A 239,284-nucleotide genomic window follows, 5' to 3' on the forward strand; every position below is an offset into this window, starting at 1 on the left:
ATGAATTTAACCTTAGAAATAAATTTTACATTCAAATATGATCTTCTTTACCAAATTCAAATATAATGGAATATAACTAAATGAATAAAAGCAAAAATTGAATATTGAAGTAGTCAATAATAAGAGGATTTTTATATTGTTTATTTTTTTATCAAGATGTTACTTGGCAGAGGATAGACGAAAACAAGGATGGTCGACCAGCTTTTACTTTCTTATCTCTCCTCACTTTTCACTCAATTCTCAAATAAATCCAGTAGAACATCTCCATATAAAGGAGGTGGCATCACCTATATATACTTAGACACCCCACATAAATGAATTCTTTTATGAGAAATGAAAAAATCCACCTATCAATCATGCCCTTGCCGAGGAATCGAAGTTGAACAACTCTCAAAACAGAAATAGAAACCAAAATCTCTAATGCTTAACACCTAACAATAACAAAAAAATGGGGATTTACATGAATATACAACATATACATGGGTTACAATTGTGTATCCTATTTATGTACAAGAGTTACTGATTGCAATGCCACAGGGCCAGCTGACCTGCAACACCGTCCAAATTTGAAGCACCGACAGGATCTTTGAAGAATGGAAAGATATGCAAGTTAGGCATGTCAATGTCTTAGTCCACCTTGAAGCTTATTAATCATGTTAAATGGTATCAAGTCGATGTCACAGGACATACAAGCTTCCTGTGCATTTGACATATAAATGCCACCCCGAAACGCCTACCTAGCATTTTAAGTATTTACATATCTATCATTGAAACATATCTATTTAATTAGGTATAGCATGCTTTTAATTTTTGTAAGAACTTTAATGTCTCCGTATAAGAAGGGTCTAGGCGGTTCACTGGCTTGCAAGAATTTATATGATCTGTCGACTCCAATACCTGTTTCAAAATTTCAAGATAAATTAGGAAACTGCCATTGCAGCTGGGAACTCAGAAGGAGCTCACTTGAATCAAAGCTTACTCAGAAAAATGGTTTATTTTTCATTTTAATTTCTTTTGCCTGTCACATTAGATATAGTTTCACAATATACTTACAACTAGTTCCCCAAATCCTGGATATGCTGACTCAATTGGTACAATTTCCACTCGGAAGGCCCATCCACCATAACCTTCCACTATTGGAGTTACCTTGGTCTGCAATAATAGCTGATAACTCAAACTCAAAACCAGTATGATACTAACAAGGAAAAACAGAACTGCTGATTACCTCACAAAAACTGAGGACATCAAGAATGCTTTTCTTATAAAGTAATCGAATATAATCATTAAGCTCGACCAATCTTGAAGACCCACTTCTTAGCTCTCCTATCTATATAACATAAAGAATCAAATGCTAAAAATACTTCTAAATGAAGCAATTTATTAATAGGAAATACATTCATTAACATCTATTGTTAAATGAGGGCAGGTAACTACAAATGCTTACAGATGGAGCAGGACGAAGTACAAAGCCCATTCGCCAAGGCATATCAGCAAGTTTGCTGCCAAAGTGTGGACAGCTATAAAACACCTACAACAAAAAATAAAGCATAAAAGACATACAACTTTTTAAACATATATTTACTTCATGAGTTGATACTTACTATTCCTCTAGTGTTATTCACAAGATTATCATGTTTTTCCTCCTTTGCTGTATGAAGAATCTGCTTCACGACCAAACCCCCCATGCTGCAGAAAAAAGAGAACCACGAGGAAAATACAAATAAGTGAGGCTCAATTTGATTAAACAAATAACTAGGTATCCGAGATAATCAGAAACTTCAATTAAAAGAAAAAAACCAGAACAATTAGTTGTGTTTTTAACCAACAGCCATACTCACCTGTGAGTAACAAAAACAACAGGTCGATTCCCAATTCCCGCAGCAACAAGCTTCTCCATTAGCATAGAACTAACTTCCTGCAAGTTTAAAATAAAGATGTATATGAACTAGAATGTAACTGGAAAGCAAACCAACAAGTGTGAGGAGACCAAAGGATAGATAAAGGAGACCAGCCAACCACAACTATGTAGAGGGGGAATAGAAAATTGAGAAGTTCAGGGATTCAATTACAGAAAATTGAATATCGATAGATCACGATTTTAAAATATTACAGTTTAGAGAGGTAAGCAAGAAAGCGAGCTTTGGCGCAACGGTAAGGTTGCTGCCTTGCCTTGTGACCTGGATGTCACCGGTTCAAATCCTAAAAACAGCATCGCCACTCGCAGAGGTAGGCTGCACACATCTACTTTCTTCGCACTCCGCCTAGTGAAAGCCTCGTGCAACAGCCCCTTCTAGAGAGGCTAGGTAGTGATAGACCTTAAGAATTACTAGGAACCAAAATTAAATGTGTCTGTTTTATTCTGTCTATTCTGTCAGGCAGTTACTTTTTATTAGCTCTCGAATTCTAGGAGGGAGAGGACCAAGACTCTCGAATTTCTTGGAAGCTCATTGTAATTACTATAAAATTTCACTGTTTGGTACCAGTTTCTATTAACCGGTATCAGAATTGAGGGCAACCCTGTCTAGAACAACTACCGGAGAGAGATGGGCTTCACTCAAGTTGGATCCAAGACCACCGCCGGGTCCTTGGTGAAGGATGGATTGTCCTCTGGTTTGATCGAACCAGCAGTGTTAATGCCTACTGCTGTCATGCTATGTTTTTGGGTCAAACATACCACTCAAAACGGAGTGTGTGATCCAAGAAGAGTTATCATGTTTCATCCCTTGCTCTGTCACTCTACTTCCAGTTATGAGACCCTGGTGGACACTTATTTAGCTTTCACCTTGAGGACAAGGTGAATCCTATGGAGGAGTATTGTTAGACCTTGATAATTACTAGGAACCAAAACTGAATGTGGCGGTTCTATTCTGTCAGGTCGTCACTTTTTATTACCAGTTAGTGTTTTTAATATGAACATCTAGTAGCTGTTACTAAGTATTTATTTGGGGAGTGTGAATAAAATGAGGAAACCGTAGGTTAGATGGGTTATCCTGGATAATTAGAAGAGGTTAGTTGGGAGGGAGAGACCATCCTCTCAAATTCTTGGAGGGAGAGAACCAAGACTCTAGAATTTCTTGGAAACTCATTGCAATTACTATTAAATTTCATTGTTTGGTACCAGTTTCTATCAGGCCGCAAAGGTTCTAATGGCTTAACATTTAGTTCCATATAAGACAGCTTAACATTGAGTTCCACATGAGACAGAAAATGATATCTATATACTCTTCCATGAGTAAAAAGATAAACTTGATTGGGGCAGTGGAAAATTATGAAGTATTTTCAGTGCTGTCATATATGCCTGTAGTTTGCAAACAAGAACAAAAGCAAATTAAAAACACGGAAACAAGATTATACAGTAAAAATAATTTTTTTACAGCCCATCTATTCAAATCGCAGTTAACACTATATAAATATTCATCCACCAAAGTCGGGCTCACTTCAATAAGAATTCATTTAGAACCACAAAAGTACTTGGTAATTAGTACAGAACTATGTGTTTTTTAATGGTGTTAATATTGACTACACAATCATGTAATAGTACTTCCAGTATTGGACTATAGGAACAGATGCTGAAATTACAACTTTGATGTTAGAGTAAGATAATGCTTAACAAGGCTCGTAGAGGATGAAACCCCCACCATATCAACTGGCATACGGCGAAGGATTGTCAAATTCCCAAATAACTTAAAAAATCAAGTTAAAGGTGGAGAAAGAAATTGTTTCCTGTTTCTTAAACTATTTATCTAGAAATAACAGATAAAGAGGTGGAAAAAAAGTGTAACCTGAAGAGGCAGGCTAGCTCCAGACCACTGTGTGAGATTAGTCTGTATAAAGCGTCAACAGTTAGATGCAGGTGAAGGGAATCACACATGAGGCAAGCTCTAAACAATATGTTAGAAGTAGGACTAACAATAAAAAACATACAAGATTTAAAAGCAGGAGTCATTTTTCTAAGGCTGGCAGATCAAAATCTTACAAAGTCAAACCTTATATCTGAGGGTAAACAAGCGTGCATGGGGGAAATCACTGGAAAGCCATTCACCCGGCCAAAAGGTTCCAAGCTTTCCAGCTTCCTCGTCAATCTTCTCAACTAAGGTAGACATAGTCGAGGATTTGTCTTCAGATATACGCCAAGTTTTGTAAGGACCGCCACGGAGGCCATGGACAAAAACCACATCTAGTGGAGGACAATCTGCATCTCGGCTGCATTTAGTTGAATCAATTGAACCACAAGAGCAGGTGCCATCATTCAAGGATTTGGACCCATCCTCAACAACGGCAGATGTGGCCACATGTATGCCTTTTGAGAAAGATCCTTGTGGATATGTTTCATTGGGACACTTCCAGTGAGGAAGATGAGAATTTATCAAGAATATCATGTCATCATAACGGGGACACATATTATAATTATTTACAACACCACCAGAAGGACCAGTACTGCCAGACCCTCCATTAATCTGATCATTGCAAAATATATTTAAAAGTGCTGCCCTGGCATAACTTTGCAACTTAAGGTCACTGCAACCCGGAATCTTGCCATTAGCACAATCATCAAGCCAACTGCACCATGTTTTATCAGCTACGATGACTTTCTTGACTCTTGGAAGCAGTGAGAGGATGGTCAACAGCCGAGCTGCATGCCTGCGGATATGAGCTGTGGGGGGAACTCGGACACTAGCTGGATCATTTATATCTAATCTAGGTGGTTCCTCGCCTTCATTTGACTTTCTCTCCTGCCCCTCATGCGCTCTTGATGATGCATCATAAGCTTCCATAGCAGCCAGTCTCTCATAATCATCATTCAACAAAAATCGCCTCAGCAAACATAAAATGCCGAAATCTACAATCTTGTCCTGAGACTCAGAGTCTTCTGCACAAACTTCAGTGAGTGCCTTAATACCTTTAAGGGTTGCCAAGGCAGAGTCTGCAGCACCAAATTTAGGTAGACTATCCTTTTTCAAATTTTTAAATGGCCCTGCTAAAGGTTCCAGAGAAAGAAAGTCTGCCAGTGGGGATATATCAGAATTAGACACAGCGCTCAGTTGTTTCGCTGCCAGATTAACAACAGCACTAGAAAGCTGATTTGCAACTTGTGCAGCAGAAGCAATATTTGCATTATTGATTAAAGTCTGCAAAAGTTAAGACAGCTAAAATATAAATCAAAAGTTGACTTGGAATTGAAGCAGCACAATCAGATAATTATAGCCTGCGTGCTTTTTAACAGAAAGAGACAAGATTATTGTTATACCTTCACTTTATCACTTTTTGGTTGACTGGCTCCTTTATCAATTGATTTCTTGATGGAATTTTGTACTTCGTTTAACAGCATAACCAACCATCCTTGGGAAAGTGGTACTGATTTTGCTCCATAGTCTTCAAGGATCTGAGACAGAATTTTTATGGAAGAATTTCGTATAGTATCAGAAGAAAATGTTCCAAAAACCCAGGGAATGAGAATGCCTGACCACTTTTGACTCTCCTCAAAAGATAAATGACGATCCCCATTACAAAGTAGCTCTAATGCCTTTGCTACTGCTTCTTGCACCTGCTTATGCTTTGTTGTCTTAGCAATGTCTCTCATCGAATTAAGACCCTTCTCCATCACTGTTTTCTGCACCCCAGAACTCCTCTCAACAGATAAAAGAAAAGCAGAAAATGCTACCCGAGCCAACGAAACATCTTCATGCCTGCATGCATGAGATATAGTAGAGAGAAGATTGGAACTCCAATCAGAAACAGATTCATTCAAAGGCATATCACGATCTTCTAAAAGCAACCGCACCACCAAACTCGCATGCCATTTTACAGATCTCTCAGGTGCCATTAGAGCAGACAGGACAGCATTTCCATCTTGATCTAGCTCATGAATACGAGATCTATTCAACTGTGATGCCGTTGCCCAATTTGCCAAGGCCCAGGTGGCAAAAGGAACAGCAACATGTTCACAGTGCAAATCATCCCAGAGACCAGGAACAACGACAGAGGACATATTTTGTTTTACCACCGAGTCATCAAACTTATGATACACAAGGGCTGTCGGTGTACCGCACTTCAACGGTTTTTCAGGACCAAAATCTGTTGTCGATATACCATGATTCAACGGTTCTTCATGATCAAAATCAGTATTATCCAACTCCATTGCATCACGAGTCCTCGAAAGTCCTAAAACAGTAGTACCTTCAAGTATCTTGATTCCAATCCCTTTCTTTCCTATCCCACCATCATCATCATCATCATCGGGAGGCTCGTCCAAATGCAAACCCCCTTCCTCGATAACTTGTAAGGCTGCAGCAATATCTCTGGTTTCAGCATTTCCTGGCAAAGACGGCTTAAAAGATATACTGTCTGCATTGTCACAGCTGGAAGTAACAACGTCCATAATAGCAGCCACAAGCATGCTCCTACCTTTCAAAGAATCAGAAACATCAAATGCACTACGTCTTGAACTTTTCTGAAATAAAAAGTTATGAACTGCATTATTATAGAAAAACGACAACGTCTACAAATTCAAACTAGGTCATGTTTCAAGCTAAGTAAAATCGATAATTACAACTCAGACTCAAAACCTATACATAAAACCAGTTACCGTTTTATTCTTGGAACGCCGAGGCTTGCAAGAGAAGATAAACCTCAGAAGATTCGGAACAGCGTGAGGTCGCGCAAACACGGCAGCAGAAACATCAGGATCCGCAATCAAATACGCCAGCGCTCTCGCCGCTTCCGCCTGAGTACCTCCGCCAGCGTCTTTCACAACAGCGACAGAATCAAGGAGCCAATCCACGACAGCACCACCACCGGCACCAACAATCGCAGCTCTCCGACTGGAATTCGCCGCAGCAATGTCCGCGAGCAACGCCGCGACACGAATCTCGAAGCCAGAGCGGACTTCATGGTTCGCCGACGACAACACCGAACGTAACGACTGCCATAGCACAGTGGCGGCAACACCAGTTCGTTTAACATGGTGGAAAATCCGGTTAACAGAGTCGGCGGACCGATGCACGGCGGTGGTATAGAAAGGATTAGCTTCTCCGGTTGCATCAGATTGATGTTCGCGGCCGTAATCGTAGGAGATGAATGCGACGGAGGCAACGACGGCGGCGGAGATGGCAACAACGGAGGTTCTGGAGAGAGATGAAGAAGTAGTTAGAGGAGAGAGAGTTTTAGGAGTTTGTTGAGGGGCAATTTGGGAATTTTCTAATGGTTTTTCGGGTGAATGTGAATTGAGATGGTTGTTGGAAGATGATGAAGAAATGTATTTGCGGGGATGATAGGAACGAAGAAGGGGTTGGGTTCTGAAACAGAATCGATGCATTGTTTGTTAATTTAGTTTTATTTAGTTTTTATGATTATTATCATTATTATTGCCGCAATGTGATGAGAATAATAATAATAATATCATGGTTTTGGAATTGGTATTTAGAATATGTGTAAGAGAAGAGAAGAAGGTCGTTGATTGATTGACTTGAGTGTTTTCGTTCTTGTGGAGATGTTTTCAGAGGCGAAGATGGCGGGAGTGTATCTCGGTTTTGTGTGTGAAATGAAAGAAACTTGACAAGATTGTGAGTTTGTCTATATATGGATTTAGGAATTTTGTAAGAGAATATGCTATGCGAAATTAGGAACCATTTTTTTTAAAATTATTTTATCCATAGGATGCTCCCACCATTATAAAATGATTTAGCATCGCACTTTTTTTATTTAAGTGATGAGGTATTCTATTTTATTAGAATTTAATTCGAAGATACATTTTTATATTGGTTGATTTTGAGATGTGTCTACGTAAAAAAAAAAATTAATTAAAAATTAATGAGTTATTCAGAGATGTATTTTTGAACGCTTTTATTTCATACACTCGCGTTAGATTCTTCCTTTTTCCTCCTTCACTTTTTGAAAACTCATTCAAAAAATATCATTTTACCTCTTTCTCATCCATTCAAGCTTCTACCATTTGATCTCTTTCTCATTCATTCAAGCTTCTCATCCGTTCAAGTTTCTATGAAATTTTTCCGAGCGAGTATGATGTAATGTTATTTTTCCGAGCGAGTGATGCATTAGTTTGGGTAATCTCAGATTATTCTGATACCCCTTCATCGTCCGCTCCCTCTACCGTCTTCCGTAGAGATCTTGATGTAATACTAGATTATTCTGATACCCCTTCATCGTCCGCTCCCTCCACCGTCTTCCGTAGAGATCTTGATGTAATACTAGAGGATTTTGAGAGTCACTTAGTACCAGAGGAGTAACGCATGATGCCAACTCTTGTATAATGGGCTTATATTGATGAATACATGATATGGTTATATATGGTGTCACACCTTATCATGACACTAGACACTTCTGGAATACCATATAGGTCATCTAATCAAGAGGTACTAGAGGCTAAGGATGGTCACACCGAGGATGTGGCGGCAGTGTGTCGGTGTATTATGGATATGGGGAGATCGAGCATATAGGCTAGACTTTTGGAGGAAGGTAGTCCTCACTTGGCCCTCGTATAAGCCATGATTGTTGAGGTACAGAATTCCTTGTGGTATAGGCAGAGGAGAAGTTGGGGTGGGGGGGGGGGGGGGGTAAATATACCTAGTACGTTATGTTTGGCTGTATTTTTTTTAAAATTTCTTTGAGTATTTATAAAATAACTAGAGAAAGTGGACTTAATTAAAATTAATAAGTCTTTCAAATATTCCTAACGGAAAGATCCATGTCCGCAATTCTAAACGAGTTTAAAAGTGCAAAGACTTATTGAAATATAAATAGTGTACCGTCACATTTTATTTATTACATAAAGTACTAATATTTTGGAAAACCCTGTTTGCCCCCGTGCACGCTTCAAGAAACGTATTCAATAATTCCTTTTTCCTTCCGTACCTAAAATCATAATTGTAAATGGTCAATTTCCTTATCCATACTGATTCATACTCACCATAAGCAAATATCACAAAATAATAACAAAACTTCACCAATTCAAAATATAATTATTAGTCCTTTCATATAAAATGTTTTTTTTATATCATATGAAATGCAATATGACTCTGGCGACTACATGACGCACACAAATGATCCGGATAAATAAAGCTCATTCCAATGGGAAACTGCCACACAGGCTCCTGCCACAAAGGCCGAAAAACATCAAATTTGCCACAAAGGCCGAAAGCGTCAATCTTACCACAAAGGCTACTGCCACAAAGGCCGAAAGCGTCAACTTGCCACAAAGGCTTAACACAATGACACCTCTATACATCCTATATGATGCATGTCTCAATAATATAAGAAGTCATTCTCCAAAAGTACAGGTGACTAGAGATTGCCAAAAACTAGTCCTTATCATTATCTATTTTTATTTTCCTTTGATTTTTATAAACTAGTCATCAACAGAGAGATATAATCTTCACAAATTTTATGATAATATAATTATATTCATAATGTCTATACATTTTGTGACAATATAGTTATATTTATAATATCTATAAATTTTATGATAACATTATTATATAGGTATCAACTTAATAGTATACCACATATAATTTTTTCCCCAAAATATGTGGTGGAAAAAATAAAGAATAAATAAACATGCAGCAATCCAAATCAATACCACCAAGATCGAAATGAAACTTCGCACTTAAATAATATACTTCATTCTTATAGATAAATAATTAATAAAACTATCATCACAGGACATATAATGTGAATTCTTTATTTATTGATTCGTTTTAGTAGAAATTGTAAAATTTCTATAACCAAATTAATAATAATAATTACGCCATATTTTCTCACACATTTGTTTTTGGTACAAATTGTTTTACTACATCTACTGTACCTCTATGCTCAATCATTTCTCACTGTCTATTTAATTTTGAGAAGGTTAATATTATCATGGATTAAGATATGATGTCTTGGAATGAGTTCTATTTTTATTAAAAATAGATGAAGAAATCTAACTAGATCATGAGAAAAATGAATAGCTCTTACATTACCATACTGAAAAATTTATATGCATACTAAATTTTAATTGTTTATCACTATATGAAAATATACATATAGTCATTAACATATGGTATCTCATAAACAAGTTACATAGATAATCAAATGCAAGATAAAAATATATTGAAAACCTAATCAATTAAATTTAATACAAGATCAACAACATACAACTAATACATGAATCAAATGAATATATATAGTTAGATAATAATACATCTTTTTGTTTATTTTGATTTTTTTTATTAGATAAATATTTCACTATCATTTTACAACATTGTCCTATGTAGCATGAGTGTATGGGGAAAAAACCCTTACCTTGTGCGCTTTCTAACTTTGAACGATCAAGTGATTAATGCTCACTTTTATTAAGAATTTCCGTAGAAATGCCCAAGATAAGTGGTAGTAAAAAGAGAGTGATGATTTTGTTTGTGTATTTTTTCTTTTCACATGTGAGATGAGATGAGTTTGTGAGTATGTATAGGAGTGGGAAGTTGGAAAATAAGAGGAATATGAGTGGCTCCTAATAAAAGAAGCACTAGATTAAACTAATCAATTAACTAAAAAATTTAGGATAGTGGAATGTGTATAGTATCATTTTATTAAATTAATTCAATATTACTTTATTCCAACTCTTCAATTCCTAGTGCTCATAACACACTTATCTAGAATTGATCATTCTCACTTAAATGATATTTCACATTACTTTTCTATACATATGTTATGTATCCTTTTGTTTTCCTCACTCATAATTATCACAATTCATATAATAGCATATGCACTGCTTAATTCCTTAAAACTTAAATTAGAAAATAATAAGACACATATTCTTTTATTTTAGACTTATTGAATATATTAATTCAAACTTAATTTATGAAATGCTACTAACAATAACACATATATTTTTAAATTTTAGATTATTTATTTTTCCTTAAACTAATAAATTATTTATTATTTATTATAGTCACACTAGATTAACTAATTTAAATAAATGTATAAAACATAAGATTTTACTTATTTAAATAAAATAAAAAATTACAATCCTTGCTAAATTAACTATCTTAAGTGATTAAAAGATTTGATTTCATTAATGATAATTTAGTTAAAATAGAGAGTGCAATAAACCACTAAATCAATCACTAAAAAATATATGGTTCTAATTATTTAATTAATTAAATAGGATATTATGATTAACTATTTGAATAAAATAAATAACTAAATAACTAGATGAGTCTAGTTAATTACTTAAAATAGAGGGTGTTACAGTATGCGTCTTCTTTCATATTTATGGGCTAAAATGATCTAAAATATGTTGGCCTAAAAAATATCAAATTTAGAACAAGGTTGTTGCTCATAAAGCATTCAGGAGGTGTTACTGAAATGCGTATCTAGATTAGGGATGACAATGGATACAATATAGGTAGGGTACTATAGTACCCGTCCCCATACCCGCAGTTTGAAAAAATTCTCGTACTTGAGCCCATACATGTATGGGCACCAACATTTGTACTTGTATCCTATGGGTACCTAGGTACCCATACCCATACACGTTTATCTGCATTTCTAATAAAAATAATTGATCAACTATAATTTATCATGTAATTTTAAGTATTTAGTAACACTAAAAAATTCAAGGATGTTATTGTTGAGTTAAGAAATAAATAAACATTTATATAAAAATTCATACAAGTTTAATAGTGATGTATTTAATAAATTTGATAAATTAACTTGTGTTCATGATAATAAAAGTAAAACGAGGTTCCAATATTTTCTTAAACAAGAGTTTGATAAATAAAACGAGTTGGAGAGATATTCTTTTTGTTTTTGTGTGATTAAAGAAAGCGGTTGAATATGAATGAATGAATTCAAAATATGCATGCCCGTTTCATTAATATTACCATTAAAATGACCAATTCAAAGGGAAATAGTAATTGACAAACAAGAAATAAATACAAGAACTCAAAATAATGAAATGGCCTAATGATCGCCAACATCAAGGAGATTCTCATGTGCTTGATTCATTGTTGGGCTAGACTTTTTCAGAGTTGGAGTTCGTCGTGCTCATTGAGACCGGTATGATACCCACTTCAACACCTATTCTTATCAACTTCTTCCACAACATTGACTGATGGACCAACATGGTCGAGAAAGGGATTTTTGTTGATATTAAGGCCTTGAGGCATAAACGAAATCGATTTGGGATCAATCAAAACATGTACCCTACTTTTAAGTACTTTACATTCCTCGGCTGAATGCCCCAGCGTGAAAGTCACATCTGACATTAGCATCGAAGCCTGATGGGTATGGAGGATGCAATGGACTCATCTACTTTGGCACCACCAATCCATTTTTGATCAAATATGGCAGTACTTGACTATATGGCATTAGAAAAAGGATCAAATGCCTCTTTGGACTTTAGGTGTACTGACGCTGCTACTGTGGAGCTTATTGCCGTTGGTATGGCTATTGATGTGGAACTTGTTGTTGATACTGAGGGGGACCTTAATTTGTAGGAGGATATTGACCATGTGGAAATAATGGTATATTATATGGAGGCTAGAAGGTTGTTGACATTGAACAACTAATACATACGGGTACTGATAGTGAGGCACCATAGGTGGAGCTTCGTGAGTTTCCATATTGCATCAATTCCATCCTCCTCTTCCTCTTAGGATTCACTAAGGGATTCACTATCGCTAGCCTGGATACTCGAGGTATCTAGGATTTTTTCACTTTTGAGCATGCTCTCGATGCGTTCTCTAGCTATCACCAGGTCAGAGAAGCTTGACGGCACACTGTGTAACACCCGAGGCCATAAAGGCCAGAGAGTGGTTACATGTTACATCCGAGGGGGAGTGAGTGGTTGTCGGTGAACGAGGCATGACAATGAGACACTCCTGACAGATTATAGGGAAAATCCAAATACACATCAGAATGAGAGGGATCCTGAGGTTGTGCAGGTATGGGACTACATGGTTGAAGGAAGGCTTATAAGGATTAATTGATACTACCTATACCAACAAGATGCATCTTCTTTTTGGTAGCCTAATCAATAAGAATTTCATAGTTAAGCGTGCTTGACTTGGAGTAGTATTGGGATGGGTGACCTTATGGGAAGTTCCCCAGAAAGCATGTAAGTGAGGACAAAACATGCTGAAAAGACTCGTGTTGGTTTGTGAGGTCAGTCGGTAATCCTGAAAATAGTCTGGGACGTTACAAATGATATCAGAGTCATACTTCTCCCAATACGATATGGTTCGGGAACGAACCAAGCAGAAGCTGGTGGACATGTAACACCTGGGGCTAAAGAGTGGTTAAATGTTACACCCGAGGGAGGGGGAGTGGTTGTCGGTGCTCGAGGCATGACAATGAGACACTCCTAGCAGCTTATAGGGAAAAGCCGAATTCACATTGGAATGAGAGGGATCCTGAGGCTGTGCAAGTATGAGACTACATGGTTAAAGTAAGGCTTATAAGGATTAATTGGTTCTACCTATACCAATAAGATGTATCTCTTTTTCGGTAGCCTAACCAATAAGAACTTCATAGTTAAACGTGCTTGACTTGGAGTAGTATTAAGATGGGTGACCTTTTGGGAAGTTTCCATGAAAGCAAGTGAGTGAGGACAAAACATGTTGAAAAGACTCGTGTTGGTTTGTGAGGTCAGTCGGTAATCCTGAAAGTAGTCTGGGACGTTACACACTGTTGGTGTAAGCCCTAGAGGCCAATACATTTTGGTACTTGTATCGAATAATAAAAGGCATTCTCTTTATTATGGTTGATTAATAAAGTCCCTAGAATAGATAGTCTGTTTAATGTATTAAGTATGACTTAATCATGAGAACACATTAAACATAAGGACACTATTCCTAAAGTATCCGTAGTCGAGCTTTAGTGTGAAGTGGGATAACATTAAAGCATTAAGACTATTATGTTTGTAGACTGATGATCATATCTCATGGATCATGGATAAAGAGTTATCAAGTCTTAAACATAGGTATGAATATTAGGAGTAATATTTATACCGGATTGACCCGCTATGAGAATACTATATAGAAAGTTATGCAAAGTGTCATAAGTTATTCTCATGGTGATAATAGTGTATTCCACTATTCGACCTGAAACCACTATGGATCCTAGATGTAGAGTCGAGTGCTTTATTGCTGATCCAACGTTGTCCGTAACTGGATAACCATAAAGATAGTTGATGGGTACTCCACAAAGCATGTTGAGGGACATGAGTGTCCTAGATGGAATTTGCCCATCCTGCGTAACAGGATAAATGTCTATGGGCCCAATATTGAACTGAACAAGGATGACACGGTCTATGCCTTGTGTTCAATATAGACATAAGGGTAAAAGGGTAATTATACACATAATTATTATCACAGATGGTTTTGTCAGATCACTTGACATTTTCGTGTCTTGGGTAGCAGTGATGTGTTGCTAGATACCGCTCACTGTTTATTATGTTAAATGCGTGATTTAATATAATTGCCAACGTCACGAAAACCTACAGGGTCACACACAAAGGACGGATTGATGAGAGATAGAGTAACTAAGGAATACCGTAAGGTACGGTGCCCTTAAGTGAGTTATAGAGCATCGTAAGGTACGATGTACTTGAGTAGAATACGAAATATGGTAAGGTACCATGAGCTTAAGTGATTTTGGGCATATTATAAGATATGGGCCAAAATACACTTAAGTGGGCTTTTAGCTTGAAGCCCACACAAGTGGTTCTATAAATAGAACCCTTGTGCAGAAGCAAAAATTTGCGGTTGCATTATTTTCGTTTTCTATCACACTCTCTCTCTCTCTCACTCAAAGCCTTCACTCGTACCAGCTAGCACTGAGATTGAAGGAACCCGTTCGTGTGGACTGAGTAGAGACGTTGTCATCGTTCAACGTTCGTGATCGCTTCGTGGATTTGCATCAAAGGTTTTGATCGTCACAAGAGATCTGCACCAAAGGTTTCAACCGTCACAAGAGGTAAATATTCTATCACTGATCATGACCATTCGTAAGGATCTCTAAAGGAGAAATTTTTAATTTCCGCTGCGCTTTGGGTCGCAATTCTCCTTCAGACACACTGCCTATCATCCTTTCGAGGTATGAGCCTTACAAGGTACCCATAAACATATCAAATAGGTCCTTATTCAGCATTGGTGGTTGAACGCGAGCAATCTACTATCTCCATATTTGGGTGTACCCTTTGAACGACTCATTACCCTTATGAGTAAGATTTTGCAATTGAGTACAGTTCGGAGCCATATATGTGTTGTATTCTTAATGCTTCAGAAATTCCTTAGCCAAGTCTTTCCAGGTGTGGACATGACTTCGCTTTAGTTGCATGTACTATTCCAATGATGCCCCACTGAGGCTGTCTTTAAAACAATGGATGAGCAACTTGTCATTGCTAGAGTAAGCGACCATCTTTCGATAATACATCTTCAAATGAGTCTTTAGATAGATAATCCATTTGTACTTCTCAAAATCCATTATCTTGAACTTTAGAGTGATTATCACGTCTAACACTAAGTAATAGTCAAAAGCATCGAGCCTATAGGCATCATGCCCCTCCATGGCTATAAGCCTCTCTTCCAACACACGACATCTTTCAGTAATATCAACATCATATGGTCGTTCAATATTCACCACTGGGCTCGCCCCCTTGGGGATTTGGCGTGGGAAATGCAAACCTATGATACTCAATATCATCATGAGGTGAAGTGTTCCCATCTTGGACATTGGGATGCTCTTGTATAACAGGGTTCTCAACTAGGACTCGTAGAGGCTGATGTTGAGCCTATCCGTTTAATTAAGGTGGAATGACATTCTCGGTAACATCATTTTGCTGAATGTTGTCCTCTCTCTGTGTTAAAGCCGACACGGCCTCCACGAGTTGGTCTAGCTTGTTTTTCATCAAGTTAACATCTTCTCTTAACGCAACCTGATTTTGCTCCAACGGGTTCATGATTTTTCGAGAGTTGCTTCGAGTCCGATATGGGTGCCGAGAAATCAGTTGCTAGTTATGGACAAAGGCTAGATTGAGTTTTTTTTGTGTGGAGAAATGATATGCATGCTGATGAAATGTGAGTGCATGAATTTTGTTTTTTCGATATGTAAGGAAAGTGAAATGCATGTTCAGGATCACGGGTACGCCATGTTTTGGTTAATTTGAGGATCAGAAGGAGGATATATAGGTATCTCTGATTAATGAAACCACATAGGCAGGGTCTATGGTTGTAGGTTCCCAGAGTCATGGATTCTTCTCTGAAATATTATCGCCGCAATGACTACTCGTTAGACAACCATACCTCCAAGATAATCTACTCTAAGTGAGGTCTTTGTATTAACCTAACGAGTCCTACGTCTCACAGGTCCACACCACACAACCATCAAATCTAAGGTTCTAAAAAGTTCCCTTCAGTCACAGACCCTTATTTGAAATATCATCGCCATAACGACTACTCGTTAAACAAGAATACTCTCAATATGATCAACTCTAGGCGAGGTTTTCATGCCAACCAAACGAGTCCTACGTCTATAAGGTCAAACACTACACAACTACCATCTTATGCTTAGGTGTTTTCTCTGACTTAGGTATAAAGCATGTCTCACACAATGCCAATAATAAGAGAACCCCGATAGTTCCATGAGAACCAATATCATATAGCAGTAGTAACACTAAAGAGGTAAAGAAAAGAAAGCGGAAGAAAGAAAGTAAACAAAGTGAACGCTCATTGCAAATCACATCAAATTAGGCTTGACTCTGTAGCTAAAGTGTGTTCCCCATCAGAGTCTACAATTGTCACATCATAAAAAATACGACTTACGAGCGTGTCGCACGCTCAGAGATGATTAAATAGAGTCGCCACTGAACTTTATTTATTCTAAAGAAGGAATGGGAAAATATCGATAAAACCCTTGAAAGAAATAAAATATGGTCGTCGCCACAAAATTCGGGTTCGGGAGTCGGTTATGTCAGGGGAAAATATTAGCATCCTTCATATCCATTGTACTTAATGGGAACCATTTATTTAGATTTGCGAATAGAATGTTATCTTACGTTATTTGCTTTCTTCGAGTGATTAAAATTTCAAAAGGAAAAATAAACAGGTCGTAAAAAGTTTATTATTAGGGTGCTTGACCAGATTGCGTGTCTTGCTCATACGCATCCTCAAGTGCGATGAAGAATTCAAAGCGGCGTAGTTCTGGCAAGACAAAAGGATATTTTTGGTTTGTTATAGTGCTTGACGAGACAATGAATCTCGCTTCTACATATCCTCATATGCAATGGGAAACCCTAAGATACGTAGTTCTTGGTAGCAAATGAGTGTTGGTTGGTTGATTTTAGTGAACAAATGTTTAGGCCGTATTCTAGCAGTTAAATGTTGCCTGTATGCTCACGCATGAGAGTCTTAAGAATTTATTTATATCGCGATAGAAAGAATCTTGCTTGATCGCATTCTAGCGGTTAAACATTTCTTATATGCTCGCACATGAGAGATTTAAGCGTTTGTTTGTATCCTGGTAGAACAGACTAAACATTGTTCATTTGTGAAAAGATTTTCAATCACGCAGGGGGAAGAAAAGACAAGTTTGATGGGTTGAAGTTTATTTTTGAGTGGATGACGAATGCTCGGATGGTCGATCTAGACAACTCGTATCCAAACAATAAGAGAAAAGAATAGTAGACACTAGACAATTTCTTTTTCATCCTGTTAACTACAAAAGGGTTAGATATGATTAAGGTATTTTGAATGGAAGATGAATACTCAATGGCCGAGCTATAAACCTCGTATCCAAGTATTCAGGGAAAAGAATAGTAGACACTAGACCATTCATTTTTCGTCTAATTTATTATGAAAATGAGATCGCTTAAGATTTGATTACGAAAGAAGTTTGAGATGAATTGGGTTAAGATTTTTAGACGGATGATGATTGCTCGAATGATCGAGCTAGACAGTTCGTATCCAAACAATTAGGAAAAATAATAGTGGACACTAAACCGTTCCTTTTTCGTCTGATTTTTTAAAGATGTTCGAAAATGATTAAATATTTTTCTTTTGATATTGAAATGGTTTGATCGACGGTGAAATGGTTGAAAAGAGATGAGAGATGCGGATTGTAGCGTGAGGTTGCGACTTCAAGCGCAGGGGCACAAACTATAATACGAAGGCGCAAATTAATACCACAAATCATTCAAAATTCAATGTTGAATGCTCAGAGGAAACAAAATGATATGACAACCATGTGTGTATATTAATCATAACTAGTACACACTCATTACAAGTAATCAAAAAGTAAACATGTGTGTGGAATTAAATGCAACGCGAGGATACGAATTGAGTTCATGTAACGCGATGACGTGCAATACGAAGGTGCCAACACATAATTAAAATCTGATTTAAATGAAATGAAATTGAAATGATGCATTCTACCACAAATCAAAAAACAAGTTACTAACACAAAACGCGGTCATCACAAATAAATTGAACGCAACATATCATAACATAACGAAAATTGTAACAACCCAATTTTTAGTATTTATTTCTTATATTATTATTATATTTTATTTTATTTGTTTGGAGTGTTAATTAATTAATTGGTTGTTAGGTAGTATAATAATTGATTATATTAATTAACTTTGTGGGTATATTGTGTTGGTTTAATTTATTTGAACTAAATAGAGATATTATAATACTATGTCTTATTGGGCCTAATAATTAAATTAGAAGTATCATTCCTTAAGCCCAAATATAATACTAGGATATAAGAGGTGGGGAGAGTGAGAAGTAGCACTCATTTGGTCATTTGTTGGCAATAGAGAAAGAAAAGAGGAAAAAGTAAGGAGAAGAACAAGGGAGAAGTTAGGGTTTCCAGAAAATTGAAGAGGTAAGGGGGAAAATCCTTATTATTATGGGTTAGTATAATTGGGTCAATGGGTAGAAATATGTTTAGGTTGAAATCCCTAATTTTTATGGTTTTGGAATGATTAGGTTTTGATGAGTAATCTGTGATTTGTGGTGGTTAATTGTGTTTGGAACTGATACATGGATGAAATTGAGGGATAGAGGGAGAATCCAATTTTGATATTTTACATTGTAGTAACATTAAGAAAAATCCAGATTTTACATCGCGTTAACCGGTTACTCCAAAGGTGTTAATGGGTTACATGCAAAATAGGAGCCCATAAATTGAATTTTGGTCTCTGGTTAACGGGTTAACCAAAATGCATTAACGGGTTACATGCTGAAAATCTGCCTAGGAATTGAATTATATTTTCGTGTTAACGGGTTAACCAAAATGTGTTAACCGGTTACATGCTGAAAAATCGGCCTAGAAATTGAGTTTTGGTTTCTAGTTAACGGGTTAACCAAAATGTGTTAACCGGTTACCACTGTTGAAAAATGAAAAATTGAGACTTTAAAAGTTGTATTCGTTTTGAGTGCTAAATGGAAATTGTGTGCGTCTTAATGATTAGCTTATATATATGAGTGGTGTATTTGTTATGAATGTGTATATGTACCATTGGTGGATAATTCATAGAGTTGAATTATGGTGATATGCGGAATGTTAAGATGGTAGAAATGATCTTAATTGCATATGTTGTTAGTATTTGTACATTCATTCATGGCATGGTCGGCTTTATGGTGGAAGCGGTGAAACTGTGGGTTCACATGGTAATAGACGTTGATCCTTGAATGGAAATAGGCGTAGCAGACGTTGATCCTTAATTGGAAATAGACGTAGTGGCTTGGATTCTAGATATTGAATCGGAAAGCGGTGAAACTGTGGGTTCACATGGTAATAGACGTTGATCCTTAAATGGAAATAGGCGTAGCAGACGTTGATCCTTAATTGGAAATAGACGTAGTGGCTTTGATCTTGTCCGGGTCGGAAGTATGGCTTGGATTCTAGATATTGAATCGGAAAGCGGTGAAACGTTATGTTCACATTGCGGTACCACATGCATAGAGTCATATGTCTTGCATTGAGTCACATTAGAGTTATGTGATAATTGAATATATGCATTAATGTGATTGTTATGTGTGTATGAGATATGAGAATTGAGTTGGTGATGTTTGGATACATAACTTGGTAAAATGTGTGATTATGTGATAATAATAGTTACGTGTATATTCGGGAATATAGCGTTGGATTTTAATATTATACTCCTTGAGTTTTGATGTATGCTTGAAACATGTGAAATAAATATTGGCTAGTATTATTTACATGGTCATACAAGGTGTGATGAATTCCTTTAATTGTTGATTTAATCATTGTGCTTTATTATACTTCTTCATAATGATTCGAATTCTCACCCTTCTGTTTGAATGTTGCCTTTACATGGGCATCGTGCAGATACTCAAGAGTAGTATTGCTGAAGTAAGTGGACGGTAGCTCACTCGAGATTTAAGCGGAGAGTTTCCGTGTTTTAGCTTAGAGACTAGGTAATGAGTCAATGCTATGGTCATGTAACACGGGGTAGATGAGTAGTATTGAACTCATATCTTATTTGGATATGTATTATGTTATTACTTGTGAACATGCTTATTTGTAATTTGCTGTTTGAGAGGCCATAATGCCAAATAGTCTGGATATGGTTTTATTTTATTTTGAAGAGATTATAGAGAGATGATCATGGTATGGGACATGAATCATTTTATGAAATACATGAATATTCATTATTTTCCACTGCGAACGCATATTCTTGTATATTCATGATATTTGAAATGTGTTATTTTAAATGATCAGGTGTATTGTATATTGATGATGAATGATGTTGGTTTTTGAAAGCTTTTGGTTTTTGAAAACGTCGATGTGACGCCCTTTTGTTTATATGCGTGTTTATTCACTCTGATTATATGTTAAGTATTTTGGGGTACAAAAAGGGGTGTTACAAAAACAATGTACGAAACGCAAAGTAGCGAAAAGAAAAAACGAATTGACAGTATGCTGAACTACCAAAAACACGTACAAATCTGAATTAAATGTGACTACAACAAATTTAAAATGTCGCGTGTAAACCAATGAAAACCAACCAACACATCGCTAATGCAAAAATGTGCTCATTGCAATTGAAACAACATGCATTTAACTCAATATTGATAAGAAACAAATAGCAACATGTATACTAGATATTTTCATCATTATATCGAACGAAAATCCAACAACACTTTAAAGCCTTAGAAATCATGTCAAAAATGTGGATTTGATCCGATGTCAACGCAACCAAAACTAGAATAACAACCCGACAATCACAACCAAAAAATGTTTACAACATTACATCAATATTAACAGCCTTAAAACAAAAATCCAACAATGTCCAGAATCAAATAGTATTGAATATACGGATATCTCATATCCGATTTAATCATAACAAAAACAAAGCACAACAGAAAGCTTACAAATCATATCGACATAATACTGCAATGGCAGATATCCGATTTAATCATAACAAAAACAAAGCACAACAGAAAGCTTACAAATCATATCAACATAATACTGCAATCGCAACTGATATACACGACGTGACATACGTGATATTCCAACATAATATATACAACATCGTCGTAACATCATGTATACACGGTATACAACTTTAAGGCAACAAAACTTTTGAACCGAAACTTTTAACGGCCGCAGAGTTTTTGTTGGTGTCAGAGCTTAAGGAAACAAAAGTTGTTGTTGCTGCTCGCCAGAGTTGTCTAAACGCTTCGCCGGAGTGTGGTTTGGTGATGCAGATCAAAGTTGATCGAGGAAGAGGTTTTACATGGTATGTGTTGTTTGGCCACCGAATGTGTTGTTATATGGTTTACGTGATGCATGAAGAAGGAAAAAAAAGTAGTTTCACATGAACAGTAATGAAGGTGGATGAAGTTTGTGAGAAAGCGTTTTCTTCATACTGAAGCTTGTTTTTTTTTATTCTTTTCATGTTCAACTTTTTGAGAGATGAAAGATTGGGTAAGAGAGGCGTCCCACTCTTGTTTCCTTTCTAATTGGCAATGCATTTAAGACTTTATAGTATGCCATCTAGGGTTTTCATCTCATCATCAAATGTCTAAAAGACCCTTAAATATTTTTTTAGGTGATCAAAATTAATTCAAAAATTAAATGAAATAGAATTTAAATATTTTTTTAATAAAGAAAATAAAAATCAAATTGATTATTTATTTAACTTTTTTTCTTGATATTTTGATAAAAACACAAAAATAAAAGGAATTAAATCAAATAAAAATCGGACGTGAAAATGAGAAAAAAAATGAACTCATTAAAATAATCTACGCGAAACAAAGTTCAGTAAAATAGACAGTCATAGATAAAATCTCGCAGTAAAAAGTACCTTGATAAAAAGGCTCAGACAGCGAAGGTGTAGAAAAATAAAATGAGCACACCGAATTAAACTATGCATAATGTAGATCAATAAAATAGACAATTGTGAGCCCAAACCTGCAAAAACTATTCACTGTTTTTACGCGCGGTTAAGAAATCAATTCAATCGATCTATCTATAAAACCGAAATTTTATTCTAGACAAAATAAAATAAAATCGATTGCCTAAAAAATTAAAATACCCTGACAAAATTGGGGTAAAGCAGGAGGTTGAGTTTTTGGTAGTGTAATGGAAAAGGTTGGCTTGGATGAAGTTTGTTGGGTTTGTGACAGTGATGGTGAATGGTAAGTGGATTTGGAAGCGATCCAACAATTTCTCCTCATGAAGCTTTGCGAGGCTAATCGCCTAAGACAAGGTTTGTGGTTGAAAGGCTTGGACTTTGAGTCAAATTGTCAAATCACATCTCTAACACGTGTAAGAATGCAAACCAGTTGGGAAGCTGGTGGTTGAAGTGCATCCACTAAAACCATGTAAGGGCCTATCCCTCCATGTAAAACGTTGCAATGTGAAGGCGTTAGTCCTCCGACGTACAATGGAATTCGAAGAACTGTGTAATTTTAAAGATCCAATCCGTCAAATCTGAGCCATCAAAATGGGGAATGTCGAGTTTGATTGTAATTGAGGGAAATGGTATGATTTGAGATAGTTAAGGGTCAAACCCATGAGGACCTAAGCAGGAACGAAGGTTATAGAGCTCGACAACGAGATTGGAGGTGTTGGAGGAAATTGACGGTTGAAAACATTGTTAGCTAATCACAAGTTAGTTGATGGTGGAATGGAGGTCATCAATCTAATCTCGTGGTGGTGATCTCATGCTACAAACAAATAAAAACACCAATTTGTTATGAATTTGTATTGGTGTTAGGTTTGGAGGCAACTTTTGTAACTAAAATAACAAGTTAGGCAGAGAGAAATGGAGAAAGTCTAAAATAATTACTTTTATAATCATTTTCTGTGTCTTATTCATATGTAATCATTACAATTAGGGGTGGAAATAGGCTAGACCGAGTTGGGCTTTACCAAACCTAAGCCCGACCTGTCAAAAAAACTGAAGTCTAAGTCTGGTCTGTAGCCTGTCATAGACTTATTTTTAGGCCTGAGACTGCATTTTCTAAGGTTTGTTAGCCTGTTAGTCTACAAAAGCCTATTATTTTAGACATATGTAAATAAACAATTAAAATAATATTTAAATAGATTAAAAAACTAAAAAACTAAAAAACTAATGATACTAAAAATTTGTTTGCATTGACGTATTTTAACTTACCTATTAGAATAAGTTTTGTGAGACTACTTGTTTAAGATAACTTATGAAAACAACTTATAAGGTTGTTCATAAGGTGTTTTCATCTTATTTTTATAAGTTCTCCAAGATAACCAATTTTTATTTATATTATTTAATTCAAAATACAAAACATAACATAATCATAGTAAATTTTGTTTTCATATTTATTTAAATATGTCGACCTATTAGGCTTAAAAGACTTTTTATAGCCTGAGGCCTAACCTTTTTAACTAAATAGATTTATAAAAAAACCTAGACCGTTTCTATTTTTTTTTTAAAAATAGTCTAACCTGTGAGCATGTGTAAGTTAGGTCGTAGGTCCGTATTATCGGCTTGACCTATTTCATCCTTAATTACAATATATAATACTATCATTCATAAGATTCTAATAATACTTATTCAATCAACACATGCATTTCTTAATCAATTTTATTTATTGCTAAAAAAAATTGTATAACTTAGTAAAATACATTTTCTAGAATTAGATGACTCATTTCTTTAAGAGATTTTTTTCAAAAGTAGATAGTCTTTAAAGTATTTTGGTCTCATATTTTTTCTTTTTTGCCCTTACTTGAGGTATGAGCCTTTCCTCCTCCTCACTTTCGAGTTCATCACTACTGCTCATGACAAGGAACTAAAAATGTTTTGAAATAAAGAAAAAAATTCAAAAAATATAAATAGAACAAAAAATTAATTTTAATCTTTAAAAATATTGCCACTCTAACTTCACGTGAGCGCCCATAATCACCCCATTCGTTAAAATAATCATTCAACTTTGCAATACTAAATAAATATATTTAAAATAATAATTTATGGTGGTAAGCACTTGAAACCTAAAAATATACTCTTTTATAAATTTTGGACGAAATAAATTTTGTTTTGAACATGTTTATACAAAATTATATTCAGACTTTGTATTAGTGAACGTGAGTCAATTCTCAGATTAAATATCTATTTTTATAAAATTAAACTATACTCAAAATAATTACTATTTAAAATAATATAATTATTAAATCTACTAACAATAAAATTAAATCTAAAGATTTCTTTCAATTTAACCAAACACTATGCCTAGACATGCAAGTGTTAAATTTTATGATTTTTTTTTACCATCTACTCATAGATTATTTCCTAAATAATTCAATTTCAAAAAACTCATAAAACAATATAAATGAACCCGTCCAAGTCACAGTGTCTTTTCCTAAACCATACGATTCAATGAACATATTTTGTTTCCTTTATGTGTTGTTGCTTGGTCGACCATAGGACTAAGAAATTAGGCAGGACTGCATGAGTTTTTCTTTTTCTTTTACTACAATTTTCATAAAGAGAAAATCCTAGGAACCAACTAAATCATTCCTTACATGGATTATTGATTATTATTGTAAGATTGTGATTATATCATTTACAAGTCTCTTTTGAATCTTCTGTCAAAAAGAAAAAGTCTCCTTTGAATATAAACATGGAAGAATTTCATTCATTTACTTGTCCAAGGGGAATAGGTAACATTGACAAGTCTCTTATCTCATTCTTTGCATTTATGAACAATATTCTTAAGTATTTTTTATTTTGCTCATTTATTTGGCAACCAACCGATAAATAGTATTACATAATTATATGCAAATAGAAATATCACAATCAAGAAGTTAATGAATTTTCAATAAGATTATATGAACATTTCAAAATAAATAAAATATTATTACTAAGTAATTAATAAATTTTGGTTAACAAAATGTTAATACCTAAAATAAAATAAAATATTAATGGACCGTGTTTGCAAAACCACATGTGGAGGTGACCTATTGGCACAATACTTCAGTTTTTGGATTAATGTTTTTTTGAATCCTTTTTTAATGGGTACAAGAGATTCTTATTATTAAGGTTCACTTATATTTGCTATTTATCTTTAGATTTTAACTATATAATACGATGAATCTCGTACATCAATAACGAGACCATTACATCTATGATCATTGACGTGTAACGTGATGGAACTCTGTCGACCACTCACTATTACGTAAAGACCATTTCATCACGATTGAAAAGGGATACTATGACGGTTAATCAACCGTGATTAGGTAAAGTGTGATCGTAAATATGTTACTTTCAACCACGGACGATTGATCTCCTTTGTCTCTTGGGTAAGGCATCTTCTTCTTTTGTTATATCTTTTCTTTTATATTATATGAGATTTATAAAAAAATAGTTTTTTTAAAATTTTATTTAACATTCTGCTATCTAATCATATCGAATTCAAATTATCAAATTGTACTCAATTGTATTGTGAACTTTAATCGGGACGGATTTGAATTGCAAATTTTTTACACAAATTCAAATTGAATTTCAAATTAAATTATTTTTTATTAAATCGAACCGAACTAAATCAAATTCACACTCAAATTCTTCGAATCAAATAACATTTTTCCTCAAAATCAATTATATCACTCCCGGAAGTCCCGTATAGTAAATACAATGATGCACATAGATATACTCTAAGCCATCACCAAACAAGGGATAATATATTAATTAACTATGCATATCCTAATAATGGCCTAATATTATTAATGATCTTGGAATTGATTGAACTACCCACTAGGACATTTTCAAACAATTTCGCAGCCTCCCTTGACCACGCCATAAGTCTAATGGACTCTGTCAAATAAAATCTAATGGAGACGTTCCCTCCACTATAAATATCATAATCAACTATCATATCATATCACAAACTTATATTTCTACATTCAACTCTTCATTTGCAAACCATACTCTAAACTACATTCGTTTTCAGCATCTTTGATTTTCATTAGCATTAATCTTCATCCAAAAAATCTTAAAAAGAAATTACATATCATTTTAACAATGGAGGGTGTCACAAAGTTATCTGTCGAACAAATTCAACCTCCTACTTATGGAAACTTAATAACCATTCTTAGCATTGATGGTGGTGGCATTAGGGGTCTCATCCCTGCTGCAATTATTGAATTCCTTGAATCTCATCTTCAGGTATTTTAATCCCATCTACCGACAAAAAAATACATGTGTGAGTGTTGGTGTCGTGTTATTGGTGTTCGTAATTCATCGTATATAATCAATCTTTAACAATATATATTATATATTATTTAAAATAATATTTTAACTAATTAACTAACTTATACTTATGAAGGAATTGGATGGTGACGATGCAAGACTTGCAGACTACTTTGATGTAATATCAGGAACAAGTACAGGTGGTCTTGTTACGGCCATGTTAGCTGCTCCGGATCAAAACAATCGTCCACTTTTTGCTGCCAAAGATATCAAACCCTTCTACCTTGAACACTGCCCAAAAATATTCACACAACATAGGTCAGTCATCTGACAATAACGATATTATTAGATTGGACGTCTTCAGACGTGAAACTGACTTTGGAATTCTATGTGTCTGAGTTTAAGTGGTGTTTAATATTTTGTTTACTAACAAAAAAAAAATTGAGAAAATAATGTTTTTATTTTGGGTTGAATTAATTTGTTGTAGAGGCATAGGTGGGATGATGTTAGCAAAGGTAATGAGATCTCTTGGAGGACCTAAATATGATGGAAAATATCTTCATGAAGTTGTAAGACAGAAACTTGGTGACATAAAGTTGAATGAAACCATCACCAACATTGTTATTCCTACATTTGATATAAAGACTTTGCAACCAATTATTTTCTCATCTTATCAGGTTAATTATAAATTCATTTTGGGTATGATTTTCATTTATGTTCAAACTTAGACTAAATTAGTAGTTTGAAATTTGTGCAGATTAAGAAAACTCCTTGTTTGAATGCGAAACTATCGGACATATGCATTAGTACATCTGCTGCACCTACTTATCTTCCTGCTCATAGCTTCATAAATAAAGATGAAGAAGCTGGAAAAGAAGAAGAGTTCAATCTTATTGATGGCGGTGTTTGTGCAAATAATCCGGTATGTTAAATTTCAATAATAAGTTTTAATTAGTTGTTAATCTTTTATTGAAGATAAAACTAATTTGTTATTTTTTTTTATGACTTAGGCTTTAGTTGCTATGAATGAAGTAACAAAGCAAATCATCAATCAAAGTCCTGATTTCTTTCCAATTAAGCCTTTGGAATATGGTAGATTTCTGATCATTTCAATAGGGACTGGAACAGCAAAAAATGAGGAAAAGTTTAATGCACAAATGGCTGCAAAATGGGGATTATTGGATTGGCTAACGCATAGTGGTTCTAATCCTTTAATTGATGTTTTTACTCAATCAAGTGGTGACATGGTTGATTTTCATTTATCTGCTGTTACTCAAGCTCTTCATTCGGAAGATAATTACCTTAGAATTCAGGTAAAGATTTATACATGCGAATTCGGTAATTTAGGGTTTTCAATACTGATTCATTGTAAAGGATAAATGATTAATTTGTTACATAAAATGCAGGATGATACCTTGACTGGAATAGATTCTTCCGTGGACATTGCTACCGAGGAAAACTTGAAGAAACTTTGCCAAATAGGTGAAAACTTATTGAAGAAACCAGTTTCTAGGGTTAATTTAGAAAATGGTCACTTTGAGCCACTGAAAAGTGGAGAAACTAATGAAGATGCTCTCAAGAGGTAATTAAGATTATTTAATAGTACTAAAATTACTATTCTTATTATAATTATTCGATAATCCTAACACATTTGATTGTAATTTTTCAGGCTTGCAAAAATACTTTCACAAGAGAGGAGACTTCGCGAAATGAGATCCCCGCATACAAGTAGAGGCAGAAAAAATCGGCATCTAGCTTAATGATCCTTTCATTAATCTTAGATTTTATCTTCAAAACTTTTCAGATATGTTGCTTGTAGAAGAAGAAATATGTGTATATAAAAAAAGAAATACTTAGTGTGAGATTATAGAATGTAACATGAATTAGATCAAAAGTTTGTTTGCTTGTTATTCAATATAAAATAATGTATTCTTTCTTTTAATTGATTTGTTATTTGCCTAAGGAATAAAGGCCCATTATTAATTTGCCATTGAATCGATACAAAACCATATTTAGCATGGTTTTTTTTAATGATACTGTATACTACTAAATAACACAAGTATTTGTATTATGATATTTCAAATCATCTATTTCTATTTGTGAGAAATCTTTAATTGAAACAATAACGACTCTATTTTAATTATGATATTTCATAAAACACAATTATTCAACGAATTGATCATCAAGTAACTTGCTTCGTCTAAAGCGGCTTTTAGAGATCCCGAGAGAATATAATCGCAATAAAGGTTTAATAGCATATAAGTAAGAAGACTATTTTATAAAACACAGTTATCCAACGAATTAATGGTTGAGTAACCCACTTTTTCTGAAGCAAACCCTAGATCTTGAGGGAATATAACTGCAACTGAAGAATATTTTATAGCATGTAAAACTAGACTAATGACCAAGAATATTCATACATGCTTGTTGACAATCATAACAGTCACATAATATTGTTAAAGCTTAATTGCAATTTTGATTATCATATTTTGTATTTTTTTGGATTTTGGTCCCTCCATTTTAAAAACCAAGATTTTGGTCCCTTTTTTTAAGTTTTGTGTTGGATTTTTGGTCCCTTTTAGGGACTAAAATCCAACCTAAAAACTTAAAAGAGGGACTAAAACCATGATTTTTAAAATGAGTGGATCAAAACAAAAAAGTAAAATATGGGAACCAAAGTTGGAATTAAGCCTATTATTAATCGGATGTGCAAATCTCTAGTTAAGCCTCAGTTGCAAACTAAATTAATTCTTTCAATTTCGTAGTTAGGAGAAAACATTAAACTCAAATAATATTATACAATTTATCAAACAAATGTTCATTACAGAGACAATGAAGAACAATTCCATTATTCACATTGTAAATGGTAAAATCGTCTTAGGAGAACCTAAGAGAAGTGAACTAACCACTCGTCCTTAAAGGATTCATGACTTTTACAAGATAAAAGTAAGAATTAAAACTTACAACGACTAAGGATGATTCACTAATGATATCTTTTTTTTTTTACTCTTTGGTACCAAAATATGTCTCTGTCTCTAAAAAAATTGGAAATCTGATGACTAAACACGTTTTACAATTTAAAGATTTTTTTTTTAAAACAAAAGTTGTTTTATGCTTCAAGTTAACTATACCATTATTAGCGAGTTTTTCTATTTTGAAAATTTTGAAATTGTTTGCCATAATGTTCTAATCATCTCGATATGCTATGGAAGGTGTCACTTTGGTTATTCATAGTTAGATAGCGCCGGTTTTGTGCATGTGCGCGCTATTGTTGACTGCCTTTTGCAATTTTTTGTGTGTTTTTCTTCCGTTCTTCTTATGTTAGTCCTCTATTTATTATTCATTGTAAATTTCTCTGTAAAATACTAGGAAATTTATTTGGTTAACGTGATTTTGACTTGGTTTGGTATTTTTCACAAATATTCAGAATCTTTACCTCCATCTCAAAATAAATGTCACAATTATAAAAAATATTTGTCCCAAAATAAGTGTCGCTTTTAGTTTCTAATACATTTTTAGATTTGATCTTACAATTGTATCCTTAATTAATATTTCTAATTTACTATTTCTCTCACACTGCATTAATGATAACTAAAATACATCAATAGATAATAAGGATAATTTAGTAAAATGTCTATTCTATCTTTTTTATTTGTCATTTTTTCTTAATCTATGAGAAAGTGTCTACTATGACACTTATTTTGACACTTATTTTTGGACGGAGGTAGTAAAACCTAAAAAACAAAAATGCATCCGTAAAAGTAATTTAAAATAGTGAAATTAACTACTAAAAAAAGTGAGAAGCATTGTCATAAGTTAATTTTCTGGACTTTGACATGAGGGAAGAATATGTGGATGACATGTTAGTTCCCATTGAAGATCTTAAATAAGAATAGTTGTCAACGAAGAAGTGAAAAAAAACTAAAGGAGGTGCACTTTATAAGCGAGATAAAATGTCCCATATGATGATTGTGATAAAATTCTTAGAGAATTAGAGGATGTGTGTAGACTTTATTCATTTCAACATGGTGTGTCCCAATGACATGTACCCTATATCCAATATGGATATTTAATTGTTAGGACTTTGTGTTACAAAATGCTCAATTTTAAATGTGCATACTCAAGGATGCACCCTAAATCACCTTTATGACAAACACCTCTAATTACTATTATAAGGTGATACCGTTCAATCTAAAGAATGCAAGAGTTACATACCATAGGTTAATGAACATGGTATTTGCGAAGTAGATAGGAAAAATCCTGGAGATATACATATATGATATGATGGTGAAGACGTCTGAAGAAGAGAACCATTGTAATGACCTGAAAGAAATCCTACGATTTATTAAGAGATACAACATGTGCCTATATCCTACCAAGTGATTCGTTGGAGTCTGTTAAGTGAACAAAAATAAGTATTTTATGTATCTTATAATTCGTATCCATATGGACTGGTTAGATATTAAAGTCGTTTAAGCATCTTTATGATTTTAAGGAAAATGTTTGGAAAAGAAGTTTGTTTATAGAACTAAGTTAAAATGACTATAAATGAAAATAAGATTAACAAATGAGATGAGATTTTTGGGGTTAGAGTTTATCATCATATCCTCAAGTTTTCTTGTGATCAGTTATACATATTTTATTAAACATTTAGTATTATCACATATCGCTCTCCATATGTTGGTTGGTTATGTCTAAACAACAATATCAACCATATTGCTTAAGTGACGATCTCTCAGCAGGTTTACCAATATGATATAATTAAACATCGGCAATGTATGTGAATGTTAAACCTAAATCCATTCCATATTTTAGTGTTTAACATATGAAAATCCTTTATCTAGTTATGAGAAGTATTTCTCAATATCAATTCAAATCCATTTAACAAGTTATATTTGGCTAGGTTGTAACAATAATTATGAACGGGGATAATCAACAATATTAATTAATAAATATAACATATATAACACCATGATCAAATGAATATTTGAACAATTAAACCTAGAACCAACAAAAGAGAATTAAACTTTTCTTACTCATAATAGCTTTACAATGATGATTAAGAAAGAGATGGAATAACATCAATGTCGATCTCTATGATCAGATGAAATCTCCACCTCCGATCTTTAATTTCTTCTCTTGATATTACTCCCTCTTTGATTTCTTTGTTATCACTCCGCTATATTCTTTAAAACATGAAATTCTATCAATATGTGAAAGACATGATCTCTATTTATATGGGACCGATAAGGAAAATCTTCACAGCAAGGTCATTAGCTCGCCTAGTGGGCATGTCTTTCTTCATCAATAAGTTATGTCCAACTCATCCAAGTGGGATCTAACTGTCTTATTTCTCCCAATGAGCCTATCCTTTCTCCCAGAGAGGAAACCTTTACTTCACCATGAAGCAACTTAGTCAAGTGATACTAAACCACCATGTTTCGCGCAACGAGATTGATGCTGGACATATGACTCCACACACAAGACATGGTTGAATTGTGGGGGTCTAAAAAACAATAGTTTAAAACATTATTATTTTTATTTTCAGAGTTCAATTTTTTTTTTTGATAAAACGTTTGAGTAATAGCAGCAGAAAAATACATTTGTGGAAAATAAAGAGATAATGGCAAGAAGATGACACTAGAAATTATAGAGGTTCGGTCGAAATGAAGTGACTCAATCCTCTCCCTAAGACTTTATCTAGATAGTATAAAGTAATTCCTATGAATTTTTAGTAGGTGAAATTCACAAACCCCCTTATACAAGAAAAAATGAAGTTTCAGGCTATCCTCCAACCAAATAATGAACATTGGATGAAAACAATTAGTTTTCCCTCCAATCAGGAACGAAGCTTCGAGAGGTTAGTCTATCAGCTTAAAATCTTGAGATTCTATGCAGGACAATCTCAAACCAATGTGGAGTTTTGACAGGGTATCCTCCAAACCAAGGTGATGGTTTTACACGGGTTGACAACGAATCAAACCAGAGTTTTACACAGGCTGACCATATATCGAGTTGAGATTTTACACCATGATGATATCAAACCACTGTGAGATTTTACACATGATGAACTCAGTAATTGGGTTGATATTTTACACTAGGTTGATCCGAACTTATTGAAGATTTGATTGTCTATCCTCTGGACTAAGTTGAGCTTTTATACAAGTTGAGTTCATGAACCTAACCGGCGACCTAAAAAATAAACCCCAAATAAAGATTTTAACGAATTTATCTTTGAAACCAAACAAACACTCCTTTAAGGATAAATATTCAACTAATAGAAAATATCTCTTGGTGAATTTACGATATCACCCATTCAAGAACAAAAACCTCACGTAAACACAATTTTTTTTTCGAAGCACTGTGACTAAATTAAAGTGAGAGAAACTTGAAGAATATTTTTATAGAGAAAAATAGTGAGGAATGAAAAAGAGATTCGGTTTCTAGATGTGAAAAATGTGAAAGTATATGTCTTTATTTATAAGCTAGAGGTTGACACAAAAAAGGGAAATATCCATGAGTCAAATTAATGATCTAATTGATTGGGACTTTAGGCCAATTGATTGGATGCCCTAAATAATTGTTTGCAATGTCTCATTTTGGAAAGATTTGATACAAAGTTGTTTCCATTCATTAAAACATTATCATAATCGTTTATGGACATCATTTGCACTGACCCAATCAATTGGGTATATGTTTAAATTGATTGGACATTTCAAAAACCTAGTCCAAAATATTTTGATCGTACTTGATTCATCTGGCTAGGATCCAAAACATTTGTAGGTTGTTTTCTTTAAGAAATAGAGGATTTAAAACTTTTTTTTTTGTACGTGTGTGTGATTTAGTCATACTACTTTAAAAAAAATTCCCTTGTATTTTTACAAATCACCAATCAGTCAACGCGACTGGACGAGCTTTAACATTTCTCTTCTTTCACACTCAGAAGCTTCAAGACTTCCTGAATAAACCAATCATATAATGATTATATTGAATATTATTGTAAATGAGGTTTAAGATACCTTCAAGTTGAATTCCATCATCAGAGGATGTTTGTAATGATCATCAAAACCCTAATTCATATGCTTAATTCGGAGGAATAGTTTTGATCAAACTAGCTTGTGCATTTAACCGTTTAACATTATTGAATGGATTTATGCTTTAAAGTTAGATTTAATCTTCAAAGTTTGTTATCAAAGGTTGAATCTTCATAAGTGAAACCAAGTTGTCATCATAAAAAGTAAACCATGATAGACATCTTTAGCTTTGATCACTTCTTGAATAACCTATAAAACATGGTTCTATAATTGAGACTCCACCCAACTAAATACATTTCTTATCCATTAATTAACTTAGTCTATAGTTAATCTGAAATGCCTATGTTTTCTTTGCGAGCTACTATTTTTTCTTAGCGAGGATGTCTCAAAATGATGTCTTTGCTCACTGTCTTGTCTTCGCTGGTCGAGCCTTACATCACCCAACAAATTCTCTGCTACTCAGAATCTTTGTTTTGTGATTTTATTTGATATTTTTCACATGTAGTTATGAAGGGAATAATTAGAATGTTCATACAAATGTTTTATCTATCTACTTTTTATGACTTCTTGTTATATAAGTTAATAAGTGTTTTTCTAAAACAAGCAATTTTGGCGCTTATCAACTCTCTTGTACTTATCATTTTCCCTCAAGTAAACGACATACGAATATCAAATGGTTCTATTATAATTCAATCATTCATAATACTTATAAGGCTTATGATCAATAAAAAACTTTGAAATAAATCATTATAACTTTTGGATTATTTATTAAATTCAAATTCAAAATCAACTTCACCTAGCCCCATCTTTGAAGCATCACAATACACACCACCAAGCCCCATCTTCGAAGCATCATAATACACAACAAATGACTCACTTGGATTCGGTAGAATCAAAACTGAAGTAGACGTCAACTTCCTCTTGAGTTCTTGAAAACTCTCTTCACAATGAACATTTCACACATAAGCTTGACCTTTATAGTTAACTGAGTCAAAGGCAATGCCAACTTCGAAAATCATTTAATAAACCTTCAGTAGTAACCAGTCAAACCAAGAAAACTTATGATCTCATTAACAAACTTCAGAGTCTCCCACTGCAACATTGCATCTATCTTCGACGGATCAACAACAATACCACCACTAGAAATTAAATGCTCGAAGAAACTCACCTCTTGCAACCATAACTCACACTTGGATAACTTCATATACAACTTCTTTTCCTACAAGGTCTGCAACTCAACTCTCAGATGCTTCACATGCTCTTCGCCAAAATTAGAATATATCAAAATGTTGTCGATGAACACAACCACAAACTAATCTAAGTACGAATGAAATATTCTATTCATGTACTTTATGAACACTTCAGGCACATTAGACACACCAAACGACATCATTGAATACTCATAGTGACCATACCTCGTTCTGAATGCAGTCTTCGGAATATCTTCCTGTTTCACACGAATCTGATGATAACCTGACCGCAAATCAATCTTATTGAACACATAAGCATCAACCAACTGATCCATTAAATCATCAATTCTCTAAAGAGGATACTTATTATTGATAGTGATCTTGTTCAGATGTTGATAGTCAACGCACAACCTCATGTTACCATCTTTCTTCTTGACTAACAACATCAGTGCTCCCCGCGGAGAAAAACTCAATCAAATAAACTTCTTCTCAAGCAACTCTTCCAATTATTCCTTCAGCTCACACAACTCTGAAGTACACATCCTATAAGGAGCCATCAACATATGACTAGTATCGGGCACTAAGTTTATGGTGAACCCAACTTTGCGCTCCGGCGGAAAATCACGGATATCATCTGGAAACACTTATTAAAAACCACACACCACTGGTAATTCACCAATTGCAGCTTTACTTTCAACCTTCATAAAATCTACTATCATAAACACCTTAGTGTCATTGTTCATGAATCCATCCACTTGCTTAGTAGACACAAACAACTTGTCACTTGCATCGAAATATGGAAATGACCCCGACTTGTCAAAATAGTTGATATGAATATGGTTGAACTCCAACAAGTTTATTCCAAGGATAATATGGAGTTGATTCAATGGTAGAAAAACTAAGTTCATCCTAAAATTTTTACCATAAATAGTCAGTGGACAATTCAACCGAAACCCACGAAGTAATAACCGAACCATTAGATGAGGTATCGATAACCATACTCCCAACCATAGAAGACAACTTTAAACCCAACCTCTTAGCACAATCAAGTGAAATAAATGAATGTGTTACACCCATTCCAATAATAGCAATCAATGGAATACTATTAATAAAACACATACCTCGAATTAATCTGTTTGTGCAAGTAGTCTCTGACCCAGTCAAAGCAAAAACTTTCCCTCTAGATGACACCTTCTTGGGTTTCTGGTAGTGAGTACTAATGTGACTTGCTTCCCCATAGTTGAAGCAAGTCAAACTATTACTCTTACGATCGACAATAAGGTGTCCAATCTTCCAAGACATGAAATATCTATTCTCAAAATTCTTGCAGTCATCGGCATGACGACCCAACCCTTCACCCCTAAAATATCTCAGAGAAGCAAAAGCTTATCCCAAACTTCACCCCTAAAAAAATAAAGAAGCATCAACAATGTTTCACACATATGTCGCATACTAGGGAACAAACAAAATTACAACAATTTGATAGGATGGACCGACCTGCTATATTACCACTAATGTAACACCGTAAACCTCAAAAATTATATGAAAATAATTACTCGACAATTTAAGGTGTTACCTATGACCACCATAAAAAACATGTGACAACATGCAGCGGAAAATTATTTCATAACAACTTCATAAATAAAGTATTAAACTTTTAAAATACCAAATTCAACATTAACTCAAAACACAACAAACACCCCATTCCCGATGTTACAAGATCACAACACTAAAACCACTAAATTGTCATAAAAAGATAAATAAAACAAAGAGTAGCTCCAACAAGCCACCTTCCACACACAACAATAATTTCACTCCTTAGTATCTGCAAAATGTCTATGGTAGATAAAATTAAGCAAAAGAGGTGAGAAATAAATTTCGATATAAATGGTGTAAAAAATGTAAAGGTAGATAACACACGACATATCATACATTCGATACATAACCAATATCACCATAGTCTCACACCCATTCTCAACAATATCCAAATATATGTAATGTGAACCACGATACAATGTGAGAAGATGCATGTGGTACCAACTCAACATTTGGTTCTCTTTGGAACCAAGTCCCCCCTTATGAACCCACAAGCCCCTCTTCTGAGCTCAAATCCCCCCTTCTGAGCTTGGGAGAAGCCACTAGCCCCCTTTCTGAACCAGCAAACATGCATCTTTCCACAATACAACACAATAATGCATGTCCATGCAAATCAATGCAACAGCGATAATAATGCTTACGACCCCCCTTGTGACCATAAACAACATACATTGATACACAATAATAATCCCCTCTTATGAATTACTATCCACCAATAATAACAACAATGCACACCATAAATACATAATAAATCACCATATAGTCATGCATTTCATAACAAGATATGTCATATTCACACTATATAACATCACCAAAGAAAATCTCCACATTAAATAAATATTCACACGACACTCAATCATGTTAAATCATTTTAACATCATTTCACCATTAATTCATTTGCTTGCATCGATTAATCATTTGTTCATTATTGCTAATTAGTGCATAACTAGTAAGACTATCAAATTTCACAAATTCAAGCACCTATCTAGCCTATTAATTCACCACTATAGGATATCCATACACGTTATATTTCCAACACTTTAAACTGCACCTCATTTGGGCTTACGGAACCAAAATTATGGCGAAAGTGACCAAACAATATACTAGGTTTCATATAAGCAAATTTTTCAAAATTACACTAGCATCAATCGATTGACATAAGACTGCAATCGATTAACATCAATCCTATTTACATTCTGCATTTCAATTTTTTTTTCACGTTTTGGCTGCATGCAATCGATTGATTTAAGGAATCAATCGATTGGCATAGTCCAATTTTCCAAAAAAAAAACAAGGTTTACATGCACATAATTGATTGGCATAAGATGTCAATCGATTGACATCAGCCAAAATTCCAAAATCTCCCAGTTTTCTCACATGAACTTCATCTTCCTCACTCTCTATCCCTCATACACCATCGAAATCCTCATTATAATATTCAAATACACCATAACATGAACTGAATAACCTATAACAATATCATCATAATCAAACATGTTACGGTGCACATATCAAGTCATGGATCATAGAAATTGAACATCCAATTCATTTATCACCTTCATCAAATTCATGTTTATGTTCAAAGCTTCAATTTTCCAACATGGAAGAAAATCACATACTCATAAACAAAACAATACAACATGAATTCAGTTACAAAGATTCACATAACAAAACCATCGAGCATCAATTTTTCAGATTATCTCACAACAACAACAAATTAAAACAAAATTTACACAATCCCTAATGAGAGTAAGGGTCTCTCTTCTCTACCATTTCATGTCAAACACCCATATAGAAGCCCTTTCGTCCCCTTTACCTTAGGCTCCTTGCAAAATTCTAAATTGGTGATAGTTTATTCTTCCCTCTTCAAACTCTAGCCTCCCTTGCTCTTCAAAACTCTATTTCACGTATTGTCAACTCTTAAGTCTCTAATAAATTTTTCATCTCAAAAACCTAATTTAATCTCTTGGTAATTACACTAAGGCCTAACTCTTTTTATTTTTTCCACCACTCTTCTTATTTTCTCTTAATTCCTATTTTTCATCCAAACCCTTTTTTCTTATTTGTTTTAATTAATTAATTAAAAACAATTATCTATTCTAATTATTTCCAATTAATTTAATTATTCTACTCATCAAAGCTCTTATTACACTCCACCATATCCCACATACACATACAACTCACACTATATTTTTAATTAAAAGCACACTACATACCAATTGTCATACGGTGAACTGGACTTTTTTGGATTTTGTAATCGCAATGTCGCGGTTAGCAAGAGTCGCCACCGACTTTTCTTTTATCCCATAAGGAAAGGTGGAAAAGAACAGGAAAGACCTTAATTTTAAATTCTTAGGTTCGGGAGGTACTTTATACAAAGGGAAGGTATTAGCACCCTTTGTATCCATGGTTATCCATGGGCTCTTAATTGCTCAATCATTTATGTTTTCTAGTTTGAAAAAGGTGGTTGAGAAAGGTGTGAAAATGTTTTGAAAATGAGAATTTAACTTTGTAATGATTCTTGCATGAATGTATACAAAGTGGTTATCTCGTTTAATTTTGAAAATAGTTCAGAAAAATATAACTTGGCAATGATCCTAGTACGGATGTATGCTAAGTGGTGATTTTTTAAAAAGGATATTTGAAATGTGTGGGGTTTGAATGAGCAATTAAGGTTATACCTGTCCGAGGTCTTTCCGGGCATTTCCTATCCTTATGAGGGTAAAACTGTCCTTACTATTGAGAAGTAAGTAGTCTTATCCTTGGGGATGTTTAAGGGTCATCGTAGGGTCATCGGCTGGTCATTGAAGGCAACAGTTGTGAGGATACCTTAGCATTCGAAGGGACTATCATCATTTAACCGTAGGCTACACCGAAGGGTCATCGAGGGACAAAATCGTGTTTTCGAAGGCAACATCCGAGGGACTATGATGATTTTACCGAAGGGTCTTTGCTAAGGATATCCCCATATTCGCGGGACATGACCGTAATATTGTAATCGAGGGGTAATAAAGAGAGGTCCGATATCATTTAATTAAAGTCCATGTTTTAAATTCATTAGGTAATTAGGATGATTCCGCATTAATTAAAATCAATACATTAAGAATCAATACATTAAAATTAATTAGGCAATCAATATGAATCTTCACATTAAAGTGAAATAATTTAGAATCCATCTCCATGAAGGCTTCCCATGCATAAAGTGGAGTACCTATTTCTTCGGAAGTAGGCTAGCCTTTACACCATGAACACACGGATTAAAGCATCGAGGTAAAATACAATTGGAAATTGCACCATAAAATAAATATAACAGCCAGGAACTTAAGCCAAATAATGCAGAATCATCATTAGGTAAACATAAAATGGGCAATAAAGAGGCAAAGCAGCCCCTGGCCCGTTCGCCTCTGCTTCGCATAGCGAAGGCTCAGCGAAGGCTCGCTGCGGGCTCGCCTAGCGATGAGCTAGCGAGCGGCCACGGGTTTGAAATTATGACCTCCATCTGCAGCATGGCTTATGGCCTCTAACACATAATTATATGGTTCAGTCTCACAATATTCAAGCACTTAAATTCTCATGCAAAGCTTCAAAATGTTTATGAATTCAATTATAATACCCTCCACAAATTAAGAACATGAAGTGGTACCATATGCCAAATGAGAGTACAAAACGATATCACATGCAAAGTAAGACACTAAAGCGGTACAACATGCAAGGTAAGGACACAAAGTGATAATCATAGGTAGATTAAGACCCTAAAGTGATATCATATGCCAATTAAGAAACTAAAGCGATAATAGTGAGGCAAACCTGTTTGCAAATCGAGTTGCAACCTTGAATTGGCGAGCCGGATTGAATTGGGCGGCGGTAACTTCGGAGCGGGTAAGCGGCCTTCAGGGTTTCCGTCTTCCGAATTCTCTGGATCGGCAGGGTTTCTGTGTTTCTCCCTCTGGATGTGTGTTTCCGTCCGTCTTCGTCCGTCTCTGTGTGTCTTTTTTCGTGGCAGAGAGGCAGGTATTTATAGTAGTGGTAATGGTGACCTAATGGGCTTAAAATGAAGTCCAAAAATTCAAATTCTCGCAAGCTTCGCTAGGCGAAGGAATTGCTCGCCTAGCGAGCAAATTAGGTCTGGGCTTTTTCCTTGGATCCAACGCTCCGCTGGGCGAGTGGCATGATGAAATGCTCGCTAGGCGAAGGAGCTGCTCGCCTAGCGAGCCAGCTATTTTGGGCCGCCTGTGGATTGGGCCTGTTGTGAGTGGGCTTTTATCCATTTGACATCAGTGCCTTGCAGAACAAGTCGGAGGGTCTTGGAAAATGCTTTGTAACACCAACGGGCAAATTTTGGGGTATGACAGCTGCCCCTGTTCAATATTCTCGAACCGAGAGAGTAGAATGGTATGTGTCGTTCGTGGTCTGGAGGTGAAAGATTATTGAACACTTAGAATGCCCCAAAAATTTGCACTTGTCCATTTGTCTTGAGGGAGATGGGCTTAGAGATGCCATCCAAGAAACTTGCTGAGGAGATTTCCAGATGGTGTCGTACGTTAGACGATGTCTGGAGATATGGATGTCATACCGGGTCATACATCAGACCGTATAGTGAGTCATCCATTATGCCGTCGACTTCGCTGGGAGTCAGAGTATGCCATATACTGCTGGGGATAAGGGATCAGAATGGATCGTTTGTTAGACCGTGTCTGAATACCGGAGTGAGCTGTTCATTAGGCGGATGACTTTGCTGGGGATGAAAGATCAGAATGGATCGTACGCTAGATCGCATCTGGGTTGCAGAATGGGCCGCCCGTTAGGCTGAATCTGCTGAAAAGGGAATAGTCGTATGCCAGACCACCATTCAGGAATGGACCTGTCCGAAGGTAGCATCTGAGTAAGGGAGTAGCCGTATACTAGACTACCATTCAGGAATGTACCTGTCCGAAGGTAGCACCTGAGAAAGGGAGTAGCCGTATACTAAACTACCATTCAGGAATGTACCTGTCCGAAGGTAGCACCTGAGAAAGGGAATAGCCGTATACTAGACTACCATTCAGGAATGTACCTGTCCGAAGGTAGCACCTGAGAAAGGGAGTAGCCGTATACCAGACCACCATTCAGGAATGTACCTGTCCGAAGGTAGCACCTGAGAAAGGGAGTAGTCGTATACTAGACTACCATTCAGGAATGTACCTGTCCGAAGGTAGCACCTGAGAAAGGGAGTAGCCGTATACTAGACTACCATTCAGGAATGTACCTGTCCGAAGGTAGCACCTGAGAAAGGGAGTAGCCGTATACTAGACTACCATTCAGGAATGTACCTGTCCGAAGGTAGCACCTGAGAAAGGGAGTAGCCGTATACTAGACTACCATTCAGGAATGTACCTGTCCGAAGGTAGCACCTGAGAAAGGGAGTAGCCGTATACCAGACCACCATTCAGGAATGTACCTGTCCGAAGGTAGCACCTGAGAAAGGGAGTAGCCGTATACCAGACCACCATTCAGGAATGTACCTGTCCGAAGGTAGCACCTGAGAAAGGGAGTAGTCGTATACTAGACTACCATTCAGGAATGTACCTGTCCGAAGGTAGCACCTGAGAAAGGGAGTAGCCGTATACTAGACTACCATTCAGGAATGTACCTGTCCGAAGGTAGCACCTGAGAAAGGGAGTAGTCGTATACTAGACTACCATTCAGGAATGTACCTGTCCGAAGGTAGCACCTGAGAAAGGGAGTAGCCGTATACTAGACTACCATTCAGGAATGTACCTGTCTGAAGGTAGCACCTGAGAAAGGGAGTAGCCGTATACTAGACTACCATTCAGGAATGTACCTGTCCGAAGGTAGCACCTGAGAAAGGGAGTATCCAAATGGGTCGTACGTTAGACCATATTGGAGTTGTTGAGAGTCAGAATGGATCGTATGTTAGATCGTATCTGAGCTGGAGGTCCAAATGGGTCGTACGTTAGACCGTATTGGAGTTGGTTAGGCTGTATCTGATAATATTTGCAGAGACTATCTGGGGTGGGCTTAGAGATGCCACCATTAGGAGGATGTCAGAATGAATGTTGACACAGAGCATATCTGAGCTGTAGTTGAATCCTGAATGTAATTGATACGGATGTCCGTCTGAATGGACCTTTGTGTTGATTGTATCAAGAGGATAATTAACCTGAAAAATAACGTTAGCCTCATGCAATGTCATGATGCATGAGATGTTTTATGCCTGCGAACCTGGTATGCATGTATATGAAATGATGTAAAGTGTATGATGCGGAATGAAGTAAATGTGAGCGTTGTATGCAGGTATGTAATATGAAATGATGTAATGAATGCATTAGGCGTCTGAAACATTCTTCCAGGGGACACTACTGGGGAGATAGATCTCAGTCTGCTGGTCGGAGACATTGGTATTGATGGCCCTTCCTTAGCTGGGGATTTGGGTTCTGTCCAACGGGGCCTGGCTGGGGATAGAAGGGATGACCTTTCGGTAAGGCGGTGCCGACCTCTTCTGGGGATAATTGGCGTTGCCGGGGAATCGAATTAGTAACAACCTCCTTGGAAAGCGTGGTTAGACCTTCTCCTCGATCCTGAAGTCGTGTAGTAATTGCTATTGCTATTTTAGGCATGCATTTTTGTAAACATTAGTCATATTCAAATGCATAAGTCAATTCAAATTAAATCCATGGACGTTTACGCAAAATCAAAACAGAAAAGGTAAAACTGAAAGCATCTTTTTGGAAATGAAATTGTATTGATTTTGAAAGAGGGCCTATAAACAGGCAATTCATGTACAAGGAGACAGAAATCCTAGTAAGAGGAAATTGTCAAGACAACAAAAAGAAAGCTATGCAGAATAAGTCCTATTGATTTTGATTCCACTACTGTCATTATGTCTTCAAGCATCTCATCTCCTGCTGTCGGATAGAAGTGATTGGCTTGTTCAGTCCCTGGAACTTGGTTGAAGGTGGCAGAGAACGGGACATAGTCATACGCTTTAATCCCTAATTTTTGCCTGGACCGCCTTTTCAGGTTTTCAGTCCACCGGGATACCCTTTTTTGCCCAAGCCGCCTTTTCAGGTTTTCGACTTGCCGGGTATACGTCTTTATATATTTATCCCTAATTTTTGCCCGAACCCTTTTGGTTCGCCGGAATGCCCTTACTTTTGCCTAGGTACGTCGACCTAGCGGGTCTCTTTTATGCGTAGTATTTTTTAACTATGTCCGCGTTCACAGGATGCGGGAAGTCTTCGCCATCCATTGTAGCAAGTATCATGGCTCCACCAGAGAATACTTTCTTAACCACAAATGGCCCTTCGTATGTGGGAGTCCACTTGCCTCTGGGGTCACCTTGTGGTAGAATGATACGCTTGATCACCAAGTCGCCTACCTGATATACCTGTCTCTTGACTCTTTTGTTGAATGCTTGGGTCATGCGCTTCTGATATATCTGCCCGCGACAAACAGCCGCAAGTCTCTTCTCATCAATCAAGTTTATTTGGTCGAGTCGAGTCTGAATCCATTCATCTTCGTCTAAGCCCGCCTCTTTCATGATTCTTAGAGAGGGAATCTGGACTTCCACTGGTAAAACAGCTTCCGCTCCGTAGACTAAAGAGAAAGGAGTTGCCCCTGTCGAAGTGCGTACTGAGGTGCGATAACCATGGAGAGCAAATGGTAACATCTCATGCCAGTCTTTGTACGTTACTGTCATCTTTTGTATGATCTTCTTGATGTTCTTATTAGCAGCCTCAACGGCGCCATTCATCTTTGGCCGGTACGGAGAAGAATTATGATGCTTAATTTTGAACTGCGTGCAGAGTTCAGTAACCATCTTGTTGTTCAAATTAGTACCATTGTCAGTGATAATTCTTTCAGGGATACCATACCGACAAATAAGACTATTCTTGATGAACCGTGCCACCACATTCTTGGTGACAGAAGCGAAGGAGGCTGCCTCTACCCACTTCGTAAAGTAATCAATAGCGACGAGAATGAAGCGATGTCCATTAGAAGCCGTAGGTTTAATCTCTCCGATCATATCGATGCCCCACATTGCAAAGGGCCAAGGAGCTGTCAACACGTTCAGTGGAGCAGGAGGCACATGTACTTTATCCGCATAGATCTGACACTTGTGGCAGGTTCTGGAGTGATGGTGGCAATCAGCTTCCATGGTAGACCAATAATACCCTGATCTCAGAATCTTCTTGGCCATTGTATGTCCATTAGAATGAGTCCCAAAAATACCGTCATGCATGTCTCCCATAATCTTTTCTGCTTCCTTTTTATCCACACAGCGAAGCAGAGTCGAATCATGATTACGTTTGTATAACACTCCATTACTCAGAAAGAATTTAGCGGAGAACTTCCTCAGGAATTTTCTGTCCTTGATGGATGCCCCTTCAGGGTATTCCCAAGCTTCTAAATATCTTCTTACGTCGTGGAACCAAGGTTTTTCCTGTACCTCCTCAGTGTCAAGTCCATAACAGTATGCTGGTTCATCTAACCGTCCAATGGTAATCATGGGAGCTCCGCTGCCCCATCTGACTCTGAACATAGACGACATGGTAGCTAATGCGTCTGCCAACTGATTCTCCTCTCGTGGAATATGTTCAAATGTTATCTCTTCAAAGTATGGGATCAATGTCATCACCTGCTCTCGATAAGGGATGAGATTTGGATGTTTAGTATCCCATTCTCCTTTGATCTGACTGATTACCAAGGCCGAATCTCCGTACACATTCAAAAACTTGATTCGCCAATCTATAACGGCTTTGAGCCCAAAAATACATGCTTCATACTCAGCCATATTATTGGTACAATGAAAACATAGTCTAGCAGTGAGAGGCGTATGGTAACCTCCAGGAGAAATGAGTACAACCCCAACACCATGGCCCAATGCATTAGAAGATCCATCAAAGACCATAGTCCATCGGGATCCCCATTCGGGTCCTTCATCTGGTTTAGGTTTTTCATTATCAGTAACAAACATGACATCCTCATCTGGGAACTCAAAATTCATAGATTGGTAATCATCCACCGCTTGATGAGCCAAATGATCAGCCAGCACGCTTCCTTTGATTGCTTTCTGGGTAGTGTACTGGATATCGTACTCTGTTAAGATCATCTGCCATCTCGCTATTCTTCCGGAGAGGGCAGGCTTCTCGAACATGTATTTGATGGGATCCATCCTAGAAATCAACAAAGTGGTATGATTCAACATATACTGTCTTAGTCGGCGAGCAGCCCAGGCCAAAGCACAGCAAGTTCTCTCGAGCAGTGAGTATCTTGTTTCACAGTCGGTAAACTTTTTGCTCAGGTAGTATATGGCATGCTCTTTTCGACCAGACTCGTCATGTTGCCCCAATACGCACCCCATTGAATTTCCTAACACGGTCAAATACATGATTAGAGGTCTTCCTTCAACTGGTGGTATCAGAATCGGAGGTTCCTGGAGGTAGTTCTTGATTTTGTCAAAAGCTTCTTGGCATTCGTCATTCCATATCATTTCTTGATTTTTCCTCAGCAATTTGAAAATGGGTTTGCAGGTAGCGGTCAAGTGGGAGATAAATCGAGCAATGTAGTTCAAGCGTCCCAAGAAACCTCTGACTTCTTTCTCCGTACGGGGAACTGGCATTTCTTGAATAGCTCTCACTTTAGCCGGGTCAACCTCAATTCCTTTACCACTGACAATAAAGCCCAAGAGTTTACCGGATCTTACTCCAAAAGTGCATTTGTTCGGATTCAATCTCAACTTGTACTTCTTCAACCTCTCGAACAGTTTGTATAAATGATCGAGATGTTCTCCTTCAGTATGAGATCTAGCTATCATGTCATCCACATATACTTCTATCTCATGATGAATCATATCATGGAACAAAACCACCATAGCGCGCTGATACGTTGCCCCGGCGTTCTTTAGACCGAACGACATTACTTTGTAACAGAAAGTGCCCCATTGCGTCACAAACGTAGTTTTCTCCACGTCTTCAGGTGCCATCTTAATCTGATTATAACCCGAGAATCCATCCATGAATGAGAATACTTTGTGTTGAGCGGTGTTATCTACCAGAACATCAATGTGCGGGAGGGGAAAGTCATCTTTGGGACTTGCTTTATTCAGGTCTCGGTAATCTACGCACATTCGCACCTTACCATCTTTCTTTGGCACTGGCACCACATTAGCAACCCATTGAGGATAAGAAGTAACAGCTAAGAAACCTGCATTGAATTGTTTCATAACCTCGGCTTTGATTTTCTCAGACATTTCAGGACGCATGCGGCGAACTTTTTGCTTGACAGGACGGCAGTCTTCCTTCGTAGGCAGCCGATGCACCACTATATTGGTATCCAACCCAGGCATGTCTTCATAAGACCAGGCGAAAACCTCTACATAGTCATGCAACATCTGGATCAATCTTACTTTCACACTGTTTTCCAAATCTGCTCCTATTTTGATTTCTTTTCTGTCTACCTCAGTACCCAGATTTACGACTTCGAGTGACTCCTCATGCGGCTGTATAGTCCTTTCCTCTTGCAGTAATAGTCTGGCAAGCTCTCCAGGGACTTCACAATCTTCCTCACTTCCATCTTCGGCTTGGTAGATTGGATTTTCAAAGTCATAATGAACAGTAGCGGAATTATTATCAATAGGATCCAGAGTGAGTACGGATCTGCAGTTTGTTACGTGAGTGTGTGTAAGAAAACATAGCTCGTTTGAAAGACGACAGGAAAAATAAAGAGCGCAATACTTGAATGCGAAAAGGTCCATTGATTTATTGAATATGAAAATATGCTTATGAAATGACAAAACCCTTAACAAATTAGCTATTGTGCCCCGGGTATAGACACAATGCTTTAAGAAGTTCAATTAAAATTTGCAATGCTAAATAGACAATAACAATTACTCCTGACTAAAGGAGATCGGGATTGTGTCTTCCGCCTTCCAATTATTGAGTCCGTCGCCAATTGTTGGGTAGATCCAGCTATCCAGGTCGCAATCACTGTCAGCATCTTCTACAACATTGATTTGATCTTTGACCGTCTTCTCAGAGTTGAATCCCAGACCAGCTTTGTCAGACTTGTACGGTACGTTGATCAGTTGACCCCAGCCAGTACAGCCACCATCTTCAACCACAGCTTGAGCATCTTTCAGAGAAATCATAGCAGGAGGAGCACGAGTAACTTTGGGCACACAGGGAGTTGGCTTAAGGACAGGATCGGGCGGAGAAACCACTTCAAATGACTGAGTTGGAGTCTCGAAGAATTCACCATCCATTTCAACGTATCTGAAGGTATGCACACTGCTGACAATGTATTCTTCTTCCCCACACACGGTGACAATCTTACCCTCTATTGGATATCTCAGCTTTTGATGGAGAGACGAAGCTACAGCACCTGCCTCATGAATCCAAGGGCGTCCCAGTAAGCAGGAGTAGGCAGGACGAATGTTCATTACATAAAAGGTAGTGTTGAAAACTTGAGGTCCTATCTTGATAGGGAGAACAACTTCACCGTGGACAACACTCTTTGCACCATCGTAAGCCCGCACCACAATGTCACTAGGCTTTAGTTCAACGCTCTTGCAGTCAAGTTTCTCGAGCACGGCTTTTGGTAACACATTCAAAGAAGAGCCATTATCGATCAACACATGAGACAGGGTGATCCCTTTACACTCAATGGAGATATGTAGGGCCTTATTATGGTTCTTTCCCGCTGGTGTCAGGTCAGCATTGGAAAAACCTAGGCCACCGTCGACAGTCAGATTAGCAACATAGTTTTCGAACTGATCGACGGAGGTCTCCTGAGGTACATGGGCAGTCTTCAGGAATTTTATCAAGGCATTGGCATGAGATTCAGAAGACAACAACAAAGACAACATCGAGATTTTGGAAGGAGTGTGCCCCAACTGCTCTACCACATCAAAATCACTCTTGCGGATGATTTTCAACACTTCTTCCATTTCTCGTTTGGCAACGTCTTCAGTAGTAGCTTCGATCGGTATCTCTGACTGAGAAGGGTTGACTGGTTCCTTTCCTCGAGTCTCAGGAGCTGGGGGTGAGATCTCTGGAGAGAAGATCCTTCCGCTTCGAGTAACTTTACTAGTCCCAACAATGTCATTAGGATTAGCAGAATCACCAACTTGCTTTACGCCATGGATGTAAACCTCACCTCCATAATTCCACGGAACGGCCTTGCTTGAGGAGTACGGTATTGGGCCAGGTGCAGTAATGATCAGGGGAGTTACTCTAGGCTCAGCAATGATCTTCACAGGTACCCTGGGAGCGGTAATCTTAACCGGAACTTTGGACCTTGCAATCATAGATATTTCTTCAATAGGGTTTTCCATTTTAGAAACCCTTTCAAAGAGAATCGTACGGTCGTCCATCAACCGTTGAATACCATTTTTCAATTTCAAACAGTCCTCGGGCCAAAGTATGCAGAGATTGCAATCTTCAGTACAACCTGGAAATAAACCAGCTTGCAACAAATTCCTCTTTATGATCGGGAGAGGAGATGTTAAGTCCGCTACAGTAGTGATGAGAGAATCGTCATTGAGAGCATTAACAGCCTTGTCATGATTAGGCATAGGTGCATTGATGACATTAGGAGTCTCCGGAGGCTCGAACTCAATTTCCCCAGCATCGATCATGTCCTGAATCTTATTCTTCAACAGCCAACAATCGTTTGTATCATGCCCGGGGCTATCGGAGTGATATGCACACCTGGCATTGGGATTATAACGAGGCGAAGCAGTGTTGGCATTTGCGGGAGGACCTCTGAGAGTGATCAGGTTTACCTTTAGCATACTTTGCAGTGCTTGTGCTAAAGTCATATTGAGCTTGGTAAACTGCCTTCTTGGTCTGTCTTGTCTTTGCTGGAAGTTTTGAGCTGGCGGGGCTGCGATCGTCACTGCTCCAATGGCATGGTCACCGATTTTCTTATTGTGACTCTTTTGACCATACACAGCATTCGATTCATTCTTCCCATGATAGGACTTCTTACTGCTTGTAGAAGTAACTGCCTGTAATTTTCCACTTCGAATGCCGCTCTCCACCCGTTCACCTGTCAGTATAAGTTCAGTGAAACCTGATGAAGAACTCCCCAGTAGGTGGATGTAGAATGGGCCAGTCAGGGTACCCATGAACAGGTCTACTAATTCTCGGTCAGTCATAGGGGGTTTGACCCTGCCGGCCAAATCTCTCCATTTCTGAGCATATTCTTTGAAGCTTTCTTTAGATCCCATGGCCATATTCTGCAACTGTAGCCGAGTAGGTGCTAATTCAGCATTGTACTGGTACTGCTTATAGAAAGCTGTTGCTAAATCAGTCCAGGTGCGGATGTCAGAGCTCTCGAGCTGATAATACCATTCCAACTGAGTGCCAGACAGACTTTCTTGGAAGAAATGGATCCATAGTTTCTTATCAGTGGTATGCGGCTGGATCTTTCTCACATAAGCCCTTAGATGCATCTGAGGACAAGACGCACCATCGTACTTATTGAAAGTGGGGATTTTGAATTTGCGAGGAATGGTCACATCGGAGACCAGACCCAAACTTTCGAAATCCAGACCAGGCGTCTTCTGACCCTCCATGGCTAGCATGCGTTCTTCCAGCAATTTGTACTTATCATCTCTTGGAGAGTACTGTTCATTTTCATACTCCTCACCATCGTCCTCAGGGTTGGAGAAATCAACATTCTCCTCCTCTGAATCATTTTCCGCCCCCTCTTCTGGGCCATTCGGGATTCCAAATTTGATTCCCGTAGCCTGTCCTTTACGCCTTCTGCCCGGGTTAATGAAGCTCACAGCTTTCTTGTCTTTCTTCTTTTCAGCCAAAAGAGCCTTCAGTTCCTCCTGCCCTTTGGATAAGCTTAACATCATCTCCTTGAACTGAGCATTCTGAGTCTGGAGATCTTTGACAGTCTGTTCGAGATCCATTTTTCTGTTTAAGAGGCAGACCGTGAGAATATGGTCTTTTAGAACACCTGTTATGCAATGTTATGTTATGCGATGCAATGTATGAAATGTTTTCAAGGACTTTTGGAATTTAACTCTGCATAAATCCCTCATAAGAGAGAAATGTTTATTGCTACTTTTTTTGGTCAATGTTCATTACAAAAAGGAATAATAGTAAAAATACAAGGAAAGCTCAAGTCTCCCAGGGGCGACTTCTTTTCGGGCGAAGATATGCATTGAGTCTTCGTTCCTCATTAAGCTGACTGGTGAGCTCTAACACTTTCTTCCTTTCTGCATTGAACTGAGCTTCGAAAGTATCTCTCTCCTCTCTCAACTGGGTCCAGGATCTTTTCAATTCCTCAGCATCAGTAGGCATATCTGGATAAGGAATGATCTGGGAAGTAACTCCTTCGACCTCTGATTCAACAATTAATGGTCCGACTGCAAGATATGGCATGACAAGTTCGCGAGCTCTGGCGCGCACCCATCTGAGATAAGGCTCCATAGGAATAGAATTTTTCTTTCCTAAAGTGCTTCTTTTCACCATGCCCCAAGCTCGTACAAACCTTTGGCGGAGACCTCGAGAGTCATTGTCATAGTCAAACACTGTACCTTGAATAATCATTTCATGTGGACTATCCCTTCGAGCATACCCAAACTGACGTAAGGCTAAGGCAGGATTATAAGTAATACCTCCTCTTATCCCCAGGAGTGGTACATTAGGGAATTCTCCACAACGGTCGATGAGGGTGACGTTTTCTCTGAGATCGGAACACCAACGGATGTCTGAATGGGAGAGTGCCATTATCCTTTGAGACCATTTCAGATTTTGATCATTCTTCAAGACTGATTGAGGGAGGTGCGAAATAAACCACCTAGACAACAAAGGTACGCAGCACATGAGAGTCCCTTGCCTCCTCATAGTACGAGTGTGAAGGGAATGCAAGACATCCCCAAGCAAGGTAGGCACAGGGTTATGAGTGAGGAATATCTTAATAGCATTCACCTCTATGAATTGGTCCGGATTAGGGAATAGCACCAAACCATAGATTAGCAATGCTAGAACATCTTCAAAAGCACGGACCTTCATAACTTTTAGGAATTCTCGGGCCTTACTTATCAGAAATTTGGCAAGTAAACCTTTCATTCCACTCCTCGTTACCCAATTGGTCTCAATGTCAGACTTTGTCATGTGTAGAGCTGCGGCAACTTCTTCAGACTTCGGAACCTTTTCCAGACCACTGAAAGGTGTTTGATCCAGGATAGGTATCCCAAGCAGCTGGGAGAACTCTTCTAATGTGGGCACCAACTGATAATCCGGGAAGGTGAACCAATGATGTTTAGGGTCGAAGAACTGGAATAAAACTCTCATCATATCTTCTTTGAAACCAGTGGTAACTAAGTTGAGAAGATGACCATGTTTCTTGTTGAACTGAGCATGATCGGGGAGTTCTGACACCAAATCCTTGAGTTGAGGAGAGATCGTTACAAGATTGATCCGGATAGTCTTCCTGGAAGCCATAACCTGTTCAACAGAGCAAAGCTAAATTCCTAAATCCTTGAAATGGTTAGTATGATGATGCTATGATGTTATGATGTCATGATGTTATGATGTTATGCAAGCACAGACATGTCACACAACAATCATTCCTAGGTTTTAGGGCTTGCATGAGTTCCATAGGTAAATACCCTCCCCACTGAAGTTTGGTTGGCTCAACCTGTCCTAGAATAGTAACCGGGTTCTAGAAGGATCTCAGATCATCGACCTTTCTTTAGGTCCACTTCAGTGCAACACCAAGTGGTTGACCGAAGCTTCCCTAAAGTCCAATCTCAAAGAGTGTAGTATCGAGTATCAACCAACTTCAGTCGGAACCGAAGCCAGTTATCTCACTACTTTCTAATGGCTAGGATGAGTCAATTAGGGTTCTAAAGGTCTGGTTAATGCTTTAATGACACCACGCGGAAGCCAAATTTTTCCTCAAGTGAACATGAGGAACATCAGGACAACCAAAGTGTCACATTAACCGTAGCCATCATTTTGACCATTCCAGTATACGCCGGATAGTCGCGATGATCTATTGCTACTTACCTAAGGTACACTAGATCCGGGTGTAGGATCTTTCACTCAGACAATCCCTTAAAACGAAAGAACAAATTAAAACATAAATGATTTGTAAGGTGGACCTCTCTTTATAGTCCCCAGCAGAGTCGCCAGTTCTGTCATACGGTGAACTGGACTTTTTTGGATTTTGTAATCGCAATGTCGCGGTTAGCAAGAGTCGCCACCGACTTTTCTTTTATCCCATAAGGAAAGGTGGAAAAGAACAGGAAAGACCTTAATTTTAAATTCTTAGGTTCGGGAGGTACTTTATACAAAGGGAAGGTATTAGCACCCTTTGTATCCATGGTTATCCATGGGCTCTTAATTGCTCAATCATTTATGTTTTCTAGTTTGAAAAAGGTGGTTGAGAAAGGTGTGAAAATGTTTTGAAAATGAGAATTTAACTTTGTAATGATTCTTGCATGAATGTATACAAAGTGGTTATCTCGTTTAATTTTGAAAATAGTTCAGAAAAATATAACTTGGCAATGATCCTAGTACGGATGTATGCTAAGTGGTGATTTTTTAAAAAGGATATTTGAAATGTGTGGGGTTTGAATGAGCAATTAAGGTTATACCTGTCCGAGGTCTTTCCGGGCATTTCCTATCCTTATGAGGGTAAAACTGTCCTTACTATTGAGAAGTAAGTAGTCTTATCCTTGGGGATGTTTAAGGGTCATCGTAGGGTCATCGGCTGGTCATTGAAGGCAACAGTTGTGAGGATACCTTAGCATTCGAAGGGACTATCATCATTTAACCGTAGGCTACACCGAAGGGTCATCGAGGGACAAAATCGTGTTTTCGAAGGCAACATCCGAGGGACTATGATGATTTTACCGAAGGGTCTTTGCTAAGGATATCCCCATATTCGCGGGACATGACCGTAATATTGTAATCGAGGGGTAATAAAGAGAGGTCCGATATCATTTAATTAAAGTCCATGTTTTAAATTCATTAGGTAATTAGGATGATTCCGCATTAATTAAAATCAATACATTAAGAATCAATACATTAAAATTAATTAGGCAATCAATATGAATCTTCACATTAAAGTGAAATAATTTAGAATCCATCTCCATGAAGGCTTCCCATGCATAAAGTGGAGTACCTATTTCTTCGGAAGTAGGCTAGCCTTTACACCATGAACACACGGATTAAAGCATCGAGGTAAAATACAATTGGAAATTGCACCATAAAATAAATATAACAGCCAGGAACTTAAGCCAAATAATGCAGAATCATCATTAGGTAAACATAAAATGGGCAATAAAGAGGCAAAGCAGCCCCTGGCCCGTTCGCCTCTGCTTCGCCTAGCGAAGGCTCAGCGAAGGCTCGCTGCGGGCTCGCCTAGCGATGAGCTAGCGAGCGGCCACGGGTTTGAAATTATGACCTCCATCTGCAGCATGGCTTATGGCCTCTAACACATAATTATATGGTTCAGTCTCACAATATTCAAGCACTTAAATTCTCATGCAAAGCTTCAAAATGTTTATGAATTCAATTATAATACCCTCCACAAATTAAGAACATGAAGTGGTACCATATGCCAAATGAGAGTACAAAACGATATCACATGCAAAGTAAGACACTAAAGCGGTACAACATGCAAGGTAAGGACACAAAGTGATAATCATAGGTAGATTAAGACCCTAAAGTGATATCATATGCCCATTAAGAAACTAAAGCGATAATAGTGAGGCAAACCTGTTTGCAAATCGAGTTGCAACCTTGAATTGGCGAGCCGGATTGAATTGGGCGGCGGTAACTTCGGAGCGGGTAAGCGGCCTTCAGGGTTTCCGTCTTCCGAATTCTCTGGATCGGCAGGGTTTCTGTGTTTCTCCCTCTGGATGTGTGTTTCCGTCCGTCTTCGTCCGTCTCTGTGTCTTTTTTCGTGGCAGAGAGGCAGGTATTTATAGTAGTGGTAATGGTGACCTAATGGGCTTAAAATGAAGTCCAAAAATTCAAATTCTCGCAAGCTTCGCTAGGCGAAGGAATTGCTCGCCTAGCGAGCAAATTAGGTCTGGGCTTTTTCCTTGGATCCAACGCTCCGCTGGGCGAGTGGCATGATGAAATGCTCGCTAGGCGAAGGAGCTGCTCGCCTAGCGAGCCAGCTATTTTGGGCCGCCTGTGGATTGGGCCTGTTGTGAGTGGGCTTTTATCCATTTGACATCAGTGCCTTGCAGAACAAGTCGGAGGGTCTTGGAAAATGCTTTGTAACACCAACTGGCAAATTTTGGGGTATGACACCAATTAATTAAATAAAATATGAATAATTTGATTAAATAAATTAATCAAATTTTAGGATGTTACAATCCCCATCAAGATTGATGTTAGTGAGTTTTATGGAAGTAGTAACAAACTCGGTAACAAGCTTCTTAGAATTGTCTTCAACGCTATTTTCAATTTACGTTGATATTGTTTAACCAACAACATATCAACATACACGATTTTAACTCGAAACAGCACAAAAATAAACTATATCAATGTAGAACACCACCAAAACGCCACAAACAATCGTTGAATCCACCAAACTTCTAACAACTTTAAAAAAAAGCATCTTAGTATGTCCCAAAAATCGTAACTCATCGGCTACCGAAAATGTGAGTTTTAGATGCGCATGAAAAAGTGTTTAAAAACATCGATTACGCTAATCTGCGAATTTCTCAATGATTCGGCCGCCATAACTTTTTTCCACAACCCCCAGCATGCAAAATCGATCTTCTCTATTGCTGCTGGAAGGATTCATTTTTTTATTGATTTTTTCCCGACGGCGAACCCTAGTAGGCTTTAAATACCATGTAGAAAAAGATAAAGAATATAATGTGTAGTGACCATTATATTTATATTAATAGGTTAAAAGAGTAGTACATAAAAAAAAACAAATGGACAAAACCCATATACTTAATCCTAAACCTTAGTAATACAATATTATAATATAACTTTTAATATCCACGATGGAGGAGTTGCGATAATTTCCTGGGTTGCAAATTCATAAATTAAAGGAAGGAACCTTCATCCATCAAGAAAATACTTCAAAGAGCTAATGTATAGACTCAACATGGATAAAAAAAAGTCAATCTCAGATGAGTACGTCATGCATCTTAGATAAGGACAAAGAAAGAAAACCAGTAGAAGAAAGAAAATATCTAAGTATGATAGACTCTCTTATTTATCCTACTGCATCTCATCCTAAATATCATGTTTATTGTATGTTTGTGTGCATATTTTCAAGCAAACACCAAAAAATCACACCACTTATGAGTTTATGGTACCATAAAGAGACATATTGTACTTTAGTTTGATACTCTCTTCTCGATTTCGCTGGTTGTCAATTGGACCGGAATAATACCAATGGTACATGTCACTTAATAAATTTTTCCCTTTTAATTTTGAAATTTTCTAATTGATTTTTATTTTCAAATTTTAGATTTGGCTCAAAAATCCTAACATTTATAAAAATGACCACAATTTTTAAAAAAATAAATCATTGTAATATTCTATCAAAAACAAAAGAACTAAAAAAGAAAGAGAATTCAACTTAATAATTAAAATTTATCTAAATTTTTTTAATATCTTTAAAATTTCAAATTATCACATTCAAATACACCATAACAATAATATTTTAGAATAAAAGAAACAAAAATATTAGAGGATGGAGATATAAGTATTTATTAGTATAAAAATAATTTTGAGCCATTTATCAATATAAAAAAAGAATTTGTCCTGCCACCCATAGAATTTTATCTGGCACCGTCCAATTTTTTTCAATACCAAAAATACCTCTATCATTTTTTTCATTCACAAAGTGTTCTCTCTTGCACGAAAAATTCTGTTGGCCAAATAAAAAAATCTGGTAGGGTGATCAAAAACTATGATATGTATTTTTATTGGATTTTTTAAAATATCCGGTGTGACCGATTTTGCTGATCTTTTTTCAAAAATCTAGAGAATACCAGACTTTTCCCATAACCTTAAAAAATACGACAATGTTAATTTTCATTCGTTGAGATTTTGCCGACACTTTTGATTGCACCGACAGTTTTGTATGGTCCATAATGATTTTAAACTTTTATAAATATGCAACATATGTTATAAATAAACATCTCAGAATGTCTCAATATTGACATATCACATTTGTGTACTTCAATAACGTACAATCTCATGTTGATTTTAGGCTCACATAGGATACCCCGCTTGATGTTCTGAAATCCAAAATGGATAATCTCTTGCACCATACCGATGATAGAAAGGTGGATAAGATCGAGTACTCTCACCATCAATCAATAATGAAAGGAAGATTAGGTTTAATGAGTTTGATGTGAATATAAATGAGGATTTAAAAGTCACGGGGAACACATATCATTGTTACGAAACAAAAGATCTGACCGAGATGGATGCAACATTTGCAATATCCGTCGACGATATTATTAAGATATTGAAACGTCATGAATCATCTAGTATTGTTTAAATTCTAATGGAACATGGTAACATTGTATTTGAAGGCCTTCAAGTTTACACACATATGGTAACGCATGTGTTGCCCTAATGAAGCAACCACATGTAACTTTATGAGCACCAACTCTTTTTATCCTTTAACTCCTCAGCAATGTGTTGTATACGCTGTCTAGATACGAAGTCGTGCAATCTAGAGTAAAATCGAGTGTTACACCGACGCTCAATGTTGGCTACAGTTTTTCAAACGATACCCTGTTTGCACTTAGTTGCAGCTTCAAAGCGATGTTCACAACATCTTAACATCTTCACAAATCCCCTTAACTAGTACTCAACATGTTTTTGAGTCTCCAATGAGGAGACTAAACCTTATAAAACCATAATAGAGAAATATGTAATAAACAAATTGATAAATATTCGTGTAAGAAAATCAAACTCATAAGGATCTACCTGTTTGCTATTCGTGTTCCCTAAATGAGTGACTTAATTAGTCCATGCAACAATAAACTTTTCTTTATTGTGTGTCAACCATGTTTGGTGCACATACCTAACAAATGAAGAGATATTAACACATATTACCTCAAAATGCTTCAAGTGTTGCTCACTCTCAAACACACTATTTGAATACATGATTTTGTTCCATAGACACATAACATGCTCTTGCCTATTAGACTTGACGTACTCCTTACATTTTGAACTAACATATTTTGAAATATGAAATACACACAACAAATAAAATGAAGATGTGAACACAACTTCCATGACATTCATCAGGGCAAGTTCTCAATCTGTCACCATGACTTTTGGAAGCAACTTCTTGTTTGTGAGCATCTCTTTCACCTTCTCCAATGCACATGTAAAATTTGCATCGCTTTCATGTTCCAAGTAGGCAAGTCCAACCGAGAAAGTTAACTTGGTTGATGTAACACCAATGATCTCAAGTAGTGAGTCGCAATCTATTGGTTTTGTATGTATTGTCAAATATCAACACCAAATAAAACATGTTCATCTTCACAGAATCAAGACGTATTTAGAATATATTAACAATAACATCTAATCCTTATTTCTGGTCTAACACATGTATTTCTCATCATAAATTAGTTTCAACATATGTTCATTTTTGTGAATAGACCTCTAATAATAGATCAATATGTATATCTTATCTTATACACTTGCGTTGTACTCGTCAAATTATCAAAATTTATATTTTTCAAAACAACCACTGTATATCTCAACATCATGCGGTATTTTGTCACTTCATTCACAAACAATCTAAAGATTGTGAATATCATAGGTAAGTAGAATGGACCTTTATTAACTTCACATTTCTTGATTAAAACGTAAACTCGTGAAATGTCGTATTTAACCTTCACTCGGTTTCTCTTCTTCTTACTTTGAATGTTAATCAAAAACCAAAAAAAAACAGTAAGAAAAAAAAAATCATTCTTAACTTGTTATAAAAGAAAACTAACTAGAAAGATTCTATTTTTCTTCATTCATCAGTTGTGAATCTTGAACAATCATGTCAGGTATGGAGAGACTTCAAAGAATGTTCGCGGGTGCAGGTGGAGCACTAGGCGGCCATCCACCACCGGATTCCCCCACCCTAGATTCATCGGAGCAAGTTTACATCTCCTCTCTCGCTCTTCTCAAAATGCTCAAACACGGTATACATTCTTCTTCAATTCTTCTCTTATCATTTCGATCCATTCATTCAATTTCATATACCCCTAATTTTCGAAACCCTAATTTTTTGGTTGGATATAGGAAGAGCTGGTGTTCCTATGGAAGTTATGGGTTTGATGTTGGGGGAGTTTGTGGATGAGTATACTGTTCGCGTTGTTGATGTGTTTGCTATGCCTCAGAGTGGTACTGGTGTTAGTGTTGAAGCTGTTGATCATGTTTTTCAAACTAACATGCTTGATATGTTGAAACAAACTGGAAGGTATTTTCAATGAAGGATTTTTTTTTTCAATTTTACATGTTTTAAATTGGAATCTAATCTAACTAGTAATAGAAACGTAGGCAGGATTTTTTTTTTTGTGTTTTTCGATTCGGGAACCATAGTGACACTGCCTCACAGATTTAGGGACCAAAATGATTGTATGCTCGCATCATATAATATTGTTACATATTGAATGTAGGTTAGATTGGAGGAGTATTAATAAGTACACGAATTTTATGAAAATTGGGCACATATCAATATTATAAGTGGCACGGTTTGAGTACATAGTTAAAGATAGGGAAGGTAGAAAGAGATGTAACCTTAATCATAGGATTTATGCATGAAGTGAAGGGTGCTCTCGTCCAAGCTTAGAATATTTTAAGCCCATGATAATAAGACTTGAGATGTCGTATGAGATTGAATGTAGTGGTAAGAGCTAACAAAAAATAATTTCAGTTTTGCAATGTTATGAATGTTTTGTGAACATGCAAGACAATATAAGACTAGTGGTGATCGCATTGGATGGATAGAAAGTTGGGGTACTATCTCTTGTGGAATAAGCGGGAGAATCTTGCTTTAGGTCATTTGGGTATGTGTTGAGGAGATCTGTAAAAGCCGTTATAAGGCGATTAGAGATAAGATGGAGAAAAGTACAATAATGAGATAGAGGGAGATCAAGAAACACTATATAGGCCAAACCATTAAGAGGGGTTTTGATTCAAATGATTTGTCAATAGACATGATTCCTGATAAATAGGATATTATTATGTCATTTGGTTTATGTAGCTTACTTTACTTGGTGGGAGAAGAGTTGAAGACATTGACAATTGTTTTATTACCATGTTTTTACTTATGGTTTGTTATTCCATGATCTATGCTTTTGTGCCATGAATAATATCTGGACTGGATCACTTCACATTATTTGTTTGAAACTTATACATTCTGTTTCAGACCAGAGATGGTTGTAGGTTGGTATCATTCACATCCTGGATTTGGATGCTGGCTTTCCGGAGTGGACATTAATACACAACAGGTTTTTGACTTTTCTTCGAACTTCAGTTAATTGTGGTAGCTTCTCATATACTTTTTCTTTAACTCGCCAAACATGCAAAATAAAAAAGATTATATGTATGGAGCTTCTCTGGCAGTTGGGGTGGGGGGATAAAGTCGGAAAACTATATTGTTTTTATTGTTTTAGATGAACATATAGACAAGTAAACTTATTTACTAGATTATGCTTCAGTGTTGATGATTTCAAACGAAAGCAGCATCAATTGATGGGAGCCCTTTTTGGGTACCTGTGTACATTAATTGGTGCAAGCATTGAATAGGAGAGGGTGTCCTGGTGTAGGATTGAACCTAGATATGGGACAGTGCATGAGCTACAAACAAGCTAGAGATAGTTGAGGGATATAAATTCGTGGATAAATAACACTACTTCAGTCATGAAATTGTGCAATACTTGAGTATTTTTTTCTATAATGATTTAAAATAATTGCAATCAGATTAAGATTGTAGCATGAGCTTTATATTTTAATTCTAGCTTGATTTTTAGAATTATGAAGCTCCCAGACAGCAGTAATTGAAACTTACTGTAAACTAAGGAGTTTTTATGTAATAAAATGAAAGGTCAAATTTATTTGAGCCGTGCCAATGCTGCCTCATGCGGATGGTGCAGTTGTTGTTAAAAAGTTGCACATGATATGTATGCCACTTTTATCTGTTACAGAGTTTTGAGGCTTTAAATCAACGGGCAGTGGCAGTCGTGGTGGATCCTATTCAGAGTGTTAAAGGCAAGGTGGTGATTGATGCTTTCCGGCTGATTAATCCACAAACTATGATGCTGGGTCAAGAACCACGACAGACAACCTCTAACCTTGGCCATCTGAACAAACCATCTATCCAAGTGAGTGTCTTGAAATTCTATTCAAAGTTATAGCTTCTGCTTTGTTTTATTTGTCTGTACCAAAATTGACTTCTTATTCTCCTTTTCAGGCTCTGATCCATGGCTTGAACCGACATTATTACTCAATAGCAATCAATTACAGGAAGAACGAGCTTGAAGAGAAGATGCTGCTTAACCTTCATAAGAAGAAATGGACCGATGGTTTGACACTCAGACGATTTGATTCACATTCTAAAACTAATGAACAGACTGTTCAGGTAAGTTAAGATTCTTGGACGAAAATTTCACAATAATTCAACATTTTATTTTTGTTGAATTTGTCAATTTATCACATATTCTGTACCTAAGATAAAATCTTTATTTATTATATTTTTTTGGTAATTCAGGAGATGCTAAGTTTAGCAACCAAGTACAACAAGGCAGTGCAAGAGGAAGATGAGCTGCCCCCAGAAAAGCTTGCAATTGCTAATGTGGGAAGGCAGGATGCTAAGAAGCATCTTGAAGAGCACGTTTCTAATTTAATGTCTTCGAACATTGTTCAGACTTTGGGAATGATGCTCGACACAGTTGTGTTCTAGAGTTAGGATCGTCCACTGTATTCTTCTTCTTCTTCATGATGTCCAGCAATATTTCATTTACACTCTTTGACCTGTTTGCAATAGATTGTTTTTTATTACAAAGTTATTTGCATTTCATTGTGTTCGTCTCAAATGTTTCCGGATGATAATCATTTTCTTAAGCTTTAGAGACACTGGGGACTCTGCTCAAAAATCATAGAATGCATTTGATTTTTGTTTTGTTTATGTTTTTTATAGTCCTTAATCAAGCTTATCCCTCTTGACCCATTAACCTTCATAGACCTCGAAGAACTTTTAGGAGAGGTAACATTGTTCCAATTATAAAGTGGTACGTCATCGTTTGAATTACGTTTCAAGCATGTCAATATTTGCTCGATCTTTAGACTGTTTTTGGAGTAAACTATTGTTCTCTAAAATTGTTTGACTGCGATCAAAGTGTTCTTTTTAGAGTGCATCATCAACAATTAGAGTTGGAATGAAATATCCAAACTTTTGTTGACGTTTTTTCTGACCATCTAGTCTATTTCGTAATTTGAGAGTTCAAATTGATAGACATATACCAAAACAGTGGTTTACTCAAAATTAATTTAGAATAAGAACTCACATGATAATATCGGTAGTACGGACTGCATTAACATCACCTTCCTTCTCCAACTCTTATACACAATTTTGTTTCAAAAGAAATATCGTATCATTTAAAACACTAAGATATAATAGCATAATGGAATATTTACTTTCAAGTGATATGCTAAATCAACACATTATTCAACACCAACACATATATTATCCTATCTTAGATCTTTAAACATTTTCCCATACAAACAATTAAATCATGACACCGCAAAAACATTGTGTATAATAATAAGCAGAGTAATTGAGGAGATTTTGTCGCGACACTTACTCGTAGTATTTTTTTAATTTTTAATTTTTTTTTAAAAATAGGTATAATTAATTATAAAGTCCATTAACTTAATTTGACATTTTACCTTCGTCCTTTAACAGAAAAAAAGTAACATATTAATCCTTTAAGAATTGTTCCGTTACATAAAAAGTCATTGCCATTAAAAATTTAGAAAAAAAAACATTAATTTTCTTGATCGGTAAGAAATCCACAAGGGAAAGAAAAAAAGGAAGTAAGAAGAACACAACAAACTGATTATATTCGGTTATTCTTTACATTCTCTTTGAAATAAGATTACAAGTGTTACAGAATATCAAATAACATCTCCCACCCTTATCAAGCTAACTTAGAGAACAAACTAACTTAAACAATCGGACATAACAAACATGGCCAATTCGACATGCTAACAATCCTAGAATATTTCGGACTACAACATGTGAACAGACTTCGACGACATTACTAATGATCATGTCGGATCGTCGAATCAAGAAGCTACTCTTCAACCATACTAGAGTTCGATCTAATATCTCACACTCTCTAAACACACAACTATCCAAATCATTAATACTGATATTATATGTTGGCAAGCCGAGTCAACATATATATATATATATATATATATATATATATATATATATATATATATATATATATATATATATATATATATATATATATATATATATATATATATATATATATATATATATATATATATATATATATATATATATATATATTAAAAGAAAAATATTTTATTTAAACTGAAGATGTATAAAAAAAATATCAAACACTTCCATGAATGAATAATATATAGATCAAACAAATATTTTTTTCCTAAATTAGTTCATATCTGCAAAATAAAAAATCATTCAGTTTAATACAACTACACACCTTAAGAACATTTTAAGAACTAATAACTCCACACCTTAAGAACAGACATCAAATCCAACCAAGAACTAAAGTCAACCAAGAAACTGAATAAGTCAGCCTCAGAGTATGTTCTTTGCATCAATGTCATCGCTTTTTGGGTGAGAATATGAGAATTCAACGGTCTAGATGGGAGGGGGTGTATAAACCTCATTTTCAAAAAAAAATTGACCAGTTAAAAATTGGTTATTTTTAATAATAAAAGGTTTAAAAGTATTTGCGCAGAAGAAAAACGTGTGTACAATAATATATGCTTTTGGAAGAAATATACACAACACTCAATCATTATACAAAATCGAAAGTATATGAAACAAGCATCCAAAAACAATCAATAGGTTTATTTAATTACAATCGTATTACACGAGATTTATAAACGAGTAATTTCAATACAACAAGAAAATCTAATGTCACAATCTTGAGGTTTAATCAACAACAAGAATAATTCGAGATATCAATCTAACAAAACTCACACTTATGAATGATATCGCTATTAATGAAATAAACCCTAACCACATGCAAGTAATTTTCACTATGTCCATAAACTTCACGCTTGACTATTTTTTCCTTATTCTTTGGTCTTTATTCTTCATTTTGGCTCATATTTCACTTGTTTTGCTAAATATATGCAATGACAGATTGTCATCAGGCATTTCAAAAACATCATTGCCTTTGTCGAGCAACCTACTTTGACACAAGGAATTACAAATAAACACACCACCTAATTCATTGTGTCTAAGTTATCTACATTGATCATAGATCTTAACTTCTTGAATACTTCGACTTGCACTCTTTTCATCATGATGTCTGCAATCTGATTCTCAATTCTGCAGTGTTCCAAGTTCAGCTTCGCTTCTACTACTTGCTCTCGAAGATAATGGACCCTTATTTCAATGTGCTTGCTTCAACCATGCGCTATTGGATTCTTTACCAGATAGATAACAGACATGTTGTCAATCTTCATGGTAATTTCTCCATGATTCTTCCCTGTAATCTCTTAAACTAAATTCACCATCCATGTTGCTTGATATACATAGAGAGAAGCAACTGTGTACTATGTTTCACACGATAACAATGCTACTACTGGTTCCTTTCTTAAACTCCAAACAACTGGTGTTTCACCTAGCATAAACATATAGCCAATTGTGGATTTTCTATCCTCAGCATCCCTACACCAACTTGAATCGGTGTACCTCACTAGCTTGCATTATTTTCCTTCATCAACTGCAGGAAATAAAATGTCGTAGTCGAGAGTTTCTTTCAGATGCCTTAGTATCCTCTTCGTCGCTGCCAGGTGTGATACCTTTGGCCTCTACATGAATTTGCTCATCATACTTACATTGTATGCTAGATCAAACCTTGTGTGACAACTGTATCTCAATGACCCAATAAGTCGTCTGTATTGTGTTAGGTCGATATCATATTAATCTGTGTCTTTCGATAGTTCCAATCTGGGCTCAGTTGGAGTCAAAATTGGGTTACAATCTTGCATCTCAAATCTCTTGAGTATTTCGCCTGCATATCTTGTTTAGTGCATCATCAAGCCTCTACTACTCTTGTAAAATTAGAGACCAATGATTTATGAGATATTTACCAAGTCCGACATTTCAAACTACTCACTTAGGTCATGTTTGAAGTCTTCAATCTTCTTCTTGCAACTTCCTGTTATCAACAGGTCATCGACATAGAGATATAGTATAAGTAATTCACTATTGCTTCTTATTACATATACTTCATGCTCATTAGTGCATTTTACAATTCTTTCTCCCTTAGGAAACTGTCTATCTTCATATTCCAAGCTCTTGGAGCTTGCTTAAGTCCATACAGGGCTTTATGCAGCCTATATACCTTGTTTTCTTCGCCATGTTTCACAAACCCAACTAGTTGTGTAACATAAACTTCTTCATCAAAGAGGCCACTCAGGAATGTATATTTCACATCCATCTAACATATGTGTCAGTTGTTCATGTTTGCTAGACTAACAACCAACCTAGTTGTTTTGATCCTAGCAACAGGTGCAAAAACTTCGTTGAAGTCGATTCCTTATTTTTGAAGAAATCTTTTCGCCACAAGCCTTGCCTTGTGTCGAGTTACTTCTGCCTTGGTAATCAACTTCACCTTGTATACCCACTTCACATTGATTTCCTTTTTGCCTTGAGGCAATTCGACAAATGACCAAGTGTTGTTGACTTCGATGGACTTCAATTCCTCATTCATTGCTTTCACCCACTTCGAATCCTTCAATGCTTCAACTGCTTTGACTGGTTCGACATCTTCATAAAAAGCACAATGTACCAACTCACCTTCATCATCAACCACATCATCTGATGTAATCACACATTCTTGCAACCTTGTAGGCATGTGTCTTGTTCTTTGAGGTCTGCTTGTGCTTGCTTGACCTATGACTTCTTCTTGTTGAACTTATATTTCGACTTCACTTGTTGGTTCTTCACATAAGATTCTTATTGAATTCTTATTTACATTTTCAATCCAATCCCATTCCTTAAGCTCATCTATGATCATATCCCTGCTGATTACTACTTGCTTGCTAACTGGGTCGAACAACTTGTAACCTCTAGCCGAATGATATCCTATTAGGATCATTTGACTCGACTTGTCATCAAGTTTTCTTCTCAACTGATCAGGAACATATCTATGTGCTATAGATCAAAATACTTTCAGATGACTCTGTAGATGTTCTTGATTGGTTGCATTTTGTGTTAAAACACTAACTGTACTCTGATGTCTTGACTGATGACATGACATGCTTGAGTAGTATGCTGCAGGATTAGCTAATACAGGATTTACTGAATGTCAAACTGGAAGTTATGACATTCATCCATGACAGCAGATACTGAACTATAAAATAGTTGGTTTTTTGTTATAGCTCAGTATTTAGTTCAGTCTGTTTTTTCAGGAGAGTAAAAGACCTGGCACATAGTCTATTGTCTAAATGTCAAACTAAATGTTATGACATTCATCCTTGACAGCAAATACTGAATTATAGGCAGGTTGGTTTTTCTGCTACAGTTCAGTATTTAGTTCAGTCTATTTTCAGGAGAATAACAGACCTGGCACATAGCCTATTGTCTGAATGTCAAACTGAATGTTATAACATTCATCCTTGACAGCAGATACTGAATTATAGGCAGGTTGGTTTTTCTGCTACAGTTCAGTATTTATTTCAGTCTGTTTTTCAGGAGAGTAACAGACCTAGCATATGGCCTATGCTCTGGACGTCAAACTGAATGTTATGACATTCATTCCTGACAGCATATGCTAAAGTGTAGGCTAGTTAGTTTTTCTGTTTCAGTATTTTTCTCAGGCTATTTTTCAGGAATCTAACAGCTGAGCTAAAATCCCGGAAACTAACAACTGAGCTACAATTAAGAGGCCTAACATATAGCCTATTTGGTAGCACCCTAATATGTGGAAATTAGGTTAATTTGCTTAACCTTAATTTTAGGAAATACAAGTACAAGGCCCAAGTGCTGCAATATAAAAGGATGACAATCCTACTTTCAGCAACTCAGGGGTTTTGAAGCGTGAAGCATTTATTGTACCAACATACTTCACTGCTATATTTTTATCTGTGTCGTGTATTAGGTTTTACTTGTGAGCCAAGCAATTATCACCTAGATGATTGCATTGGACTAGGGTGTTTATTGAGTTGTAATTATTGTGTCACTCTAAGCTTTTAAGCGTGAGTGCTGTGTTTCTTGATTAAAACTGTTAAGCACAATCAAGAGTTGTTTAAAGTGTAACTTCGCCATTAACTTTAAACTAATTAAAGGTTGTAATCACTGTGGTGATTGAGGGGGAGTGAGTATGAACTCTGATCTTAGTTTTAGATTGAAATTGCATTGGGTGGGTATTAAGTGATAGGATTAAACAGTTGGTTTAAGGCCTGAATTAATACTGCTAGTAGTGGATTTCCTCCTTGGCTTGGTAGCCCCCAGACGTAGGTGTGTTTGTCACCGAACTGGGTAAACAATTCTTTGTGTTATTTACTGCACTTTACATTTAAGTTCTGCATCATTCTTGTCTGCGCAAAATTTGATGTCATAACATCCAGTGCGACATCAAAAGTTTGTTAACTAGAATTTCAATTGGCATCAGAGCAGGCACCCTGCCTGTTAATTTCTGGGTGAGATCTAGGGACGTTATTTTCTAGTACCATGGACAAGGATGTAGGATTCTCAAATAGACCACCCATGCTGGATGGTTCTAACGATGATGACTGGAAACCTCGTATGATAGCCTTCTTGAGGTCTCTGGATAGCAAGGTTTGGAGAGCTGTCAACAAGGGATGGGAACATCCAACGAAGACAGGTAAAGATGGAATCATTATGCAAATTCCTGAAGAAGAGTGGGACAAGGAGCAAGAGGCATTAGCCCTTGGAAACTCTAAGGCCTTGATTGCACTGTTCAATGGGATAAATAAGAACATCTTCAGACTGGTGCATCACTGTGAGGCGGCTAAAGAAGTTTGGGACACTCTCAAAACAACTCATGAAGGTACCTCAAAGGTGAGGATGTCTAAACTTCAGATGCTGACCACCAAGTTTGAAAATCTGAGGATGAAAGAGGATGAGACTATTCATGACTTCCACATGAATATTCTTGAAATTGCCAACACTTCTGGTGGCTTAGGAGAGAAAATGTCTGAAGAAAAACTTGTAAGAAAGATTCTCAGATCATTGCCCAAGAGATTTGCCATGAAGGTCACTGCTATAGAAGAGGCTCAAGATATCTGCAATATGAAGGTTGATGAGCTTATTAGTTCTCTCCAAACCTTTGAAATGGGCCTGTGTGAGAATGTTGAAAAGAAGAACAAAAGCATAGCTTTCATATCAAATACTGAAGAGGATTCAGAAGAAGGAAGTATTGGAGGTGATGAAAGCATATCAGAAGCTATAGCCATGCTTGGAAGACAGTTCAACAAGTTCATAAAGAAGATTGATAAAAAAGGGAGACCAAATGTCAAGAACATTTCGTCTGACTTCAGTAAAAGATCAACATCTGAAGAAAAGCTCAACCAAGGCAAGGGAATCCAGTGTCATGGATGTGAAGGTTTTGGACACATTAGAGCTGAATGTCCTACGTACCTCAAGATGCAAAAGAAGGGACTATCTGTCACCTGGTCTGAAGGAGACTCTGAGAGTGAATCTGAAGGAGAATCTGCTAAACATGTCACTGCACTAACTAGTGTCTGTGCCTCTGATGATGACTCAAGTGGAGATGAACTTACCTGTGATGAACTTGTTGCTTCATATAAAGAGCTATGTATCAAAAGTGCAGAAGTGTGTATTTAAGGAGAAAAGCATAAGACACTCATCAAGGAGCTGGAAGCTGAGAAGAAGAAGCATCTGACAGTCATAGATGGTCTAAATGGTGAGATAATCTTGCTGACCTCTAAGCTAGATCAAATGACAAAATCCATCAGAACGCTGAATAAAGGAACTGACACTTTGGAAGAGATTCTAAAGGTGGGACAGAAATCAGGAACCATGTCTGGTTTAGGCTTTGCTAAGAAATCCTCAACTGAACACAAAAGCTCAAAGGCTGAAGTTCAAAAAGTCAAGCAGAAGTCACAGCCAATGTCACAACATCGGGGAAACCGGAGGATTAACCATCAGAAGAAGAAATTTCAAAGATGGAGATGTCACTACTGTGGAAGATTTGGTCACATAAAACCCTTCTGTTACAGGCTGCATAGTTACCCTAACCAGACCCCTCAAATCAGACCTAAGCAGAAGGCATTTAAGCATAATGCCCCCATCAAGAAACAAAAATGGGTTGCTAGATTAGCTCACACAACTCTAAGGGCATCTACTAGAGAAGACTGGTACTTTGATAGTGGCTGCTCAAGACATATGACTGGTATGAAGAACTTATTGGTGGATATACAACCTCATACTACTAGTTATGTGACCTTTGGTGATGGTGCTAAAGGAAAAATCAAAGATGTTGGTAAGCTGGACAGTTCTGGAGTTCCATAACTGAATAATGTGTTGTTAGTAAAAGGACTAACTGCTAATCTCATCAGCATAAGCCAGCTGTGTGATCAAGGGTTCTATGTTCAGTTCACTAAGGAATTATGTGTTGTGACGAATGAAGATAGTCAGGAAGTTATGAGAGGATCCAGATCCAAAGATAACTGCTATCTATGGGAGCCTAAAGTCTCAAACTACTCCTCAATTTGCTCCCCAGCCAAGGAATAATAGGAGGTGAAGCTGTGGCATAGACGTCTTGGACATCTTCATTTAAGAGGAATGAAAAAGATCATATCCAAGGAAGAAGTTAGAGGAATCCCAAAGCTGCTTATTGATGAAGGAAAAGTCTGTGGAGAATGCTAGGTTGGCAAGCAAACCAAGATGTCACATCCTAAGCTGGGACATCCTACAACATTCAAAACTCTGGAACTTTTGCACATGGACTTAATGGGACCTATGCAGGTTGAAAGTCTGGGTGGGAAGAGATATGCTTATGTGGTTGTTGATGACCATTCCAGATACACATGGATAAGCTTAATTAGAGAAAAATCAGATGCATTTGATGTCTTCGAAGATCTGTGCATCAGACTCCAAAGGGAAAAGGATAGTTGTGTTGTCCGAATTAGGAGTGACCATGGGATGGAGTTTAAAAATTCCAAGTTTGACGAGTTCTGCTCATCTGAAGGGATAAGTCATGAGTTTTCCTCACCTATTACTCCTCAGCAAAATGGGATAGTTGAAAAGAAAAATAGAACTATTCAAGAATCTGCTAGAGCTATGATTCATGCAAAGAAGCTTCCTATGCACTTTTGGGCCGAAGCTATGAATACAGCTTGTTATGTTCACAATAGAGTTACCTTGAGAAAAGGAACCTCTTCCACTCTGTATGAAATATGGAAAGGCAAAAAACCTACTGTGAAGTACTTTCATATCTTTGGAAGCAAATGTTACATTCTTACAAATCATGAACAGAGAAGGAAAATGGACCCCAAAAGTGATGAGGGTATATTCCTAGGATACTCTACTAACAGCAGAGCTTACAGAGTTTTCAACTCCAGAACCAATGTCCTGATGGAATCCATAAATGTGATTGTGGATGATAAAGAGGAAGGAGCCAATGCCATAGAGGATGTTGGAACATTCCTTGAGACTTCAACAGACATACCAGTCAAGACTAAAGAGGTACAGGATACGCCTCCTGAATTTGAGGTAGATGCATCCAACAAGGTGCCTTCTATTAGAATTCAGAAAGACCACCCTAAGGATCTTATCATAGGGGATCCCAATAGTGGTGTGACTACCAGATCAAGGGAGAATAGCTCAAATTCCTGTTTTGTATCCAAGGTTGAACCAAAAAATGTGAAAGAAGCCCTGACTGATGAATATTGGATCAATGCCATGCAAGATGAACTGGAGCAGTTTAAAAGGAATGAAGTTTGGGAGTTAGTTCCACGACCTGAAGGGACTAACATCATTGGTACCAAGTGGATCTACAAGAACAAGTCTGATGAGACAGGAGTAATCACTAGGAATAAAGCAAGACTAGTGGCACAAGGATATACTCAAGTTGAAGGGGTTGATTTTGATGAGACTTTTGCACCAGTTGCAAGGCTTGAATCAATAAGATTGTTGTTAGGTGTTGCCTGCATTCTGAAGTTCAAATTGTTCCAAATGGATGTGAAGAGTGCCTTTTTAAATGGCTACCTGAATGAAGAAGTCTATGTGGAACAACCTAAAGGGTTCTGTGATCCTAACCTGCCAAAGCATGTGTACAAGTTGAGGAAAGCTTTGTATGGGTTGAAGCAAGCTCCTAGAGCTTGGTATGAAAGGTTGACTGAATTTCTGACCTATAATGGGTACAGAAAAGGAGGGATAGATAAGACCTTGTTTGTGAAGGATGAAGATGGCAAAATCATGATTGCCCAAATTTATGTGGATGATATTGTCTTTGGTGGAATGTCAGATAAAATGGTGAAACATTTTATTAACCAGATGCAATCTGAATTTGAAATGAGTCTGGTTGGGGAATTGACTTATTTTCTTGGACTGCAAGTTAACCAAATGGAGGATTCTATGTTTCTCTCCCAAAGAAAATATGCCAAGAACATAGTTAAGAAGTTTGGTATGGATAATGCTAGTCACAAAAGAACTCCTGCACCTACTCATTTAAAATTAACTAAAGATGAAGGAGGTTCTAGTGTTGATCAATGCTTGTATAGAAGCATGATAGGTAGTCTACTATATCTAACTGCCAGTAGACCTGATATTGCCTATGCAGTTGGTGTGTATGCTAGATACCAAGCAGAACCCAAAGTGAGTCACTTAAATCAAGTCAAGAGAATTCTCAAGTATATCAATGGGACTTGTGACTATGGTATGCTATACTCTCATGGCTCTGGGCCTGTCTTATCTGGGTATTGTGATGCTGATTGGGCTGGGAGTGCTGATGATAGAAAAAGCACATCAGGAGGATGTTTCTTTTTGGGAAACAATCTCATATCGTGGTTCAGCAAGAAACAAAACTGTGTATCATTGTCCACTGCAGAGGCTGAGTACATAGCAGCTGGAAGCAGTTGTTCCCAACTGGTATGGATGAAACAGATGCTGACTGAGTACAATGTCTCTCAGAATGTCATGACATTGTTCTGTGACAATCTCAGTGCCATCAATATTTCAAAGAATCCCATCCAACACAGCAGGACCAAACATATTGACATTAGACATCACTTCATCAGAGACCTGGTGGAAGACAAAGTGATTACCTTGGAACATGTAGCTACTGAACTATAACTTGCTGACATATTCACAAAGGCTTTGGATGCTACTCAGTTTGAAAATTTAAGGGGCAAATTGGGAATATGCCTTTCTGAGGATTTATAGCAACCAAGGATGTTAGGAATGTATTGTTTAATATTTCAAACTATTAAACAATTGAAAGTGTGCTCTGATTGGTCAACATATCATAGCTATTTCACTTGCAACAAATGTGTTAACAAGATGTTAAGGGGATATCCTAACATGATACAACCCATGTACCTGCTGGAGTTCAAGAACATGTTCATGCAGGAGTGGTTCAAGATGTCATACACAAAGTCATGGCATCTGATATGGTTGTACCTGCTGTGAAGCAAGAGTGTGTGTCTACTTGATCAAAGTTGTGAAGCAAGATCAAGTGGGTGTTGTCTTGATCAAAGTTGTAAAAGCAAGATCAAGAGGGGGTATTCTTGATTGAAACTTTGAAGTAAAATCAAGATTGTGTTTCTGAAATTTGTGTGTAATTTATTTTGTTTTGGTCTGTATTATTAAGTGTTGCTTTGGCAACATTTTTGACAAAAAGGGGGAGTAACACCTGTACCCCAGGACAACATATTTGTTATTTGCTTGAACAGATCTATTTCTATTTGAAGTTGAAGATCCTCTAATCCAGAGGTTATGCTGCAGCTTGATGTTCAACTTATATGTGTGATGAGTGTGTTGCTATTTGCTATCTACTTGTGTTGCTGCTGTTTGAAGTTTTTTTAACTTCTATGTGTGCTGAGTGTATTAGCTATGTTAATTCTCTGCTTGGATGTGTGTTTTCCGCTGCTGTGAACTCTGTTGTGATGCCAAGTTGTTTTAGCCAAAAATTTGCCAAAGGGGGAGTTCGTAGATGTTCTTGATTGGCTGCATTTTGTGTTAAAACACTAACTGTACTCTGATGTCTTGACTGATGTCATGACATGCTTGAGTAGTATGCTGCAGGATTAGCTAATACAGGATTTACTGAATGTCAAACTGAAAGTTATGACATTCATCTCTGACAGCAGATACTGAACTATAAAATAGTTGGTTTTATGTTATAGCTCAGTATTTAGTTCAATCTGTTTTTTCAGGAGAGTAACAGACCTGGCACATAGTCTATTGTCTAAATGTCAAACTGAATGTTATGACATTCATCCTTGACAGCAGATACTGAATTATAAGCAGGTTGGTTTTTCTGCTACAGTTCAGTATTTAGTTCAGTCTATTTTCAGGAGAATAACAGACCTGGCACATAGCCTATTATCTGAATGTCAAACTGAATGTTATAACATTTATCCTTGACAGCAGATACTGAATTATAGGCAGGTTGGTTTTTCTGCTACAGTTCAGTATTTATTTCAGTCTGTTTTTCAGGAGAGTAACAGACCTAGCATATGGCCTATGCTCTGGACGTCAAACTGAATGTTATGACATTCATTCCTGACAGCATATGCTAAAGTGTAGGCTAGTTAGTTTTTCTGTTTCAGTATTTTTCTCAGGCTATTTTTCAGGAATCTAACAGCTGAGCTAAAATCCCGGAAACTAACAACTGAGCTACAATTAAGAGGCCTAACATATAGCCTATTTGGTAGCACCCTAATATGTGGAAATTAGGTTAACTTGCTTAACCTTAATTTTAGGAAATACAAGTACAAGGCCCAAGTGCTGCAATATAAAAGGATGGCAATCCTACTTTCAGCAACTCAGGGGTTTTGAAGCGTGAAGCATTTATTGTACCAACATACTTCACTACTGTATTTTTATTTGTGTCGTGTATTAGGTTTTACTTGTGAGCCAAGCAATTATCACCTAGATGATTGCATTGTACTAGCGTGTTTATTGAGTTGTAATTGTTGTGTCACTCTAAGCTTTTAAGCGTGAGTGCTGTGTTTCTTGATTAAAGCTGTTAAGCACAATCAAGAGGTGTTTGAAGTGTAACTTCGCTATTAACTTTAAACTAATTAAAGGTTGTAATCACTGTGGTGATTGAGGGGGAGTGAGTATGAACTCTGATCTTAGTTTTAGATTGAAATTGCATTGGGTGGGTATTAAGTGATAGGATTAAACAGTTGGTTTAAGGCCTGAATTAATACTGCTAATAGTGGATTTTCTCCCTGGCTTGGTAGCCCCCAGACGTAGGTGTGTTTGTCACCGAATTGGGTAAACAATTCTTTGTGTTATTTACTACACTTTACATTTAAGTTCTGCATCATTCTTGTCTGCGCAAAATTGGATGTCATAACATCCAGCGTGACATTGAAAGTCTGTTAACTAGAATTTCAGACTCAAGCTAAGCTTGACACCAGACCAACATTCCTCTGACGTGATCCCTTCTAGCCTTTTCATCGGACATCTGTTCAAAATATATATTGTTGTTGACACAACTTCTCCTCATAATTCTTTGGATAAATGCTTTCCTTTTAACATACTTCTCACCATATTCATGGTGGTTCTATTCTGAGACATAGGTTCCTTCAAGATTAACCTTCCACCTAAATCGAGAACTCTCATAATCTTATCTTCGATCGATACTTTGTTGCTCTTTCCGACCAATTACCATATGCTGAGAAAATTGCTTTTCATGTCTGGTATGTACAGTACATTGGAAATTACTCACCTCTTTCCATCTTTCCTCATAATCAGAATATCACCAATACCTTTAGCTGCTAGAGAATTGTCATTTTCAAATTTTACCATATTCTTCATTGAGGGTTTCATGTTGATAAACCAATCTTTCCTACCAGTCATGTGTGATGAGTATCATGAGTCCAAGTACCATTGGTCCTGGAACCTTTCTTCATCTCTTGTTATGACCATCAACAACATCTGTTTTTCTTCTTCATGCTTTGTAGACTTTGCATCAGTTTTCTAATTCTTGTATTTTTCAGGACAATCACTTCAGTAGTGACCATACTTCTAAGAATTGAAACACTGAATGTGACTTTTGTCAGGTTTTTGACCACCATCTCTTCCTCTACATGCATCACCACCTCTTTGGTTGCTTTAGTACGGGGAATTTCTTTGATTCGACCAACCTTATTTTTGTTGATTTCGATTTGTCGAATTGTTGTAGCCTCCTTTATCTTTGTTGTCGAGCCACTTCTCTTTACTTTTATTTTCTCTTGCTGATTTTGACTGCAAAGCCACATCACTCTTTGAGTTTCCTGCAGCTCTTTCAACCATTCTTTTTCATGAGATTCAAGTGTCCCTTGAAGCTCTTCCTTTGTCAATGTTGACAAATCTTTCGACTCTTCTATGGCTATTACCACATGGTCGAACTTTGGAGCCAATGACCTATAGATCTTTGCAACAACTGATCTTAATGTCAATGCTTCACCATATACCTTGATTTGATTCACCAATTTCGTAACCCTAGTGAAAAAATCAGTTATGCTTTCACTTTCTTCCATCTGAAGCAATTCATACGTTCTTTTGTGAGTTTGTAACCTCGTCTCTTTCACCTTCTCTGCGCCTCCAAACATTTTTCCAGATTTTCCCATGCTTCTTTCACTGAATCGACATCAATCAGTTTTTCAAAATTATCATAATCAACACATTGATGAATTATAAATAGACCTTTATAATCTTTCTTTTTTACTTTTTGTGTGTAGTCCTTTCTCCATCCGTTGTGTTTTCTTCGAGTGACGTCACTCCCTTCTTCACAAGATCCCAAAGATCTTGACAGCATAAAACAACCTTCATCTGTTTACACCAATTCTCATAATTCCGACCCTTAAGAACTGGGAGACTTGTTGAAAAATGTCCATTTGGATGATTCAACACCATTGTGTTTTGCTTCCCACGAATCGCTCAGTCAGTGCTCTAGATACCAAATATTAGAAATTCACCAATTTCCGCTCAAGAACTTCACCAAAACTTGATGAATTTCGAACCAAATCTTGATGAACAAGAATCAATCTTTATGATTGATTACTCCTTTTGTTCTTCACTCGAATAAATCAGCCACATTTTGGTTGCAAGATTTCATTGCACAATTGATAATGAAAAGAAACAAAAATTGAATTGGGAAAGAAAAGAAAATTAGCGTTTTCGAGCAAAGGAAGAAGAAGAAGGAATTATGCAGAGTGTCTCTCTGCATTTCTAACTGAAGTTTTATTCACACAATTGTGTTACTTGTTACAATCAACAATGAGTACCTCCCTATTTATAGATTGAGTTTGCTTGCATACCAAACAAACCCTAACTAACTTAACAAACTCACCTAAACAAAACAAATAAAGTTAAGTCAATATTTCAATAACTAATCTAATTTGAGGTATTTCGACAACTTCCTTGTCTCTGTCGAACAACCTGCTTCGACACAATGAATTACAAAGCAACAAATACAACATAATTAGAAAATATGACACTGAAAGAGAGGAGATCAACACAAAAAAACTCCAAGAACAAACTTCTCTAGGATGTGTGATGCATGGAGCAAGGACATCGCGAGAAAACGCGGAGAACAAACTTCTCTCGGATGCATGACGCATTGAGCAAGGAGAGCGAGAGAAAACACCTAGATCAAATTTCTCTAGGATGCTCCTCCAAAACATTCAATATCAACTTCTAAGGCTCAAACTTCACTTATTTCCACAGGAACACTACAATATTTTTAACTTTAGGCAACGAAATATTAGACAATGCATTAAGAACCGTAGCTAAAAAGGTAACACACAACGGTTTTTTATACGTTGTCAAATTTTTAAATTTGTTTGAAAATCCACCTCTTATTGATTTTAAGCTACGTTTTAGAATCGTGGGTGTAATATAACCGTCCCCTTTTGTATATAGGGGACGTTTTTTTTTATCGTAATGATATACAAATAAAATGTCATACCTATACAATATAATGACGTGGATTAGATAAATTATTATTTTTTAAATTAAATAAATAAAATATTAGTTAGGAAAAGAATTTTTCACGGGATATAAGTAAAATAAAAAAAACCAAATTTCTACCTGGAATGGTAGTTTTCGAGAAATTTCTATTGCACTGCGCCGTCACTCGCATCTCCGTTTTTCCTTGTCCGTGCTTGGATTCTTCACCTCATTCATATGATGCGTTCGTATGCAACCTTCTCTTCTTGTTCAACATACATTCTTCTCTTTAATTGATTCAACCCTCCTTCTCAATTGTTCTAGGTTTCTTCATAACTTGAAACCCATAAAAGGTAAGTGGATGATTGTATATTTATTTGTTTTCTTCTCCATTGCAATTTATTGTCTGTTTGATTTTCTAATTTGGGGTTTTAGATTTGGATTTCTCCAATTTGTTGTATGTTATATTATCTGATTTGGGGTTTTAGATTTGGCTTTCTCATTTGGGGTTTTTGATTTTATTTGAACCATGAAACCCAAATTACTGTTGAAGTATTAATGTGTGGTGGCTTTAAACTTTCATAATCAGTAACTCATTGATTGGTATAGTTGTTCAAGAAAAATACTTGTTTGTTTGTGGGAGGTTTCTTCAAGAATGAGGGTAAGGTGTTTGTAAAATTAGTTGAACCAAATTATGAATAAAACATGTTCTGGATGATAAAGATATCATTGTTCCTTGCTAAATATTATGTGGCTTAGTTTAGAAAAAATTGGAAGAGCAAATTTTCATTAATGACTTGTAGTGTTTCTGTAATGAAATGGGTTGATGTCTTAACTCATAAAAATAACAATTGGATCTAACCCTCACATGATTGAATTGGGAAATTATGCATAGTTATGACATGAGAGTTAAAACATTGAGTATAGTTATGTATTCTAATCCGCACGTCATTGAGTTAGAAAAATTGTTAGCACATAAAGATTTTAAATTGATATATTTTTAATGGGATTGGATATTTTATCTTTTGCGTGTCAATATCTTGTACAATTTAAGACTTTACCTTTGTTAGATTGAGATTTATTTATAAAATAAACACAATAAGTTGAAAATGGGTTTTAGGTCATGGTTCTCTTTATTTTTGGCTATCAACACATGAGTTTATTTTATTTGTATGCCCTTCATACACTCAGTGCAGAAAAGAAGGAAAAAAGATGGAATCCAAAAGCTATAGTATCAATGTTTCAAGCTTTAAACAAGTTTTCAAAGAAACTTTTGTTTGACTGTCATTATGGATTGATGCAATCTCTATCTCTCTTACATACACACTCTTTTTCTCATTTATATTAATCTTGTTGTCACTAAGTTTTATAAATAGTATTATTGTGATTCACTTTTGCTTCCTATCTAATAGAATTGATGAATGGAAACATCCAGTAGAGGACACACTTGAGATGACACACTTGGCAGTGACTTGGAAATGTAAGATATTTCCTTGTTATTTTAAATAATTTTATCTAGTTTCTTAATTAACATGATAATGTAGCTTAGAAAAAAAACATATTTTTTCCTAAGCCTTGTGCAGTTCACTGGGTAGAATGTTTCTTAAGGAAATGATACGATAATGTAAATTATTCTTCTCTTTCCCTTGACTGGCCCATTTTGATTTTCACTTCTTATAGTTTCTATATTTAAATATTTGCTTTTATAGTGACTAGTTTTCATAAGTAATCTGTAATATTCTTAATGCATTTGTGAGGCATTGTGTTTTTAGAATAACATATCTTTGTTTTTCTCTTATTTTACTTCGTATTAATGTATGGATACTTGGAAATATTCCGTAGTACTTTGTGCATTCATTTATTTGTATTACTTTTGATTAATTTAGAAAGGTTATGAGAATTAGTTTTATAATCCTAAGCAAATAATAAGATGTCATTTGAATGACAAACCACCAATGTCTAACAAGAAAACTCAAACAGAAGCACTAATATCTCACTATTGAACAACATGGTTAAAGTCATACTAAAGAATTGAATTAAAAACAAAATATACACCTTTTATCAATAATGAACATATAAACCATTATGAAACATAAGTGATTTTTTAATAGATTAATTGAAATACCTAATATTATTTTAATTTTTATAGATTATGTTGTTTATTATTTTTAAGATAGTATATATTATTTTGTAGATGTTGGTTTTATCATTAATTATTCTCTTATATATTCAGGTGAGACCTTGATTTTGTGTGTTCAGTGTTGTTGTGTCAGTTTTTGTTGTAGTGTAATGTAAGCATGTAGCTTTGATTCATTAGTAACTTGTAGCTTGGGAAGGGGATGGGGCATGTTTAACTCCAGCATGTTGCATGTATTTGTAGTTAGATGAAGAGAATGAGCAAGCATTCAGTTTGTAATGCATATTCTTTTGTTTCCATTTTGCAGCAAGAGTAATCAAAATTCTATGACGACAAAGGAGGATATAGATAAATGTAAAGGTTCAGCTATTGAAAATTTGAGAGAAAAGAAACTTTAGATGAAGAGAAACATCTTTTTCAAAAAGTTTCTTATGCTTTTCTCAACATGCAAAACAAAGATTAAAAGCTGGTACATGAATATTTGTTACAAGGAATCTTAGGCAAAAAGATTTTGTTAGGATTTTATGAAAGAGAATACTAGGGATATTGTTCGAGAGATTGTTTATTTATGTATATTTAATTATAAATAAAGTTTATGATGATATACACTACTGTTTGCAGTGGAATCCTTTGAAGTAAATAACAAAACTAAATATTATCATTACTTTAATATTATAGTATCCTTTATAATAAATTTTATATTATCCATAGTTAAATAAACATTAAAAAATGGCGCAACCGAATTTAAAAAGATGTGGCAAACATATTAGGCAACGGTTTAGAAGAGTAGCCTAAATAATAACCGTGGACTATAATTGTTCAAATAAACATGGTCATTTTGATATAAGCAACGGTTACAAAGGTGCAGTCTAATCAAAACCGCGGTCTAAAATTAGTTTTAAAACCGCGGCCTATTAATAATTTTAGGCGATGCTTTTCCCGTTCGAGGGTGGTAGTGAAAAAACCGTAGCATATATGAAAAGGCAACGGCGACATATTCCACATCTAAATAACCGTGGACTAAAGACTTAAGCTACGGTTTTTTACTTTTAGCCGCGCTTTTCAGCTGTAGCGTAAACTCATTTTTGTTGTAGTGGAAGAACCACCACTTCTGTAATGCTATTCCATAATTTCTTCCAAAACACAAAATGGATTGTCTTCCTTTTATATCAGGGAGATCCATGGGAAATAAAATCTACTCTATCAGTAAAATTTTCAAAACAAACCAATTGAAAAATTTAGAAGGATATAACATTCAAAATTGAAGATCTAAGTTTAACGCAACCCATCTTGTATCTATAAACATTGGTTTTTGGAACTATATGCAATGCAAAAATGTTAGACAAAGATGATTAAAAGAGACTCATACTAAAACATGTAACATCAAATGAGAGAGATTAAACCTGGTTTTTTTAAGTACAAGTGATTTCTGAATTTCTAATATTTTTTATTTTGTGTGATAAAAATAAGAATAACAATTAAAAAAGTAATAAATAAAACTAACTGCTAGAAGCAAAGAACAAAAAATTGTAATTGGAACAAAATATTATGTTGATAATAATTCCTTTAATTCTAGAAATATTTACTTTACATAATGTTATTTCCCAGAAAAAAGTCTTTAAGAAAACTATTGTCAATCATTTGAACATCCTTCTCTTTTATAAACCCTTCTCCTCCATTAATTTCCAGCAGTTGCTTTGCGAAAAATTCAGGCCAAGACATCTCATCTTCTTCTTCTTCGTTGTTCATGATGATATCACTGTCATCTTCTTTGTTAAAGTTGCACTCTTTTTGATTGCTACATTCACCCACTTCAGTTTTGTTATTGCTACATTCAACCACCTCAGTTTTGTAATTTCTACTATCAACTCCATTTTTTGAATTTTGGTCAATATTTTCTCCAAAAAATAGCTTATTGTACTCCTGAGAAACGATAATAAAAGAACACAATAATAAGAAATTAAATTATCAATATAAAATTAGATTACTCTATCAACAAAATTTGTGTTCACAATGCTATATAATATAATACTTACATATTCAAAGACAGTCTTTAGTGCAAGATATCTTTTCTCTTCAAGCCAAGTACTTCTGATGCATTTTCTTTTTACTCCTTTGTATACAAACTCTATATCATCCTCATATTTCCTCTTGTTTCCACCATCATTCGGTTGAATTGGTGCTTTTTCATAAATAATATATTTTTTCACCAAAACATTATTGCCCTAAGTAACAAACAATCCAAAAAATCAGCCAAAAAAAATATTTAAAATTTGTAAAGATTAATTCCCCTAAAAAAACAAAAACAAAAACAATTAATAATTATTGAAGCAATACAACAATATTACTAATATATTACGGTAACTTACTGATATAACTGCAGGTGATTCTTCTTGTTTAGGAATGATAGGTTCTTCTTGTTTAGGAATGATAGGTTCTTGTTGTTTAGGAAGCATCACAGTCTTTCCTTTACTCTCTTGACCATAACAACTTTTTGTTTGACTATAACAACTTTTTGTTGTTGAAATTTTTCTTAAATGAGAATTGGATTCATCAGCTATACTTGCTTTTGCTGGTGTATTCTGTGATTCTGGTTTCAAATTCTTTCTAAATCTGCATAGTACATAATTATTGACCTGCCAAAAAAATTAATCATTACTTTCGCTCAAAACTAACTAACGTAACATACAAAAGATACTTACCGGAGAAGGATTGTTAATCAAAGATTTATGGAGGTTATATTGGTGCAAGATCCATCCACCGTCTTGAGGAGTGTTACTCTTCTCAAAACGAAAACGTTTTTTCATTCCCAGAAGTTTGTGTGTGTCTTTGGCAAATATACTTTTTCCGGTGTCTTCACCTTCCCAATTACCGTTTCCGATAGTGCGAACGGAGCGCGTGCTCGTAGCCGACTTCTTCTTTAAGGCAGTAAAGAAGTACAGGTCTTTTCCGCCATATGAGTAGGAAGCTTCGAACTCGTTCCATATATCCAAAGGAGTCTTTTCAGTTCCGAACAAATCATGTTCGAGAATGTTGAGATAATTGGGAATTGGTTTATTGTTAATTTTGTTGTAGAGAAAGTTTTGAAGAAGTTCATCATCGGTTGGCATGAAATCTTTACCAGAACGAGAATTGAGAGCCTTCATGATGATACTTAATATTCAATGGCAGGTTAAGAAGATCAAAGAAAATAGAGTACTCACAAGACATACACAATATATAGATATTTTGCATGTTTAGATCTTCCTAAACAAAAGGAAATTTAAATTTAAATTTCAATCAAATCTAATCTAATCTAATCAAATCTAATTTTAATTTTAAATTTAATTTAATTTAATTATAAAAAAATCAAATCTTAACAAATCATATAGTTTCTACTATTGTTGTTGTGAAAATAGTAACCCAACCTTATCTTTTGCGTGAAAATAGATATTAAGTTAATAGGAAGGACTATATCTATTAAAAATAATGAAAAATTAAGTTGATATGTACATTTTTCTTTTTATTTTGAATTAAAAAATCAACTTCATAATTTTAAATGATGACATCTATTCAAATCTAAACAATACCAATTAAACTACAAATTGATTTTAAAAAATCGAAATTGAACAAAAACAAATATTATCAAATGATTTGAGTGCTAAATCATTAATATTAGCACTCAAATTGTAAATAGTTTAATTAATATGGATCAATAAAATAGTTTTAGAGGATCATCTATTAAGAAATCATCAAGTTTTTATATTATTTAACTCATTTTATTAATCTCACTGATTTTATTATTGAACAAAATATATATTGTGTATTGAGTTTTAGTATATATTTTAGTTTTTAAAATAGTATACAAAATATTTTACACCCACGTTACAACTTTATTTTTTTTGTTTTAGTATTAATTTTAAATATACTTTAATTTAATTTTTAAATTTTAACAAACTAAAGAAAATTGTATGCAATCAATTTAATTCAAAGGAAAAAAAAAGGTAGATATCGTTAGCTGCCTACATGGAGATAACATAATAATGTAACGCTGACTTCATTGAAAATATTGATATAATTCCTTTTGAATAAAAAGAAATAGAAGGAAAAAAAGTGGTTAATGGTCACACGTTAGAATTTATAAAATAAAACAAATGAGATACTTCTTCTTTTTTACAAAGAGAAAAATCAGATTGAAAAATTAATAATAAGAAGGATTTTGTAATTTTGCTCTGGTGATTTTTGGCGTGGTGGGGGAGAATTATGGTATTCCCTAGGTCAAAAATTTATAGATCAAGGAAGCGATAATCGTGTATATCAGGATGGTTTAAAGTCCTAGTCTTCATATTAGGGACCAATTTAGAGATATTATTGATGTGAGAAATTGATTTTTCGTGTTGGTTCAAGGATGCCTCGAGGTAGAGGACGACCGAAGAAGAAGGTGTCATTGTTGATGATTCATCCAATGGTTAACAAGGAGAGTATAAGGAGCAACGTAGGAGATGAAACTAGCAAAGGAAGCGAGGAGAAAATTGATGATGATGGGGAAGAGGAAGTAAAATCGCAAACCCTGGAGGAGGAACCAGCTAAAGAAGAAACAACAAAGGTTGATGAAATACCAAAAAAGAAGCTTTGGGTGGATGTAATAAGTGGCAATCGAGTACGTTCGAATGGTATGGAGATAGAATTTGATCCCACAAAATCGTGGAAGGTAAAATTGAGGTGGAAATTGAAGCATATTATGTGGATTTTGAGGTAATCTTCTTGGAGGATACTCTAATCATGTATGTCACAGGAAAGGACCTCAGCATGTATTCAGTGAAGCAATACATGATTAGGTATTGGAATTTTGTGCAACTTCTAGAGATGTTTTATCATGAAGAGCGTTATTTCCTCCTGAAAATTCGAACTAGTGAAGACAAGGAAATGGTTCTCACGAGAGGGCTATACTCTATAAAGAATATGCCAATGGTACTCAAAGATCGGAGTTATGATTTCAATTTCAAGAGGGACATGATTCTCATCCTTCCAGTATGGGTTAAACTACCTCAACTTCCCTTGCATCTTTGGGGAGCAAAAAGTTTAGGCAAGATAGGAAGTGCACTAGGAAAACCTCTATTCACAGATGAATGTACGATGAACAAGCTGCGAGTTTCATATGTGTGTATCTTTGTGGAGATTGACATATCTCATAAACAAAAGGATAGCATAATAATTAAGGATAATGAAGGAATGAATATCACTCAACCAGTTGAATTGGAACGGACGCCAAAGTTTTGTGACACCTGCCAAAAAATAGGGCACCAATGTAACAAGGAGAAACCTAGGATAGTCAAGCAATTGCGGGAAGTGACGACAACAGTTAGCAGTCAACATATAGAGGAAGAGATTCCCACCACACTGGCTAATCAAGGAACCTCTTCATGGACACAGGTGACAAAAAACAAGAAGAACAAAGGTTTTTCTGCTACAGTTCAGTATTTATTTCAGTCTGTTTTTCAGGAGAGTAACAGACCTAGCATATGGCCTATGCTCTGGACGTCAAACTGAATGTTATGACATTCATTCCTGACAGCATATGCTAAAGTGTAGGCTAATTAGTTTTTCTGTTTCAGTATTTTTCTCAGGCTATTTTTCAGGAATCTAACAGCTGAGCTAAAATCCCGGAAACTAACAACTGAGCTACAATTAAGAGGCCTAACATATAGCCTATTTGGTAGCACCCTAATATGTGGAAATTAGGTTAACTTGCTTAACCTTAATTTTAGGAAATACAAGTACAAGGCCCAAGTGCTGCAATATAAAAGGATGGCAATCCTACTTTCAGCAACTCAGGGGTTTTGAAGCGTGAAGCATTTATTGTACCAACATACTTCACTACTGTATTTTTATTTGTGCCGTGTATTAGGTTTTACTTGTGAGCCAAGCAATTATCACCTAGATGATTGCATTGTACTAGGGTGTTTATTGAGTTGTAATTGTTGTGTCACTCTAAGCTTTTAAGCGTGAGTGCTGTGTTTCTTGATTAAAGTTGTTAAGCACAATCAAGAGTTGTTTGAAGTGTCACTTCGCCATTAACTTTAAACTAATTAAAGGTTGTAATCACTGTGGTGATTGAGGGGGAGTGAGTATGAACTCTGATCTTAGTTTTAGATTGAAATTGCATTGGGTGGGTATTAAGTGATAGGATTAAACAGTTGGTTTAAGGCCTGAATTAATACTGCTAATAGTGGATTTTCTCCCTGGCTTGGTAGCCCCCAGACGTAGGTGTGTTTGTCATCGAATTGGGTAAACAATTCTTTGTGTTATTTACTGCACTTTACATTTAAGTTCTGCATCATTCTTGTCTGCGCAAAATTGGATGTCATAACATCCAGCGTGACATTGAAAGTCTGTTAACTAGAATTTCAGACTCAAGCTAAGCTTGACACCAGACCAACATTCCTCTGACGTGATCCCTTCTAGCCTTTTCATCGGACATCTGTTCAAAATATATATTGTTGTTGACACAACTTCTCCTCATAATTCTTTGGATAAATGCTTTCCTTTTAACATACTTCTCACCATATTCATGGTGGTTCTATTCTGAGACATAGGTTCCTTCAAGATTAACCTTCCACCTAAATCGAGAACTCTCATAATCTTATCTTCGATCGATACTTTGTTGCTCTTTCCGACCAATTACCATATGCTGAGAAAATTGCTTTTCATGTCTGGTATGTACAGTACATTGGAAATTACTCACCTCTTTCCATCTTTCCTCATAATCAGAATATCACCAATACCTTTAGCTGCTAGAGAATTGTCATTTTCAAATTTTACCATATTCTTCATTGAGGGTTTCATGTTGATAAACCAATCTTTCCTACCAGTCATGTGTGATGAGCATCATGAGTCCAAGTACCATTGGTCCTGGAACCTTTCTTCATCTCTTGTTATGACCATCAACAACATCTGTTTTTCTTCTTCATGCTTTGTAGACTTTGCATCAGTTTTCTAATTCTTGTATTTTTCAGGACAATCACTTCAGTAGTGACCATACTTCTAAGAATTGAAACACTGAATGTGACTTTTGTCAGGTTTTTGACCACCATCTCTTCCTCTACATGCATCACCACCTCTTTGGTTGCTTTAGTACGGGGAATTTCTTTGATTCGACCAACCTCATTTTTGTTGATTTCGATTTGTCGAATTGTTGTAGCCTCCTTTATCTTTGTTGTCGAGCCACTTCTCTTTACTTTTATTTTCTCTTGCTGATTTTGACTGCAAAGCCACATCACTCTTCGAGTTTCCTGCAGCTCTTTCAACCATTCCTTTTCATGAGATTCAAGTGTCCCTTGAAGCTCTTCCTTTGTCAATGTTGACAAATCTTTCGACTCTTCTATGGCTATTACCACATGGTTGAACTTTGGAGCCAATGACCTATAGATCTTTGCAACAACTGATCTTAATGTCAATGCTTCACCATATACCTTGATTTGATTCACCAATTTCGTAACCCTAGTGAAAAAATCAGTTATGCTTTCACTTTCTTCCATCTGAAGCAATTCATACGTTCTTTTGTGAGTTTGTAACCTCGTCTCTTTCACCTTCTCTGCGCCTCCAAACATTTTTCCAGATTTTCCCATGCTTCTTTCACTGAATCGACATCAATCAGTTTTTCAAAATTATCATAATCAACACATTGATGAATTATAAATAGACCTTTATAATCTTTCTTTTTTACTTTTTGTGTGTAGTCCTTTCTCCATCCGTTGTGTTTTCTTCGAGTGACGTCACTCCCTTCTTCACAAGATCCCAAAGATCTTGACAGCATAAAACAACCTTCATCTGTTTACACCAATTCTCATAATTCCGACTCTTAAGAACTGGGAGACTTGTTGAAAAATGTCCATTTGGATGATTCAACACCATTGTGTTTTGCTTCCCACGAATCGCTCAGTCAGTGCTCTAGATACCAAATATTAGAAATTCACCAATTTCCGCTCAAGAACTTCACCAAAACTTGATGAATTTCGAACCAAATCTTGATGAACAAGAATCAATCTTTATGATTGATTACTCCTTTTGTTCTTCACTCGAATAAATCAGCCACATTTTGGTTGCAAGATTTCACTGCACAATTGATAATGAAAAGAAACAAAAATTGAATTGGGAAAGAAAAGAAAATTAGCGTTTTCGAGCAAAGGAAGAAGAAGAAGGAATTATGCAGAGTGTCTCTCTGCATTTCTAACTGAAGTTTTATTCACACAATTGTGTTACTTGTTACAATCAACAATGAGTACCTCCCTATTTATAGATTGAGTTTGCTTGCATACCAAACAAACCCTAACTAACTTAACAAACTCACCTAAACAAAACAAATAAGTTAAGTCAATATTTCAACAACTAATCTAATTTGAGGTATTTCGACAACTTCCTTGTCTCTGTCGAACAACCTGCTTCGACACAATGAATTACAAAGCAACAAATACAACATAATTAGAAAATATGACACTGAAAGAGAGAAGATCAACACAAAAAAACTCCAAGAACAAACTTCTCTAGGATGTGTGATGCATGGAGCAAGGACATCGCGAGAAAACGCGGAGAACAAACTTCTCTCGGATGCATGACGCATTGAGCAAGGAGAGCGAGAGAAAACACCTAGATCAAATTTCTCTAGGATGCTCCTCCAGAACATTCAATATCAACTTCTAAGGCTCAAACTTCACTTATTTCCACAGGAACACTACAACATTTTTAACTTTAGGCAACAAAATATTAGACAATGCATTAAGAACCGTAGCTAAAAAGGTAACACGCAACGGTTTTTTATACGTTGTCAAATTTTTAAATTTGTTTGAAAATCCACCTCCTATTGATTTTAAGCTACGTTTTAGAATCGTGGGTGTAATATAACCGTCCCCTTTTGTATATAGGGGACGTTTTTTATCGTAATGATATACAAATAAAATGTCATACCTATACAATATAATGACGTGGATTAGATAAATTATTATTTTTTAAATTAAATAAATAAAATATTAGTTAGGAAAAGAATTTTTCACGGGATATAAGTAAAATAAAAAAAACCAAATTTCTACCTGGAATGGTAGTTTTCGAGAAATTTCTATTGCACTGCGCCGTCACTCGCATCTCCGTTTTTCCTTGTCCGTGCTTGGATTCTTCACCTCATTCATATGATGCGTTCGTATGCAACCTTCTCTTCTTGTTCAACATACATTCTTCTCTTTAATTGATTCAACCCTCCTTCTCAATTGTTCTAGGTTTCTTCATAACTTGAAACCCATAAAAGGTAAGTGGATGATTGTATATTTATTTGTTTTCTTCTCCATTGCAATTTATTGTCTGTTTGATTTTCTAATTTGGGGTTTTAGATTTGGATTTCTCCAATTTGTTGTATGTTATATTATCTGATTTGGGGTTTTAGATTTGGCTTTCTCATTTGGGGTTTTTGATTTTATTTGAACCATGAAACCCAAATTACTGTTGAAGTATTAATGTGTGGTGGCTTTAAACTTTCATAATCAGTAACTCATTGATTGGTATAGTTGTTCAAGAAAAATACTTGTTTGTTTGTGGGAGGTTTCTTCAAGAATGAGGGTAAGGTGTTTGTAAAATTAGTTGAACCAAATTATGAATAAAACATGTTCTGGATGATAAAGATATCATTGTTCCTTGCTAAATATTATGTGGCTTAGTTTAGAAAAAATTGGAAGAGCAAATTTTCATTAATGACTTGTAGTGTTTCTGTAATGAAATGGGTTGATGTCTTAACTCATAAAAATAACAATTGGATCTAACCCTCACATGATTGAATTGGGAAATTATGCATAGTTATGACATGAGAGTTAAAACATTGAGTATAGTTATGTATTCTAATCCGCACGTCATTGAGTTAGAAAAATTGTTAGCACATAAAGATTTTAAATTGATATATTTTTAATGGGATTGGATATTTTATCTTTTGCGTGTCAATATCTTGTACAATTTAAGACTTTACCTTTGTTAGATTGAGATTTATTTATAAAATAAACACAATAAGTTGAAAATGGGTTTTAGGTCATGGTTCTCTTTATTTTTGGCTATCAACACATGAGTTTATTTTATTTGTATGCCCTTCATACACTCAGTGCAGAAAAGAAGGAAAAAAGATGGAATCCAAAAGCTATAGTATCAATGTTTCAAGCTTTAAACAAGTTTTCAAAGAAACTTTTGTTTGACTGCCATTATGGATTGATGCAATCTCTATCTCTCTTACATACACACTCTTTTTCTCATTTATATTAATCTTGTTGTCACTAAGTTTTATAAATAGTATTATTGTGATTCACTTTTGCTTCCTATCTAATAGAATTGATGAATGGAAACATCCAGTAGAGGACACACTTGAGATGACACACTTGGCAGTGACTTGGAAATGTAAGATATTTCCTTGTTATTTTAAATAATTTTATCTAGTTTCTTAATTAACATGATAATGTAGCTTAGAAAAAAAACATATTTTTTCCTAAGCCTTGTGCAGTTCACTGGGTAGAATGTTTCTTAAGGAAATGATACGATAATGTAAATTATTCTTCTCTTTCCCTTGACTGGCCCATTTTGATTTTCACTTCTTATAGTTTCTATATTTAAATATTTGCTTTTATAGTGACTAGTTTTCATAAGTAATCTGTAATATTCTTAATGCATTTGTGAGGCATTGTGTTTTTAGAATAACATATCTTTGTTTTTCTCTTATTTTACTTCGTATTAATGTATGGATACTTGGAAATATTCCGTAGTACTTTGTGCATTCATTTATTTGTATTACTTTTGATTAATTTAGAAAGGTTATGAGAATTAGTTTTATAATCCTAAGCAAATAATAAGATGTCATTTGAATGACAAACCACCAATGTCTAACAAGAAAACTCAAACAGAAGCACTAATATCTCACTATTGAACAACATGGTTAAAGTCATACTAAAGAATTGAATTAAAAACAAAATATACACCTTTTATCAATAATGAACATATAAACCATTATGAAACATAAGTGATTTTTTAATAGATTAATTGAAATACCTAATATTATTTTAATTTTTATAGATTATGTTGTTTATTATTTTTAAGATAGTATATATTATTTTGTAGATGTTGGTTTTATCATTAATTATTCTCTTATATATTCAGGTGAGACCTTGATTTTGTGTGTTCAGTGTTGTTGTGTCAGTTTTTGTTGTAGTGTAATGTAAGCATGTAGCTTTGATTCATTAGTAACTTGTAGCTTGGGAAGGGGATGGGGCATGTTTAACTCCAGCATGTTGCATGTATTTGTAGTTAGATGAAGAGAATGAGCAAGCATTCAGTTTGTAATGCATATTCTTTTGTTTCCATTTTGCAGCAAGAGTAATCAAAATTCTATGACGACAAAGGAGGATATAGATAAATGTAAAGGTTCAGCTATTGAAAATTTGAGAGAAAAGAAACTTTAGATGAAGAGAAACATCTTTTTCAAAAAGTTTCTTATGCTTTTCTCAACATGCAAAACAAAGATTAAAAGCTGGTACATGAATATTTGTTACAAGGAATCTTAGGCAAAAAGATTTTGTTAGGATTTTATGAAAGAGAATACTAGGGATATTGTTCGAGAGATTGTTTATTTATGTATATTTAATTATAAATAAAGTTTATGATGATATACACTACTGTTTGCAGTGGAATCCTTTGAAGTAAATAACAAAACTAAATATTATCATTACTTTAATATTATAGTATCCTTTATAATAAATTTTATATTATCCATAGTTAAATAAACATTAAAAAATGGCGCAACCGAATTTAAAAAGATGTGGCAAACATATTAGGCAACGGTTTAGAAGAGTAGCCTAAATAATAACCGTGGACTATAATTGTTCAAATAAACATGGTCATTTTGATATAAGCAACGGTTACAAAGGTGCAGTCTAATCAAAACCGCGGTCTAAAATTAGTTTTAAAACCGCGGCCTATTAATAATTTTAGGCGATGCTTTTCCCGTTCGAGGGTGGTAGTGAAAAAACCGTAGCATATATGAAAAGGCAACGGCGACATATTCCACATCTAAATAACCGTGGACTAAAGACTTAAGCTACGGTTTTTTACTTTTAGCCGCGCTTTTCAGCTGTAGCGTAAACTCATTTTTGTTGTAGTGGAAGAACCACCACTTCTGTAATGCTATTCCATAATTTCTTCCAAAACACAAAATGGATTGTCTTCCTTTTATATCAGGGAGATCCATGGGAAATAAAATCTACTCTATCAGTAAAATTTTCAAAACAAACCAATTGAAAAATTTAGAAGGATATAACATTCAAAATTGAAGATCTAAGTTTAACGCAACCCATCTTGTATCTATAAACATTGGTTTTTGGAACTATATGCAATGCAAAAATGTTAGACAAAGATGATTAAAAGAGACTCATACTAAAACATGTAACATCAAATGAGAGAGATTAAACCTGGTTTTTTTAAGTACAAGTGATTTCTGAATTTCTAATATTTTTTATTTTGTGTGATAAAAATAAGAATAACAATTAAAAAAGTAATAAATAAAACTAACTGCTAGAAGCAAAGAACAAAAAATTGTAATTGGAACAAAATATTATGTTGATAATAATTCCTTTAATTCTAGAAATATTTACTTTACATAATGTTATTTCCCAGAAAAAAGTCTTTAAGAAAACTATTGTCAATCATTTGAACATCCTTCTCTTTTATAAACCCTTCTCCTCCATTAATTTCCAGCAGTTGCTTTGCGAAAAATTCAGGCCAAGACATCTCATCTTCTTCTTCTTCGTTGTTCATGATGATATCACTGTCATCTTCTTTGTTAAAGTTGCACTCTTTTTGATTGCTACATTCACCCACTTCAGTTTTGTTATTGCTACATTCAACCACCTCAGTTTTGTAATTTCTACTATCAACTCCATTTTTTGAATTTTGGTCAATATTTTCTCCAAAAAATAGCTTATTGTACTCCTGAGAAACGATAATAAAAGAACACAATAATAAGAAATTAAATTATCAATATAAAATTAGATTACTCTATCAACAAAATTTGTGTTCACAATGCTATATAATATAATACTTACATATTCAAAGACAGTCTTTAGTGCAAGATATCTTTTCTCTTCAAGCCAAGTACTTCTGATGCATTTTCTTTTTACTCCTTTGTATACAAACTCTATATCATCCTCATATTTCCTCTTGTTTCCACCATCATTCGGTTGAATTGGTGCTTTTTCATAAATAATATATTTTTTCACCAAAACATTATTGCCCTAAGTAACAAACAATCCAAAAAATCAGCCAAAAAAAATATTTAAAATTTGTAAAGATTAATTCCCCTAAAAAAACAAAAACAAAAACAATTAATAATTATTGAAGCAATACAACAATATTACTAATATATTACGGTAACTTACTGATATAACTGCAGGTGATTCTTCTTGTTTAGGAATGATAGGTTCTTCTTGTTTAGGAATGATAGGTTCTTGTTGTTTAGGAAGCATCACAGTCTTTCCTTTACTCTCTTGACCATAACAACTTTTTGTTTGACTATAACAACTTTTTGTTGTTGAAATTTTTCTTAAATGAGAATTGGATTGATCAGCTATACTTGCTTTTGCTGGTGTATTCTGTGATTCTGGTTTCAAATTCTTTCTAAATCTGCATAGTACATAATTATTGACCTACCAAAAAAAATTAATCATTACTTTCGCTCAAAACTAATTAACGTAACATAAAAAAGATACTTACCGGAGAAGGATTGTTAATCAAAGATTTGTGGAGGTTATATTCGTGCAAGATCCATCCACCGTCTTGAGGAGTGTTACTCTTCTCAAAACGAAAACGTTTTTTCATTCCCAGAAGCTTGCTTGTGTCTTTGGCAAATATACTTTTTCCAGTGTCTTCACCTTCCCAATTACCGTTTCCGATAGTGCGAACGAAGCGCGTGCTCGTAGCCGACTTCTTCTTTAAGGCAGTAAAGAAGTACAGGTCTTTTCCGCCATATGAGTAGGAAGCTTCGAACTCGTTCCATATATCCAAAGGAGTCTTTTCAGTTCCGAACAAATCATGTTCGAGAATGTTGAGATAATTGGGAATTGGTTTATTGTTAATTTTGTTGTAGAGAAAGTTTTGAAGAAGTTCATCATCGGTTGGCATGAAATCTTTACCTGAACGAGAATTGAGAGCCTTCATGATGATACTTAATATTCAATGGCAGGTTAAGAAGCTCAAAGAAAATAGAGTACTAAGAAGACATACACAATATATAGATATTGCATGTTTAGATCTTCCTAAACAAAAGGAAATTTAAATTTAAATTTTAATCAAATCTAATCTAATCTAATTTTAATTATAAAAAAATCAAATCTTAACAAATCATATAGTTTCTACTACTGTTGTTGTGAAAATAGTAACCCAACCTTATCTTTTGCGTAAAAATAGCTAATTAAATTAATAAGAAGAACTATATCTACTAAAAATAATGAAAAATTAAGTTTATATGTACATTTTTTTTTGAATTAAAAAATCAACTTCATAATTTTGAATGATGATATCTTTTCAAATCTAAACACTATCAATTAAACTACAAATTAATTTTAAAAAATCGAAAATGTACGAAAACAAATATTATTAAATGATTTGAGTGCTAAATCATTAATATTAGCACTTAAATTGTAAATAGTTTAATTAATATGGATCAATAAAATAGTTTTACATGATCATCTATTAAGAAATCATCAATTTTTTATATTTTTTTGGCAAAATATATATTGTGTATTGAGTTTTAATATATATTTTTGCTCTTACAAAAATATACAAAATATTTTACACCCACGTCACAACTTTATTTTTTTATTTTAGTATTAATTTTAAATAAAACTTAATTTAATTTTTTAAATTTTAACAAACTAAAGAAAATTGTATGCAATCAATTTAATTCAAAGGAAAAAATAGATAGATATTGTTAGCTGCATACATGGAGATAGCATAGTAATGTAGGTTGACTTCATTGAAAATATTGATATAATTCCTTCTGAATAAAAAGAAATAGAAGAAAAAAAGAGGATAATGGTCACACGTTAGAATTTATAAAATAAAACAAATGAGATACTTCTTCTTTTTTACAAAGAGAAAAATCAGATAGAAAAATTAATAATAAGAAGGATTTTGTAACTTTGCTCTGGCATGGTGGGGGAGAATTATGGCGTTCTTTTTGGTCAAAAATTTATAGATCAAGGAAGCGATAATTGTGTATATCAGGATGGTTTAAAGTCCTAGTCTTCAGATTAGGGACCAATTTGGAGAGATTATTGTTGTGAGAAACTGATTTTTCGTTTGTTCAAGGATGCCTCGAGGTAGAGGAGGGCCGAAGAAGAAGGTGCCATCGCTGATGATTCATCCAATGGTTAGCAAGGAGAGTATAAGGAGCAACGTAGGAGATGAAACTAACAAAGGAAGCGAGGAGAAAATGGGTGATGACGGGGAAGAGGAAGTAAAATCGCAAATCCTGGAGGAGGAACCGGTTAAAGAAGAAACAACAAAGGTTGATGAAGTACCAAAAAAGAAGTTTTGGGTGGAAAATTACGTGCCAAAATCTGAGAGTTATGACGTGAATATCACGTGGCTACATGTTTTTGTTAAGTTAATTTGCGTGAAAATAGCAAATTAAGTTAATATGAAGAACTATATCTACTAAAAATAATGTGAAAATTAAGTTGATTTGTATTTTTTTTAATTAAAAAATAAACTTCATAATTTTAAATGATGACATCTAATAAAATCTAAACAATACCGATTAAACTGCAAATTAATTTTAAAAAATCGAAATTGAATCAAAAAATTTGAGTGCTAAATCATTAATATTAAGCACTTAAATTGTAAATAGTTTAATTAATATGGATCAGTTGTGAATCTTGAACAATCATGTCAGGTATGGAGAGACTTCAAAGAATGTTCGCGGGTGCAGGTGGAGCTAAGCGGCCATCCACCACCGGATTCCCCCACCCTAGATTCATCGGAGCAAGTTTACATCTCCTCTCTCGCTCTTCTCAAAATGCTCAAACACGGTATACATTCTTCTTCAATTCTTCCCTTATCATTTCGATCCATTCATTCAATTTCATATACCCCTAATTTTCGAAACCCTAATTTTTTGGTTGGATATAGGAAGAGCTGGTGTTCCTATGGAAGTTATGGGTTTGATGTTGGGGGAGTTTGTGGATGAGTATACTGTTCGCGTTGTTGATGTGTTTGCTATGCCTCAGAGTGGGACTGGTGTTAGTGTTGAAGCTGTTGATCATGTTTTTCAGATCATGTTTTTCAAACTAACATGCTTGATATGTTGAAACAAACTGGAAGGTATTTTCAATGAAGGATTTTTTTTTCAATTTTACATGTTTTAAATTGGAATCTAATCTAACTAGTAATAGAAACGTAGGCAGGAATGTTTTTTTTTTTTGTGTTTTTCGATACAATCGGGAACCATAGTGACACTGCCTCACAGATTTAGGGACCAAAATGATTGTATGCTCACATCATATAATATTGTTACATATTGAATGTAGGTTAGATTGGAGGAGTATTAATAAGTACACGAATTTTATGAAAATTGGGCACATATCAATATTATAAGTGGCACGGTTTGAGTACATAGTTAAAGATAGGGAAGGTAGAAAGAGATGTAACCTTAATCATAGGATTTATGCATGAAGTGAAGGGTGTTCTCGTCCAAGCTTAGAATATTTTTAGCCCATGATAATAAGACTTGAGATGTTGTATGAGATTGAATGTAGTGGTAAGAGCTAACAAAAAAATAATTTAACTTTTGCAATGTTATGAATGCTGTGTGAACATGCAAAACAATATAAGACTAGTGGTGATTGCATTGGATGAATAGAAAGTTGGGGTACTATCTCTTGTGGAATAAGCGGGTTTTCTTGCTTTAGGTCATTTGGGTATGTGTTAAGAAGATCTGTAAAAGCCGTTATAAGGAGATTAGAGATCAGATGGAGGATAAAGGGAGATTAAGAAACACTATATAGGCCAAACTATTAAGAGGGATTATGATTCAATTGATTTGTCAATAGACATGATTCTTGATAAATACGATGTTATTATGTCATTTGGTTCATGTAGCCTACTTGATGGTAGAAGAGTTGAAGACATTGGCAATTGTTTTATCACCATGTTTTTACTTATGGTTTGTTATTCCATGATCAATGCTTTTGTGCCATGAATAATATCTGGACTGGATCACTTTACATTAGTTGTTTGAAACTTATACGTTCTGTTTCAGACCAGAGATGGTTGTAGGTTGGTATCATTCACATCCTGGATTTGGATGCTGGCTTTCTGGAGTGGACATTAATACGCAACAGGTTTTCAACTTTTCTTCAACCTTCAGTTAATTGTGGTAGCTTCTCATATATTTTTTCTAAACATGCAAAATAAAAAAGATTATACGTATGGAACTTCTCCGGGCAGTTGGGGTGGGGGGGATAAAGTCAAAAAACTTATTATTTTTATTGTTTAAGATGAACATATAGTCAATTTCCTAGATTATGCTTCGGTGTTGATGATTTCAGACGAAAGCAGCATCGATTGATGGGAGCCCTTTTTTGGTATATGTGTACATTAATTGGTGCAAGCATTGAATAGGAGAGGAAATGTGTCCTGGTGTAGGATTGAACCTAGATTTGGGACGGTGCTTGTTGAGCTACAAACAAGCTAGATAAGATAGTTAGGGATATAAATTTGTGGATAAATAATACTACTTCAGTCATGAAGTTGTGCAATACTTGAGTATTTTTTCTATTGTGATTTCAAATAATTGCAATCAGATTAAGATTGTAGCATGAGCTTTATATTTTAATTCTAGCCTGATTTTTAGAATTCTGATGCTCCCAGACAACTAGTAATTGAAACTTACTGTAAACTAAGGAGTTTTTATGTAATAAAATGAAAAGTTAAATTTATTTGAGCCATACCAATGCCGCCTCATGCGGATGGTGCTGTTTTTAAAAAGTTGCACATGATATGTATGCCACTTTTATCTGTTACAGAGTTTTGAGGCTTTAAATCAACGGGCAGTGGCAGTCGTGGTGGATCCTATTCAGAGTGTTAAAGGCAAGGTGGTGATTGATGCTTTCCGGCTGATTAATCCACAAACTATGATGCTGGGTCAAGAACCACGACAGACGACCTCTAACCTTGGCCATCTGAACAAACCATCTATCCAAGTGTGTGTCTTGAAATTCTATTCAAAGTTATAGCTCTGCTTTGTTTTATTTCTCTGTACCGAATTTGACTTCTTATTCTCCTTTTCAGGCTCTGATCCATGGCTTGAACCGACATTATTACTCAATAGCAATCAATTACAGGAAGAACGAGCTTGAGGAGAAGATGCTGCTTAACCTTCATAAGAAGAAATGGACCGATGGTTTGACACTCAGACGATTTGATTCACATTCTAAAACTAATGAACAGACTGTTCAGGTAAGTTAAGATTCTTGGATGAAAATTTCACAATAATTCAACATTTTATTTTTGTTGAATTTGTCAATTTATCACATATTCTGTACCTAAGATAAAATCTTTATTTATTATATTTTTTTGGTAATTCAGGAGATGCTAAGTTTAGCAACCAAGTACAACAAGGCAGTGCAAGAGGAAGATGAGCTGCCCCCAGAAAAGCTTGCAATTGCTAATGTAGGAAGGCAGGATGCTAAGAAGCATCTTGAAGAGCACGTTTCTAATTTAATGTCTTCTAACATTGTTCAGACTTTGGGAATGATGCTCGACACAGTTGTGTTCTAGAGTTAGGATCGTCCACTGTATTCTTCTTCTTCTTCATGATGTCCAGCAATATTTCATTTACACTCTTTGACCTGTTTGCAATAGATTGTTTTTTATTACAAAGTTATTTGCATTTCATTGTGTTCGTCTCAAATGTTTCCGGATGATAATCATTTTCTTAAGCTTTAGAGACACTGGGGACTCTGCTCAAAAATCATAGAATGCATTTGATTTTTGTTTTGTTTATGTTTTTTATAGTCCTTAATCAAGCTTATCCCTCTTGACCCATTAACCTTCATAGACCTCGAAGAACTTTTAGGAGAGGTAACATTGTTCCAATTATAAAGTGGTACGACATCGTTTGAATTACGTTTCAAGCATGTCAATATTTGCTCGATCTTTAGACTGTTTTTGGAGTAAACTATTGTTCTCTCAAATTGTTTGACTGCAATCAAAGTGTTCTTTTTTAGAGTGCATCATCAACAATTAGTTGGAATGAAATATCCAAACTTTTGTTGACGTTTTTTCTGACCATCTAGTCTATTTCGTAATTTGAGAGTTCAAATTGATAGACATTTACCAAAACAGTGGATTACTCAAAATTAATTTAGAATAAGAACTCACATGATAATATCGGTAGTATGGACTGCATTAACATCACCTTCCTTCTCCAACTCTTACACACAATTTTGTTTCAAAACAAATATCGTATCATTTAAAACACTAAAGCTATAATAGCATAACGTAATATTTACTTTAAGTGATATCCTAAATCAACACATTATTCAACACCAACACAGTATATTATCCTATCTTAGATCTTTAAACATTTTCCCATACAAACAATTAAATCATGACACCGCAAAAACATTGTGTATAATAAGCAGAGTAATTGAGGTGATTTTGTCCCGACACTTACTCGTAGTATTTTTTTAATTTTTAATTTTTTAAAAAAATAGGTATAATTAGTTATAAAATCCGTTAACTTAATTTGACATTTTACTTTAGTTCCTTAACAGAAAAAAGTTACATATTAATCCTTTAAGAATTGTTCCGTTACATAAAAAGTTATTGCCATTAAAAATTTAGAAAAAAAAAACATTAAATTTCTTGATCGGTAAGAAATCCACAAGAAAAAGAAAAAAAAGGAAGTAAGAAGAACACAACAAACTGTTATTCTTTACCTTCTCTTTGAAATAAGATTACAAGTGTTACAGAATATCAAATAACATCTCTCACCCTTATCAATTACACAAGCTAACTTAGAGAACAAACTAACTTAAACAATCGGACATAACAAACATGTCCAATTCGACATGCTAACAATTCTATCATATTTCGACTACAATATGTGAACAGACTTCGACGACATTACTAATGATCATGTCAGATCGTCAAATCAAGAAGCTACCCTTCGACCATACTAGAGTTCGATCTAATATCTCACACTCTCTAAACATACAACTATCCAAATCATTAATACTGGTATTATATGTTGGCAAGCTGAGTCAACATATATATATATATATATATATATATATATATATATATATATATATATATATATATATATATATATATATATATATATATATATATATATATATATATATATATATATATATATATATATATATATATATATATATATATATATATTAAAAGAAAAATATTTTATTTAAACTAAAGATGTTTTATTTTAGGATGTTAAAAACCTCCGCAAAATGTTAATAATGTGTAAAAAAAAATCAAACACTTCCATGAATGAACAATGTATAGATCAAACAATTTTTTTTTCCTAAATTAGTTCATGTCTGCAAAATAAAAAATCATTCAGTTTAATACAACTACAAACCTTAAGAACATGTTAAGAACTAATAACTCCACACCTTAAGAATAGACATCAAATCCAACCATTAAAAACCCATAAAAACTGAAACTTTAAAATCCAAACAAGATAAACAAGGTAAACAATATTAACTATACCTTGATTAAATGACTAAAAATGAAGAATGAAAGTTAATATTCATTGTGTCTTCAATGAGATTCTTCTCACTTCAATAACCTTTGTCAGTCCTCTTCTCCATCACATCGTGTCTTCGTCAAACTCAGGTTCCAAATATGACCTACTTAGGGTTCTAAATATGAAGCTTGAGTCAATCTAGAAATAATATCAGAAATGATTCTTTAAAATTGGAAATGATTTTCATAATTTAAATTAAATAAACTTTATTAATAATTGTAAAAAAAAAACAATATGCCATGTCAATATTTTCAATATACCATGTAGGCGTTTTTTAACGTTTTTCTTATAGAATTTAACAGAACGGACTTGTTAGGTTAAGGAAAGTGTTTTAATGGACTTGAGTTTAAGTTTTTGAATTAAGGAACTAAATAGAAACAATAAAATAAGTTAAGGGACTAAAAGATGAATTAAGTCAAAAAAAATATCGTGTTTATTGGAGAAATTTAAGATTTTTTTTTTAATTTCACGAGTTTTTATCGAATTTTTGGGAGATCTGAGTTTTTGTTAGATTTTTCAAAAGTATATGAGTTTCTTACTGTTTTTTTCAAAAAAATCTGGTGTAAAATCACATTTTTTATCAGATTTGAACTACCATATTTTTTAAATATACTATTGAATTTTTCAAACATATGAGTTTTTATCATATTTTTTTAAATATATTATCGATTGTTTCAAAAATATGAGTTTTTACCAGATTATTAAAAAAATTTACGAGTTTTTTCATATTTTTATGGGATTTTTCAAAAATTTATGCTTTTTAATTGTTTTTTTTTAAATTCGATAGTGTTAACTTTGATTTTTTTGTCCTATCAAATGTGAACTATCGAATTATTTAAAAATTCAGAAAATTACGAATTATATCGGATTTATCAAAAAAAATCGATAGAGTTAAGTTCGTTTTTTTATAGACCTACCTGATACGAACTATCTATTTTTTTTTAATTTATTATTTTTTTAGAATAATTTTTTTGATCAAATAAGTAAATAATGACAAGGGTATTTTAGGCATTATAGAAAATTGGAGGCCAAGCATGAGGGGGATTCTAACCTTAAGAGTAGGTTGTTATGATTCAAAGAAAAACTCTATATTAAGAGTGTCATTTTAATATTGTAATTCAACTAATCAATAATGAATATGAGATTCAATTGAGCTCTCATATGGTATCAACCTTCAATTTCTTCAAGTTCCGCACAAAAATATATCTTTATCTTCTTCTTCTTCCTTGATAGCTTCTTTGCCTCATTAATGGCGGACGGTGATGAGACCACACATGCCTCTAATAATTCTTCTTCTTCGTTGTTTAGAAGTTCTCCCTTTGATCATTCAATGACTTTCCAGTCGTTTGGTCCAAAGATTTCGATTAAACTCCAAGATAACAACTAATTGATCTAGAATTAACAAGTGGATGGTGTGATTATTACACATAAGCTTCATGGATTTGTGGTTAATCCAAAGATTCCTCCAATGTTCAAAATCCGAGGCAGACCGACTCAACCATTCTATCTCTGAAGAGTATGAGACTTGGTTTGTTCAATATCAAGCCCTATTTATTTGGATTCTTTCCATAATTTCTGAATCGGTGCTACCTAGGGTTCTCCATGATTCTTCCTTGTAATCTATTAGACTAAATTCACCATCCATATTGCTTGATATACATAGAGAGAAGCAACTATGTACTATGTTTCACACGATAACAATGCTACTACTGTTTCCTTTCTTGAACTCCAAACAACTGGTGCTTCACCTAGCATAAACATATAGCCAACTGTGGATTTTCTATCCTCAACATCACTACACCAACTTGAATCGGTGTACCCCACTAGCTTGCATTATTTTCCTTCATCAATTGCAGCAAATAAAATGTCGTAGTCGAGAGTTTCTTTCAGATACCTTAATATCCTCTTTGTCGCTGCCAGGTGTGATACCTTTGGCCTCTACATGAATTTGCTCACCATACTTACATTGTATGCTAGATCAAACCTTGTGTGACAAATGTATCTCAATGACCCAATAAGTCTTCTGTATTATGTTAGGTCGATATCATATTCATCTGTGTCTTTCGATAGTTGCAACCTGGGCTCAGTTGGAGTCAAATTTGAGTTACAATCTTGCATCTCAAATCTCTTGAGTATTTCGCCCACATATCTTGTTTAATGCATCATCAAACCTCTACTACTCTTGTAAAATTAGAGACCAAGGAAGTATGAGATATTTACCAAGTCTGACATTTCAAACTACTCACTTAGGTCATGTTTGAAGTCTTCAATCTTCTTCTTGCAACTTCTTGTTATCAACAGGTCATCGACATAGAGATATAGTATAAGTAATTCACTATTTCTTCTTATTACATATACTCCATGCTCATTAGTGCACTTTATAAATTCTTTCTCCCTTAGGAAACTGTCTATCTTCTTATTCCAAGCTCTTGGAGCTTGCTTAAGTCCATACAGGGCTTTATGCAGCCTATATACCTTATTTTCTTCGCCATGTTTTACAAACCCAACTAGTTGTGTAACATAAACCTCTTCATCAAATGGACCACTCAGGAATGTATATTTCACATCCATCTAACATATGTGTCAGTTGTTCATGTTTGCTAGACTAACAACCAACCTAGTTGTTTTGATCCTAGCAACAGGTGCAAAAACTTCGTCGAAGTCGATTTCTTATTTTTGAAGAAATATTTTCGCCACAAGCCTTGCCTTGTGTCGAGTTACTTTTGCTTTGGTAATCAACTTCACTTTGTATACCCACTTCACATTGATTTCCTTTTTTCCTTGAGGCAATTCGACAAGTGACCAAGTGTTGTTGACTTCGATGGAGTTCAGTTCCTCATTCATTAGTTTCACCCACTTTGAATCCTTCAATGCTTCAACTGCTTTTACTGGTTCTACATCTTCATAAAAAGCACAGTGTACCAACTCACCTTCATCATCAACCACATCATCTAATGTAATCACACATTCTTGCAACCTTGTAGGCATGTGTCTTGTTCTTTGAGGTCTTCTTGTGCTTGCTTGACCTATGACTTCTTCTTGTTGAAGTTATATTTCGACTTCACTTTTTGGTTCTTCACATAAGATTCTTACTGAATTCTTCTTTACATTTTCAGTCCAATCCCATTCCTTAAGCTCATTTATGATCATATCCCTGCTGATTACTACTTGCTTGCTAACTGGGTCAAACAACTTGTAACCTCTAGCCGAATGATATCCTATTAGGATCATTTGACTCGACTTCTCATCAAGTTTTCTTCTCAACTGATCAGGCACATATCTATGTGCTACAAATCAAAATACTTTCAGATGACTCAAGTTAAGCTTGACACCAGACCAACATTCCTCTGACGTGATCTCTTATAGCCTTTTCGTCGGACATCTGTTCAAAATATATATTGTTGTTGACACAACTTCTCCTCATAATTCTTTGGATAAATGCTTTCCTTTTAACATACTTCTCACCATATTCATGGTGGTTCTATTCCGAGACATAGGTTCCTTCAAGATTAACCTTCCACTTGAGTCGAGAACTCTCATAATCTTATCTTCGATCGATACTTTGTAGCTCTTTTCAACCAATTGCCATATGCTGAGAATATTGATTTTCATGCCTGGTATGTACAATACATTGGAAATTACTCGCCTCTTTCCATCTTTCCTCATAATCAGAATATCACCAATACCTTTAGCTGCTAGAGAATTGTCATTTTCAAATTTTACCATATTCTTCATTGAGGGTTTCATGTTGATAAACCAATCTTTCCTACCAGTCATGTGTGATGAGCATCATGAGTCAAAGTACCATTGGTCATGGAATCTTTCTTCATCTCTTGTTGTGACCATCAACAAAATCTGTTCTTCTTCTTCATGCTTTGCAGACTTTGCATCAGTTTTCTAATTCTTCTATTTTTCAGGACAATCACTTCAGTAGTGACCATACTTCTGAGAATTGAAACACTGAATGTGACTTTTGTCAGGTTTTTGACCACCATCTCTTCCTCTACATGCATCACCACCTCTTTGGTTGCTTTGGTACGAGGAATTTCTTTGATTCTACCAACCTCATTTTTGCTGATTTCGACTTGTCGAATTGTTGTAGCCTCCTCAGTCTTTGTTGTCGAGCCACTTCTCTTTACTTTTATTTTCTCTTGCTGATTTTGGCTGCAAAGCCACATCACTCTTCGAGTTCTCTGCAGCTCTTTCAACCATTCTTTTTCATGAGATTCAAGTGTCCCTTGAAGCTCTTCCTTTGTCAACGTCGACAAATCTTTCGACTCTTCTATGGCTATTACCACATGGTCAAACTTTGGAGTCAATGACCTATAGATCTTTGCAACAACTGATCTTAATGTCAATGCTTCACTATATACCTTGATTTGATTCACCAATTTCGTAACCCTGGTGAAAAAATCAGTTATGCTTTCACTTTTTTCCATCTGAAGCAATTCATACGTTCTTTTGTGAGTTTGTAACCTCGCCTCTTTCACCTTCTCTGCGCCTCCAAACATTTTTCCAGATTTTCCCATGCTTCTTTCATTGAATCGACATCAATCAGTTTTTCAAAATTATCATAATCAACACATTGATGAATTATAAATAGACCTTTATAATCTTTCTTTTTTACTTTTTGTGTGTAGTCCTTTCTTCATCCGTTGTGTTTTCTTCGAGTGGTGTCACTCCCTTCTTCACAAGATCCTAAAAATCTTGACAACATAAAACAACCTTCATCTGTTTACACCAATTCTCATAATTCCGACCCTTCAGAACTAGGAGACTTGCGGGAAAATGTCCATTTGGATGATTCAACACCATCGCGTTTTGCTTCCCACGAATCGCTCTATCAATGCTCTAGAAACCAGATATTAGAAATTCACTAATTTTCACTCAAGAATTTCACCAAAACTTGATGAATTTCGAACCAAATCTTGATGAACAAGAATTAATCTTTGTGATTGATTACTCATCTTATTCTTCACTCGAATAAATCAACCACACTTTGGTTGCAAGATTTCATTGCACAATTGATAATGAAAAGAAATAAAAATTGAATTGGGGAAGAAAAGAAAATTAATATTTTCAAGCAAAGGAAGAAGAAGAAGGAATTATGCAGAGTTTCTCTCTGCACTTCTAACTGAAGTTTTATTCACACAATTGTGTTACTTGTTACAATCAACAATGAGTACCTCCCTATTTATAGGTTGAGTTTGCTTGCATACCAAACAAACCCTAACTAACTTAACTAACTTATCTAAACAAAATAAATAAAACTAAGTCAATATTTCAACAACTAATCTAATTCGAAACACATAGGTATTTCAACAACTTCCTGTCTCTGTCTAACAACCTGCTTCAACACAATAAATTACAAATAAACAAATAAAACATAATAAAAAAATATGCCTGTGAAAGAGAGGAGAACAACATGAGAAAACTCCGAGAACAAAATTTTCTAGGATGTGTGATGCATGGAGAAGGACAGCGCGAGAAAACGCGGAGAACAAACTTCTCTCAGATGCATGACGCATTGAGCAAGGACAACGAGAGAAAACACTTAGATCAAATTTCTCTATGATGCTCCTCCAGAACAGTCAATATCAACTTCTAAGGCTCAAACATCACTCATTTCCACAGGAAGAACATGTTGAGAATGTGTCAAGTGTGAGTAGTGTGGATAATAGTCCCACATTGGTTGATAATGTGGAGACTTGAGCATTTATAATTGAGAGAACCCACTCACCTATCACCTTAAGGTTTTGGGTGAATATGTGGTGTGTCTCTCAAAGGTGTTGCTCTAGAAAAGGAAGTCTCATTATGTTCAATGCTCCCTAGTGAAAAATCCCCCCCCAACAAATGGTATCACGAGCCTTTGGTTTCAGAAAGAGACCAGGTTACTTGTATCGAAAGTCAACGGTGCCGGGAGGGTGAATAAGAAACATTCCATTGAAGAGTGTCAACGGCGCCAGGAGGGTGAATAAGAAACGTTCCGTGCGATACAAGAGAAGTAAGTAAGAGCTTTCACTTGAGGCGGAGCATTGTGGACTCACACTTGAGGGGGAGTGTTGAGAATGTGTCAAGTGTGAGTAGTGTGGATAATAGTCCCACATTGGTTGATAATATGGAGATTTGAGCATTTATAAGTGAGAGAACCCACTCACCTATCACCTTAAGGTTTTGGGTGAATATGTGGTGTGTCTCTCAAAGGTGTTGCTCTAGAAAAGGAAGTCCCACTATGTTCAATGCTCCCTAGTGAAAAATCTCCCCCAACAAATGGTATCACGAGCCTTTGGTTTCAGAAAGGGACCAGGTTACTTGTATCGAAATTCAACGACGTCAGGAGGGTGTGTAAGAAACGTTCCGTTGAAGAGTGTCAACGGCGCCAGGATGGTGAATAAGAAACGTTCCGTGCGATACAAGAGAAGTAGAGCTTTCACTTGAGGGGGAGCATTGTGGACTCACACTTGAGGGGGAGTGTTGAGAATGTGTCCAGTGTGAGTAGTGTGGATAATAGTCCTACATTGGTTGATAATATGGAGACTTGAGCATTTATAAGTGAGAGAACCCACTCACCTATCACCTTAAGGTTTTGGGTGAATATGTGGTGTGTCTCTCAAAGGTGTTGCTCTAAAAAAGGAAGTCCCACTATGTTCAATGCTCCCTAGTGAAAAATCTCCCCCAACAAATGGTATCACGAGCCTTTGGTTTCAGAAAGGGACCAGGTTACTTGTATCGAAAGTCAACGGCGCTAGGAGGGTGTATAAGAAACGTTCCGTTGAAGAGTGTCAACGGCGCCAGGAGGGTGAATAAGAAACGTTCCGTGCGATACAAGAAAAGTAGAGTTTTCACTTGAGGGGGAGCATTGTGGACTCACACTTGAGGGGGAGTGTTGAGAATGTGTCAAGTGTGAGTAGTGTGGATAATAGTCCTACATTGGTTGATAATGTGGAGACCTGAGCATTTATAAGTGAGAGAACCCACTCACCTATCACCTTAAAGTTTTGGGTGAATATTTGGTGTGTCTCTCAAAGGTGTTGCTCTAGAAAAGGAAGTCCCATTATGTTCAATGCTCCCTAGTAAAAAATCTCTCCCAACAAAACCACCACTTATGTAATGCTACTCCATAATTTCTTCCAAAACACAAAATGGGTTGTCTTCCTTTTATATCATGGAGATCCATGGGAAATAAAATCTACTCTATCAGTAAAATTTTCAAAACAAATCAATTGGAAAATGTAGAAGGATATAACATTCAAAATTGAAGATCTAAGTTTAACACAACCCATCTTGTATCTATAAACATTGGTTTTTGGAACTACATGCAATGCAAAAATGTGATTTTTTTTTTAAATATCCAGAATTTTTAAAAAAATTCCAAAAATACACAATATTTCAAAAAAATTACAAAAATGGACATTTTTTGCCCTAATTTGTACGTGGGCGCCACCCTAGTTGGCGCCTACCCTTAAGGGGTAGGGCAAGTCGCCACTAGGAGTGGCGCCTACACTCAATTAATTAATTTTTTTTTTAATATGTTTTAATTTTTTTTTAATTTATTAATTTATATTTATTATAAATTATATTAATTTATATTAATACATATATATAAATAAAATTATTTACAAGATATATATATATATATATATATATATATATATATATATATATATATATATATATATATATATATATATAAATTTATATATATATTAATTTAATTTAGAAGTAATTAATATTATTTATAAATTTTTGGGAGAATTAGGGTTAATCATGTTAAGGTTAATTAATCAATTATAATTAGGGTTTATTGATCGGTTATAATTAGAGTTTGGTAGTTATGACCTAATTCCCCATAAGACTAATTAATCAAGTGCGACACTAATTAGGGTTAAGTAGATTGGTGTACAACCTAGATCTTTTCCTATAAATAAAGTGTTATTTCCTTGCATTTTCTTCACCACTATTTCCTATCACTTTCTCTATCAAGTTGAGTTCATGGCATCCCCCAGACCGTCATCATGGGAGCGGACATCATCAAGGCGCCCGGATCCAGAACCAGTAATCTTAAAAAGGGACGGACATGTTATTTTCTCGCCTGTGAAACCCCCAATGGAGATGAAATTTTGGAACATCCGTTTGTTGGACCAACTAAAAAGATCCTTGATGTCTTGGTTAGAGGGAGATTACCAACCTGGTGAAGTCATCAGAAGGATTTAGAGGCTTAGAACAAAGTTCTCATTTGAAACTGGAGAAACGATACGTTGGTGGGTTGAAGTTGAAAGCGACATTGATTGCATCCAAATGATGCATGGATCAGACGACATAGTGTTAACTGTTGTAATTTCTTAGATTTTAATGGTTGTTTGTCATGTTGTTGTTGTATTTGTTATTGTTCTAGTACTTGTTCTTGTTTTAGTACTTCTTTTTGTTCCAGTATTTGTTTTTGTTTTAGTAATTGGTGTTGTAATCTTAGATGTTTGTGTTTGTTGTTTAAGTGTCATCTTCTATTTGGAATAAAAAGTAAACTTTAATGATAAATAACATTGGTACACAGATTTATGAATATGAAAACTAAGTCGTGGAACTAGATCCACGATATGGACATTTTTTCTTATTATGCCCTAGTTGTCTACATATGCTACACTTCCTCTGCATTTTTTCTGCGACGTCCATTTCAGTTCTAATGCGCCTGCTATTTGGGCGACCACTTTTATTCCGCCGCATTGATTCGTTGTGCCAAACAATTTCCCCGTCATACTCTGGCCAATATGCCTCCAATGCTACCACCGGAAAGGGATTGTCGTATACATTTAGCAATGTTGCAACTTTGTAGATGGGAGACACTAGTGACAATGCATCGAAGTGGCTGTGTGAACATGCTGCAATGACATGGGAACAAGGCATTCGATAGGCCTGAAATTGACCACAGTCGCACCAACTGTCTGGTATTAGGACCCTATACTCTTGTCTGGGCAGCCCCTGGTTGTGGTCAATTGTTTCCTTGACACTAAAAGTGTGGCCATGGCGGTCGAATTCCGTAACCCGATAGCTGCTGGCTTTGGTAGATTCCTGCCTCATAAACTTTATGCAGGCATCACTATATACTTGACTCGTCTGTAACACTTCATGCCAGCGCTTCCCTCTTGTTACGAACAATGTTGCCATCCAAAAATAGGTCGCACTCACCAAAGCGGTTACCGGGAGGTTACGTATGCCCTTAAAGACGCCATTCATTGATTCCACAAGATTTGTTGTCATGTGGCCCCACCTCACCCCATCGTCGTATGATCTAGTCCACTTCGCTCTGTCGATATTATCGGTCCACCTCCCTGCATCAGAATTTTCCAACACTATTTCCTGGCGGTAGTATTGGAATCCAGGTTGGTTTAATGCATACCTCGCATTTATCAAATTTTGCTTCAAGAAATTATCTTTGAACTCCCGCACAAAATTTTGAGCAATATGCCTGATGCAGTAGACATGCGCAGACAGGGGGTCATGCCAACCATTTGCTGGATTATTGTATGCACTGTCTATAGAAGCGTGCCTGTCAGAAATCACACAGATGCCAGCTTGTGGAGTCACGTGCGTTCGGAGATTCTTAAGGAAGAAACTCCAAGCAGCAGCCGTTTCTCCTTCAACCAATGCAAAGGCTATTGGGAAAATATTAGAATTTCCATCTTGTGCGACCGCCGTCAGTAACGATCCTTTGTATTTCCCATACAGCCAAGTTCCATCGACTTGAACAAGTGGTTTGCAGAATGTGAAACCGATGATGCAGGGACGGAATGCCCAGAAAAGTCTATGGAATATTCCATTACCTTCTAGACGAGTTCCGTCAGGGGATTGTGCCGGCAAGGTCTCCATTATAGAAACCGTCCCAGGTGAATACAATCATAGTGCAGCCAGGTAGCGCGGAAGTTGTTTGTATGATTCCTCCCAATTACCGTATACCAGTTCAATTGCCTTGGTTTTCGCTAACCAAGCCTTTCTGTATGACGGTGTATATTTGAAAACAGCCACACAATGGGAGATAATAGTTTTGACCTTCAGTGACGGGTCAGCCTCAACTAGAGGTAATATGGAATGGCAGATCATATCATGGCTAAGTTTGCGATGATCCTGTGCCATGTTGGTGTTGACGCAAGTGTGAGCTTGAGAAATGGACCCTATCACCCATGCATTATGTTTCTTCTTGTACGATGCCATCAACCTATACCCACACTCCGGATTTTTGCATACAATAACGTATCTTTCCGGATTTGATTTGATAACATCGTAGTCAACACAGTTTTTCAAGTGCCAGTTCTTTATTGCTAACAGACACTCTTCCTTGGTCCGAAATTGGTCACCCTTCTTTAACTCCTTATCAGACCTCATATATGGGTTGTAGAACATATCTGATGAGGGCTCATCCTCGCCCAAGTTAAGGGTTGTGAAGTGCGCAGGCGGTGAGTAGCGTCGCGCTATAGGTATTTGAACTTGGTCTTCGTCTTCGGAATCACGGTTCACCAAGTCATCAACCACGTCTTCTGCATCATCAACCACATCGTCTTCAACGTGGTGCTCAACATCTTGTTCGTCATCAATCACATGATCAATAACCTGTGACTGAATATTCTGAGTTGGTTGAAATTGTTCCAACACAATGTACAACACTATATATTCGTAACCAGAATACTCATGGTTACGAAACATGTATTGTGTCTCCATGTCATTTTGAATCAATGACTTATAAAACTTGACTGAGTTATTTTCTGGAAAAAAAAGGTTGTTGATAAAAAATTTGGGACACGGGTTGTCTTAGTTTTGACTCAATCTTCCTTTTCAGATAAGAGAAGTCAGCTCCTCTATTTAGACAAAAACGAGTGCATTCGGTGTTTATAAATAGGAAGCCAGACATATCACATTCATAAGTCTCACCATTGACGTGAGCTTTGATTTTGTATTGTGATGAAGATGCCATGTTATGTGAAGGTTTTGTGAAGATATTGTGAAGATATATGTGAAGATTTTTTGAAGATTGCTGTGAAGATATTGTGAATACCTTTTTGAAAATGTGTGTGAATATTTATACTACCACCAAGTCTGCAAGATTCTGACACATCTTTGCATGCATGTCTTCAACCAAGCCTTCCCTAAGAGTAACGCATGCAAAACTTGGACACGTGTAAAGCATGCAAAAATTTGGGTAGGAGCAACGCATGTAATAATTTTGACACGTCTACTGCATGCACCAGTAGGTCAGGATAAGACATGAACTCAGTCTGAACTTAGTCTCAGAGATTCCCACACATACCTATCCACCTAGCCTGAACTTAGTCTCAGAGATTCCCACGCATGCCTATCCATCAAATGTATTCACCACCAAGTCTGCAAGATTCCCACGCATGCCTTACATGTGACACACCTTTGCATGCAACACTACCACCTAGCCTGCACCTAGTCTGCAAGATTCCCACGCATGCCTCACACGTGTCACAATAGCTTCGTCTTCATGTGCAAATTGAAAGTGAATAATGGATTCATGTTGTATATATCAATGGATTAATGGTGTATAACATTGGATTAAAGGATGAAATCAATATGAATTTTACACTTTTGCAGCATGCGAACAGGTTCCCAATTAAATACCCACTGTTTTTCAAACAAATTTTTTTAAAATAACTAACACTTTAGAGGGCGCTTTCTGTAGGAAGCGCCCTCTAAACACTTTACATTGACAACTTTAGAGGGCGCTTTGTCCAGAAAGCGCCCTCTAAGGTGGCCCTTTATGGACCACTCCAGAGGGCGCTTTTTTCTGAAAGCGCACTATAATGTGGCCCTTAAAGGGCCACTTTAGAGAGCGCTTTCTCCAGGAAAACAAAGCGCCGTCTTTACCTATGCCATCGCCACTTTAGAGGGCGCTTTCTGTTATAGGCCAAAATAAGCGCCCTCTTTTCCCTTATTTGGCGTAGTGACTGAATATCACACTTCCAATACTAAACTTCCTCTTTTTTCCATTATGTGTTTAAAATAATATTCAATCTTATTTAAGCTTAATTATTTATTTTAAACAACCTGATTAACTAAATTGAATTAAAAACCAATTTAAACTTTCTAAAACGGTTGTACTAAAATAATATTCAAAGCAACCTAATCTGTACCAATGCATGCCAACACTACCACCTAGCCTGCACCTATTCTGCAAGATTCCCACGCATGCCTCACACGTGTCACATCTTTGCATCATCAGGTTTCACCAAGTCTTCCCCAAGACAAGACAAGTGCAACCTAATCTGTACCAATGCATGCCAACACTACCACCTAGCCTGCACCTATTCTGCAAGATTCCCACGCATGCCTCACACGTGTCACATCTTTGCATCACCAGGTTCCACCAAGTCTTCCCCAAGACAAGACAAGTGCAACCTAATCTGTACCAATGCATGCCAACACTACCACCTAGCCTGCACCTATTCTGCAAGATTTCCACGCATGCCTCACACGTGTCACATCTTTGCATCATCAGGTTCCACCAAGTCTTCCCCAAGACAAGACAAGTGCAACCTAATCTGTACCAATGCATGCCAACACTACCACCTAGCCTGCACCTATTCTGCAAGATTCCCACGCATGCCTCACACGTGTCACATCTTTGCATCATCAGGTTCCACCAAGTCTTCCCCAAGACAAGACAAGTGCAACCTAATCTGTACCAATGCATGCCAACACTACCACCTAGCCTGCACCTATTCTGCAAGATTCCCACGCATGCCTCACACGTGTCACATCTTTGCATCATCAGGTTCCACCAAGTCTTCCCCAAGACAAGACAAGTGCAACCTAATCTGTACCAATGCATGCCAACACTACCACCTAGCCTGCACCTATTCTGCAAGATTCTCACGCATGCCTTACACTTGTCACATTTTTGCATATTCAATCTACTTGAAAACGAGTATAAATAGAAGGTCATTCTTGCAAGTTTTCATCAACCACAAACACTTTTATTCAGAGAACTCCGGCGAAACTTCTCATCCACCAAGCTTCGTTCTACATTGCAATCATGTCTCTTCTTACCATGGGCCAAGAACACAGAGGCACTAGGGCAAACATTGCCTCATTCGTAAGTTTTTCTTGAACATTGCCTCTTTCGTATGTTTGTAATTTGTTTTTTAAAAGTCCAATCGAATGATTGTTTATATTGTTTGTTTTTGAAGGATCCCAAGAAATTTCGTCAACGTTCACACCCTATGCCTTATCCAGACCCATGGTGCGTACCTTACATAGAGCGTGCGGGTTTCGGTCATGTTATGCATGTCGTAAATGCCACAATTGATGTCAAGTTTATTCTTGCTCTGTGTGAACGTTAGAAACCAGAGACACACACTTTTCACCTACCAACTGGTGAATGTACCGTCACACTAGAGGACGTGTACATGCTTTTGGGTCTTAGAATAGATGGTAAGCCTATGACTGGAAATGTTCAACAGCCCAACGAAATATGTGTTCAAATGTTGGGGGTAGATCTGGTCGAGGGTGAGGGATCTGCAAAAGCTAGGGGTCAGGGTATTAAACTATCGAGCCTCCAATTGTACCACGACTCCATAACTTTGACTGAGGATTCGTCCGAACAAGAAAAAGTCATAAAAACCCGGGTTTACATTATGTTATTGTTTGGGAACTTGCTATTTCCCGAAGGCACGGGAAATAGCATAAACTTTATGTACTTGAGTTTGCTCGGGGACATTGATAGAATAAGCACGTATAGTTGGGGTTCTGCTGTATTGGCATTCCTATATAGCTCTTTGTGTAAAAATGCACAAAATGACCACTGTACATTTTCCGGATGTGCTTTTTTGCTCCAATCATGGGGGTGGTGGAGATTGCCAAGGCTAGCCCCAGAAAATCCTAACGTCTACTCCTTCCCCTACGCAACTAGGTAAATTTATGATGTTATTTCATTTTGTATATTTATTCTATAAATATTTGTAAATAATATTATTTATCTTTTTTTGTTTAGGTTCATTACAACCGGACTGGATTACAGTCTTACCCCCAAAAATAAAATTATATTTTATCGTCAACTCTTGGATCGTCTCCGAGCACAAGATGTATTACCACTAAATCACTCATCTTCTAACTGATTTATTAATATCATGCATTCTCAATAAATAACATATTTGTTTTTTTCTTTGCAGTTTATTTGGAGGCCATATTTGGGATTGGAACATCAACCCAACCCCGAAGATGCAGCTGTTTGGACAGCAAAAACGGCCATAATGCGGTTCACCACTGTGGAGATGCACCAAAGTGACCGTGTCAAGCTGCAATTCGGAATGCATCAAGAAATCCCAGGCCCCCCAATGTCTTTGGAACCTTGGCATCTAAAAAAAGTCAGCCACCAGTGGTATGCCCAACATTGGAAGGAATTTGCTAAGGAGTTTCGTAAAATGTGGAAAGACCGTGCCCACTATGTTCTACAATTTCCGGTGGCGCCCAACGAAATGAAGCCGACAAGGGAATATGTGGATTGGTATAGAGCAAATACAAATCCAGAAATGATTGTGTCTGACCCGTTCTATTTGGACGATCCCCGGATGCAACAACCATATTTCCAACAACAACAACCACCACAATATTCCCAACAACAACAACCACCACATTATTACCAACAACAACCACCACCACCATTTTACCAACAACAACCACCACCACCTTATTACCAACAACAACCACCACCACCGTATTACCAACAACAACCACCACAACACATGTCCACCCCCCAACCAAATCAACAATACATACCACAAACTCAACCCCAATACCATGAAGATTACCAACACCAACCTCAACATTCCCACCACCATCAACAGTCCCAACACCTACCACAATATCAATCCCCCCACATCCACCAATCCCAACACTTCCATCACGACAATGTCCCGAGCTCTTCCAGTCCTCCACCTAGCCCCGACACGGGTATACAAGAGGATTACCAACAAGACTACTACACACCACAACAAACATTGTTCTTTGGCCAACCCGATTCAACCCTAAACTACCAAAGACCACATTTCGAGGGCGCACCCAACAGTAGTCAGTTTGTCCCACCGAGACAAAACTTTGAGGGCGCAGAGGGGACCCGTCTTTCCTACAGCACTGAAGGGACTTCTGTAACACCCTTCTACCCAAACGACATATTTATATATAATATCAGAGTACAACATGTAGAAGAGTTTACATTTCATACAACATATCATCTATCGCATCACAACATAAAACATATTATTTAATTTATTAAATCTTCGCAGCGGACAACAACATAATTATTATCATAATGTGCCAACATGATCTCAACAAAACATCTCAACAAATCATTCATCACAAACAACGTAAATAACAATAATATAGCTATCGGATCCCATAATCCCCGGTGTCACATGACCAGAGCAATTGACTCGACTCTGTAGAATGACCCTACACTTATTCTTCGAACCTCAACAATAGCTACTCCTCTTTATCTGCACATTGCTCATCATAGATGAGCATAAACACATGCAGAAGGGGTGAGAATTACATTATTAAATAATAATATAACGACAGAAATATAAACATAAATATGTTTCACATATGCCAACACAATTCATCCTAATCATCATAATCAATAACTCATGAACACCAACAACACAACACATCAAATGCAATGCACACACCCATGCATGACTCAACACGACTCGGTATACCCATTTTGTGATCACTACAGGATCACCACTCCCAGATTCATCACCATAGAATCCGAGTCCCCCGTAAGGAACCAAGCCTCTCAACAAGCCCGGAGTCAACAACATCATTGGAACTCATGTCCGTTCATCACTAGGCATCGGCCTTTCATGAATGCATGCACATCAAACATGCATCATAATCATCATCGCAACAACAACATCATATAGTCATGTTATCATCATCATTAATATCATGACATACAACTCAACAAAACAGCAACAACATCATAACGATATCACATCGTCACATAACACATTCATAATTAAACACGTAAATTCAACATATCCTCATCATGACACCTCATACAAATCATATAATCACTATTAATTGTTTATAGTACAACTACAGCGACTTACTAAGAGTCTCGCAACTCAACGTACTCAAAACCCACCAACATTAGCTTCTGCATTTCACCAGTTCGCGCCGCCAACATAGGGACGCGCCGCGAACTCTCCAACTCAACACAGTTCGCGCCGCGAACGAAGGGTCGCGTCGCGAACAACTTATTTCGCTTCAGTACGCGCCGCGAAGCAGGGTTCGCGTCGCGAACAACGAATTACAGAACCCCTCTAAATCCTGCCCAGTTCGCGCCGCGAACTAGGCTTCGCGCCGCGAATCGCGCGCAACCAGAACCCTCTGCTGCAGAATTCAGCGCAGCTTCGCTTCTCTACTCGCCATAACCCGTACCCCACAGCTAGCAAACCAAAATCGACATTTAACAGACACATATACGCAACATACTTCGATTACGATGCATATAACACAACAAAACTCACAAATCAGAGGATTTTCCATCAAAACCCCAACTTTCCCAATCTCCCTAAAATCCCCAAAATTCATCAACAATTCAACAGATGTCATACAATTGCTCGCATATCATTGTTTAATAAGGTTCAGACCCCTTACCTCTTTGGATTGAAGGAAGTTCTGAGCACTCTCCAAGCTTCAGCTTTTCCGTTCTTCGACCTTCGCTCTACAGCTCTTTCCTCTTCTCTGCAGCTTTCCAACTTCACGTGAAACTCTTCTGTTCCAAAATGAGAATCTTTCTCTTATCCCAACTTATATATTTTCCAATAATTATTATTCCAATTAATAATAATAATAATCCAATAATTCCATTTTATTTAATTAAATTAATAAAATAATATTATCAACTTAATTAAATAATTCTTTTACTTTATTTGGGGTGTTACAACTCTCCCCCACTTTAGAAGTTTTCGTCCTCGAAAACATACCTCAAGCAAATAGAGTCGGATACGACTCCTTCATCTGATCTTCACGCTCCCAAGTCAAGCTCTCACCAGCTGGACCTCCCCAAACAACTTTCACTAGAGCAATCTTCTTACCTCTCAGGGTCTTCTCTTCTCGGTCATCTATCCGAATTGGCAACACATCAACGGTCAAATTATCCCTCACCTGGATATCATCCAACTGAACAACATGCGAAGGATCCGCAATATATTTTCTCAACTGAGATACATGAAACACATCATGCAGATTAGAAAGCGACGGCGGTAAAGCTATCCGATACGCCACTTCCCCAATCCTCTTCAAAATCTGATACGGACCCACAAACCTCGGAGTAAGCTTTTTAGACTTTAAAGCTCTACCCACACCTGTCGTCGGAGTAACTCTCAAGAACACATGGTCTCCCTCTTGGAACTCAAGTGCCTTTCTTCTATTATCATGATAACTCTTCTGACGACTCTGAGAAATCTTCATTTTCTCCTGAATCATCTTAATCCTTTCAGTCGTCTGCTGCACAATCTCAGGTCCGAGTACAACACTCTCACCTGATTCATACCAACACAATGGAGTTCTACACCTCCTACCATACAATGCTTCATATGGAGCCATACCGATACTAGCATGAAAACTATTATTATAAGTAAACTCCACCAACGGCAAATAACTATCCCAAGAACCACTCTGCTCCAACACACAAGCTCTCAACAAATCCTCCAAGGATTGGATAGTTCTTTCAGCCTGACCATCAGTCTGAGGATGATAAGCTGAACTCAACCTCAACTTAGTCCCCAACGCTTTCTGTAAACTTTCCCAAAATCTAGAAGTAAATCTGGGATCTCTATCAGACACAATACTGGATGGAATACCATGCAGCCTCACTATCTCCTCAATATACAACTCTGCCAATTTCTCTAAAGAGTGATTAATCTTTATCGGTAAGAAATGCGCCGACTTAGTCAATCGATCCACAATCACCCAAATAGAATCATTACCTTTCACCGTCCTCGGCAATCCCGTCACAAAATCCATGGAAATGCTATCCCACTTCCATTCAGGAATCTTCAAAGGTTGCATCATACCTGCCGGTTTCTGATGTTCAATCTTTGACTTCTGACAAGTCAAACAGGCATACACAAACTTAGCAACATCTCTTTTCATACCAGCCCACCAAAACAACCTCTTCAAATCTTGATACATTTTAGTTGCACCTGGATGGATACTCAATCCACTCCTATGACCCTCTTCAAGAATACTCTTTTTCAATTCAGACACCTCAGGAACACAAACTCTACCTTTAAATCGCAGGATGCCATTCTCATCAATTTCAAAATTACCACCATTACCTTGGTTAACCATAGTAATATGATCAACTAGAGTGACATCAACTTGCTGACCATTCCGAATATCTTCCAGAATTCCACTAGTCAACTTCAGCATACCCAACTTTACACTATCAGCGGAAACTTCACAACCCAAACTCATATCACGGAACTGTTCAATTAACTCAAGCTCCCGAACCATCATCATAGACATATGTAGAGACTTTCTACTCAGCGCATCTGCAACTACATTAGCCTTACCGGGATGATAACTCAATTCGAAGTCAAAATCCTTCAGTAATTCTAACCACCTTCTCTGTCTCATATTTAACTCTTTCTGATCAAACAGATACTTCAGACTCTTGTGATCACTGAACACTTCGAATCTGGAACCATACAGATAATGCCTCCACATTTTCAACACAAATACAACAGCTGCAAGTTCTAGATCATGCGTAGGATAATTCCTCTCATGAACTTTCAACTGTCTAGAAGCATAAGCTACAACTTTACCGTTCTGCATCAAAACACCACCAAGACCCATCAAAGAAGCATCACAATAAACAACGAAGGACTCACCAGGATTAGGCAAGACCAACACTGGAGCACTGGTCAACCGCCTCTTCAACTCAACAAAACTCGCTTCACAAGCTGCATCCCACACATACACTTGACCCTTCTTAGTCAACTGCGTCAACGGCAATGCCAACTTAGAGAAGCCCTCAATAAATCTGCGATAATAACCAGCTAACCCCAGAAAACTGCGTATCTCGGTAGCAGACTTCGGAGTCTCCCACTGTAATACAGCAACAACTTTAGCAGGATCGACCGAAATCCCACCGCTCGAAATCACATGGCCAAGGAAACTCACTTCCTTCAACCAGAACTCACATTTAGATAACTTTGCATATAATTTCTTTTCTCTTAACACCTGCAAAACAATTCTCAGATGTCCTGCATGCTCTTCTTCCGTCTTAGAATATATCAATATATCATCTATGAACACCACAACAAAATTATCAAGGTACGGATGAAATATACGATTCATATATTCCATAAACACACCTGGAGCATTAGACACACCGAACGGCATCACAGTGTATTCATAATGACCATACCTCGTACGGAAAGCAGTCTTCGCAATATCATCTGACTTCACTCGGATCTGATGATAACCTGACCGCAAATCAATCTTACTGAAAACATGAGCTCCAACCAACTGATCCATCAAATCATCAATCCTCGGCAATGGATACCGATTCTTGATAGTCACCTTATTCAACTGCCGATAATCGACACACAACCTCATCGTACCTTCTTTCTTCTTTACTAACAATACTGGTGCACCCCAAGGAGAAACACTTGGACGCACAAACTTCTTCTCAAGCAATTCTTCAAGTTGCTTCTTCAATTCAACTAATTCAGTCGCCGACATTCTATAAGGAGACATCGACACTGGACTCGTACCTGGTACTAAGTCAATGGCAAATTCAACTTCACGTTCTGGAGGTAATTCACTTACATCCCCCGGAAACACATCCTGAAATTCACAGACAATAGGCAAATCTACACTCACCACTTTCTTATCCGCTTGCAGAGACGCAAATAAAGCGAATACCTGAGCTTCATCTTTCACAAATTCCCCCACCTGCCTAGCAGATAGAAATCTTGCCTCATCATTCTCGCCAACTTCAGAAAACCTCACCGTCTTACTATAGCAGTTGATAAACACGCCATAGAATTCTAGCCAATCCATTCCCAGAATGATATCAATTTGGTGCAAGGGTAAGCACACCAAATCAACCACGAACTCTCTCCCAAAGATCGTCAAATGACAACCTCGACAGACAACAGAAGTCTTCACAGAACCATTAGCAGGAGTATCTATCACCATACTTCCGCCTAGGGACGACATACTCACACCAATCCTGGTCACACACTCATACGAAATAAACGAATGCGTAGCACCAGTGTCAACAATAGCAAGCAATTCAACATTATTAATCAAGCAAGTACCTTTAATCAGATTATCTCCTTTAGGAGCTTCAGTCCCACTCAGAGCAAACACCCTACCAGTAGTATGAGCTGCAGTAGCCGCCTTCTTCGGTTTCGAGCACTGCAAACTGATATGGCCTTTCTCGCCACAATTAAAACATGTCGGACCAGCATCCTTACATTCCGTAACTCTATGACCAGCCTGACCGCATCGGAAACATCTCAGCACTTTCTTGGTACAGCTATCAGCACGGTGGCCTGGCTCGCCACACTTGAAACATTTACCAGCTATGGAAGATCCTCCCCCACTTGGCTTCTTCTCATCTACTACTTTCTGCTTACCTTTTCCATTCGGAGATGCATAAGGACTACCACGATCCTTATTCTTCTTCTCACTAAGGCTCTTGTAGTGAGCAGTCCTAGCCTTGCTATCTTCATCAAATATCCTGCACTTGTTAACCAGTGTAGGAAACCTACGAATCTCCTGGTAACCAATGCCTTGTTTGATCTCTGGACGCAACCCATTCTCAAACTTGACACACTTGGATTCCTCAGCATCAGCATTATTATAATGAGGACAATACTGCACCAGCTCCTCAAACTTCGAAGCGTAATCAGCAACAGACATGTTACCTTGCTTCAGTCCTAGAAATTCCATCTCCTTCTTACATCGCACATCAGCAGGAAAATATTTCTCCAGAAAGGCCGTCTTGAACCTTTCCCAAGTCATCTCAGCACCTGGTACCGCAATCCTCTGGCGAGTGTTATCCCACCAGTTCTCAGCCTCTTCAGATAACATATGCGTACCAAACTGCACCTTCTGTGCTTCAGTACACGTCATCACCCGGAAAATCTTCTCAATTTCCTTCAGCCAAATCTGAGCACCATCTGGATCATAGCGCCCTTTGAATGTAGGAGGGTTATTCTTCAGAAACCTTCCCAAATTCCTAAACTCGTCGACCGGCGGATTCTGCTGCGCCTGCATAGCCTGCGCCATAGCAGTCAAAGCTTCAGCAATCGCACGATCATTTTCTCCAGCCATACTCTGTACAACACAACCACAACCGTTAAATATCGACAGTGTCATCCACACTAATCGACCAACAGGGACAACCTCACACTACGACTCGACTGGACTGACCATGCTCTGATACCACTAATGTAACACCCTTCTACCCAAACGACATATTTATATATAATATCAGAGTACAACATGTAGAAGAGTTTACATTTCATACAACATATCATCTATCGCATCACAACATAAAACATATTATTTAATTTATTAAATCTTCGCAACGGACAACAACATAATTATTATCATAATGTGCCAACATGATCTCAACAAAACATCTCAACAAATCATTCATCACAAACAACGTAAATAACAATAATATAGCTATCGGATCCCATAATCCCCGGTGTCACATGACCAGAGCAATTGACTCGACTCTGTAGAATGACCCTACACTTATTCTTCGAACCTCAACAATAGCTACTCCTCTTTATCTGCACATTGCTCATCATAGATGAGCATAAACACATGCAGAAGGGGTGAGAATTACATTATTAAATAATAATATAACGACAGAAATATAAACATAAATATGTTTCACATATGCCAACACAATTCATCCTAATCATCATAATCAATAACTCATGAACACCAACAACACAACACATCAAATGCAATGCACACACCCATGCATGACTCAACACGACTCGGTATACCCATTTTGTGATCACTACAGGATCACCACTCCCAGATTCATCACCATAGAATCCGAGTCCCCCGTAAGGAACCAAGCCTCTCAACAAGCCCGGAGTTAACAACATCATTGGAACTCATGTCCGTTCATCACTAGGCATCGGCCTTTCATGAATGCATGCACATCAAACATGCATCATAATCATCATCGCAACAACAACATCATATAGTCATGTTATCATCATCATTAATATCATGACATACAACTCAACAAAACAGCAACAACATCATAACGATATCACATCGTCACATAACACATTCATAATTAAACACGTAAATTCAACATATCCTCATCATGACACCTCATACAAATCATATAATCACTATTAATTGTTTATAGTACAACTACAGCGACTTACTAAGAGTCTCGCAACTCAACGTACTCAAAACCCACCAACATTAGCTTCTGCATTTCACCAGTTCGCGCCGCCAACATAGGGACGCGCCGCGAACTCTCCAACTCAACACAGTTCGCGCCGCGAACGAAGGGTCGCGTCGCGAACAACTTATTTCGCTTCAGTACGCGCCGCGAAGCAGGGTTCGCGTCGCGAACAACGAATTACAGAACCCCTCTAAATCCTGCCCAGTTCGCGCCGCGAACTAGGCTTCGCGCCGCGAATCGCGCGCAACCAGAACCCTCTGCTGCAGAATTCAGCGCAGCTTCGCTTCTCTACTCGCCATAACCCGTACCCCACAGCTAGCAAACCAAAATCGACATTTAACAGACACATATACGCAACATACTTCGATTACGATGCATATAACACAACAAAACTCACAAATCAGAGGATTTTCCATCAAAACCCCAACTTTCCCAATCTCCCTAAAATCCCCAAAATTCATCAACAATTCAACAGATGTCATACAATTGCTCGCATATCATTGTTTAATAAGGTTCAGACCCCTTACCTCTTTGGATTGAAGGAAGTTCTGAGCACTCTCCAAGCTTCAGCTTTTCCGTTCTTCGACCTTCGCTCTACAGCTCTTTCCTCTTCTCTGCAGCTTTCCAACTTCACGTGAAACTCTTCTGTTCCAAAATGAGAATCTTTCTCTTATCCCAACTTATATATTTTCCAATAATTATTATTCCAATTAATAATAATAATAATCCAATAATTCCATTTTATTTAATTAAATTAATAAAATAATATTATCAACTTAATTAAATAATTCTTTTACTTTATTTGGGGTGTTACAACTTCGACCCAACCACAACGACAAACGGCAAGGGGACACGTTAGGACTAGGGGTGGTAATAGGGAAGCACCACCACCACGTGAACCGTCTAGGCGAGTAATTATACCTCCCCCGTGCGGATCGTACCAGGGACCGCATCATATGTGATAAATCCCAAATTAATAATGCATTTTAATCATATCTTTATATATTTGTCTTCTGTATTATTTAAATAAAAATATTTTGTGTTTATTATCTTTATATCTTTATCTTTATCTTTAAAGATATTGTCTATCATATCTTATATATATATATATATATATATATATATATATATATATATATATATATATATATATATATATATATATATATATATATATATATATATATATATATATATATATATATATTAATTTACATGTATATAAATATTTATTTACACGTATATAACTTAATTTTTTTTCCAAAAATTTATAAATAATATTAATTACTTATAAATTAAATATATATATATATATATATATATATATATATATATATATATATATATATATATATATATAAATTAATATATATATATATATATATATATATATATATATATATATATATATATATATATATATATATCTTATAAATAATTTTATTTATATATATGTATTAATATAAATTAAAATAATTTATAATAAATATAAATAATAAATTAAAAAAAATAAAATAATAATAATTAGAGTGTAGGCGCCACTCCTAGTGGCGACTTGCCCTACCCCTTAAGGGTAGGCGCCAACTAGGGTGGCGCCCACGTTCAAAATAGGGCAAAAAATGCCCATTTTTGTAATTTTTTTGAAATATTGTGTATTTTTGGAATTTTTTTAAAAAATATGGATATTTAAAAAAAAAAATCCAAAAATGTTAGACAAAGATGATTAAAAGAGACTCATACTAAAACATGTAACATCAAATGAGAGAGATTAAGGGCCTGTTTGAATCTCTTCTTAATTTTAGTTTTTAAAATCTGTTTTACAAATCTATTTTGTAAATTTATTTTTGAGAAAATAAAATAAAAAGAATTCATTTGGTTATTCAATTTTTGAAAACTGTTTTAAAAATTAAAAAGTGAAAAAATATGTTTGATAGTATAATTTAGAAAATCTGTTTTTTTATAATAGGACAATATAGCTTGGTTGATAATCTATATTTTAAAAATCTATTTTACTAAATAAAAATAATTGTGATATAGTTTTTTGAAAATATTAAAATTCAGCTAATATACATTTAAGTTTATTAAAATATTTTTAATAATTAATGATAAAATATACAATTCACTTAATGTATAAAAATTATATTTGAGTGTTGGTTTGAATATATATACACAATTTATTTAATGTATAAAAATATACTATGCACTTAATGAGGATTAATTAGAGAGAGAATAATTGAGAGTGAGAATTTTAATTTTCATTAACAAATGAGGATTAACAATTGAGAGTGAAATATTACAATTAAAAAATATTGCAAATAATTACTATAATCCAATTAATGAAACCGTATTTTTTTTCAGCTTACCTCAATTGAAAATTAAAAAATAAAACTGAAAATTGAAAATCAAAACGTATTTTGATAGTTTCAGTTTTTTAGATTTTAAAACACTGAATTTTAAAAGTGTTTTTAGAAATAATTTTGAGAAACAAATGTATCAAACAAGTTTTTTGTTTTTCAATTTTAAAAAATCATAAAACTGTTTTTTAAAACCTTTTCAAACAGGTCCTAAACCTGGTTCTTTTAAGTCCAAGTGATTTCTGAATTTCTAATCTTTTTTATTTTGTGTGATAAAAATAAGAATAACAATTAAAAAAGTAATAAATAAAACTAACCGCTAGAAGCAAAGAAAAAAAAAATTGTAATTGAAACAAAATATTATGTTGATAATAATTCCTTTAGTTCTAGAAATATTTACTTCTACTACTACTATTAACTTTACATAATGTTATTTCCCAGAAAAAAGTCTTCAAGAAAACTATTGTCAAGCATTTGAACATCCTCCTCTTTTATAAACCCTTCTCCTCCATTAATTTCCAGCAGTTGCTTTGCAAAAAATTCAGGCCAAGACATCTCATCTTCTTCTTCTTCGTTGTTCATGATGATATCACTGTCATCTTCTTTGTTAAAGTTGCACTCTTTTTGATTGCTACATTCACCCACCTCAGTTTTGTTATTGCTACATTCACCCACCTCAGTTTTGTAATTTCTACTATCAACTCCATTTTTTGAATTTTGGTCAATATTTTCTCCAAAAAATAGCTTATTGTACTCCTGAAAAACGATAATAAAAGAACACAATAATAAGAAATTAAATTATCAATATAAAATTAGATTACTCTATCAACAAAATTTGCGTTCACAATGCTATATAATATAATACTTACATATTCAAAGATAGCCTTTAGTGCAAGATATCTTTTCTCTTCAGGCCAAGTACTTCTGATGCATTTTCTTTTTACTCCCTTGTATACAAACTCTATATCATCCTCATATTTCCTCTTGTTTCCACCATCATTCGATTGAATTGGTGCTTTTTCATAAATAATATTTTTTTTCACCAAAACATTATTGCCCTAAGTAACAAACAATCCAAAAAATCAGCCAAAAAAATATTTAAAATTTGTGAAGATTAATTCCCCTAAAAAAACAAAAACAAAAAATGATGAAAATTTTGAAAATAATCAAAACCTTTAACATGCATAAAATCATTTGATAATTAATCATTATTGAAGCAATACAACAATATTACGGTAACTTACTGATATAACTGCAGGTGGTTCTTCTTGTTTAGGAATGATAGGTTCTTGTTGTTTAGGAAGCATCACAGTCTTTCCTTTACTCTCTTGACCATAACAACTTTTTGTTTGACTATAACAACTTTTTGTTGTTGAATTTTTTCTTAAATGAGAATTGGATTCATCAGCTATACTTGCTTTTGCTGGTGTATTCTGTGATTCTGGTTTCAAATTCTTTCTAAATCTGCATAGTACATAATTATTGACCTGCCAAAAAAATTAATCATTACTTTCGCTCAAAACTAACTAACGTAACATACAAAAGATACTTACCGGAGAAGGATTGTTAATCAAAGATTTATGGAGGTTATATTCGTGCAAGATCCATCCACCGTCTTGAGGAGTGTTACTCTTCTCAAAACGAAAACGTTTTTTCATTCCCAGAAGTTTGTGTGTGTCTTTGGCAAATATACTTTTTCCGGTGTCTTCACCTTCCCAATTACCGTTTCCGATAGTGCGAACGGAGCGCGTGCTCGTAGCCGACTTCTTCTTTAAGGCAGTAAAGAAGTACAGGTCTTTTCCGCCATATGAGTAGGAAGCTTCGAACTCGTTCCATATATCCAAAGGAGTCTTTTCAGTTCCGAACAAATCATGTTCGAGAATGTTGAGATAATTGGGAATTGGTTTATTGTTAATTTTGTTGTAGAGAAAGTTTTGAAGAAGTTCATCATCGGTTGGCATGAAATCTTTACCTGAATGAGAATTGAGAGCCTTCATGATGATACTTAATATTCAATGGCAGGTTAAGAAGCTCAAAGAAAATAGAGTACTCAGAAGACATACACAATATATAGATATTGCATGTTTAGATCTTCCTAAACAAAAGGAAATTTAAATTTAAATTTTAATCAAATCTAATCTAATCTAATTTTAATTATAAAAAAATCAAATCTTAACAAATCATATAGTTTCTACTACTGTTGTTGTGAAAATAGTAACCCAACCTTATCTTTTGCGTGAAAATAGCTAATTAAATTAATAGGAAGAACTATATCTGCTACAAATTGATTTTAAAAAATCAAAATTGAACAAAAACAAATATTATTAAATGATTTGAGTGCTAAATCATTAATATTAGCGCTATAATTGTAAATAGTTTAATTAATATGGATCAATAAAATAGTTTTAGAGGATCATCTATTAAGAAATCATCAAGTTTTTATATTATTTAACTCATTTTATTAATCTCACTGATTTGGCAAAATATATATTGTGCATTGAGTTTTAGTATATATCTTAGTTCTTAAAATAGTATACAAAATATTTTACACCCACGTTACAACTTCATTTTTTTGTTTTAGTATTAATTTTAAATATACTTTAATTTAATTTTTAAATTTTAACAAACTAAAGAAAATTGTATGCAATCAATTTAATTAAGGATAATGAAGGAATGAAGATCACTCAACCAATTGAATTGGAACGGACGCCAAAGTTTTGTGACACCTGCCAAAAAATAGGGCACCAATGTAACAAGGAGAAACCTAGGATAGTCAAGCAATTGTGGGAAGTGACGACAACAGTTAGCAGTCAACACATAGAGGAAGAGATTCCCACCACACTGGCTAATCAAGGAACCTCTTCATGGACACAGGTGACAAAAAACCAAGAAGAACAAAGGTAAGACGGTGATGTAGAAAAACACTAATAAGAAATCTGATTTTGAAGTGCCCTGTCAAAATGGTTTTGTACCACTTAGGATTTGGAACAATCTTATAGTGACCATAGGTGAGGGGTCATGATTATTGCATGGAATGTAAGAGGGTTAAATAACTCAGTGAAGTGTAGGGAGATTGGAAACCGTCTCAATAATCTAAACCCTGACATGGTAATTTTGAACTTATACATTGTGGTATATATAACCACAATGGAACTTTAAGCATGTGGTGCATTGCCATTTATACTTTGAACACTCTGGAACAAATGAAACAGTTGTGGAAAGACATTGGAGATATTCATAGCCAGATGAATGTGCATTGGTTTTTAATGGGGGATTATAATAATGTTTTGTAGGCTCATGATAGAATTAGGGGTAATCTTGTGCATGAAATATAGTATAGAGCTTTAGCTCATATGATAGCTAATGCTAACATCTTTGAGAAAAAAAGCATTGGTGATCACTTCACATGGTCTAACAAACAAGGACATGGCACCAACTATTCTAGAATATATAAGGTGATTTCCAATATGGCATGGCTTTAACAAAATATTGATACTACTTTGCATATCATAGAGCCAGGAATTTCAGATCATGCATTACTTTGCTTGAAAGGTCAGAATAATAGAAGTAGGATAAAGTACAAGTTTAAGTTTTTTAATCTTCTTGTCAGTTCAGAGGATTTTCAGGAAGCTATGAGGCATAACTGGAACCAAGATATTACTGGAACCTTCTCTGCGCCTCCAAACGATTTTTCTAGAATTTCTCATGCTTCTTTCACTGAATCAACATCACTTAATTTTTCAAAATTATCAAAATCAACACATTGATGAATTATAAATAGAACTTTATAATCTTTCTTCTTTAGTTTTTTGTGTGTATCCATTTCTTCATCCGCTGCGTTTTCTTCGAGCGGCGTCACTCCCTCCTTCACAAGATCCTGTAAGACCCCAATTTTGGGCCCTAAGATCCCTCATGGCCCATATCATATCATATCATAACCTCAAGGATCATTGCATGCCTTTGTCCCCTCCTAGTGGGTAGATTGCCTTTTGGTTTGTTTCTTGATCACCAAGCATACTTTGCATTTGTATATCTTTGCTTTCATATGTTTATCATTCAAAAAGTACAAAAATATTGTCAGTCTAACCTTGTTGCTTGCAGTTGAAGCAGTCATCAGCAATTAGGTCAAAATCAGTCATTGATCAGTCAAAACAATGGATGGTGGCCATTCTTGCAGAATTTGGGCACCATGATCATTAATCAAAGGTTCAAACAACTTGAGACATCATTTGAAGTCAAGTTCTCAAGGGATTAGGGTTTGGAAATCATCAGAAGTGGTTCAGTCAGTCCAAAACCCTAGAGAAGTCAACAGAAAGTCAAACTTGGTCAACTGTTGATTTAATCAAGAATTTGATGGATAGATTTGATCTGAAGGAGCTCATGCATGCTCATATAAGCCTCATCTATCATGCCAAACCTCATCATGGAAGAAAATCAAGCCAATCAGAAATTTTCCAGAAATAGAAAGTGGACCTGTAATTTCAACTGCCAAAAATGGAAACTTCTTGATCTTAAACTTACATCATGATACAAGCTCCAAATGAATTTTGGCCCAACATGAAAGTTGAAGATCTTGTCTTCCCATTTTCAAAAAGTCCAAGAACATCAAAATCCCATGTGTGGTTGTCAAGATATGATCAAATCATTTTCACCAATTTTTGAACTTCAACAAGCCATATCTCCCAAACCATAAGGCCAAATTTGGTGGGGTTTTTTCCTACAAACCACATTTTTCATCCTCTTTCCAAAAATATAAATTTCATGACCTAAAACCTTACCATTCAAAATGACATTTTTGGACCTTTTGCATTTAAATTCAAAGTTTGACCAAACTTTGACTTTTTGAGTTTTTGACTTTTTCTTGATTTGGTCAATTGGGAAATGTTCCATATCACATTTGTGACTTGTTCCAATCCCAAAACCATCATCATACCACCATTTTCCCATCATTTTGAATCAAAATGCAAATTTGGCAATTTGGCAAAAGAAGCTTCACAAAAGTAAAAAATCAGTACAGCATTTCACTTGTACAACCAAAGCAGCAGAAATGCAGTCTGTTTCCAGCTTGTTGCAAGCCCACTCGACCAGCCACTACACCTCCTCTTTCACTTGCTTCCAAATTAGCAAAATGCAAAAACTTCATTTTCAAACTAAACCAAGTTAGCACTCCCTAATCCAACTCTAAACAGGTGATATATAAGTCATCTTCTGACATTTGTGAAACCCTAGACTGCAGCCACAGAGCAAAAACATCCATTCTCCTCTCATCTTGCATTTTTTTTTTGCACAAAGAGAATTCTGCAAAACCCTCGAAAACCCTTAAGCTTTTCTACTTTGTTCCTTCATCTGAGCACCATTTGGAGCTCTTTTCAAGCAAAGAACATCAACTGTAATGGCAGCTTCATGTCTTGTTCTTCAAAGCATACAATAATGGCAGTTGGAGCTACTGAGTGTTCCAAGCATTTTTGAACCTACCTTCTTCAAGTATTCAGCATTGCAAAGCACGAGGGTCATCTTTTCAAGTATAGCAACCTCAAAATACACTGTTTCATCCATTTCTTCATAACCAAGTAAAAATCTCGATCTCTTCTTTCTGTATGCCATGATATGCTTTAGATAGTTCACTTGATGCTGATTCTAATGGATGTTAGTTTGCTTGAAATGGTTGACTATATCGTGTTAAATCTGAACTTTCATTTTCATGTGTAAAATGCTTCTTTCTTCGATTTGGCTTGGACATGATGAGTTAATGAAATAGGATACCACATTCTCATTGTTTGATGCTTGATGAAGCTATTGGCATGCTTGGTTTCATTTTCTGGGCATGTTGATTCAGGATGATGTTGCATGAACTTGATGAATACTGTTGCATTAAAACTCTAATTCTGTCCAGATTTCCACAGGGTTAAATGTTGTTTAGTTGTTGGTTGATGTTAAAATGCTGATAGTTGTTGCATGGCTTATTGGATTATTGCTGCTGGATGTATTTGTTTGCGCATAACTGTTGCTTGTATGTTGAAGCTCATGTTGCTGTTGGTTAAACCCTAGGGTTTATTGCATGAGAACCCAAGATTTATGCACATGCTTGATCATTGTTGCTTCTGTTATATATATTTGTTCATGATTGGTGGTTTGAATGATGATTAGTGATGAATACATGTTACCATGCTGCCTACCCTGCACCAGATTTTTCCCATGATCATGCTTGTGTATTGCTGAATGATGTGCTGTTGTCGGTTTGCTTGCTATGAGAATATGATACCAATGCCCTGCAGTTGTGATTGTATGATAGAAACTGGTTTATTTGATGTTAGTTGTTGACATGCTGTTATGATTGTTGTTCGAAACTTGTTTGATGATTGATGAACTTGCATGAGGTTGCCATGAATGCTGTGCTGCTTAAACATAACCTTGTCCAGAATTTGCTCATGATCTTGTTGGGATTGTATGCTGTATGAGAAACCTAGTATTGCATGAAAACTCATAAAGTTCAAAGTTGATTGACTACTGTTTGTGTGTTACATGAATCTGCTGTACCAAGGCCATGACATTATGTGTTTGTGCTTGAAACTTATTGGATGATTGATGAACCATACTGCTAAAACCATGCTGCAGTTTCGAAATCCCATGAGCATTGTCCTAAAAACCATATGAACTGTGTTGCATATTGTTGTTTGGTTGCTATGTGAACATTGTTAAATGCTATGTTGTTTGTTTTGTTGGGATGTTTGATGAACACATGAATACTTTGCTGCTATGCTGAATTTCAATTGATTATGATTGATTTCCAATACCCTGCTGTTGTATGCTTGGTCGGATTATGTTGCCTGATGTTGCCTAGCTACAATGATGAATGTTGCTGTTTTCTTGTTGTTTGAATGATGATGATGTATACCATGCTACTATGTGCTTTTGTTTGGTTTGATATGATGCTGATGAACACATGCTGTAATACATACCCTGCTGCTGTTTTGCAAAACTACCCTGTCCAGGATTTTTCCCATGTTTATGTGTGGTATGCTGACTGATTGCCTGCTGCGAGAACATTGCCAAATACCATGCTGATTGAATCTTGCTGCTTATTTAAACCTAGTGGCCCAAAAAGATTCCATGATTATGCTATGCTGTTGTTATTGTTGGTCGAACTTCTGTACTGCTATTGTTGCCTGCTAGTGTTGTTTGTGTTTGCTGATATGCTGTTGGTCAATGCTGTAAATTGATGATAAATTTGATACCATGACCATTGCTGTTGTTGAATGTGCCCTGCTGTTTGTGATGAACACTAATGATGAATGCTCTTATGCTATGCTACATTGCTGCTGTTTTGTTTGGTTCGATGATGATCATGACCATTGCTGTTTGCTTGATGCTGTTATGATGATCACATGACAATGATGCATATGCTGTCTGCTTGATGTTGTTGTTGGTCGAATTTTGTTGTTGCTGTTGTTGCAATGCCATGTATGCTAGAAATCCCAAGGGTTTGTGTGAAAAAACCAGAAATTTGAATTGTGTGGTTGGTTACTGTTTGATTGGCTGAGAGCCAATCAAAACATTTCATCACCTTTGCCTTATGCTGTGCGTTTCAATTAGTGGGTTGCCAAATTACAAAATTGACCATCCGTTGACTTGGTTGACCCCATATGCCATGCTTTTGTTCATGCTTGCTACATTATTTCACTCAATTTCAAAAATCAATTTCTCATTCATTTTAATTCCAAAAATCCTGAAATTTTTTCCACATGTTCACAAATGAGTCTAGTATTTAATTGTGAATTTTAATTAATTTTCCATTGGTTAGTTTTTAATTGACAATTATTTTCTCAACATGTGTGCATGAATGACACCCTTTGCCATTTCAATTGTGAAATTCTCATGTTAAATCCTTTGAGCTTGAAATTTTTTGTGGTGGAACTAGACACATTGACCTTTGTTTCCATATAGACTTTGTGCATTTCCCATTTGTGGTTTGTGAGCTTTGAATTTTTGAAGTTATGTGTTACATTTGGTGCTATGCCATGATCATGTATTTTTCCAATTTTTGTTCACATGCTTCCTCTTATCCAAATCACTTGAAATTTTGCATGAATGATCCTTTACATGTCTAGTTTGTATGTGAATTTTCTTAGAATTAATAATGCTGTTTTCCATTTGATTGAGAATTTTCTTCCATACTTGGTCATTTGTTGACTTTTTGTGCTATGCATTGCCAAATCTTTTGTGAAATTCTCAAATCTTATTGTATGATCATGAAATTTCATATGTGATAACTAGACATCTCAAGCTTTGCATTGGTGTTAATCTCATTCATTTATCTTCTGTTTTCAAATTGATATGATTTTTTGAAGTTGACCCATGCTTGTTGACTTTCACCATGCTTACTTGAATTTGGTTTGACTTCATGATTTTATTTGACTGCCTTCCTCTCATCCAAATGCCTTGAAATTTTACATGTATACCATGTTAAATGTTAGGATTGAGTGTGATTTATTTCATAATTTTTGAAATTGTTTGAGTTGACTTTTGAATGAAGTCTTTGCTGTTGACTTTTGTATGCTTCTCTTGCCATGCTTTGCATCCTTTTGCATATGAAATGACCATGATGCATGATATAATTATGATTCCAATTGAGAATGCTTCTTGAATGTTTAAACTTGGTTTGGGTTGACTTTTCCTTGCTGCCTTGACTTTTTCTTTCATCTTTGACCCTAGGCTAGTCCTAGTGGTCTTGTAAGCTTACAATTGAGCTGTTTGTTTCAGGTTGAGCACCAATGCCCCAAAGACCTTTCAATTTTGATTGAGTTGGTTTGTTTATCATGTGCTAACATTTGTTTTGTAGGTGACTCATATGCTTGAGTCTTTGTGCCTTGCACAATTTGTCCCTCTGTGGTTGACTATTGGTTCATTTTCTTTTGATTTTGACTGTTGACTTGTTTACTAATGAGTTTGACTTTTTCAGGTACTTTAGTCGCTTAAGTTCTTTGAACTTGCTTGCTTGCTTTGCTTTTTAGCATTTGCTTTGAGGTATAATTACTTCTTCTTCATGTAGTCTGGAGACCCGGTCTGTTATTTGACCGGGCAAACTGTCTGAAGTCCTCCTTAAGAGGCAATGCCTGTGTTTGTTTATATTTGTCCTAAGCAGGAAAAGTCCTTCAAGTAAGGCAATTGGTGGAAGGTAGGGATAAGCAATCTATCCCCCACTATTCAGTGTGTCCTCTCTTTGCTCCCATTACATGGTTGAAGCAATGAGATAAATACCCAAGATCTAATCGAGTCAATAATGTGGAGAGAGTTCCTACTTTCTGAACTCCCACACTTTCTTTGATGCTCTCTCTGATCTGAGATAGAAGCAATGAGGCACACCCCTCATCTCCTATTCATCTGCTTCACCTGAGCCCCTCAATGGCCAGGTTAAGAGCGACCCTTACCCATCACAGTAGACTTTCAAAGTCAAACCCTCTTGTGTGAGCCCCCATTGTTTGGCTATAGAGTGTGCTGTTTGATATTCATTGATTGTTTGATTGCTTCATATGCACTTGCTTGTCTGTATGCTATGCATTTATCATCATCATCAATTGTCATCAATGCATAATCATCTCATTTGTCTTTGTGACATTATCATTGCTGTTTACCCATTGAGGACAATTGTAAGTCCATTGCTTTGGCATTTGCTCCTATGATATGGAAGTGAGTTGTAAGACCATCATCTTGGCCACTCATCTTATCTTTGCTTAATGCATCTGTTTGTATGTGAGGATACAGTTATAAGTCCCTGTAAGTTGGCATCTGTTATCCTGTGATCATAATTTGATCTGTTTGATTTGTATGTGAGGATACAGTTATAAGTCCCTGTAAGTTGGCATCTGTTATCCTGTGATCATAATTTGATCTGTTTGATTTGTATGTGAGGTTGCAGTTATAAGTCCCTGTAAGTTGGCATCTGCTTTCCTGTGATCATGTTTTGATCTGTTTGGTTTTGTATGTGAGGTTGCAGTTATAAGTCCCTGTAAGTTGGCATTTGCATACCTGTGATCATGTTGTTGCTTTTGTTCTTGTATGTGAGGATCCATTGTAAGTCCCTGTAATGTGGCATTGGATTTCCTAGGACCATACTGTGGAGTTAACCTAAGTCCAGACAGATTGGCAGTTGACTTCCATAGTTCATCTTTGTTTTCCTTTTGAGGAGATTAGTGTAAGTCCATTGAGTGGCATCTGATATCCATTTTTATTTTAGGAGACTGGTGTAAATCCATCTATTGGTATCCGGTATCCGCTTTTTATTTCTTTGCCTGTGGAGATTAGTGTAAGACCATTGAGTGGCCTCTGATATCCCATTTTGTTTTAGGAGATTGGTATAAGACCAGTGATTGGCATCCGATATCCGCTTTTACTTGCTTTGTTTGTTTGTTATTACTAATTGCTATTCCAAAGGACACACTTGAATCATCTCCCATATGATCTCAAGAAGTGAACCTTCTAAGAAGTTTTACTATCCATCCTCATCCATTCACCATTCATTATGTCCTAGACTTTTCACACTTTATCTTTCAAACTTGACATAAGTGTTGTGCAAACATCTTCATGCTTTCAAACTAAAAACCTGGACTCAAGTCCTTGACTTTTTTCAAACTCATTTCATAATACTTCTTTCAAATCAATCTTAATCATACTTTGACTCTACTTTCATAATCACAATCAATCAACTTCACTCATTCACTTGTTTTGGCTTTGTCCATTAATCTTTTCATGCATTAGCCATAGGTTTCAATTATCTTTGTGGTTGATGTAAATCTTGCCTATCCTTAGTGAGTTGACAGTAAGACTTCCGTACTTCAAACAGGGCTAACCCCTCTAGTACGTCGAAGCTATCCTCGCATGGTGGATGTTGTTTTTGGTCGAGTGTTCTCCCATTGATAATGAAAAGCCTCAGTGCTTGTGTTTAAAACTGAATCCACCAACTTTTGGAAATCTTTTAGCCGAACTACGGCGTTCTGATCCTTACCTTTGATGGAAGGTACGTAGGCAACGGGTTCATCCGTTCGAACCCAATAATAATAAAAATGTATATTCTTTTCTCACCATCCCAATCATGTTTGCACAATATTTTTTGTCATAACAAATAACAATTTAGTACAACAAGTGTGAAAAGGGCTCCCTAGGAGTACCTAGGACGTAGTGGGTGCCTAACACCTTCCCATTGCGTAATTTACCCCTTACCCAGACTCTCTGATCTTTTTATTAGTTTTCTACGTGTAAAACTTCTTAGGTTTTTGTTCGCTTTTTAGCCAGTCCTTTGGATAAATAAAAGTGCGGTGGCGACTCGAAAATTTCAATGTATCTCATAGCTTATGATTTAAACAATAGATCATATAGCGACGAATACACCGTCACAGAAAAGTGGCGACTCCACTGGGGATAGAACCTCACCATCATCCCTGGTGGTATTGCCTACTTTTCACCCTTGTTGTGATATATGTTATTATTTGTCATTTCTGACATATTTTTGTACAATTTGGGATCACTGTATTGATTGTAATGTGTGAATTGCTTGATATACATTTGCTGTTTGCTTTGGTGATCTGTGAGATGAGTTCTATACCCGAACTCGAGTGCTCTCTAGGATAGGGGAATGGCATAGTCTTGTCGACTGGTGTGGAGTAGTCCTTAGCCAGTTGACTTGCGAGCCCATTCACTTGGTGGAGGTCATGTTGAACTAATAATGTCACACAAGTTATTTGTGGTTAGGCATTATTCTTTCAATCATGTTCCGCAGAAGCCAAGGACCTTAGTTTACCAAACCCATCTTGGCCTATTTTTAGGACCGTAGTGCGGAGGTCGTTCAGATGTCAGTTCTGATACGATTGTTACGCGATACTACACTCATAAGAGTTTCTCTTGAGAATATTCTTGGAATACGAGTATTCGTTCCTCCGATAATATTCGAAAGATGGAACGATGATTATGGGAACCTCTGATAGAACATGTCTGGCAGGTTTAAACCCTAGTACACTCCCTTTGGGTGGTTCTTAACCGAGACTCCATGCTCGTGACTCTCAACAAACCCTTGATTCGTGGTTGAGTCGTTCAAACATTGTTAATATCAATGGATCCCGGATCAGGTGTAAAACCTAAAATCCATCAAAGCGGCTGGTTGATATTAAGAATGTCAGAACCGGTTCATGTACCGTTAATATCAATGGAACTTGGGTGTCGATAAGGTGAAAACCTAAATCCACCAAAATGGATGATTGATATTAGGGATACATAGAGCTTTCCCACGACCTTTGTTTGGTGTGCTTTGCTTGATCCTTGAGTGTGTTTGTTGCATTCATGCATTCACGCATTCATCCGCATCCATATCATCAGAAAAAAAGAAATTTTCAAGGAACTCAAAGGAGTTTATTTGCAAAAAAATTCAAAACATGAAAAAACCGGGAAAATTTTTTCACCTGATATATCTGATGAGATATTCTCATGTATGATCAAAATGCTTAAAACTTCAAAGTTTGCAAATAAAACCCTCGGGTTCCTTTGATATAAAAACAAGCATATGCATAAACACTTCATGTATCATTTGCATAAGCAGGTGTTTCGTTCCGGTCTCCCGTCCTGTGGTCTGACCCTGCGATCTTCATTTATTTTGAAGACGCACTTTGCCGGTATTATACCAGAGTCAACTCTGCCAGATTGATGGATCATCCGGAGCAAGAGAGTTGTGAATTCAGAGAGATTTTTGCCAGACTAAGTGCTGTTGATGGATTTATTCCTGGTTAACCGATCCTGGGCTGGCATTGGCTACTGTTCTGGGGCACTTAATGAGCAAAGTCTGTTCACGAGTGGAGGATTCATCCATAATGATCAACCTGAAGAAGAAGCTGCTGCTATCTTTGAAGTAGATGCAGAAGACCTGAACAGTTTCATCATACCTGGTGGTGTCTGCCACAATTGGGTCGCTGCGGATGTTCCTACGGTCATTCATAAGTCAGCGTGATTTGTTCACTTTGTTTAAAACCCTTCTCCCATGCCAAAAGGAGAAGTGATGACATTGTTGGCAGCATTTAATACAATGATGTTTTCATTCAATTAATGCATTGTCAAACATTTGTTTTTCCATTTGTTTTCACTTTTTGCTTTTTTGCATGAAATCAGTGATCACAAAAAACCCCGAAAAACAAAAACAACATTTTTCATCTGCATAAATGATTTGCTTGTTTAAAATTCAAAAGCTTTTCATTATCCAGAATCATTATGCAGGGATTTCTAAACCCATTGAACATAATGATCCAACGCCATCTCCCAATCTTGAAGTCCTTGTATCTGAGGCAGAGGAAGATGATGTTGAAGGGGATTCCTGACGAGATTACCCACCTTCTTGAGCACCACAGAGAGCTCATTCAGCTGTATCATAAGAATCAGCAGAACAGTCAAACTGGGGATTAAAAAAAAAAAAAAAAAAAAAAAAAAAAAAAAAAAAAAAAAAGAGGGTGAAAAAGATGAAAAATCAAAAATCAGCAAAATTTTTTCAAAAATTTCTTCAAGGGAAAAAAGAAAAATTATACCCTCAAGTCCCTAGTTGACTGATGCTGAATGGATTCAGAGTCGTTATGACCAATTGAATTTTGATTGAAGAGAAGAGATTAACTGCCATGTGCCATGGTCAGTTGTATCAGCAGAGAATGAAGAAAGCATTCGATAAGAAGGTCAAGCCTCGTGTGTTCCGAGAAGGTGACCTTGTGCTCAAGAAAGTTTTGTCTTTCGCGCCCGATTCCAGGGGCAAGTGGACTCCAAACTACGAGGGTCCATATGTTGTTAAGAGAGCCTTTTCAGGTGGAGCTTTGATGCTTACAACAATGGATGGGGAGGATTTCACTCGTCCTGTGAATTCAGATGCAGTTAAGAGATACTTTGCCTAGAAAAAAAAGTATATGCAAATGAAAAAACAAATGAAAAAAACAGAATAGCTCGCTAAGTTGAAAACCCGAAAGGGCGGCTTAGGCAAAAATGAGCGTCTCGGTGGAGAACCCGCAAGGGTAATCCAGGCAAAAATTAGAGACTGAAAAAAAGAGAAGAATATTTGCATCCCGCTAGATTGAGTACCTCACTCTGGGGCAATCTAGGCAAAAATTAGGGATTTGGCAAGTAACTGCATCCTGACAAGACTTTCTGTTCGCCAGTCGTCATTTCGTCAGAGGATTCTCGATTCGTCGTCAACCGAAGCTTCGGATACATCGAGATTCAAATTGGTAGAGAAAGGATCATTATGTTCAATGTAGCCCTCTTCCAATATATATCACTGATTTCAAATTTGTACAGATCTATGGAGTCTTGCCATTTGCAGACTACCATTCCATCAAATCAATTTGAGCTTTTTATCCAATTATTTGCACTCTTATTTGTTCAATTCAACAAATGTTTTGCATGTTTTAAATTGATAAAATATCATTGTTTTAAACAAATTTTTCAAAATTTTTGTTTTAAACAAAGTGAACATTCACAAGATTGAAAGGATACTCAAGAATATCTCAGTGCTCTCCCGAGGGTGGCATGATTTCCAACAGGTAAGACATTTGTTCATATTCCTGGTTTGATGGTATATTCTTTCTTCAGATCTTTGTTGAGGTTGTTCCTCAAACAGAGTTGTTGTTGGGGTTGTTCCCCAGTACAGTCACAAGTGTGTTGTTGAAGACTTCATTTTCTCCAGCAGCAGTTTTCCCCAGCATGGGTGTTTTATTGTGAAGTTTCGGCGGTTGATGGTTTGTCATCTTGGTGCCCCGTCACTTTCTCCAGTGGGTCGTATACCCCCAGACTTTATTTGTCTCCTCAGCACAGTCATGAGTAACTGATTGACTGATACTCCCCTCGGAGTCGCGAGTAGAGCTGTTATTAACATCCCCACCAGAGTTGCAAGTGGATTTGTTACCTCTTTTCCCCATGCAGTGTGCCAGCAGGATCTGTCTGTTTCCTCAGCACGATCGCTTTCTTTTTGAAGACTCGGTAAGTCAGTGGTTTGATACCCAGTACTTTACCTTTCCCCCGGCGAAGTCGTCTGTGGAATTGTTGCTATCTCTCCATCAGAGTTTGTCTCTTCAGCAGAGCAGGATTTATTTTCCTGGGCAGTTTTGATTTGGGTTGACATCCCAGTATTGCAATCATCTTTTCCTCAGCTTAGTCTGCAGAGTGTTTGTTATGGCAGTTTTGCCCGTTGACTACTCCTTCAATCCCCGGTATGGTCGGATGATGGCGCTAGCCTCCAGTGAACGGATTTATTTCCTGACTGTTTGTGATCCCCAGTAGAGTGGCTTGTATTGCAGAATCTACTTGTCGTGATCAGTTTGCTGTGTATTCTCCCCAAGTGGAGTGGTTTGTTGCAGAATCTGCTTGTTTGATCTGTCCTCCCTCAATGGCTTGTTCCCAAGAGAGTAGCCGACAGTTTTCCCCAATAGAGTTGCTTGTGCAGTTACACTCTATTTGGATGATATCTTTCTCCCTCAGTGGGTTGTCCCCCAGTGGAGTTGTGTGAATTTGCTTCTACAGCAGTTTGTGTTCGTGCTTATGCACCCCTTTTTGTTTCTCAGTTGACACTGGGATCCCCTGCAGATACTTCGGGACTCCTCTTGTTCCCCTACAGATTTGTCTTGGTGGCTGTCTTGCCCGTTGTGACTTTCTGTACCCTGATTGGGTTGTTTCCTGATATCTTTGATTCTCTGCTTCTTCAGCAGTACCCGCAGATCTTTGCTTTACAGCATGTGGATCTCCGCAGATTGGCTCTCCAGCTGGTTTTTCCCCTGGAAGTATAATACCGGACGTTTGGTTCCTGAACCTGTTTGTGTTAGAACTGTCTGTTTTGTCAGCATTCATCAAACATAAATCACGCATATTCATGCATATTCATAAACATTCAGATATTCATGTTGCATTTCTTGCCATATATCTTTTGTTTGTCGTGTCTCCTGCTCTGGCGATATAGATCTCTTTACAGATCTCCCCAAGCAGATGTCGGGTGTTACAAATCTCTCCATATAGAGTCAACCCCATAAGCAAAAGATATGTTGTCTTTCCTTTTGCAGTTCCCCACTGAGATATACCCTCGTGGATGACGGTTTCTTCCGTTTCCTCCCAACATATATATTGGGATGGATTTTCCTATTTGAGTTATATCCTCATTAGGACGTGTCTTTATTCAGTCTGTCTTTTCGGATCGTTCCCGAATTGGCTATTTGTCAGATATCTTGTACTTCCCAGTGGGTTGTTCCCCAGCGGAATGTTTTTGGGCCTCTGCCTACAAACCGGTAGTTGTAAGTCCTATCTTTCCTGGCTTTCTTAACAGAATTTGTGGTTATACACCTTTTATTCTCCAGCCAGAGTTTTGGTTTTCTACCTACTCCCGGTAGTTGTAAATCCTATATTTTCCTGCTCTTCAGCAGTTTGTGGTTTGTTATCAACCCTATTTTGGTTTCCCGTGCGGATTTGTGATTTGTTCTATCCCCACGCGGAGTTGTTGGTCTTCTACCCCGTATTCGGTAGATGTAAACCCTAATTTTGTGGTTATCTTCATTCAATATTATTTGATGATGATTTTCCTTTGCTTGTATAAGTTGCTCAGATCAGCACTTATATCCTCAGCAAGTCTTTTGTAGATAATTGCCGTATGCTAGCAATTTTATCCCCAGTGGGTCTTTTCACCGTATGCTAGTGATTTGTTCCCCGGATCATTGGTTGTTTATCAATACATCCCCAGCTAGTCTTCTGTCGATAATTGCCGGATGCTTGCAATTTATCCTCAGCAGTTTGCCTTTCATTTACCCTTTTGTTGGTAATGTCTGTTGCTCCTTTTTTGGTTGGTTATCATTATATACCTAATTTGGTATCTCGATGCCTTTCTGTTCGGTTGATTTATCCTTTATTAACCCAGTAACCGGTTGTGGATAATCTTCCATGCGAGTATATTATTCACGGTCTGCCGGTAATGAATAGTATATCTCATGCACTCTTCAGTCGAAGCCTTTTGTGTTTCCCCGGTCGAGTAAGATTCGTTATTTCCCTTTGCGGAGTCGAATATTTCTTGTTGTCGGATAATTGCCGGATGCTTGCAATTTATCCCTTTGAGTTGTCTTTCGTTTACCCGGATGCTTGGTATCGATTGTTTCTCTCTTTTTGGTTAGTCACCTATTATATACCCAGTAACCGGTATCTCTGGTGTCTTTTCCTTTCGAGTGTATTGTTCACGGTCTGCCGGTAATGAATAATATTTCTCATGCGCTCTTTAGTTGGAATCCTTTGTTGATTTTCCCCAACTGAGCAAGATTCGTATTCTTTGTAGAATCGAATATCCATCCTTTAACCAGTTTGTGTTTTGGATGATGAGTGTTTTGGAAGTGAAATCCAATTCACGTTTTCGGTAGATCACCTATTATATACCCAGTAACCGGTATCTCTGGTGTTTCTTACCATGCGAGTTTATTATCTACGTTCTGACGGTAATAGATAATATATCTCATGCGAGTTTCTTATCCACGGTCTGCCGGTAATGGATATTATATCTCATGCACTCTTTGGGTTTGTGTCCCCAGTTGAGTAAGATTCGTTTTCCCATTGTGGATTCGAATGTCCATCCTGTAAGTCGATTTGCTTTTTCAAGCCCTCCTTTCGGATGATGAGTGTTTTGGAAGTGAAAACCAATTCACGTTTTCGGATTTTATCCTATAAACAACCCAGTAACCGGTTCAGGATAATTTTCCTTTCGAGTATATTATTCACGGTCTGCCGGTAATGAATAATATGTCTCATCTGAGTATTCTATCCACGTTCTGACGGTAATGGATATTATATCTCGTTCACTCTTGAGTCGATCTTTTGATTGTTTTTCCCCTCAGAGTAGGATTCATTTTCCTTGTGGAATTGAATGTCCATCCTAAACAAGTTTGTTTTTTCTAGTTCTCTTCAGGATGATGAGTGTTTTGGAAGTGAAATCCAATTCACGCTTTGGTCGGTCACCTATTATATACCCAGTAACCGGTATCCTTGGTGTTTCCCCCTTTTCTGCTCCCTATTATGACCTCGGTCCCCCTGTGGAGTCAGATTTTTCTGAGTTTGTTACCCGTATGCCCGGTAACATCTCACTTCTTTGTTACTTCCCCAGTGGAGTTTTCTTTTGCTTCTCTTCAGGAGTCAGCTTGTGTCTCTCCAATGGATTTATTTTCCTTTGGAATTCTTTCCCAGTGTGAGTTCTTCACTCCCCAGTGAGTTCTCCAGTCTGTTTTTCTGTTTTCCTTAATCAGAGTCGTGTCTTGTTCACGTTATGTCAGTCTTATATTCCCCAGTTTGGAGTCGTGTCTTGTTCACACATTTCTTTTTCTTTTATTATCCCCATAGAGTCTTGTTAGAGTCTCTGTTCCTGGTGAGTGTACTACTCCGATGGATCGTTTTTTCTTCTGTGTGAATCATATTCCCCACAGAATTTGTGTCTTTTGCATGCATACATCTGCATCATGAGGTCTCTTAGGGACCAAAATTTGTCTCATTACTGTTATTTAAGCCCATTCTACCGCGTCGAGATGAAGATTTCTAAACTTCACTTCTCCGGCTAGAATGACCTTAAATAGGGGCATCTGTAAGACCCCAATTTTGGGCCCTAAGATCCCTCATGGCCCATATCATATCATATCATAACCTCAAAGATCATTGCATGCCTTTGTCCCCTCCTAGTGGGTAGATTGCCTTTTGGTTTGTTTCTTGATCACCAAGCATACTTTGCATTTGTATATCTTTGCTTTCATATGTTTATCATTCAAAAAGTACAAAAATATTGTCAGTCTAACCTTGTTGCTTGCAGTTGAAGCAGTCATCAGCAATTAGGTCAAAATCAGTCATTGATCAGTCAAAACAATGGATGGTGGCCATTCTTGCAGAATTTGGGCACCATGATCATTAATCAAAGGTTCAAACAACTTGAGACATCATTTGAAGTCAAGTTCTCAAGGGATTAGGGTTTGGAAATCATCAGAAGTGGTTCAGTCAGTCCAAAACCCTAGAGAAGTCAACAGAAAGTCAAACTTGGTCAACTGTTGATTTAATCAAGAATTTGATGGATAGATTTGATCTGAAGGAGCTCATGCATGCTCATATAAGCCTCATCTATCATGCCAAACCTCATCATGGAAGAAAATCAAGCCAATCAGAAATTTTCCAGAAATAGAAAGTGGACCTGTAATTTCAACTGCCAAAAATGGAAACTTCTTGATCTTAAACTTACATCATGATACAAGCTCCAAATGAATTTTGGCCCAACATGAAAGTTGAAGATCTTGTCTTCCCATTTTCAAAAAGTCCAAGAACATCAAAATCCCATGTGTGGTTGTCAAGATATGATCAAATCATTTTCACCAATTTTTGAACTTCAACAAGCCATATCTCCCAAACCATAAGGCCAAATTTGGTGGGGTTTTTTCCTACAAACCACATTTTTCATCCTCTTTCCAAAAATATAAATTTCATGACCTAAAACCTTACCATTCAAAATGACATTTTTGGACCTTTTGCATTTAAATTCAAAGTTTGACCAAACTTTGACTTTTTGAGTTTTTGACTTTTTCTTGATTTGGTCAATTGGGAAATGTTCCATATCACATTTGTGACTTGTTCCAATCCCAAAACCATCATCATACCACCATTTTCCCATCATTTTGAATCAAAATGCAAATTTGGCAATTTGGCAAAAGAAGCTTCACAAAAGTAAAAAATCAGTACAACATTTCACTTGTACAACCAAAGCAGCAGAAATGCAGTCTGTTTCCAGCTTGTTGCAAGCCCACTCGACCAGCCACTACACCTCCTCTTTCACTTGCTTCCAAATTAGCAAAATGCAAAAACTTCATTTTCAAACTAAACCAAGTTAGCACTCCCTAATCCAACTCTAAACAGGTGATATATAAGTCATCTTCTGACATTTGTGAAACCCTAGACTGCAGCCACAGAGCAAAAACATCCATTCTCCTCTCATCTTGCATTTTTTTTTTTGCACAAAGAGAATTCTGCAAAACCCTCGAAAACCCTTAAGCTTTTCTACTTTGTTCCTTCATCTGAGCACCATTTGGAGCTCTTTTCAAGCAAAGAACATCAACTGTAATGGCAGCTTCATGTCTTGTTCTTCAAAGCATACAATAATGGCAGTTGGAGCTACTGAGTGTTCCAAGCATTTTTGAACCTACCTTCTTCAAGTATTCAACATTGCAAAGCACGAGGGTCATCTTTTCAAGTATAGCAACCTCAAAATACACTGTTTCATCCATTTCTTCATAACCAAGTAAAAATCTCGATCTCTTCTTTCTGTATGCCATGATATGCTTTAGATAGTTCACTTGATGCTGATTCTAATGGATGTTAGTTTGCTTGAAATGGTTGACTATATCGTGTTAAATCTGAACTTTCATTTTCATGTGTAAAATGCTTCTTTCTTCGATTTGGCTTGGACATGATGAGTTAATGAAATAGGATACCACATTCTCATTGTTTGATGCTTGATGAAGCTATTGGCATGCTTGGTTTCATTTTCTGGGCATGTTGATTCAGGATGATGTTGCATGAACTTGATGAATACTGTTGCATTAAAACTCTAATTCTGTCCAGATTTCCACAGGGTTAAATGTTGTTTAGTTGTTGGTTGATGTTAAAATGCTGATAGTTGTTGCATGGCTTATTGGATTATTGCTGCTGGATGTATTTGTTTGCGCATAACTGTTGCTTGTATGTTGAAGCTCATGTTGCTGTTGGTTAAACCCTAGGGTTTATTGCATGAGAACCCAAGATTTATGCACATGCTTGATCATTGTTGCTTCTGTTATATTTATTTGTTCATGATTGGTGGTTTGAATGATGATTAGTGATGAATACATGTTACCATGCTGCCTACCCTGCACCAGATTTTTCCCATGATCATGCTTGTGTATTGCTGAATGATGTGCTGTTGTCGGTTTGCTTGCTATGAGAATATGATACCAATGCCCTGCAGTTGTGATTGTATGATAGAAACTGGTTTATTTGATGTTAGTTGTTGACATGCTGTTATGATTGTTGTTCGAAACTTGTTTGATGATTGATGAACTTGCATGAGGTTGCCATGAATGCTGTGCTGCTTAAACATAACCTTGTCCAGAATTTGCTCATGATCTTGTTGGGATTGTATGCTGTATGAGAAACCTAGTATTGCATGAAAACTCATAAAGTTCAAAGTTGATTGACTACTGTTTGTGTGTTACATGAATCTGCTGTACCAAGGCCATGACATTATGTGTTTGTGCTTGAAACTTATTGGATGATTGATGAACCATACTGCTAAAACCATGCTGCGGTTTCGAAATCCCATGAGCATTGTCCTAAAAACCATATGAACTGTGTTGCATATTGTTGTTTGGTTGCTATGTGAACATTGTTAAATGCTATGTTGTTTGTTTTGTTGGGATGTTTGATGAACACATGAATACTTTGCTGCTATGCTGAATTTCAATTGATTATGATTGATTTCCAATACCCTGCTGTTGTATGCTTGGTCGGATTATGTTGCCTGATGTTGCCTAGCTACAATGATGAATGTTGCTGTTTTCTTGTTGTTTGAATGATGATGATGTATACCATGCTACTATGTGCTTTTGTTTGGTTTGATATGATGCTGATGAACACATGCTGTAATACATACCCTGCTGCTGTTTTGCAAAACTACCCTGTCCAGGATTTTTCCCATGTTTATGTGTGGTATGCTGACTGATTGCCTGCTGCGAGAACATTGCCAAATACCATGCTGATTGAATCTTGCTGCTTATTTAAACCTAGTGGCCCAAAAAGATTCCATGATTATGCTATGCTGTTGTTATTGTTGGTCGAACTTCTGTACTGCTATTGTTGCCTGCTAGTGTTGTTTGTGTTTGCTGATATGCTGTTGGTCAATGCTGTAAATTGATGATAAATTTGATACCATGACCATTGCTGTTGTTGAATGTGCCCTGCTGTTTGTGATGAACACTAATGATGAATGCTCTTATGCTATGCTACATTGCTGCTGTTTTGTTTGGTTCGATGATGATCATGACCATTGCTGTTTGCTTGATGCTGTTATGATGATCACATGACAATGATGCATATGCTGTCTGCTTGATGTTGTTGTTGGTCGAATTTTGTTGTTGCTGTTGTTGCAATGCCATGTATGCTAGAAATCCCAAGGGTTTGTGTGAAAAAACCAGAAATTTGAATTGTGTGGTTGGTTACTGTTTGATTGGCTGAGAGCCAATCAAAACATTTCATCACCTTTGCCTTATGCTGTGCGTTTCAATTAGTGGGTTGCCAAATTACAAAATTGACCATCCGTTGACTTGGTTGACCCCATATGCCATGCTTTTGTTCATGCTTGCTACATTATTTCACTCAATTTCAAAAATCAATTTCTCATTCATTTTAATTCCAAAAATCCTGAATTTTTTTCCACATGTTCACAAATGAGTCTAGTATTTAATTGTGAATTTTAATTAATTTTCCATTGGTTAGTTTTTAATTGACAATTATTTTCTCAACATGTGTGCATGAATGACACCCTTTGCCATTTCAATTGTGAAATTCTCATGTTAAATCCTTTGAGCTTGAAATTTTTTGTGGTGGAACTAGACACATTGACCTTTGTTTCCATATAGACTTTGTGCATTTCCCATTTGTGGTTTGTGAGCTTTGAATTTTTGAAGTTATGTGTTACATTTGGTGCTATGCCATGATCATGTATTTTTCCAATTTTTGTTCACATGCTTCCTCTTATCCAAATCACTTGAAATTTTGCATGAATGATCCTTTACATGTCTAGTTTGTATGTGAATTTTCTTAGAATTAATCATGCTGTTTTCCATTTGATTGAGAATTTTCTTCCATACTTGGTCATTTGTTGACTTTTTGTGCTATGCATTGCCAAATCTTTTGTGAAATTCTCAAATCTTATTGTATGATCATGAAATTTCATATGTGATAACTAGACATCTCAAGCTTTGCATTGGTGTTAATCTCATTCATTTATCTTCTGTTTTCAAATTGATATGATTTTTTGAAGTTGACCCATGCTTGTTGACTTTCACCATGCTTACTTGAATTTGGTTTGACTTCATGATTTTATTTGACTGCCTTCCTCTCATCCAAATGCCTTGAAATTTTACATGTATACCATGTTAAATGTTAGGATTGAGTGTGATTTATTTCATAATTTTTGAAATTGTTTGAGTTGACTTTTGAATGAAGTCTTTGCTGTTGACTTTTGTATGCTTCTCTTGCCATGCTTTGCATCCTTTTGCATATGAAATGACCATGATGCATGATATAATTATGATTCCAATTGAGAATGCTTCTTGAATGTTTAAACTTGGTTTGGGTTGACTTTTCCTTGCTGCCTTGACTTTTTCTTTCATCTTTGACCCTAGGCTAGTCCTAGTGGTCTTGTAAGCTTACAATTGAGCTGTTTGTTTCAGGTTGAGCACCAATGCCCCAAAGACCTTTCAATTTTGATTGAGTTGGTTTGTTTATCATGTGCTAACATTTGTTTTGTAGGTGACTCATATGCTTGAGTCTTTGTGCCTTGCACAATTTGTCCCTCTGTGGTTGACTATTGGTTCATTTTCTTTTGATTTTGACTGTTGACTTGTTTACTAATGAGTTTGACTTTTTCAGGTACTTTAGTCGCTTAAGTTCTTTGAACTTGCTTGCTTGCTTTGCTTTTTAGCATTTGCTTTGAGGTATAATTACTTCTTCTTCATGTAGTCTGGAGACCCGGTCTGTTATTTGACCGGGCAAACTGTCTGAAGTCCTCCTTAAGAGGCAATGCCTGTGTTTGTTTATATTTGTCCTAAGCAGGAAAAGTCCTTCAAGTAAGGCAATTGGTGGAAGGTAGGGATAAGCAATCTATCCCCCACTATTCAGTGTGTCCTCTCTTTGCTCCCATTACATGGTTGAAGCAATGAGATAAATACCCAAGATCTAATCGAGTCAATAATGTGGAGAGAGTTCCTACTTTCTGAACTCCCACACTTTCTTTGATGCTCTCTCTGATCTGAGATAGAAGCAATGAGGCACACCCCTCATCTCCTATTCATCTGCTTCACCTGAGCCCCTCAATGGCCAGGTTAAGAGCGACCCTTACCCATCACAGTAGACTTTCAAAGTCAAACCCTCTTGTGTGAGCCCCCATTGTTTGGCTATAGAGTGTGCTGTTTGATATTCATTGATTGTTTGATTGCTTCATATGCACTTGCTTGTCTGTATGCTATGCATTTATCATCATCATCAATTGTCATCAATGCATAATCATCTCATTTGTCTTTGTGACATTATCATTGCTGTTTACCCATTGAGGACAATTGTAAGTCCATTGCTTTGGCATTTGCTCCTATGATATGGAAGTGAGTTGTAAGACCATCATCTTGGCCACTCATCTTATCTTTGCTTAATGCATCTGTTTGTATGTGAGGATACAGTTATAAGTCCCTGTAAGTTGGCATCTGTTATCCTGTGATCATAATTTGATCTGTTTGATTTGTATGTGAGGATACAGTTATAAGTCCCTGTAAGTTGGCATCTGTTATCCTGTGATCATAATTTGATCTGTTTGATTTGTATGTGAGGTTGCAGTTATAAGTCCCTGTAAGTTGGCATCTGCTTTCCTGTGATCATGTTTTGATCTGTTTGGTTTTGTATGTGAGGTTGCAGTTATAAGTCCCTGTAAGTTGGCATTTGCATACCTGTGATCATGTTGTTGCTTTTGTTCTTGTATGTGAGGATCCATTGTAAGTCCCTGTAATGTGGCATTAGATTTCCTAGGACCATACTGTGGAGTTAACCTAAGTCCAGACAGATTGGCAGTTGACTTCCATAGTTCATCTTTGTTTTCCTTTTGAGGAGATTAGTGTAAGTCCATTGAGTGGCATCTGATATCCATTTTTATTTTAGGAGACTGGTGTAAATCCATCTATTGGTATCCGGTATCCGCTTTTTATTTCTTTGCCTGTGGAGATTAGTGTAAGACCATTGAGTGGCCTCTGATATCCCATTTTGTTTTAGGAGATTGGTATAAGACCAGTGATTGGCATCCGATATCCGCTTTTACTTGCTTTGTTTGTTTGTTATTACTAATTGCTATTCCAAAGGACACACTTGAATCATCTCCCATATGATCTCAAGAAGTGAACCTTCTAAGAAGTTTTACTATCCATCCTCATCCATTCACCATTCATTATGTCCTAGACTTTTCACACTTTATCTTTCAAACTTGACATAAGTGTTGTGCAAACATCTTCATGCTTTCAAACTAAAAACCTGGACTCAAGTCCTTGACTTTTTTCAAACTCATTTCATAATACTTCTTTCAAATCAATCTTAATCATACTTTGACTCTACTTTCATAATCACAATCAATCAACTTCACTCATTCACTTGTTTTGGCTTTGTCCATTAATCTTTTCATGCATTAGCCATAGGTTTCAATTATCTTTGTGGTTGATGTAAATCTTGCCTATCCTTAGTGAGTTGACAGTAAGACTTCCGTACTTCAAACAGGGCTAACCCCTCTAGTACGTCGAAGCTATCCTCGCATGGTGGATGTTGTTTTTGGTCGAGTGTTCTCCCATTGATAATGAAAAGCCTCAGTGCTTGTGTTTAAAACTGAATCCACCAACTTTTGGAAATCTTTTAGCCGAACTACGGCGTTCTGATCCTTACCTTTGATGGAAGGTACGTAGGCAACGGGTTCATCCGTTCGAACCCAATAATAATAAAAATGTATATTCTTTTCTCACCATCCCAATCATGTTTGCACAATATTTTTTGTCATAACAAATAACAATTTAGTACAACAAGTGTGAAAAGGGCTCCCTAGGAGTACCTAGGACGTAGTGGGTGCCTAACACCTTCCCATTGCGTAATTTACCCCTTACCCAGACTCTCTGATCTTTTTATTAGTTTTCTACGTGTAAAACTTCTTAGGTTTTTGTTCGCTTTTTAGCCAGTCCTTTGGATAAATAAAAGTGCGGTGGCGACTCGAAAATTTCAATGTATCTCATAGCTTATGATTTAACCAATAGATCATATAGCGACGAATACACCGTCACAGATCCCAAAGATCTTGACAACATAAAATAACCTTCATCTCTTTAAACCAATTTTCACAATTCTGACCTTTCAGGGCTGGGAGACTTGTCGGAACATATCCATTTGGATTATTCAACACCATCGTGTTTTGCTTCCCACGAATCGCTCAGTCAGTGCTCTAGATACAAAATATTGGAAATTCACCAATTTCCACTCAAGAATTTCACCAAAACTTGATGAATTTCGAACAAAATCTTGATGAACAAGAATCAATCTTTGTGATTGATTACTCCTCTTGTTCTTCACTCTTCACTCGAGTAAATCAACCACACTTTGGTTGCAAGATTTCATTGCACAATTGATAATGAAAAGAAACAAAAATTGAATTGGGGAAGAAAAGAAAATTAGCGTTTTCGAAAAAAGGAAGAAGAAGAAGGAATTATGCAGAGTTTCTCTCTACACTTCTAACTGAAGTTTTATTCACACAATTGTGTTACTTGTTACAATCAACAATAGGTACCTCCCTATTTATAGGTTAAGTTTGCTTGCATACCAAACAAACTCTAACTAACTTAACTAACTCACCTAAACAAAATAAATAAAGTTAAGTCAATATTTCAACAACTAATCTAATTCGACACACATAGGTATTTCGACAACTTATGTTAGTGAAAGAGAGGAGAACAATGTATGTTGTCTAGAAGAAATTGCAAAGGTTGTATCCCATTATAAAAGAGAAGAGTAAACCTCTTAATGCCATAAAGAATCATATTGAAAAGGCTAGGGGGAGCTGAGTAAAGCTCAACAAGAGTTGCTTCAGGACATATTGAACATCCACAAGATTGATAAAACTAAATTTTTCTCCATGGAAGTAGTTAAATTGAACAACATTGAAAAGCAAATGCTTGGAAAGAGGGTAAAAATTGTCTGGCTTAGGCTAGGTGATGGCAGGCTAGGTGATGGCAACACTGCCTACTTACATGCCTATTTCAAGAGTAAGTGGAACCAAACTAGGATGGTGGCCTTAAGGAACAAAAAGGAATTTAAATTTAAATTTAAATTTAAATTTTAATCCAATCTAATAAATCAAACTTTAATTTTAAATCAAATTCACTTTAATTCTAAAAAATAATCAAATCTTAACAAATCATATAATTTTAACTAATGTTGTTGTAAAACTAGCAACTCAACCTTATCTTTTGCGTGAAAATAGCAAATTAAGTTAATATGAAGAACTATATCTACTAAAAAAATAATGTAAAAATTAAGTTTATTTGTATTTTTTTTAATTAAAAAATAAACTTCATAATTTTAAATGATGACATCTAATAAAATCTAAACAATATCGATTAAACTACAAATTAATTTTAAAAAATCGAAATTGAATCAAAAACAAATATTATTAAATGATTTGAGTGCTAAATCATTAATATTAGCACTAAAATTGTAAATAGTTTAATTAATATGGATCAATAAAATAGTTTTACATATTAAGAAATCATCCATTTTTTTATATAATTTAACTGATTTTATTAATTTGATTGATTTGGCAAAATATATAGTGTTTATTGAGTTTTAGTATATAGTTCTTAAAAAGAGATACAAAACATTTTACACCGACATTACAACTTTATTTTTTTATTTTAAATAAAATTTAATTTAATTTTTAAATTTTGACAAACTAAAGAAAATTGTATGCACTCAATTTAATTCAAAGGAAAAAATAGGTATATATTGTTACACTCCAAGAAAAACGGTCTCGGCCATGTGATGTTGTTAAGTGAAGAAGTTCATCATCAGTTGGCATGAAATCTTTACCTAAACGAGAATTGAGAGCCTTCATGATGATACTTAATATTCAATGGCAGGTTAAGAAGCTCAAAGAAAATAGAGTACTCAGAAGACATACACAATATATAGATATTGCATGTTTAGATCTTCCTAAACAAAAGGAAATTTAAATTTAAATTTTAATCAAATCTAATATAATCTACCTTTAATTATAAAAAAAATCAAATCTTAACAAATCATATAGTTTCTACTACTGTTGTTGTTGTGAAAATAGTAAGCCAACCTTATCTTTTGCGTGAAAATAGCTAATTAAGTTAATAGGAAGAACTATATCTACTAAAAATAATGAAAAATTAAGTTGATATGTACATTTTTTTTTGAATTAAAAAATCAACTTCATAATTTTAAATGATGATATCTTTTCAAATCTAAACACTATCAATTAAACTACAAATTAATTTTAAAAAATCAAAAATGAACAAAAACAAATATTATTAAATGATTTGAGTGCTAAATCATTAATATTAGCACTTAAATTGTAAATAGTTTAATTAATATGGATCAATAAAATGGTTTTACATGATCATCTATTAAGAAATCATCAATTTTTTATATTTTTTTGGCAAAATATATATTGTGTATTGAGTTTTAGTATATATTTTTGCTCTTACAAAAATATACAAAATATTTTACACCCACGTCACAACTTTATTTTTTTATTTTAGTATTAATTTTAAATAAAACTTAATTTAATTTTTTAAATTTTAACAAACTAAAGAAAATTGTATGCAATCAATTTAATTCAAAGGAAAAAATAGATAGATATTGTTAGCTGCATACATGGAGATAGCATAGTAATGTAGGTTGACTTCATTGAAAATATTGATATAATTCCTTCTGAATAAAAAGAAATAGAAGAAAAAAAAGAGGATAATGGTCACACGTTAGAATTTATAAAATAAAACAAATGAGATACTTCTTCTTTTTTACAAAGAGAAAAATCAGATAGAAAAATTAATAATAAGAAGGATTTTGTAACTTTGCTCTGGCGTGGTGGGGGAGAATTATGGCGTTCCTTTGGTCAAAAATTTATAGATCAAGGAAGCGATAATCGTGTATATCAGGATGGTTTAAAGTCCTAGTCTTCAGATTAGGGACCAATTTGGAGAGATTATTGATGTGAGAAACTGATTTTTTGTTTGTTCAAGGATGCCTCGAGGTAGAGGAGGGCCGAAGAAGATGGTGCCATCGCTGATGATTCATCCAATGGTTAGCAAGGAGAGTATAAGGAGCAACGTAGGAGATGAAACTAACAAAGGAAACGAGGAGAAAATGGATGATGATGGGGAAGAGGAAGTAAAATCACAAATCCTGGAGGAGGAACCGGTTAAAGAAGAAACAACAAAGGTTGATGAAGTACCAAAAAAGAAGTTTTGGGTGGAAAATTACGTGCCAAAACCCGAGAGTTATGACGTGAATATCACGTGGCTACATGTTTTGGTTAAGTTAATTTGCGTGAAAATAGCAAATTAAGTTAATATGAAGAACTACATCTACTAAAAATAATGTGAAAATTAAATTGATTTATATTTTTTTTTAATTAAAAAATAAACTTCATCATTTTAAATGATGACATCTAATAAAATCTAAACAATACCGATTAAACTGCAAATTAATTTTAAAAAATCGAAATTGAATCAAAAAATTTGAGTGCTAAATCATTAATATTAAGCACTTAAATTGTAAATAGTTTAATTAATATGGATCAGTTGTGAATCTTGAACAATCATGTCAGGTATGGAGAGACTTCAAAGAATGTTCGCGGGTGCAGGTGGAGCTAGGCGGCCATCCACCACCGGATTCCCCCACCCTAGATTCATCGGAGCAAGTTTACATCTCCTCTCTCGCTCTTCTCAAAATGCTCAAACACGGTATACATTCTTCTTCAATTCTTCCCTTATCATTTCGATCCATTCATTCAATTTCATATACCCCTAATTTTCGAAACCCTAATTTTTTGGTTGGATATAGGAAGAGCTGGTGTTCCTATGGAAGTTATGGGTTTGATGTTGGGGGAGTTTGTGGATGAGTATACTGTTCGCGTTGTTGATGTGTTTGCTATGCCTCAGAGTGGTACTGGTGTTAGTGTTGAAGCTGTTGATCATGTTTTTCAAACTAACATGCTTGATATGTTGAAACAAACTGGAAGGTATTTTCAATGAAGGATTTTTTTTTTCAATTTTACATGTTTTAAATTGGAATCTAATCTAACTAGTAATAGAAACGTAGGCAGGAATGTTTTTTTTTTTTTTTGTGTTTTTCGATACAATCGGGAACCATAGTGACACTGCCTCACAGATTTAGGGACCAAAATGATTGTATGCTCACATCATATAATATTGTTACATATTGAATGTAGGTTAGATTGGAGGAGTATTAATAAGTACACGAATTTTATGAAAATTGGGCACATATCAATATTATAAGTGGCACGGTTTGAGTACATAGTTAAAGATAGGGAAGGTAGAAAGAGATGTAACCTTAATCATAGGATTTATGCATGAAGTGAAGGGTGCTCTCGTCCAAGCTTAGAATATTTTTAGCCCATGATAATAAGACTTGAGATTTCGTATGAGATTGAATGTAGTGGTAAGAGCTAACAAAAAAATAATTTCAGTTTTGCAATGTTATGAATGTTGTGTGAACATGCAAGACAATATAAGACTAGTGGTGATTGCATTGGATGGATAGAAAGTTGGGGTACTATCTCTTGTGGAATAAGCGGGAGAATCTTGCTTTAGGTCATTTGGGTATGTGTTGAGAAGATCTGTAAAAGCTGTTATAAGGCGATTAGAGATAAGATGGAGAAAAGTACAATAATGAGATAGAGGGAGATCAAGAAACACTATATAGGCCAAACCATTAAGAGGGGTTTTGATTCAAATGATTTGTCAATAGACATGATTCCTGATAAATAGGATATTATTATGTCATTTGGTTTATGTAGCTTACTTTACTTGGTGGGAGAAGAGTTGAAGACATTGACAATTGTTTTATTACCATGTTTTTACTTATGGTTTGTTATTCCATGATCTATGCTTTTGTGCCATGAATAATATCTGGACTGGATCACTTCACATTATTTGTTTGAAACTTATACATTCTGTTTCAGACCAGAGATGGTTGTAGGTTGGTATCATTCACATCCTGGATTTGGATGCTGGCTTTCCGGAGTGGACATTAATACACAACAGGTTTTTGACTTTTCTTCAAACTTCAGTTAGTAGCTTCTCAGATATTTTTTCTTTAACTCGCCAAACATGCAAAATAAAAAAGATTATATGTATGGAGCTTCTCTGGCAGTTGGGGTGGGGGGATAAAGTCGGAAAACTATATTGTTTTTATTGTTTTAGATGAACATATAGACAAGTAAACTTATTTACTTGATTATGCTTCAGTGTTGATGATTTCAAACGAAAGCAGCATCAATTGATGGGAGCCCTTTTTGGGTACCTGTGTACATTGATTGGTGCAAGCATTGAATAGGAGAGGGTGTCCTGGTGTAGGATTGAACCTAGATTTGGGACAGTGCATGAGCTACAAACAAGCTAGAGATAGTTGAGGGATATAAAATCGTGGATAAATAACACTACTTCAGTCATGAAATTGTGCAATACTTGAGTATTTTTTTCTATAATGATTTAAAATAATTGCAATCAGATTAAGATTGTAGCATGAGCTTTATATTTTAATTCTAGCTTGATTTTTAGAATTATGAAGCTCCTAGACAGCAGTAATTGAAACTTACTGTAAACTAAGGAGTTTTTATGTAATAAAATGAAAGGTCAAATTTATTTGAGCCGTGCCAATGCCACCTCATGCGGATGGTGCAGTTGTTGTTAAAAAAGTTGCACATGATATGCATGCCACTTTTATCTGTTACAGAGTTTTGAGGCTTTAAATCAACGGGCAGTGGCAGTCGTGGTGGATCCTATTCAGAGTGTTAAAGGCAAGGTGGTGATTGATGCTTTCCGGCTGATTAATCCACAAACTATGATGCTGGGTCAAGAACCACGACAGACAACCTCTAACCTTGGCCATCTGAACAAACCATCTATCCAAGTGAGTGTCTTGAAATTCTATTCAAAGTTATAGCTTCTGCTTTGTTTTATTTGTCTCTACCAAATTTGACTTCTTATTCTCCTTTTCAGGCTCTGATCCATGGCTTGAACCGACATTATTACTCAATAGCAATCAATTACAGGAAGAACGAGCTTGAAGAGAAGATGTTGCTTAACCTTCATAAGAAGAAATGGACCGATGGTTTGACACTCAGACGATTTGATTCACATTCTAAAACTAATGAACAGACTGTTCAGGTAAGTTAAGATTCTTGGACGAAAATTTCACAATAATTCAACATTTTATTTTTGTTGAATTTGTCAATTTATCACATATTCTGTACCTAAGATAAAATCTTTATTTATTATATTTTTTTGGTAATTCAGGAGATGCTAAGTTTAGCAACCAAGTACAACAAGGCAGTGCAAGAGGAAGATGAGCTGCCCCCAGAAAAGCTTGCAATTGCTAATGTAGGAAGGCAGGATGCTAAGAAGCATCTTGAAGAGCACGTTTCTAATTTAATGTCTTCTAACATTGTTCAGACTTTGGGAATGATGCTCGACACAGTTGTGTTCTAGAGTTAGGATCGTCCACTGTATTCTTCTTCTTCTTCATGATGTCCAGCAATATTTCATTTACACTCTTTGACCTGTTTGCAATAGATTGTTTTTTATTACAAAGTTATTTGCATTTCATTGTGTTCGTCTCAAATGTTTCCGGATGATAATCATTTTCTTAAGCTTTAGAGACACTGGGGACTCTGCTCAAAAATCATAGAATGCATTTGATTTTTGTTTTGTTTATGTTTTTTATAGTCCTTAATCAAGCTTATCCCTCTTGACCCATTAACCTTCATAGACCTCGAAGAACTTTTAGGAGAGGTAACATTGTTCCAATTATAAAGTGGTACGACATCGTTTGAATTACGTTTCAAGCATGTCAATATTTGCTCGATCTTTAGACTGTTTTTGGAGTAAACTATTGTTCTCTCAAATTGTTTGACTGCAATCAAAGTGTTCTTTTTTAGAGTGCATCATCAACAATTAGTTGGAATGAAATATCCAAACTTTTGTTGACGTTTTTTCTGACCATCTAGTCTATTTCGTAATTTGAGAGTTCAAATTGATAGACATTTACCAAAACAGTGGTTTACTCAAAATTAATTTAGAATAAGAACTCACATGATAATATCGGTAGTATGGCCTGCATTAACATCACCTTCCTTCTCCAACTCTTACACACAATTTTGTTTCAAAACAAATATCGTACTAGTATCATTTAAAACACTAAAGCTATAATAGCATAACGTAATATATACACAATTTCTAAAAACACTAAAGCTTAATGTATAAAAATTATATTTGAGTGTTGGTTTGAATATATATATATATATACACACAATTTATTTAATGTATAAAAATATACTATGCACTTAATGAGGATTAATTAGAGAGAGAATAATTGAGAGTGAGAATTTTAATTTTCATTAACAAATGAGAATTAACAATTGAGAGTGAAATATTACAATTAAAAAATATTGCAAATAATTACTATAATCCAATTAATGAAACCGTATTTTTTTTTCAGCTTATCTCAATTGAAAATTAAAAAGTAAAACTGAAAATTAAAAATCAAAACGTATTTTGATAGTTTCAGTTTTTTAGATTTTAAAACACTGAATTTTAAAAGTGTTTTTAGAAATAATTTTGAGAAACAAATGTATCAAACAAGTTTTTTGTTTTTCAATTTAAAAAAATCATAAAACTGTTTTTTAAAACCTTTTCAAACAGGTCCTAAACCTGGTTTTTTTTAAGTACAAGTGATTTCTGAATTTCTAATCTTTTTTATTTTGTGTGATAAAAATAAGAATAACAATTAAAAAAGTAATAAATAAAACTAACCGCTAGAAGCAAAGAAAAAAAAAATTGTAATTGAAACAAAATATTATGTTGATAATAATTCCTTTAGTTCTAGAAATATTTACTTCTACTACTACTATTAACTTTACATAATGTTATTTCCCAGAAAAAAGTCTTCAAGAAAACTATTGTCAAGCATTTGAACATCCTCCTCTTTTATAAACCCTTCTCCTCCATTAATTTCCAGCAGTTGCTTTGCAAAAAATTCAGGCCAAGACATCTCATCTTCTTCTTCTTCGTTGTTCATGATGATATCACCGTCATCTTCTTTGTTAAAGTTGCACTCTTTTTGATTGCTACATTCACCCACCTCAGTTTTGTTATTGCTACATTCACCCACCTCAGTTTTGTAATTTCTACTATCAACTCCATTTTTTGAATTTTGGTCAATATTTTCTCCAAAAAATAGCTTATTGTACTCCTGAAAAACGATAATAAAAGAACACAATAATAAGAAATTAAATTATCAATATAAAATTAGATTACTCTATCAACAAAATTTGTGTTCACAATGCTATATAATATAATACTTACATATTCAAAGACAGCCTTTAGTGCAAGATATCTTTTCTCTTCAGGCCAAGTACTTCTGATGCATTTTCTTTTTACTCCCTTGTATACAAACTCTATATCATCCTCATATTTCCTCTTGTTTCCACCATCATTCGGTTGAATTGGTGCTTTTTCATAAATAATATATTTTTTCACCAAAACATTATTGCCCTAAGTAACAAACAATCCAACAAATCAGCCAAAAAAAATATTAAAAATTTGTAAAGATTAATTCCCCTAAAAAAACAAAAACAAAAACAATTAATAATTATTGAAGCAATACAACAATATTACTAATATATTACGGTAACTTACTGATATAACTGCAGATGATTCTTCTTGTTTAGGAATGATAGGTTCTTCTTGTTTAGGAATGATAGGTTCTTGTTGTTTAGGAAGCATCACAGTCTTTCCTTTACTCTCTTGACCATAACAACTTTTTGTTTGACTATAACAACTTTTTGTTGTTGAAATTTTTCTTAAATGAGAATTGGATTGATCAGCTATACTTGCTTTTGCTGGTGTATTCTGTGATTCTGGTTTCAAATTTTTTCTAAATCTGCATAGTACATAATTATTGACCTGCCAAAAAAAATTAATCATTACTTTCGCTCAAAACTAATTAACGTAACATAAAAAAGATACTTACCGGAGAAGGATTGTTAATCAAAGATTTGTGGAGGTTATATTCGTGCAAGATCCATCCACCGTCTTGAGGAGTGTTACTCTTCTCAAAACGAAAACGTTTTTTCATTCCCAGAAGCTTGCTTGTGTCTTTGGCAAATATACTTTTTCCAGTGTCTTCACCTTCCCAATTACCGTTTCCGATAGTGCGAACGGAGCGCGTGCTCGTAGCCGACTTCTTCTTTAAGGTAGTAAAGAAGTACAGGTCTTTTCCGCCATATGAGTAGGAAGCTTCGAACTCGTTCCATATATCCAAAGGAGTCTTTTCAGTTCCGAACAAATCATGTTCGAGAATGTTGAGATAATTGGGAATTGGTTTATTGTTAATTTTGTTGTAGAGAAAGTTTTGAAGAAGTTCATCATCGGTTGGCATGAAATCTTTACCTGAACGAGAATTGAGAGCCTTCATGATGATACTTAATATTCAATGGCAGGTTAAGAAGCTCAAAGAAAATAGAGTACTAAGAAGACATACACAATATATAGATATTGCATGTTTAGATCTTCCTAAACAAAAGGAAATTTAAATTTAAATTTTAATCAAATCTAATCTAATCTAATTTTAATTATAAAAAAATCAAATCTTAACAAATCATATAGTTTCTACTACTGTTGTTGTGAAAATAGTAACCCAACCTTATCTTTTGCGTAAAAATAGCTAATTAAATTAATAAGAAGAACTATATCTGCTAAAAATAATGAAAAATTAAGTTGATATGTACATTTTTTTTTATTTTGAATTAAAAAATCAACGTCATAATTTTAAATGATGACATCTATTCAAATCTAAACAATACCAATTAAACTACAAATTGATTTTAAAAAATCAAAATTGAACAAAAACAAATATTATTAAATGATTTGAGTGCTAAATCATTAATATTAGCGCTATAATTGTAAATAGTTTAATTAATATGGATCAATAAAATAGTTTTAGAGGATCATCTATTAAGAAATCATCAAGTTTTTATATTATTTAACTCATTTTATTAATCTCACTGATTTGGCAAAATATATATTGTGCATTGAGTTTTAGTATATATCTTAGTTCTTAAAATAGTATACAAAATATTTTACACCCACGTTACAACTTCATTTTTTTGTTTTAGTATTAATTTTAAATATACTTTAATTTAATTTTTAAATTTTAACAAACTAAAGAAAATTGTATGCAATCAATTTAATTAAGGATAATGAAGGAATGAAGATCACTCAACCAGTTGAATTGGAACGGACGCCAAAGTTTTGTGGCACCTGCCAAAAAAATAGGGCACCAATGTAACAAGGAGAAACCTAGGATAGTCAAGCAATTGTGGGAAGTGACGACAACAGTTAGCAGTCAACACATAGAGGAAGAGATTCCCACCACACTGGCTAATCAAGGAACCTCTTCATGGACACAGGTGACAAAAAACCAAGAAGAACAAAGGTAAGACGGTGATGTAGAAAAACACTAATAAGAAATCTGATTTTGAAGTGCCCTGTCAAAATGGTTTTGTACCACTTAGGATTTGGAACAATCTTATAGTGACCATAGGTGAGGGGTCATGATTATTGCATGGAATGTAAGAGGGTTAAATAACTCAGTGAAGTGTAGGGAGATTGGAAACCGTCTCAATAATCTAAACCCTGACATGGTAATTTTGGTAGAAACTAGAGTTAAGAAAACTAAGGCAATACCTGTCAGAAATAAGTTGAATCATATATGGTCTTATATTGATAACTATTCTAGTCATAACAATGGTAGAATATGGGTCATGTGAGATGATTCAAGAATAAAGGTAGTAGGGGTCAGATGTACTGCTCAACTTATACATTGTGGTATATATAACCACAATGGAACTTTAAGCATGTGGTGCATTGCCATTTATACTTTGAACACTCTGGAACAAATGAAACAGTTGTGGAAAGACATTGGAGATATTCATAGCTAGATGAATGTGCATTGGTTTTTAATGGGGGATTATAATAATGTTTTGTAGGCTCATGATAGAATTAGGGGTAATCTTGTGCATGAAATATAGTATAGAGCTTTAGCTCATATGATAGCTAATGCTAACATCTTTGAGAAAAAAAGCATTGGTGATCACTTCACATGGTCTAACAAACAAGGACATGGCACCAACTATTCTAGAATATATAAGGTGATTTCCAATATGGCATGGCTTTAACAAAATATTGATATTACTTTGCATATCATAGAGCCAGGAATTTCAGATCATGCATTACTTTGCTTGAAAGGTCAGAATAATATAAGTAGGATAAAGTACAAGTTTAAGTTTTCTAATCTTCTTGTCAGTTCAGAGGGTTTTCAGGAAGCTATGAGGCATAACTGGAACCAAGATATTACTGGAACCTTCTCTGCGCCTCTAAACGATTTTTCTAGAATTTCTCATGCTTCTTTCACTGAATCAACATCACTAATTTTTCAAAATTATCAAAATCAACACATTGATGAATTATAAATAGAACTTTATAATCTTTCTTCTTCAGTTTTTTTTGTGTATCCATTTCTTCATCCGCTGCGTTTTCTTCGAGCGGCGTCACTCCCTCCTTCACAAGATCCCAAAGATCTTGACAACATAAAATAACCTTCATCTCTTTAAACCAATTTTCACAATTCTGACCCTTCAGGGCTGGGAGACTTGCGGAACATATCCATTTGGATTATTCAACACCATCGTGTTTTGCTTCCCACGAATCGCTCAGTCAGTGCTCTAGATACCAAATATTGGAAATTCACCAATTTCCACTCAAGAATTTCACCAAAACTTGATGAATTTCGAACAAAATCTTGATGAACAAGAATCAATCTTTGTGATTGATTACTCCTCTTGTTCTTCACTCTTCACTCGAGTAAATCAACCACACCTTGGTTGCAAGATTTCATTGCACAATTGATAATGAAAAGAAACAAAAATTGAATTGGGGAAGAAAAGAAAATTAGCGTTTTCGAGAAAAGGAAGAAGAAGAAGGAATTATGCAGAGTTTCTCTCTACACTTCTAACTGAAGTTTTATTCACACAATTGTGTTACTTGTTACAATCAACAATAAGTACCTCCCTATTTATAGGTTAAGTTTGCTTGCATACCAAACAAACTCTAACTAACTTAACTAACTCACCTAAACAAAATAAATAAAGTTAAGTCAATATTTCAACAACTAATCTAATTCGACACACATAGGTATTTCGACAACTTATGTTAGTGAAAGAGAGGAGAACAATGTATGTTGTCTAGAAGAAATTGCACAGGTTGTATCCCATTATAAAAGAGAAGAGTAAACCTCTTAATGCCATAAAGAATCATATTGAAAAGGCTAGGGGGAGCTGAGTAAAGCTCAACAAGAGTTGCTTCAGGACATATTGAACATCCACAAGATTGATAAAACTAAATTTTTCTCCATGGAAGTAGTTAAATTGAACAACATTGAAAAGCAAATGCTTGAAAAGAGGGTAAAAATTGTCTGGCTTAGGCTAGGTGATGGCAACACTGCCTACTTACATGCCTATTTCAAGAGTAAGTGGAACCAAACTAGGATGGTGGCCTTAAGGAACAAAAAGGAATTTAAATTTAAATTTAAATTTAAATTTTAATCCAATCTAATTAATCAAACTTTAATTTTAAATCAAATTCACTTTAATTCTAGAAAATAATCAAATCTTAACAAATCATATAATTTTAACTAATGTTGTTGTAAAAATAGCAACTCAACCTTATCTTTTGCGTGAAAATAGCAAATTAAGTTAATATGAAGAACTACATCTACTAAAAATAATGTAAAAATTAAGTTTATTTGTATTTTTTTTAATTAAAAAATAAACTTCATAATTTTAAATGATGACATCTAATAAAATCTAAACAATATCGATTAAACTACAAATTAATTTTAAAAAATCGAAATTGAATCAAAAACAAATATTATTAAATGATTTGAGTGCTAAATCATTAATATTAGCACTGAAATTGTAAATAGTTTAATTAATATGGATCAATAAAATAGTTTTACAGGATCATCTATTAAGAAATCATCCATTTTTTTATATAATTTAACTGATTTTATTAATTTGATTGATTTGGCAAAATATATAGTGTTTATTGAGTTTTAGTATATAGTTCTTAAAAAGAGATACAAAACATTTTACACCGACATTACAACTTTATTTTTTTATTTTAAATAAAATTTAATTTAATTTTTAAATTTTGACAAACTAAAGAAAATTGTATGCACTCAATTTAATTCAAAGGAAAAAATAGGTATATATTGTTACACTCCAAGAAAAACGGTCTCGGCCATGTGATGTTGTTAAGTGAAGAAGTTCATCATCAGTTGGCATGAAATCTTTACCTAAACGAGAATTGAGAGCCTTCATGATGATACTTAATATTCAATGGCAGGTTAAGAAGCTCAAAGAAAATAGAGTACTCAAAAGACATACACAATATATAGATATTGCATGTTTAGATCTTCCTAAACAAAAGGAAATTTAAATTTTAATTTTAATCAAATCTAATATAATCTACCTTTAATTATAAAAAAAATCAAATCTTAACAAATCATATAGTTTCTACTACTGTTGTTGTTGTGAAAATAGTAAGCCAACCTTATCTTTTGCGTGAAAATAGCTAATTAAGTTAATAGGAAGAACTATATCTACTAAAAATAATGAAAAATTAAGTTGATAGGTACATTTTTTTTTATTTTGAATTAAAAAATCAACTTCATAATTTTAAATGATGACATCTATTCAAATCTAAACAATACCAATTAAACTACAAATTGATTTTAAAATACCAAGTAAATATTATTAAATGATTTGAGTAAATATTATCTTTAAATGATTTGAACAAAAACAAATATTCTTTCCTCTTCTTCATTCCTCTCTCAATTTATTTAATCAACATATTTCATCTTTAAATTTCTTTCCCCAATATTATCTTTCTCAAAAGATGTTTTAAGATAATTTAATTTTTCGTTTTTTATTTGGTAAATATTGTATGATTTTTTAATTGTATAACTAACATTGTTAATTTTTTTCTTCAAGATTCATCAAGATATATCACGATTCAAACATCAAAGTTCAAGATTCAAGTTTTTGTTTATCTTTATTGAGGTATTTCAGAAATTTATTAATTTTTTTTCTAGATTTAAATATATATATATATATATATATATATATATATATATATATATATATATATATATATATGGTTGTTGGTTGTTGTTATTGTAAATTTATTATGTAGGATAATTTTTTTTAAAACAAAATATTATTAAAATAAACATATAGTTATTAATATATTAAAACATAACTTTTAAAAAAAATAGAATTTAAGTTTTTCATAATATATTATTCTGTTTACATATTTTTTTTTTAAATAGATTATTATTTTTCATAATATATTATTAAAGTATATTATTTTTCATAATATACTAATTTCGTAATATATTATATTTCATTTTAAATAAATATAATAAAAACATAATACATTATATTATATTTTAAATAAAAACAAAATATATATTTATAATATATTATTTTTCGTAAGTCACTGTCACCTTTCCTGCTTCTCTGAATTACAACGGATAAAATTTTGTGAAGTGATTTTCACTTCATAACTTTGCCACGTGAAATCATGTCGCAAGTCACTATCACCTTATCTGTCTCTGCTACTCTGAATTACATCAGATAAAGTTGATAAACGTGTTGTCAAGTGATTTTCATGTGGCAAAGTTACGACGTGATTTTCATGACGCAGCAGAGTTGTCAGTCGTGCTCCTGCCACGTGAAAGTTCACATGGCTAAAAACATGTTGTTAAGTGATTTTTCACATTGTGACATGAATATCACATGACTAGAGACAATTTTTTTATAGTATTAGTTGCATACATGGAGATAGCATAATAATGTAATGTTAACTTCATTGAAAAAATTGATATAACTCCTTCTGAGTAAAAAGTAATAAAAGAAAAAAATGGTTAATGGTCACACGTTAGTATTTATAAAATAAAACAAATGAGATACTTCTTTTTTTAAAAAGAAAAATAAATTAATAATAAGAAGGGTGTTGTAACTTTGCTATGGTGATTTTCGGTGCAATGGGGGAAAATTCTGGCGTTTCCTAGGTTAAAAATTTCTATATCAAGGAATCGATAATCGTGTATACCAGGATGGTTTAAAGTCCTAGTCTTCATATTGGGGACCAATTTGGAGCGATTATTGATGTGATAAATTGATTTTTTGTTTGTTCAAGGATTTCTCAAGGTTAGAGGAGGCCGAAGAAGAAGGTGTCATCGTCGATGATTCATCCAATGGTTAGTAAAGAGAGTACAGGGAGCAACATAGGAGATGAAACTAATAAAGGAAGCGAGGAGAAAATTGGTGATGATGGGGAAGAGGAAGTAAAATCACAAACCCTAAAGGGGGAACCGACTAAATGAGAAATAACAAAGGTTAGTAAAGTACGAGAAAAGAAGCTTAGAATGGTACGGAGATAGAATTTGTGGCCCCTAAAATCGTGGAAGGTGAAATTGAAGAATTTATATGGATTCTGAGGTAACCTTCTAGAAGGATACTCTATTCATGTATGTCATGGGAAAGGACCTCATCATGAATTTAGTGAAGCAATACATGATTAGGTATTGGAATTTTGTGCAACTTTTAGAGATGTTTTATCATGAAGATGGTTATTTCCTCCTGAAAATTTGAACTAGTGAAGACAAGGAAATGGTGAAATTCTGGTATGCAAATATCATATGTCCTAAGAGATGTCGAGACATTGACATCTGATCAAAACACAATAACAAGATAACTTACATATATGATAATAAAAAATAACAAAACACGATGTCAAGACAGATGTTAAGATATCATCTGCTGACAAAACCATTTTTACCAAAATAGTAATTATGCAGAATTAAATTGCAGAAGGTAAAAGACACAATCAATTGTTAACCCAGTTCGGTGCAACGTCACCTACATCTGGGGGCTACCAAGCCAGGAAGGAAATCCACTAATAGTATTAGTTCAAATCCTAAACAATCCCAGTTTACAACTTATCACCCAATCATTACCCATGCAATTTATACCTAGAACCCTTATAGATATGAGAATCCCCCTCTCACTTCCAATCACAACAGTGATGTCCTAAGTCACAAGCCAGTGAAAATAACCCAAAACAGAAGATTACACTTCCAATAAACAATACTTGGTTTTGCTTAAAAGCTTCAACCAAGAACAATACTCAACTATTTGCTTAAAAGCTCATGAGTGAGAATAATAACTTGATATACAATCAAGTATAATCAGTCAACCTCTATGCATCAAAAGATAAATGAGGGATGTACAAACAAACATTAAAACCTAAGGAACTCTCAAAATCCTAAACCCTTATTTGTGTACACGGTTTCTTCAATGTGAATTCCTTGAAAATTTAGGTTTAGGCAGTCCTTATAAATAGACTCTTGCAGTATGGGCTTGGACTCTTCAAATCAGATTCGATATTCTCTTGTAAATTAGTTGCAAGATCTTCTCCATAATAATAGAAACAAATATATAATATTTCCTAAAAAGTCTCAAAAGATCCTTTTTATGAAATAAAATCAAGTTTGCATTGTTCCTAAAATATCATTGGTTTGATGCGCATATAGGAGAACTAGAATCATCCAGAATCTCACATTTTAAAATCAAATCTTCAAGGATTCACACTTGCAGACCTATACAGGTGTAAGATGTTATAACATCTGTCAGGAGATTAGTCTGCAAGGAACATAAGCAACACCTGTTGCACAGTTAATCAAGATGTCATTGTCATACGGTGAACTGACTTTAATGTGTTTTTAATCGCAATGTCGCGGATAGCAAGAGTCGCCATCGACTTTTCTTTTATCCAATAAGGAAAGGTGGAAAAGAACAGGAAAGACCTCAATAGATTTTGGGTTCGGGAGGTACATTATACAAAGGGAAGGTATTAGCACCCTTTGTATCCATGGTTATCCATGGGCTCTTAATTGCTGGATCACTTATATTTTTGTCTGAAAAGTGTTGGTGAATTGTTTAAAAATGTTTCGAAAAGAGAGTTTAACTTTGTAATGATTCTCGTATGAATGTATACAAAGTATTTATCTCGTTTGATTTTGAAAAACAGTTTAGAAAAATATAACTTGGTAATGATTCTAGTATGAATGTATACCAAGTGGTGATTTTCTAGGACTTGCAAAGTGTGAGGGGTGGAAAATGTTTTAGGTTATGATCCAGTAATTGAGAGTTATACCTTCCTAAGGTCGTTATGGGCATTTCCTATCCTTATGAGGGTAAAACTGTCCTTACTATTGAGAAGTAAGTAGTTTTATCCTTTGGATGTAAAAGGGTCATTGTAGGGTCATCGATAGGTCATTGAAGGCAACAGTTGTAAGGATACCTTAGCATTCGAAGGGACGATCATCATTTAACCGTAGGCTACACCGAAGGGTCATCGAGGGACAAAATCGTATTTTCGAAGGCAACATCCGAGGGACCATGATTTATTTTATGATGATTTAACCTAAGGGTCTTTGCTAAGTGTATCCCTACATTTGCGGGACACGACCGTTATACCGTAATACCGTAGGGCAGCAAAGAGAGGTCCAAGATCACATATTTAAAGGCCGTATTTTACAATCAATTAGGCAATTAGGATGAATCTCCACATTAAAATCAATACATTAAAATCAGCTAAGTAATTGAGGGTGGATCTCCACATTAAAATTAATACATTAAAATTAATTAGGTAATTTCGGGTGAAACTCCACAAAGGGCATCCCACAAATAAAGTGGAATACCTATCTAGCTAGCTTTCCCGGCGATGTGTGAACCTTTGCAAAACTCAGCAAACATGTCAGAATACCAAATCAGGGTGCAATCGAGAATTACACCACAAAAGAAACCAGAACAGCAGTAGGGTCAGATAAACAATGCATGGCTATGATAAAAACATGACAGGTGGGCAAAAGTCAGAACAGAAAAGTCGGCTGCTGTCGCGTTCGCTCCTGCTTCGCCTAGCGAAGTCTTAGCGAACACTCGTTGCATGCTCGCTTAGCGATGTGCTAGCGAGCGGCTGCGGATTCCGGTTTTAATAACGATATAATGGCAGCAAGCTTCACACCTTATAGCATTCATTACAGAGATTATGTGGTTAGACATTCAGATGTTCATGCATACTTAAATTCATATGTAAAACTTAAGATAGTTTCATAAATTCAATCATGATACCATGTGCAAATTAAGAACATAAGGTAGTAATAGCAATGCCAACCTGTTTGTAATCGAATTGTAACCTTGAATTGGCCGATCGGATCGAATTGAGCGGAAGTGACCTTGCTGCCGCCGACTTTTCCTTCAGGGTTTCCTTTAGGGTTACTCGGAATTCTCAAGGTTAGCCTCCAGGGTTTTCCGTCTGTGAGCGCTAGGGTTTGCTTGCTAGGGTCCTCCTTTCGTCCTTTTTCGTCCTCTTTCCTCTTTCTGACTGGAGTTGTGGTATTTATAATGCCTTTTTTTCATGACCTAATGGGCTCAGAGTGAAGCCCAGAATTTTCTGTTATCTGCCAGCTTCTCTAGGCGAGCGTGTAGCGAACGTTCGCTAGGCGAGCGTGCAGCGAACGTTCGCTAGGCGAAGGATTTGCTCGCCTAGCGAGCAGGCCAGTTTGGGCCATTTTCTGGATTGGGCCACTCGTGAACTGGGCCTTTGTTCCTTTAAGATCAGTGTCATAAAAATGAGTCGGAGTGCCCTGAAAAATGTCTTGAAATATTAATGGGCAAATTTTGGGGTATGACAGCTGCCCCTGTTCAATATTCTTGAACCGAGAGAGTCAGAATGGCATGTACGCCATTCGTGGTCTGGAGGTGGAAGATTATTGAACACTTAGGATGCCCCAAAAATTTGCACTTGTCAATTAGTTAGTCTTGATGGAGATGGGTTTAAAGATGCCATCTAGGAAGTTTGATGATGAGAGCTTCAGAGTACGTCGTACGTTAGAAGATATCTGAAGTCATGGGTGTCACTGGGTCATACGCTGTAAGAACAAAAAGTGTTCTACAACAGACTCCATGATTTTGATGATAACAAAGGATGAAACCAAAAATGGCACCCTAACGAAAAGTTTCTAAGTGTGCAGGGTTCTAAAGAAAGAAGAAATAAATCTGATGATGTCATCAGATGCACAACAAGATCAGATACAAATTATCAAGTATCAGAAGCATCTAAAGTGGAATCTCGTTTCAAGAAGCTCTGACTCTGAACAAAACTGCAAAGTATCAGAAGCATCTGAACATAATGTAAAGTCGAGAAGTTCTGACTCTGAACAAATATCTTCTGTAAAACTCTGATATTTATCAGCGCTATCTGAACTCTCAAGAAATAACATCAGAAGCCAGATCCCAAGTTTCTCCAGATACATGAAGACTCTAATCAGAATTGCTAATCATGATGAAGTAACGTTTAAGCCAAGTTAAAGTTCTGCAAATGGATTTCCTCAATTAGAAAGAGACGTTAATCTCCACTTCCAAGAGAGAAGATACTACTTGTGGTAAGTAGTCACTTCTAAGAGAAAAAGTCTACTGCAGAAGCTATTAATGGAATGGCGTAACTACATCTCAATATCCAACAGATTCAACGCTACTTCAACTCTACTTCAACTCCTATATAAATAGAGAAGAAATCAACTTTCAGTAAGCAAGAAATCACTAGCCAAAACTATACTGAAATTATATCACGCTCAAGAAAAACATCCTTGTTCTTCAAAGATTTTCACTAAGCTTTTGCTTATCAAGTGAAAAATTTGTTCTTAAGTTTGTAATATTTGCTTTCTTAGAAGCACTCTAGATTACACATCTTGTATCTATTTTTATTTGATTTCCTCAAGTGACTCTTTGTAGTCTGTAGACTTGAGAGGACTAAGAGATTTTCTTCTCTCTTAGGGGTTGTTTGTAATCTTTCAAGATTAGTGGATTAAGTCCTTGTTGAAGGCGAAATCACCTTGGCCGGGTGGACTGGAGTAGCTTTGTGTTATAAGCGAACCAGTATAAAATCATTGTGTGATTTCATTTTGCAAAAGCGCTTATTTTTCAAACAATTCAAACCCCCCCTTTCTTGTTTTTCTCACCTTCAATTGGTATCAGAGCTCCGGCTCTGTTATTGATTTTCAAATCAAACACTTAACAGTGTAGAGAGATCCAGTGCGAGAAAAACAAATGGCCCACTCAAATGAGAAAGATTCTTACAATGCCAAGCCTCTTGTTTTTGATGGAGAAAAGTTTGATTACTAGAAAGATAGAATCGAAAGTTTCTTTCTGGGTTATGATGCTGACCTCTGGGACATTGTCACAGATGGATACAAACCTCCAACCTTAAATGGAGCTGAAGTTCCCAGAAGCAAAATGTCAGAAGATCAGAAACGTGTTTTCAAGAATCACCACAAGGCCAGAACAATACTTCTAAATGCTATATCATACAACGAATACGAAAAGATCACCAACAGAGAGACGGCTAAAGATATACTTGACTCTCTGAGGATGACCCATGAAGGAAACTCCCAAGTCAAGGAGACGAAGGCTCTGGCGCTGATCCAGAAATATGAAGCCTTCAAGATGGAAGATGACGAAGCTATAGAAGCTATGTTTTCCAGATTCCAAACTCTTATTGCATGTCTTAAAGTGCTAGACAAAGGATACACGACTGCAGATCATGTTAAGAAGATAGTCAGAAGTCTGCCAAAGAAATGGAGACCAATGGTTACTGCTCTGAAGTTATCAAAGGATCTGAACAATATCAGCCTTGAAGAACTTGTTAGTTCTCTCAGAAGCCATGAGATAGAACTAGAGGAGGATGAGCCTCAGAAAAGGAACAAGTCAGTGGCGCTGAAGTCCAGACCTGAAAGACGGAAGTCAGACAGAACCAAAGCCCTTCAAGCAGAAACTGCAGACACTGATGACTCTGAATCTGAAGACTCCGATGATGAAGAAGAACTGTCCCTACTAACCAGAAGAGTTAAGCAACTCTGGAAAAGGAGGAACAACAACAACTTCAGAAGATCAAGACCCAGAGGGGATCGATCAGAGTCAACTTCAAAAGGTAAACCTAACAAAGATATTACCTGCTTTGAATGTAAAGAAACAGGTCATTACAGAAATGAATGCCCCAAGCTGAAGAAAGATAACTCTAAGAAAGAAAGCTTCAAGAAAAATACCTTCAGAACAAAGAAGGGATTAATGGCCACCTGGGACGACAGTGAATCCGAATCATCAGAATCTGACTCTGATGAACAGGCCAACGTAGCTCTTATGGCTACCACATCCAGCAGCTCAGATGAAGAATCTGAAGAGGTATTTTCTGAACTTTCTAGATCTGACTTAGAATCATGTTTATCAGAAACTCTTACCTCTCTTCAGAAACTAAAACAAAAAGTTAAAGACATTAAAGGCCTTCTTAAAGCAAAATCTGAAGTATGTAGTAGACTTGAGACAACAATTCTAGCACGAGATGATACTATCAGATCTCTAACGATAGAAAGAGATGGAGCTAAAACAAAAAGTTTAGAATTAGAAGAAACGTTGTCTCAAGCACCACAAACTTCAAATGAAATTATTTATAAATATGAAGAAGCCTTTCAACAATTTCTGAAGAATGGGATAAATAGGAGTATTATGGCATCCATGATTTATGGAGTAGGTCAGAATAATAAAAGGGGAATTGGGTATGATTCTGAGGAAAATAAAACCTCTACCAGTAACCAAATCAAATCGCCTTTTTCATATCACTACACACACACACAGGAACACAAATTTAAAAATGCTAGAAGACCCAAAGTTGTAAGAAACTCTGGGAAGACTAATCTAAAAGGACCCAAGAGATTCTGGGTACCGAAAGATAAGATTATCTATGTTGCAGATATCCTATGCAGCAAAGTTCAGACACCAGTCATGGTACCTGGACTCTGGATGCTCGCGACATATGACGGGAAGAAAGTCTATGTTCCAAAGCCTGGAACTTAAAGACGCTGGATTTGTAGGCTTCGGAGGAGATCAGAAAGGAAGGATCAGAGGCTCCGGAACTATTGGTAACGGTACTCTTCCCTCTATATCTGATGTTCTTTATGTAGAAGGATTAATGCATAACTTGTTATCCATAAGTCAATTAAGTGATAACGGTTATGATGTAATCTTTAATCAAAAAACGTGTAAAGCCATTAGTCAGAACGATGGCTCTGTCCTTTTCACAGGCAAGAGGAAAAACAACATTTATAAAATAAATCTTTCTGATTTAAAAGATCAAAATGTTAAATGTTTAATGTCAGTTCACGAAGAGCAATGGGTATGGCATAGACGCTTAGGCCACATTAGCATGAGAAAACTTTCTCAGCTAACTAAACTTGAGCTAGTCAGAGGCTTACCTAAACTGAAGTTTTCTTCAGATGCTCTGTGTGAAGCTTGTCAGAAAGGAAAGTTTTCAAAAACATATTTTAAAAAGAAAAATGTTGTTTCTACCTCCAAGCCTCTGGAGCTTCTTCACATTGACTTATTTGGTCCTGTGAAAACAGCATCAGTCAATGGAAAGAAGTATGGACTAGTAATCGTTGATGATTACAGCCGCTGGACATGGGTAAAATTCCTAAAGCACAAGAGTGAGTCTCACTCTGTATTCACCAGTTTCTGTTCTAAAGTGCAAAAAGAATTTGACTCTAAAATTGTTAGAGTCAGAAGTGATCATGGTGGAGAATTTGAAAATAAAGATTTTGAAGAACTATTTGATTCTAATGGAATATCCCATGATTTCTCCTGCCCTAGAACTCCACAACAAAATGGAGTTGTAGAGAGGAAGAATAGGACACTCCAAGAAATGGCCAGAACCATGATCAATGAGACAAATGTAGCAAAGCACTTTTGGGCAGAAGCTGTAAATACAGCGTGTTACATTCAGAATAGAATCTCTATTAGACCTATTCTGGAAAAGACTCCCTATGAACTGTGTAAGGGAAGAAAACCCAACATTTCATATTTTCATCCTTTTGGATGCATTTGTTTTATATTAAATACTAAAGAACATCTAAACAAGTTTGATTCCAAAGCACAGAAAGGTATTATGTTAGGATACTCAGAACGCTCTAAAGGCTACAGAGTATACAACACAGAAACCAAAATTGTGGAGGAATCAATTCATGTTAGATTTGATGATAAGCTTGACCCTGAAAAGTCAAAGCTAGTTGAAAAGTTTGCAGATTTAGAGATCACTCTGGTAGAATCTGAGAAAACTCCAGAAGCAACTGTCACTCCAGACTCTGAAGAAATTAAATCTCCAGAAATTCCAAGGAAAGTCAAGAGTCGTAGCAACGTATCTGAAGATTTGATTTTGGGAAACAAAGATGAACCTGTTAGAACCAGATCTACCTTCAGAACTTCTGAAGATATTCCTCTGGGACTAGTGTCTCTGATTGAGCCTACGTCCTGTGATGAAGCTCTTCAAGATAATGATTGGGTGGCAGCTATGCAAGAAGAGTTAGATCAATTCTCCAAGAATGATGTCTGGGATCTCGTTCCTAAACCCAGAGGCACTCATGTCATTGGAACCAGATGGGTTTTCAGAAACAAACTGAACGAGAAAGGAGAAGTTGTCAGAAACAAGGCTCGACTGGTAGCTCAAGGTTATAGTCAACAAGAAGGTATTGATTATAATGAAACCTTTGCTCCAGTCGCGAGGTTAGAATCTATTCGTCTTCTTGTATCTTTTGCTATTAATCATTCTATCAAATTATACCAAATGGATGTCAAGAGTGCATTTCTAAATGGTTATATTTCAGAAGAAGTGTATGTAAATCAACCTCCAGGTTTTGAAAATTCAAACTTTCCAGAACATGTTTTCAAACTTAAAAAATCTTTATATGGACTTAAACAAGCTCCCAGAGCTTGGTATGAACGTCTGAGCAATTTTCTTCTGGAACAAAATTTTATCAGAGGGAAAGTTGATTCTACACTCTTCTGTAAAAATCATGAAAATGATCTCATGATATGCCAGATTTATGTTGATGACATTATTTTTGGTTCTGCTAATATCTCTGTTTGCCAAGAATTTTCTAAGTTAATGCAGGCAGAATTTGAAATGAGTCTAATGTAAGAACTAAAGTTCTTTCTGGGAATTCAAATCAATCAAACTCCAGAAGTCACGTACATTCATCAAAGCAAGTACATTAAAGACGTTCTGAAGAAGTTTGATATGTCTGAATGCAACTCTGCAAAAACTCCTATGCACCCAACTTGCATTCTGGAGAAGGAAGAGGTAAGCAACAAGGTTTGTCAGAAGCTCTATCGAGGTATGATAGGCTCTCTTCTCTATCTGACTGCTACTCGTCCTGATATTCTCTTTAGCGTCTGTCTTTGTGCCAGATTCCAATCAGATCCTAGAGAATCTCATTTAACAGCTGTTAAGAGAATTCTTAAGTATCTGAAAGGAACTCCTAACCTGGGCCTGATGTATGAGAAAACATCAGAGTATAGGCTTTCTGGTTATTGTGATGCAGATTATGCAGGAGATAGAATAGAACGAAAAAGCACATCTGGAAATTGCCAGCTTCTGGGAAACAATCTAATCTCCTGGGCTAGCAAAAGACAGTCAACTATCGCTCTATCAACTGCAGAAGCAGAATACATCTCAGCATCACTGTGCACAACTCAGATGCTCTGGATGAAACATCAGCTAGAAGATCTTCAGATATTTGAGAGTAACATTCCTATCTTTTGTGATAATACTGCTGCTATTTGTTTAAGTAAGAATCCTATTCTACATTCCAGAGCCAAACACATAGAAATTAAACATCATTTTATTAGAGACTATGTTCAGAAAGGAATAGTAACACTGAAGTTCATTGATACAGAACATCAATGGGCAGATATCTTTACTAAGCCTCTAGCTGAAGATAGATTTCTTTTCATCTTAGAAAATCTGAACATTAAAAATTGTCCTGAATGAAATATGGCTCTGAAAAATATAAAATAAGATTCTGATAAAAACAAATATGATTCTGCCTCTGACTCTGATACTTCTACATTGTTAAGAAGATATCTGAGTTAGAAATCTTCAGAACCAATCTCTTGGTATTCCTGAAGATCAGATACATCAACGCGTGGAACTCTGAAGCGTCAAACTTTAGAACTTCTAGACAGCTGTCAAGAAATTCAAAAGGCAGACGTTTGAGTTTTCCTCGAGCAGTGTGCAAACTGTGGGATTAGACATTCATTTATGAGCTGTAATCATTTTTCCCCCCAAGCGTGCCATTTTGAGTTTTGTGTCTAACGCTGGTATGTGTGTCGTTTTGCATGCGTTTTTACTTAGGTATATAAACACTTTTCTCACATTTCACACACTTATCACTCTCACTCACTCTTAAACCCTAAACCCTCTCTCGAAGTTTTCTCTGCAACTTCTTCAAATCTTCATCTTCTTCATCAATCTTTTTCATGAATCCTCAAGAGCAAGAAGTTTTTAACTTCTCCCAACAGATGGAAGCCAGTTCTAATCCCCAAACCTCAAACACTCAAACACCCACTGTTACAGGCGTTACCACAACCCCTGTTTATCAAGAACCTCATATTTTGGAACGTGAACGCCACATTCATCTTGCAACCTCCTTTGAAAATTTGGATGTATTGTGTGAATCGCTGGTAGATTTTGAGAATTTGAGAAGAAACGGTGTTGATCTTACTGAAGATCTTCACAAGCAAGGTTGGGAGAACTACTTCAACAGGCTTTATGGTCCCATTTACCCTCTTCTTGTCAAGGAATTTTGGAGACATGCTGATGCAGATGACCAGTTCATTGTTTCTTTTGTTCTGGGAGTGAAGATTGTCATCACTGAAGCATCAATTGCTTCTTTGTTGAACATGGAGACTACTGGAGGAAAGAGGATTTACAACATTCCTCCAAGGTCAAAGCGCATCACAGAAGTCATCAACCCAACTATCTTCAAAGCAAACGCTGAAGGAAATCCCTCTAAGAACAAGGAGCTTCATCAGAACCTCCGAGTCTGGCTGAAGATAATTCTGATGTTTTTGACTGTTGTTTGCCTTTGTGCTTTTTAATGAAGTGTTTTTCTCTTTATTATTTTTATGCCTTTTTGATTATGCCAAAAAGGGGGAGAAATTATTAAATAGCTCTGATGAAAATTATGTCTAAAACCTTAAGCATTCTGCAACAATTGTAGAAATAGCTCTGATATAAATAGCTTTGATTAAGTAAGTTTATCTAACATAAAATTTAAGCATTTACAGAAATTTTTCAGAAACTTAATTACTTGGAAAGCTCTGGTAAGAACTTCTGAACTCCCTAGCGCTAACTCAGGGGGAGCTTTTGTCTATCTGATCTAATATTTTTCATGTTTCATCTGATAATTTTATTTGTTTTGTCATCATCAAAAAGGGGGAGATTGTAAGAACAAAAAGTGTTCTACAACAGACTCCATGATTTTGATGATAACAAAGGATGAAACCAAAAATGGCACCCTAACGAAAAGTTTCTAAGTGTGCAGGGTTCTAAAGAAAGAAGAAATAAATCTGATGATGTCATCAGATGCACAACAAGATCAGATACAAATTATCAAGTATCAGAAGCATCTAAAGTGGAATCTCGTTTCAAGAAGCTCTGACTCTGAACAAAACTGCAAAGTATCAGAAGCATCTGAACATAATGTAAAGTCGAGAAGTTCTGACTCTGAACAAATATCTTCTATAAAACTCTGATATTTATCAGCGCTATCTGAACTCTCAAGAAATAACATCAGAAGCCAGATCCCAAGTTTCTCCAGATACATGAAGACTCTAATCAGAATTGCTAATCATGATGAAGTAACGTTTAAGCCAAGTTAAAGTTCTGCAAATGGATTTCCTCAATTAGAAAGAGACGTTAATCTCCACTTCCAAGAGAGAAGATACTACTTGTGGTAAGTAGTCACTTCTAAGAGAAAAAGTCTACTGCAGAAGCTATTAATGGAATGGCGTAACTACATCTCAATATCCAACAGATTCAACGCTACTTCAACTCTACTTCAACTCCTATATAAATAGAGAAGAAATCAACTTTCAGTAAGCAAGAAATCACTAGCCAAAACTATACTGAAATTATATCACGCTCAAGAAAAACATCCTTGTTCTTCAAAGATTTTCACTAAGCTTTTGCTTATCAAGTGAAAAATTTGTTCTTAAGTTTGTAATATTTGCTTTCTTAGAAGCACTCTAGATTACACATCTTGTATCTATTTTTATTTGATTTCCTCAAGTGACTCTTTGTAGTCTGTAGACTTGAGAGGACTAAGAGATTTTCTTCTCTCTTAGGGGTTGTTTGTAATCTTTCAAGATTAGTGGATTAAGTCCTTGTTGAAGGCGAAATCACCTTGGCCGGGTGGACTGGAGTAGCTTTGTGTTATAAGCGAACCAGTATAAAATCATTGTGTGATTTCATTTTGCAAAAGCGCTTATTTTTCAAACAATTCAAACCCCCCCTTTCTTGTTTTTCTCACCTTCATACGCTAGACCGTATAGTGAGTCATTCATTAGGCCGTCGACTTCACTGGGGAGTTAGAATGGGTCATACGCCGCTGGGGATAACAGATCAGAATGGATCATACGCTAGATCGTATCTGAGTTGCAGAATGGGCCGTCTGTTAGGCTGTATCTGACGAAAAGTAGTCGTACGCTAGACTACACCTCGGGATGTACCGTACGCTAGGTAGTATCTGAGGAATGAAGATCCGAATGGGTCGTACGCTAGACCGTATTGTTGGAGGAGTAATATGTTGTGCCGAATCAAAATGAGATAAGAATCCGAATGAGTCATACACTGCTGGGGATAAAGGATCAGAATGGATCGTACGCTAGATCGTATCAGAGTTGCGGAACGAGCCGTCCGTTAGGCTGTATCGTTACTAGGGGTGAAGGATCAGCATGGATCGTATGCTAGATCGTATCTGAGTTGTAGACTGAGTCGTCCGTTAGGCTGTACCTGATGATGAAGGGGGTAGTCATACGCCAGACTACACTTCAGAATGTACCGTACGCTAGGTAGCATTTGAGGCCTTGAAGGTCCAAATGGGTCGTATGCTAGACCGTATTGGAGTTGTTGAAGGTCGGAATGGATCGTACGTTAGATCGCATCTGAGTTGAAAGAGTCATATGTTGAGCTGAATCAGAATGAACCGTACGCTAGGCTATATCTGATAGTATTTGTAGATGTTGTATTTGCAATAAATGTCTGGGATGGGCTTATAGATGCCATCGTTAGGAGGATGTCAGAATGAATGTTGACATGGAGTATATCTGAAAGATGTAGTTGAATCCTGAACGTAATTGATGAGGATGTCCGTCTGAATGGACCTTTGTTTTGACTGTATCAGGGGAATAATTAACCTGAAAAATAAAGTTAGCTTCATGCCATGTCATGATGCATGAGATGTTTTATGCTTTCGAAAATAACTGCGAACAATGTATGCATGCGTATGCTGTGAAATGATGTAATGAATGAATTATGCATCTGAAAAGTTCTTCCAGAGGACTCTACTGGGGAAAACAAATCTCAATCTTCTGGTTGGGAGATACTGGTATCGATGACCCTTTCTTAGCCGGGGATGCTTGATTTCTGTCTGATGGTAGAAATGTTCAACAGAAGCCTGGCTGGGGGTGGAAGAGATGACCCATTTGTCTAGTAATGCCACTTTCTTCTGGGAATGACTGGCTTTGCTGGGGGATAGGATTAGCAACGGATTCATTGGAAAGCATGATTAGACATTCTCCTCGATCCTGAAGTCTAGTAGTAATCGCTATTTCTATTTTATGCACGCATTTTTGGTAAACATCGATCATATCCAAATGCATATATTAATTCGAATTAAATCAATGGACGCTTATGCAAACAAAACAGAGAAAGTAAAACAAAAGCATTTTTTTTTGAAACTAAAATTATATTGATTTCGAAAGAGGGCCTATAAACAGGCAATTTGTGTACAAGGAGACAGAAATCCTAGTAAGAGGAAATTGTCAAGAAAACAAAGAGAAAGCTATGCCGAAAACGTCCTATTGACTTTAATTCCCCTACTGCCATTATGTCTTCAAGCCTCTCATCTCCTGTTGTCGGATAGAAGTGATTAGCTTGTTCAGTCCTTTGAACTTGGATGAAGTTGTCTGAGAACGGGACATAGTCATACGCTTTGATCCCTAATTTTTGCCTGGACCGCCTTTTCAGGTTTTCAATCCACCAGGATACCCCTTTTTGCCCAAGCCGCCTTTTCAGGTTTTCGACTTGCCGGGTGCACATTTTTTTATGTTTATCCCTAATTTTTGCCCGAACCTTTTTGGTTTGCCGGGATGCCCTTACTTTTGCCTAGGTACGCCGACCTAGCAGGTCTCTTTTATGCGTAGTATTTTTTGACTATGTCTGCGTTCACGGGATGCGGGAAGTCTTCGCCGTCCATTGTAGCTAGTATCATGGCTCCACCAGAGAATACCTTCTTAACTACAAACGGCCCTTCGTACGTGGGAATCCATTTGCCTCTGGGATCACCCTGTGGTAGAATGATACGCTTTATTACCAAATCGCCAATTCGATATACCTGTCTCTTGACTCTTTTGTTAAATGCCAGGGTCATGCGCTTCTGATATATCTGTCCATGACACACAGCCGCAAGTCTCTTCTCATCGATCAAGTTTATCTGGTCGAGTCGAGTCTGAATCCATTCATCTTCATCTAAACCCGCCTCTTTTATGATTCTTAGAGAGGGAATCTGGACTTCCACTGGTAAAACGGCTTCCATTCCGTAGACTAAAGAGAAAGGAGTTGCTCCTGTCGAAGTGCGTACTGAAGTGCGATAACCGTGAAGAGCAAACGGTAACATCTCATGCCAGTCTTTGTACGTCCCCGTCATCTTTTGTATGATCTTCTTGATATTCTTATTAGCAGCCTCCACGGCACCGTTCATCTTTGGCCGGTACGGAGAAGAGTTATGGTGTTTTATTTTGAACTGCGTGCAGAGTTCAGTAATCATCTTGTTGTTCAAATTAGTACCATTGTCAGTAATAATTCTTTCAGGGATGCCATATCGACAAATGAGATTATTCTTGATGAATCGTGTCACCACATTCTTGGTGACAGAAGCGAATGAGGCGGCCTCTACCCACTTTGTAAAGTAATCAATAGCAACAAGGATGAAACGATGCCTGTTAGAAGCAGTAGGTTTAATCTCTCCAATCATATCAATGCCCCACATTGCAAAGGGCCAAGGTGTTGTCAACACGTTCAATGGAGCAGGAGGCACATGTACTTTATCCGCATATATCTGGCACTTGTGACAGGTTCTGGAGTGATGATGGCAATCAGCTTCCATGGTAGACCAATAATACCCTGATCTCAGAATCTTCTTGGCCATCGTATGCCCACTAGAATGAGTCCCAAAAATACCATCATGCATGTCTTCCATAATCTTTTCTGCTTCCTTTTTATCCATACAGCGAAGCAAAGTCGAATCATGATTACGTTTGTATAATAATCCATTACTCAAAAAGAATTTAGCGGAGAACTTCCTCAGAAATTTTCTGTCATTGATAGATGCCTCTTCAGGGTATTCCTGAGTTTCCAAATATCTTTTTACTTCGTGGAACCAAGGTTTCTCCTCTACTCCATCAGCGTTAAGTTCATAACAATACGCTGGTTCATCTAACCGTTCAATGGTGATCATGGGAGCTTCGCTGCCCCATCTGACTCTGAACATAGATGACATGGTAGCCAATGCGTCTGCCAACTGATTCTCTTCTCGTGGAATGTGTTCGAATGTAATCTCTTCGAAGTATGAGATTAATGTTAACACCCGCTCTCGATAAGGGATGAGATTCGGATGTTTAGTGTCCCATTCTCCTTTGATCTGACTGACTACTAGGGCCGAGTCTCCATACACCCTCAAAAACTTGATTCTCAGGTCTATAGCAGCCTTAAGTCCCAAAATACATGCTTCATACTCAGCCATATTGTTGGTGCAATCAAAGCATAGTCTGGCAGTGAAGGGCGTATGGCAACCCCGGGGAGATATAATTACAACACCAACATCGTTGCCCAATGCATTAGAAGATCCATCGAAAACCATAGTCCATCGGGATCCAAGTTCAGGTCTTTCATCCGGTCCATGTTCTTCCTGATCAGTAACAAGCATGACATCTTCATCCGGGAACTCAAAATTCATAGATTGGTAATCATTCACCGCTTGATGAGCCAAATGATCGGCTAACACGCTTCCTTTGATTGCTTTCTGGATAGTATACTGGATGTCATACTCTGTTAAAATCATCTGCCATCTTGCTATTTTTCCGGAGAGGGCAGGTTTCTCAAATATGTATTTGATAGGATCCATCTTAGAAATCAATAAAGTGGTATGATTCAACATGTATTGTCTTAGTCGGCGAGCAGCCCAGGCCAAAGCACAACAAGTTTTCTCGAGCAGTGAGTATCTTGTTTCACAGTCGGTAAACTTTTTGCTAAGGTAGTATATGGCATGCTCTTTTCGGCCAGACTCGTCATGTTGTCCCAACACACACCCCATTGAATTTTCTAACACGGTCAAATACATGATTAAAGGTCTTCCTTCAACTGGTGGCATCAGAATGGGAGGTTTTTGAAGATACTCCTTGATTTTGTCGAAAGCTTCTTGACATTCATCATTCCATCTCATCTCTTGATTTTTCCTCAGTAGTTTGAAGAGGGGTTTGCAGGTAGCAGTCAAGTGGGAGATAAATCGGGCAATATAATTCAAACGTCCCAAGAAACCTCTGACCTCTTTATTTGTACGGGGAACTGGCATTTCTTGAATAGCCCTCACCTTAGCCGGGTCATCCTCAATCCCTTTACCACTGACAATAAAGCCCAAGAGTTTGTCGGATCTTACTCCAAAGGTGCATTTGTTCGGGTTCAACCTCAACTTGTATTTCTTCAACCTCTCGAACAGTTTGTATAAATGATCGAGATGCTCTCCCTCAGTATGAGATCTGGCTATCATGTCATCCACATACACTTCTATTTCATGATGGATCATATCATGGAACAAAACCACCATAGCACGCTGGTACGTTGCCCCTGCATTCTTTAAACCAAATGGCATTACTTTATAACAGAACGTGCCCCATTGCGTTACAAACGTAGTTTTCTCCATGTCCTCAGGCGCCATCTTAATCTGGTTATAACCTGAGAATCCATCCATGAATGAGAATACCTTGTGTTAAGCGGTGTTATCTACCAGAACATCAATGTGCGGAAGTGGAAAGTCGTCTTTGGGACTCGCTTTATTCAAATCTCTGTAGTCTACACACATTCGCACCTTGCCATCCTTCTTCGGCACTGGTACCACATTAGCAACCTGTCATACGGTGAACTGACTTTTTTTGGATTTGTAATCGCAATGTCGCGGTTAGCAAGAGTCGCCACCGACTTTTCTTTTATCCCTTAAGGAAAGGTGGAAAAGAACAGGAAAGACCTTAATTTTAAATTCTTAGGTTCGGGAGGTACTTTATACAAAGGGAAGGTATTAGCACCCTTTGTATCCATGGTTATCCATGGGCTCTTAATTGCTCAATCATTTATGTTTTTTTTTTTTTAGTTTGAAAAAGGTGGTTGAAAAGTGTATAAAAAGGCTTTGAAAACGAGAATTTATCTTTGTAATGATTCTTGCATGAATGTATACAAAGTGGTTATCTCGTATAGTTTTCTGAAAGTAGTTTAGAAAAATATAACTCGGCAATGATCCTAGTACGGATGTATGCTAAGTGGTGATTTTCTAAAAAGGATATTTGAAAGGTGTGAGGTGTGAAAAGCATTTTTTGTTATGAATGAGCAATTAAGGGTTATACCTGTCCGAGGTCTTTCCGGGCATTTCCTATCCTTATGAGGGTAAAACTGTCCTTACTATTGAGAAGTAAGTAGTTTTATCCTGGGGATGTAGAAGGGTCACCGTAGGGTCATCGATAGGTCATTGAAGGCAACAGTTGTAAGGATACCTTAGCATTCGAAGGGACGATCATCATTTAACCGTAGGCTACACCGAAGGGTCATCGAGGGACAAAATCGTATTTTCGAAGGCAACATCCGAGGGACTATGATGATTTTACCGAAGGGTCTTTGCTAAGGATATCCCCATATTCGCGGGACATGACCGTAATATTGTAATCGGGGGGTAATAAAGAGAGGTCCGATGTCATTTATTTAAAGTCCATGTTTTAAGTCCATTAGGTAATTATGATGATACCGCATTAAATCGATACATTAAAATCAACATTACATTAAAAATTAATATAGTAAAATTAATTAGGCAATCAATATGAATCTTCACATTAAAGTGAAATAATTTAGAATCCCTCTCCATGAAGGCTTCCCATGCGTAAAGCGGAGTACCTAACCGGCTATTTCTTCGGAAGTATGCTAGCCTTTACACCATGAACACACGGATTAAAGCATAAAAATACAATTGGAAATTGCATCATAAGATAAATATAGCAGCCAAGAATTTAGGCCAAACAATGCAGAATCATCATTAAGTAAACATGAAATAGGCAGCAAAAAGCAAAGCAGCCCCTGGCCCGGTCGCCTCTGCTTCGCCTAGCGAAGGCTCAGCGAAGGCTCGCTGCGGGCTCGCCTAGCGATGAGCTAGCGAGCGGCCACGGGTTTGAAATTTGAGAACATTATGACCTCAACCTGCAGCATGGCTTATGGCCTCCAACATACCATTATATGGTTCAGTTTCACAATAGGCAAACACATTTAAATTCTCATGCCAGACTTCAAAATGTTTATGAATTCAATTATAATCCACAAATTAAGAACATGAAGTGGTATCATATGCCAATTGAAAATACAAAACGATATCACATGCAAATTAAGATACTAAAGTGATACCACGTGCAAAATAAGGACACAAAATGATAATCGTATGCCAATTAAGAATATGCCAATTAAGAAGCTAAAGCGAATAATAGTGAGGCTAACCTGTTTGCAAATCAAGTTGTACCCTTGAATTGGCGAGCCGGATTGAGTTGGACGGCGGTAGCTTCGGAGTGAATAAACGGCCTTCAGGGTTTCCGCCTTCTGAATTCTTTGGATCAGCAGGGTTTCTGTGTTTCTCCCTCTGGATGCGTGTTTCCGTCCGTCTTCGTCCGTCTGTGTGTGTCCTTGTTCGTGGCAGAAGAGCATGTATTTATAGTAGAGGTAGTGGTGACCTAATGGGCTTAAAATGAGGTCCAAAATTTCAGATTTTCGCAAGCTTCGCTAGGCGAAGGAATTGCTCGCCTAGCGAGCAAACTAGGTCTGGGCTTTTTCCTGGATCCAATGCTTCGCTGGGCGAGTGTCATGACGAAGCACTCGCTAGGCGAAGGGATTGCTCGCCTAGCGAGCAAGCTATTTTGGGCCCCTTTTTTAGGATTGGGCCTGTTGTGAGCTGGGCTTTTGTTCACTTGATGTCGGTGCCTTGCAGAATAAGCCGGAGGGTCTTGAGAAATGCTTTGTAATACCAACGGGCAAATTTTGGGGTATGACAGCTGCCCCTGTTCAATATTCTTGAACCGAGAGAGTAGAATGGTAGGTGCCGTTCGTGGTCTGGAGGTGAAAGATTATTGAACACTTAGAATGCCCCAAAAATTTGCACTTGTTCATTTGTCTCGACGGAGATGGGCTTAAAGATGCCATCCAAGAAACTTGCTGAGGAGATTTCCAGATTGTGCCGTACGTTAGACGATACCTAGAGACATGGGTGTCACACCGGGTCATACATCAGACCGTATAGTGAACCATCCATTATGCTGTTGACTTCGTTGGGGAGTCAGAGTATGCTATACTGCTGGGGATGAGGGATCAGAATGGATCATACGTTAGACCGTGTCCGAATACCAGAGTGAGCTGTTCGTTAGGCAGATGACTTTGCTGGGGATGAAAGATCAGAATGGATCGTACGTTAGATCGTATCTGAGTCGCAGAATGAGCCGTACGTTAGGCTGAAGCTGCTGAAAAGGGAGTAGCCGTATACTAGACTACCATTCAGGAATGTACCTGTCCGAAGGTAGCACCTGAGTAAGGGAGTAGCCGTATACTCGACTACCATTCAGGAATGTACCTGTCCGAAGGTAGCACCTGAGAAAGGGAGTAGCCGTATACTAGACTACCATTCAGGAATGTACCTGTCCGAAGGTAGCACCTGAGCAAGGGAGTAGCCATATACTAGACTACCATTCAGGAATGTACCTGTCCGAAGGTAGCACCTGAGAAAGGGAGTAGCCGTATACTAGACTACCATTCAGGAATGTACCTGTCTGAAGGTAGCACCTGAGCAAGGGAGTAGCCATATACTAGACTACCATTCAGGAATGTACCTGTCCGAAGGTAGCACCTGAGAAAGGGAGTAGCCGTATACTAGACTACCATTCAGGAATGTACCTGTCCGAAGGTAGCACCTGAGAAAGGGAGTAGCCGTATACTAGACTACCATTCAGGAATGTACCTGTCCGAAGGTAGCACCTGAGAAAGGGAGTAGCCATATACTAGACTACCATTCAGGAATGTACCTGTCCGAAGGTAGCACCTGAGAAAGGGAGTAGCCGTATACTAGACTACCATTCAGGAATGTACCTGTCCGAAGGTAGCACCTGAGAAAGGGAGTAGCCGTATACTAGACTACCATTCAGGAATGTACCTGTCCGAAGGTAGCACCTGAGAAAGGGAGTAGCCATATACTAGACTACCATTCAGGACTGTACCTGTCCGAAGGTAGCACCTGAGAAGATGGAGGTTTAACTTGGTCGTACATCAAACCATACTTGAGTTGTTGAAGATCAGACTGGATCGTACGTTAGATCATATCTGAGTTGAAAGAATCATATGTTGAGCTGAACCAGAATGAACCGTATGTTAGGCTGTATCTGTATACGTTGTACTTGCAATAAATGTCTGGGATGGGCTTAAAGATGCCATCGCTAGGAGGATATCGAAGTGTTGTCAGAATGAATGTTCCCATAAATTGCATCTGGAATATGTATCTGAATCTTGTCTGTGATTGATAAAGGCTTCTGCCTGAATGAGCCTTTTACTTTGACTATATCAGGAGGATAATTAACCTGCAAAGAAAAGTTATCTTTATGCCATGTCATGATGCATGAGATGTTTTATGCTTTCGAAAATAAATGCGAATGTTGTATGCAGGCGTATGCTGCGAAATGATGTAATGAGTTATGGTATGAGAAGTTCTGCTTGGGGACTCTACTGGGAAAAATAAATCCCCATCTACTGATTGGAGATATTCGTGTTGAGGACCCTCTCTCGGCTGGGGGTTCTGATTTCTGTCTGATGGTAGAGATATTCAACAGAGCCTGGCTGGGGATGGATGAGATGATCAATCTGTCTGATGATGCCGACCTCTGTTGGGGAATAGCTGGCTGTGCCGGGGAATACTGCCAACTTCTTCTGGGGAAAAACAGGCTTGCTGGGGGAAGAGAATTGGTAGTGGATTCATCGGAAGTATGATTAGACCTTTTCCTTGACCCTGAAGTCTTGTAGTAATTGCTATTGCTATTCTATGTACGTATTTTTGATAAACATTGATCATGTTCAAATGCACATATTAATTCAAATTAAATCAATGGACGTTTACGCAAACAAAACAGAAAAAGTACAAACAAAAGAAGGTTGTATTGATTTTGAAAGGAGGCCTATAAACAGGCAATTTGTGTACAAGGAGACAGAAATCCTAGTAAGAGGAAATCGTCGAAAACAAAGAGAAAGCTATGCAGAAAAAGGTCCTATTGATTTTAAGTCTACTACTGCCATTATGTCCTCAAGCATCTCATCCTCTGCTGTCGGATAGAAGTGATTGGCTTGGTCAGTCCCTGGAACTTGGATGAAAGTTGACTGAGAACGGGACATAGTCATGCGCTTTAATCCCTAATTTTTGCCTGGACCGCCTTTTCAGGTTTTCAGTCCACCAGGATACCCTTTTTTGCCCAAGCCTCCTTTTCAGGTTTTCGACTTGCCGGGTGTACATTTTTATATGTTTATCCCTAATTTTTGCCCGAACCCTTTTGGTTCGCCGGGATGCCCTTACTTTTGCCTAGGTACGTCGACCTAGCGGGTCTCTTTTATGCGTAGTATTTTTTAACTATGTCCGCGTTCACGGGATGCGGGAAGTCTTCGCCATCCATTGTAGCAAGTATCATGGCTCCACCAGAGAATACCTTCTTAACTACAAATGGCCCTTCGTATGTGGGAGTCCATTTGCCTCTGGGATCACCTTGGGGTAGAATGATACGCTTGATCACCAAGTCACCAATTTGATACACCTGTCTCTTGACTCTTTTGTTAAATGCCTGGGTCATGCGCTTCTGATATATCTGCCCATGACAAACAGCCGCAAGTCTCTTTTCATCAATCAAATTTATCCGATCGAGTCGTGTCTGAATCCATTCATCTTCATCTAAGCCCGCCTCTTTCATGATTCTTAGAGAGGGAATCTGGACTTCCACTGGTAAAACGGCTTCCGTTCCATAGACTAAAGAGAAAGGAGTTGCCCCTGTCGAAGTTCGTACCGAAGTGCGATAACCGTGAAGGGCAAACGGTAACATCTCATGCCAGTCTTTGTACGTTACCGTCATCTTTTGTATGATCTTCTTGATGTTCTTATTAGCAGCCTCTACGGCGCCATTCATCTTTGGTCGGTACGGAGAAGAGTTGTGATGCTTAATTTTGAACTGCGTGCAGAGTTCAGTAACCATCTTGTTATTCAAATTAGTACCATTGTCAGTGATAATTCTTTCAGGGATGCCATATCGACAAATAAGACTATTCTTGATGAACCGTGCCACCACATTCTTAGTGACAGAAGCGAATGAGGCTGCCTCTACCCACTTTGTGAAGTAATCAATAGCGACGAGAATGAAGCGATGTCCATTAGAAGCCGTAGGTTTAATCTCTCCGATCATATCGATGCCCCACATTGCAAAGGGCCAAGGAGTTGTCAACACGTTCAATGGAGCAGGAGGCACATGTACTTTGTCTGCGTAGATCTGACACTTGTGACAGGTTCTGGAGTGATGGTGGCAATCAGCTTCCATGGTAGACCAATAATAACCGGATCTCAGAATCTTCTTGGCCATTGTATGTCCATTAGAATGAGTCCCAAAAATACCGTCATGCATGTCTTCCATAATCCTTTCTGCTTCCTTTTTATCCACACAGCGAAGCAGAGTCGAATCATGATTACGTTTGTATAACACTCCGTTACTCAGAAAGAATTTAGCGGAGAACTTCCTCAGGAATTTTCTGTCCTTGATGGATGCCCCTTCAGGGTATTCCTGGGCTTCTAAATACCTTCTTACTTCGTAGAACCAAGGTTTCTCCTGTACCTTCTCAGTGTTAAGTCCATAACAGTAAGCTGGTTCATCTAACCGTCCGATGGTAATCATGGGAGCTTCGCTGCCCCATCTGACTCTGAACATAGATGACATGGTAGCTAATGCGTCTGCCAACTGGTTCTCCTCTCGTGGAATATGTTCAAATGTTACCTCTTCAAAGTATGGGATTAATGTCATCACCTGCTCTCGATAAGGGATGAGATTTGGATGTTTAGTATCCCATTCTCCTTTGATCTGACTGATTACCAAGGCCGAATCTCCGGATACACTCAAAAACTTGATTCGCCAATCTATAGCAGCTTTGAGTCCAAAAATACACGCTTCATACTCAGCCATATTGTTGGTACAATGAAAACATAGTCTAGCCGTGAAAGGCGTATGGTAACCCTCGGGAGAAATGAGTACAACCCCAACACCATGGCCCAGTGCATTAGAAGATCCATCGAAGACCATAGTCCATCGGGATCCCCATCCGGGTCCTTCATCTGGTTTAGGTTTTCCATTATCAGTAACAAGCATGACATCCTCATCTGGGAACTCAAAATTCATAGATTGGTAATCGTCCACCGCTTGATGAGCCAAATGATCAGCTAGCATGCTTCCTTTGATTGCTTTCTGGGTAGTGTACTGGATATCGTACTCTGTTAAGATCATCTGCCATCTCGCTATTCTTCCGGAGAGGGCAGGCTTCTCGAACATGTATTTGATGGGATCCATCCTAGAAATCAACAAAGTGGTGTGATTCAACATATACTGTCTTAGTCGGCGAGCAGCCCAGGCCAAAGCACAGCAAGTTCTCTCGAGCAGCGAGTATCTTGTTTCACAGTCGGTAAACTTTTTGCTAAGGTAGTATATGGCATGCTCTTTTCGACCAGACTCGTCATGTTGCCCCAACACACACCCCATTGAATTTTCTAACACGGTCAAATACATGATTAGAGGTCTTCCTTCAACGGGCGGTATCAGAATCGGAGGTTCCTGGAGGTAGTTCTTGATTTTGTCAAAAGCTTCTTGGCATTCATCATTCCATATCATTTCTTGATTTTTCCTCAGCAATTTGAAGATGGGTTTGCAAGTAGCGGTCAAGTGGGAGATAAATCGAGCAATGTAGTTCAAGCGTCCCAAGAAACCTCTGACTTCTTTCTCCGTACGGGGAACTGGCATTTCTTGAATAGCTCTCACTTTAGCCGGGTCAACCTCAATTCCTTTACCACTGACAATAAAGCCTAAGAGTTTACCGGATCTCACTCCAAAAGTGCATTTGTTCGGATTCAATCTCAACTTGTACTTCTTCAGCCTCTCGAACAATTTGTATAAATGATCGAGATGCTCTCCTTCAGTATGAGATCTAGCTATCATGTCATCCACATATACTTCTATCTCATGATGAATCATATCATGGAACAAAACCACCATAGCACGCTGGTACGTTGCCCCGGCGTTCTTTAGACCGAACGGCATTACTTTGTAACAGAAAGTGCCCCATTGCGTCACAAATGTAGTTTTCTCCATGTCCTCAGGTGCCATCTTAATCTGGTTATAACCCGAGAATCCATCCATGAATGAGAATACTTTGTGTTGAGCGGTGTTATCTACCAGAACATCAATGTGCGGGAGTGGAAAGTCATCTTTGGGACTCGCTTTATTCAAATCTCTGTAATCCACACACATTCGCACCTTACCATCCTTCTTTGGCACTGGCACCACATTAGCAACCCATTGAGGATAAGAAGTAACCGCTAAGAAACCGGCATTGAATTGTTTCATAACCTCGGCTTTGATTTTCTCAGACATTTCGGGACGCATGCGGCGAACCTTTTGCTTAACGGGACGACAGTCTTCCTTCATGGGCAGACGATGCACTACTATGTTAGTATCCAACCCGGGCATGTCTTCATAAGACCAGGCGAAAACCTCTACATAGTCATGTAACATCCGAATTAATCTTTCTTTGACACTGTTTTCCAATCCTGCTCCTATTCTGACTTCTTTTCTTTCCATTTCAGTACCTAGATTTACGACTTCGAGTGACTCTTCATGCGGCTGTATAGTCCTTTCCTCTTGCAGTAATAGTCTGGCAAGCTCTCCAGGGACTTCACAATCTTCCTCACTTCTATCCTCGGCTTGGTAGATCGGATTTTCAAAGTCATAATGAACAGTAGCAGAGTCATTACCAACAGGATCCAGAGTGGATATGGATCGGCAAATTGTTACGTGAGTGTGTGCAAGAAACATAGCTTGTTTGAAAAATGACAGGAAAGATAAAGAGCGCAATATTTGAATGCAAAAAGTCCATTGATTTATTGAATATGAATATGCTTATGAAAATGACAAACCCTTAAAATTAGCTATTATGCCCCGGGTATAGACACAATGCTTTGAACCACAAAAATAGCAATAACAATTACTCCTGACTAAAGGAAATCGGGATAATGTCTTCAGCCTTCCAATTATTGAGTCCGTCGCCAATTGTTGGGTAGATCCAGCTATCCAGGTCGCAATCATCGTCAGCATCTTCTACAGCATTGATTTGATCTTTGACCATCTTTTCAGAGTTGAATCCCAGACCAGCTTTGTCAGACTTGTACGGTACGTTGATCAGTTGACCCCAGCCAGTACAGCCACCATCTTCGACCACAGCTTGAGCATCTTTCAGAGAAATCATAGCAGGAGGAGCTCGAATAACCTCGGGCACAAGGGGAGTTGGCTTAAGGACAGGATCGGGCGGAGAAACCACTTCAAATGACTGAGTTGGAGTCTCGAAGAATTCACCATCCACCTCAACGTATCTGAAGGTATGCACACTACTGACAAGGTATTCTTCTTCCCCACACACAGTGACGATCTTTCCCTCTATTGGATATCTCAGCTTTTGATGGAGAGACGAAGCTACAGCACCTGCCTCATGAATCCAGGGGCGTCCCAGCAAGCAGGAATAGGCGGGGCGAATGTTCATTACATGAAAGGTAGTGTTGAAGACTTGAGGTCCTATCTTGATAGGGAGAACAACTTCACCGTGGACAACACTCTTTGCACCGTCGTAAGCACGCACCACAATGTCACTAGGCTTCAATCCAATGCCTTTACAGTCAAGTTTATCGAGCACGACTTTCGGCAACACATTCAAAGAGGATCCATTATCGATCAACACATGAGCCAGGGTGATCCCTTTACACTCAATGGAGATATGCAGGGCTTTATTGTGGTTCTTTCCCGCTGGCGTCAGGTCAGCATTGGAAAAACCTAGGCCGTCGTCAACAGTCAGGTTAGCAACATAGTTTTCGAACTGATCGACGGATGTTTCCTGAGGCACATGAGCAGTCTTCAAGAATTTTATTAACGCATTGGCATGAGATTCAGAAGATAACAGCAATGATAACATTGAGATCTTAGATGGGGTATGCCCCAACTGCTCTACAACATCAAAGTCACTCTTGCGAATGATTTTCAACACTTCTTCCATTTCTTGTTTGGCAACATCTTCAGTAGCAGCTTCGATCGGTGTCTCTGACTGAGAAGGGTTGACTGGTTTCTTTCCTCGGTTTTCGGGAACTGGAGGTGAGATCTCTGGAGAGAAGATCCTTCCGCTTCGGGTAACCTTACTAGTCCCAACAATATCATTAGGATTAGCAGAATTGCCAACTTGCTTTACACCGTGGATGTAAACATCACCTCCATAATTCCACGGAATGGCTTTGCTTGAGGAATACGGGATCGGGCCAGGTGCAGTAATGATCAGGGGAGCTACTCTGGGTTCAGCAATAATCTTCACAGGTATTCTGGGAGCAGTAATCTTCACTGGAACCTTGGACCTTGCAATCACAGATACTTCTTCAACAGGGTTTTCCGTCTTAGAAATCTTTTCAAAGAGAATTGTACGATCGTCCATCAGTCGTTGGATACCATTCTTCAACTTCAGACAGTCCTTGGGCCGGAGTATGCAGAGATTGCAATCTTCAGTACAACCTGGAAATAAACCAGCTTGCAATAAATTCCTCTTTATGATCGGGAGAGGAGATGTTAAGTCTGCTACAGTAGTGATGAGAGGATTGTCATCGAGAGCATTAACAGCCTTGTCATGATTAGGCATAGGAGCGGTGATGACATTAGGAGTCTCCGGAGGCTCGAACTCAATTTCCCCAGCATCGATCATGTCCTGAATCTTATTCTTCAACAGCCAACAATCGTTTGTATCATGCCCGGGGCTATCGGAGTGATATGCACACCTGGCATTGGGATTATAACGAGGCGAAGCAGTGTTGACATTTGCAGGAGGACCTCTGAGAGTGATTAAATTTACCTTCAGCATGCTTTGCAGTGCTTGTGCTAAAGTCATATTGAGCTTGGTAAACTGCCTTCTTGGTTTGTCTTGTCTTTGCTGGAAGTTTTGAGCTGGCGGGGCTGCGATTGTCACTGCTCCAACGGCATGGTCACCATTTTTCTTATTATGATTCTTCTGACCATACACAGCATTCGATTCATTCTTCCCATGATAGGATTTCTTACTGCTCGTAGAAGTAGCTGCCTGTAACTTTCCACTTCGAATGCCGCTCTCCACCCGTTCACCTGTCAGTATAAGTTCAGTGAAACCTGATGAAGAACTCCCTAGTAGGTGGCTGTAGAATGGGCCAGTCAGGGTACCCATGAACAGGTCTACTAACTCTCGGTCAGTCATAGGGGGTTTGACTCTGCCAGCCAAATCTCTCCATTTCTGAGCATACTCTTTGAAGCTTTCTTTAGATCCCATAGCCATATCCTGCAACTGTAGCCGAGTAGGTGCTAATTCAGAATTGTACTGGTACTGCTTATAGAAAGCCGTTGCCAAATCAGTCCAGGTGCGGATGTCAGAGCTCTCGAGCTGATAATACCATTCCAACTGAGTGCCAGACAGACTTTCTTGGAAGAAGTGGATCCACAGTTTCTTATCAGTGGTATGCGGCTGAATCTTTCTCACATAAGCCCTTAAATGCATCTGAGGACAGGATGCACCATCGTACTTAGTGAAAGTGGGGATTTTGAATTTGCGGGGAACGGTCACATCGGAGACCAGACCCAGACTTTCGAAATCCAGACCAGGTGTCTTCTGACCCTCCATGGCTAGCATGCGTTCTTCCAGCAGTTTGTACTTATCATCTCTTGGAGAGTACTGTTCATCTTCATACTCTTCATCCTCATCCTCAGGGTTAGAGAAATCAGGATTCTCCTCCTCTGAATCAATTTCCGCCCCCTCTTCTGGGCCATTCGGGATTCCAAATTTGATTCCCGTAGCCTGTCCTTTACGCCTTCTGCCCGGGTTAATGAAGCTCACAGCTTTCTTGTCCTTCTTCTTTTCGGCCAAAAGAGCCTTCAGCTCCTCCTGCCCTTTGGATAAGCTTAACATCATCTCCTTGAACTGAGCATTCTGAGTCTGGAGATCTTTGACAGTCTGTTCGAGATCCATTTTTCTGTTTAAGAGGCAGACCGTGAGAATATGGTCCTTTAGAACACCTGTTATGCAATGTTATGTTATGCTATGCAATGTATGAAATGTTTTCAAGGACTTTTGGGAATTTAACTTTGCGTAAATCACCAACAAGAGAGAAATGTTTATTGCTACTTTTTTTTAATCAATGTTCATCACAAAAGGAATAATAGTAAAATATAACGAAAGCTCAAGTCTCCCAGGGGCGACTTCTTTTTGGGCGAAGATATGCATTGAGTCTTCGTTCCTCATTAAGCTGACTGGTGAGCCCTAATACTTTCTTCCTTTCTGCATTGAACTGAGCTTCGAAAGTATCTCTCTCTTCTCTCAACTGGATCCAGGATCTTTTCAATTCCTCAACATCAGCAGGCATATCTGGGTAAGGAATGATCTGGGAAGTACCTCCTTCGACCTCCGATTCAACAATCAATGGTCCGACTGCAAGATATGGCATGACAAGTTCCCGAGCTCTGGCGCGTACCCATCTGAGATAAGGCTCCATAGGAATAGAATTTTTCTTGCCTAAATTGCTTCTTTTCACCATGCCCCAAGCTCGTACAAACCTTTGGCGGAGATTTTGAGGGTCATTGTTGTAACACCCTGCTAACTACCCCAAATAATTATTTAAATTAGCAATACAAAATCAGAGTAATTTATGCACCAAGGGTGTCACACAATATTTCACACCAAAAATATTTAGTCATGCTCTTATTTATTCAAAACAGCAATTTGCATAATTTCGCAGCGGATATAAAGTCAATTCAATCATATCAAACATGTAACACATTACATGTAAAATGGTTCATCACCAACAATAAAACATTCAAAATGTTCCCTCCCGATGTTACATCTATCAGAGCATGACCCACTACGAAGACCACACTAGACTCCAAGCATTAGTCTCTATGCAACTCATTTCTCGTTACCTGAAAAATAGGTGTAAGGGTGAGTCTCTCAATCAATATAACAAGCATTATAGAACAACATGTAATGCTAAGTAAACAACACATTAATCACCCCAATTGCACACGTATTCAGTAACAACACATCAGTTCAAATATCAACATAAAGCACAAGTATACTCTCAATTTATACTTGACAACAACACACACCCACACGTATAATATTGGAATACATCCATTCATATTATACGCCATACATAATTTAATGCAATGAGACTCCATGCATGTGGTACCGACTATTCTTGAACATATAGTTCAACTTCACCGACCAACTCCAGGTACGGCTACCAAGCTCACTAGTCCCACTCATTTGAGACCTAGCGACTCACATCACTAATTCCTCACCATGGGAATTAGCTACCACCCCAAGGGCCATGCTATGCACGCTAATTCACCTAGCATGCAAATATCAACAACAGTCCAAAATGACTAACATCGCTAATTTCTCACCATGGAAATTAGCTACCACCATAAAGGCCACATATGCATGCTAATCATCTAGCAATGCAACATCACAACAAAATCCACAAATGGACAATATGCTCACACTCTAAGCCATAAACAGTCCATTCACAACACATACATAACATATATATTCATAATATTATGCACATCATCACACATGTATCAAAGCATGCATCAATCATCATATTACATCAATTAATTCAATCACAGTATTAGCATACTCTACTAATACCGATACTGCTCAAAACAGCGGGAAATAATCCCTAATACATCACCCACGGCATAGGCAACCATCACTTAGGCATACCACATTTTAATTAACAATTTTTCTCTTCTGCAACAGCGTTAACCGGTTAACGCCCTGGGTTAACCGGTTAACGCAGCACAACACGCCTCCTGTCTCAAAACTTAACAGTGTTAACCGGTTAACACCCTGGGTTAACCGGTTAACGCAGCACAAACAGCAATATTCACAGATCACAACAGTGTTAACCGGTTAACGCCCTAGGTTAACCGGTTAACGCAGACAAAACAGCACATTTTCACAATTCAACACAGTGTTAACCGGTTAACACCCTGGGTTAACCGGTTAACGCAAGACAGAAAGCTGTTCCTGCGCTAACACACAGCAGAAAGCAGAATTCTCCGCATTTTCCGCTGTTGGAGGACTTCCGGACCTCCGAATCCAATTCCGTAAAAAGCTCTACGTCCAGTAAATTACGACACACTCATTTACGGGTTCAATTACAGTTTTTACACAACTTGTTCATACAAATATTCAGCACTCATCAAATCCCAATTAGGGTCAATTCAAGGTTATCACTACCTATTACATATGATCCCATAATACCCGTTAATCAACGATAAACCCCCTTTACCTTAACAATCCGGCAAAATCTTTGAGCTTCAAGCTTTCGTTCTCCAACCTTTGCTCTTCAGCTCCTCTTCTCTGCCCTTTTCCCTTTTCACGATGCTTCTCTGTTTCACGTGAATGTTTTTCTTCCAAAATGAGAACTTTTCCTTATTCCAACATATATATATTTTCCAATAATAATAATCCAAAAATAATAATAATAAAATTTCTAATTATTCAATTAAATTAATAATTACATTATTAACTCAATTTAAATAATTATTTTATTATTATCGGGGTGTTACAACTCTCCCCCACTAAAAGAGTTTTCGTCCTCGAAAACATACCTCAAGCGAACAACTCTGGATAAGACTCCTTCATCTTACTCTCCAGTTCCCAAGTCACGTTGCCACCTGCTGGTCCTCCCCAAGCTACCTTCACCAAGGCAATCTCTTTACCCCGCAACTGCTTCAACTCTCGATCCTCGATCCTCATAGGTGATGTTTCAACAGTCAGGTTATCTCTCACCTGTACATCATCTACTTGGACAACATGTGACGGATCATGAATGTACCTCCTCAACTGAGACACATGAAAAACTTCATGCAAATTCGCAAGCGACGGCGGTAAGGCGATACGATAGGCTACTTCTCCTATCCTCTCCAAAATCTGATAAGGACCAATAAATCGAGGTGTCAACTTCTTCGACTTCAAAGCTCGACCAACACCAGTTATCGGAGTGACGCGAAGGAACACATGATCTCCCTCTTGGAACTCAAGTGACTTCCTCCTCTTATCGTGATAACTCTTCTGACGACTCTGAGCAATTCTCATCTTTTCCTGAATCATCTTAATCTTTTCCGTAGTTTGTTGAACAATCTCCGGTCCAACCACAGCACTCTCACCGGACTCATACCAACATAAAGGTGTCCGACATCTCCTACCATACAAAGCTTCAAACGGTGCCATACCAATGCTCGAATGAAAACTATTGTTGTAGGTAAACTCAATCAAAGGTAAATAACAATCCCAAGCACCTCCTTTTTCCAAAACACAAGCTCTCAAAAGGTCCTCTAACGACTGAATCGTCCTCTCAGTCTGACCATCAGTCTGCGGATGATATGCAGAACTCAACCTCAGCTTAGTTCCCAAAGCCTTCTGCAAACCTTCCCAGAACTTCGAGGTAAATCTAGGATCTCTGTCCGAAACAATACTTGACGGAATACCATGCAAGCTTACAATCTTCTCAATATACAACTCGGCTAATCTCTCTAACGGATAATCCATTCTAATCGGAATGAAATGAGCCGACTTCGTCAATCTGTCCACGATCACCCAAATGGCTTCAAAATTCTTACTTGTCCTCGGTAAACCAGAAACAAAATCCATACTGATACTGTCCCACTTCCATTCTGGAATAGCCAACGGTTGCATTAGCCCAGACGGCTTCTGATGCTCAATCTTTGACTTCTGACAAGTCAAACAGGAATACACAAAACTCGCAATTTCCTTCTTCATTCCCGGCCACCAAAATAACTTTTTCAAATCATGATACATCTTCGTAGCTCCAGGATGAATACTCAACCCACTACGATGTCCTTCTTCAAGAATACTCTTCTTAAGCTCGGTAACATCCGGAATACACACCCGATTACCAAATCTCAAAACACCATTCTCATCAACCCTGAATTCACCACCTTGACTTTGATTCACTAAAGTCAACTTATCAACCAAAAGCATATCGGATTTCTGACCCTCTCTGATCTCATCTAGAATACCACTTGTTAACTTCAACATTCCCAATTTAACACTATTGTGAGTACTCTCACACACCAAACTCAAGTCTCTAAACTGCTCAATCAAATCCAATTCCTTAACCATCAACATAGACATGTGTAATGATTTCCGACTCAACGCATCAGCTACTACATTTGCTTTACCCGGATGGTAATTCAAACCAAAGTCATAATCCTTCAGAAATTCTAACCATCTCCTCTGTCTCATATTCAGTTCTTTCTGATCAAACAAATACTTTAAACTTTTATGGTCACTGAAAACCTCAAATCTCGATCCATACAGATAATGCCTCCACAACTTCAAAACAAACACTACAGCTGCCAACTCTAAATCATGTGTCGGATAGTTCCTTTCATAAATCCTCAGTTGTCTCGAAGCATAAGCTATAACCTGCTTATTCTGCATCAACACACCACCTAAACCCAACAATGAAGCATCACAGTAAACTTCAAATGGTTCCGACGAACTCGGTAATATCAGAATAGGAGCAGTAGTCAATCTTCGCTTTAACTCTTGGAAACCTTCTTCACATTTCGAGTCCCAAACAAACGCTTGCCCCTTTCTAGTCAACACCGTCAATGGTAACGCCAACTTGGAAAATCCCTCAATGAACTTCCTATAATAACCAGCCAAACCAAGGAAACTTCGAATTTCAGCAACCGACTTCGGAGCTTCCCACTTAGATACCGCTTCTATCTTAGAAGGATCAACAGCAACACCACCTCTTGAAATCACATGACCAAGAAAACTCACTTCTTCTAACCAAAATTCACACTTCGACAGTTTAGCAAATAATTTCTTTTCCCGTAGCACTTCCAAAACCACTCTCAAATGCTCGGCATGCTCTTCTTCAGATTTCGAATACACCAAAATGTCATCAATAAACACCACCACAAACTGATCCAAGTACGGATGGAAAATCCTATTCATGTACTCCATAAATACTCCAGGCGCATTAGTCACACCAAAAGGCATTACAGAATACTCATAATGTCCATACCTCGTTCTGAAAGCAGTCTTCTGAATATCCTCAGTTTTCACACGTATCTGATGATACCCAGATCTCAAATCTATCTTGCTGAACACACTCGCACCAACCAACTGATCCATCAAATCATCAATCCTCGGCAAAGGATACCGATTCTTGATCGTCACTTTATTCAGTTGCCTATAGTCTACACACAACCTCATAGTACCTTCCTTCTTCTTAACCAACAACACTGGTGCACCCCACGGTGACACACTTGGACGAATAAACTTCTTATCCAACAAATCTTCCAACTGACTTTTCAATTCAGCTAACTCAACAGCAGACATACGGTACGGAGCCATCGATATCGGTCTAGTACCAGGTACCAAATCAATTGAGAACTCAACTTCACGCTCTGGCGGTAACTCATTCACTTCTTCCGGAAACACATCAGGAAAGTCACACACCACTGCTAGATCACGAATCACCAGTTTATCTTTAGCCTCTAAAGTCGCTAACAGCATAAACAACTCTGCCCCATCTGCTACTTCCTCATTCACCTGCCTTGCTGATAGAAACAAATCCTTTCCTTCCTCAATCTCAGGAAATATCACAGTCTTATCAAAACAGTTGATAGAAACTCGGTTAAACACCAACCAGTTCATACCCAAGATAACATCGATCTGCACTAATGGAAGACACACAAGGTCTATCCCAAAGCCTCTACCAAAAATATTCAAAGAACAATTCAAACAAACCGAAGTAGTAGTCACTGAACCCTTTGCAGGAGTATCAATCACCATACTTCTAAGCATCTCAGATATCTCTAATTTAAGTTTCACCGCACAATCCAAAGATATAAAAGAATGAGTAGCACCTGTGTCAATAATAGCTATAAGAGGAAAGCCATTAATATAACACGTACCTCTGATCAAACGATCATCTGCAGAAGTCTCAGAACCTGATAGAGCAAAAACCTTGCCTCCTGACTGATTCTCCTTCTTCGGCTTAGGACACTGTGGACTGATGTGACCCACCTCTCCGCAGTTGAAGCAAGTCACAGTCTTCAACCGGCAATCCGCAGCCAAATGGCCACCTTTACCACACTTGAAACACTTCTTCTCAACACTAGCACACTCATGAAAACGATGTCCCGCCTGACCACATCTGTAACACTTAGCAGGAGCACTAGAGTCTCCCCCACTAGGCCTCTTCATCCCACTCTGCTTCTGAAAACCCTTGCCAGCTGCATACGGTTTTCCACGATCCATCTGATTCTTACCCTTCCTATCAACCCTCTGCTGATAGCTCTCCGCTCTAGCCTTGGAATCCTGTTCAAAAATTCTGCAACAGTCAACCAAGTCAGAAAACACCCTGATCCTCTGATATCCAATAGCTTGTTTGATCTCAGGACGCAACCCGTTCTCAAACTTCACACATTTCGAAAATTCTCCAGCAGCCTCATTATAGGGAGTATAGTACTTTGACAGCTCGGTGAACTTCGCAGCATACTCAGTAACCGACCTGTTACCCTGCTTCAATTCCAAAAACTCTATCTCTTTCTTTCCTCTGACATCTTCTGGAAAATACTTTCTCAGGAACCTTTCCCTGAACACAGCCCAAGTGATCTCAGTATTCCCAGCAGATTCCAACTCAGTGCGGGTAGCAACCCACCAATCGTCAGCTTCCTCTGACAGCATATGTGTACCGAACCTGACCTTCTGGTTATCAGCACACTCAGTTACTCTGAAGATCCTCTCGATCTCCTTCAACCACTTCTGAGCACCATCTGGATCGTATGCTCCCTTGAACATTGGAGGATTATTCTTCTGGAACTCACTCAGTTGACGAGCAGCTCCCATTCCCGCAACATTCGGATTCCCTCCAAGTACTCCAGCCAGCATACCCAGAGCCTCAGCAATTGCAGCATCATCTCTACCTCTTCCAGCCATCTCTATTCTGAAAGTCCAACAAGTCAAAACAATAAGTATTGATAGGGTTACACAACACCTATCCCGTACAGGGAAAACAGAATAATTACGACTCGATACGACCGACTATGCTCTGATACCACTAATGTAACACCCTGCTAACTACCCCAAATAATTATTTAAATTAGCAATACAAAATCAGAGTAATTTATGCACCAAGGGTGTCACACAATATTTCACACCAAAAATATTTAGTCATGCTCTTATTTATTCAAAACAGCAATTTGCATAATTTCGCAGCGGATATAAAGTCAATTCAATCATATCAAACATGTAACACATTACATGTAAAATGGTTCATCACCAACAATAAAACATTCAAAATGTTCCCTCCCGATGTTACATCTATCAGAGCATGACCCACTACGAAGACCACACTAGACTCCAAGCATTAGTCTCTATGCAACTCATTTCTCGTTACCTGAAAAATAGGTGTAAGGGTGAGTCTCTCAATCAATATAACAAGCATTATAGAACAACATGTAATGCTAAGTAAACAACACATTAATCACCCCAATTGCACACGTATTCAGTAACAACACATCAGTTCAAATATCAACATAAAGCACAAGTATACTCTCAATTTATACTTGACAACAACACACACCCACACGTATAATATTGGAATACATCCATTCATATTATACGCCATACATAATTTAATGCAATGAGACTCCATGCATGCGGTACCGACTATTCTTGAACATATAGTTCAACTTCACCGACCAACTCCAGGTACGGCTACCAAGCTCACTAGTCCCACTCATTTGAGACCTAGCGACTCACATCACTAATTCCTCACCATGGGAATTAGCTACCACCCCAAGGGCCATGCTATGCACGCTAATTCACCTAGCATGCAAATATCAACAACAGTCCAAAATGACTAACATCGCTAATTTCTCACCATGGAAATTAGCTACCACCATAAAGGCCACATATGCATGCTAATCATCTAGCAATGCAACATCACAACAAAATCCACAAATGGACAATATGCTCACACTCTAAGCCATAAACAGTCCATTCACAACACATACATAACATATATATTCATAATATTATGCACATCATCACACATGTATCAAAGCATGCATCAATCATCATATTACATCAATTAATTCAATCACAGTATTAGCATACTCTACTAATACCGATACTGCTCAAAACAGCGGGAAATAATCCCTAATACATCACCCACGGCATAGGCAACCATCACTTAGGCATACCACATTTTAATTAACAATTTTTCTCTTCTGCAACAGCGTTAACCGGTTAACGCCCTGGGTTAACCGGTTAACGCAGCACAACACGCCTCCTGTCTCAAAACTTAACAGTGTTAACCGGTTAACACCCTGGGTTAACCGGTTAACGCAGCACAAACAGCAATATTCACAGATCACAACAGTGTTAACCGGTTAACGCCCTAGGTTAACCGGTTAACGCAGACAAAACAGCACATTTTCACAATTCAACACAGTGTTAACCGGTTAACACCCTGGGTTAACCGGTTAACGCAAGACAGAAAGCTGTTCCTGCGCTAACACACAGCAGAAAGCAGAATTCTCCGCATTTTCCGCTGTTGGAGGACTTCCGGACCTCCGAATCCAATTCCGTAAAAAGCTCTACGTCCAGTAAATTACGACACACTCATTTACGGGTTCAATTACAGTTTTTACACAACTTGTTCATACAAATATTCAGCACTCATCAAATCCCAATTAGGGTCAATTCAAGGTTATCACTACCTATTACATATGATCCCATAATACCCGTTAATCAACGATAAACCCCCTTTACCTTAACAATCCGGCAAAATCTTTGAGCTTCAAGCTTTCGTTCTCCAACCTTTGCTCTTCAGCTCCTCTTCTCTGCCCTTTTCCCTTTTCACGATGCTTCTCTGTTTCACGTGAATGTTTTTCTTCCAAAATGAGAACTTTTCCTTATTCCAACATATATATATTTTCCAATAATAATAATCCAAAAATAATAATAATAAAATTTCTAATTATTCAATTAAATTAATAATTACATTATTAACTCAATTTAAATAATTATTTTATTATTATCGGGGTGTTACAATTGTCATAGTCGAACACTGTACCTTGAATAATCATTTCATGTGGACCATCTCTTCGGGCATACCCAAACTGACGTAGGGCTAAGGCAGGATTATAAGTAATACCTCCTCTTATCCCCATGAGGGGTACATTAGGGAATTCTCCACAGCGGTCGATGATGATAACATTTTCTCTGAGGTTAGAACACCAACGGATGTCTAAATGGGAGAGTGCCATTATCCTTTGGGACCATTTCAGATTTTGATCATTCTTCAAGATTGATTGAGGAAGGTGCGAAATAAACCACCTAGACAACAAAGGTACGCAGCACATGAGAGTCCCTTGCTTCTTCATAGTACGAGTGTGAAGGGAATGCAAGACATCTCCAAGCAAGGTAGGCACAGGGTTATGAGTGAGGAATATCTTAATGGCATTCACATTTACGAATTGGTCCGGATTAGGGAATAGCACCAAACCATAGATTATCAATGCTAAAACGTCCTCAAAAGCATGGACATTCATAACTTTTAGGAATTCTCGGGCCTTACTTATCAGAAATTTGGCACGTAAACCTTTAATTCCACTTCTTGTTACCCAATTAGTTTCAATGTCGGACTTTGTCATGTGTAAAGCTGTGGCAACTTCTTCAGACTTTGGCATCTTTTCTAAACCACTGAAAGGTATTTGATCCAGGATAGGTATCCCGAGCAGCTGGGAGAATTCTTCTAATGTGGGTACCAGCTGATAATCTGGGAAAGTGAAGCAATGATGCTTAGGATCGAAGAACTGGAATAGGACTCTCATCATATCTTCTTTGAAACCAGTGGTAACCAGGTTGAGAAGATGACCATATTTCTTGTTGAACTGAGCATGATCGGGGAGTTCTGACACCAAATCTTTGAGTTGAGGAGAGATCGTTACAAAATTGATCCGGATAGTCTTCCTGGAAGCCATAACCTGTTCAAAAGAGCAAAGCTAAATTCCTAAGTCCTTGAAACGGTTAGTATGATGATGTTATGATGTTATGATGTTATGATGTTATGATGTTATGCAAGTACAAACATGTCACACAACAATTATTCCTAGGTTTTAAGGCTTGCATGAGTTCCATAGGTAAGTACCCTCCCCACTGAAGTTTGGTTGGTTCAACCTGTCCTAGAATAGTAACCGGGTTCTAGAAGGATCTCAGATCATCGACCTTTCCTTAGGTCCACTTCAGTGCAACACCAAGTGGTTGACCGAAGCTTTCCTAAAGTCCAATCTCAAAGAGTGTAGTATCGAGTACCAACCAACCTCAGTCGGAACCGAAGTCAGTTATCTCACTACTTTCTAATGGCTAGGATGAGTCAATTAGGGTTCTAAAGGTCTGGCTAATGCTTTGATGACACCACGCGGAAGCCAAATTTTTCCTCAAATAACATGAGGACCATCAGGACGACCAAAGTGTCACATTAACCGTAGCCATCATTTTAACCATTCCAGTATACGCCGGATAGTCGCGATGATCTTTTGCTACTTACCTAAGGTACACTAGATCCGGGTGTAGGATCTTCCACTCAAAGCCCCCCTTAAAAGAAGGAAAACATAAATGATACCTTTTTTTTTTTTTAAGATGGACCTCTCTTTGTAGTCCCCAGCAGAGTTGCCAGTTCTGTCATACGGTGAACTGACTTTTTTTGGATTTGTAATCGCAATGTCGCGGTTAGCAAGAGTCGCCACCGACTTTTCTTTTATCCCTTAAGGAAAGGTGGAAAAGAACAGGAAAGACCTTAATTTTAAATTCTTAGGTTCGGGAGGTACTTTATACAAAGGGAAGGTATTAGCACCCTTTGTATCCATGGTTATCCATGGGCTCTTAATTGCTCAATCATTTATGTTTTTTTTTTTTTAGTTTGAAAAAGGTGGTTGAAAAGTGTATAAAAAGGCTTTGAAAACGAGAATTTATCTTTGTAATGATTCTTGCATGAATGTATACAAAGTGGTTATCTCGTATAGTTTTCTGAAAGTAGTTTAGAAAAATATAACTCGGCAATGATCCTAGTACGGATGTATGCTAAGTGGTGATTTTCTAAAAAGGATATTTGAAAGGTGTGAGGTGTGAAAAGCATTTTTTGTTATGAATGAGCAATTAAGGGTTATACCTGTCCGAGGTCTTTCCGGGCATTTCCTATCCTTATGAGGGTAAAACTGTCCTTACTATTGAGAAGTAAGTAGTTTTATCCTGGGGATGTAGAAGGGTCACCGTAGGGTCATCGATAGGTCATTGAAGGCAACAGTTGTAAGGATACCTTAGCATTCGAAGGGACGATCATCATTTAACCGTAGGCTACACCGAAGGGTCATCGAGGGACAAAATCGTATTTTCGAAGGCAACATCCGAGGGACTATGATGATTTTACCGAAGGGTCTTTGCTAAGGATATCCCCATATTCGCGGGACATGACCGTAATATTGTAATCGGGGGGTAATAAAGAGAGGTCTGATGTCATTTATTTAAAGTCCATGTTTTAAGTCCATTAGGTAATTATGATGATACCGCATTAAATCGATACATTAAAATCAACATTACATTAAAAATTAATATAGTAAAATTAATTAGGCAATCAATATGAATCTTCACATTAAAGTGAAATAATTTAGAATCCCTCTCCATGAAGGCTTCCCATGCGTAAAGCGGAGTACCTAACCGGCTATTTCTTCGGAAGTATGCTAGCCTTTACACCATGAACACACGGATTAAAGCATAAAAATACAATTGGAAATTGCATCATAAGATAAATATAGCAGCCAAGAATTTAGGCCAAACAATGCAGAATCATCATTAAGTAAACATGAAATAGGCAGCAAAAAGCAAAGCAGCCCCTGGCCCGGTCGCCTCTGCTTCGCCTAGCGAAGGCTCAGCGAAGGCTCGCTGCGGGCTCGCCTAGCGATGAGCTAGCGAGCGGCCACGGGTTTGAAATTTGAGAACATTATGACCTCAACCTGCAGCATGGCTTATGGCCTCCAACATACCATTATATGGTTCAGTTTCACAATAGGCAAACACATTTAAATTCTCATGCCAGACTTCAAAATGTTTATGAATTCAATTATAATCCACAAATTAAGAACATGAAGTGGTATCATATGCCAATTGAAAATACAAAACGATATCACATGCAAATTAAGATACTAAAGTGATACCACGTGCAAAATAAGGACACAAAATGATAATCGTATGCCAATTAAGAATATGCCAATTAAGAAGCTAAAGCGAATAATAGTGAGGCTAACCTGTTTGCAAATCAAGTTGTACCCTTGAATTGGCGAGCCGGATTGAGTTGGACGGCGGTAGCTTCGGAGTGAATAAACGGCCTTCAGGGTTTCCGCCTTCTGAATTCTTTGGATCAGCAGGGTTTCTGTGTTTCTCCCTCTGGATGCGTGTTTCCGTCCGTCTTCGTCCGTCTGTGTGTGTCCTTGTTCGTGGCAGAAGAGCATGTATTTATAGTAGAGGTAGTGGTGACCTAATGGGCTTAAAATGAGGTCCAAAATTTCAGATTTTCGCAAGCTTCGCTAGGCGAAGGAATTGCTCGCCTAGCGAGCAAACTAGGTCTGGGCTTTTTCCTGGATCCAATGCTTCGCTGGGCGAGTGTCATGACGAAGCACTCGCTAGGCGAAGGGATTGCTCGCCTAGCGAGCAAGCTATTTTGGGCCCCTTTTTTAGGATTGGGCCTGTTGTGAGCTGGGCTTTTGTTCACTTGATGTCGGTGCCTTGCAGAATAAGCCGGAGGGTCTTGAGAAATGCTTTGTAATACCAACGGGCAAATTTTGGGGTATGACACAACCCATTGAGGATAAGAAGTAACAGCCAGAAAACCTGCATCAAATTGTTTCATAACCTCGGCTTTTATTTTCTCAGACATTTCAGGACGCATGCGACGAACCTTTTGCTTAACAGGACGACAATCTTCCCTCGTTGGCAGTCGATGTACTACTATATCAGTATCCAGTCCTGGCATGTCGTCATAAGACCAAGCAAAAATCTCTACATAGTCATGTAACATCTGAATCAACCTTCTTTTGACACTGTTTTCCAAGCCTGCTCCTATTTTGACTTCTTTCTTGTCTACTTCGGTACCCAGATTTACAATCTCAACTGACTTCTCGTGCGGCTGTATAGTCCTCTCTTCCTGCAGTAACAGTCTGGCAAGTTCTCCAGGTACTTCACAATCTTCCACACTTCCATCCTCGGCTTGGTAGATCGGATTTTCAAAGTCATAATGAACAGTAGTAGAACTATTATCAACAGGATCCAGAGTGGGTATGGATCTGCAATTCATTACGTGAGTGTGTGTAAGAAAACATAGCTTGTTTGGAAGATGACAGAAAAGACAAAGAGCGCAATATTTGAATGCAAAAAGTCCATTGATTTATTGAATATGAATATGCTTATGAAAATGACAAAACCCTTAACAAATTAGCTATTGTGCCCCGGGCATAGACACAACGCTTGGAGAAGTTCAATTGTAAAAAAACAAAAATTTGCAACACCAAAATAGACAATAACAATTACTCCTGACTAAAGGAAATCGGGATAGTGTCTTCAGCCTTCCAATTATTGAGTCCGTCGCCAATTGTTGGGAAAATCCAGCTATCCAGGTCGCAATCGCTGTCAGCGTCTTCTACAGCATTAATTTGACTCTTGGCTACCTTCTCAGAGCTAAACCCCAGGCCAAATTTGTCAGACTTGTACGGTACGTCGATCAGTTGACCCCAGCCAGTACAACCACCATCTTCAACCACAGCTTGAGCATCCTTCGGGGAAATCATAGCAGGAGGAGTCCGAATAACCTTGGGCACACCGGAAGTTGGCTTAAGGACAGGATTGGTCAGAGGAACTACTTCAAATGACTGACAAGGAGTCTCAATGAATTCACCATCCATCTCGACGTATCTGAAGGCATGCACACTACTGACAATGTACTCTTCTTCTCCACACACGGTGACAATTTTGGCCTCTGTGGGATACCTCAGCTTTTGATGGAGAGACGAAGCTACAACACCTGACCCATGAATCCAAGGGCGTCCCAGTAAGCAGGAATAGGCAGGACGAATGTTCATTACATGGAAGGTAGTATTGAAGACTTGAGGTCCTATCTTGATAGGGAGGACTACTTCGCCATGGACAACACTCTTCGCACCATCGTAAGCACGTACCACAATGTCACTAGGTTTCAGTTCGATGCTTTTACAGTCCAGCTTATCCAGCACAGCTGTTGGCAGCACATTCAAGGAAGAGCCATTATCGATCAACACATGAGACAAAGTGATTCCCCTACACTCAATGGAGATATGCAGGGCTTTATTGTGATTCTTTCCCGCTGGTGTCAGGTCAGCATCGGAAAAGCCTAGGCCATTGTCAACAGCCAAGTGAGCAACATAATTTTCGAACTGATCGACAGATGTTTCCTGAGGCACATGAGCAGTCTTCAAGAATTTTATCAATGCATTGGCATGAGATTCAGAAGATAACAGCAAGGATAACATCGAGATCTTAGACGGGGTATGCCCCAACTGTTCTACCACATCGAAATCACTCTTGCGGATGATTTTCAGCACTTCTTCCATTTCCTGTTTGGCAACATCTTCGGGAGTAACTTCGACCGGTGTCTCTGACTGAGAAGGATTGACTGGTTCCTTTCCTCGAGTTTCAAGGACAGGAGGTGAGATTTCTGGAGAGAAGATCCTTCCACTTCGAGTAATTTTACTAGTCCCAATGATGCCATTAGGATTAGTAGAATTGTCAATTTGCTTTACGCCATGGCCGTAAACATCACCGCCATAATTCCACGGAATAGCTTTGCTTGAGGAATACGGGATCGGGCCAGGTGCAGTAATGATTAGGGGAGCTACCCTGGGCTCAACAGTAATCTTCACAGGCGCCCTAGTAGCGGTAATCTTCACTGGAACTTTGGACCTAGCAATCACAGATATTTCTTCAATAGGGTTTTCCGCCTTAGGAATCTTTTCGAAGAGAACTGTACGATCATCCATCAGCCGTTGAATACCATTCTTCAATTCCCAACAATCATCTGGTTGGAATATACAGAGATTGCAATCTTCAGCACAACCTGGAAATAAACCAGCTTGCAATAAATTCCTCTTTATGATCGGGAGAGGAGATGTTAAGTCCGTCACATTGGGAACGTGATCGTCGTCATCCACGGCATTAACTGTCTTGTCATGATTAGGCATAGGAGCAGTGATGACATTAGGGGTCTCCGGAGGCTCAAACTCAATTTCTCCAGCTTCGATCATATCCTAAATCTTATTCTTCAATGACCAGCAATCGTTTGTATCATGCCCGGGGCTATCGGAGTGATATGCACACCTGGCATTAGGGTTATAACGAGAAGAAGTAGTGTTGGGATTCGTAGGAGGATCTCTGAGGGTGATCAAATTTGCCTTTAGCATTCCCTGTAGTGCCTGTGCCAAGGTCATATTGATCCTGGTAAACTGCCTTCTTGGCCTGTCTTGTTTGGGCTGGAAGTTTTGAGATGGTGGTGCTGCAATCGTAACTGCTCCGATGTCATGGTCACGGTTTTTCTTGTTACGACCCTTTTGACCGTACACAGCATTTGATTCATTCCTCCCCTGATAGGACCTTTTGGTGCTTGCAGAGGCAGCCGCCTGTATCTTTCCACTTCGGATGCCGCTTTCAACACGTTCACCTGTCAATATAAGTTCAGTGAAACCTGATGAAGAACTTCCCAGTAGATGGCTGTAGAATGGGCCGGTCAGTGTGCCCATGAACATATCCACCAATTCTCTGTCAGTCATAGGGGGTTTGACTCTGCCAGCCAAATCTCTCCACTTTTGAGCATATTCTTTAAAGCTTTCTTTAGATCCCATAGTCATATTCTACAGCTGTAGCCGGGTAGGCGCTAGTTCAGAGTTATACTGGTACTGTTTATAGAAAGCTGTTGCTAAATCAGTCCAGGTGCGGATGTCAGAGCTCTCGAGCTGATAATACCATTCCAACTGTGTGCCAGACAGGCTCTCTTGGAAGAAATGGATCCATAGCTTCCTGTCAGTGGTATGCGGCTGAATCTTTCTCACATAAGCTCTCAGATGCATCTGAGGATAGGACGCACCATCGTACTTAGTGAAAGTGGGGATTTTGAATTTGCGAGGAATGGTCACATCGGAGACCAGACCCAAACTTTCGAAATCCAGACCGGGCGCCTTCTGACCCTCCATAGCTAGCATACGTTCTTCCAGCAACTTGTACTTATCATCTCTTGGAGAGTACTGTTCATATTCATAATCTTCATCGTCGTCCTCAGGGTTGAAGAGATCGACATTCTCCTCTTCTGAATCATTCTCTGTCTCCTCTTCTGGACCATTCGGGATCCCAAACTTGACTCCTGCGGCCTGTCCTTTACGCCTTCTTCCCGGGTTAATGAAACTCACAGCTTTCTTGTCTTTCTTCTTTTCGAGCAAAAGAGCCTTCAGTTCCTCCTGCCCCTTGGATAAGCTTAGCATCATCTCCTTGAATTGAGCATTCTGAGTCTGGAGATCTTTGACAGTTTGTTCGAGATCCATTTTTCTGTTTAGAAGGAAGACCGTGAGAACATTGAACTTGTAGAATACCTGTTATGCAGTGTTATGTTATGCTATGCAATGTATGAAATGTTTTCAAGGACTTTTGGAATTTAACTTTGCGTAAATCACCAACAAGAGAGAAATGTTTATTGCTAATTTCTTTGACCAATGTTCATTACAAAAGGAATAATAATAAAAATACAATGAAAGCTCAAGTCTCCCAGGGGCGGCTTCTTTTTGGGCGAAGATACGCATTGAGTCTTCGTTCCTCATTAAGCTGACTGGTAAGTTCTAACACTTTCTTCCTTTCTGCGACGAACTGAGTCTCGAAAGTATCCCTTTCTTCTCTCAACTGGATCCAGGATCTCTTTAGTTCCTCAACATTGGTAGGCATATCTGGATAAGGAATGATCTGAGGAGCACCTCCTTCAGCTTCAGGTTCGACAATCTGAGGTCCGATTGCAAGATATGGCATGACAAGTTCACGAGCTCTGGCGCGTACCCATCTGAGATAAGGTTCCATAGGAATAGAATTTTTCTGTCCTAACGTACCTCTCTTCACCATGCCCCAAGCTCGTACAAATCTTTGACGGAGGCCTTGGGAATCGTTGTCATAGTCGAACACAATGCCTTCGATGATCATTTCATGTGGACCATCTCTTCGAGCACAACCAAACTGTCGCAGAGCTAAAGCAGGATTATAAGTAATACCTCCTCTTATTCCTAGGAGTGGTACATTAGGGAACTCGCCACAACGGTCAATGATGGTAACATTTTCCTTGAACTGAGGACACCAACAGATGTCTGGGTGGGAGAGCGACATTATCCTTTGAGACCATTTCAAATTCTGCTCGTTCTTCAAGACCGATTGAGGAAGGTGCGAAATAAACCACCTAGACAACAAAGGTATGCAGCACATGAGAGTCCCTTGCTTCTTCATGGTACGAGTGTGGAGGGAATGCAAAATGTCTCCCAGCAAGGTAGGTACAGGGTTATGAGTGAGAAATATCTTAATAGCATTCATGTCTATGAATTGGTCTGGATTAGGGAATAACACAAAGCCATAGATTAGCAATGCCAGGATGTCTTCGAAAGCACGGACATTCATAACTTTTAAGAATTCTCGGGCCTTATTTGTCAGGAATTTGGCAAGTAAACCCTTAACTCCACTCCTTGTTACCCAATTAGCTTCAATGTCGGACTTCGTCATGTGTAAAGCTGCGGCAACTTCTTCAGACTTCGGAACCTTTTCTAAACCACTGAACGGTAGTTGATCAAGGATAGGTATCCCAAGCAGTCTGGAGAATTCTTCCAATGTGGGTACCAACTGATAATCTGGGAATGTGAAGCAATGATGTTTAGGGTTGAAGAACTGGAATAAAACTCTCATCATATCTTCTTTGAACCCAGTGGTAACTAAATTGAGAAGAGAACCATGTCTCTTGATGAACTGCGCATGATCGGAAAGTTCTGACACTAAGTTCTTGAGTTGAGGAGAGATTGCTACAAGATTAATCCGGATGGTCTTCCTGGGAGCCATAGCTTTACAAAACATAGCAAAGTTAAATCCCTAAGTCCTTGAAATGGTTATAATGTCATGATATTATGATGTTATGATGTTATTATGTTATGATGTTATGTAAACAAACACAAGCAAGTCACACAACAATCACTCCTAAGTTTTAAGGCTTGCATGAGTTCCATAGGTAAGTACCCTCCCTACTGAAGTTTGGTTGGTTCAACCTGTCCTAGAATAGTAACCGGGTTCTAAAAGGATCTCCAATCATTGACCTTCCTTCAAGTCCACTTCAGTGCAACACCAAGTGGTTGACCGAAGCTTCCCTAAAGTCCAATCTCAAGGAGTGTAGTATCGAGTCTCAACCAACCCCAGTCGGAACCGAAGTCAGTTATCTCACTACTTTCTAATGGCCAGGATGAGTCAATTAGGGTTCTAAAGGTCTGGTTAATGCTTTAATGACACCACGCAGATGCCAAATTTCTCCTCAAGTAAACATGAGGAACATCAGGACATCCAAAGTGTCACATTAACCGTAGCCATCATTTTAACCATTCCAGTATACGTCGGATAGTCGCGATGATCTATTGCTACTTACCTAGGGTACACTAGATCCGGGTGTAGGATCTTTCACTCAAGAATACCCAAGCAATCCCTTAAAAGTAAATCAGACAATTTTAAATAAGTGATCTTGTTTTTTAAGGTAACCTCTCTTGTAATCGTCCCCAGCAGAGTCGCCAGTTCTGTCATACGGTGAACTGACTTTAATGTGTTTTTAATCGCAATGTCGCGGATAGCAAGAGTCGCCACCGACTTTTCTTTTATCCAATAAGGAAAGGTGGAAAAGAACAGGAAAGACCTCAATAGATTTTGGGTTCGGGAGGTACATTATACAAAGGGAAGGTATTAGCACCCTTTGCATCCATGGTTATCCATGGGCTCTTAATTGCTGGATCACTTATATTTTTGTCTGAAAAGTGTTGGTGAATTGTTTAAAAATGTTTCGAAAAGAGAGTTTAACTTTGTAATGATTCTCGTATGAATGTATACAAAGTATTTATCTCGTTTGATTTTGAAAAACAGTTTAGAAAAATATAACTTGGTAATGATTCTAGTATGAATGTATACCAAGTGGTGATTTTCTAGGACTTGCAAAGTGTGAGGGGTGGAAAATGTTTTAGGTTATGATCCAGTAGTTGAGAGTTATACCTTCCTAAGGTCGTTATGGGCATTTCCTATCCTTATGAGGGTAAAATTGTCCTTACTATTGAGAAGTAAGTAGTTTTATCCTTTGGATGTAAAAGGGTCATTGTAGGGTCATCGATAGGTCATTGAAGGCAACAGTTGTAAGGATACCTTAGCATTCGAAGGGACGATCATCATTTAACCGTAGGCTACACCGAAGGGTCATCGAGGGACAAAATCGTATTTTCGAAGGCAACATCCGAGGGACCATGATTTATTTTATGATGATTTAACCGAAGGGTCTTTGCTAAGTGTATCCCTACATTCGCGGGACACGACCGTTATACCGTAATACCGTAGGGAAGCAAAGAGAGGTCCAAGATCACATATTTAAAGGCCGTATTTTACAATCAATTAGGCAATTAGGATGAATCTCCACATTAAAATCAATACATTAAAATCAGCTAAGTAATTGAGGGTGGATCTCCACATTAAAATTAATACATTAAAATTAATTAGGTAATTTCGGGTGAAACTCCACAAAGGGCATCCCACAAATAAAGTGGAATACCTATCTAGCTAGCTTTCCCGGCGATGTGTGAACCTTTGCAAAACTCAGCAAACATGTCAGAATACCAAATCAGGGTGCAATCGAGAATTACACCACAAAAGAAACCAGAACAGCAGTAGGGTCAGATAAACAATGCATGGCTATGATAAAAACATGACAGGTGGGCAAAAGTCAGAACAGAAAAGTCGGCTGCTGTCGCGTTCGCTCCTGCTTCGCCTAGCGAAGTCTTAGCGAACACTCGTTGCATGCTCGCTTAGCGATGTGTTAGCGAGCGGCTGCGGATTCCGGTTTTAATAACGATATAATGGCAGCAAGCTTCACACCTTATAGCATTCATTACAGAGATTATGTGGTTAGACATTCAGATGTTCATGCATACTTAAATTCATATGTAAAACTTAAGATAGTTTCATAAATTCAATCATGATACCATGTGCAAATTAAGAACATAAGGTAGTAATAGCAATGCCAACCTGTTTGTAATCGAATTGTAACCTTGAATTGGCCGATCGGATCGAATTGAGCGGAAGTGACCTTGCTGCCGCCGGCTTTTCCTTCAGGGTTTCCTTTAGGGTTACTCGGAATTCTCAGGGTTAGCCTCCAGGGTTTTCCGTCTATGAGCGCTAGGGTTTGCTTGCTAGGGTCCTCCTTTCGTCCTTTTTCGTCCTCTTTCCTCTTTCTGACTGGAGTTGTGGTATTTATAATGCCTTTTTTTCATGACCTAATGGGCTCAGAGTGAAGCCCAGAATTTTCTGTTATCTGCCAGCTTCGCTAGGCGAGCGTGTAGCGAATGTTCGCTAGGCGAGCGTGTAGCGAACGTTCGCTAGGCGAGCGTGCATCGAAGGATTTGCTCGCCTAGCGAGCAGGCCAGTTTGGGCCATTTTCTGGATTGGGCCACTCGTGAACTGGGCCTTTGTTCCTTTAAGATCAGTGTCATAAAAATGAGTCAGAGTGCCCTGAAAAATGTCTTGAAATATTAATGGGCAAATTTTGGGGTATGACAGTCATGACACATTGTTCGACTTTAGGATGTGATACATGTTTTCCCAAATGAAACATGTTTTACCAAAATTGTTGCCAATCATAAAATCACATCCCTAACAAATGGTTCTCACAAGAGGATCATACTCTATAAAGAACATGTCAATGATACTCAAATATTGGAGCCATGATTTCAATTTCAAAAATTACATGATTCCCACCCTTCCAGTGTGGGTTAAACTACCTCAACTTCCCTTGCATATGTATGACGAACAAGTTGCGAGTGTCGTATGTGTGTATCCTTGTGGAGATTGACATAACTCATAATCAAAAGGATAGCATCATAATTAAGGATAATGAAGGAAAATAGATCACTTAACCAATTGTTGTTGTCGGAGAAGTATGCCGGAAAAATGAGACGGAATCATTCAAGCTCAAGTTGCTCCAAGAGAGCAGTTGTTGGCAAAGGCTTTTGAGTCGAACTTGTGGATCAAAAAGAAAAAACAGAGTTGCTAAGTTTGATCTTTTCGCTGGAAAAGGAGGAAAGCATTGAGGTTTGGTCAGAATTGAGTGATTCACGATTGTGGTTTAGGAGAAGGTTACGTGATCGGAGATGAGGAAGAAGAAACTTCCTCCAATTTGTGCTTCCAAGCTTTAGGTATGAGTGATTTTGGTGGAGATTGAGGGTGATTGAGAGGCAATGATGAAATGTGGAAAGAAGGAGTGTATGAAGGAGATTCGATGAGGGGTAAAGGTGAAGAGAGGGGGAAGTTTCAGTTGCAAAGATTGTGCTGTTGAGTGTGAAAGGTAAGAAAATGATATTGAGAGGAAAGGAGAAAGTGCCTTCACCTGTTAGAAAAAATTCATCAATATATTAAGAATATTCAATAAAATAGAAAGTGGTTCTCAGATGAAAAACATGATCCTCCATTCCATTTGTTCGCCACACTCATACATCAATTCCATTGGTCATTTGGGACACGTGTCCCTTTTCCATTGGTTAAAAATAAAAATACAAATCACTCATCCAATCCTTAAGCGGCACATGTTCATTGAGAGAGGTAAGGATATTCATATTTTTTCATGATAGTGAAGCCTTCAGTCCCTCTGCTGGGACGCGTTTTTTCTAGATCAATGTTAAACAGTCATTCTTCCCTCTTGTCATTTGGGGAACATGTTCTCTTACCATTGGATAACTGGAGATTTTTTTTTTTGAATTTACTAGTTGGCCACGTGTTTTTTGAATTTACTAGTTGGCCACGTGTTTCACTCCAAATGTGTGTGTGTGTGTGTGTGTGTGTGTGAGAGAGAGAGAGAGAGAGAGAGAGAGAGAGAGAGAGAGAGATTTTGGTGATTTTTTTAATTTTATTATTTAATTAATCAATTAATTCTTGATTTTTGATTGGTTGATACAAACACACATGGATAACCATTATGGGTCTTTGATTGATCCTGATTCAAAGGTTAATATTAAATCAAAGAAACATAAATGTTAACCAATTTTAAATATGTCAAAGTTGCCCCTTCTAGAAATTTTAATTGATAAAATCAAATTAAATCAACTAAAAAATCAAACCTTTTAAAATAACACAATAAAAATAAAATAAAAACATGTAAAATTTTATTTAATTTTTGAATATTTTAATAAAATAATAAAAATAAAAGAGATTAAAATGAATAAAAAAACGGGTGCAAAAGTGCTCGAAAAATTAAAAACTAAAATGATCAGCGCAAAATAAACTTTTCGGAAACAGACGGCATTTGATCAAATTTTGAAGTAAAAAATTCTCGTTTGATCATGCTCAAGCGGATCAAAATGTGACAAAAAATAGTCAAAAAAAATAGAACAAATACATCAGGTTAAACTACGTGGACCGTAGATTAAAAAAATGGTGTCTGCTAGCTCTATTTTGAAACTTCTTGCATGCTAATTTTTCATAAATTTGAAAATTGATTCATCTGATTCGTCTGTAGATCCGAAAATTTATTCTGGTTGGCATTTTAGGCGTTATGCGTGATGAAATGAATGTCATGTTATGCTTATTGATGTGAAAGTTATGATAAATGTATTGATTCGGCGATTCAGATAAAAAATTGGGGTGTGACAATATCCAACCGATTATGCAAAGATTATGGACGAAATTAAATCAAGATCCAATGAGAAAAGCCCTTAATACTTTGCTATATAAGGAACTCAAAACCTACATTATAAAGCAAACGATACATTAAAGATATTAGAGTGTTATGGTTTATTTGAGTCCTTGTTATTGATGTATGTATACCACTATGTTTAAGTAATTTAGCATAGTTGATTTGTTTTAATTGAGTTATAATAATCAACATTATTTATTGAGATTGAAAACACCAATCACGGATTATGTGATTGAAAAGAAATTGAGTAGGTTCTCATATTTAAGGAGTTCTTAAATAGAAAGTCACTAGACTTAGCAGGAGACTTTGAACAGCATAGGATTTGTTGGTTCTTGTAAGAATAAATATACTAATTCAAAGTGATGAATTTTCTTTTTTGGACAGAGTGTCCTCTAAACCTATGTATTATTTGCATTAAAGTAGATTATCAATCTCTTATGTTTTTACATCTTTCTATATTGATTTATTATTGTTGTTAAAACAGTATTTTAATCTTGTTTAAGAAGTTGGACAAAATCCAACATCTTTGTCCATTGAGAAACATAATTTGAGTAGCAGATATCTCGTTATTGACCATTGTAGAAGCAAGTCTTTTAACCGGAGTGTTGGTTGAGGTGGCCTCTAGACTCCAGTTTTTCATATTTTAGGGAGTTGGTTGAGCATAATTTAATCTTGGATGATAAAATGGACAATGCTATAAAATACCTTGTTTTAATTCAATTATTATAAGCCCACTTTAATTAAACTATTTTTACAAAATACATTCTGGTAATTTATGAGCCCATTTTGATTCAACTATTTGTATTTTTTAAAAATATTTTTTTTCAAATAATTTAATAATTAAATTTATTTTTTTAAAAGTGAACAAATAGACTTCGCTGCTTCGAATCTGCATCCCTAAATTTTAATTTTCTTACACAATTATTAACTTAACTGGAAGTAAAAAACAATTTTGACAAATCCAAATGCATAAAAAAACTGTTAATTTTATATAATTTTAATTTTTTTTACATAAATTCAAATTTGAACATCTCTTTTTTAAAAGCATATTTTTTTATGTAGATGAATAAGTAATGATTATTAGAAACTCATAATAGAAGTATTAAATTCGATTTTTGGTGAATCTATTTAATATTAGAGATTAATTACTATACACTGTCAGTGTAAAAGGTTTTACACTGTCGGTTCATCACCATCACCCGTTTGTATTACTTTATAGATTTTTAAAATAAAAGTCAAACTTCTTTTAATATCCAACGTCTATAATTAAGTGATGGTGTAAAACTCTTTTACACTGACAGTGTATTTCAATTAATCTCTTAATATTATTGATTTTATTATAATTAATCATTTTACAACCAAAACTTAATCACATCTTTTATTGATCAAACTATTCAATTGGAGCTAAAAAAAATATTTAATTATTTAATTCCATCCGTGAGAGGGTAATGACATCATTTCATGTTAATTAATTAATTAAGTAAAAAAAACATAAAAAAGTTAATAATTTAATTACTTACAATTATAATATTATCAATTATTTACTTGATTTAATAAATCAATTTATAATTTAATTGTTAGCAAATATAATATGATTACCTACTTACTTCATTCAATAAATCAAATGATACTTTAATTATTAACAATTATAGTATTATATCAAATATATTTAATTATATTATACATCAATAATAATTTTAATTGCGATTTTAAATTAATATAAATATATGTAGTGTGTTTTCGATTTTAAAATTAAACGAATCTCATTTATAATTACCTATATTTTGTACATTTTAATTTATTAGCTATTAATAAATTATAAAAATTTAATTAACACAAATAAATATATTATCGATTTTATAAATTAAACAATCTCATTTATAAAAATTTAATTTCCAATAATATAGATAAGATTTATCTAATTTTTCATAGAATATATTAATTAAAATTATATTATATTTATTTAATATTATAAATTGAATTTCACACGGGTCTCTTATTAATTAATTAATTAAGCAGAAGAATCACACATAAAAAAACTCAAAATCGAAGTAACAATCGAGCTTTTCCAAACCAAAACTGCGAAAGATGAAGACGATGATGGGATTGAGATCCTTATTCCGATCACTCAACTCTTCCAGATCTTACTCTTCCCGTGCCTTCGCCGCCACCGCCGCCGCCACCGCCACCACCAACAACCTTCGAACCCTTTCTTCCCCCCGCTTTCTCAATCCTCTCTCTCCCTCCTCGGGTACTTTCTCTCTACCAATTTACTCAATACTATTAGATTTCGATTATTTTACAACAATTCATTATGTAGCATTAAGCTAGAGTTTGTCTATTGTCGATTAGAAAAATAAGCAATTAAGATTCCAATATATCATGATTTGCTATTGCTATGCATTTGCACTTAATATCTATGAAGTTCAGCCAATTAGGTTAAAGTCAACCATGATTTTGATTTTGTTTTAAATTAGATTCAGTTATCTGTTATATGCTGAATCTGTTTTGTTTGAAAAACATTTACAGAATGCAGGTCTCCTTTCTCGAATGGCGTAGGAAGCTTGCGATTTTATAGCGAAGATGTGAGTCATGTGCCTGAGATTAAGGATGCTGAGCTTTACAGTGTTTTCAAGGATTTGTTGGCTGAAAATTGGAGTGATATTTCAGATGCTGTTGTGTCTGATGCTAAGCATGCGTTGGCAAAAAGTACAGCAGATGAAGCTGGTAAGGAGGTTGTGACCAATGTGTTCCGTGCCGCCCAGGCTGTTGAAGAGTTCGGTGGGATTCTTGTCACCTTGAAAATGGAAATTGATGACAGCATTGGCCTGAGCGGCGAGGTATTTTTGATTTCACAAATATAAGAGCCCAGAAATTAGTTGTATTTTTTATTTCACAAATATAAGACACGAGAAATTAGTTTAAAATATGGTGGAGTCACTTTATCAGTAAATAAGAATCCTTTGATAGAGATCAAACAACTCACGTTGTACCTCATCAATTTAAGTTCAAAATAAGTACTCTTAATATTCACCTGTTTGATCTTCATCCAATGATTTCAATATGTTGATTGCAATAGTGGCTGTATCATTTTTTATGGCAGGAAATCCTGGCCCGGTTCTTTAAGACACATTTCTCCATTCTCTTACCATTCACCTATCACATTTGGTTGATGGAGATCAAACAATTCACATTATATCTCAGTAGTTTAGGTTTAAAATAAGTGCGCTTAATATTTGTTTGATTTTTCTTTGTCTAGTGATTTCAATATACTGATTGTAGTCACTATATCAATTATTTATGGTTGAAAGTCCTTGTCCGATTCTTGAGAGACACTACTGCATTTTCTTCCCATTTACCTATCCTATATGATTATTGATTTGTGTTTTTATTTTTACTTAGGATGTAAAGCCTTTGCCTGATCATGTGAACAAAGCTCTGCATACAATTTTTGATCGCTACACCACCTATCTGAATGCTTTTGGTCCTGAGGAGAACTATCTGCGAAAGAAAGTGGAGTCGGAATTGGGTACAAAGATGATTCACTTGAAAATGAGATGCAGTGGCCTTGGTTCTGAGTGGGGAAAGGTATCATATATATTTTATTCATTACCACCTATTTATCTAATTATATTGATTTTGAAATGTTATTATCAATGGTTTATGGCTGCCAGAGGAGGCAAGCTTCTAAAACACTTTGGCAGCGTGACGGATAATGCTTGCTGCCAAGTTGAACTGTGGTGCCAAATTTTGTTTTTCTTAAAGTCTCTAGTTTTTTTAACCGTTAGAGATCATCATAACCTACTGGAATATAATATTCCAACTTAGAATTATTCCATGGGTTGAAATTTCGTATGGGTCTCGCCAAAGTTATGTGGGTGGGACTCACATGATTGTGTGAGATCCATTTGAATTTCAATCCGTAGGAGAGAGTGTATTGATATCGCTCCTCTTTAACTAATATTGAAATATTCATGAGTGAAGGATAAAAGAAAAGAGCTGCAAAGCTGCAGTTTTATGTTAGTTTTTAGAGTTCTCTTCTGTTGTTTTTCTTGTTATTTGGATTTAAGAGACTTGGCAATATAATAATCAATGGCTGCCACTCCCCATCCATGGCTAATCCCATGACACCACCAACTGAAGACACCTAGGATGTTTATGGTGAACCCTCATTTTGACAATTTCAAATTTTTGTGTGCACTTGCAAGTTGCAATCATTCATTTTTTTAAGATCTTGAAAATATGTAGTTAAAAGATATTGTATGTCACATTAATTAGAATATCATATTTGACTTTTCCGTGTCCTTTCTCAAATTCCTCCCTAAATTATTTTATGGCAATATTTTTGGTTGGTTGTCTGACCCTTGTAGTAATTCAAGGTAAAATAACTCATGAGAGAAGAAAAATAAAAGAGATTTGTTGCATTATGCAGTTTACGGCCATATTTTTCAATTTTCCGTTGTTCTAAATCGCAGTATGATTGATTAATACTTGTTTGTCATGTGGGATTGTTTTTGTGCATACTATTAATAATTACAGACTAATTTCTGATTCCTTTATCATATCTATGGTTTCTATTGCAGGTTACGGTTCTTGGAACTTCCGGACTTGCGGGTTCATATGTTGAGCAAAGAGCATAGAAGAAATATTTTAGAAACAGTGCATGTAATGTAATTGTTTGTTTTTTGTTTTTCTGATGTAATGTCCCTGATGCCTGGAGACCCTTCTATTCCTCTTCTCCTGACTTCTTTTTTTGTTGTCGAGCTTATAATCAATCGCAAGGAAATAATAGCTTTTAACTGTCAGGTGGGAATGTTTTCCATCATTTTCAATGTCATTTCCCATAAGCTGTAAATGCTGGGGGAAATTTTTAGGACTTGTATATTTTTCCAATAATATGAAAATAACAGATCAGGAGGTTGGTTAATTATATATTGAGCTACCCCCTCGTTTGTATCGACATCGATTATCTGCAAGCACGAACTACAGGAAAATTATAAGAAACTTGGAAGCACGTACAATGTTTCATTGAAATAACACAATCTCTTGTTATGTCTTTAATCTGGCATTTTGTTTTGTCGGTGAATTCAGATTCAAGGAATGCGGGTATTTTTTCTAGTAGAGCAAGTAATTGTGAGGAGGTAGTGGAACATATCAAGTTCTACAATTGGAAATGGTTTTCGATTCGATCTAAATCTTCGGCGTGTCTCTTTTATAACTGGAGTGTGGATCCTATGAAATGTATCTCTAGTAGTGGATTTGTTTCTATCCTGGTTTTGATTTTGTTTTGTTGCATTCCTTTCCTGTGCTTATTACTATAAGTTTGGCTTCTTAAAAACCTAAATTAACAATAAGTCAACTTTTGATTGTTTGTTAGTACAAGATAATAACCATAGTCTGTTTTCAAAGCTTGTGCTGATTCTCATAGTCCTTATTCAATAAAGTTCAACCAGTTCTGATTCTTACAGTTCTGGTTCTAATCAGAATATGAAACAAAAACAAGTACAAGTACAGATATATAGACTTTAAGTAACTTTGGTACTTGGTTGTATTTTTCGATACAACCATGATTCAGATGGCGACTTTGGCAGTGGTGGAAGCAACACAGCTTTCCGGCAGAGACCAAAAGGCCATCCCTCACAATGACAGAACTCCTGAATTATAGAACGCTTCCAATATTCTGACAAATCAAACTCATTCAAGCTTGAACATCTTGAAAGGTTAGTCTTCACAGAATAGAATGCTTCTCCATTACCACTAGATGAAGAATACATTGAGAAACAGCTTTTAACTGACAAAAATTCTTCTCTTTCACCTTCTTGATTAGCTTCTTCATTTGCATGTGGTTTCATTTTCTCAGTAACACACAATTCTCTTGTTGCAGGAGAATATACCCAAGAAGAACTCTCTCTCAACTGGCTTGGCTTGTTCTTTTGTTTCTCCATAGCGCGGCTTCTAACCGCCGATACAATCACCTAAAGGAAACAACATAATAGAACAATCACTAATTGACCTCCAAAGTTTGACATGAAATTTGTTAGAGTCTATGAAGCACCGATACAAATACAGATACAACTCTGACACAGATATATTGGCATAGATAAAAATTTAAGAAAAATATATGTAGTTTAATATAACCATATTTGTTGGTGATATCATATCGATCATCAGATACTCTTTCAATCTGATGTGCATATTCGATCAACATAAAAACTAAAAGTGAGTTTTTCCAAAAATAGTTTGATTTTAAGGTTGAAGAATGAACAATACTTCTTGTTCTTCATCAAGATCACTAATTGGAAACTCGTCTTCAAGCCTTGTAGACGAAACCCTTCGAGTTCGGCCAAAAGCTTGACAGTTGGAAAACACTTCCTTGAGACTAGCTGCAAAGAATTTACATCTCTTGGAATGGTTTGGTTGCTCCTCCTCATGATAGAAAACACCCATTATGAAACTCAGTAAATTCCTCAACTTTTCCTTACAAGACATTGTTATATATATTGGTACAAAACTATAAATGATTTTGTGTTGATTCTTAAATTGACATGTTTCATTGATAGTGGCCTTGCAGCAATACACTAAAGAGTAAAGCCCCACTATAAGCATTGTGTCCTTTAAGATAAAGTTAAGTTGAAAATGGCTTAAAATAAGATACTTTATGGAAACAAAAATGAAGTTGTGAATAAAATGCTTATTTGGCAACTAGAAATAGAAAAGACATATGAAAATTTTAATGAATACATGTTATTTGAAATGCATAAGTTGTGGTAGTGATTGTTTTAGAGTTACACTTGAAGGTAAAGTCATGGTTAATAGGACGTGCCACCGAATTGATACAGTGATGCAGAAATGTGATAAGTGTGATTCTCCAATTGAAATAATTTCTTGAAAAATAATTCAGAAAGGAGACAAGTGCGTCGGTACATTTTGGGATTAGTGGTGTCTTTAAAGTTGAAATTGACTTGCACTACATAAAAAGGGATTCTCTATGCATGCAAGATTTTGGTGAAAAATAAATGAATAATTCTTTTTTTTGCTAACAACAAGAGGTAAAAAGAAGACTTCAAATTTATAGGGTCCAAATTTATTTTCTATGAAGCAAAACATATAAATCAAAGTGAGTATTAGATGATGAGTAACTATGATTCTAACGAGTAATTTAAAAACCGGTTGAATATTTATCACTAATCATAAAAAAATTTAACTGTCTCAAATTGACATAATGTTAGAGTTAAGTCAAGTGATTGATAATGTTAAGAGACTATAACTCAAGTGATTGAGTTAGAACACTAAAAGAAATCTTGGATTCTAATCTTAATCGATAACATTACATAATAACAATTTAGGTTTATCTATAAAAATAATATACCTATTTCTTAAATATATTTGAATCTAACTCTAAAAATTAGGTCGAATTGTGATATTGTTTAGTAGAATTTTCACTATCAACTTCAATAACATAACTATCAACTTCAATCCTCATTTCATCAATTTCCACTATCAACTTCAATAACACAACTAATAACTTATTTCAATAAACTCTATTATACCATATTATATATATTTGAATCTCAATTTAAAAGGTAAAATTATTCTCAGATATTTATACATTCAATAATCTTGAAACCTAAACAATATAAAACTTCAAATATCAACTTCAATACTATTAAATAAAGTTTTTAGGTCATCAAATTGAGAGACAAAAATGAAAAATATTTTTATTTAGATTTTTTTTACCAACACACCTTACGAAGATACTTTATATACTTATTTAAAATTTTAAAATAATAAATATATAAATTATCTTATTTTTTAATGAAAATAAAATTTTCTTATACTTATTTATCAACTCTTTCAATAAAAGCATAATTTTAATATAAAATATCTTTTAACTCTTGACATTCACATGGATCTTAAATTTAAGATGTTTAAAAATAATTAAATTAAATTTAAATCAATTACAATAAAAAAATACAAATTGTTTTTTTAGACTATAACTTATAATAATTAATTTGAAATGTACACTCCAGAATATTTAATATCTATTTTGAGATTAGAATTCTTATCATAGTTTTTTTTAAAGAATTCTTATCACATAGTTAATCTATCTTTAAATTAACTTATATAATCTTTTAAACTAAAATAAATTTATTAATGTTAACTTGTGTCTCAATAATACAAGTTAGGAGATAAATAAAATAAAAAAATATTAAAAATTATAAGATGAATTTAATATAAGTATATAATTAATAATTTTATTGACTTTTAACTTGTGATCAAGATCACAAGTTAATTACCCATATTAATTTAAAAAATTATCAAAGTAAAATGTAAAACTACATGATTAATTAATTACAAATTACCCTTATACAAAAATTAAACTAAAAAATCACAAATTAAAAATACACTGAAAACCAGATATTATTGATACACCTTTTTTTGTTGAATAATGGAAGATACAGTTTAATTTGAAGAAGACGACGATGATGATGGTGATTGAAGGTGTTGAGAAGTGAGAGATATCAAAGATCGAAGCTTAGTAACCGCTGCAATCTTATCGGGAGGACACTTTGACAGAGAAACATTGAAACAATCCAGAGCTTCCTCTAGCTTCCCGCCGGCCAAAGCTGCACAACCCGCTCTGTACGATTCGTCAGCCGTGCGTGCGTCGTGTAACCGATCGACGTCAAGTACGGCGGTGGCGCGTGCGTATTCCAGATTTGAAATTGCAGAGTCGATCTCCGTCATTAGAGCCTCCGGCGTCGCGGCGATTATCTTAACGCCGTCGAAGACGCTCCAGTGGATCTTGCGTCCTTCTCGCGATCCCATAGTAAATGATTATTGAGTGATTAATTGATTAGAAGTGATGATGATGATGATGAATTTGTAATGCGTCATTTCTTCAAGTTGTACGTATGTCGCGAATTCGGTGATGAACGAACCATGATTGATTGATGTTTTTCTTTGTGACTTTATGGGATTCCCTCTAACCCTAGGAAAAGTTCTTCATTTTCCTTTCAAACAAGTATGATTTAAGCAATAAATTAATTTTACGAGTAAAGATCCATTTTTTTTTATTGCTACATGTCCGTAAATATGTTAGTTTAACTCCCTAATATTAACATTGTTATCTGTCGGTCAATGGTCCAAAAAATCATGTTAAAGTGATTTTTTTAAGGCGATGAAGGTAGAGTGTAACCCAGGGTCATTATTAGTATTAGGACTATGCATAGAATATTTGAACCCGTGTGAATGGGGAATCTTTTGGCATTCAAGGACTCATTGACTCTCCCATATGAAATCATAGATCTATCACTCTCTTTTGGAGACGGTAAAAATAAGAGAATCGTGAAAATATGTTTCCTCGTTATCCCTTGTGAGAGCGTCTACAACGGCATCCTAAAAAAATTGTTTTTAGATGTGTTAGAGGCAGTGGCTTTCACGGTCCATTTGAAGATGAAATATTACAACAATTCGAGAGTTGTCGTTATTCTAGATATTTATGTGGAGTACGCCTTATATACGAAACAATATTGAATAACCCCTTCACAACATTTGATGCCTATGAGAGGAGAAAAATAATGTACGTGAAGCCGTTGGCGTGGTCGACATTAACGTATGAAAGGACGAAATCCTACAGGGTTATCAACTTAGTCTGTCAGCAGGAATCAAAATGAAGACCTTAAGTTTAGTTATAGGCAGCGAGTTTAAAACTGTCCAACTTAATGATAACCCAGCTCGGCCGGGCCGTATAGGTGTTGGTGTGCCAACACGATGAAGAATGGGCTCGTTGAGTGTCTCAAAGTCAATGTCGACCTTTTCGCAATCTCTCTCGACGAGATGTCAGACATAGACCCGAGCGTAGCATGCCATTAGTTGAATATCAACCCTCCACTTGATATGTGGCTCAACGAAGAAGGGGTCATTCCCCCTTGAAGGCTGAAGCAACCATGAAGATAGTCCAGGTCTTGCTTGATGCTAACGTTATCTTCGAAGTGAGATACACTAAATGGATTTTTAATGTCGTACTAGTCAAAAAGTTATCAGGAAAGTGCAGAATGTGTGTTTATTACACCAATATAAATCGTGCGTGCCCCAAAGATTCGTATCCACTTCCAAACATAGACAAGTTGGTAGATAGTTCAGTCGGTTACAAACTCTTGTTATTCAATGTGTATTATGGCTATAACCAGAGATACCCATGTATGAGTCGGATAGAGAGAAAACAACCTTCATGATTAAGTGAGCCAAATATCAAAACAACGTGATGCCTTTCGACTTAAAGAATGTGAGAGCAACATATCAAAGGATGATGAACAAAGACTTTAAGGGAGAAATAGGTGAAACACTATAGTTTATATGGATGACATGATCGCCAAGTCCTACGAGGAAGAACTACATGATGAACATCTCAATAGCGTATTCAGAAGAGTTCAACAATACAACATGATGCTCAATCCTTAAATATGTACCTTTGTGGTTAGATCCAACAAATATTTGGGCTTTTATCTAAAGAAAAGGGGAATAGAAGAAAACCTGGACAAATGTGATGTGGTCATCAAGATCGGAGCACTAACGACGAATAAAAAGGTAATGAACTTAAATGGGATATTTATGGCTTTTAAAAGATTCATCTCCAATTCGGCTAAGCATGTTTTGTCATTCTATATGTTGTTGAGGAAAGAAGCATACTTTGAGTGGACCCATAGTGCGAGCAAGTATTTGCATCCTTAAAGACGGCCCAATCAACCTTACCACTTATATCGCGACTAGTTGTCGGGCAAATTTATTCTTTTATCAGGTCATCTCCATTGAAGCAGTTAGTGTCGTCCTCATAAGAGGTGTGAATTCTGCTCAGAGTCCGGTGTATTTTTTCTCTAAGGCCTTAGTCAGATCCGAAACATGTTACCAGAAGATAGAGAAGGTAGCATTGGCACTTGTTTCCACATTCAGGAAGTTATGGCGTTACTTTCTAGCACATGTCATCGTTATCTACATTGATCTACTGCTGAAGCAAGTATTCATCCGATTAAATTTGGTTGGACGGTTAACCAAGTAGTCCATAAAGATGTGCGAATTCGACAAATCTTTTTACCTAGGAAATCCTTGAAGGTATAATTTTCCATAGATTTCTTAGCAGAAATGACTTCAATAACATTAGAACTAGCCCATACTTGGATCGTGTTCACAGAAGGTTCATCCAACAATCATAGAAGTGAGGTTGACCTAATATTATATAAATTAAAATGGATTGGTGATAGAGTTATCCATGCATTTTGAATTCTCTACTACCAATAATCACGTTGAATATTAAGCTTTCATCGCCGTCGAAATGGGGCCAGAAGAAATTAAGTTCCAGGAAAATTCCCAACTGGTGGTGTCACATGTCAAAAGGGATACTCAAACCAAATACTCAATGTTAATGATATGTAGCCTTGACAAGAGAAAGGTTGGAAAATTTTAAGTTATATGAAATCTTGCACGCCCTAAGAGAGCAGAATACTAGGGTGGACGTATTTTTTAAGCTCGTAAGCACCAGATCCTATAGGGTTACTCATTATTTCATCTAGGAAACTCTAAGAAACTCGAGCATCAAAACCCCTAAAGTAATTATGGCAATCATAAAAGGTACCTCACCACTTTCATAGATCTCATCCATTGTAAGATGCATCGAGGATAAAACTTCACATTGATTCAGATGAATCTGCTACCGTAAATAGGAGAGTATGCTCATATTTCATGATAGAATGAATTTTGTATAAAAGAGGCTTATTGACCCCTCTACTGAAATGCCTCTAATGGGAAGAAGTTATATACACCCTCATCAAGGTACACAAAAGGATATCCAGACAACACTTAGGAGCCCAGGCTCTAGCTAAAAAGTCTTCATGGTAGTGTATTATTACTCGTCTATGGTCCAAGACGCCAAAGATTATGTGAAGAAGTGTCACATCTACCAAATACATAGAGATGTTCATAACGCTCCTCCATCCGAGTTACATGTGTTGACATTGCCATGGTCTTTCTCGCAATGAGGCATGGGCATTCTCAATCTCTTTTCTCTAACTTCATGTCAGTTAAAATTAATGATTGTGGTGGTCGATTACTTTACAAAATAAGTTGAAGTAGAGGCCTTGGAAAGATCACCGTTGCTAACATTTTGAAATTCTTCAAAAGAAACATTTTGAAAATATTTTGAAATTCTTCAAAAGAAACATTTTGGTAAGCGTCGTATAAGGTCAAGGCTAGAACAAGAAACATAGCTTACACTCTAGAGACTCTTCTTAGAGAATCAATCCCAAAGATGTGGAACGCTACCAAGCTCGAGCGGTATTTTTGTTAAATTTCCCCTGTGTTTTCTAAACACTAATTGGAAATGATTATCTAATGTAATACTTTTGATATAAATTAATGCAACCGTTTTTGCTAAAATTATATGATTGTTTTTCTTAAGAGAGGAATAGGATATGGGATAAATAAGGAGCACAAAGTCATAATTGGCAACCCCCTGCCATCTTAGTAGTTGGCCATTCCATAGTGCATGTGGTGGAGCCCTAGATACGTTGACCTCGAACAAGGTTTTTATTTGGGGGGAGGCAAGGGGAACTAACCCTTGGCTAGACACGATCCCTAGAGACATAAAAGCATACTTAGACGCCCAACCCTGGGTGCGAACATGATGAAATAAAATCATGAGAATTTTTATGATGAAATAAAATCATGAAATATTATATGATGAAATAAAATCATGAGATATTATATGATAAAATAAAATCAAAGAATATCACTTTAAATAAAATTATGGAAGACTGTGTGGTGAATGAAGCCACGTAAAGCTAAATAATGAACACAACCAAGAAAAGCAAAGGAAAAACAACCATGACGTGTTTGATGAAATACTATTACAATTGTCAAAATTAATAACAAATTGCAAGCGTTAGTCAACAAAGTCACAAGGATCATTCATCACCATTCACTAGCTCCACTTCTACAACCACATTCTTCATGTTCAATAACTACATAGGGATTTTAAGGTCGGAATAGAATAACTCCACTTTGTTAAGAGCATTTTAAAGGCAGCATGGACGACGTGGATGTTATCATTGACATAGGCATCGAGTTCCTTTTTCACCTCATTCAAGTTATCTTGGCGAGCCTTCACTTCTTTGGAGTGATCTTCCTTACGTTTTTGAAGGGTTATCTAGACCTCATTGACCTTGGAAGTCAATGTTTCTCAGGCCATTTCATAGATATCTAAAGAAGTCTGAACCTCTTTAAGCATGCTCTCCTTCTCCTCCAAGGACTCCTTCAGGGAGTATACTATGAAGGCAAGCTCAAAAAGAGACATTGTTGACCTTTCAAAAGTTATTTCTCCTTGGAAGGTTACCATGTGTAAACACCTTACCAAGGCTAGAAGTCATCAATGGCAATAAGTAAACACATTGTTAGTTGTTGAATGTTGTATGTGCCATTAGCTCCGACTTAGTCGTACCATAGAGGTTTCAAATGTAGTCATGGTCCCCTTCGAGAATATAAGACTGTAATTCCTTGGAGGTATGGGCCCCATAAATATGAAGACATTCCAAGGTTATCCTTTCAAGGGCATGCTCCGAATGGCTCACCTTCAACTTGATTTTTTCCATGATCCCTCTTGGAAGTTTCACCAGCAGTAGACGAGAATCATTCATGATATTTCTTGCTCCATATTTTAGATGACGGGCGCCCTTGGTCTGCCATATTTTCTCTCCCACCCTAGGCCACTTGTGTCTACCCAGAAGGCAATGTCACATTCTCTCTTAGGTTTATTTTCATTCCCGTTTCAATCGGGGTTGTAGTAGGATTCAAGGAAGGAGACTAAGGAGTATCCTTCACCATTTAGACCTTTTCCCTATTAAATATGTTTCAAAACACGCCCATATTGACGAAACAAAGAAGACATCCACCAAAAATGTTATGTGAATAATAAAGGCAAGCATAAAGATAGTTTCCACTTCTCACAGAAGAAATATTTTCTCTCGAGGGTAGTGGATGCTTCTGTAACTTATTGTGTGTAAATATAACATATTCGAATACATATTTGTAGCATAAGTTCTCCTAAAAGGAGACTAATTCGTCTCTCAGTGACTTTTACAAAGATTCATAAATGAAAGAATATTTGTTTGGAGCGTGGAAGATATGGTTTTGGGCCTAGCATTTCTAAATCATATCCTTACATTTCACAAGCTCCGGACAAGGGTTCTAGATGGAAAGGACCATTTTTTGGAAGGATGTAAAACACATAGTGAACCTCTTGATTTTGGGGGGGGGGGGGGGGGGGGGGGGGGGGGTAGGCATCAAGAAATAACGGTCCCTTGTTTTGGAAGGACCATTTTTTGGAAGGATGCAAAACACATATTGAACCTCTTGATTTTGGGGGGGGGGGGGGGGTAGACATCAAACATCTTTAGTTGTTGGAGAAGCGAAAACATCCCTTGTTCTCGATCTCTACTAGCACAAGTACGTGTCACATTCAAGAGTTGAAGAATAACCTCAAAGTTGATGTTTTTCCCCGGTACTCACATTAATACTGAATACCTTGATGAAGGCGCAAGCTACCGGGTGCAATTGAGACATAGTGATTCTCAAATGGTTCAATACCTCCTCCTTGAAATTATTAAAAGGCATCTTGAACCTCAACTTGGAGAACATACAGTCATAGAGAGGTATAGAACACCCATCAAATAAGATACATATCCTTTTGTTGGATTTAATGGGAAACTATTGTGCATAAAAACGATTATAGGTGTCACATGCAAGTATACATGTACATTTTAATTGCAGCAAGTGATAATAGTAAGGATATCGTACCCACAAGGAGAGAAAGAGGTTTAGATTGAACTTTGGTAAGTATTCTTGTTTAAAACTAACATGAGCAGAGTAATAAATAATATTTGAGAAACACACGTTTAGATTGTCCACAACACATGACTAAATGCAATAAAGTGGAGGTTTGATTAAATCAAGAGAGTGAATGTTGAGTTATGATCCATTAATATGCATATTAGCCAAAATGTGTGTATGATAAGAAGTGTCGTGCCTCAAAAGGTCAGAGCGTGATATTTATGTGTATCTCTACAAAACCAAAACATGCATTAATAGGGAAAGGGAACAAATCTCTAAGTCTCACTTATTACCCTAAAATGCGTTTGGTTTATATTCTGAAAATTCTTTATGGTTATAGCTTCTTACCTCTAGACAAGCTCATTAAGTGAATATCTATATCCTACTTGTTTTAACCATTTTTGTTATGAAATACATTTGTTGTTGGATCTCTCACAACAACAAGCTTTTATCTTTTTCTAAGTTAATCATTCAAAGAAACAGATTTATAGCATAAAAACACATAACAAAATAAGATACTAATATCACATCATTTTAACATAAAGGCTACATTATATTAACTTCATGTTGCTCAACAAACAAGGGTTTAGCTCATGTTGCTCAACAAACAAGGGTTTAGCTACATTATATCACATTATTTTAAGAAATGACAATGTATTAGTAACTTGGAGATCTCTTGTGTTGGATAAATAACAAGTGAAGACTCTAGTTGCACCAGCTCTCAATAATGAGTACAGGAATTGGTGAGAAGAAGAACTCTCTCTTTTCTCACAAAACCTTGCACTAAATATTCTTAAATTACTACTAAGACTACTGAACTTATTTCTTGAGGTGTGCGTGTGTGTGTGTGTGGAACTCCTTTCTTCAATTCCTAAGGTCATCTTTTATAGGCACAAGTGTGGATGTGAAAGATGGAAGGCCTAGGATCATGGGCTTATGATGCAAACAAGTTTCATCCCATATTTCAAATCAGCATATTCCATTTTTTCCTCCATTCTTCGTGAAAAAGCAATTAGGTACAGACAGTAGTGGGAGACAAAGCGTCTGGCATAGAATACTACAGTAGGTGGTGCAGAGGTTTAGGCGGCACTGCATCTATGTGCAGGATGCACACTTTGCAGTAGTGGTCCCCAACGTACCATTTCTTTGTCTTCTTGTTCAATTGATCTTAACAAAGAAGGGAAAACAATAACCTATAAACAAAGAGAGAAAGGGGTACCTAAAATACCTGAAATTTAGGGAAGCAGTTAAGACATAGGGTGATTTTGAGGGTGCGAAAAACTGATTAAATAAGGAATCCAAAAAAGGAAAAAGATATATAAAACGTGAATCACCAAAGTTGAGGGAGAAGCAATCGGAACTTGTATAAAGAATAAAAAGATTACAATTTGCACAAAGAGTGGAAATGTAGTTAGCAATGTGAAGTAACCTTTATATATTAAGGTGAGGCAAACAAATCAATGGTCTAAAATAAAAGGAAAATTGCAGATGAAAAAAAATGGTTGGATTTGTCTCGAGTTTGCAACGACACTCGAGTACACTTAAGTATCCTAGGGCTAAGTGTAAGAACAATTGATCAGTCACCAATTATGCTAGACATTTCACTATTTAACTGTAAATAAGTCAGGTAAACTGTGTAAACTGAAGCATTTTTAGTTAGATATAAGCTCAATTCTATAATATTAAGTGTGTTGTTACTTATGAGTTTCTTGAGGATATTTTACACTTTTTGGTATGTTAGCAGGTAAAAAGCTATTTTGGAAGCTCAGGAGATCAAACGTAAGATGCGAAATCGAGCCCGAGCAAGAAAACGGAAGAAAAAGCCAATTTTTGGAGAACCTGCTGTCCATACGCGTATGGCCTTACATGATACGCGTATGGACCTTCCCAGTACGCGTAGCATACGTAAATGACCAGAGGGAAGGAAAAATCAGCCAAAAGACAAGCTTCTGGTGATACGCGTATAAGTTTGGGCAATACGCGTACCAGTCTGGCAATACGCGTACCAGTCTGGGCAATACGCGTACCAGAGGTTGTGTTACGTCCAATACGCGTTTCATACTAGGCAGTACGCGTATGGGACAGCGCAGTACGCGTATGGAGCACAAATTCAGGAAAAATCCAACTGAATAGCTATTAAGAGGCCAGACCACGATTTTCCGGGGGTTGGACATTCTTGGAGAGAAAAAAGACGCGTTTTGAGAGCTGGAGACTCAACGAATATCAAAGGATTCATATGTTCAAGAGTTTTCAGACGATTGAAGATTGATTCCTCACGAAATTCTGTAATGACAACAATATTAATCTTTGTTTTTACTTCTGTTATGAGTAGCTAAACCCCCCATTGCTAGGGGGGTGACCCTGATTCTGAATGTGACAGATTTGATGTTTATGAATGTATTGCTTATTTCTTCTTTTCCATTGATTTGTTCTTATCGCCGTTCTTTATGCTTTATTCGTCGGACCAACGAATGATGATCAATATGAATAGTGTAAGCTGGACTGCGATTATTCATTGACCTGGATAAGAACTTTGGATAGTAAAAATAACCTAGGACTAGGGATTCTCTATCTGACCGGTAATTCTTGATATTTGAATGCTTGAGTATGAACCTAATTGTTTGTGGACATAGTAATTAGGTTACATAATCAAAGGTCTTTTACTAAGGACTTAGGAATAGATACCCTTGAGGACCGGAATTAATTTGACAGGAACAATGTCTAAGTTTTCATAAATTATATCTGTTACAGGAAGTTTCATTCACCGAACCCTAGCAATCTTCTCTCATTTGTATCTCGTTCAACCTTTTTACTTGTTTTCTTTATTTGAAATTGGTAGTATAATTACTCACCACACAAAAACCAAAGACTTTTGTCTAATTGAAACAATCTATAAACTCTGTATCGTCAAGCAGTCCTTGAGATCGACAAACGGGGAAATTCCCTTTTATTACTACAGTGAGAAAAATAGTACACTTGCTATTTTCCCATCAAGTTTTTGGCGCCGTTGCCGGGGACTGCCAAAGATAGTCGAGTTTATTAATTTATTTTCAATTAGAATTTTGTTGCTCTGCATCTAAAATTTTATTTATTGTTAATTGTATTTTTTTTATTATTATTAACTAACTTCTGTCTAATCTGTGTATGCGAGGTAAGGCCTCAGCTGATTTTCATTTTGACGCAGAACCAGAGAGAACATTGCGCAAGAAGCTCAGAGAAGCTAGAAGAAAGAAACTGGCCAACTCTGACACCGAAGAACCGGCCACACCTGTCACACCAGTTTCTGTTCACTCCGAAAAATATGAGTCAGACACAGATTCACATCCAGACACTGAAAACATGGCTGCAGACCCACCTCCAGCGGAAAGACTTTTAGGTGATTATGGCAGACAGAATAACCCAGTAGTGCGGTTGACCATTGTTAACCAACCTGTTAATGTTGCTCACTTCCAATTACATCCCCCAACGATCCGCCAGTTAGAAAGCAAACCTTTTGCAGGAAAGATCAATGAGGATGCAAACAAGCATCTGCAGAGGTTTCTGACTATGACGACATCATTAAAAATTGATGGGCATTCTGAAGAGGCAAAGAGATTGGTCATGTTCCCATTCACGTTATCTGAGGACGCTGAGGAATGGTTCTATTCCCTACCCGCCGGAAGCATTACTACTTGGCAACAAATGGAAACAACATTCTTGAACGAATATTTTCCTGCTTCTGTGTATATCCGTAAGAGGTATGACATTGTGAATTTTAAACAGAAAGACGGAGAGACACTTGGAGATGCATACAAAAGATTCAAGAGATGTTTAGTTGCATGTCCTACACATAATCTGGATGAAACTGAACAAATGCAGAATTTTGTAAACGGGCTGAAGATGAAAACGAAGCAACTCATTGATACAGCTGCTGGGGGCTCATCTAATTTTTCAACAGCAACCGGTATCAAAAAGATCATCGAAGTTATTGCAGCGAATGAGCATTTGGAATTATATGACCATACTGTGAATCAGCCAGAGGGAAAAATTGACTTGAAATTAGCAAATCAGGTAGTGAAAATGGAAGACCAGGTTGCTGCTGAGGTTGAAAGAAGATTGAAAGCTATGAATTTAGGTACCCAGACTGTTGCTCAAGTGCAACCGGTTCCGACCATGATTTGTGAGATTTGTAGTGCACCACACTTTACCATGCATTGTGTTGCAACCGCAGAACAAGTGCAAGCTATAAATTACTTGAGGCAGAATAATCCCTACTCAAATACTTATAATCCGGGGTGGAAAATCATCCTAATTTCTCTTGGAAAGATCAGCATGGTAATATCCAGAACCAAGGACCTCCACAACAACAACCACCGTACCAACAGCAACCTTATCAGCAACAAGTTCCAAAGAAAGCTGATTGGGAAATTGCTATAGAGAAGATGGCTACCCAGAGTATGCAATTTTAGGAAGAAACCAGGAATAATCAGAAGAGCACCAATGCATCCATTAAAAATCTGGAGATTCAATTGGGTCAGATAGCACAACAGATAACAAATTCCCAAACACCAGGTGCATTACCTAGTGCAACAGTGACAAATCCGAGGGAGCACAATAATGTGAGTGCGGTAACAATAAGAAGCGGGAAATCTGTTGAAGATCTTAAGAAGAAGGATGAAGAAGAAGATCAATTGCTTGAAGTGGACCTGGAAATCTTAGAAAACAAGACACCAACTGAGGAAGAAAGTGTGACACTGCCGGTGGTGCAAGAAAAGCTACCTGAACCAAAACCCATCATTAAGCTTCCATTCCCACAAAGAAACAAAAAGAAGAAGCAAGATGAGAAAAATTTTCAGAAATTCATGGAGTTGTTCAGGAAACTAGAAATCAATATTCCATTCTCTGAGGCACTCGAGCAGATGCCTATCTATGCGAAGTTCATGAAAGACATCATCTCCAAGAAGCGCACCACTGACACTGACCCTGTTATATTAACTGAAACTTGTAGTGCTATTTTGCAGGGTATGAAGATTCCAGTAAAGAAGCCAGATAGAGGTTCTGTGACCATCCCGTGTACCATTGGAGACAGGTCTTTTAAAAGGGCACTGATTGATTTGGGGGCTAGTGTTAGCCTTATGCCTTTGTCTATTTACAGGAAGTTAGGAATTGGAAATGTTCAAGATACCAGAATGACACTTCAATTTGCTGACCACTCAGTGAAGAGACCTTTTGGGGTAGTTGAGGATGTTCTGGTCAAAGTTGATAAATTTGTTTTTCCTGTTGATTTTGTAATTTTGGAAATGCCAGAAGATGAAGAGATACCTCTGATTCTGGGCAGACCTTTCTTAGAAACAGGTAGATGCATGATAGACATTGAGGGAGGTACCTTGACCCTAAAGGTATATGATGAAGAGCTCAGAATTGATGTCTGAGATACTATGAAACATAAAGAGGAGATGTGTACAAACCACTCTGTGGAAGTAATTGATCAAATGGTAACTAGCACAATGCAAAGAAAGTTTCCTGAATTACCATTGGAAAGAGTTCTTAGTCTGTCGGTCAGAGAGATTGAAGAGAATGATGATGAAAAAGAAAAAGAAGTGCTTGCCATGCTGGATACACAACCTCTTTGGATGAAATCCAAACCACGCCGGTGGGAGGATCTGAGATCTTCACCAGAATTAGAAAATGAAAAGGTAAGTAAACCAGGTATAAATTTTGAATTAAAACAATTGCCTGTAAATCTTAAATATGTCTTTCTAGGATCTGGAACAAATTATCCTGCTATTATCAGTTCTTAGCTAAATGCCATAGATGAGGAAAAGTTGATACAGGTACTAAAGAAGCATAAAAGTGCTATAGGGTGGACTATTGAGGATTTAAAAGGTATTAGCCCCACAGTATGCATGCATAAGATACTGATGGAGGATAATCAAAAACCAGTAGTGCAACCACAAAGGAGGTTAAACCCAGCAATGAAAGAAGTGGTAAGGAAAGAGGTTGTAAAGTTGTTAGATTCGGGAATGATTTACCCCATTTCTGACAGCTCGTGGGTGAGTCCAGTGCATGTGGTACCAAAGAAAGGAGGAACCACAGTAATTTTAAATGAAAAGAATGAACTGATCCCAACTCGCACAGTGACAGGGTGGCGAGTATGCATCGATTACAGAAGACTGAACACTGCAACAAGAAAGGACCATTTTCCTCTCCCGTTTATTGATCAAATGTTAGAAAGACTTGCAGGTCATGAGTATTATTGCTTTCTGGATGGATATTCGGGATACAACCAAATTGCTGTAGCCCCGGAAGATCAGGAAAAGACTGCATTTACATGTCCTTATGGTATTTTCGCTTACAGACGGATGCCATTTGGGCTGTGCAATGCCCCAGCTACTTTTCAGAGGTGTATGACATCTATATTCTTCGACATGCTTGAGAAGTATATGGAGGTGTTTATGGATGATTTCTCTGTGTTTGGTTCTTCTTTTGATAATTGTTTAGCTAACTTGTCTCTTGTCTTGCAAAGATGTCAGGAAACTAACCTTATTCTCAATTGGGAGAAATGTCATTTCATGGTGCAAGAAGGAATTGTGCTAGGACACAAAA

At 36.6% G+C, this 239,284-nt stretch overlaps 11 protein-coding genes across 14 annotated transcripts; 6 read left to right on the forward strand and 5 right to left on the reverse strand.

Moving 5' to 3' along the window:
• Window positions 1–438: 438 nt before the first annotated feature.
• Window positions 439–7,592, reverse strand: LOC127091533 (uncharacterized). Of its 2 annotated transcripts, XM_051030201.1 has the most exons (10): window positions 6,587–7,584; window positions 5,249–6,451; window positions 3,987–5,129; window positions 3,783–3,824; window positions 1,839–1,915; window positions 1,602–1,686; window positions 1,445–1,528; window positions 1,226–1,327; window positions 1,054–1,152; window positions 439–897 (listed from the first exon to the last, which is right to left on the reverse strand). In XM_051030201.1, the coding sequence occupies exons 1-10, from the start codon at window positions 7,313–7,315 to the stop codon at window positions 787–789; spliced, it is 3,675 nt and encodes a 1,224-aa protein (XP_050886158.1). In that variant the 5' UTR covers window positions 7,316–7,584; the 3' UTR covers window positions 439–786. The 2 variants fall into 2 exon arrangements, 1 of the variants encoding a protein (XP_050886158.1); XR_007791929.1 differs by lacking the exons at window positions 439–897; window positions 1,054–1,152; window positions 1,226–1,327; window positions 1,445–1,528 and having other exon boundaries at window positions 1,669–1,686; window positions 3,977–5,129; window positions 6,587–7,592.
• Window positions 7,593–26,388: 18,796 nt separating this feature from the next.
• On the forward strand, window positions 26,389–28,634 carry LOC127096647 (patatin-like protein 2). Its single transcript, XM_051035196.1, has 7 exons — window positions 26,389–26,668; window positions 26,829–27,010; window positions 27,180–27,369; window positions 27,450–27,614; window positions 27,703–28,005; window positions 28,099–28,274; window positions 28,362–28,634. Exons 1-7 carry the CDS (start codon window positions 26,525–26,527, stop codon window positions 28,450–28,452), a joined length of 1,251 nt encoding a protein of 416 aa, XP_050891153.1. The 5' UTR covers window positions 26,389–26,524; the 3' UTR covers window positions 28,453–28,634.
• Window positions 28,635–58,403: 29,769 nt separating this feature from the next.
• On the forward strand, window positions 58,404–157,482 carry LOC127094858 (26S proteasome non-ATPase regulatory subunit 14 homolog). 3 transcript variants are annotated; one of them, XM_051033634.1, is made up of 7 exons: window positions 58,404–58,674; window positions 58,775–58,952; window positions 59,904–59,985; window positions 60,682–60,858; window positions 60,948–61,115; window positions 61,245–61,459; window positions 157,278–157,482. In XM_051033634.1, the coding sequence occupies exons 1-6, from the start codon at window positions 58,530–58,532 to the stop codon at window positions 61,434–61,436; spliced, it is 942 nt and encodes a 313-aa protein (XP_050889591.1). In that variant the 5' UTR covers window positions 58,404–58,529; the 3' UTR covers window positions 61,437–61,459; window positions 157,278–157,482. The 3 variants fall into 3 exon arrangements, with proteins under 3 accessions (XP_050889591.1, XP_050889590.1, XP_050889589.1); XM_051033633.1 differs by lacking the exon at window positions 157,278–157,482 and adding an exon at window positions 97,851–98,055; XM_051033632.1 differs by lacking the exon at window positions 157,278–157,482 and having other exon boundaries at window positions 61,245–61,553.
• On the reverse strand, window positions 81,282–82,232 carry LOC127093642 (NAC domain-containing protein 83). The gene is made up of 3 exons (XM_051032580.1): window positions 81,702–82,232; window positions 81,369–81,635; window positions 81,282–81,290 (listed from the first exon to the last, which is right to left on the reverse strand). Exons 1-3 carry the CDS (start codon window positions 82,143–82,145, stop codon window positions 81,282–81,284), a joined length of 720 nt encoding a protein of 239 aa, XP_050888537.1. The 5' UTR covers window positions 82,146–82,232.
• Window positions 83,387–90,458, forward strand: LOC127093643 (uncharacterized). Its single transcript, XM_051032582.1, has 4 exons — window positions 83,387–83,733; window positions 83,817–84,455; window positions 85,995–86,057; window positions 90,368–90,458. The coding sequence occupies exons 1-4, from the start codon at window positions 83,387–83,389 to the stop codon at window positions 90,456–90,458; spliced, it is 1,140 nt and encodes a 379-aa protein (XP_050888539.1).
• On the reverse strand, window positions 91,648–93,207 carry LOC127093644 (NAC domain-containing protein 55). The gene is made up of 4 exons (XM_051032583.1): window positions 92,764–93,207; window positions 92,430–92,696; window positions 92,097–92,285; window positions 91,648–91,983 (listed from the first exon to the last, which is right to left on the reverse strand). The coding sequence occupies exons 1-4, from the start codon at window positions 93,205–93,207 to the stop codon at window positions 91,648–91,650; spliced, it is 1,236 nt and encodes a 411-aa protein (XP_050888540.1).
• Window positions 94,915–157,374, forward strand: LOC127094860 (26S proteasome non-ATPase regulatory subunit 14 homolog). Its single transcript, XM_051033635.1, has 7 exons — window positions 94,915–95,081; window positions 95,182–95,280; window positions 154,589–154,766; window positions 155,730–155,811; window positions 156,503–156,679; window positions 156,769–156,936; window positions 157,066–157,374. Exons 1-7 carry the CDS (start codon window positions 95,069–95,071, stop codon window positions 157,255–157,257), a joined length of 909 nt encoding a protein of 302 aa, XP_050889592.1. The 5' UTR covers window positions 94,915–95,068; the 3' UTR covers window positions 157,258–157,374.
• LOC127094861 (26S proteasome non-ATPase regulatory subunit 14 homolog) lies at window positions 95,225–97,947 on the forward strand. The gene is made up of 5 exons (XM_051033636.1): window positions 95,225–95,373; window positions 96,311–96,392; window positions 97,077–97,253; window positions 97,342–97,509; window positions 97,639–97,947. The coding sequence occupies exons 1-5, from the start codon at window positions 95,345–95,347 to the stop codon at window positions 97,828–97,830; spliced, it is 648 nt and encodes a 215-aa protein (XP_050889593.1). The 5' UTR covers window positions 95,225–95,344; the 3' UTR covers window positions 97,831–97,947.
• A 1,201-nt stretch (window positions 157,483–158,683) lies between the features above and the next one.
• LOC127093645 (NAC domain-containing protein 55) lies at window positions 158,684–160,243 on the reverse strand. Its single transcript, XM_051032584.1, has 4 exons — window positions 159,800–160,243; window positions 159,466–159,732; window positions 159,133–159,321; window positions 158,684–159,019 (listed from the first exon to the last, which is right to left on the reverse strand). The coding sequence occupies exons 1-4, from the start codon at window positions 160,241–160,243 to the stop codon at window positions 158,684–158,686; spliced, it is 1,236 nt and encodes a 411-aa protein (XP_050888541.1).
• Window positions 160,244–219,820: 59,577 nt separating this feature from the next.
• On the forward strand, window positions 219,821–222,749 carry LOC127096615 (succinate dehydrogenase subunit 5, mitochondrial). The gene is made up of 4 exons (XM_051035163.1): window positions 219,821–220,070; window positions 220,349–220,659; window positions 221,222–221,407; window positions 222,403–222,749. Exons 1-4 carry the CDS (start codon window positions 219,908–219,910, stop codon window positions 222,457–222,459), a joined length of 717 nt encoding a protein of 238 aa, XP_050891120.1. The 5' UTR covers window positions 219,821–219,907; the 3' UTR covers window positions 222,460–222,749.
• A 468-nt stretch (window positions 222,750–223,217) lies between these two features.
• LOC127096614 (uncharacterized) lies at window positions 223,218–224,595 on the reverse strand. Its single transcript, XM_051035162.1, has 2 exons — window positions 224,090–224,595; window positions 223,218–223,794 (listed from the first exon to the last, which is right to left on the reverse strand). The coding sequence occupies exons 1-2, from the start codon at window positions 224,423–224,425 to the stop codon at window positions 223,345–223,347; spliced, it is 786 nt and encodes a 261-aa protein (XP_050891119.1). The 5' UTR covers window positions 224,426–224,595; the 3' UTR covers window positions 223,218–223,344.
• Between the last annotated feature and the right edge of the window lie 14,689 nt (window positions 224,596–239,284).

The sequence above is a fragment of the Lathyrus oleraceus genome, chromosome 6 (assembly GCF_024323335.1).
Source record: "Lathyrus oleraceus cultivar Zhongwan6 chromosome 6, CAAS_Psat_ZW6_1.0, whole genome shotgun sequence".
Classification (NCBI taxonomy): domain Eukaryota; kingdom Viridiplantae; phylum Streptophyta; class Magnoliopsida; order Fabales; family Fabaceae; genus Lathyrus; species Lathyrus oleraceus.

Coding starts and splice junctions, on each gene's coding strand:
- LOC127091533 (XM_051030201.1), bottom strand. CDS start 7,315: ATGCATCGATTCTGTTTCAGAACCCAACCCCTTCTTCGTTCCTATCAT. Junction 1,529..1,601: donor TGAATAACACTAGAGGAATA/GTAAGTATCAAC, acceptor TTTTTGTTGTAG/GTGTTTTATAGCTGTCCACA. Junction 1,153..1,225: donor ATGTCCTCAGTTTTTGTGAG/GTAATCAGCAGT, acceptor CTATTATTGCAG/ACCAAGGTAACTCCAATAGT.
- LOC127096647 (XM_051035196.1), top strand. CDS start 26,525: ATGGAGGGTGTCACAAAGTTATCTGTCGAACAAATTCAACCTCCTACT. Junction 26,669..26,828: donor TCCTTGAATCTCATCTTCAG/GTATTTTAATCC, acceptor ATACTTATGAAG/GAATTGGATGGTGACGATGC. Junction 27,370..27,449: donor TTATTTTCTCATCTTATCAG/GTTAATTATAAA, acceptor AAATTTGTGCAG/ATTAAGAAAACTCCTTGTTT.
- LOC127094858 (XM_051033634.1), top strand. CDS start 58,530: ATGTCAGGTATGGAGAGACTTCAAAGAATGTTCGCGGGTGCAGGTGGA. Junction 58,675..58,774: donor TCTCAAAATGCTCAAACACG/GTATACATTCTT, acceptor GGTTGGATATAG/GAAGAGCTGGTGTTCCTATG. Junction 58,953..59,903: donor ATGTTGAAACAAACTGGAAG/GTATTTTCAATG, acceptor ATTCTGTTTCAG/ACCAGAGATGGTTGTAGGTT.
- LOC127093642 (XM_051032580.1), bottom strand. CDS start 82,145: ATGAAGGCTCTCAATTCTCGTTCTGGTAAAGATTTCATGCCAACCGAT. Junction 81,636..81,701: donor TGATTAACAATCCTTCTCCG/GTAAGTATCTTT, acceptor TTTTTTTGGCAG/GTCAATAATTATGTACTATG.
- LOC127093643 (XM_051032582.1), top strand. CDS start 83,387: ATGCCTCGAGGTAGAGGACGACCGAAGAAGAAGGTGTCATTGTTGATG. Junction 84,456..85,994: donor GGTTTTTCTGCTACAGTTCA/GTATTTATTTCA, acceptor TGTATTTTTCAG/GACAATCACTTCAGTAGTGA. Junction 86,058..90,367: donor CTGAATGTGACTTTTGTCAG/GTTTTTGACCAC, acceptor TCCATTTTGCAG/CAAGAGTAATCAAAATTCTA.
- LOC127093644 (XM_051032583.1), bottom strand. CDS start 93,207: ATGAAGGCTCTCAATTCTCGTTCAGGTAAAGATTTCATGCCAACCGAT. Junction 92,286..92,429: donor AATCACCTGCAGTTATATCA/GTAAGTTACCGT, acceptor TTTGTTACTTAG/GGCAATAATGTTTTGGTGAA. Junction 91,984..92,096: donor TAAAGACTGTCTTTGAATAT/GTAAGTATTATA, acceptor ATCGTTTCTCAG/GAGTACAATAAGCTATTTTT.
- LOC127094860 (XM_051033635.1), top strand. Junction 156,680..156,768: donor TGAACAAACCATCTATCCAA/GTGAGTGTCTTG, acceptor TCTCCTTTTCAG/GCTCTGATCCATGGCTTGAA. Junction 156,937..157,065: donor CTAATGAACAGACTGTTCAG/GTAAGTTAAGAT, acceptor TTGGTAATTCAG/GAGATGCTAAGTTTAGCAAC.
- LOC127094861 (XM_051033636.1), top strand. CDS start 95,345: ATGCTTGATATGTTGAAACAAACTGGAAG. Junction 95,374..96,310: donor ATGTTGAAACAAACTGGAAG/GTATTTTCAATG, acceptor GTTCTGTTTCAG/ACCAGAGATGGTTGTAGGTT. Junction 97,510..97,638: donor CTAATGAACAGACTGTTCAG/GTAAGTTAAGAT, acceptor TTGGTAATTCAG/GAGATGCTAAGTTTAGCAAC.
- LOC127093645 (XM_051032584.1), bottom strand. CDS start 160,243: ATGAAGGCTCTCAATTCTCGTTCAGGTAAAGATTTCATGCCAACCGAT. Junction 159,733..159,799: donor TGATTAACAATCCTTCTCCG/GTAAGTATCTTT, acceptor TTTTTTTGGCAG/GTCAATAATTATGTACTATG. Junction 159,020..159,132: donor TAAAGGCTGTCTTTGAATAT/GTAAGTATTATA, acceptor ATCGTTTTTCAG/GAGTACAATAAGCTATTTTT.
- LOC127096615 (XM_051035163.1), top strand. CDS start 219,908: ATGAAGACGATGATGGGATTGAGATCCTTATTCCGATCACTCAACTCT. Junction 220,660..221,221: donor GCATTGGCCTGAGCGGCGAG/GTATTTTTGATT, acceptor ATTTTTACTTAG/GATGTAAAGCCTTTGCCTGA. Junction 221,408..222,402: donor TTGGTTCTGAGTGGGGAAAG/GTATCATATATA, acceptor TTTCTATTGCAG/GTTACGGTTCTTGGAACTTC.
- LOC127096614 (XM_051035162.1), bottom strand. CDS start 224,425: ATGCTTATAGTGGGGCTTTACTCTTTAGTGTATTGCTGCAAGGCCACT. Junction 223,795..224,089: donor ATCTTGATGAAGAACAAGAA/GTATTGTTCATT, acceptor TGTTTCCTTTAG/GTGATTGTATCGGCGGTTAG.